Source organism: Salvelinus fontinalis, chromosome 2 (genome assembly GCF_029448725.1).
Source record: "Salvelinus fontinalis isolate EN_2023a chromosome 2, ASM2944872v1, whole genome shotgun sequence".
NCBI lineage: Eukaryota > Metazoa > Chordata > Actinopteri > Salmoniformes > Salmonidae > Salvelinus > Salvelinus fontinalis.
In genome coordinates, this window is record NC_074666.1 from 14453759 (window position 1) to 14721226 (window position 267468).

A 267468-nucleotide genomic window follows, 5' to 3' on the forward strand; every position below is an offset into this window, starting at 1 on the left:
GCTGTCTATCGTTGTCTCTGATTGAGAGCCAAACTTAGGTAGCCTGTTTTCCCACTTTTGGGTGTGGGTGGTTATTTTCTGGTTAGTGTTTGTTGCACCTGTCAGAACTGTTCGTTGGTCGTTTTGTTGTTTTTGTTCGTGTATTCATTCTTGATTAAAAGTATTATGGATATGTACCACGCTGCACTTTGGTCCTCCTCTCCTTCTCCCGACGATAATCGTTACAGAGGCAGGGCTTTCTCCTATAGATCTCCATTTTTGTGGTTTGGTCTGCCTACCCATGTGAGAGACGCAGACTCGCTCTCAACTTTTAAGTCTTTACTGAAGACTCATCTCTTCAGTGGGTCATATGATTGAGTGTAGTCTGGCCCAGGAGTGTGAAGGTGAACGGAAAGGCTCTGGAGCAAAAAAACGCCCTTGATGTCTCTGCCTGGCCGGTTCCCCTCTCTCCACTGGGATTCTCTGCCACTAACCCTATTACAGGGGCTGAGTCACTGGCTTACTGGTGCTCTTTCATGCCGTCCCTAGGAGGGGTGCGTCACTTGAGTGGGTTGAGTCACTGACGTGATCTTCCTGTCTGGGTTGGCGCCCCCCCTTGGTTTGTGCTGTGGTGGAGATCTTTGTGGGCTATACTCGGCCTTGTCTCAGGATGGTAAGTTGGTGGTTGAAGATATCCCTCTAGTGGTGTGGGGGCTGTGCTTTGGCAAAGTGGGTGGGGTTATATACTTCCTGTTTGGCTCTGTCCGGGGGTATCATCGGATGGGGCCACAGTGTATCCTGCCCGCTCCTGTCTCAGCCTCCAGTATTTATGCTGCAGTAGTTTATGTGTCGGGGGGCTAGGGTCAGTTTGTTATATCTGGAGTACTTCTCCTGCCTTATCCGGTGTCCTGTGTGAATTTAAGTATGCTCTCTCTAATTCTCTCTTTCTCTCTTTCTTTCTCTCTCTTGGAGGACCTGAGCCCTCGGACCAAACCTCAGGACTACCTGGCCTGATGACTCCTTGCTGTCCCCAGTCCACCTGGCCGTGCTGCTGCTCCAGTTTCAACTGTTCTGCCTGCGGCTATGGAACCCTGACCTGTTCACCGGACGTGCTACCTGTCCCAGACCTGCTGTTTTCAACTCTCTAAAGACCGCAGGAGCGGTAGAGATGCTCTTAATGATCGGCTATAAAAAGCCATCTGACATTTACTCCTGAGGTGCTGACTTGCTGCACCCTCGACAACTACTGTGATTATTATTATTTAACCATGCTGGTCATTTATGAACATTTGAACATCTTGGCCATGTTCTGTTATAATCTCCACCCGGCACAGCCAGAAGAGGACTGGCCACCCCTCCTAGCCTGGTTCTTCTCTAGGTTTCTTCCTAGGTTTTGGCCTTTCTAGGGAGTTTTTCCTAGCCACCGTGCTTCTACACCTGCATTGCTTGCTGTTTGGGGTTTTAGGCTGGGTTTCTGTACAGCACTTTGAGATATCAGCTGATGTAAGAAGGGCTATATAAATTGATTTGATTTGATTAATACCACACAATGCTATGCTAATACAACACAATCCTTAGCTAATAGAACACAATGCTATGCTAATACAACACAATCCTTAGCTAATAGAACACAATGCTATGCTAATACAACACAATCCTTAGCTAATAGAACACAATGCTATGCTAATACAACACAATCCTTAGCTAATAGAACACAATGCTATGCTAAAACAACACAATCCTTAGCTAATAGAACACAATGCTATGCTAAAACAACACAATCCTTAGCTAATAGAACACAATGCTATGCTAAAACAACACAATCCTTAGCTATTAGAACACAATGATATGCTAAAACAACACAATCCTTAGCTAATAGAACACAATGCTATGCTAAAACAACACAATCCTTAGCTAATAGAACACAATGCTATGCTAAAACAACACAATCCTTAGCTAATAGAACACAATGCTATGCTAAAACAACACAATGATTCACATGATTATGTTTCATGATGTTCATGAAAACATCTCATAATCTGTCATCTGGGCACTTGAAAAATACAATAGTGCTTTAACAACATCTGTTAAAAACTCATTCAGGATTACAAGGAATTTACCCACAATCCTCCATGAAATGCCTCCTGGGTATAGGGAGGAAGCATGATAGTCATACAGACAAACTAGTGTTTTCATGAGACGCTGTCACTACATTTTAGCCATCGACACACACACACACACACACACACACACACACACACACACACACACACACACACACACACACACACACACACACAGAGACACACACACAGACACACAGACACAACGTCAAGTAACCTGTAACCAGTCAGTAACCTTTTAGGACCTGTGTCAGTTGTAGTTTCAGTAGCAGTGGTAGATTCCCCTGACTGACCCCAAGGCTCCTGTCAGAACAGCCTCCAGATTCCCCTGACTGACCCCAAGGCTCCTGTCAGAACAGCCTCCAGATTCCCCTGACCCCGAGGCTCCTGTCAGAACAGCCTCCAGATTCCCCTGACCCCAAGGCTCCTGTCAGAACAGCCTCCAGATTCCCCTGACTGACCCCAAGGCTCCTGTCAGAACAGCCTCCAGATACATCATACCAACCATCATATCAACCATCATTCTAACCATCATATCAACCATCATTCTAACCATCATACCAACCATTATACCAAACATCATACCAACCATCATACCAACCATCATATCAACCATCATACCAACCATCATACCAACCATCATTCTAACCATCATACCAAACATCATACCAACGATCATACCAACCATCATACCAACCATCATACCAACCATCATTCTAACCATCATTCTAACCATCATACCAACCATCATACCAACGATCATACCAACGATCATACCAACCATCATACCAACCATCATACCAACCATCATTCTAACCATCATTCTAACCATCATTCCAACCATCATACCAACCATCATACCAACCATCATATCAACCATCATACCAACCATCATATCAGGTCTTACAGGTCCTACCCTCTCCCTCCTCTCCCCCTCCTACCCTCCCTCTGCCCCCCTCCTCTCCCCCTCCTCCTCTCTCCAGTTCAGTTAGAGGGTCTTATAGTCTATGTGCTAGAGATAATTCAACTTTAATGGCCAACAGTCACCGTTCCCTGGGGATTATAGGAATATTTCCACCAGGAAGCTATTTGTACGGAGGATGCTTTGTGTCAACAGTGGGTGTGTGTGTGTGTGTGTGTGTGTGTGTGTGTGTGTGTGTGTGTGTGTGTGTGTGTGTGTGTGTGTGTGTGTGTGTGTGTGTGTGTGTGTGTGTGTGTGTGTGTGTGTGTGTGTGTGTGTGTGTGTGTGTGTCTACACCCTATGCTGACTCCGCACAATCTCATCACAGCAGAATAGAAGCTATTTATCAAGCTAGAAGGCCGCCAGACGTATGAGGAATATTAGGCCGTTACAATACTATTCAGACACCAGGCCCCCAGACGTACAAATCCTCTACAATGTTAGTGTCCGTCATACGAACTCACAGAGGAACCGACAGGGGAACCGACAAGGGAACCGACAGGGGAACCGAGAGGGGAACAGACAGAGGAACCGACAGACTAACAAGAATATTCAGCTACAGCACATCTCAGAATAATCAATATCTTGGAATACATTGTAGTCGGCCGAGAGAGCTTTCCTTCATCATTTCTATATTGACATTCAAAACAATATCTACAAACCTTGTGTTGTAAAGAAAAGAGTCAACAATATAAAGACTAGCATTTGAACTGGGGAGGTATTTTGGGGGGTTTCCATGTATTACTTCATAGTTGTGATGTTTTCACTATTATTCTAGAATGTAGAAAATAGTTAAAAAAATTAAGAAAATGCATTGAATGAGTAGGTGCGTCCAAACTTTTAACTGGCACTGTATGTAAATAAGGTATTTCTGTTTTTGTTTTTTTAATAAATGTGTACAAATGTATAAAAATCTGTTTATGCTTTGTCATTACGGGGTATTGTGTAGATTGATGAGGCAAAAAAAATGATTGTATACATTTTAGAATGAGGCTGTAACGTAACAAAACGTGGAAAAAGTCAAAGGGTTTGAATACTTTCTGAAGGCACTGTGTCTTTCTATGAAGAAAGAAGGTGGGCGGTGTAGCCATAGAAACAGCAGTAGAATGTTAATGGAAAGCTTGGAGCCAATAGGGACCTTAGAAAACCATCACTATGAGGGCTGTGTGATGTCATCACCACTAGCCCAATCTGCTGATGCATCCTAAGGTGGAGCTCTGTCTGAAAGCTCTCTGACCACGGTGACTCTGTCTGAAAGCTCTCTGACCACGGTGACTCTGTCTGAAAGCTCTCTGACCATGGTGTCTCTGACCATGGTGTCTCTGTCTGAAAGCTCTCTGACCACGGTGTCTCTGTCTGAAAGCTCTCTGACCACGGTGTCTCTGTCTGAAAGCTCTCTGACCACGGTGTCTCTGACCATGGTGTCTCTGACCATGGTGTCTCTGTCTGAAAGCTCTCTGACCACGGTGTCTCTGTCTGAAAGCTCTCTGACCACGGTGTCTCTGACCATGGTGTCTCTGACCATGGAGTCTCTGTCTGAAAGCTCTCTGACCATGGTGTCTCTGACCATGGTGTCTCTGTCTGAAAGCTCTCTGACCATGCTGTCTCTGTCTGAAAGCTCTCTGACCATGCTGTCTCTGTCTGAAAGCTCTCTGACCATGCTGTCTCTGTCTGAAAGCTCTCTGACCACGGTGTCTCTGTCTGAAAGCTCTCTGACCATGGTGTCTCTGTCTGAAAGCTCCCTGACCACGGTGTCTCTGTCTGAAAGCTCCCTGACCATGGTGTCTCTGACCACGGTGTCTCTGTCTGAAAGCTCTCTGACCATGCTGTCTCTGTCTGAAAGCTCTCTGACCATGGTGTCTCTGTCTGAAAGCTCTCTGACCACGGTGTCTCTGTCTGAAAGCTCTCTGACCACGGTGTCTCTGTCTGAAAGCTCTCTGACCATGGAGTCTCTGTCTGAAAGCTCTCTGACCATGGAGTCTCTGTCTGAAAGCTCTCTGACCATGGTGTCTCTGTCTGAAAGCTCTCTGACCATGGTGTCTCTGTCTGAAAGCTCTCTGACCATGGTGTCTATGTCTGAAAGCTCTCTGACCATGGTGACTCTGACCATGGTGTCTCTGTCTGAAAGCTCTCTGACCACGGTGTCTCTGTCTGAAAGCTCTCTGACCATGCTACAGGACACAAGAGACAAGATACACAGATCTGAATGACAAGAGGACAACCATAGATAGTCTTAACCACACCGTAGTGCAGGGGTCGTGCTGATCTAGGATCAGTTTGCCTTTTAGATCAGAAGAAATACAATTACATTGACAAGGGGGGAGCTGATACTATATCTTTGAATACAAGACCAGGGCTCGTATTCACAAAGCATCTCAGAGGTACTGATTTAGGATCAGTTAGGATTCCTTTTAGAGCACAATGAATACAATTACATTGACAAGGGGGAGCTGATGCTAGATTACTATCCCAACTCTGAGACGCTCTTGGAATACAAGCCCAGGTCTCTCTCTCACAGCGAGAACATTGTCTCAGTGTACAGGGGAACATCTCCTGAATCTGATTATATAACAGAATGCATAATGATGTTGATTTCATGATACGTCTTTCTCTCTGTTATTTGCAGTCTGACTGGAGGCAGGACAACAACAGTATACCCTATATTCAACAGTATTTATTTAAAAGCCTGTATTATCGTAGCCTATGCCTGCTTCCCAAATGGTACCCTATATAGTGCACTACTTTTGACCAGAGCCCTATGACAACCTTTATTTTCTCTCAGGAGGATTTGTCTTTTTGTGGTGTTAATACTGTTGCCGTGGGACACAACTTGAAACACCAAATCCTGTTACTCTGTGAATGAACCAGATGAATTAGAATTTCCTGTTTACTATCCAAAGAAACAGAGTTACTAGAGCAGGATTGACATAAAAAAAAGGGGATGCCCGGTCTAGTAGTTCTATTTCCAACCGTTCTATTAGTTATATTTCTACGGTTACAGCATTCCTACAACTCACCCATTTCCCTTTTGTAAGTGTACACAATCGCTATGGGAAGGAGGCCATGGGAGTGAACGGGAGGTTACATCCAGGGGGGGGGGGTGGGGGGGGCTCTTGCCTGATTCCAGGGGAAAGACAGACGGACCAAGGCAGAATGACGTTGACAAAGTGTTGGAATGGAAATCTCCATTGATCTCCCTTTTTCCAAGGGTAGAGCACAGTCTTTTCATTCCTGAGCTGCTGACAGAGCTGCCGTGAGGTGAATGTTAATGATTTCCTGGTTCCTACTGAGCTTCAGAATGTATCAGACAGCTCATCATGACCAAACTGGTTCTTTCTAGACTAAGCACCCAATTTGGTATTCTGAAAAACTGCCAGGATTTCCACAAAGTGTCAATCACTGATACCGCCCAGTGAAATATTTTGTTTATTTGTATTTATGATGCTAAGACCACACAAGTCAATCAAACCAGTCAATATCTGCCAGTACATTATACAGAAACCAAATATGACGTTATGCAGTGGAATACTCTCTTTAACATTTCATTCATTTCACTATAAACAATCCATATCTGCACACTGTCATCATACTGAAACCCAATAATAATACATTCAACAGTTCATTTATTTTCCTTCAGAACAATATAACGAGTGTAAAAAGCAGTGTTCCAGTACTCACCAGACAATTCCCTGAGCTCCAGAACCGATGGGTTTTAGATTCTGGTAGCGTTTGAGAACTGTGAAGGTGGAATCTCCTACTTCCACGCTGTAGAACTGGTTGTCCACTTTGCTTTTAGACATGTTGTAGTGTTTGCCGATATATGACACATCCAATTGTTTACCAAAACCCTGCAGTAGACAGACAAAACAAAAAGGTCAGTGATGTCACTTTCACCTCTGGGACTGGCTCTAAAACACCAGTTGCATTGCTAAAGTTATTTTATTCATTTTATTCATTCAAAATACCATTTAGAACTAGTCCCATTAACAATGCATGTTGACTACAGTACAATATGCCTGCAACATTAAAGCATACATCACATATTCTGTGTCCGCTGTCATTGGCATGTCTAATTTCCAAACTTCATAATAAGATATTCTTATTCATTCCACTTCCTTCACTCTTGAGTTTTCTAAAACGACAGTTTACAGAAAACTATAGAAACAAAACATGCCTGTTCGGTATTCTGTGGACAAAGGGTTTGCATGAGAGTGGGGACGTATCGGCTATCCAGAACTAACAGGGAGACATAAACCGGGCAGGACAGGGATGCAACATGGTAGTGTCTCAAATTGCCACACAGGACACACACATTACTCCATGTACATGTCCAGCCCAGTCTAGTAACTGACTGTCCAAACATGCATACATAAGCCAAATATATTCCATGTTGAATAAGAGACTAGTATAGTACAGCACCACAGAGATATAGTGCATTCATTCTATGTCTATGCATATTATACATGCATCCCAAATAGCACCCTAATACCTATATAGTGCACTACTTTTGAACAGAGACCTATGGACAGAAGTAGAACACTATATAGGATATAGGCTGTCATTTGGATGCATTTTCTGAAGAGAATAAGACTATAGCAAGATGATCTGGAGTAAGTCCAGACCAGAGCCTGTTCCTCCTGGGGAGATCTGGAGTAAGTCCAGACCAGAGCATGTTCCTCCTGGAGAGATCTGCAGTCAGTCCAGACCAGAGCCTGTTCCTCCTGGGGAGATCTGGAGTAAGTCCAGACCAGAGCATGTTCCTCCTGGAGAGATCTGCAGTCAGTCCAGACCAGAGCCTGTTCCTGGAGAGGATGAAGAGCCCTGCTATCTGCAGTCAGTCCAGACCAGAACCTGTTCCTGGAGAGGTTGAAGAGCCCTGCTATCTGCAGTCAGTCCAGACCAGAACCTGTTCCTGGAGAGGTTGAAGAGCCCTGCTATCTGCAGTCAGTCCAGACCAGAACCTGTTCCTGGAGAGGTTGAAGAGCCCTGCTATCTGCAGTCAGTCCAGACCAGAACCTGTTCCTGGAGAGGATGAAGAGCCCTGCTATCTGCAGTCAGTCCAGACCAGAGCCTGTTCCTGGAGAGGTTGAAGAGCCCTGCTATCTACAGTCAGTCCAGACCAGAACCTGTTCCTGGAGAGGTTGAAGAGCCCTGCTATCTGCAGTCAGTCCAGACCAGAACCTGTTCCTGGAGAGGTTGAAGAGCCCTGCTATCTACAGTCAGTCCAGACCAGAACCTGTTCCTGGAGAGGTTGAAGAGCCCTGCTATCTACAGTCAGTCCAGACCAGAACCTGTTCCTGGAGAGATTGAAGAGCCCTGCTATCTGCAGTCAGTCCAGACCAGAACCTGTTCCTGGAGAGATTGAAGAGCCCTGCTATCTGCAGTCAGTCCAGACCAGAACCTGTTCCTGGAGAGGTTGAAGAGCCCTGCTATCTACAGTCAGTCCAGACCAGAACCTGTTCCCGGAGAGGTTGAAGAGCCCTGCTATCTATAGTCAGTCCAGACCAGAACCTGTTCCTGGAGAGATTGAAGAGCCCTGCTATCTGCAGGCAGTCCAGACCAGAGCCTGTTCCTGGAGAGGTTGAAGAGCCCTGCTATCTGCAGGCAGTCCAGACCAGAACCTGTTCCTGGAGAGGTTGAAGAGCCCTGCTATCTGCAGGCAGTCCAGACCAGAACCTGTTCCTGGAGAGATTGAAGAGCCCTGCTATCTGCAGGCAGTCCAGACCAGAGCCTGTTCCTGGAGAGGTTGAAGAGCCCTGCTATCTACAGTCAGTCCAGACCAGAACCTGTTCCTGGAGAGATTGAAGAGCCCTGCTATCTGCAGGCAGTCCAGACCAGAGCCTGTTCCTGGAGAGGTTGAAGAGCCCTGCTATCTGCAGGCAGTCCAGACCAGAGCCTGTTCCTGGAGAGGTTGAAGAGCCCTGCTCTAGACTGTCCAGTTCTATCAAGAGGTCTGTTTTTCAACAGCCGACTGACAATTAAATAGATCATAATTAACAAAGATCTCCAGTAATTGCAATTGTTTATTGAATTTAGTGGGGTGGTTCTAGACAGCTTTTATTAAAGACAGATAACAGCGCCTTCAGAAAGTATTCACGCCTCTTGACTTTTTCCACATTTTGTTGTGTTACAGCCTGAATTTAAAATGGTGATGGTGTGTCACTGGCCTACACACAATACCCCTTAAAGTCAAAGTGGAATTATGTTTTTAGAAATGTTTTGGAATTAATCAAATTAAAAGTGGAAATGTCTTGAGTCAATAAGTATTCAACCTTTTTGCTATGGCGATGCCTAAATAAGTTCCAGAGTAAAAATGTGCTTAACAAGTCACATCATAAGTTGCATGGACTCTCTCTGTGTGCAATAATAGTGTTTAACATGATCTTAATTGACTACCTCATCTCTATACCCAATACATACAAATTATCTGTAAGGTCCTTCAGTCGAGCAGTGAATTTCAAGCACAGAATCAACCACAAAGACCAGGGAGGTGTCCAATGCCTCGCAAAGAAGGACACCTATTGTTAGATGGGTACAAATAAACAAGCAGACATAAAATATCCCTTTGAGCATGGTGAAGTTATTAATTACACTTTGGATGGTGTATCAATACACCCCATCACTACAAATATACAGGTGTCCTTCCTAACTCAGTAGCCGGAGAGGAAGGAAACCATTCAAGGATTTCACCATAAGGCCAATTGTGTCTTTAAAACAGTTCCAGAGTTTAATGGCTGTGAAAGGAGAAAACTGAGGATGGATCAACAACATTTTAGTTCCTCCACAATACTAACCTAATTGACAGAGCGAAAAGAAGGAAGCCTGTACAGAATAAAAAATATTCCAAAATCTGCATCCTGTTTCTGCACAGGATGCACTAAAGTAAAACTGCAAAACATTTTGCAAAGCAATTCACATTTTGTCCTGAATACAAAGTGTTATTTTTGGGGCAAATACAACACATTTCTGAGTACCACTCCTCATATTTTCAAGCATACTGGTGGCTGCATCATGTTATGGGTATGCTTGCATTTGTTGTGGACTGGGGAGTTTTTCTAGATAAAAAATAAATGGAATGGAGCTAAGCACGGGCAATACCCTAGAGGAAAACATGGTCCAGTCTGCTTTCCACCAGACACTGGGAGATGAATTCACCTTTCAGCAGGACAATAACCTAAAACACAAGGCCAAATCTACACTGGAGTCGCTTACCAAGACGACATTGAATGTTCCTGAGTGGCGTAGTTACAGTTTCGACTTAAATCGTCTTGAAAATCTATGGCTAGACTTGAAAAATGATCAACAACCAACTTGACAGAGCTTGAATTTATTGTTTTAATAATTAGCAAATATTGTACAATCCAGGTGTGCAAAGCTCTAAGAGACTTACCCAGAAAGACTCACAGCTGTAATTGATGACAAAGGTGATTTTAACATGCACTGACGGAGGGGTGTGAACACTTATGTCAATGTGATATTTCTGTATTTCATTTTTAATACATTTGCAAACATTTCTAAAAACATGTTTTCACTTTGTCATTATGGGGTATTGTGTGTAGATGGGTGAGAAAACAAATACATTTAATGAATTTTGAATTCAGGCTGTAATGTAACATCATAGGTTAAGGGGAATGAATACTTTATGAAGGCTCTGTACATCCCAAAGATTTATCTTTCCATCTATTCTTCCATCCTTCCATCCATCCATCCTTCCTTCCATCCATCCATCCATCCTCCCATCCTCCCTCCCTTCCTTCCTTCCTTCCTTCCATCCATCCATCCTTCCTTCCTTCCATCCATCCATCCATCCATCTATCCATCCATCCATCCTTCCTTCCATCATCCATCCATCTTTCCTTCCTTCTATCCTTCCTTCCTTCCTTCAATCCATCCATCCATCCATCCGTCCATCCATCCATCCATCCTTCCTTCTATCCTTCCTTCCTTCCTTCCATCCATCCATCCATCCATCCATCCATCCATCCTTCCTTCCTTCCATCCATCCATCCATCCATCCATCCATCCATCCATCTATCCATCCATCCATTATTCCATCCATCCATCCATCCTTCCTTCCTTCCATCCATCCATCCATCCATCCTTCCTTCCTTCCATCCATCCATCCATCCATCCATCCATCCATCCTTCCATCATCCATCCATCTTTCCTTCCTTCCATCCATCCATCCATCCATCCATCCATCCATCCTTCCTTCCTTCCTTCCTTCCTTCCTTCCTTCCTTCCTTCCTTCCATCTTTTTATCCATCCACCCTTCATCCATCCATCCTTCCTTCCATCCTTCCTTCCATCCTGCCATCCAACTATCCATTCTTCCTTCCATCCTTCCATCCATCCTTCTTTCCTTCCAGCCATCTTTCCTTCCTTCCAGCCATCCTTCCTTCCTTCCTTCCTTCCTTCCATCCATCCATCCAGCCCTCCCTCCCTCCCTCCCTCCCTCCCTCCCTCCCTCCCTCCCTCCATCCATCATCCATCCATCATCCATCCATCCATCCATCCTTCCTTCCTTCCTTCCATCCATCTTTCCTTCCTTCCTTCCTTCCTTCCTTCCACCCTGCCATCCATCCTACCCTACAATAGACTGGAGCATCTTAGCTCTAATTATAGATGATCTAATTTATATTTCCATTTTCTTGATCAGGGAGTGATGCAGTAAACAATTAGGCCAAAAAAAACTAAAGAAGTGTGAAGTGTATTATGTTTACCAAAGGGTCAATATGATTAGTATTTCATACTGCTGGAAGCAATTTACGATATGAAGCCACAGGTTAGAATCACAAGTATACATAGTTAATCCGGTAATCCGTTTCAATCATGTGCATTTTTGTTTCTGTCGTTCATATTCAATAGCATCATTGAGGAAGCCTTGTCCCATTCTGTAAATGTTGTACCCAACTCAGGGTTGGGGTCATTTCCATTTAAATTCAGTCAATTTAAGAAGACATTTGGAATTGGAATGGCAGTTTACTTCCTGAATTGATTAAAATGAAATGGAATTGAGCCCAAGCCGTACAAGCTACAACACATAAAGTATAGGCCAGGGGCAGGCTACCAGAACGGTCTTCATCTTAGACACAGAACAGACAGAGCTAATGAAGAGGAAATGGAAGTGTATGAATACTGTACCTTATTTTACCTGTAAGGAACACACACCTGACAAAAGGCTATTTTCACATCCAGGACAGGTTCACTGCAGTAATAGAAGAAATCCCTCCTCATAAATACCTGCAAGACACAAACAGAGAGAGGCTAGAGATTAGAGGCTAGAGGCTAAAGGTTAGAGGCTAGAGGTTAGAGGCTAGAGATTAGAGCCTAGAGTTTAGAGTCTGGAGATTAGAGTTTAGAGGTTAGAGTCTAGAGTTTAGAGTCTAGAGATTAGAAGTTAGAGGTTAGAGGTTAGAGGCAAGAGGCTAGAGGTTAGAGTCTAGAGTCTAGAGTTTAGAGTCTAGAGATTAGAAGTTAGAGGTTAGAGGCTAGAGGTTAGAGGTTAGAGTCTAGAGATTAGAAGTTAGAGGCTAGAGGTTAGAGGTTAGAGGCTAGAGATTAGAGTCTAGAGATCAGAAATTAGAGTTTAGAGATTAGAAGCTAGAGATTAGACGTTAGAGGCTAGAGGTTAGAGGCTGAGGTTAGAGGTTAGAGGCTAGAGGTTAGAGTCTAGAGATCAGAAATGAGAGTTTAGAGTTTAGAGATTAGAAGCTAGAGATTAGAGACTAGAGATTGGAGGTTTATTTCTTTATTCACTACTGGGCAGGTTGTCTGAGAACACATTCTTACAGCAAGAACCTGGAACAGAGGTTGCAAGGGAGAGGAGGGCCTTTCTAGAGACTGAATATTTAGACAGCTGGTCACAGATCTGTTTTAGCTGTACAGCCATCTACTATAGATAGGTTAGAGGTTAGAGTTTAGAGGCTAGAGATCAGAGGTTTGAGATCAGAGGTCAGAGGTTAGAGATCAGAGAGTGGTTGCTACCTAAGGTTTCTATGGGAATGTGGTGGAGCTTGTCTGGGTCGTATTGTAGATACTGAGCCTTCCAAAAAGTAAAGACTACAGCTACACCCCAGATGACCTCAACAACTTATTGACTGACTGTTGACTATATTGACTGACTGACGTAGCTTACAGCTCAGTCCCTGAGGTTTGTGAACATTCATTGATTGATCACCACAATGAACCATTTAACAGACCACCAGACCCCCAAGAAAGCCAAGCAGCTCCAGACCTGTCCCTGTTCCCAACCCACTACTACACCACCTCCACCAACGGGCCATATAGCAATGAAAATAAAGTGCAGCAGTACTACACTCATAAACAGGCAGGTTCAATATTTCACACTGCGGTAAATAAATAACTTAAGATCTGAATGCATATGAGATGAGCTCCGGCTCAGATGACGAGTACTGAAACATATTGTAGGAACTCTTTTCAGAAATAAAGACAATGCACAGTATAAAAATATTCAGACAGAAAGACTTGGCCCCAGCAGTTCTAGGGTTCTCAGGGGTACATTTTCATGTCTGGCAGCAAGACAAAAATAAATAAATAAATGTCTGGATTACTCCTATACCTTGATCTAGCATAATGGATCATGACTACTGTACAGGAGACATGAGCAGTCAGAAAACGATCTGAGATGGACTGATTAAATACAGTTTGAGGGCCTGATGAAATACAGTTTGAGGGCCTGATGAAATACAGTTTGAGGGCCTGATGAAATACAGTTTGAGGGCCTGATGAAATACAGTTTGAAGGCCTGATGAAATACAGTTTGAAGGCCTGATGAAATACAGTTTGAGGGCCTGATGAAATACAGTTTGAGGGCCTGATGAAATATAGTTCGAGGGCCTGATGAAATACAGTTCGAGGGCTTGATGAAATACAGTTTGAAGGCCTGATGAAATACAGTTTGAAGGCCTGATGAAATACAGTTTGAGGGCCTGATGAAATATAGTTTGAGGGCCTGATGAAATACAGTTTGAAGGCCTGATGAAATACAGTTTGAGGGCCTGATGAAATATAGTTCGAGGGCCTGATGAAATACAGTTTGAAGGCCTGATGAAATACAGTTCGAGGGCCTGATGAAATACAGTTTGAAGGCCTGATGAAATACAGTTTGAGGGCCTGATGAAATACAGTTTGAAGGCCTGATGAAATACAGTTTGAGGGCCTGATGAAATACAGTTTGAAGGCCTGATGAAATACAGTTTGAGGGCCTGATGAAATACAGTTTGAGGGCCTGATGAAATACAGTTTGAAGGCCTGATGAAATACAGTTTGAAGGGTATAGTTTTTTGATCCACAGTCGAGGAGTGCAGTGGGATTCAAATGTATTTCATTTAATACAAAGGGTTCCTCTTCGGAAGAAAAAGCCTTCTAAGAATAGCTAGCTGGTGTAGTTCAGGAGTCAGACAATATGCTAATATGTTGATTACTTCCTGGTATATGCTGTAGGCGTATTTGTCTCCCCCACCTCACCCCCTGTGGGGAAACCAAGAACGAAGTCCCAAATGGCACCCTATTCAATACATACAGTAGTGCACTACTTTTGACCAGAGTCCTATGGGCCCTAGTCAAAAGTAGTACACCAGATAGGGAAAAGGGTACCATTTGGAACACAGTAAAGTGCTTTATATTTCAGACATTATGAAACATTCAGACAGAACCAACCAATTACCAAAATGGAAGATGCTCGAATATTACTTAGTGGCATTCTCAGTAGTGAGGGTTGTCATTCTCAGTAGTGAGGGTTGTCATTCTCAGTAGTGAGGGTTGTCATTCTCAGTAGTGAGGGTTGTCATTCTCAGTAGTGAGGGTTGTCATTCTCAGTAGTGAGGGTTGTCATTCTCAATAGTGAGGGTTGTCAATCTCAGTAGTGAGGGTTGTCATTCTCAGTAGTGAGGGTTGTCATTCTCAATAGTGAGGGTTGTCATTCTCAGGAGTGAGGGTTGTCATTCTCAGTAGTGAGGGTTGTCATTCTCAGTAGTGAGGGTTGTCATTCTCAGTAGTGAGGGTTGTCATTCTCAATAGTGAGGGTTGTCACTCTCAATAGTGAGGGTTGTCATTCTCAGTAGTCAGGGTTGTCATTCTCAATAGTGAGGCTTGTCATTCTCAGTAGTGAGGGTTGTCATTCTCAGTAGTGAGGGTTGTCATTCTCAATAGTGAGGGTTGTCATTCTCAATAGTGAGGGTTGTCATTCTCAGTAGTGAGGGTTGTCATTCTCAATAGTGAGGGTTGCCACTCTCAATAGTGAGGGTTGTCATTCTCAGTAGTGAGGGTTGTCATTCTCAATAGTGAGGGTTGTCATTCTCAGTAGTGAGGGTTGTCATTCTCAATAGTGAGGGTTGTCATTCTCAATAGTGAGGGTTGTCATTCTCAGTAGTGAGGGTTGTCATTCTCAATAGTGGGGGTTGTCATTCTCAGTAGTGAGGGTTGTCATTCTCAATAGTGAGGGTTGTCATTCTCAATAGTGAGGGTTGTCATTCTCAGTAGTGAGGTTTGTCATTCTCAATAGTGAGGGTTGTCATTCTCAATAGTGAGGGTTGTCATTCTCAGTAGTGAGGGTTGTCATTCTCATTAGTGAGGGTTGTCTTTCTCATTAGTGAGGGTTGTCATTCTCTGTAGTGAGGGTTGTCATTCTCAATAGTGAGGGTTGTCATTCTCAGTAGTGAGGGTTGTCATTCTCAATAGTGAGGGTTGTCATTCTCAGTAGTCCACAATTGGCTGCATAATCACATTACTTTGTCAGCAATAACTACTGCCATCAAATCCTATACAACCCAACTCCCCCTCTCTCTTCCCCTCCCACTATCACTCCCCCTCTCTCTTCCCCTTCCACCATCCCAACTCCCCCTCTCTCTTCCCCTCCCCCTATCACTCCCCCCTCTCTCTTCCCCTCCCCCTCTCTCTTCCCCTCCCCCTATCACTCCCCCCTCTCTCTTCCCCTCCCCCTATCCCAAATCCCCCCTCTCTCTTCCCCTCCCCCTATCACTCCCCCTCTCTCTTCCCCTCCCACTATCCCGACCTCCCCTCTCTCTTCCCTTTCTACTATCACTTTCTCCACCCTCTCACTCCCCCTCAACCGTCCTTCTCCCCTCCCAACTCCCCCTCTCTCTTCCCCTCCCTCTATCACTCCCCCCTCTCTCTTCCCCTCACACTATCACTCCCCCCTCTCTCTTCCCCTTCCACTATCCCAACTCCCCCTCTCTCTTCCCCTTCCACTATCACTTCCTCCACCCTCTCACTCCCCCTCTACCGTCCTTCTCCCCTCCCCACTCCCCCTCTCCCTGACAGCCTCATTGTCTCTGTCACTAGGATGTGTTTTGAAGGGCAGCCATCTCAGGAATCTGGAATGGAGCCTTGACATAGGCTGCGTCCTATATGAAACCCTATTCCCTTTAAAGTGCACTACTTTTGACCACTATATAGGGAACAGGATGCCATCTGAGATGCACGCATTGCCGTAGAGGGGGGAGTCGGAGGGGGAGGGGAAGAGAGAGGGGGGAGTCGGAGGGGGAGGGGAAGAGAGAGGGGGGTCGGAGGGGGAGGGGAAGAGAGAGGGGGGAGTCGGAGGGGGAGGGGAAGAGAGAGGGGGAGTCGGAGGGGGAGGGGAAGAGAGAGGGGGGAGTCGGAGGGGGAGGGGAAGAGAGAGGGGGAGTCGGAGGGGGAGGGGAAGAGAGAGGGGGGAGTCGGAGGGGGAGGGGAAGAGAGAGGGGGGGTCGGAGGGGGAGGGGAAGAGAGAGGGGGGAGTCGGAGGGGGAGGGGAAGAGAGAGGGGGGATTTGGGATAGTGGGAGGGGAAGAGAGAGGGGGGAGTGATAGGGGGAGGGGAAGAGAGAGGGGGGAGTTGGGACAGGGGGATGGGAAGAGAGAGGGGGAGTGATAGGGGGAGGGGAAGAGAGAGGGGGGAGTCGGGATAGTGGGAGGGGTTTAGAGAGGGGGGAGTGATAGGGGAGGGGAAGAGAGAGGGGGGAGTGATAGGGGGAGGGGAAGAGAGAGGGGGGAGTGATAGGGGGAGGGGAAGAGAGAGGGGGGAGTGATAGGGGGAGGGGAAGAGAGAGGGGGGAGTGATAGGGGGAGGGGAAGAGAGAGGGGGGAGTGATAGGGGGAGGGGAAGAGAGAGGTGGGAGTGATAGAGGGAGGGGAAGAGAGAGGGGGGAGTGATAGGGGGAGGGGAAGAGAGAGGGGGGAGTGATAGTGGGAGGGGAAGAGAGAGGGGGAAGTGATAGGGGGAGGGGAAGAGAGAGGGGGGAGTGATAGGGGGAGGGGAAGAGAGAGGGGGGATTTGGGATAGTGGGAGGGGAAGAGAGAGGGGGGAGTTATAGGGGGAGGGGAAGAGAGAGGGGGGATTTAGGATAGTGGGAGGGGAAGAGAGAGGGGGGAGTGATAGTGGGAGGGGAAGCGAGAGGGGGGAGTGGGAGGGATAGGAGAAGGGAGGTGAGGTAAGAATTAAGGGATGAGAAAGGGATGACTCTCCCATGACTCTGTCTCTCTTATACAGTGTGTCTGGGTCAGCTCCTGAACGCCAGGTTCTTTCAGCAGGTGTCACACCATGGAAATGGGAGGACATTTATGAATGAATAGATTACGCAAAGAGAGTCATTCTATGTCTATGAATCACAAGTAATGAGACAGTTTTCCTGGGCAAGTATTGTTCCATGAAGTGCATCACAACACAATACAACACAATACTATATAATACACTACAACACAATATAACACAACACAATATAACACACCACAGTATAATACAATACAACACAATATAATACACTACAACACATTACAACACAATATAATACATTACAACACAATATAATACAACACAGTATAATACAATACAACACAATATAATACACCAACACAATATAATACAATACAATATAATACACCAACACAATATAATACAATACAACACAATATAATACAATACAACACAATATAATACAATACAACACAACATAATACAATACAACACAACATAATACAATAGAATACAATACAATGCTCTGAATTCCTGTGCTTTGGACACTGGATATCTGTGTTCAGGTGTGAGGAGGAGGACTTTACTATTGTTGTTGTAGATGTGACACAGAGCACACAAGCCATTTCACAACGTGCAGTGGGTTATAAATTGTACATTGCCTGAATGAGAGGAATTAAAATGTCCAAACAGTGTATTTAACCTGGCATCCTATTATCACCGAACAATATTTGCTTTAATCTAGGTCAACATTGACATTGATACACCGCAGCGCAGGTAGATCTACAGATGCTAAATCACAGCCATCTGTAGACATAGGAAATTAAAACTCTGATGGCAATGACTGTCACAATGGTAGTCGCAATGACAGTCACAATGGCAGTCACAACGACAGTCGCAATGACAGTCACAATGGTAGTCGCAATGACTGTCACAATGACAGTCACAATGGTAGTCACAATGACAGTCACAATGGCAGTCACAATGACAATCGCAATGACAGTCACAATGGCAGTCACAATGGCAATCACAATGACAATCACAATGGTAGTCACAATGACGGTCACAACGACAGTCACAATGACAGTCACAATGGCAGTCACAATGACAATCACAAGTGTAGTCACAATGACAATCACAATGGCAGTCACAATGACAGTCACAATGACAATCACAATGACAGTCACAATGACAATCACAATGACAGTCACAATGACAGTCACTTACGATAGCTAGTGTTTTCCCCACTGGATTATTCGAGTTTTTCCAACTGTTACACACGTTTCCTGAAACTCATCTCATTAGTATATACTGAATATACTGTATTCTATACTATTCTACAGTATCTTAGTCTATGCCACTCGGACATTGCTGAACCAAATATTTATATATTCTTAATTCCATTGCTTTACTTAGATTTGTGTGTACTGTTGTGAATGAAATAGTTAGATATTACTTGTTAGATATTACAGTTGGAGCTAGAAACACAAGAATTTCGCTACTCCCGTAATAACATCTGCTAAACACGTGTGTGACCAATACAATTTGATTTGAAGGTATTCAAAACTCTAAACACAAAACAGTTAGCCAATTTCCCCAAACCCCAGACATCTTCCAAACCCCAGACATCCCCAAACCCCAGACATCCCAAACCCCAGACATCCCCAAACCCCAGACATCCCCAAACCCCAGACATCCCCAAACCCCAGACATCCCCAAACCCCAGACATCCCCAAACCCCAGACATCCCCAAACCCCAGACATCCCCAAACCCCAGACATCCCCAAACCCCAGACATCCCCAAACCCCAGACATCCCCAAACCCCAGACATCCCCAAACCCCAGACATCCCCAAACCCCAGACATCTTCCAAACCCCAGACATCCCCAAACCCCAGACATCCCCAAACCCCAAACCCCAGACATCCCCAAACCCCAGACATCTTCCAAACCCCAGACATCCCCAAACCCCAGACATCTTCCAAAATGAAACACAGCAGTCAAAATCATGTACTCCCTGCTCAAAATGAAACACACATGAGACACACGTCAAATGAATCTAACTTAGTGACAACCGAGAACACACTAATGTGACATATTCAAAACACTACTATCAGAACCTATTTCAATGTAAAGACTAAGATGTTGTTGTTATATGGTATATTGTTTGTGTACTCAAACAAGAAAGGAACATGAACACAAATGCAAAAAATGTTCGTTTTATATTTCAACATGTCTCAATACATGTCAAACAGCATACTGTAAGCACACACACAGTAAAAAACGCAAACATACAGTAAATACATTTTGCATATGCAAAGGAAGAAAAATAAGCGTATTTGTACTACATGTTACATCAATTGTACAGAATAGATAAAGAAACTGTCCAAATACAGTCAAGAAACAAATACTCCATTTGCGAAAAACAAAATCAGTCATATCTGTTGTTTTGTTCCGGCCACAGATTTGAATCAACATCACAGGCGATATTCTCCTTGACCAGACAGCAGGTGGAAATATCTTCTGGCATGACGCATTCACCGCTGACAGGACGGCAATGTCACGACAGCCTCCTCCATTGCCTGGGGAACGGCCATACGTTCATGGGGTTTGTGATCGTACAACCTTCCACTGCTATGCTGAAAAACAGCTCCTCGATGGGGGTGAGAAGTGAGGAAAATGGTGGGAGATAGAGGATTGTAAAGCTGGGATGGTCACGGGACCAGTTGCGGACCTGAACAGCTTCAATGGAAACACACGTTGTCCCAAATTAGAACATACATTTGCTGCTCGGTATCATCTGGTCCTCTCTGCTCTGACTGAAAAATATTGTCATGCAAGGTGTTGAGGAAATGAAGGAGATGGGCAGTGTTGTATGGTCCAAGGGTGGCATGGCGGCGGAGGACCCCATTGTGGCTCATAGCTGCACATATGGTGACATTTCCCCCGCGCTGGCCAGGTACCTCAATGATGGCACGTTGACCAATGATGTTCCTTCCTCTCCTCCTCCTCTTCGCTAAATTGAATCCAGCCTCATCTATGAATATGAGTTCCTGGGGTTTGGGACTTGCATCCAACTCCATGATTCTCTGGAATCTGACAGTAAATACTATATTTGCTGTATAGTAAAGTTCACTGGCAACACCAATGAGTCTCTAATGTTTCAAGAGTGTAATACTAGAACATTATTTACTTGCACATATTCGTACTGTTTATCCTTCACTCTTTGGGAATTTCCTTTCAAATGGGACTCTGTAGATGTGCTTCATCCTGAGATGGTGTTTCCTAAGGATGCGGGCTGTGGTTGATAAACTCACTATGATGTTGTGGATGATGGTAGGGTTTTCAATCATCTGTTGTTGGATTTCCCGCAGTCTTTTGGCATTATGTTCAACTACCGTTTGGACAATGGCAGCTTCCTGTTTGTCTGGTAAATAGACGTGTTCTACCACTACGTATGTGGTGGTTGTCTTTCAGTTCTATAAAACGAAATAGCATACAGTACAGTAAAGACTACACTAGTACAGTATACAAGATAAACATGTTACAAAGTAGTATAGCTCCCAATTTCATATATATATATACTCTCCTTGTTCTTGGTCTACCTCTACCTCTACCTCTACCTCCACCTCCACCTCCACCTCCTTCTCCACCTCCACCTCCACCTCCTTCTCCACCTCCACCTCTACCTCCACCTCTACCTCCACCTCTACCTCTACCTCTACCTCCACCTCTACCTTCACCTCCACCTCTACCTCCACCTCCACCTCTACCTCCACCTCCACCTCTACCTTCACCTCCACCTCTACCTTCACCTCCACCTCTACCTTCACCTCCACCTCTACCTCTACCTCTACCTCCACCTCTACCTCCACCTCTACCCCTCTCTACCAAGTTAGCTTCCACTCACCTGTTCACTCACCTGTGGCCTTTTTTATCCATATCAAAGGTCTGATTGAAAGTGAACATTATAATTACTGTTTGAAAATAGAAAGTGATCAATTGGTAATTGATCTTAGCTTGTTGAACAGTGGTGCTTTTCATTTGCACACAATACATTTTAGTTGGGAAGGTTGTGCCAAAGTTAGAGAATTGTGTGTTGTGTTTTGCCAAATGTTTATTATAGAATTACAATCTGAGTGTAAGGCAAGTCATGTGCCAGTAGTACTGCAGTTTTGGTGTATAGTTCTACTAAATGAGTTACAGGTTTGGGTCATTGTGCCTCATGGGCCAGTTTTAGTGTGTAAACAATTGAGGAAAAACATGTAACTGGAATAATTCAAACAGCACAAACAACTAACTCTGTCTGAATCATGTTCACACTAATGCTGTACAGGGTAGTCTAGGGAGACATTCACTGGTACCAGAATCATATAGACAGACACAAAACAAATACTGAGATTCAGAGAGACAGAGACAGAGGCAGCGAAAGAGAGAGAGAGAGAGAGAGAGACATAGAGAGAGAGAGAGCGACAGAGAGACAGAGACAGAAAGACAGAGACAGAGAGAGAGCGAGATGGGGGGGGGGGCTCTTATCACCCACAGTTCTGATAAAAGCTAAACCGATTGAGAATTTCTCATCGAGAGTCCCACCTTGCAAATGTGCTATTTCTCATCATTGACAGTTATTCAGACAGGATACTTGGACCTATCTACTGTAAATACCTTGAATAAAGGTAGCCTGAAGCAATGAAAAATATGTGTTCCTGTTACACTAACTACAGTGGCCATCGACATAGTGTACAGACTATGGCACTGTAAACAATACTTATCCATTTCTCAGATTTCATACAGGCCACTGGGCCTTCCTGGAAACGGTAGCTAGGCCACTGGGCCTTCCTGGAAACGGTAGCTAGGCCACTGGGCCTTCCTGGAAACAGTAGCTAGGCCACTGGGCCTTCCTGGAAACGGTAGCTAGGCCACTGGGCCTTCCTGGAAACAGTAGCTAGGCCACTGGGCCTTCCTGGAAACAGTAGCTAGGCCACTGGGCCTTCCTGGAAACAGTAGCTAGGCCACTGGGCCTTCCTGGAAACGGTAGCTAGGCCACTGGGCCTTCCTGGAAACGGTAGCTAGGCCACTGGGCCTTCCTGGAAACGGTAGCTAGGCCACTGGGCCTTCCTGGAAACGGTAGCTAGGCCACTGGGCCTTCCTGGAAACGGTAGCTAGGCCACTGGGTCTTCCTGGAAACGGTAGCTAGGCCACTGGGCCTTCCTGGAAACGGTAGCTAGGCCACTAGGCCTTCCTGGAAACGGTAGCTAGGCCACTGGGCCTTCCTGGAAACAGTAGCTAGGCCACTGGGCCTTCCTGGAAACAGTAGCTAGGCCACTGGGCCTTCCTGGAAACGGTAGCTAGGCCACTGGGCCTTCATGGAAACAGTAGCTAGGCCACTGGGCCTTCCTGGAAACGGTAGCTAGGCCACTGGGCCTTCCTGGAAACGGTAGCTAGGCCACTGGGCCTTCCTGGAAACAGTAGCTAGGCCACTGGGCCTTCCTGGAAACGGTAGCTAGGCCACTGGGCCTTCCTGGAAACGGTAGCTAAGCCACTGGGCCTTCCTGGAAACGGTAGCTAGGCCACTGGGTCTTCCTGGAAACGGTAGCTAGGCCACCGGGCCTTCCTGGAAACGTTAGCTAGGCCACTGGGCCTCCCTGGACACGGCTAGAGCACTCACTGAACTGGATAAAACTGTGGCATCATAGGTTATGACAAAGCATTGCTAAATGTATCTGCAGTCAGAGATACAAGGTATTGATAGCCAACATGATATGTGAAGTAGTGAATGTATGGTGTAAACAGAACACACACAAAGAGGTAGAATAGACACAAAAGCAGGAACTGTGGCTGCGGAGAAGACGAGCAAGGGAAGACTGAAGAGAAGGGTAGATGGAGGGGACAGATATCACTGAGTAAGATGGATGACAAGCTGTTCGCCTGCCGCCTCAGCAAAGATGATAACACACTCAGACCTGGGTTCAAATACTATTTGAAAACATTTCAGATACTGCACTTAATCTGGGCTTGATTAAGCTTGCCTGGCGCAATGGAACATATAGAATAGTCACAAACCCCGTCCATGTGGCACTCCAGGCAGACTTCAGTAAACACTAAAAACATTTGAAAGATTTTTAGATAGTATTTGAACCCAGGTCATAACACACCACAGTCTCGCTCCGAAGCAGAGACAGGATCCAGAATGAATGTTTCTGTAATAGTGGTGGGGCGTACAGAATCTTGAGCCTTGACTGTGGCTCAGTCCTATATTGACAGAGGTGTCGTCGATGCCCCTGGAGACAAATCGTCCTTAATAAAAGATGGACACCCTCCTCTTCTGGTTACTAGGTCTCTGTTAATAAAGGATGGACACCCTCCTCTTCTGGTTACTAGGTCTCTGTTAATAAAGGACGGACACCCTCCTCTTCTGGTTACTAGGTCTCTGTTAATAAAGGATGGACACCCTCCTCTTCTGGTTACTAGGTCTCTGTTAATAAAGGACGGACACCCTCCTCTTCTGGTTACTAGGTCTCTGTTAATAAAGGACGGACACCCTCCTCTTCTGGTTACTAGGTCTCTGTTAATAAAGGACGGACACCCTCCTCTTCTGGTTACTTGGTCTCTGTTAATAAAGGATGGACACCCTCCTCTTCTGGTTACTAGGTTTCTGTTAATGAAGGACGGACACCCTCCTCTTCTGGTTACTAGGCTTCTGTTAATAAAGGATGGACACCCTCCTCTTCTGGTTACTAGGCTTCTGTTAATAAAGGACGGACACCCTCCCCTTCTGGTTACTTGGTCTCTGTTAACAAAGGATGGACACCCTCCTCTTCTGGTTACTAGGCTTCTGTTAATAAAGGACGGACACCCTCCTCTTCTGGTTACTAGGCTTCTGTTAATAAAGGACGGACACCCTCCTCTTCTGTTTACTAGGCTTCTGTTAATAAAGGACAGACACCCTCCTCTTCTGGTTACTTGGTCTCTGTTAATAAAGGACGGACACCCTCCTCTTCTGGTTACTAGGCTTCCGTTAATAAAGGACGGACACCCTCTTCTTCTGGTTACTAGGTTTCTGTTAATGAAGGACGGACACCCTCCTCTTCTGGTTACTAGGCTTCTGTTAATAAAGGACGGACACCCTCCTCTTCTGGTTACTAGGTCTCTGTTAATATAGGACAGACACCCTCCTCTTCTGGTTACTAGGTTTCTGTTAATAAAGGACGGACACCCTCCTCTTCTGGTTACTAGGCTTCTGTTAATAAAGGACGGACACCCTCCTCTTCTGGTTACTAGGTCTCTGTTCATATATTCACATTAGACACTAGCATTCCACTTAATGTAAGGCCATATACTGGCTACGTTCCAATGTACATCACTAATAGTCTCTGCAGCAGGTCACATTATACTGACACTGACATAAAGCATCTGTGTGTATGTTACAAATGAATTGAGACATTGTCAGGTAGGGGTCAGTATTGGTTAGTATTCTGGCTAGAAATAAAGACAAAAAGAAAAGAGGACTAAAGAATCTGGAGGTCCACTAAACGGCCTAACACATTGGCAGAGCAACAGTGAGGTACTAACACATTGGCATAGCAACAGTGAGGTACTAACACATTGGCATAGCAACAGTGAGGTACTAACACATTGGCATAGCAACAGTGAGGTACTAACACATTGGCATAGCAACAGTGAGGTACTAACACATTGGCATAGCAACAGTGAGGTACTAACACATTGGCATAGCAACAGTGAGGTACTAACACATTGGCATAGCAACAGTGAGGTACTAACACATTGGCATAGCAACAGTGAGGTACTAACACATTGGCATAGCAACAGTGAGGTACTAACACATTGGCATAGCAACAGTGAGGTACTAACACATTGGCATAGCAACAATGAGGTACAGTAGCCTGAGATTACAACACCACTCTGTGAGAGTGGCAATGGTCCGATTACTTAGCAGCAATTTGCTATCACATTAGAGATAATGATTATAGTAGATAAAGACATTTAACTGATTTTCTCCAATCGGGGACCTTTTCTTGGAATAGTCGACTATAATAGGTGAGGCTGCGGCTCGGCAGTATTATATTAAGGGCATGACGAGATGAGGAATCCAAAGTCTTTATCGATGTTTAATGACGACAGAATAATATTACTTCAGTGTTATTTAAACATACTTTGATCATGACGATCCTGATATTACTCAGACGTAAGAGAAGGAAGCTCAAATATTATCTTGGGGATCTTGGGGATGGATGCTTTGATGTGAGGGAATAAACACTGCTAGAAATGTGAATGTGCTCTATCCATTCATCCATCCATCCATCCTTCCTTCCATCCATCCATCCATCCATCCATCCATCCATTCATCCTTCCTTCCTTCCTTCCTTCCTTCCTTCCTTCCTTCCATCCATCCATCCATCCTTCCATCCATCCATTCATCCATTCATCCCTCCCTCCCTCCCTCCCTCCATCCATTCATTCATTCATCCATCCATCCATTCATCCATCCATCCATTCATCCATCCATTCATTCATTCATTCCAGCATCAATATGATTTTTTATACGAAGAAGAGTTGCTTTAGCAAAAAATACCAACTTATACCAATCAGATTTCAATGAGTTATCTGGAGTTGGAGATAAAGATGTTCCCTGACTCCTCCATGAAAAATATCTAGAGGAGCTCTCCTATATCACCTAGCTAGAGGAGCTCTCCTATATCACCTAGCTAGAGGAGCTCTCCTATATCACCTAGCTAGAGGAGCTCTCCTATATCACCTAGCTAGAGGAGCTCTCCTATATCACCTAGCTAGAGGAGCTCTCCTATATCACCTAGCTAGAGGAGCTCTACTATATCACCTAGCTAGAGGAGCTCTCCTATATCACCTAGCTAGAGGAGCTCTCCTACATCACCTAGCTAGAGGAGCTCTCCTATATCACCTAGCTAGAGGAGCTCTCCTATATCACCTAGCTAGAGGAGCTCTCCTATATCACCTAGCTAGAGGAGCTCTCCTATATCACCTAGCTAGTGGAGCTCTCCTATATCAACCAAGCTAGAGGAGCTCTCCTATATCACCTAGCTAGAGGAGCTCTCCTATATCACCTAGCTACACCTGCATTCTAGCTGTTTGGGGTTTTAGGCTGGGTCTCTGTACAGCACTTCGAGATATTAGCTGATGTACGAAGGGCTATATAAAATAAACTTGATTGATTGATTGATTAGCTAGAGGAGCTCTCCTATATCACCTAGCTAGAGGAACTCTCCTATATCACCTAGCTAGAGGAACTCAAACAACTCTCATTTATCATCCAAAGCCTTCTGGACATGACGTTCCCCCTTCTCCTCCTCCTCCTCCAAAAAACATCTGAAAACATGGCATGAAATGAAGGAATGGTAATTTGAATAATAACTCTCTCTCTCTTGCGGAGGTGTCTGAGGTTTCCGTTTTTAATCAAAGACGACTTTCTACTTGTCATAATGAGTATTACACACCTCACCTCAGTGTGTGATGAAGATGTGATCAGGAGAGTACTAGCCGAAGACGGGGGATAGAGGGGGTCGTCACACATGTAACACTTTTAATTTAGTACTCAAAATGTTCATAATGGCTGTCCTCACAACTGTGCATATTTTTTACTATGATAGAGATACAATGGAGGAAAACCATTCACCTTCCACCATACAGGACAAATGTGACTGTAAACGACTGGGGAATACCACCACCATCCATGAAAGAGAGAGAGAGATTAGAGTGAGATTAGAGAGACAGAGATTAGAGAGATTACAGAGAGAGAAAGAGATAAAGAGAGACAGAGAAAAGAGAGAGAGATTAGAGAGACAGAGATTAGAGAGAGCGATAAAGAGACAGAGATTAGAGAGAGAAAGAGATTATAGAGAGATTACAGAGAGAGAGAGATAAAGAGAGACAGAGATTAGAGAGAGAAAGAGATTATAGAGAGAGATTACAGAGAGAGAGAGATAAAGAGACAGAGATTAGAGAGAGATTAGAGAGACAGAAATTAGAGAGAGCGATAAAGAGAGACAGAGATTAGATAAAGAGATTATAGAGATTACAGAGAGAAAAAGAGATAAAGAGAGACAGAGATTAGAGAGCGAGATTAGAGAGACAGAGATTAGAGCGAGAGAGAGATAGAGATAAAAATAGAGAGATTAGAGAGAGACAGAGATTAGAGAGACAGAGATTAGAGAGAGAGAGAGAGAGAGATAAAGAGAGAGGGGTAATTGTGTCAATTTTGTACCAGTCAAAAGTTTGGACACATCTCTCATTCAAGGGTTTTTCTTTATTTTTACTGTTTTTTACATTGAAGAATAATAGTGAAGACATCAAAACTATGAAATAACACATATGGAATCATGCAGTAACCAAAAAAGTGTTAAACAAATCAAAATATATTTTATTTTTTTAAAGTAACCACGCTTTGCCTTGATGACAGCTTTGCACACTCTTGGCATTCTCTCAACCAGCTTCACCTGGAATGCTTTTGCAACCGTCTTGAAGGAGTTCCCACATATCCTAAGCACTTATTGGCTGCTTTTCTTTCACTCTGTGGCCCAATTCATCTCAAACCATCTCAATTGGGTTGAGGTCGGGGATTGTGGAGGCCAGGTCATCTGATGCAGCACTCCATCACTCTCCTTTTTGGTCAAATAGCTCTCATTGTCCTGTTGAAAAACAAATGATAATCCCACTAAGCGCAAACCAGATGGGATGGCGTATCGCTGCAGAATGCTGTGGTAGCCATGCTGGTTAAGTGTGCCTTGAATTCTAAATAAATCACTGACAAATCACAGAAAACCAGCAAAACACCATCACACCTCCTCCTCCATGCTTCACGGTGGGAACCACACATGTGGAGATCATCCGTTCACCTACTCTCCGTTTCACAAGGACAGAACCAAACATTTCAAATTTGGACTTATCAGACCAAAGGACAGATTTCCACCGGTCTAATTGCTCATTTTTCTTGGCAAGTCTCTTCTTATTGTTGGTGTTCTTTAGTAGTGGTTTCTTTGCAGCAATCCAACCATGAAGGCCTGATTCACGCAGTCTCCTCTGAACAGTTGATGTTGAGATGTGTCTGTTACTTGAACTTTGTGCTGCAATTTCTGAGTCTGGTAACTCTAATGAACTTATCTTCTGCAGCAGAGGTAACTCTGGGTCTTCCTTTCCTGTGGCGGTCCTCATGAGAGCCAGTTTCATCTTAGCACTTGATGGGTTTTGCGACTGCACTTGAAGAAACTTTCAAAGTTCTTGAAGCTGGTTGAGAGAATGCCAAGAGAATGAAAAGCTGTCATCAAGGCAAAGGGATGCCACTTTGAAGAATCTCAAATATAAAATACATTTTGATGTTTTACACTTTTTTGGTTACTACATGAATCTATATCTGTCATTTCATAGCTTTGATATCTTCACTATTATTCTACAATGTAGAAATTAGTATAAAAAAAAAAAGAGAAACCCTTGAATGAGTAGGTGTGTCTAAACTTTTGACTGGTACTGTACATTTAATCAAAGTTGCCTCTTTCATTTCATAATACATGTTTCCCCCCCCCCCCCCCCCCCCCCCCCCACCCACCTCGTTCTTGCAAAGCAAAGCATTGTGGTCCGTGTGTCAGGCCGCTGGGAGTAGGGAGCCATCAGGCCCAATGACAGCGCTCCGATTGGTCCCCTCTAAGGGATCAGTCATGATTTCTAGCCCTGACAGCTACTGACAGCTGCTATATTAATACACTTAATACACTGCAATGCACTGCAGACCGTACACACACACACACACACACACACACACACACACACACACACACACACACACACACACACACACACACACACACACACACACACACACACACACACACACACACACACACACACACACAAACTAGCTAAGACTCTCCCCAGGTCTGTATATATTCTATAGTAGTTATTGCATTTACACATACAGTAGCCTAGTGTTTCATCCATTCCCCTCAGCATAAAGCTCTCAGTCATGCCAAGTAGCTGTCCAGTGCTGATCTTAACACTCTCGTCTGGTAGGCCAGGGGCAGGCAGGGGCTCTGTCTGGTCAATGGGTAGGGCTGCAGTGTGGGGCTGCAGTGCTCACTCACAGTGCACCAGGTCTGAGACAAAGGGCTCAGACCACCTCGTGACACTGTGACCCTGTATGACAGCATGTCCACAGATGCTTTATCCCCCCCCCCCATGACCCATGACCCTAACTCAAATAAAACCCATATGACCAGCTGCTGCTAGTTGTGGCACTGTAGCTTGTGTTAAGCAGAGGGGAGAGTCTGTAGCCTGTGTTACGCAGAGGAGGAGAGCCTGTAGCCTGTCTTAAGCAGAGTGGAGCCTGTAGCCTGTGTTAAGCAGAGTGGAGAGCCTGTAGCCTGTGTTAAGCAGAGTGGAGAGCCTGTAGCCTGTGTTAAGCAGAGTGGAGAGCCTGTAGCCTGTGTTAAGCATAGGAGGAGAGCCTATAGCCTGTGTTAAGCAGAGTGGAGAGCCTGTAGCCTGTGTTAAGCAGGGTGGAGCCTGTAACCTGTGTTAAGCAGAGGAGGAGAGCCTGTAGCCTGTGTTAAGCAGAGGGGAGAGCCTGTAGCCTGTGTTAAGCAGAGTGGAGCCTGTAGCCTGTGTTAAGCAGAGAGGAGAGCCTGTAACCTGTGTTAAGAAGAGTGGAGCTTGTAGCCTGTGTTAAGCAGAGGAGGAGAGCATGTAGCCTGTGTTAAGCAGAGGGGAGAGCCTGTAGCCTGTGTTAAGAAGAGTGGAGCCTGTAGCCTGTGTTAAGCAGAGGAGGAGAGCATGTAGCCTGTGTTAAGCAGAGGGGAGAGCCTGTAGCCTGTGTTAAGCAGAGGGGCAGAGCCTGTAGCCTGTGTTAAGCAGAGGAGGAGAGCCTGTAGCCTGTGTTAAGCAGAGGGGCAGAGCCTGTAGCCTGTGTTAAGCAGAGGAGAGCCTGTAGCCTGTGTTAAGCAGAGAGGAGAGCCTGTAGCCTGTGTTAAGCAGAGGGGCAGAGCCTGTAGCCTGTGTTAAGCAGAGGAGAGCCTGTAGCCTGTGTTAAGCAGAGAGGAGAGCCTGTAGCCTGTGTTAAGCAGAGGGGCAGAGGCCTGTAGCCTGTGTTAAGCAGAGGAGAGCCTGTAGCCTGTGTTAAGCAGAGGGGCAGAGGCCTGTAGCCTGTGTTAAGCAGAGGAGAGCCTGTAGCCTGTGTTAAGCAGAGGGGCAGAGGCCTGTAGCCTGTGTTAAGCAGAGGGGCAGAGGCCTGTAGCCTGTGTTAAGCAGAGGGGCAGAGGCCTGTAGCCTGTGTTAAGCAGTGGGACAGAGCGGACCCTAATCTTCCTGGCTCTCAACACACATTAACTTCAAGTAAAGCTAAACTAAGCAGACTTTCATCTCTTGACCTAATACTAAAGAGTTAATTTGTAAAAACACATTTAGGCTAACTGCTGTTACCATTCATGTTACCTTACCATTCAAATACATTACCATTCAATTCACATTACCATTCAATTCACATTACCATTCAATTTACATCACAATTTTAATTTACATTACCATTCAATTTCTCTCTTCTCCTCTCCTCCTCTCTTCCTTCTCCTCTCCTGTCCTCTCTTCTCCTATCCTCCTCTCTTCCTTCTCCTCTCTTCTCCTCTCCTCCTCTCTTCCTCCTCCTCTCCTGTCCTCCTCCTCATCTCCTCCTCTCTTCTCCTCTCCTCCTCTCTTCCTTCTCCTCTCCTGTCCTCTCTTCTCCTCTCTTCTCCTCTCCTCTCTTCTCCTCTCCTCCTCTCTTCCTCCTCCTCTCCTGTCCTCCTCCTCATCTCCTCCTCTCCTCTACTTTTGATCAGGGCCTAAGGGCTGAATAGGGAACAGGGGGCAGTTTGGGATGCGGACAAACCCAAATGCTCATTACACTGCTTTAGAAACCCACTCGGCTTGTTTGTCCGCTTCACAATCACCTGACAGAGGTAGAATACATTCAGGAGATTGTGCTAGTAGCATACTTTCTCAGCACCGGGTGGTCAGACTTTAAAACGCCCATTCATCGTCCTGCTACCCACTGCCAACTCACCTTGTGTTTAATCAAGAGTTTCACCAATGCTTCTTCACATGAAGAAGAAGATGTTACTCTGAAACTAGCTGAACGGTAAGTTTAATGAAGAGGGAGATGCAGTTTAGGGTTGGAAGAGAGAGAAAGTACAAAAGGATACTCCATTACGAAGCAACACCACCTAAATCATGCTCATGTGAAGAGGTTCCCACTGCCCAGGCTGTTTCTAATGATGTAACTCAGAGAGCCTTATAAAACTCTGTGAAGTTTGGCAGACTTTACGTACCCTTAATACACATTCATTTTTTACAAATTTAATTTGACATGAATAATACAAAAAAACAGTTAGTTACTAATGGAAAATTACTGGAAAATGTGCAATGAGATGTGCAAATTTATCCGTATTGCCAGTGTAACAGTATAGCTTTTGTCCCTCTCCTCGCCCCTACCTGGGCTCGAATCAGGGACCCTCTGCACACATCAACAACTGCCTCCCACGAAGCATCGTTACCCATCGCTCCACAAAAGCCGCGGCCCTTGCAGAGCAAGGGGAACTACTACTTCAAGGTCTCAGAGCGAGTGACGTTACCGATTGAAACATTATTAGCGCGCACCACCGCTAACTAGCTAGCCATTTCACATCGGTTACATCTGCTACATAAGATATATCTAAAAGTGACTATTCTGCACAGTTTTTGTATAATATAACCTATTCTATACACATAATATTTTAAATATAGAACCTAGCCATATCCAAAATGATACTACACTTGAAGGATGAGGGGAAACCCCATATAACATGATCAAAAACAACGGACAGAAGACACAATCTCTCTAGAGTAGTTATTTATCATCCACATCTCTCTAGAATAGTTATTTATCATCCACATCTATCTAGAGTAGATATTTATCATCCACATCTCTCTAGAATAGTTATTTATCATCCACATCTCTCTAGAATAGTTATTTATCATCCACATCTCTCTAGAATAGTTATTTATCATCCACATCTCTCTAGAATAGTTATTTATCATCAACATCTCTCTAGAATAGTTATTTATCATCCACATCTCTCTAGAATAGTTATTTATCATCATCATCTCTCTAGAATAGTTATTTATCATCCACATCTCTCTAGAGTAGTTATTTATCATCCACATCTCTCTAGAATAGTTATTTATAATCAACATCTCTCTAGAATTGAGTGGAAGACGGCCTTTTGTACCACGTCTGGGCACTATGAGTACCTCGTCATGCCGTACGGGTTGATGAATGCTCCATCAGTCTTTCAATCCTTCGTAGACGAGATTTTCAGGGACCTGCACGGGCAGGTTGTAGTGGTGTATATAGATGACATTCTGATATACTCCGCTACACGTGCCGAGCATGTGTCCCTGGTGCGCAGGGTGCTTGGTCAACTGTTGGAGCATGACCTGTACGTCAAGGCTGAGAAATGTCTGTTCTTCCAGCAGTCCGTCTGTCCGCGTCAGGGGTGGAGATGGAGAAGGACCGCATTTCAGTTGTGCGTAATTGGCCGACTCCAACCACGGTAAAGGAGGTGCAGCGGTTCTTAGGGTTTGCCAACTACTACTGGAGGTTTATCCGGGGCTTTGGTCAGGTGGCAGCTCTCATTACCTCACTGCTGAAGGGGGGACCGGTGCGACTGCAGTGGTCGGCTGGGGCGGACAGGGCTTTTGGTCACCTGAAGGGTCTGTTTACCTCGGCTCCCGTGCTGGTTCATCCTGATCCCTCTTTGGCATTTATAGTAGAGGTGGACGCGTCCGAGGCTGGGATAGGAGCTGTGCTGTCTCAGTGCTCGGGTACGCCACCAAAGAAACTATGATGTGGGTGATCGGGAGCTGTTGGCTGTTGTCAAGGCTCTGAAGGCGTGGAGACATTGGCTTGAGGGGGCTAAACACCCTTTCCTCATTTGGACAGACCACCGCAATCTGGAGTACATCTGGGTGGCGAGGAGACTGATCCCTCGTCAGGCAAGGTGGGCCATGTTTTTCACCCATTTTGTTTTCACCCTTTCCTACAGACCAGGTTCCCAGAACGCTAAGGCAGACGCACTGTCCCGGATGTATGACACAGAGGAGCGGTCCACGGATCCCACTCCCATACTTCCGGCTTCTTGCCTGGTGGCACCGGTAGTATGGGAGGTGGACGCGGACATCGAGCGGGCGTTACGTACAGAGCCCACTCCCAACCAGTGTCCAATTGGGCGTCTGTATGTTCCGTCTGATGTCCGCGATCATTTGATCTGTTGGGCTCACACACCCTCCTCTGGTCATCCCGGCATCGGTCGGACAGTGCGCTGTCTTAGTGGGAAGTACTGGTGGCCCACTTTAGCTAAGGACGTGAGGGTTTATGTTTCCTCCTGCTCGGTGTGCGCCCAGTGCAAGGCACCTAGACACCTGCCCAGAGGGAAATTACAACCCCTACACGTTCCACAGTGGCCGTTGTCACACCTATCGGTGGATTTCGTGACGGATCTTCCTCCGTCACAGGGAAACACCACGATCCTGGTCGTTGTGGATCGGTTTTCTAAGTCCTGCCGTCTCCTCCCTTTGTCCGGTCTCCCTACGGCTCTACAGACTGCGGAGGCTCTGTTCACCCATGTATTCCGGCACTACGGGGTGCCTGAGGATATAGTTTCTGATCGGGGTCCCCAGTTCACGTCTAGGGTCTGGAGGGCGTTTATGGAACGCCTGGGGCTCTCAGTCAGTCTCACCTCAGGTTTTCACCCCGAGAGTAATGGGCAGGTGGAGAGAGTTAACCAGGATGTGGGTAGGTTTCTGCAGTCCTATTGCCAGGACCGGCCAGGGGAGTGGGCGGCTTTCATCCCCTGGGCAGAGATGACCCAAAACTCCCTCCCTCCTCCACTAACCTATCTCCTTTTCAATGTGTACTAGGTTATCAGCCGGTCCTGGCACCGTGGCATCAGAGCCAGATTGAAGCACCTACCGTGGATGAATGGTTTTGGCGCTCAGAAGAAACATGGGACGCAGCAACGGTCCATCAGGCGGCAGAAGGCGAGCGTCGACCGCCACCGCAGTGAGGCCCCGGTGCATCGGGTCTGGCTATCGACCCGAAACCTAACCGCGGTTTGTGGGGCCATTTAAAGTCCTGAGGAGACTGAACGAGGTTTGTTATAGGTTACAGCTTCCTCCTGATTACCGTATTAACCCCTCATTCCATGTGTCTCTCCTCAGGCCGGTGGTGGCTGGTCCGCTCCAGCAGTCTGAGGTGCATTTGTTTTGTCTTGATTGTACACACCTGGTTCCCATTACGTTTGAATTATTTCCCTATTCAACCCTCTGGAGCCATCATGGTTTTGTGCGTGTTTATTGTTGTCAGTTGTCTCGTTTATGTGATTCTGGATTTTCGTTCTCCTTGTTGGAAGATTATTTTGAGTAAAGTTACTATTATTACTCATCTCTGTGTCCTGCGCCTGACTCCGCCTTACCCACATCACCTAGACTCTGACAAGAATAGTTATTTACCATCATCTATCTAGAATAGTTATTTATCATCAACATCTCTCTAGAATTGTTATTTACCATCAACATCTCTCTAGAATAGTTATTTATCATCAACATCTCTCTAGAATAGTTATTTATCATCAACATCTCTCTAGAATAATCTCTAAAATAGTTATTTATCATCCACGTCTCTCTAAAATAGTTATTTATCATCAACATCTCTCTAGAATTGTCACGTTCCTGACCTGTTTTCCTTTGTTTTGTATTCATTTTAGTTGGTCAGGGCGTGAGTTGGGTGGGTTTGTCTATGTTTGTATTTCTATGTGGGGTTTTGTGTTCGGCCTGGTATGATTCTCAATTAGAGACAGGTGTGTATTGTTTGTCTCTAATTGAGAGTCATACAAAGGCAGCCAGGGTTTCACTGGTGTTTTGTGGGTGTTTGTTCCTGTGTCCTTACAGGACAGTTGAAGGTTAGTCACGTTTGTTGTTTTGTAGTTTGTAGTGTCTTGTTTGCTGTTTTTCATTAAAAGATGGCTTATTTCCCTCAATCCGCATCTTGGTCCTATCCATGCTCCTCCTCGTCTAAGGGGGAGAACAACAATGACTGCCTTTACAGAAACACCCACCACAACAGGACCAAGCGGATTGAGGAGAGAGAACAAGAACTAAAGCAATGGAGAGAAGAGGAATGGAGTTGGGAGCAAATTTTCAATGGAGAAGGACCCTGGGCTAAGGTGGGAGAGAATCGCCGCTCTCGGGAGGAGAAGAAGGCAGCCACAGCCCAGGAGCGCAGGTATGAGGGTACGCGGCTAGCACGGAAGCCCGAGAGGCTCACCCAAAAATTTCTTGGGGGGGGGGCTAAAGGGGAGTGTGGCGAAGCCGGGTTGGATACCTGAGCCAACTCCCCGGGCTTGCCGTGGAGTAAGAGGGCGTCGTACTGGTCAGACACCGTGTTATGCGGTAAAGCGCACGGTGTCCCCAGTACGCGTGCTTAGCCCAGTGCGGGCTATTCCACCTTGCCGCACTGGGAGGGCTAGGTTGGGCATCGAGCCGAGTGCCATGAAGCCGGCCCAACGTATCTGGTCTCCAGTACGTCTCCTCGGGCCGGTGTACATGGCACCAGCCTTACAGGTGGTGTCCCCGGTTCGCCTGCATAGCCCAGTGCGGGCTATTCCACCTCGCCGCACTGGCAGGGCTACGGGGTCCATTCAACCTGGTAAGGTTGGGGAGGCTCGGTGCTCAAGAGCACGTGTCCTCCTTCACGGTCCGGTATATCCGGCGCCACCTTCCCACCCCAGCTCAGTACCACCAGTGCCTACACCACGCACCAGGCTTCCAGTGCATCTCCAGAGCCCTGTTCCTCTTCCACGTACTCTCCCTATGGTGCGTGTCTCCAGCCCGGTGCCTCCAGTTCCGGCACCACGCACCAAGCCTCCTGTGCGTCTCCAGAGCCCTGGACGCACTGTTCCTTCTCCCCGCACTCGCCCTGAGGTGCGTGCCCTCAGCCCGGTACCTCTAGTTCCGGTACCACGCACCAGGCCTAGAGTGCGCCACGAGAGTCCAGTGTGCCCTGTTCCTGTTCCCCGCACTCGCCCTGAGGTGCGTGCCCTCAGCCCGGTACCTCCAGTTCCGGTACCACGCACCAGGCCTATAGTGCGTCTCAGCCGGCCAGAGTCTGCCGTCTGCCCAGCGGTGCCTGAACGGCCCGTCTGCCCAGCGCCGTCTGAGCCATCTGTCTGCCCAGCGCCGTCTGAGCCATCTGTCTGCCCAGCGCCGTCTGAGCCATCTGTCTGCCCAGCGCCGTCTGAGCCATCTGTCTGCCCAGCGCCGTCTGAGCCATCTGTCTGCCCAGCGCCGTCTGAGCCATCTGTCTGCCCAGCGCCGTCTGAGCCATCTGTCTGCCCAGCGCCGTCTGAGCCATCTGTCTGCCCAGCGCCGTCTGAGCCATCTGTCTGCCCAGCGCCATCTGAGTCAGCCGTCTGCCACGAGCCATTAGAGCCGTCCGTCAGTCAGGAGCCGCTAGAGCCGTCCGCCAGTCAGGAGCTGCCAGAGACGCCCGCCAGTCAGGAGCTGCCAGAGACGCCCGCCAGTCAGGAGCTGCCAGAGACGCCCGCCAGTCAGGAGCTGCCAGAGACGCCCGCCAGTCAGGAGCTGCCAGAGACGCCCGCCAGTCAGGAGCTGCCCGCCAGTCAGGAGCTGCCCTACAGTCCGGAGCTGCCCTACAGTCCGGAGCTGCCCTACAGTCCGGTGCTGCCCCTTCATTTAGGTGGGGTTAGTGGGAGGGTGGTCATTGGGAGGGGGATAAAGAAGCGGGGATTGATTATGGTGGGGTGGGGACCTCGTCCACCGCCAGAGCCGCCACCGTGGACAGACGCCCACCCAGACCCTCCCCTAGACTTTGTGCTGGTGCGCCCGGAGTTCGCACCTTAAGGGGGGGGTTCTGTCACGTTCCTGACCTGTTTTGTATTCATTTTAGTTGGTCAGGGCGTGAGTTGGGTGGGTTTGTCTATGTTTGTATTTCTATGTGGGGTTTTGTGTTCGGCCTGGTATGATTCTCAATTAGAGACAGGTGTGTATTGTTTGTCTCTAATTGAGAGTCATACAAAGGCAGCCAGGGTTTCACTGGTGTTTTGTGGGTGTTTGTTCCTGTGTCCTTACAGGACAGTTGAAGGTTAGTCACGTTTGTTGTTTTGTAGTTTGTAGTGTCTTGTTTGCTGTTTTTCATTAAAAGATGGCTTATTTCCCTCAATCCGCATCTTGGTCCTATCCATGCTCCTCCTCGTCTAAGGGGGAGAACAACAATGACTGCCTTTACAAGAATAGTTATTTATCATCAACATCTCTCTAGAATAATCTCTAAAATAGTTATTTATCATCCACGTCTCTCTAAAATAGTTATTTATCATCAACATCTCTCTAGAATAGTTATTTACCATCAACATCTCTCTAGAATAGTCTCTAAAATAGTTATTTATCATCCACGTCTTTCTAAAATATTGCATGGACGCTGGCCAGCCAAACACTGAGCAAAGCATGTAAAAGTAGCAGACAATGTTATGAGAGAAAAAACATAATTTACTTAAGGAGGCTGATAAAACCAAAGAAGCCATCAGAGTATCTAAAAGCTACAGGTAACTGCCAAAATAAAGGAAACACCAACATTAAGTGTCTTAATAAGGCGTTGGGTCACCAGGAGCCAGAACAGCTTCAATACACCTCGGCATAGATTCTACAAGTGTCCTGGAACTCTATTGGAGGGATGTGACACCATTCTTCCACGAGAAACTCCATAATTCAGTGTTTTGTTGATGGTGGTGGAAAACACCGATCTCAGGCGCGGCTCCAGAATCTCTCATAAGTGTTACATTGGGTTGAAACCTGGTGACTGAGACACACACACACACACACACACACACACACACACACACACTTTAAACCCCCCATGTTCCTTTTAGACCTGTCACGCCCTGGCCTTAGTATTCTTTGTTTTCTTTATTATTTTAGTTAGGTCAGGGTGTGACATGGGGAATGTTTGTGTTTTGTTGGTTTTGGGTGTTTTTTATGGTAAAGGGGTTGTTGTGTAGTATATGGGTTTGTGTGGAGTTCAGGTGTCTAGCGTTGTCTATGTATGTTTAGTTGTCTAGGAGAGTCTATGGTTACCTGAATGAGTTCCCAATTAGAGACAGCTGATTTTGGTTGTCTCTGATTGGGAGCCTTATTTAGGGTAGCCATAGGCTCTCATTGGTTGTGGGTAATTGTCTATGTAAGAACGTTAGTAGCCTGTATGTTTGTGCACAACGTTTGTAGCTTCACGGTCGTTTTGTTGTTTTGTTAAAGTGTTTTTGTGTCGTGTTCATCTTCGTGTTGTATAATAAAAGAAGATGGCTTATTTTCCAAAAGCTGCATTTTGGTCCGTTAATCCGCCACACGATCGTGACAAGACCACTCTATCAAAGTCACTAAAATCTATTTTTTGAGCCATGGTTGGCAAAATAATGGGCATCGGCATTTTTATAAGTAACCCTAAGCATGATGGAATGTTAATTGCTTCATTAACTCAGGAACCACACCTGTGTGGAAGCTTTGTTCTTTCTCAGTTACCTGCACATATAATACCCTTAATTTCCACCAGTTTTATTCTATGATTAAAAAGCCTCCTCTTAATCTAATGTGATCATATTGCTCCTCTGTAATGCATTGAACAAACACCATTACATTACACAACAACATCCCAATCCTCCAATCTAACAAACACAAGTACATTACACAACCTCCCAATCCTCCAGTCTAACAAACACCATTACATTACACAACGTCCCAATCCTCCAATCTAACAAACACCATTACATTACACAACGTCCCAATCCTCCAATCTAACAAACACCATTACATTACACAACGTCCCAATCCTCCAATCTAACAAACACAATTACATTACACAACGTCCCAATCCTCCAATCTAACAAACACCATTACATTACACAACGTCCCAATCCTCCAATCTAACAAACACCATTACATTACACAACAACCTCCCAATCCTCCAATCTAACAAACACCATTACATTACACAACAACCTCCCAATCCTCCAGTCTAACAAACCCCATTACATTACACAACGTCCCAATCCTCCAATCTAACAAACACCATTACATTACACAACGTCCCAATCCCCCCAACCGAACAGCAGTGGATGGGGGTTCAAGGTGACCATTTGGTTCACACACACACACACACACACACACACACACACACACACACACACACACACACACACATTATGTAATCTTTAATTCTCTCATCAGATCACGCAGCCCTTAGAATACTATGAAGCTAAACTGTTACAAATTCTAGGTTGATCTATTCTACACAGAGAGACCGCACAAATGAGATGAGTAGAAACCCTTAAACCCTGAGGACCTGGTGACCTGAAATACCTTTACAAACCTTTACCCTGAGGACCTGGTGACCTAAAATACCTTTACAAACCTTTACCCTGAGGACCTGGTGATCTGAAATACCTTTACAAACCTTTACCCTGAGGACCTGAAATACCTTTACAAACCTTTACCCTGAGGACCTGGTGACCTAAAATACCTTTACAAACCTTTACCCTGAGAACCTGGTGACCTGAAATACCTTTACAAACCTTTACCCTGAGAACCTGGTGACCTGAAATACCTTTACAAACCTTTACCCTGAGGACCTGGTAACCTAAAATACCTTTACAAACCTTTACCCTGAGAACCTGGTGACCTGAAATACCTTTACAAACCTTTACCCTGAGGACCTGGTAACCTGGTGACCTGAAATACCTTTACAAACCTTTACCCTGAGGATACGAGTCGATTTCCTAGTGACACACACACACAGACGTACGCATAAATGCAGGCCTGCACTCTCTCTCTCTCTCACACACACACACACACACACACACACACACACACACACACACACACACACACACACACACACACAAGTTATAGAGGACTAAGAGGTAAGAGTGTTGTGGCTCAGGAGGTTGACATTCAGAGCAGGTCCTGGTAGAGGAAGTAAAGACCGGGACCAGGTGGGGAGCGACTTGGAACGCGGACGCTTTGTTACACAACCCCTCTGGACACAACTCACAGTGGCTTAAGTTGTGCTCTTTCATTGACCTGAATCAACTCGAGATATTTCTCTGTCCATTCTCACAGTGGCTGGGCACTGGGCAAAACAGCTATGACTGTAGGGCTTCTTTATAAGGCCTGAATTAACTCAAGATATTTCTCTGTCCATCCCATCTTATCCTTGCCATGAAATCCAACCGTCAAAGGAGGATAGGAGTGTGAGTGATAAGACTTACAGAAGCAGTGACCGTAGCACATCCCAGATACGTGAGAAGACATATGAGCTAAATGACTGCGGTGTTGCCCGTGAGCAACAATCAGGGTTCCCAGTCATAAAGAGAACAGTGAATTCATAATCATGCCTCCACAGGCTCTGACTCAATGCCTGACCTCAAATGGCACCCTATTCCCTACATAGTGCACTACTTTCAACCAGGGCCCGATCAAAAGTAGTGCACTATAAAGTGAATAGGGTACCAATTGGTACTCAAGCAATGTGTCTCTTAACAGATCCTCCTTCGACCGGTCGAAATGTCTACATCAACTGCCTCTATGAGTGACTAATATGCTTCATATTTGATCTTGGGAGTCACGCTCGCACACACCCCCGCAGCTCGCCTATGGCCACAAAGGGATTTTATAATGAGCACCTTTGCCGAAAATAAGTAGAAACCAACGTTTCCTACCCAAGGCTCCTATGAAGGATATCCTACGCCGAAACCTAAGCCTGTTGGTATGTCCTGAAAATACCTTCTCAGATCCGATGAGATCGGATGAGATCAGATCCGATGAGATCAGATCAGATGAGATACTGAGTGTTCCATTTTCTTTCTTGTTCTTTTCCTGGACATCCCATTAAAGTGTCCTGTCCTGGACATCCCATTAAAGTGTCCTGTGCTGGACATCCCGAAACCTGATCTGACCAGCTCTGCTTAGATTCTTCCTCTTGGTCTCCCTGTTCTAATTGAGCAGAAAGCGGGTGCAGTAGGCTACTTCTGAATGTGAATGTGTTGCTGTTGTTGTTGTTGATTATGATTTACTAACTTCTCTTTTATATTGTATAATGTAATTCAGGTATTAGTCGCTGTTGATACTATTGTAGTGTAATTCAGGTCTTAGACGATGTTGATATTATTGTAGTGTAATTAGGCTCTTAGACACTGTTGATACTATTGTAGTGTAATTCAGCTCTTAGTCGCTGTTGATACTATTGTAGTGTAATATAAAATCTATTGCCCTAATGTACCGGTCTGTTTCCCCACAAATGACAACCTGGTACACAACAATCAAAACAATCAGCATGAGCTGTAACATAACATGTTGTTCCCCTCCTCTCACAGATTCTCCTGATATTCTCCTGATATTCTCCTGATATTCTCCTGTTATTCTCCTGATATTCTCCTGTTATTCTCCTGTTATTCTCCTGTTATTCTCCTGATATTCTCCTGTTATTCTCCTGTTATTCTCCTGTTATTCTCCTGTTATTCTCCTGTTATTCTCCTGATATTCTCCTGATATTCTCCTGTTATTCTCCTGTTATTCTCCTGTTATTCTCCTGATATTCTCCTGTTATTTTTCTGATATTCTCCTGTTATTCTCCTATTATTCTCCTGATATTCTCCTGATATTCTCCTGTTATTCTCCTGATATTCTCCTGATATTCTCCTGTTATTCTCCTGATATTCTCCTGTTATTCTCCTGATATTCTCCTGATATTCTCCTGATATTCTCCTGATATTCTCCTGATATTCTCCTGATATTCTCCTGTTATTCTCCTGATATTCTCCTGATATTCTCCTGATATTCTCCTGTTATTCTCCTGTTATTCTCCTGATATTCTCCTGTTATTCTCCTGATATTCTCCTGTTATTCTCCTGATATTCTCCTGTTATTTTTCTGATATTCTCCTGTTATTCTCCTGATATTCTCCTGTTATTTTTCTGATATTCTCCTGTTATTCTCCTGTTATTCTCCTGATATTCTCCTGTTATTCTCATGTTATTCTCCTGATATTCTCCTGTTATTCTCCTGTTATTCTCATGTTATTCTCCTGATATTCTCCTGTTATTCTCCTGTTATTCTCCTACTTCTCACAGGAGACAGCCTTTAAGGCAGCTTACACACATCACATGAATATGTCAGTGATTTTCTCCCTCCATCCTTGCTCCCTCGCTCTCTTCCTTTCTGTCTCTTTCGCTCTCTCTCCATCTACAATACTGCAGCAGAGAGCCTTTGATTCCTCATTTCCACCCTCCCTCATCCCTCTTTCCTCTCCTCCCTCTGAGTCCTCACTCCTTTCCTCTCCTCCCTCCTTCCCCACCCCTCCCTCTGTGTTCCATTGCGACAGCTTCATTCAGCAGCTCCTCCTGCTGCATTCACCCATCCCTCTATCCCTCCATCCCTCCATCCCTCCTACTCTCCATCCCTGTGTAACGCAGCCTCCTCTCCCTCCATCTGGACTCTGGGGAGGTTTGCAGGCCCGGCCAGAAAAACACATTGCCTGTGAGCATAGTGTACGTTATGGGAAAGAAGGGCTCTCATTCCCTCCATGTTTCAGAAAGGGGAGCCGCATAAGAGACTTCATTCCCCACTAAACAAAGAGAAAAAGGTACACAACCGTCACCTTGCCACAATATGTACAGTTGAAGTCAGAAATGTACATACATTTAGGTTGGAGTTATTAAAACTCATTTTTCAACCACTCCACAAATTTCTTGTTAACAAACTACAGTTTTGGCAAGTCGGTTAGGACATCTACTTTGTGCATGACACAATACATTTTTCCAACAATTGTTTACAGACAGATTATTTAACCTATAATTCAATGTATCACAATTCAGGTGGGTCTGAAGTTTACATACACTAAGTTGACTGTGCCTTTAAACAGCTTGGAAAATTCCAGAAAATGTCATGGCTTTAGAAGCTTCTGATAGGCTAATTGACATAATTTGAGTCAATTGGAGGTGTACCTGACGATGTATTTTAAGACCTACCTTCAAACTCAGTGCCTCTTTGCTTGAAATCATGGGAAAATCAAAAGAAATCAGCCAAGACCTCAGAAAAGAAATTGTAGAACTCCACAAGTCTGGTTCATCCTTGGGAGCAATTTCCAAACGCCTGAAGGTACCACATTCATCTGTACAAACAATAGTACGCAAGTATAAACACCATGGGACCACACAGCCCTCACACCGCTCAGGAAGGAGACGCATTCTGTCTCCTAGAGATTAACGTACTTTGGTGCGAAAAGTGCAAATCAACAACAGCAAAGGACCTTGTGAAGATGCTGGAGGAAACAGGTACAAAAGTATATATATCCACAGTAAAACAAATCCTATATCGAAATAACCTGAAAGGCGGCTCAACAAGAAAGAAGCCACTGCTCCAAAACCGCCATAAAAAAGCCAGACTACGGTTTGCAACTGCACATGGGGACAAAGATCGTACTTTTTGGAGAAATGTCATCTGGTCTGATGAAACAAAAATAGAATTGTTTGGCCATAATCACCATCGTTATGTTAAGAGGAAAAAGGGGGAGACTTGCAAGCCGAAGAACACCATCCCAACCGTGAAGCATGGGGGTGGCAGCATCATGGTGTGGGGGTGCTTTGCTGCAGGAGGGACTGGTGCACTTCACAAAATAGATGGCATCATGAGGGAGGACAAGTATGTGGATATATTGAAGCAACATCTCAAGACACCAGTCAGGAAGTTAAAGCTTGGTCGCAAATGGGTCTTCCAAATGAACAATGACCCCAAGAATACTTCCAAAGATGTGTCAAAATGGCTTAAGGACAACAAAGTCAAGGTATTGTAGTGGCCATCACAAAGCCCTGACCTCAATCCTATAGAACATTTTTGGGCAGAACTGAAAAAGCGTGTGCAAGCAAGGAGGCCTACAAACCTGACTCAGGTACACCAGCTCTGTCAGGAGGAATGGGCCAAAATTCACCCAACTTATTGTGGGAAGCTTGTGGAAGGCTTTCCGAAACGTTTGACCCAAGTTAAACAATTTAAAGGCAATGCTACCAAATACTAAATGAGTATATGTACATTTCTGACCCACTGGGAATGTGATGAAATAAATAAAGGCTGAAATAAATCATTCTCTCTACTATTATTCTGACATTTCACATTCTTAAAATGAAGTTGTTATCCTAACTGACCTAAGACAGGGAATTCTTAATAGGATTAAATGTCAGGAATTGTGAAAAACTGAGTTAAATGTATTTGGCTAAGGTGTATGTAAACTTCTGACTACAACTGTACCTGCTTTTATTAATTCCAAAAATGTGTCTGTGTGGCAAAGCTTTACTAAAATGAATGCCAACAAGGCCGAACGCAAAACAAACCTGCACAAAATCCTGTCTAAGGAAGCCACAAACAAAGAGTTAAAAATATCTGCAGCACCTGTTTGAGGCGCTCGCCACAATCCAGGCCACCTCCGTGAAGGCCGATAGATCCTTCTCAGTCTGTGGCCAATGTATGACGAAGATCAGAAACCGCCTGGGTCTGGGAAGCATTGACGCACTGTGCTTTTTGAGATCCCACTTCAAGTTAAACAGGTCAACCTACCAGGTCTATGCAAATTATTTAGTTTGTTTATTTGCTACAGGATATGCAGGTTGTTTTACGTAGCCTATAGCCTAAGTTTGTGTTTAACATGTTATTCTGGGCCTCCCGAGTGGCACAGCGGTCTAAGGCACTGCATCGCAGTGCTTGAGAGGTCACTTCAGACCTGGGTTCAATCCCAGGCTGTGTCAAAACTGTCCGTGGTCGGGATAGTCCCATAGGATGGCGCACAATTGGCCCAGCGTCGGCCGGGTTAGGGGAGGGTTTGGCCGAGGGGGCTTTACTTGGCTCATCGCGCTATGGCGGGCCGGACACCTTGTTACAACCTGCAGGCTGAGCTCTAGTGACCCCTTGTGGCGGGCCGGGCGCCTGCAGGCTGACTTCGGTCGTCAGTTGAACGGTGTTTCCTCCGACACATTGGTGCAGCTGGTTTCCGGGTTAAGCAGGCGGGTGTTAAGGAGCGCGATCGTGAGGGGATATAGAAAGCAGCTGTTGCTTCCGAAAGGTATCTCTACCTGAAAATACATCATCTAAGTGACTGATAGTTGGTATGCCTTATTTACTTTGAAGAACTACTAAAATAGTGATTTTGTCAGACAGCAGCTCTATAGAGGTGAGATGATGACTTGGAATGAAATAATAAAGTCATTAAATAAAACACATGTAATATACACAACAACTGAAATATTGTATTAAAGTAAAGTATATAAATGATGGTTAATAAGTGCTGAGCAGTAATGGTCAGTCACTACCATCATGGGTCTTGTATCAACTGTTTTATTCTGTGTTGTTACAGCATTCAACCCCATAATGCATAGTGCATTTAATGTTTTAAAAAGAATTGAAACCGAAAAAAAGAAGAAAAAAAAAGTGATTATTTTGTAATAATCTAAACCGAAACTGAACCGGACGCAAAACGTACTAATCGCTCAGCACTATTAGCTGGTATTATAATATTTTAAAAACCACTTCTGGTTTGAATGGGAATACCAGGAAGCCTGGTCATTTCTTGCAATTTTCTTGGGAAGGAAAATTGGTGCAGTCTCAAGGATAATATGAAACCCTAATTCAAACACAGGAAACAGTCAGTTGAGATCTATTATATTACTGCTACTGTTCTGAACTCTACTGTACATTTCAGCTGTCCCTGCTCGCCAAATATCCTCCATTGTTTGAAAAAAAAGCACGACACAATTCAAAGGCCTTGAAGAGGTAAACATTGCAAAAACACAAGCTTGAATAACTGTTATTTTATTCAGACACACGCACTTCACTCTCTCTCTGTCTTCCAGCTCTCTCTCCTGTTCTCTCCCTCCCTTCCCTCACTCTCTCTACCGCCGTCTCTCTCTCTCTCTGTCTTCCAGCTCTCTCTCCCGTTCTCTCCCTCCCTTCCCTCACTCTCTCTACCGCCGTCTCTCTCTCTCTCTCTCTCTCCCGTTCTCTCCCTCCCTTCCCTCACTCTCTCTACCGCCGTCTCTCTCTCTCGCCCCTCTCTTTCTCCCAACCTCTCTTTCTCTTCCCTCCTTTAGCACGTTCTTAATCAGCCTGAAACATAATCAAGCTGGACGCCGAGGCCTAACTGTGGATGTTGAGCCCTTCACCGAACAAGCAGATCCCTCCCTACACAGTTCTGTACACAGTCTGTGATCAAAAAGCCTTAGCAATAACAATATCTATTCACTGCTGATTATTCTGTTCTTATGTGCAACTTGCTATAATGTCATTATATTATGCGTGTGGTGGTGCACATTAAGATCAGGTCTTTGTAGCTTTCAGACTGGATTAATGCTGTCTGCTAAATCCTTTGATGGTCCCTGCCTTGCTGTTTGACCCTTAGATTAGTTTTGCTGTTTGACCCATGGTTTCGTTTTTCTGTTTGACCCCTGAAGTAGTTTGCTCCCATTACAGATACTACTGTATGATGCTGCGTATCATGGGAGTGACTGGGCAGAGACTACTTCTGCATCCCAAATGGCATTCTATTCCCTACATAGTGCACTATAGGCCCTTGTCAAAAGTAGTGCACTATATAGGAAATATGGCGTAATTTGGCACGCAGACTACTACCGTATGGCTGACTGGCTTAGCCTTAGTCAGCTGGGAGGGAGGGTGCATAGAGACAACTGAAAAACCCCATGCAGTATTTCCATCAAATTCATTTATGTAACCGACTAACTGTAGCTGTCTACTGGCCAGGGCGTACTGCTAGGGTTGTCGACATACCGTGGCTATCCTTAGTGTATTGTGGCGAGGACATGGTAATGCACAAGTTGTCGCTGAACTCCATTGCTATGCAATTACAGAGCTATTACCAAATGATTATGTAACAGCAATGTTGTTTCTGTAATTACAATGTTATTACCAAGGTTTATGAGTTGAACTCAAACTTTAGTGGTGATAACGCAGCCGGCAGAAGAGACAAATTAGATCTCATAGACTCCCGAGTGGCGCAGTGGTCTAAGGCACTGCATCTCAGTGCAAGAGGCGTCACTGCAGTCCCTGGTTCGACTCCAGGCTGCATCACATCCGGCTGTGATTGGGAGTCCCATAGGGCGGCGCACAATTGGCCCAGCATTGTCTGGGTTTGGCCAAGGTAGGCCGCCATTGTAAAGAAAGATTTGTTCTTAACTGACTTGCCTAGTTAAATAAAGGTTACTTTTTTTATTAAATAGCCACATTAACACAGATGAAAGTAGTGTGCTAGCCAGGGCACAAATACTTTACCTCACCCACATCAGGATCCAGTGGTATGACATTACCCACATCAGCAGCCAATGGTGTGACATTACCAACATCAGGATAAAGTGGTATGCAAGCTGTAGTATTCAGGCCAGATCCAGGGAGCTAGCTGCAGTATTCAGACCAGATCCAGGGAGCTAGCTGCAGTATTCAGACCAGATCCAGGGAGCTAGCTGCAGTATTCAGACCAGATCCAGGGAGCTAGCTGTAGTATTCAGACCAGATCCAGGGAGCTAGCTGCAGTATTCAGACCAGATCCAGGGAGCTAGCTGTAGTATTCAGACCAGATCCAGAGAGCTAGCTGCAGTATTCAGACCAGATCCAGGGAGCTAGCTGCAGTATTCAGACCAGATCCAGGGAGCTAGCTGTAGTATTCAGACCAGATCCAGGGAGCTAGCTGCAGTATTCAGACCAGATCCAGGGAGCTAGCTGCAGTATTCAGACCAGATCCAGGGAGCTAGCTGTAGTATTCAGACCAGATCCAGGGAGCTAGCTGCAGTATTCAGACCAGATCCAGGGAGCTAGCTGCAGTATTCAGACCAGATCCAGGGAGCTAGCTGCAGTATTCAGACCAGATCCAGGGAGCTAGCTGCAGTATTCAGACCAGATCCAGGGAGCTAGCTGTAGTATTCAGACCAGATCCAGGGAGCTAGCTGTAGTATACAGACCAGATCCAGGGAGCTAGCTGCAGTATTCATACCAGATCCAGAGAGCTAGCTGCAGTATTCAGACCAGATCCAGAGAGCTAGCTGCAGTATTCAGACCAGATCCAGGGAGCTAGCTGCAGTATTCAGACCAGATCCAGGGAGCTAGCTGCAGTATTCAGACCAGATCCAGGGAGCTAGCTGCAGTATTCAGACCAGATCCAGGGAGCTAGCTGTAGTATTCAGACCAGATCCAGGGAGCTAGCTGTAGTATACAGACCAGATCCAGGGAGCTAGCTGCAGTATTCAGACCAGATCCAGGGAGCTAGCTGTAGTATTCAGACCAGATCCAGGGAGCTAGCTGCAGTATACAGACCAGATCCAGGGAGCTAGCTGCAGTATTCAGACCAGATCCAGAGAGCTAGCTGTAGTATTCAGACCAGATCCAGGGAGCTAGCTGTAGTATTCAGACCAGATCCAGAGAGCTAGCTGCAGTATACAGACCAGATCCAGGGAGCTAGCTGCAGTATTCAGACCAGATCCAGGGAGCTAGCTGTAGTATTCAGACCAGATCCAGGGAGCTAGCTGTAGTATTCAGACCAGATCCAGAGAGCTAGCTGTAGTATTCAGACCAGATCCAGGGAGCTAGCTGCAGTATTCAGACCAGATCCAGGGAGCTAGCTGCAGTATTCAGACCAGATCCAGGGAGCTAGCTGCAGGGCTGGGATGGAAGGTATGGCATCCTGTCTAACAACAGCTTGTGATGTTAACTAGCAGGGTGTCAACCTAACCTATTTCATAAAGAAAACACATCACTGAAAAGTCCCTCTCCAGTATAGTGTTGAGAGCTAAGATGGCATCCTGTCTAGTAACAACAGCTTGGATGTTACCTAGCAGGGTGTCAACCTGGCCTATTTCATAATGAAAAAATGTCACAAACTGTGAAATCCCTCTCCAGTTCAGCCTTGTTTACTTGATGCTGGTACATTTGACTAGCTGAATTGTCGCAGCAAATAATTTTTTTTTCATTAATCCCTGTAACCTTGATATACACTACCTTCTTCTATGATGTGACATGATATTCAAGTATTGATGATCAATGCAAAGACATGTCTAATCAGAATCGATTCAGACATAACGTTTAGCAGGAAACCTCTCTCTCTCTCTCTGTTGGAATGGGACCATCGTTGGCTGAAGAGTTTGCCCTCCATCTCTAATTCCTCAGTGAGGTGACAGTGAATAGTATTATCTCTGATGATGCGATCTAACTCACTGGAACTCAGTGGAGGATGCCAGCCTGCCAGGCCAGCCATACTTGGTTTAGACATTGGGCTTCCTGCCTCAGGCTTCACTACGATGCCAGCCTGCCAGGCCAACCATACATAGTTTAGGCATTGGGCTTCCTGCCTGAAGGCTTCACTATGCCACTACTCCCAAGATGCTCATTACCAGGGATATCATGATGTACCTAGTCGCCATAATGAAGGACAAATGGCATCATCCATCATATGGCGGGGCAGAGACAGACAGACAGACAGACAGACAGACAGACAGACAGACAGACAGAGACAGGCAGGCAGAGAGAGACAGGCAGAGAGACAGTGACAGACAGACAGACAGACAGACAGACAGCGAGAGAGAGAGACAGAGAGAGACAGAAACACAAACAGAGAGACAGACAGATAGACAGACAGAGAGAGAGAGAGGGAGAGACAGACAGAGAGACAGACAGACAGGCACCTACAAACTGTAGGACAGGAATAATGAATAATAGATGATTAGGTGAATGGCGATGCTTTGATAAATGTGTATATCATTCAGATATGTAACACTGGTGGGAGAGCTATCGATTATTTGGTTCTGGTTCTCACTTTTATTCCTGATATTTTATGATCTCCTTCAAGTTTCATATTCTTCGGGCTGCTGTCTGTACTGGTAATCCTGAGGCTTGCTTTACATCTCAGCCTCCTCTTATATTTCCAGAACATGACTGAAGGATGCGGTCCAGACATTGCTCCCAGTACAGGAAGCTATGATATTCCCCAAACTAGATTATATTCGCCTTGAAGTCATTGTTTCAATCCCATGTCTTTTCTGATTATGTTTCCAAATGACTTATCAAAGGAATATTTGCAGTTTGTACGAGCCATCTCTCAGGCCTCTTGAGGTGTCAAATTTACAAAAACAACACATTGTTTAAATACATTTTTTTTTTTAAAAGGTGTTCTCATTTTTGTCACTGAGTGAGCATATTGCACCATTCCATTAGTGACCTACTACAGTTGTCCTGTATCAATAATGTATTGTATTCAATGTTTTTGCTGCATTAGGATGACTACAGCTCTTCCCCCAAATAGAGGCATTTTTTGTTTTTCCACAGTCTCCAATCTTTCTATAGGCTTATCATATACAGTAAGGCACTGCCTCGACAAATCTCATCATCACTGTGCAATAGTATGTCAGGTGGTCCATTCATTCATGATCTTTCTAGATGAATCAATTTACTCTTCAATACAAATGAGTAAATGTGCACTTTATAATTGAGATGGTTTGATGCAAAGGCATTCTATAGGAGATGGGAGTCCATTGTCCACACATAGGCTGTTGTACAAGGTGCAAATGACATCAGAGAACGGGTTTGAATACATGGCCATGTATAAAGCACTGGGTGAATGGTCTACCGTTCAAGTTGATAACATCTAATTCAACTTCATTGTAGGTCTTGATCAGATCTAAAGAAGCAATGTCAATAAGTAGAATTATTTGCAGCTAGTGTTCCTCTGTCGTGTACATGCATAACAGTTGGATATGACGCATTCTATCTGTGTACTGTAATGAATTGCCACATTACTAGGACAGGTGAAGTGACTTCAATCAGGCACGGTGTATTATCCAACAAGGTTGTCAAAATAATATTGAATATGATCAAACCACGTAGAAAATACAGCTGAAATAGCCTTATAAACTCTAAATAATAGACTACCATTCATTCCTGTATGGCCATATTCATTGATGTTGCAACATTGTTGCCATTATATCATCAACTGCTGATACATAAAGAAACCACATCAAGCATATATTCACTAGCGGAAAAACAACATTTTGTCCTGCATCAAAACGATATCCTATCAAATCAACGCATTTTTAACACTTCCATCACACTACTACCCACCGATGTATAACAGGACAACAGAGTCAAATCAAAAAAGTTTGTTATTGTCGCTGTCGCGTTCCAAAGCGGAAAGCATTGGTTAACCTTCGTAGCAGATCAATATTCACCACCCCACCCTTCAGCCGTTCCCGCTGCATTAATATCACTTCCACCGCATCGCTCCCATACCACACCGCGCACACCTACCATTCCGTGCCAGCTGACGACGATCCTAGTCCGGTGACAGTTCTGTTCAAAACATTCCGACGGGAGACATTTAACGACTTTTACACGCACAGAATAATGAACGTGAAGATGGAGATAACTAGAAAGAAAGAAAAACCCAGCGATGGATGAAGAATACCCTAGAAATCGAGATTGCAATGCTGAATCACTCCCCGTTCACCGTATTGCAACCATTGTGTTGTAAGATGCTGGCTGTACAACCATTGTGGACCTACCAGAGAAGAGGAGGGAGAAGAAAAAAAACAAGGGGTTTAGGGAAATAAGTTGCTATGGCAACTGAAAGGAGCAAATGTGACGTCAATGCCCGGAGCACATAGGAGGGCCTGGATGGGAGGGGTGGGTATGGAGGAGAGAAGGCTCGAGCTACCCTCTCTCTCTCTCTCTCTTCCTTTCTCTCTGATCCTGCACCTTCCTCCCTCTGAGCATGGCCATATCAGTAGGCCTCACTCATCAGCCCACACACACACAGCTTTCCTTTTTTGATTCTATAAACATTTAAGAATGCTAGCATAGTGTAGGCGACAGATATTTCATGTAAAAACACCCCACAGCTCAAATTCAGTGACTGTGCCTGTGCAAAGCTACAGATTTATTTTTTATTTTTTAACGCAAACTGAACCGTTTTATAGTATTTTTGTATATATTTTTTTACCTTTATTTAACTAGGCAAGTCAGTTAAGAACAAATTCTTATTTACAATGACTGCCTAAAAAAAGGCAAAAGGCCTCCTGCGGGGACCGGGGCTGGGATAAAAAATTATAATAATAATATATAAATATAGGACAAAACACATCACGACATGAGAGACAACACTACATAAAGAGAGACCTAAGACAACAACATTGCCCTGGCAGCAACACATGACAACACAACATGGTAGCAACACAACGTGTTAGCAGCACAAAACATTGTACAAACATTATTGGGCACAGACAACAGCACACAGGGCAAGAAGGTAGAGACAACAATACATCACGCAAAGCAGCCACAACTGTCAGTAAGAGTGTCCATGATTAAGTTTATGAATGAAGAGATTGAGATAAAACTGTCCAGTTTGAGTGTTTGTTGCAGCTTGTTCCAGTCGCTAGCTGCAGCGAACTGAAAAGAGGAGCCACCCAGGTGCTTTGGGGACCTTTAACAGGATGTGACTTGCAGAACGGGTGTTGTATGTGGAGGATGAGGGCTGCAGTAGATATCTCAGATAAGGGGGAGTGAGTCCTAAGAGGGTTTTATAAAGAAGCATCAACCAGTGGGTCTTGCGACGGGTATACAGAGATGACCAGAGGAGTTTAGAGAGGAGTATAGAGTGCAGTGATGTGTCCTATAAGGAGCATTGGTGGCAAATCTGATGGCCGAATCGTAAAGAACATCTAGCCGCTCGAGAGCACCCTTACCTGTCGAACTATAAATGATGTCTCCGCAATCTAGCATAGGTAGGATGGTCATCTGAATCAGGGTTAGCTTGACAGCTGTGGTGAAAGAGGAGCGATTACAATAGAGGAAACCAAGTCTAGATTTAACTTTAGCCTGCAGCTTTGATATGTGCTAAGAGAAGGACAGTGTACCATCTAGCCATACTCCCAAATACTTGTATGAGGTGACTACCTCAAGCTCTAAACCCTCAGAGGTAGTAATCACACCTGTGGGGAGAGGGGCATTCTTCTTACCAAACCACAACCTTTGTTTTGGAGGTGTTCAGAACAAGGTTAAGGGTAGAGAAAGCTTGTTGGACACTAAGAAAGCTTTGTTTAAAGCATTTAACACAAAATCTGGGGAGGGGCCAGCTGAGTATAAGACTGTAGCATCTGCATATAAATGGATGAGAGAGCTTCCTACTGCCTGAGCTATGTTGTTGATGTAAATTGAGAAGAGCGTGGGGCCTAGGATTGACCTTTGGGGTACTCCCTTGGTGACAGGCAGTGGCTGAGACAGCAGATTTTCTGATTTTATACACTGCACTCTTTGAGAGAGGTAGTTAGCAAACGAGGCCAAAGACCCCTCAGAGACATCAATACTCCTTAGCTGGCCCACAAGAATGGAATGGTCTACTGTGCCAAAAGCTTTGGCCAAGTCAATAAAAATAGCAGCACAACATTGCTTAGAATCAAGGCAATGGTGACATCATTGAGGACCTATAACGACTTGGGGCTAGCCATTATAAGTTCAGAGTCACTCGCCCAAACAGTGTGTGTGTGCTGGAGGCGAGCGAGAACTCAGGAGAGAGGGGGGAGTGTGGTGGGGGTACCTGTACCAGACGGGGAGACAGGCCAGGAATCCAACAATGTCGACCGCCATATCTTAGAAATGTTCTTTAAATCTGTCCTGCAGAGCGTGCTGTCCATTGGTCTGATATGCTCGTCCATATATTTATACAGTTGAAGTCGGAAGGTTACATACACTTAGGTTGGAGTCATTAAAATTTGTTTTTCAACCACTCCACAAAATTCTTATTAACAAACTATAGTTTTGGCAAGTCGGTTAGGACATTACTTTGTGCATGACACAAGTAATTTTTCCAACAATTGTTTACAGACAGATTATTTCACTTATAATTCACTGTATCACAATTCCAGTGGGTCAGAAGTTTACATACACTAAATTGACTGTGCCTTTAAACAGCTTGGAATATTCCAGAAAATGATGTCATGGCTTTAGAAGCTTCTGATAAGCTAATTGACATCATTTGAGTCAATTGGAGGTGTACCTGTGGATCAGGTACACCTCCATCAGCCAATCAGCCAAGACTTCAGAAAAAGAATCGTAGACCTCCACAAGTCTGGTTCATCTTTGGGAGCAATTTCCAAACGCCTGAAGGTACCACGTTCATCTGTACAAACAATAGTACGCAAGTATAAACACCATGGGACCACGCAGCCCTCACACCGCTCAGGAAGGAGATGTGTTCTGTCTCCTAGAGATGAACGTACTTTGGTGCGAAAAGTGCAAATCAATCCCAGAACAACAGCAAAGGACCTTGTGAAGATGCTGGAAGAAACGGGTACAAAAGTATCTATATCCACAGTAAAACGAGTCCTATATCGACATAACCTGAAAGTCGGCTCAGCAAGGATGAAGCCACTGCTCCAAAACCGCCATAAAAAAGCCAGACTACGGTTTGCAACTGCACATGGGGACAAAGATCGTACTTTTTGGAGAAATGTCCTCTGGTCTGATGTCCAATGACCCCAAGCATACATCCAAAGTTGTGGCAAAATGGCTTAAGGACAACAAAGTCAAGGTATTGGAGTGGCCATCACAAAGCCCTGACCTCAATCCTGTAGAAAATTTGTGGGCAGTATTGAAAAAGCGTGTGCGAGCAAGGAGGCCTACAAACCTGACTCAGTTACACCAGCTCTGTCAGGAGGAATGGGCCAAAATTCACCCAAAGTATTGTGGGATGCTTGTGGAAGGCCACCCGAAACGTTTGACCCAAGTTTAAATTGTTTAAGGCAATGCTACCAAATGCTAATTCAGTGTATGTGATGAAAGAAATAAAAGTAATCAGCCCGGTGCCACCTGTACCAGTCCCACGCATCAGGCCTCCAGTGGGCCTCCACAGTCCAGTACGTCCTGTGCCTACTCCTCGCGCTCGTGCTGAGGTGCGTGTCACCAGCCCGGTACCACCAGTGCAGGCCCCACGCACCAAGCTTCCGGCGACAGTTCCCAGTCCAGAGCTTCCGGCAACAGTTCCCAGTCCAGAGCTTCCGGCGACAGTTCCCAGTCCAGAGCTTCCGGCAACAGTTCCCAGTCCAGAGCTTCCGGCGACAGTTCCCAGTCCAGAGCTTCCGGCGACGGTCCACAGTCCGGAACCTCCAACGACGGTCCACGGTCCGGAACCTCCTGAGAACCTCCTGGTACTGTCACGCCCTGACCATAGAGAGCTGTTTATTCTCTATGTGTAACGGTAGTCCTCCTCCTCTTCAACCGAAAAGGAGGAGTAGTGATGGAACCAAGGCGCAGCGGGTTGTGAACACATAATTTATTTAAAGACAAGACGAAAAAAACACGAACTTCACTATAACTAACAAAACAACAAACGGAGTAGACAGACCTGGACGAGGAACTTACATTAAACACGAAGAACGCACGAACAGGGAAAATAGACTACACAAAATGACGATGTACAAAAACAAACCGAACAGTCCCGTATGGTGCAACAAACACTGACACAGGAGACAACCACCCACAACGAACACTGTGAAACAACCTACCTAAATATGACTCTCAATTAGAGGAACGCCAAACACCTGCCTCTAATTAAGAGCCATACCAGGCAACCCTTAAACCAACATAGAAACAGAAAACATAGAATGCCCACCCAAACTCACGTCCTGACCAACTAACACATACAACAAACTAACAGAAATAGGTCAGGAACGTGACACTATGTTGGTTGGGTCGGGGTGTGATTTAGGGCGGGTTATCTAGGGGAATTGTATATTTATGTTGGCCTGATATGGTTCCCAATCAGAGGCAGCTATTTATCGTATTTAGGTAGCCATTTCCCCATTGTATTTGTGGGATCTTGACTACCGGTATGTTTGTGTGTAGTTGCTTTCTGCACTGCATGTAGCGTCACGTTTCGTTTATTCGCTTTATTGTTTTTGTGCTTTAAGTTTCTCTTCTAAATAAAAGGATGGAAACATACCACGCTGCATCTTGGTGCACTCATTTCAACGACCGTGACAGTTTTAGGTATTTGTTGTGAAATTGTTAGATTTTACTTGTTAGATATTGCTGCATTGTTGGAACTAGAACCACTGGCATTTTGCTACACCCGCAATAACATCTGCAAAACACATGTATGTGACAAATCAAATTTGATTTGATTGGACTTGATATGCGTGTTTGCAAACATACGAGTGCAAGACCAAGTCAAGCTTCAGCGCGTGATTAAGACGGCGGGAAGGATAATTGGTATAGATCAAGAATCAGCCTCCAACCTGTAAACTCATCCTCCTAAAACTCGAAAGCATTTTACAAGACAGTACTCATCCCCTTCACTCAAAACTCATCCTTCTAAAACATGACAGCATTTAACATGACCATACTCACCCCCTTCACTCAAACTTCAGCAGCAGCCGAACAAGGGGGAAAGAGACTTCTTCAAAATAAAATTAAAACAGATAGTTGTGGGGACTCTTTTATTCCAACAACCATTGGGCTGTTTAATAGATATAGTCTGTTGGTCCCTCCCGTACACAGCACATTGCACTTTCACTTTAAATGTGTAGCTATGGCACTTTCAATTCATTATATTGTGTAGTTTCTGTGTTTTCATGTTTTATGTACCGTATTTTTAATAAGCACATGATAATAAGCACATGATAATAAAGTAGATCTGAATCTGAAATACATTTAAAAATAAGAAATAAATAATGTCGTTAACACAAAGGACATGACCAAATTTTTAGGAAGGCAGAGCTAACCTGAGAAGTCTTTCACACACACACACCCACACACACAAATACATTCATGCTACACACACACACACATCACAATTGCTGCTATCAGACTCTTATTTACTATTCCTAATACTTCACAATTTAAGCCACATACACCTACAGTGACGTTCTTCACATTCACGCAAACTCACGTACACACACACACACTCATGCACCCATACTCACACACACACACACACACACACACACACACACACACACACACACACACACACTCACTCATTACCATGCACGCAACACACACAATGATGCCATTCTTGATGGATTGATTATAATGATTATTTTTACAATTAGTATTGATCCTGCTATCAGACACTTTTACCCCTGTTTACATGTACATTGCTTACTCAAATCACTCTCATAGGGCAGCGCACACTTGGCCCAGCATCGTCCGGGTTTGGCCGGGGTAGGCCGTCATTGTAAAATAAAAATTTGTTCTTGACTGACTTGCCTAGTTAAATAAAGGTTAAATAAAATAAAAAAAATATCAGACCTGTATATTAAACCTGTATATTTAAGCAATAAGGCACGAGGAGGTGTGGCATATGGCCAATATACCACGGCTAAGGGCTGTTCTTTTTATGCACGAGGCAACGCGGAGTGCCTGGACACAGCCCTTAGCTGTGGTATATTGGCCATATACCACAAACCCCAGAGGTTCCTTATTGCTATTATAAACTGGTTACCAACATAATTAAAGCAGTAAAAATAAATGTTTTGTCATACCCGTGGTATACGTTCTGATATACCATGGCTGTCAGCCAATCAGCATTCAGCACATGAACCACCCAGTTTCTACCCTTTTTTCAGACCTGTATATCAGACCTGTATATCAGACCTGTATATTAGACCTGTATATCAGACTATGCTCATGTTTTTTTAATGCATTTCACGTTTTTTCTCTTATCTATATTCATACCTTTATTGTTGGGAAAGAGGTGGCAAGTTAAGCATTTCACTGTATTGTTTTACACCTGCTGTATCCTGTGCATGTGACAATAAACCTTGAAATAACAAATAAACAAACACACACAGTTACAAAGACCTGTGTGTTAAAATGAGTTTGTATCTGTACAATTGACACATTCCTGAAAGATATCCCTCCCCAATGCATGAAGGAAGTTGGCCTCATTGAGCAGAATATGCACTAAAAGTCTGTTATCACATCCTGCTTGCAATGATTTAAAAAAACCACTAGATGGCAAATAATGAGCTTGAAACGGCCAGCCCAGTGCAAACTGAGGAAGTGCTTGATGCTGAATTACTTCCTGACTGACTGACTGACTGGATGGCATCAGATTTCCAAACAAAAGAGTTGCTGTGGCAGTGCTCTCATAGCTGCTATTTTTCAACTGCCAATGTTAAAAATGTTTTTTGTTGTTGTTGTTGATATGTGATTGACATATAGGGCATATACAATACAATATTGTTTATGCTTCTGATAATATTTTGAAAGTATACATTTAAGTTCGTAAAAGTTTTGTGATACACATCTGTGAATCCCAGATGACCAATTATCCAGGCTGTATCGAACCCGGCCGTGATTGGGGAGTCCCATAGGGCGGCGCACAATTGGCCCAGCGTCATCCGGGTTTGACCGGTGTAGCCCGTCATTGTAATTAAGAATGTGTTCTTAATTGACTTGCCCAGTTAAGTAAAGGTTAAATAACTAAAAATATATAAATAAATACCAACTGACTGTACCAAGATATATATTCTCTCCTCCCACTCCTACTCCTGTATTTGCTATCATGCATGTCATTAGGGGGGTTTAATGAGTTTGGTCTATAGGCACTGCTGGCAAATGCTTTCCGTTCGGTCCACAGGTTCTAACAACGTATGGTTTAAAATAGCCTAGCCTGCTTCCATCCCTTGTGGGTAGGATGTTCTCTCATTAAAATACAAAACATGAATCATCATCTATATTGTGGTCAATAGTTACAAATAGTTTACAGTGCAGATAAAGAAAAAGTTTAAAGGAGAAGTGGATTATGTTTGGTTACAGCATAATACAGAACAGTACAGTATTTAATCACTTAGACTATTTGCTGTGCTCTGATTTAAATCTTGTGGGAATTTTTTTTCCTGAAACAAACATTTTGTGGTCTGCTTGGAAATAGCTTACTTTCTGCTGCTCTGGATAATGTTTCTGAAAGAGAAATGTAGAGGCTTAAGAAAAACAACAGAACCAGAGTTGAGCCTATTTCTTCCCTTCATACCCCGCCATTTGTGGTGTGAAACCTCATTCTTCTCTTGTTAGTCATTGAAAGTGGTGAAATGACGTGCTACTTTCCTCACGAGTAACTATGGCCGAAATAGACCCCCCCCCCCCCCCAAAAAAACACTCGTATTGTGTCAATAGGACTACAACGATTGATAGTTGTTTGTTAAAAAGTGAGAAAACGAGTGAGAGAAAGTGTATGAGAGTGAGCGTGAGAGACAGAGAACAAGAGAGAAAGAAAGAAGTTAGAACGTCGTGCGTTTGTGTGGAGGAGGGGGGAGCTTGGAGAGATACTGTAAGTATACCATAGCCCATTCCTAGCAGCCTCTGTGGTAGGCTAACTGAGGAATATCCACGCTAGACATTGGAGTGGAGAGAGAGAGTTTGAATGCACGATTACTTTACGTTTGTTATTTAGTTGTTTATATTTGTTGACCTGCCAAAATGCTTTAGATTCAAGGGCCCAGCTATTGTTAATTACTCAGACCATAGAATAGAATACATAGGCCTGCTCCATTGTCGATTTTTGTACAAATATACTGTATACCACTGTTCAATAATACCCACCATGAATGGCTACCCTCTATCCCTAGAAAACCACATATGGAAAACCTTGGACAGATTTTATAACTTGACCAAAAGAGTACTGGTACACCTATATCAACATTAGTAGCCTTAGCCTACTGTACAGTATTTTCCTCCCTGTTGAGGGTAACTATAGAGACGTCTCAGATGCTGATATGACGAAGACGGTCCCCGTGCAAAGAGCCAATGAACAGTGTGAATATGGCGTCTGGTTACTCCCAGTCCGCCACAACTAGATGGGCGAAGGGAGGGGACTGGAGAAGGAAAACGGTCATAAGCAGTAATGGTTACAGGGCTTCGCCGAACAAACTGGGGATTGACAGACAAACCCACCACGACTGTTTAAAAGTAGATTTTTTTTTTTCAACGCAGCGTTTTGTTGCTTTTAACGGATATATATATATTTTTTGATCGAATACGTTCTCGTGAGGACATCAACCTGTTGCATCCTTTCCGACAGTCTCGCGGCAGCAGTCAACTTTAAGATGTTCTATTGTGGATGCGATGACGTTCCGTTTCGTCTGTTGTTTGCGCTTCTGTAGGATAGTCGGACTGCGAACATTTTTCCTTCAAGCTCTTTAGTGTCATAGGTTGCTCGGTAAGTTGACTAATTCTATCTTATTTTTCCAAAGGTTGGGCTTTCTTTCTAAAGTTTGTTTAGCATAAAAGTTTATGGACGTGCAAAGCGGCTAGCACTACTCAGCCAATCACTCGCTCTTCACAACCGAAACGGTGCTAGTGTTCTAGTTTTGTTATCATGGGGTTAAAGCCAACCTTTTTTTCCAGGCAGGAATGTGCGGAAACACCCCTTTAAAAAAAATATATATATAATAATTAGTCGGTTTTACTTTTCATTACTTGTCTTTAATGGTTACATAGTTGCTGCGTTTTAGTGGAAACTTGACCTATGTGGTTTGAACGTGGCATGGAATGTGTGTTGCAACAATGTTCTAAAGGAAGGTATCGCTCGAGGAAAAATGCTGTAGCACGAGATGCCACAGGATGGAACAGCGCTCTGAAGTAGCCAGAGGAATCAACTGCAACATCGCTCTGTGTACATTTGTTACGATGTTTCAACGTGCATCTAAAAGGTCTAATGTATAATATTAATCATCATTCCAAATAAAAGGCGCACACGGTTGCATTAGAAGCCAGGGTTGAAATCCACCAAGGGTCATTTTGGCGGTTCTGTCAGATTGTAGGTTACATATAGGCCTGTATCCTCTAAAACCTGTGGAATCCTCATGGGGGGCTACAGCTAGATAATCTAACGCGTGTTCAATTAGATTAATGGATCATGACTCAATATAGAATTTCAGCTGTTCCTTGAATCTCACTTAACTTTCAGATTTTAAATGGAGAATCATCCACCTATCTAGTCTTGGTTCCTAGGTTGACAACATTGCATAAAGCCTAATGCAGATCTCCCCTCCCCCCATCCATAACTATAAGATGTTTGGAAAGTCAACACTCAGGTTTTTTTGGGGGGTTGGCCATGCAGCAACTAATGAGCAAAGTCCCAATTTTAACAAGGAAAAGTTTGATTAGGAAGGTGTTACTTTACCGTCTCCTTTATCACTGATAGGCTAAAAGGCCGTTTTTATGTTTGAGTTCTAATACTATGGGGAAAACCAACATGCTTCATTAGTTGTATGTACATGGTCCACATTGTGTGTATTTATCATCTAACTGAATGTTTACTTTCAGGCTCCTTTCTTGACAATGCAACAACAATAAGAAATAGGAAAACATAAGAATAGGAACATTGAGTCTTGGGTAAGGTCGCAACATTCCAGAAACTTTCTGGGAACTTTACCCAGATTTTTCAGAAGTTCTGGTTGAAGTCAGGGATGTCAGAAATCCCAGAATCAGGAGTGAAGGGGGGGGGGGGGGGGGGGGGGTTTAGTAAAAACCATGAGCTGCATGTCACTGTCTCCATGGTAATGCTGTGATGAGCAGGAATGGGCGGATGAGGTGAAGACCAATAGAGTGCCGCGGGGGAGGGGTAGAGAGGGGGAGAGAGATGACTGAAGGGCTTAGTAATGATGGACCTCCTTTATGTCTAGCTGCCTGTCATCAAAACATCAACAGGACAGGATGTTTCCCCCACATTTAAAGGAGAATGAGTGACAGAGTGAAAGCTGTTGCTCTTTCACCTGACCGGGAAAGCTGTTGCTCTTTCACCTGACCAGGAAAGCTGTTGCTCTTTCACCTGACCGGGAAAGCTGTTGCTCTTTCACCTGACCGGGAAAGCTGTTGCTCTTTCACCTGACCGGGAAAGCTGTTGCTCTTTCACCTGACCGGGAAAGCTGTTGCTCTTTCACCTGACCAGGAAAGCTGTTGCTCTTTCACCTGACCAGGAAAGCTGTTGCTCTTTCACCTGACCGGGAAAGCTGTTGCTCTTTCACCTGACCGGGAAAGCTGTTGCTCTTTCACCTGACCGGGAAAGCTGTTGCTCTTTCACCTGACCAGGAAAGCTGTTGCTCTTTCACCTGACCAGGAAAGCTGTTGCTCTTTCACCTGACCAGGAAAGCTGTTGCTCTTTCACCTGACCGGGAAAGCTGTTGCTCTTTCACCTGACCAGGAAAGCTGTTGCTCTTTCACCTGACCGGGAAAGCTGTTGCTCTTTCACCTGACCGGGAAAGCCGTTGCTCTTTCACCTGACCGGGAAAGCTGTTGCTCTTTCACCTGACCGGGAAAGCTGTTGCTCTTTCACCTGACCGGGAAAGCCGTTGCTCTTTCACCTGACCGGGAAAGCTGTTGCTCTTTCACCTGACCGGGAAAGCTGTTGCTCTTTCACCTGACCAGGAAAGCTGTTGCTCTTTCACCTGACCGGGAAAGCCGTTGCTCTTTCACCTGACCGGGAAAGCCGTTGAATGTTGACATATGTTTGACATTTGTGTCTTAAATCATAACTGAGATAATGAATTGAAGTTGGAACATTTGTGACATTTTGCCCTTACCATGTCTCCTTTTTAAGACGCCATAATGTTTCATCTGTAGGTGCTACAAAGCAAAAACAAAAATAAATACAAATTCATACTTATTCAAATATCCATATATCGTTCAAAAATAATATTGTGATGTGCAACTGTCGAAAAATATATATTTTTTTCCTTCTCCCACCTATCACTATTACAGTTGCTTTCCCCCCCTTCTGATCCAAATGGTTTTACCGGTTCCAACACAACCTCAGCTCTAAAGTCTGGAGAAAATGAACCAGCAGCTCGTTTTCAGATCTCTGAATTATTATGCCGTTGGAAACTAAAGCCTGCATGTGTAACATTCTCAGCTTTTCTTTTGATTGCTTCAAAAGTTGTCAATTATTACTTGTGAGTTTGAGGGATTTCTGTGAAGTTCGGAAAGGAAGGTGTGTGTGTGTGTTATGTGTGTGTGTGTGTTATGTGTGTGTGTGTGTTATGTGTGTGTGTGTGTTTGCTGTCTCCTTTAAAAAAAAAAAATTCTTTAGTAGGCCTAAAAGGCAGAGAAAAATGGCAGTAAAATCTGAGGCAATTTATGTTATCTGACTGATTCAGTCTTATTCACCCACTTGAAAATGTAATTTTACAGAGTGGGTTGTTTTTCATGGTGAGTAACTGCGCCAGTCAGACCGGCGAGAGGAAAAACACTACAGCACCACATAATAGGGCTACGTCCCACATGCCGCCCTATTCCTTATGTAGTTCACTACTTTTGACCAGGGTCCATAGCGCTCTTCTCAAAAATAGTGCACTAGTCACTCTACCTACATGTACATCTTACCTTGACTAACCTGTGTTCCCCGCACATTGACTCTGTACCTGTACCCCCTGTATATAAAGCCTCATCACTGTTGCTCTTTCATTATTAGTTCTTTTTCTATTGTCTTTTATTTTTTCAGTTTATTTTAGTAAATACTTTAACACTTCTTAAAACTGCATTGTTGGTTAAGAGCTTGTAAGTAAGAATTTCACTGTAAGGTTTACACCTGTTGTATTTGGCGAATGTGACAAATACAATTTGATATAGGGAATAGTGTGCCATTTGGGACAACCTAAGACTAGGAACCCTTAAGTTAATGTCCTTCTTGTGACTGTTACCCTGTATACCATAGTAGTCTTAGTTAATGTCCTTCTTGTGACTGTTACCCTGTATACCATAGTAGTCTTAGTTAATGTCCTTCTTGTGACTGTTACCCTGTATACCATAGTAGTCTTAGTTAATGTCCTTCTTGTGACTGTTACCCTGTATACCATAGTAGTCTTAGTTAATATCCTTCTTGTGACACTAACCATGTTTCCATCCACAGTTTTTATGCGAGTAAAGTCATAACATGTTAACAATATATCATGACAGCTGTGATGGAAACGTACTATTTTATAAATGCCGTGACGTACGCTAAGGCATTTTTGGCAGAGTAGATGGATGCAGTTCAATGCTTGATTAATATAATTTACCAATACATTTTCTTGGTAGTCAAAAAAATATTGCTATCATTGTTTGCTGCCTCCACCCATTCGGGATGCACTGTTTTATGGGCGACTAAGGCTGGAAATGTCAATATAATCAGACTAGCAAGGGCAATGATCACAAGTCAGTCATAAGGTGGCAAATAAAATATAATAATAATAAAATAGCGTCTACCTGTCAAACCCAAAGCCTGTGGGCCGACTAGGACAACCAAGCGAGTCAACAGTTGAGCCATCTACTTTATGAAATTAAATTGACCAATGCCAGCACATCAGGCTTTAACTTGAATTGCTCTGAAATGCGTTTGTCCCGTTTACAACGCACCGTGGAGGGAACGTGTAGTTCTACAGACACACTTCAGTCATAGCCAAGCTACTCAAATGTTGCAGTCTGGCTTTGGGTTTTTAAAGCTTCACAATGAATAACCAAAAAAACAAAACCTGCAACAAAACACCATGCAGAGGACAAGCATGTAGACCTGTTACAGAGGACAAGCATGTAGACCTGTTACAGAGGACAAGCATGTAGACCTGTTACAGAGGACAAGCATGTAGACCTGTTACAGAGGACAAGCATGTAGACCTGTTACAGAGGACAAGCATGTAGACCTGTTACAGAGGACAAGCATGTAGACCTGTTACAGAGGACAAGCATGTAGACCTGTTACAGAGGACAAGCATGTAGACCTGTTACAGAGGACAAGCATGTAGACCTGTTACAGAGGACAAGCATGTAGACCTGTTACAGAGGACAAGCATGTAGACCTGTTACAGAGGACAAGCATGTAGACCTGTTACAGAGGACAAGCATGTAGACCTGTTACAGAGGACAAGCATGTAGACCTGTTACAGAGGACAAGCATGTAGACCTGTTACAGAGGACAAGCATGTAGACCTGTTACAGAGGACAAGCATGTAGACCTGTTACAGAGGACAAGCATGTAGACCTGTTACAGAGGACAAGCATGTAGACCTGTTACAGAGGACAAGCATGTAGACCTGTTACAGAGGACAAGCATGTAGACCTGTTACAGAGGACAAGCATGTAGACCTGTTACAGAGGACAAGCATGTAGGCCTGTTACGGCAGTAGAGCATGTAGGCCTGTTACGGCAGTAGAGCATGTAGGCCTGTTACGGCAGTAGAGCATGTAGGCCTGTTACGGCAGTAGAGCATGTAGGCCTGTTACGGCAGTAGAGCATGTAGGCCTGTTACGGCAGTAGAGCATGTAGGCCTGTTACGGCAGTAGAGCATGTAGGCCTGTAGAGCAGTAGCCTAGGCTGGCTACCTAACAGGACATTTTGAGTGCGCCATACAGCAATGCTGCATTCAACTGCACTGGTGATCCATGCTGTGCAAAAACACGAAAAACATGTTTGAAGTTTAAATGTTACAACAACTTATAGCTGCTTTTGTTGTTTTGAAGTTATTAAATACTTTTTGATTAGTCGCAGCATATTATGTACATCTGCAAGCATAGCAGCACAAGGCTGTATAAATATTATTTTTTGTTTTTTAATTTTAAAATGCTTTATACAGCATCCTGTGGACATTTATAAAGGGACATGTTTTTTTTCTTCTAATAAAACAATGGCCAGTTTGGGTCGCAGTTGCTCGTGTAAAATACAAAATACATTGTTGTTTTCACTGATTTATTCCCCTTATTGTTTTTCACTGCCTACAACTAGAGATGCAGGGGTCAATTGCTTAGCTAGCTATTCTGAACATGAATGACTGTTATCCACATTCATGGATAACATGAATGACTGTTATCCATAGCATATCTGTTGTCAGTCAAATGTATTTGTCAGGCAGGCAAGTTCCCTGTCAGTTGTCAAAACGTGGGTTGGGAAAACGTGCATTGGCAGGCAAACTGCAGAAGGATGAGCAAGGCTACTGTTCCCCATCGTTTATCAGTGCAGTTGACGGCCAACTAGCTGAAGAAAGTTTGATGGCATTTATCTAGTGTTACCTCTAGATTTTAGCGCGTCTCACTCTGGCTAGCATTAGTTGTTGATCTTGTTGATGTGCATAGGCTCTCGCCATCAGTTGCCTATCTTTTCATGGTGTTTTATCACTAGGACTGTAAAGTTCCCAAATGTGAGGCACTCCTGTGGTATTTGCAGAAATCCATTCAGGTGTGGCTTTTGGCAAGGGAATGATGGCAGGCCCGTGCGGCAAATGATATAGGCCTAATGCAGCTCTGATTGGCTATATATAGGCCACCGGTCTGTGTAGGCTCCAGTCCTGGACAAGACAGATGTTTTTATTAGGTTTTATGTACTGCAGTGTCTTAATTGTACAAACGCACAGCCGTTTTCCCACTCTATATTGCTACAGAATTTTCACAAATTCCTTAGTATACAGTACCAGTCCAAGGTTTGGACACACCTACTCACCACGCCCTAATTTTCATCTGCAACAGTTTGGTGGAAACCACACCACACCACTGGTAACACCACTGGTGGGAAAAGGTGCATTTTTGGGGGGTGAATTTTAGAATATACAACCTAGCTTGTGACCATGTATAGCACCTTCTTGTGACTGTGACATAGTAGTCTTAGTTTGTTCCTCTCTAAATGTAGTGTGGGAAATAACTTGGAATAGAACAAACCACAACCCTCTTTTGGAAAGAGAAAATGACACTCACACCCTCTTTCTCTCCTTTCTCTCTCTTCTTCTTCTCGTTCTAGTGCTCTATCTCACTCTTCTTCTCTTCTCGTTCTTGTGCTCTATCTCACTCTTCTTCTCTTCTCGTTCTTGTGCTCTTTCTCACTCTTCTTCTCTTCTCGTTCTTGTGCTCTTTCTCACTCTTCTTCTCTTCTCGTTCTTGTGCTCTTTCTCACTCTTCTTCTCTTCTCGTTCTTGTGCTCTTTCTCACTCTTCTTCTCTTCTCGTTCTTGTGCTCTTTCTCACTCTTCTTCTCTTCTCGTTCTTGTGCTCTTTCTCACTCTCACACACTTTCTTTTTCTCTCTCGCCCGCCAGCTCTCTCTCTCTCTCTCTCTCTCTCTCTCTCTCTCTCTCTCTTTCTCTTTCTCTTTCTCTTTCTCTTTCTCTTTCTCTTTCTCTTTCTCTTTCTCTTTCTCTTTCTCTTTCTCTTCTCTTCCTCTCTTTCTCTTTCTCTCTCTCTTCTCTCTCTTTCTCTCTCTTTCTCTCTCCTTTTCTCTCTCTCTCTCTTTCTCTCTCTTTCTCTCTCTTTCTCTCTCTTTCTCTCTCTCTCTCTTTCTCTCTCTTTCTCTCTCTTTCTCTCTCTTTCTCTCTCTTTCTCTCTCTTTCTCTCTCTTTCTCTCTCTTTCTCTCTCTTTCTCTCTCTTTCTCTCTCTCTTTCTCTCTCTCTCTCTCTCTCTCTCTCTCTTTCTCTCTCTTTCTCTCTCTTTCTCTCTCTTTCTCTCTCTTTCTCTCTCTTTCTCTCTCTTTCTCTCTCTTTCTCTCTCTTTCTCTCTCTCTCTCTCTGAGAATAGGGCCTGCCCTCCATAGCAGCCTCTGTCAGGATAAAAACATTCCTCTGTTAGGTCTCTGTTGAAATAACAAGAACGCTGAACAATTGGGCCAAGGTCTTCTCCACGCTACTCACTCTCACCCATTCTGTAAATTTTAATGAGTATCGCTATGGGTTGTAAACCACTTTCCCTTTAGTCCTGGATCCATCCCATTGACCAAAGTATTTTAACTTGCATTCTTGCATAAATATGTATTACTATCCCTACATTCCTATTCATCAACTCTACCGTACTGATCCACTTACCATCCATTAGAATAATTGTGTAGCAACATTTGGCTGATTTGTAGATTGTGATGCTGATTCTTATCTATTTTTTTCTGCGTTTTGACCAGCGTGGATTGTGTTAGATAAGCTTCAGGATTTAGCAGAGGTTTCTGCAAAACCGATCCATCCCTGCGTGTAATATTCATGACAGAATCTATGTTTCAGTGTTTTATTTTGGTGGTGGTGAGCATCAACTGGTTTCTTCCTGTGGCCATTCATCTATACACATATATAGGGGAAACAATACAACCCATAAGTGATGTAGCCCTGTTACATCAGCATTACAGCAACAGGCAGTAAACCCCACATACGGTCTGACTCCACATTTCAATTGAAATGTGGCGCACATCTATTTAGGTACTCATGGTTTTTGCTTAGTTAAATGTAATCCCTTTAAAACCCGACGTTTTCGATAGTTCACTTGCATCACGTCGCAATCGGATTCAGAGGATTTAAACATACTTTATCGTCCCAGCCTAGCAGCTGGGGTTTATCACACTGAATGCGTACCAAATGGAACCCTATTCCCTATATAGTGCACTACTTTTGACCAGGGCCCTATGGAAACCCTATTCCCTATATAGTGCACTACTTTTGACCAGAGCCCTATGGAACCCTATTCCCTATATAGTGCACTACTTTTGACCAGAGCCCTATGGAACCCTATTCCCTATATATAGTGCACTACTTTTGGCCAGGGCCCATATGGCACTATGGGGATAGGGTGCCATTGGGGACAGTGACAAAAGGTGAAAGAAGGCATCAAACAACTCTTTCTTTATGAGTGTGACTTACATTGAGCTGGATGTATCATTTGTAGAAAGTGACTTTTTGGACCTGAATGCCAAAACATTCAAGAGGTCAAGGTGCTGAACGTTGAGCCCCTGCCACCACACCGTGAGACATAGAAACATCAATCACTGGAAAAGATAAACGGGTGAGATTGCTAACATTTTTTAAAAGCTTACACACAAGGTTGTCAAACTATTAATTCTTAAGTTTTAAAATACAAATGTTGACATTTTTTCACAACAAAATTAATCCTACCAATTTTAGTCTATTAAAATCCTCACCAAATACATGTTTATTATGTTGTAGTCTAAACCCTACTTTACATCGGAGGTGTTTGTTGTGCCCACCATTGGTTGAGTCATAACATTCTTTTGAATACAGGATGGGTGATATGTTTTGGCTGATAAATGTACATTTTAACTTTTCAAATGGCACCATAAAGATGGTTGGAGGTCCACACATCAGAGAATATCTTGAATGGGAGAATACCTATCTGTAGTAAATTATACTGTCATTCCTCCATAGAAAACCTATTTAAATATAGATAATGGAATGGACGTGGCCATTTTTAAATTGCCATTCGACAGTCTTATAGAAAGCTCAATTCCGGAATTGCGTTTAACAAACCATAACTCTATGCACAAGGACTACTTTTAACAATGTACGCTGGACATTTTACAATAACATTTACTGGAAGAACAGTGCATATGCAAAGTTTGGTAACAAGAATTTCGGTAAAACCTCCCTCCGTTTATATCCACGTTTTCCAAAAACTCTTAATCTGCTCCGGCTATGACGTGACACAAATCTATTTTGGTTATTGAACTACAGTAGGTGAAGTGGATTTGCACCTGGTAACCACCTTTCTGTAATGGAATTTTATCATGGGTCCCTGATGCATAAGAAATGAATAATTATGGAAATGAATATCGTTTTCTTCATGGTGATGTATCCTAAATAGGTACACAAAAGGAATACATATGAAATATCCTCCTTTTGCTTATTTGGGTGTTATTTTACACACTATTATATGCTGCTATTTTAATGAGGTCTGCCCTCAAAATAATACCAAATCTGGTTGTTCTGGACCGGATCAAGTTTGAACCAATCAAAGATGTTTGTACAGTACAATACAGTATATTATAGTGTACTCAACTGTAGAGTTCTCTACTGTGTAATGAACTCTACTGTAAGATATACTTTATCATCCATTTACATAAAACCATTTTTTTTGTGGCGTCAGCATACAAATACACAACACTTACATGCAGTACTGAAAACTTGAAAGTCACAGATTTACATGTTCACATACTGTATTCAAAGCCTGCAGCCTACCGTCCCACTGGTTCAGCAGCTCGATGGCTGATGGAACAACTTACCCTGTTCCTATTCTTAACATTGGGCAACATTTTGTGTGGGGTCCTATATGATGCGCTTCGCCTTGTCCGTTGCCCGTTAATCATAGACACTAAACCCCCCCCCCCACACACACACACACTGCAAACTCAGCACAAAATGTTCTCCATTTTGGGAATAGATTTGTTTTCAGCACTTTTTTATTTCCATGACTGATCAAAACTAGTTTTCTCATGTCTCATGTCTCTATCCCTCTGCAGCAGACATATGGTGAGCAATGTTTGGAACATCGAAACGCACTAAAATCACATTATCAAATCACAATGTTCCAAATGCACAAAGCTTATTTCTCTCAAATTGTGTGCACATACACTATATATACAAAAGAATATAGACGCCCCTTCAAATTAGTGGATTTGGCAATTTCAGCCACATTGCTGACGGGTGTATAAAATCGAGCTCATTGCAATGCAATTTCCATCGACAAACATGGGCAGTAGATTGGCCTTACGGAAGACCTCAGTGTGACTTTCAACGTGGCACCACCGTCATAGGATGCCGCTTTCATCAAGAAGTGAGTTCGTCAAATTTCTGCCATGCTAGAGCTGCCGCGGTCAACTAAGTGCTCTTTATTGTGAAATGGAAACGTCTAGGAGCAACAACGGCTCAGTCGGGAAGTGGTAGGCCACACAAGGTCTTTAGAACGGGACCATCGAGTGCATTGAAGTCGTCTGTCCTCATTTGCAACACTCACCAAGTTCCAAACGTCAGCACAAGATCTGTTAGTCGGGAGCTTCATGAAATGGGTTTCCATGGCTGAGCAGCCGCACACAAGCCTAAGATCACCGTGCGCAATGTCAAGCGTCGGCTGGAGCGGTGTAAATCTCGCCGCCGTTGGAATCTGTAGTGATGAATCACGCTTCACCGTCTCGCAGACAAATCTGGGTTTGGTGGATGCCAATAGAACACTACCTGCCCGACTGCATAGTGCCAACTAAAGTCTGGTGGAGGAGGAATACTGGGGCTGTTTTTCATGGTTCAGGCGCTAGGCCCCTTAGTTCTAGTGAAGGGAAATCTTAATGCTACAGCATACGATTCTATTCTAGACAATTCTGTGCTTCCAACTTTGTGGCAAGATTTTAGAGGAAGGCATTTACCGTTTCTGCGTGAGAATGTCCCTGCGCACAAATCGAGGTCTATACAGAAATGGTTTGTCAAGATCGGTGTGGATGAACTTGACTGGCCTGCACCGAGCCCTGACCTCAACCTGACCCATTGAACACCTTTGGGATGAATTGGAACGCCAACTGTGAGCTAATGCTCTTGTAGAGTGGAAAGCTGTTATAGCAGCGATGGGGGACCAACTCCATATTAATGCCCATGATTTTGGAATGAGATGTTCGACGAGCAGGTGTCCATATACTTTTGGTCATATATTCGTTTACATGCCTGTTAGTGAGCATTTCTGCTTTACCAATATAATCCATCCACCTGACAGGTGTGGTATATCAATAAGCTATTTAAACAGCATGATTATTACACAGGCGAACCTTGTGCTTGGGACAACTGTACATTTTCAAGTGGCCTTTTTTGTCACAACACAATGCCACATATGTCTCAAGTTGAGGGAGCCTGCAATTGGCATGCTAACAACAAAACAATGTCCTTCAATCTAGACAATACCCCATAATGACAAAGCAATAACAGGTTTTTAGATTTTCTAATTTATTAAAAATAAAATTGCATTCACAGTTGAAGTCGGAAGTTTACATACACCTTAGCTAAATACATTTAAACTCAGTTTATCACAATTCCTGACATTTAATTCCCTGTCTTAGGTCAGTTAGGATCACCACTTTTATTTTAAGAATGTGAAATGTCAGAATAATAGAGATTTATTTAATTTCTTTCATCACTTTCCAGTGAGTCAGAAGTTGACATGCACTCAGTTAGTATTTGGTAGCATTGCATTTAAATGGTTTAACTTGGGTCAAACGTTTTGGGTAGCCTTCCACAAGCTTCCCATAATAAGTTGGGTGAATTTTGTCCCATTCCTCCTGACAGAGCTGGTGTAACGGAGTCAGGTTTGTTGGCCTCCTTGCTCGCACATGCTTTTTCAGTTCTGCCCACAAATTTTCTATCGGATTGAGGTCAGGGCTTTGTGATGGCCACTCCAATACCTTGACTTTGTTGTCCTTAAGCCATTTTGCCACAATGTTGGAAGTATGCTTGGGGTCATTGTCCATTTGGAAGACCCATTTGCAACCAAGTTTTAACTTCCTAACTGTCTTGAGATGTTGCTTCAATATATCCACATAATTTTCCTGCCTCATGATACCATCTATTTTGTGAAGTGCACCAGTCCCTCCTGCAGCAAAGCACCCCCACAACATGATGCTGCCACACCTGTGCATCACGGTTTTGATGGTGTTCTTCGGCTTGCAAGCATTCCCCTCTTTTCATCCAAACATAACGATGGTCATTATGGCCAAACAGTTCTATTTTTGTTTCATCAGACCAGAGGACATTTCTCCAAAAAGTACGATCTTTTTCACCATGTGCAGTTGCGAACCACAGTCTGGGTTTTTTATGGCGGTTTTGGAGCAGTGGCTTCTTTCAGGTTATGTCGATTATAGGACTCATTTTACTGTGGATATAGATACTTTTGTACCTGTTTCCTCCAGCATCTTCACAAGGTCCTTTGCTGTTCTGGGATTGATTTGCACTTTTCGCACAAAAGTGCGTTCATCTCTAGGAGACAGAACGTGTCTCCTTCCTGAGCGGTATGATGGCTGTGTGGTCCCATGGTGTTTATACTTGCGTACTATTGTTTGTACAGATGAACGTGGTACCTTCAGGGGTTTGGAATTTGCTCCCAAAGATGAACCAGACTTGTGGAGGTTTCTTTTGATTTTTCAGAGGCACTGAGTTTGAAGGTAGGCCTTGAAATACATCCCCAGGTACACCTCCAATTGACTCAAATTATGTCAATTAGCCTATCAGAAGTTTGGCACACCTGTATTTTGGGGGGGGTTCTCCCATTTCTCTCTGCAGATCCCCTCAAGCGCTGTCAGGTTGGGTGGGGAGGGTTGCTGATCAGCTATATTCAGGTCTCTCTAGAGATGTTAAATTCTGGGCTTTGGCTGGGCCACTCGAGGACATTCAGAGACTTGTCCCGACGCCACACCTGCGTTGTCTTAGCTGTGTGCTTAGGGTCGTTGTCCTGTTGGAAGATGAACCTTCACCCCAGTCTGAGGTCCTCAGCGCTCTGGATCAGGTTTTCATCAAGGATCTCTGTACTTTTCTCTTCATCTTTGCCTCGATCTTGACTAGTCTCCCAGTCCCTGCCGCTGGAAAAACATCCCCACAGCATGATGCTGCCACCACCATAGGGATGGTGCCAGGTTTCCTCCAGACTTGACGCTTGGCACATCATAGAGTCCATGCCCCGATGATATGAGGCTGATTGAATGTAGACATTGTCTGGACTTGTTCTCAGGTCTTGCCTCATTTGACTGTATGAAATGAATTCAAATAGGTTTTTCCCAAGCAGAGCTTTGTTAAGACACGTCTCTAGTGGAACACATATTAGTTCTGCAGTTAACCTGTTGTAAATGAGGCATGTCTATGATAGTCCTAATTGACACCCTATTTAGTTCATTACTTATGAGCAATTCCATAGTAAGTTCAACCTGCGCATGGAAAAACAAAATCCATGAATTCCTTATGAAACTGCTTAAAAGATTTACCTTGAATGTGTGTATTTTGAAGTAAAGACTACATTTGGCCTTTTAAAAAGGCTCTATTTTCAGTCAACCAGAATTCCTAGCTTTTGACAATGGGCTCTTATAACTTGTTTTGTTACTCCCATCTGTCCCCCTGTGTTTCTGACCAAGTCGGAAGGTTAATGAAACTATAAAGAAATGATTTTCCATTCAGTGCTATTATAGAATGAACACTGATTTGGACAGGCAGTCACATCCGTAACGGATGAGGAGAGGTTGTTATTGTCGACTCATTTCGAGTATGACTGAATACAAACTTTCTGTGCAAAGTTGACTTTCGTCAAGAGCTTAGGTGTGTGTGATTGGTTTCCTTTTGTCTCTTTGTCAGTACTCGTTCTAAGCGTACCGGATGTAACCATCACAGACAAGCTAGCGGGCAATCTTTATCTGTGTGTGATCTATCTATACTCCCGTCCTCATATGAACTGTAATCATGTGTTGTTCTGCTAACTGGAGCATTGCATGTGATCACATGGCATAATAAAGGTCTGATATGTATTTCTTTTTATCCAGAAACCTTCACTGGTCATACTGAGTTTAACTTCCTGAGTAACTACGTGTACCCCCCAGTGACAATATTGGTCTGTGTATGAATGCTTGTTAACTGCAACTGGCAAGCCTTAGGTGATTTTACAATCTGACAACAAATGTATACTAAAATGCAAAACCTGTGCCACTGGTAGGTTATAATTTAATGTTTTTTTTGACCATTTCACATGACGAAAATTAAGTTTAACCCTTCATAGGAAAGACATCAACATAATGATATATGTCAATATATAGCAGGGATGAGTTAAGAATGAGTCCATCTAGCTCAAATAAACAAGGGAATGAAATGAGTATCAGTCCCTGAGTCTAGGGTTAGAGGTATACACTTAGTCTATAAAACATTAGGCTCTTTCCATGACAGACTGACCAAGTGAATCCAGGTTAAAGCTATGATCCCTTATTGATGTCACTTGTTTAAATCCACTTCAAATCAGTGTAGATGAAGGGGAGGAGACACGTTAAAGAAGGACATGCCTGGAGGACATGGACTGTGTATTCTGTGGTATACTCAGTGTATATACACAGGTAGTTTGTGCGACTGGTGACTGACTCTGATGAGATGCAGTTCTTCAGGAGAAACGACCACACAGGATTTGTGTACATCTCGCCAGCCAATGCCGACCAGGCCCGGGTGGCTGCAGGTCCAGTTGTTCAGTCTCTGTCCTTTTTGTGGACAACAGAGAGACGAGGTACCATTTTCAAATATTCTTAATAAAACATCTGTCATTAATACTATAGAATGACATTTCTAAATCGTTGTAAATTTGCTTTCTGTCTTTTGGGACCCTGTCACATCCATAACGCAGAATATCTCGTCCATAACGTTTTATCTCTAGTGTTTTTATGAAAGTGCAGATAATTATATAATTGTTGAGATATGCAGCACTCTAATTCCTAATGAATTTCAAGGAAAGAATTGTAAATGCATTTTCTAGCACAGTTGGTGTATTTATTGTGGGTTAAGGAAGGACCCAGGCGTGCACTAGCCTAAGCAATAACTATTCAATATACTGGTCATTTCTTTAATGTATGTATGTATGTATGTATACATACACACGTGTGTGTGTGTGTGTGTGTGTGTGTGTGAATGACAAATGTTATATTTTCATAATTATTGCTATGTACATTTTCTGCAGCATTATGACAACTCAGCGACACAATGGTAGGGATTAACTGAGCTGTTCTTGGGTCATTGTCTCAACGCAGCCTTGAAATGCGTGGACAGAGTCCTGGAGCCAAGGTGATTTGGATGGACTCCTGTAGAACATCTTCTGTTTCCAAAAGGCATCAAACTAATCTATGAAAGTGATTCCACCAGTGCTACAGTGTTGTGTGTTTGTGTGTCCAGATGTTTATTGCCAGTAGCCTGCTGAATCTTTCACGTCCACGGCCCAACGATGGTACCTGAGATAATTGGCCACTTTTTAAAAATTCTTTCATTTCTAGAATCAGTTCTTTTTAAAATACATTTTCAGGAGTTCTGAGCTAGCCCTCCTGATGTCGTTTGACCCCACATTGTTTATTTACATTTATTTTATTTCACCTTTATTTGACCAGGTAGGCCAGTTGAGAACAAGTTCTCATTTACAACTGCGACCTGGCCAAGATAAAGCAAAGCAGTGCGACCAAAAACAACAGTTACACATGGGATAAACAAAACTACAGTCAATAGCAATAGAAAAATCTGTATACAGTTTGTGCAAATGAAATAAGTAGGTAAGGCAATAAATAGGCCAATAGTGGCGAAGTAATTACAATTTAGCAATTTACACTGGAGTGATTATGTGCAGATGAGGAAGTGCAAGTAGAAATACTGATGTGCTAAACAGCAGAAAAACAAATATGGGGATGAGGTAGGTAGTTGGTTGGATGGGCTATTTACAGATGGGCTCCTCTGACAGCTGACACTTAAAGTACATTTTATTTTATTTATTTATTTTTTTGCAATTCATTCAAGTCATTGGCAGCAGAGAACTGTAAGGAAAGGCGGCCAAAGGAGGTGTTGTCTTTGGCGATGACCAGGGAAATATACCTGCTGGAGCTCGTGCTACGGGTGGGTGTTGCTATGGTGACCAGTGAGCTGAGATAAGGCGGACCCTTACCCAGCAAAGACCCATAGACGACCTGGAGCCAGTGGGTTTGGCAACGAATATGTAGCGAAGACCAGCCAACGAGAGCATACAAGTTGCAGTGCTGGGTAGTATATGGGGCTTTGGTGACAAAATGGATGGCACTGTGATAGACTGCATCCAATTTGCTGAGTAGAGTATTGGAGGCTATTTTGTAATGACAGTTTTACTAGGGTATGTTTGGCAGCATGAGTGAAGGAGGATTTGTTGCGAAAAAGGAAGCTGATTCTAGATTTAACTTTGGATTGGAGATGCTTAATGTGAGTCTGGAAGGAGAGTTTAGTCTAGCCAGACACCTAGGTATTTATAGAAAGATGCCCAGGGTCCCTGCTCATCTGCGTGAACGTGCCTTAGGCATGTTGCAAGCAGGCATGAGGACTGCAGATCTGGCCAGGGCAATAAATTGCAATGCCCGTACTGTGAGACGCCTAAGACAGCGCTACAGGGAGACAGGACAGACAGCTGATCGTCCTCGCAGTGGCAGACAACGTGTAACACCTGCACAGGATCAGTACATCTGAACATCACACCTGCGGGACAGGTACAGGCTGGCAACTGCTCGAGTTATTCCAGGAACGCACAATCCCTCCATCGGTGCTCAGACTGTCCGCAATAGGCTGAGAGAAGCTGGACTGAGGGCTTGTAGGCCTGTTGTAAGGCAGTTCCTCACCAGACATCACCGGCAACAATGTCGCCTATGGGCACAAACTGGCAAACCTGGTGCAGTCCATGAGGAGATGCACTGCAGTACTTAATGCGGCTGGCGGTCACACCAGATACTCAATCAAATTTATTTAAAAAGCCCTTCTTACATCAGCTGATGTCACACAGTGCTGTACAGAAACTCAGCCTAAAACCCCAAACAGGTGTAGAAGCACTGACTGTTACTTTTGATATTGACCCCCCACCCCCACCCCTACCCCCTTTGTTCAGGGACACAATATTCAATTTGTTAGTCACATGTCTGTGGAACTTGTTCAGTTTATGTCTCAGTTGTTGAATCTTATGTTCATACAAATATTTACACATGTTAAATTTCCTGAAATTAAAGTTGACAGAGGACGTTTATTTTTTCTGAGTTTTTACATGTAAACAGGAATAATAGTGACTAGTAGCAGGATAAATAACAACTAATGTAATGACACTCAATAATCAATGGACAGCAGGGTAATGCGGTTATTTAATCAATAATCATTTTAGCAGCAGCGTAGGTTGTCTTGAGTGTGCACATGTGGATGGGCACAGTCAGTGTGGATAGTCTGTAGTAGAGCATTAGTTGTTTGCCATTTAACAGTCTAGAAGTTGTGTGAGTCTGTTGGTCTGAGCCTTGATGCACCGGTACCGCCTGCCGGACTGTAGCATGGAGAACAGTCTATGTTTCGGGTGGTTGGAGTCTTTGGTAAATTTTTAGGTGTTTCTCGTATATAATAGTGTCCTGTGTTCTTGGAGGGAGTTGTTATTCCTCACACTTCCTGGCTTTTATAAGTACGTCAGCGGGCCGGTGCGTCGCGTCAGCGGGCCGGTGCGTCGCGTCAGCGGGCCGGTGCGTCGCGTCAGCGGGCCGGTGCGTCGCGTCAGCGGGCCGGTGCGTCGCGTCAGCGGGCCGGTGCGTCGCGTCAGCTGGAGGAGAGCACGATATGATGGGAGACCTAGCCCGTATTACAGTGCTGGTCTTGGGAGTAGTGACATTGCATTCTCTCCTCTCCTTTATCGGTTTTAAATCTTATGTGGAAGAATGAATCACATAACATAAGATCTGTTTACAGGAGATCCCCACTCCCTGGAATGAACCCCCCCCCCCCCCCCCCCCCCCCCTAATTACAACAAACCACTAAGCTAAAGTATGTTTTAAATGTATTAGTTATTTCTGTCCCTCAGTGATGATGCAAGTCCATTATTTTATTTTTTAAATTGGTTTTGTAATATAAAGCAATATACTGTAAGCCACTGTCCCCACTTGGCACGTTTTAATAATGTGTGTGTGTGTGTGTATGTTTTCTCCTCTCAGGGACGATGCATGTCTCTCTGGCTGAAGCTCTGGAGGTACGAGGAGGTCCCCTTCAGGAGGAGGAGGTCTGGGCTGTCCTCAGTCAGAGTGCCGAGAGCCTCCAGGAGCTATTCAGAAGAGGTACGTTGATATAGCACCCGGCACAGCCAGAAGAGGACTGGCCACCCCTCATACTCTAGTTCCTCTCTAGGTTTCTTCCTAGGTTTTGGCCTTTCTAGGGAGTTTTTCCTAGCCACCGACCTTCTACATCTGCATTGCTTGCTGTTTTGAGGTTTTAGGCTGGGTTTCTGTACAGCCCTTTGAGATATCGGCTGAAGTAAGAAGTGCTTTATAAATATGATTGATTACAGTAATCACAAGATTCATCAAAGTTTCAGTACCCCCTGAGACGAGACTGTTGAGCATAAAGAGAGTCTGCCATTATTCAGTGGAGCGACTGCAGCCACGACATATCGCTAGGTAACCAGAGTTCACTGTGTATATACCTTAGGGAGTGAGACTGCTGAGAGCTCGTTGTCCAGACACACTCTACTTCTTCCAGCGCACGCACTCCAGAGAGATTCAGAGGTGTGTGTGTTCGTTGCGTCATCCAGTTCCCCCGGTTTGTCTGGTCTGATCGGATGAGCTGAAGTCTTTTATCTTTCTGTCATTCGCTGTTCTTTCTTTTCTTTCTCTCCATTCTCGGCATTAACCATCCTTGTTATGTTAACTGTTGTGTATCGGCCTCCATTTTGTTTTCCTCACCCCAAACACAAAGCCCACAAAATACCCCTCTTGTATTCTTTCGCTTCTCTTTCTATCTCTCTCTCTAATTTTCATCTCATTTACACATTTCCCAGAAAGTCTATGGTCCTGTTGAGACAGTGACCCAGGATGGTGGTTTATTTAAATGACTCATGATTCTTCTCTGCTATGTCTCCATGGCTGTGGTAACTATATTTTTTTATATGCAGTGCATTCCGAAAGTATTAAGACCTTGACTTTTTCTATATTTCGTTACGTTACAGCCTTATTCAAAAATTTATTAAATTGTTGTTTTTCCTCATCAATCTCCACACTTAACCCATAATGACAAAGCAAAAACAGATTTTTGCAAATGTATAAAAAAATGTCAAACTGAAATATCAATGAAATGTATTTATAAAGCCGTTTTTACATCGGCCGATGTCACAAAGTGCTACACAGAAACCCAGCCTAAAACCCCAAACAGGAAGCAATGCAGATGTAGAGGAAGGAAAAGGCTAGGAGGCTAGGAAAAACTCCCTAGAAAGGCAAGAACCTAGGAAGAAACCTAGAGGAACCAGGCTATGAGGGGTGGCCAGTCCTCTTCTGGCTGTGCCGGGTGGAGATTATAACAGAACATGGCCAAGATGTTCAATGTTCATAGATGACCAGCAGGGTCAGATGATGATGATGATGATAATCTCAGTGGTTGTAGAGGGTGCAACAGGTCAGGACCTCAGGAGTAAATGTCAAAACAGTTGAAACTGGAGCAGCAGCATGACCAGGTGGACTTGATATAACATTTGCATGAGTATTCAGACCCTTTACTCAGTACTTTGTTGAAGCACCTTTGGCAGCAATTTACAGCCTAGAGTCTTCTTGGGTATGACGCTACCAGCTTGGCACACCTGTATTTGGGGAGTTTCTCCCATTTCTCCTCTGCAGATCCTCTCAAGCTCTGTCCAGGTTTGGATGGGGAGCGTTGCTGCACAGCTATTTTCAGGTCTCTCCAGAGATGTTAGATTGGGTTCAAGTCCGGGCTTTGCATGGGCCATTCAAGGACATTCAGAGACTTGTCCCGAAGGCAGTCCTGCATTGTCTTGGCTGTGTGCTTAGGGTTGTTGTCCCTTTGGAAGGTGAATCTTCGCCCCGGTCTGAGGTCCTGAGCACTTTGGAGCAGGTTTTCATCAAGGATCTCTCTGTACTTTGCTCTGTTCATCTTTGCCTCGATCCTGACTAATCTCCCAGTCCCTGCCGCTGAAAAACATCCCCACAGCATGATGCTGCCACCACCATGCTTCACCATAGGGATGGTGCCAGATTTCTTCCAGACGTGACGCTTGGCATTCAGGCCAAAGAGTACAATCTTGGTTTCGTCAAACCAGGCAATCTTGTTTCTCATGGTCTGGGAGTCCTTTAAGTGCCTTTTAACAAACTCCAAGTGGGCTGTTGTGCCTTTTTTCTGAGGAGCAGCTACCGTCTGGCCACTTTACCATAAAGGTCTAATTGGTGGAGTGCTGCAGAGATTGTTGTCCTTCTGGAAGGTTCTCCCATCTCCATAGAGAAACTCTGGAGCTCTGTCAGTGACCATCGGGTTCTTGGTCACCTCCCTGACCCAAGGCCCTTCTCCCCCGATTACTCAAGTTGGCTGGGCGGCCAGTTCCAGGAGGATTCATGGTGGTTCCAAACTTCCATTTCAGAATGATGGAGGCCACTGTGTTCTTAGGAATCTTCTATGCTGCAGAAATGTTTTTGTTCCCTTCCCCAGATCTGTGCCTCGACACAATCTTGTCTCAGGGCTCTACGTACAATTCCTTTGACCTCATAGCTTGGTTTTTGCTCTGACATGCACTGTCAACTGTGTGACCTTATATAGACAGGTGTGTGCCTTTCCAAATCATGTCCAATCAGTTGAATTTAACACAGGTGGACTCCAATGACGTTGTAGAAACATGTCAAGGATGATGAATGGAAACAGGAAGCACCTGAGCTCAATTTCGAGTCTCATAGCAACGAGTCTGAATACTTATGTAAATAAGGTGTTTCTGTTATGTATTTTTAATACATTTGAAAAAAATTATAAACATGTTTTCGCTTTGTCATTATGGGGTATTGTGTGTAGATTGAGGGTAAAAAATAAAATTAAAATGCATTTTAGAAAAAGGCTGCAACGTAACAAAATGGGGGGGGGGGGGGTCCAGGGGTCTGAATACTATCATTTATCCGGACTGTTAAAGTAGGGGGATGATCTGATTTCAAGAATGTTAGAAATTTCTTTGCCGCAAAGCGCAGACGGATCAATATATTGATTTCATGGATCTAGTTCACTAGTCCCAAACAGAAACAAGCTAGGCGTGAGGGATATAAATCTGTTAACTTTCTGAAATTGTGTCGATTTACGGATTCCCAAAACATTGAATTAAGATTCCATGTCCACAAACGTGATTAATAAGTACCCTTTTTGCCTCTTACAGCGCCAACAAAGGAAAGACATTTGGGCATTCATTCTCGCTGTCTACAGCGTTGCATCATGCTTTGATTCCACCCCTCTGTTCCTGTGTTACTTTGACCTTTCTTCTACCATGTCTCTACCGTCTCCTACTGTCTCTCTACTGTCTCCACACCCGTATGTGGAGTTTCCTACTGTCTCCACTCCCGTCTCTCTGCCGTCTCCTACTGTCTCTCCACTCCCGCCTCTCTGCCGTCTCCTACTGTCTCTACTCCCGTCTCTCTGCTGTCTCCTACTGTCTCTCCACTCCCGTCTCTCTGCCGTCTCCTACTGTCTCTACTCCCGTCTCTCTGCCGTCTCCTACTGTCTCTCGTCTCTCTCCTCTGCCGTCTCCTCTTCCTTCAGCTTTTCCTGGTTGTCCCCCAGTCTCTCCCCTCTACCATCTGTCCTCTCCTCTATCGTCTCCTACCTCAACTTTATTCAGTTTTTCCTGGTTGTCCCTCAGTCTCTGAATATCTGTTGCATTTGTTTTTTGAAAATGTACCTCATTTGATAAATAACTAAGCTAAAATACAACAGCGTGGTTGAGAGCCAGCTTAGTGCAGAACTGACGAGTATCAGTAACTGGCTCAGACAACAAGCTGTCTCTTTATTTGGGGAAAACGGACTCCACTTTATTTGGCTTTAAGATTAGGCTAGGTAGATCATCAGGTGTTCGTCACGGTTGGTGACACAGCGGTTACAGCCAAGAACTGTGTTAGATAGTTAGGCTGTGAACAAGACCGGTTCCCGACAGGGGAGTAATTGCCAAGGTCAACCAGAAAGTGAAGTTTCTAGTCAGAAAAGGCCACATTTCTAGAGAAAAAGGGACCTTGTAAACACTTGCAGCAGTGTTCGTGCAGCCTCAGTTTGACTGCGTACAATATGTGGTACAGAAGCTCTCATTTGTTCATTTAAGAACAAGCTACAGGCAGCTCAGACTATAATGTCAAGGGTCATTTTGAATCTTCTCCCTCGGGCTCTTGTTGGCCCTTCTCAGCTCACTACGGTGGCTATCAGTTGATGAAAGAGTCATTCATCTGACGCTTGAATTAGAACATGAAATCGTGCACGGTTCAGTCCCCCAGTATCTGAAGAGCTGCCTTACTACTGTTAGGGACTGTCATTACTACGCCACGAGAGGCAGTGCTACAGATTTTGTGCCATGTCGATTCAAGAACGGTACGGGCCAGAACACGTTTTTATATATGGCAGTGGTAGAGTGGGAAAAAAACTCCATTGCTGAGAAACCGTTTCTGCCAGTCTTTTGGTTCAAACAATCCTGCAAGGCTTGGTTATTGTTGAGATGGCATCCTAGCCAAGTGTAAAGCCACTCTGCGCTAGTGTGTGTGTGTGTGTGTGTGTGTGTGTGTGTGTGTGTATGTATGTATACACGTGTATGTGTATATGTATGTGTGTATACAGACAGTTGAAGTCGGAAGTTTACATACACATTAGCCAAATACATTTAAAAAATTCACTGTCTTAGGTCAGTTAGGATCACCATTTTATTTTAAGAATGTGAAATGTCAGAATAATAGTAGAATTATTTATTTCAGCTTTTATTTATTTCATCACATTCCCAGTGGGTCAGAAGTTTACATACATTCAATTAGTATTTGGTAGCATTGTCTTTAAATAGTTTAACTTGGGTCAAACAATTCGGGTAGCCTTCGACAAGCGTCCCACAATAAGTTGGGTGAATTTTGGCCCACTCCTCCTGACAGAGCTGGTGTAACTGAGTCAGGTTTGTAGGCCTCCTTGCTCGCACACGCTTTTTCAATTCTGCCCACACATGCTCTATGGGATCGAGGTCAGGGCTTTGTGATGGCCACCCCAATACCTTGACTTTGTTGTCCTTAAGCCATTTTGCCACTACTTTGGAAGTATGCTTTGGGTCATTGTTCATTTGGAAGACCCATTTGTGACCAAGCTTTAACTTCATGACTGATGTTGCTTCAATATATCCACATAATTTTCCTCCCTCATGATGCCATCTATTTTGAAGTGCACCAGTCCCTCCTGCAGCAAAGCACCCCCACAACATGATTCTGCCACCCCCATGCTTCACGGTTGGGATGGTGTTCTTCAGCTTGCAAGCTTCCCCCTTTTCCTCCAAACATGATGATGGTCATTATGGCCAAACAGTTCTATTTTTGTCTCATCAGACCAGAGGACATTTCTCCAAAAAGTACGATCTTTGTCCCCATGTGCAGTTTCAAACCGTAGTCTGGCTTTTTTATGGCGGTTTTGGAGCAGTGGCTTCTTCCTTGCTGAGACGACTTTCAGGTTATGTCGATATAGGACTCGTTTTACTGTGGATATAGATACTTATGTATATGTTTCCTCCAGCATCTTCACAAGGTCCTTGCTGTTCTGGGATTGATTTACACTTTTCACACAAGTATTTTCATCTCTAGGAGACAGAATGCGTCTCCTTCCTGAGCGGTATGACAGCTGCATGGTCCCATGGTGTTCATACTTGCGTATTATTGTTTGTACAGATGAACGTGGTACCTTCAGGCATTTGGAAATTGCTCGCAAGGATGAACCAGACTTGTGGAGGTCTACAATTATTTTCTGAGTTCTTGGCTGATTTCTTTTGATTTTCCCATAATGTCAAGCATAGAGGCACTGAGTTTGAAGGTAGGCCTTGAAATACATCCCCAGGTACACCTCCAATGACTCAAATTATGTCAATTAGCCTAATCAGAAGATTCTTAAGTCATGACATAATTTTCTGGAATATTCCAAGCTGTTTAAAGGCACAGTCAACTTAGTGTATGTAAACTTCTGACCAACTGGAATTGTGATACAGTGAAATAATCTGTCTATAAACAAATTTTGGAAAAATGTACTTGTCATGCACAAAGTAGATGTCCTAACCAGACTTTCCAAAACTATAGTTTGTTAACAAGAAATATTTGTGGAGTGGTTGAATTTTTTTTTTAATGACCAACCTAAGTGTATGTAAACCTCTGACTTCATCTGTATGTATATGTGTAAAATATAATTTTTTTTTGTTGTAAATATGTGGACGTTGTATATGATTGCGTGCATGTCAGAGTGCCCATGTCACTTATGTTTCTGCCACTAACCTAGCAAAAGAGGACAACAATGGAAACAAGTCTCTGACTTTGTGTAATTGTATTACATGTGTTAGTTGCCTGGCCTTTTATGTATTTTAAAATGGCTAATCAAATGCTGGACAAATGACATGTTGTGATGCAGTATGTAGCTACCTAAATATTTTGTGAATATTCCTTAAACCGATTCGGTAGGCTCACGAGTCAAAGGACGTAACCACCTACTCTCGTAAAACTTGTTTTATTTTATTATTTTTCGTTTTATTATATTTGAGCCAATAAGCCTACTGTTTGGTGTGAGATTAATCATAGCAGATGTCAAACAGAATATGTCATAGTTCTAATGCCCGGTCAAAATATAAACACACACTTTCTTCCAAACCACAGTGATCCTGCCTCTAGCTAGTTACCTCACTTAATGTGGAAATATTTGTCTTTGGCATTCTAAGCTCTGGATGCATCTCAATTGGCTCCCTATATAGTGCACTGAGCACTATTGGCCCTGGTCAAAATGAGTACACTATATAGGGTGGGATTTGAGACTCAGTCTAAGTCTGTTAGCGCTTCCATATGATGGTTTGGCATTCCTAACAATGGAACTGCTCTTGAGCATTTCAGCCTTTAAAATATATACTTAAAAAAATTTTTTTTTTAATGAACTTCTGTGATTTGAGGCTCTCGATCCATTTTTGATTTATGAACATATTTAAAAGTGAATCCAATATGACTTTACTTACTGCACTTCATATTAGCTGTTAAGGGAGAAAAGTTGCCTCAACCATGTTTTCTTTACTTCATTCTAGGTGGTTCTTTGCCTTCTCATCCTCCGTTAGTCCTTCAATGAAAACAATGTAGCCTATATTTTGTAGTGCGATTGTTCAAGGAAATGTGTGGCAGATTGACTTATAGAAATATGATTCATATATTTATTTATTAATTGATTAATTTCTCATCTCCAGCAAATGGCCTACTGAGCTTTGAGATGTTCCACAATGCAAGCTGCTGCTCCTCAGCCTGCAGAACCCCAGTGTTCAACAGATAAGGATAGGGGGGGGGGGGGGTTGTGGTGCTGGCCAACAGACTTTAGTACAAAGGATGCTTTATTTTTCACTGCCTGTGGTCTGTATTGACAACATGGAGGTTCAAAGGGCTCTGCTGCCGTGGGTCGCTCTCTCGCGGCCGTGGGTCGCTCTCTCGGGGCCGTGGGTCGCTCTCTCGGGGCCGTGGGCCGCTCTCTCGGGGCCGTGGGCCGCTCTCTCGGGGCCGTGGGCCGGTCTCTCGGGGCCGTGGGCCGGTCTCTCGGGGCCGTGGGCCGGTCTCTCGGGGCCGTGGGCCGCTCTCTCGGGGCCGTGGGCCGCTCTCTCGGGGCCGTGGGCCGCTCTCTCGGGGCCGTGGGTCGCTCTCTCGGGGCCGTGGGCCGATCTGTCTTGTATGCCTGCCAGCCATTTTGACCACATACTGGTCATCTATGCAAAGGCCCTTGATGTCATCATGAGACCGGTCACTGTAGAGAGACAGAGATGGGAGACTCTGTGTAGATTGTCTGTGTCACTAGGGTCAGAGGACAATACCCAGCTTCTGTCATATGATCCTTGAAGTAGGGTTGTACAATTTCGGTAACTTTTCCAAACTAATAAGGTTTTCAGAGAAATCCCAGTTGGAGGATTCTGTTCCTGATTCCAGGAATCCTCCTTCAGGATTTTGCTAACCTACTTCTGAGTGAGACAGTCTCCTGGCTCCTGCCCAGTGTGGTTGTGTAATTGGCCTGTATCTTCAGGGTGGTGGGGTGATAGTCTGGCATGCGACTTCAGAATGCTACTGTCCTTGGTTAATGAATGTGAAATGTAGCCTTGGTCTAGGGCCCTCATGCATACAGTGGCATGAAGAAGTATTTCCCTTATTTTCTCTACTTTTTGCATATTTTAGTCACTGAATGTTATCAGATTTTCAACCAAAACCTATTTTTAAAGGGAACCTGAGTGAACAAATGAGTCCAACATATGCACACTCCCCCCACACACACATTTATTTAGTAAACCGTTATACAACACCCTATGCCCCTGTGTGAAAAAGGAATTTGACCCCTTACACTCAATAACTGGTTATGCCACCTTTTGCTGCAATGACTGCAACCAAACACTTCCTGTAGTTGTTGATCTGTATCTCGCATATAAGGATGGGCATTTGACCTTATTTGACTGTTCCAAGTAGTCACATGATTTTTTTTCCCCCCCTGGTACTAAAATAAAAAAAATAAGCTATTTTTAGAACAAAGGCCGTACTGGGAAAGAATTTGCACATTTATCTATAGACTAACAGTGGTGTGTGTGTAGAACATTTAATTCAAAAATCATGGGCTTTGACATGGTGTTGGTTCCCCCTTTGCTGCAATAACAGCCTCCACTCTTCTGGGAAGGCTTTCTGCTAGATGTTGGAACATTGCTGCAGGGACATTCAGCCACGAGCATTACGAGATACAACCTCTCTTATCATCACTCAGTGCCTGGGCTTATCTCCGCTGTACTCGCACCCCACCATAACCCTGTCTGCACATTATGCCCTGATTCTATTCTATCACGCCCAGAAATCTGCTTCTTTTATTCTTTGTCCCCAACGCTCTAGGCGACCAGTTTTGATAGCCTTTAGCCGTACCCTCATCCTACTCCTCCTTTGTTCCTCGGGTGATGTGGAGATAAACCCAGGGCCTGCGTGTCCCCAGGCACTCTCATTTGTTGACTTCTGTGATCGAAAAAACCTTGGTTTCATGCACGTCAACATCAGATGCCTCCGCAAAGCAGTTTTACTCACTGCTTTAGCACACTCCGCTAACCCTGATGTCCTTGCCGTGTCTGAATCCTGGCTTAGGAAGGCCACCAAAAATTCGGAGAATTCCATACCCAGCTACAACATTCTCCGTCAAGATAGAACTGCCAAAGGGGGAGTAGTTGCAATCTACTGCAGAGAGAGTCTGCAAAGTTCTGTCATACTTTCCAGGTCTATACCCAAATAGTTTGAACTTCTAATTTTAAAAATGAATCTCTCCAGAAATAAGTCTCTCACTGTTGCCGCCTGCTATCGACCCCCCCCCCCTACGCTCCCAGCTGTGCGCTGGACACCATTTGTGAATTGAACGCACCCCATCTAGCTTCAGAGTTCGTTCTGTTAGGTGACCTAAACTGGGATATGCTTAACACCCCGGCAGTCCTACAATCTAAGCTAGATGCCCTCAATCTCACACAAATCCTCAAGGAACCCACCAGGTACAACCGTAAATCCGTAAACATGGGCATCCTCATAGACATTATCCTGACCAACTTGCCCTCCAAATACACCTCTGCTGTTTTCCATCAGGATCTCAGCGATCACTGCCTCATTGCCTGTATCCGCTATGGGTCCACAGTCAAACAACTACCCCTCATCACTGTCAAACGCTCCCTAAAACACTTCTGCGAGCAGGCCTTTCTAATCGACCTGGCCCGGGTATCCTGGAAGGATATCGACCTCATCCCGTCAGTCGAGGATGCCTGGTCATTCTTTAAAAGTAATTTCCTCACCATCTTAGATAAGCATGCCCCGTTCAAAAAATGCAGATCTAAGAACAGATATAGCCCTTGGTTCACTCCAGACCTGACTGCCCTTGACTAGCACAAAAACATCCTGTGGCGGACTGCAATAGCATCGAATAGTCCCCACGATATGCAACTGTTCAGGGAAGTCAGAAACCAATACACGCAGTCAGTCAGGAAAGCAAAGGCCAGCTTTTTCAAGCAGAAACTCGCATCCTGTAGCTCTAACTCCAAAAAGTTTTGGGACACTGTAAAGTCCATGGAGAACAAGAGCACCTCCTCCCAGCTACCCACTGCACTGAGGCTAGGTAACACGGTCACCACTGATAAATCCATGATAATCGAAAATTTCAATAAGCATTTCTCAACGGCTGGCCATGCCTTCCTCCTGGCTACTCCAACCCCGGCCAAAAGCTCTGCTTCTCCTTCACCCAAATCCAGACAGCAGATGTTCTGAAAGAGCTGCAAAACATGGACCCGTACAAATCAGCTGGGCTAGACAATCTGGACCCTCTCTTTCTAAAACTATCCGGCGCCATTGTTGCAACCCCTATTACCAGCCTGTTCAACCTCTCTTTCGTATCGTCCGAGATCCCTAAAGATTGGAAAGCTGCCGTGGTCATCCCCCTCTTCAAAGGGGGTGACACCCTAGACCCAAACTGTTACAGACAAATATCCATCCTGCTCTGCCTATCTAAAATCTTCGAAAGTCAAGTTAATAAACAGATCACTGACCATTTCGAATCCCACCGTACCTTCTCCGCTGTGCAATCCGGCTTCCGAGCCGGTCACGGGTGCACCTCAGCCACGCTCAAGGTACTAAACGATATCATAACCGCCATCGATAAGACTACTGTGCAGCCGTCTTCATCGACCTGGCCAAGGCTTTCGACTCTGTCAATCACCGTATTCTTATCGGCAGACTCAATAGCCTTGGTTTTTCTAATGACTGCCTCGCCTGGTTCACCAACTACTTTGCAGACAGAGTTCAGTGTGTCAAATCGGAAGGGCATGTTGACCGGACCTCTGGCAGTCTCTATGGGGGTACCACACGGTTCAATTCTCGGGCCGACTCTTTTCTCTGTATATTTTAATGATGTCGCTCTTGCTGCGGGCGATTCCCTGATCCACCTCTACGCAGACAACACCATTCTGTATACTTCTGGCCCTTCCTTGGACACTGTGCTAACTAACCTCCAAACGAGCGTCAATGCCATACAACACTCCTTCCGTGGCATCCAACTGCTCTTAAACGCTAGTAAAACCAAATGCATGCTTTTCAACCGATCCCTGCCCGCACCCGCCCGACTAGCATCACTACTCTGGACGGTTCTGACTTAGAATATGTGGACAACTACAAATACCTAGGTGTCTGGTTAGACTGTAAACTCTCCTTCCAGACTTATATTAAGCATCTCCTATCCAAAATCAAATCGAGAATCGGCTTTCTATTTCGCAACAAAGCCTCCTTCACTCACGCCGCCAAACATACCCTCGTAAAACTGACTATCCTACCGATCCTCGACTTCGGCGATGTCATCTACAAAATAGCTTCCAACACTCTACTCAGCAAACTGGATGCAGTCTATCACAGTGCCATCCGTTTTGTCACGATAGCCCCATATACTACCCACCACTGCGACCTGTATGCTCTAGTCGGCTGGCTCTCGCTACATATTCGTCGCCAGACCCACTGGCTCCAGGTCATCTATAAGTCTATGCTTGGTAAAGCTCCGCCTTATCTCAGTTCACTGGTCACGATAACAACACCCACCCGTAGCACACGTTCCAGCAGGTATATCTCACTGATCATCCCCAAAGCCAACACCTAATTTGGCCGCCTTTCCTTCCAGTTCTCTGCCGCCAGTGACTGGAACGAATTGCAAAAATCGCTGAAGTTGGAGACTTATTTCCCTCACCAACTTTAAACGTCAGCTATCTGAGCAACTAACCGATCGCTGCAGCTGTACATAGTCCATCTGTAAATAGTCCATCTGTAAATAGCCCACCCAATCTACCTACCTCATCCCCATATTGTTTTTATTCACTTTTCTGCTCTTTTGCACACCAGTATCTCTACTTGCACATCATCATCTGCTCATTGATCACTCGTGTTAATCTGCTAAATTGTAATTATTCGCTCCTATGGCCTATTTATTGCCTTCCTCCTCATGCCTTTTGCACACACTGTATATAGACTTTCTTTTTTCTACTGTGTCATTGATTTATTTATTGTGTCATTGACTTGTTTATTGTGAGTTTGGCTTGTTTATTGTTTATTCCATGTGTAACTCTGTTGTCTGTCACACTGCTTTGTTTTATCTTGGCCAGGTTGCAGTTGTAAATGAGAACTTGTTCTCAACTAGCCTACCTGGTTAAATAAAGGTGAAATAAAAATAAATTAATTTGTGAGGTCAGACCTGATGTTGAGGTCAGAGCTCTGTGCAGGCTAGTCAAGTTCTTCCACACGGATCTTGACAAACCATTTCTGTATGGACCTTGTTTTACGGGTGTGGCTGAAATAGCCTGTTCCACTAATTTGAAGGAGTGTCCACATACGTGTGTGTGTGTGTGTGTGTGTGTGTGTGTGAGACGTTTGGACACACCTACTCATTCAAGGTGTTTTTTTCTTTTTCTTTACTACTTTCTACATTGCAGAATAATAGTGAAAACATCAAAACTGTGAAATGACACATGGAATCATGTAGTAACCAAAAAAAGTCACAGCAAACGTAAATAGTTTTTTACAGTATTTGAATAGAAATGTGATTTCTTGTTGAAGATGGAGTTTTGACATCAGTTTGAGTGGTGGACACCTCATACCTATCTCTACTCTGGATATATTTTGGCCTACTCGTCCATGCAGAACTGCTTTAACTCAGTGACATTTATGGATTTTCCAGCATTAACTGCTTGTTTCAGGTCCTGCCACATCTCAATCGGGTTTAGGTCTAGACTTTGACTAGGCCATTACATAACATTTTTAAAATGTTGCTTTTCAGATGTAGACTTGCTTGTGTCTTTTTGGATCATTGTCTTGTTGCATGACCCAGCTGGGCTTTAGCTCACAGACGGATGGCCTGACATTCTCCTTGTAGAATTCTCCAGAGCAGAATTCATGGTTCATTTATGGTTCCTTCAATGATGGCATGTCGTCCAGGCCTCGAGGCAGCAAAGCATCCCCACACCATGATACGAACACCACCATGCTTGACCGTTCAATAGGAGGTTCTTACTGTGGAATGCAGTGTTTGGTTTTTGCCAGACATAACAGGACCCATGTCGTCCAAATGGTGACCTCATGTGCATGGTTATGGAATGCTGAGTGAAGGATTTGCAATGAGAACCATATGTAATTGAAGTAACTACAATGGTCCGGAACGTTCCCCTACCACCAAAACAAACAACCATCCGTATTGAGATTGCATGCTCTACTGTGTCCTTGGTCAGTTGATGGGAATGCTATGGAATGTTTATTAGCTAAGCGGAATCCTGTGCATGTCAACCATGTCCAAAAAGCCTTCATTTTATACGTGTAACCATACATGACTATACCAAACATTAGCAAACACCTTCCTAATATTGAGTAGCACCTCCCCCCTTTTGCCCTCAGATTCTGGCCTATGTCGACTAATGCTTCCCACAGTTGTGCCAAGTTGGCTGGATGCCCTTTGGGTGGTGGACCATTCTTGATACACACAACTGTTGCGTGTGAAAAACCCAGCAGCGTTGCAGTTCTTGACACACCGTTGCGCCTGGCACCTACTCCATACTCCATTCAAAGGCACAAATCTTTTGTCTTGCCCATTCACCCTCTTTAAAATCCTTCTTTAACCTGTCTCCTCCCATTCATCTACATTTTGAAGTGGATTTAACAAGGGACCTCATTAAGGGTTCATCGCTTTCACCTGGATTCACCTGGTCAGTCTGTCATGGAAGGAGTATCCTTTAATGGTTTGTACATGCATGTATTGTGCCTTCAGAAACTATTCATACCCCTTGACTTACTCCACATTTTGTTACAGCCTGAATTAAAAATGGATTAAATAAAACATTAACCATCTACACAATACATCATGACAAAGTGAAAACATGTTTTTAGACAAATGTATTAAATGAAATACAGAAATGTAATTTACATAAGTATTCACACCCGAGTCAGCTGTAACACGGAACCCAAACCGGCTAAGCGTGTGCGCCATCGTGCATACATGTATTTTGTCCCCCCTACACCAAACGCGATCACGACACGCAGGTTAAAATATCAAAACAAACCAATTATATTAATTTGGGGACAGGTCGAAAAGCATTAAACATTTATGGCTAGTTAGCTTGCTGTTGCTATCTAATTTGTCCTGGGATATAAACATTGCGTTGTTGTTACCTGAAATGCACAAGGTCCTCTACTCTGCCAGTTAATCCACACATAAAACGATCAACCGACTCGTTTCTAGTCATCTCTCCTCCTTCCAGGCTTTTTCTTCTCTTGACTTTATATTACGATTGGCAACTTTCATAAATTAGGTGCATTACCGCTACTGTTCTCATTCGTCTTTCAGTCACCCACGTGGGTATAACCAATGAGGAGATGGCACGTGGTTACCTGCTTCTATAAACCAATGAGATGGGAGAGGCAGGACTTTCAGCGCGATCTGCGTCAAATGGTACTGATTTCGATTTTAGCCCTTGGCAACGCAGACGCTTGCAAGCGGTGTGGGTGGAATAATTGAATAACATAGATTTCCACATTTATTTTGCAACGCGAGCGGTATGGTCAGCCTGTAAGTCTCTAAGAGCTCTGTACACCTGGATTGTACAACATTTGCCCATTTTTTTATTTATTTTTTTATTTAAAAAATTCTTCAACCTCTGTCAAGTTGTTTGTTTATCATTGCTAGACAGCCATTTTCAAGTCTTGCCATCGATTTTCAAGATGATTATTAAGTCAACTGTAATTAAGCCACTAAGGAACATTCAATGTAGTCTTGGTAAGCAACTCCAGTGTAGATTTGGCCATGTGTTTTAGGTTATTTTTCTGCTGAAAGGTGAATTCATCTCCCAGTGCTTGTTGGAAAGCAGACAACCAGGTTATCCTCTAGGATTTTGGGCATATTCCAGCTCTTTTAACCCTTTAAACCTCTAGTCCTTGCCGTTGACGATCATACCCATAACATGATGCAGCCACCACCATGCTTGAAAATATGAAGTGGTACTCATTGATGTATTGGATTGGCCCCAAACATAACACTTTATCAGGACAAGAAGTTCATTTCCTTGCCACATTCTTTGCAGTATTATTTAAGTGCCTTGTTGCAAACATGATGCATGTTTTGGAATATATTTTTATTCTGTACAGACTTCCTTTTTTCCCCCCTCTGTTATTTATGTTAGTTATTGTGGCGTAACTACAATGTTGTTGATTCATCCTCAGTTTTCTATCACAGCTATTAAACTCTAACTGTTTTAATCTCACCTCTTTGTCAAATCCCTGAGCAGTTTCCTTCCTCACCGGCAAATGAGTTAGGAAGGACACCTGTATCTTTGTAGTGACTGGGTGTATTGATACACCATCCAAAGCCTAATTAATAATTTCATGCTCAAAGGGATATTCAGCATCTGCTTTTATTAGTTTTTTTGTTATTTTTACACATCTACCAATTGGTGACCTTTGTAAGGCATTGAAAAACCTCCCTGGTCTTTGCGTATAAATGTTGGCTTGAAATTCACTGCTCTCCTGAGGGACTTTATCTGTATGTGTGAGGTACAGAGACTGGGTAGTTATTAAACAAATCATGTTATTATTGAACATGGAATGAGTTAAGCAAAATGTCACTTTGACATTATTGGGTATTGTGTGTGTCGATCTGTGACAATCTTAATTTCAATACATTTTACATTCAGGCTGTGTAACAACAAAATGTGGAAAAGTGAAGGGGTGTGAATACTTTTTGAAGGCTGTGTGTGACTGCGATTTTTATTTGCTTGTAGTCCTCTATATTCTTGTATACCAGTGCCCTGCTTTTACAAACAGATTCATAAAGTTTTGTTTTTGTGGAAATAAACCAAGTGATTGCAGGTGTTACTACCACTAAACTAGAGGGTGCAAGTAGAGACCTTAGTTCAACCCAGCCCCCGTATTATTCCTAGTCAGGAATGTGTCCTGCTCCGAGATGAACTAAAGAAATGATACCCTCTGTCTATATCCAAAATGGCTCCCTATGACATGCTCTACTTTTGACAAGTCACAATTACCTTTTTTCCCAAAGGAAGTGCACTACGTAGGGAACACAGTACTATTCTGTTTACAACGTTATGACTGTGACAGAACAACACTGTCTGTCCAAACACTAAACCTTCACCACCAGTGATGTCATATATAGCCTACTTTGTGTAAAATAGTAGTTTGTTTGTTAGTCCGGTTTATTAGTTATCTACAGATTTTGTTAGCTACCATGTTCGTGGGAATGGAGTTGTTTAACTAGGTTAAGTAATGTGTTGGGTTTTCGTGATTTTAAGTGGCTTTTCTGCTTCCTGCTTATCACTTCAATTCTAGACAGTATGATCTAAAAAATAATTTAAAAAAAAGGTCTTGTGGTGATACCTAGTGCCCTCAAAGCTTGTTTAGTTTGTGCGATAAAAAAACTTTTAAAAAACTGATAGCTGGTTAGCATGATACTGTACAGTTTCCTGCCTTCCTGCTGCTATTTTTAGAGCCCTAGCTACTCCCTGGCCTGGCTCTCTGCCTCATCATTGATCTGAGTCCCAAACCCTGATAACAAAGCTTATCTGATGGTGCTGCCTGACTGGAGTAGTTTAAGGCTGCTTTTAACCAAGGGCCCATGTGGCTCAGTTGGCTTGCAACATCAAGGTTGTGGGTTCGATTCCCATGGGGGACCAGTATGAAAATGTATGCACTCACTACCGTAATTTGCTTTGGAGAAGAACGTCTGCTAAATGACTAAAATGTTAATGTCAAGTATATAGGGAATAGGGTGCAGTCTTACTGTGGGATCTCCTTCAAGTGCGTTAAGTGTTTGGGTTGTCAGACTGCCTTGTCTCTCTGTTGAATTTGATCAAGTATGGGTGTTGCCTTGAGACTCAAGTGTTTATGATGGTAAGGATAGGAATTGGAGTTGTCCATAGATTTTCTTGAGTAAAATTACTTACAATGACATCCAGCTTTTCCAGTGAGGTCTTTGCAAGACGGTCAAAAATAATTCAACAGGAAACATCCTATTTACTTTGTGAATTCCAGTCTTTGAAAAAATGTTGTACTTAAACCTTTTTTCCCCCGTCTTTTTTCTTTCTTCTCTTCCTCTCGGAGGAGCAAATATCAGTCCGTCAAAGAAATGAATTTTGCAGTGCAGCTCTAACATTCCTTTGTATATTTTTAAGACGTTAGTTCAGTGTAACTCAACCTTCTGAGTGTTGCTTTGTAGGAAAGGAGAATTACTCCATTTCTGAGGGCCCATTTCTCTCTGTCACACCTTTCAAACCAAGAGTTATTTTATTTTTTCGAACTTGAGCATCCCGACAACATTTCTTTATATCTGAAAGGTATTGGCGGCGAACCAAGCCTACTTTTTATTTCCGCCTAACCGACCTAGTCATGATTGCGGTAAAGTTCTGCCTATGGCTTAATATGTAATGCTGATGCTCTTAAGTTCTTGATGGTTACTAGGTGGCAGCAGTTAACCATCATCCTGGCATTTTCTGAACTTTGGCTAGCTAAGCTCCTGCGCAGAAACACGTCATCGGGTGTAACGGTCATCTCATGCCAAACTGCGTATGTGCAAACTAAAGACACGCCTTTTCATTTTCGTCAATAAAAATGTACTTTCACAAAGTTGGAGTAATAACGGGACTTAATGATAATGTATTTCCCCAACCATTATTTCCTACTGACCCCCATTGTAAAACAGGCGACTTCATTGTTGATCATTTTTGCTGTGTTTCCTCTGAAAAAAAGTTGTTCATTTTGGAGTAGAATGTACTTTTAAAAAGTCCCTAGAACTGAGCTGCTCAGTCCTTCAATATAAAAAATGATCCGGGGGAAGACACCGGACCCCCAAAACAAGGAAGGGCAGGACTTCTCCTTAAACACCCCAACCCCCCCTCCCGGGTCCTCCCCCAGATAATTTTTATGTAGAAGAACTTTCTTCTCCAAAATGAATTAAAATAAAATGTCTATAATTTCCACCTCCCAGAAATCTGCCGAATAATATATTGGTAAAATTGTTTTAAAAATATATACACTTCAACATATTGGCTATAAATAAATAGGCTGAGGCATGGGGTTGCCTATCTGCATTTACCCTACTGGGCTAATTATTAGCTAGATCCCAAATGTGATCATTTTAACTACTTTGCATCCTATTGATGAATTTTATGCCCTAAAAACATGCATAAACCGTGAGAATAATGTGGGCCTACCTGTTAGGGTAACTTGGGGTAACATGCCACCTGCCTGTACTTCTCACTTCATGTCACTATTTTTCCTCCCAACACTTTCCCTGGTTGCCACTACTCTAAAAATGTAATTGGTCTCATCGCAATTTAAGTCAGTCCCTCAAAAATAATTGTGTTTTGGTGGTGTGTTACCCTACAATTGACTCGTGTTACATTTAGCCCCTCTCTCCCCTATGCACTCATGGTGAATTGCTGAGTGGTAATGTGCTTTAACGATGACGCTACTAAAAACTCTGAAATGGTGCAGTTGGTGCATATTTAGGAATTGACAAATAAATTAAGTAGGAATGGAATGCTGGGAACATATCTTTAACAAAGGGAATTTTAAAACGGCTGTTTTCCTGTGGTTGCAAGAATTGCTGTGCATTGACTGCTTGTCAGAATGCAGGTTTTCCGCCCTATGGCACTCGTTACTTGAATGCTCCTCGAGAGTAATGTTTCTCTCTGAGGACACAACGAGCAGACTAGGTAAATAGGTTCAACTATTGTACCATGAGGTTATCTGACTTTTCTCTATACATTTACTCATTTTGTTGTCAGAGGAAAAGGAAATGTGGACTGTTCTAGCATCTTCAAACTGCGCCTTGACAAATGTTTCAAAATAATTGGCATGGTGGCAATGATTTTGCCTTGGCTCAGTGCCACAGTTGAATGAGTGCAGTGGAAACACTGACTGTGTTTTTAAATATATTTATTGACGGTTATTTTATTTTCATGACTGTCTTCATCCATAACCGTACTAAATCATCATACCTGCAGGCTTTGATTAAAGTCTCTCGGCTAAAGCAACTGAAGTCCTAACAATTGAGATTCATGATGATGTGCTGTGTGACTGTTGTATTGAATCAAGACGCTCTGGTTCCCTCTAATCCCATGCTGTCTCCCTCCAGACCCCTCTGCCCTGGGCTTCATCATCTCTCCCTGGTCCCTGTTGTTGATGCCCTCAGGCAGCATCTCCTTCACAGACGAGAACGTGACGCAGCAGGACCTGAGGGCCTTCACTGCTCCAGAGGTCCTGGAGGGAGTCACTCTCTCATCTCTGTCAGATATAGAGAAGGTATTTATCATACTGTATATTATTATGTTAGAAGGTGCAGTGGTCAAACAGGGAAATGGTTCCAATTGTTTTCCACCATTTTTTGATTTTTCCCATGATTTTTAGAAACATTTAAAATAAGAACTGTTTTGTGTAGGCTTATCCTTTTGATAACCGTGTAAATCTCTCTGACAAAGGTGACTTTTTTTTTTTTTAATAGATTTTTATATTTGACTCTCGGATTTGTAAATGCTAATGAGCATCAAAGTAGACGTCATGTAAAACTTTCCTGTCTCTCTGCCTCTGTCGTTTCTCTTCGCTCTCTCTCGTCTCATAGAGAAGATACTGTATTGTTTCAGTAGCAACACATCTGTTTGTGGGGTTGTTGCTTTGTGTACATAAAAAAAAACTGTCAATCAAAAGCATAACAGAGTGTGCTAGGGTTGGGGTCAATTCCATTTCAGTTTACTTCCTGAATTGACCCCAACATACCTCCTATCTCTGGCCAAGAATCACATACCTCAACACACAGCGCTGTACACAGTCAATAGTGACTATCCACTGTAACTGTATAGGTTAGGCTACAATAAGGTTTCGATTCTCATTTATAATAGAAATACATATGAATGATATTACAACATCCTATGCTTTTCTCATTTTTTATTTTAAATAAATTTCACCCCCTTTTCTCCCTAATTTTTGTGGTATCCAATCGCTAGTAATTACTATCTTGTCTCATCGCTACAATTCCCGTACGGGCTCGGGAGAGACGAAGGTCGAAAGTCATGCGTCCTCCGAGGCACAACCCAACCAAGCCGCACTGCTTCTTTAACACAGCGCGCCTCCAACCCGGAAGCTAGCCGCACCAATGTGTCGGAGGAAACACCGTGCACCTGGCTCCCTTGGTTGGCGCGCCCGGCCCGCCACAGGAGTCGCTGGAGTGCGATGAGACAAGGATATCCCTACCGGCCAAACCCTCCCTAACCCGGACGACGCTAGCCCAATTGTGCGTCGCCCCACGGACCTCCCGGTTATGCTTTTCTCTTTTATTTGCACTATAAATGCCATGCTCTGTATAATTACAGAGAGGACATGGCGATTATGAGGGGTTTGTGAATCACATTCATAACTCAAAGTGTAGTTTTACTCTTTTAAGCTTGTGGTGAACTCTGACTGTGTTCCTAAGACATTCAAGGCTATGATGTTGCATTCTTTGGCAATCCTCTAGTTATTCTTTCCTTCACCAAGCCCAACTCTGAGGGGAAGCTATTCCTCTGCTCTTAAGGAGCTTTCCTGCAGAATTCTATGGAATGGAACAGGCTTGGATCTAGTCGCTTAGTTCCAGAACAGAACAAAGGGTCAGGATATTGTTGTACTAGTCAGACCAGAGCTCGTCCTCCCTTGTCCCCCCCCCCCCCAACTACAGCTGCTACTTTTTATGTGTGTGTGTCTAAATGATTGGAACCACTTATCCTGTTTGTTTTTATTTATTATTTTTTCACAGATGCACATGTATTCCCTTGGAATGACCTTGTTTTGGGGAGCTGACTATGAGGTTCCACAGAGTCAGGTACAGCTACAACATTCATAATCCATAGATGATATATTCACAAGTTGGAAACGGATCAGCAATCATGTTTTTTCTAATTTGCAGAAATTATGTTTTTATGTCTACTTCTCGTCCCCGTGTAAGTGTTCATTAACCCCTCCTGTGATGTCTGTCTCAGCCGATGAAGCTGGGTGAGCACCTGAACAGTATTCTCCTCAACATGTGTGACGACACCACCCTGAGCCGTATGTCTGTTCTCACCGTAATGGACGCCTGCAGCACACACATCAGAAATTCTAGCTGCGAACCCTCCTTCACACACATCAGAAAGCTGGTCCGGCTGGTGCTGGGCAGCCTCTCCCAGGTAAACAACTACAACACATCACTGTTGGCTAGTGTTGTAACATTTATAATGGACCTGTGGGCTTAATACCCCTTACTCTTAACAAAATACAGTATGCTTGGGCGGTATACAGCGTTTCATACCATTCTTACGGTATTACCTGGATAGCACTCAAGGGGTGCGTAAAAAAATACAAAAATAATTCCTTCCTGTTGGCAATCTTACCAGAATGCTAACAAAATTAGCAAAAGTAATAGCTAAATCAGATGGACGTTGTTAGCGAAATGCTCACGAACATAAACTAATTGCAAGGACAGGCAAATTCGGCTCAAAGTTATAGAAGCATAGCTAGTAGCTACCGAGTGTCAGTTTTGGTGAGTGTGGACATTTACAGGCGAAAGTGAACGAGAGAAATTGTCCAAATTAAGAAAGTTGTGATGCATGTGTTAGCAGGTGATGTTGTTGTTTAAATAACACAGACCCCAAAGCAAATCAGGGGGAGAAATAGTTTTATTCGAAGAAGACAAATCATACGGGGAGGTAGATGGTCATTCTCCCCTGTCCTCAGTGATGCTCTCCTGTGATTCTCTCCACAGAACAGAGGGACAGGATATAGTTTTATAACCCAGCCCTAGCCTGTGGTTGACCAATTAGAAGTCCTTGCAGTACAACTGGGCCAATGGCCAAATAATAAGTATCCTGTTTCAGGCTCAATGTATAGACACATTCCTCCCATGTCTCTGACCCATTGATCAATAATTCCCTATTACAGGAAAAAACACTATTTCCATTCATCGTTAATTCGATTTTACTTCTCCTCCTCTTGACCTCTCGTACTCGGTCTCTGCGTTGTGTATTTATCTTCAAAAAATTCTTAGAAAGGCTTTTCTGAAGGAAGAGCAGCATGTGTACGCGGAGGGCAGAAGTACGGAGGAACAAGATAGCAAACATTTAGTAGTGAATTGCATATGTGTAACTTCCTCACCTCGTGTGCTGCACCACAGAGACTCTCCAATAGATATAGAACTCTATGGACTCACCAGCTCCCTCTTTCTACCGTTGTGCTATTTACTAACACGTGACTGGCTCAACTTTTCTGGGGGAACTATGGTAAGCTTCATAATGTGACCGGTGAAATGAGGAACACAATCTGCTTTTTCTCCTAAGGTATTACACAAGTTGACTGCAGGTATTTAACTTAAAGTAGCTACAAATATTTAAATTCATTGGGAAAAACTTCAAATAAATCATTTTGATGGTATTTTTCCAAAAATACCCAGGTATTTGGTTTATTGCCCAAGCCTAAAACACATTAATGCTCTATAGTCATATTTTGATCTATAATAGAGAACTCTTAACTGTTTAGTGAAGCTCATTGCCAAATGGCAAAGCTTGAAACATAACAGTTTGAAGGGACTCTAGCCTGGTCAAAGCTCTTCTCTGTTCTGGCTTCCCAATGACAGAACAAGCTTCCCCATAACGTCAGTACAGCGGAGTCCGAGCCAGTCTTCCCAAAATGTCAGAAACCCCACCTCAGAGTATCTTAATTAAATACCACTGCGCTTGTCTTTTACTACTACCACTGACTTTGCTGAAAGCTACTTTGAGGGGAAAATGCTACGATTGTGATATGTTGTCTCCCTAGCTCCAGTATCTTCAGATGAATGCACTAACGTAAGTTGCTCTGGAGAAGGAGTGTCTGCTAAATGACTAAAATGTATGACTGAATCCAATACAGTCTTTAACCCTGCGTCACACTCCCTAGCTTCTCATCGAAGTGCAAGCAGAGGATGGACAACAGGCTTAAAGGCCGTTATCTGATTGGTTACAGCACAACGTAACCAATACACCGTGTTTCTGTTGTGAGGAATGTGGTCCACGTCAACCCCAAGGGATTTTATGACACCTCAGACAGACTAATGTCCCCTTCAGCTCCTTGTGATAACCTCAACCATTGTCTTTTTTTTGTTTCTTGCTTTCCTTTATTCTCACTCTCTCCTTCCTGCTCACTCTCTCATTTTGCTCGCTCTTTCTCCTTTTCTTGCGTGCTCTTGCCCATTTGTTCTCTCTCTCTCTCTCTCGCTCCCACTTTTTCTGTCTTTCTCCATCAGTTGGATGGCCTGCTGTCCCAGAGTGATAGGGAGTCTATTCCAGAGAGGAGCAAGGAGATTCGGGAGAGGCTTCGGGGCAAAGGCCTTCCCTCAGGTAACATGATCTTCACAATCTCAACTTCCCAACCTCCTGCATAGAGGCTTGTAGTGACAATAGAGAACCTTACCCTCTACCTCTGTGTACACACACACACACACACACACACACACACACTGTGGGATCCAAAATGATTGACACCCTTGATAAATATGAGCAATAATGACGAAAATAAAGAATTAAAATACTGAGCGACATTGTATGCCACATTTTTTTGTTGCATTTTATACTAATACAATTGCTCAGATTTTGTTTAATACTTTTTCTCAACAAGGTAGGGGTTCAAATTGACACCCCTAAAGATTTTTATAAATGAAGTAGTCCAAGTGTAGTATTTTGTCCATATATTTCCAGCACACAATGCCTAAATCAAGCTTCGGACTCTACAAACTTGTGGGAATCGTTTACCGTTGTGCCCAGTAGGCATTAAATATTGTATTGTCATTTTGGAGTCACTTTTATTTTAAATAAGAATAGAATGTTTGTAAACCCTTTTCTACATTTAATGTGGATGCTACCATTATTACGGATAATCCAGACTGAATCGTGAATAATGATGAGTGAGAAAGCTACAGATGGTCAAAGATCATACCCCCAAAAACATGCTAACCTCTCCTGTTATTGGTAATGGTGAGAGTTTAGCATGTCTTTGGCCCTCTAACTTTCACTCATCATTATTCACGGTTCTTTCAGGATTATCCGTAATCATGGTAGCATCCACATTAATGTAGAAGTGTTTAGAACCATATTTTATTATTTACAATAACAGTGAATCCAAAATGATACAATGTGTTTTACCATTCATTTCTTTTGGGCAAAACATTTGAGACAACCAAAACAAACTGCAAATACATCCAATAAGTTTGAGTCACAAGCTTGATGTAATCATTGTGTGCTAGGAATATGGGACCAAATACTAAACTTTTGGCTAATAATTTCCCTCGTTTAAAAAAAAATATCTACATATATTTTGAATTTTATGCAGCTATTATTTCTCATCTTCATCAAGGGTGTCAGTCATTTAGGATGCCACTACAGGAAGGTGGGCACCGTGCATTTAGAAAGTACTCACCTTGACGTTCTCCACTTTCCATTTTGTTGTAACATCCTGAATTTAAAATGGATTAAATTGAGATTGTGTCACTGGCCTACACACAATACCCCATAATGTCAAAGTGTAATTATGTTTTTAGAAATGTTTACAAATTTAATTAAAAATTAAAAGCTGAAATGTTTTGAGTTTAATTTATTCAACCCCTTTGTTTTTTGGTAAGCCTAGATAAGTTCAGGCGTAAATGTGCTTAAAAAGGCACATTGATTAGACTCACTCTGTGTGCAATAATAGTGTTTAACCTTTATTTTTGAATGACTACCTCATCTCTGTACCTCACACATATGATTATCTGTAATGTCCATCTGTCGAGCAGTGAATTTCAAACACAGATTCAACCACAAACACCAGGGAGGTTTTCTAATGCTTCACAAAGAAGGGCACCTATTGGTAGATGGGTAAAAAAAAAAAAACATTGAATATGCCTTTGAGAATTATGAAGTTATTGATTAGGCTTTGGATGGTGTATCAATACACCCAGTCACTACAAAGATACAGGTGTCCTTTCTAACTCAGTTGTCAGAGAGGAAGGAAACCGCTCAGGGATTTTCACCATGAGGCCAATGGTGACTTTAAAACAGTTCCAGAGTTTAATGGTGGTGATAAATCTGGGGATGGGTCAACATTGTAGTTCCTCCACAATACTAACCTAAATGACAGAGTGAAAAGAAGGAAGCCTGTACAGAATAAAAATATTGCAAAACATGCATCCTGTTGGTAATAACGCAGTAAAGTAAAATGGCAAAAAATGTGGCAAAGAAATTAAATTTGTCCTAATTCAAATCAAATGTATTTATAAAGCCCTTCTTACATCAGCTGATGTCTCAAAGTGCTGTACAGAAACCCAGCCTAAAACCCCAAACAGCAAGCAATGCAGATGTAGAAGCACGGTGGCTAGGAAAAACTCTAGAAAGGCCAGAACCTAGGAAAAAACCTAGAGAGGAACCAGGCTATGAGCGGTGGCCAGTCCTCTTCTGGCTGTGCCGGGTGGAGATTATAACAGAACAAGGACAAGATGTTCAAATGTTCATAGATGACCAGCATGGTCAAATAATAGTAATCACAGTGAACAAGTCAGGGTTCCATAGCCGCAGGCAGAACAGTTGAAACTGGAGCAGCAGCACGGCCAGGTGGACTGGGGACAACAAGGAGTCATCATGCCAGGTAGTCCTGAGGCATGGTCCTAGGGCTCAGGTCCTCCGAGAGAGAGAGAGAAAGAAAGAGAGAATTGGAGAGAGCATACTTAAATTCACACAGAACACCGGATAAGACAGGAGAAATACTCCAGATATAAGACTGACCCTAGCCCCCCCGACACATAAACTACTGCAGCATAAATACTGGAGGCTAAGACAGGAGGGGTCAGGAGACACTGTGGCCCCATCCGAAGGTACCCCCAGACAGGGCCAAACACTCAGGATATAACCCCACCCACTTTGCCAAAGCACAGCCCCCACACCACTAGAGGGATATCTTCAACCACCAACTTACCATATTGAAACAAGGCTGAGTATAGCCCACAAAGATCTCCGCCACGGCACAACCCAATCCAGACCACGTCAGAAGACCACGTCAGTGACTCAACCCATTCAAGTGACGCACCCCTCATAGGGACGGCATGGAAGAGCACCAGTAAGCCAAAGCATTATGTTTGGGGCAAATCCAACACATCACTGAGTTGCACTCTCCAGATTTTCAAGCATGGTGGTGGCTGCATCATGTTATGGGTATGCTTGTCATTGGCAAGGACAAGGAAGTTTTTTTTGGGGGGGGGGGGTGGAGCTAAGCACAGGCAAAATCAGAGGTTAAACCTGGTTCAGTCTGCTTTTCAACAGACACTGGGAGACAAATTCACCTTTCAGCAGGACCATAATCTAAAATTAATGGTCAAAATTACACTGGAGTTGCTTACCAAGACGACTTTGAATGTTCCTGAGTGGCATAGTTAGTTTTGACTTAATTCGTTTTGAAAATCGATGGCATGACTTAAATGGCTGTCTAGCAATGATCAACAACCAACTTGACAGAGGTTGAATTAATATTGTACAATCCAAAGCTCTTAAACTTAAACAGAAAGCATTGACACAGGTGTGAATTCTTACGTAAATTCGATTTATGTAGTTCATTTTCAAATACATTTGCCAAAATTACTAAGAGCATGTTTTCACTTTGTCATTATTGTCTTGTGTGCAGTAGAAGGGTGAGAAAATAGATTTAATGTTGAATTCAGGGTGTACCAACAGTGTGGAAAACGTCAAGGGGTGTGAATGCTTTCTGAATGCACTGTACATACGTACATACTTACGGTTGGCCTACAGTCAATTCACCTGACTGAGTATACACCTGATTTGATGAATTTCTGATCTAATTACTTTCTGAGTCATGTCAGTGCTGCTGCTGTTACTGGGAGGAAGTGATTCACAATTTCAACAGAGAGACGGGCCTTGGTCTGGTTCTAACAGGCTTGGTCTCCTCTAGCTGATGGAAGAAAATAAATCCCTGGGGGTGTTACAGTAGGCGGGCTGAACATAACACTGACTATAGAGACCCTGGTAGGCTGGTATAGACAAGTTTGGACAGTGAACTGAACACTAGGTTTAGTTCATAGATCCTTCTTTTTAATGGGAGGCGGTGCATTACCACTGTCCTAATGTTGACTGACTCCCACACTTCCTGAACCATGGCCAAGAGGGAGGTGCTCAGAAGACAAGTCAGTGGTGAGAGAAAAATGAACGGCCTTGAAATGTGCTAGAAGTTAGCTAATAGAATTGGTGTGGATACAATAGAAAGTAGCAAGTGTACATGTGTGGATTGTAAGTATAATCCAAGTGTTTCTGAAGGTATGAAGATCCAGGGGCTTTCTGTGTTACCCTTGTAGATTAAACTCCGTCACTCCTCAGTGCATCAGACTTTTTATTAATACTTTAAAGATGCCTACTTCTTTCGATGAAAAAAAATGGGAGGGGAGAGGTGGGTTATGTAACCATTGCATGGTATTGATTATAGTTCCTAAGCTGATCTGGGTTCAATACTAATTTAAATACTTTAGCTGGACTTGATTGAGCATGCCTGGCACAATGGAACCAATATAAAAGTCTCAAAAGACCAACCTCCTCCCACCTGGCACTCCAGGCAGGCTAAAGCAAAACCTAGAAGTATTTGAGTGGCATAGACTAAGATACAGTAGGATAGAATACAGTGTATACATATGAGATGAGTAATGCAAAATATGTAAACATTATTAAAGTGACTAGTGATTTCACGGCCTATGTACATTCCACCAGCCTCTGTGCTAGTGATGGCTATTTAAAAGTCTGATGGCCTTGAGCTGTTTTTCAGTCTCTCGGTCCCAGCTTTGATGCAACTGTACTGACCTCGCCTTCTGGATGATAGCGGGGTGAACAGGCAGTGGCTCGGGTGGTTGTTGTCCTTGATGATCTTTTTGGCCTTCCTGTGACATTGGGTGCTGTAGGTGTCCCCTAGGTAGTTTACCCCCGGTGATGCATTTGGCAGACCGCAACAACCTCTTGAGAGCCCTGCGGGCGGGCGGTGCAGTTGCCGTACCAGGCAGAGATACAGCCCGACAGGTTGCTCTCAATTGTGCATGTGTAAAAGTTTGAGGCTTTTAGGTGCCAAGCCAAATTTCATTCACCACACTGTGTGGGTGTACCATTTTCAGTTTCATTGATGTTTACGCCAAGGAACTTGAAACTTTCCACCTTCTCCACTGCGGTCCCGTTGATGGCGGGGGTTAATCTCGCTGCTGTTTCCTGAAGTCCACGATCAGTTTTGTTAACGTTAAGTGTGCGGTTATTTTCCTGGCACCACACTCCCAGGGCCCTCAACACCTCCCTGTAGGCTGTCTCGTCATTGTTGGTAATCAGGCCTACTACTGTAGTGTCGTCTGCGAACGTGATTGAGTTGGAGGCATGTGCGGTCACGCAGTCATGGGTGAACATCATTTGTGTCTTTCTTTCTGCAGATCAGACATGTCAGTGGTTAGAGTTGAAGTGACTGTGGAGAAAATGCTGTCATTGCTTTGTTTTTCATGCTGGGCGACGTGATTGTTCTCCTTCTGCTTTGGTACCACAGCGCTGACTGTGCTGTGGCAGCTTACCCATGCCAACCACCACTAATAGTTCTAGATAAACCTCCTGGAAACAATTCTCTGAATGTTGCAACTAAGAATGAAAGGCCAATGGAGCCTCCAAACAAAGTTTTATATTTCGTTATTTTTTTTAATCAATCTTGTCCTGGTCTGTCTGCCTCCATAGCAACAGTGTTCCTGGAAAAGTTTCTGTCTGCCCCATAGCGAGTGTTCCTGGAAAAAATTCATTCTGTCTTTGATGTTCTGTTTTACTGTAGAGATGGAGCCATATGCTTTGTAGATTAAAGCAAGGCACTACATGTTTTATAGGCCCGAGTCCCCTCCCCCTCTCGCCAACATTAGCTACTCCGTCTCTCTCGTTCTTCAGTCGGAAGAGGTCCCAGATCTATTTGTGTAGTTTTCTCAACTCCTTATGGTTGTGACAGCATTGGCAAGACAACACAGATCGGACACCAAGCTAGTTATACAGTGCCTTCGGAAAGTATTCAGACCCATTGACTTTTTCCACATTTTATGTTGCAGCCTTATTCTAAAATGGATTAAATAACCCATAATGACAAAGCAAAAACATGTTTTTAGAAGTTTTTGCTAATGTATTACAAATTAAAAAAACTAATTTTATATATGTATTCAGACCCTTTACTCAGTACTTTGTTGAAGGACCTTTGGCAGCAATTAGTCTTCTTGGGTATGACCCTACATGCTTGGCACACCTGTATTTGGGGAGTTTCTCACATTCTCTGCATATCCTCTCAAGCTCTGTCAGGTTGGATGAGGAGCGTTGCTGCACAGCTATTTTCAGGTCTCTCCAGAGATGTTCGATCGGTTTTAAGTCCGGGCCCTGGCGGGGCCACTCAAGGACATTCAGAGACTTGTCCCGAAGGCACTCCTGTGTTGTCTTGGCTGTGTGCTTAGGGTTATTGTCCTGTTGGAAGGTGAACCTTAACCCCCATCTGAGGTCCTGAGCGCTTTGGAGCAGGTTTTCTTCAAGGATCTCTCTGTACTTTGCTCTGTTCATCTTTGCCTCGATCCTGACTAGTCACCCAGTCCCTGCCGCTGAATAACATCCCCACAGCATGATGCTGCCACCACCATGCTTCACTGTAGGGATGGTGCCTGATTTCCTCCGTACGTGATGCTTGGCATTCAGGCCAAAGAGTTCAATTTTGGTTTTATCAGACCTGAGAATCTTGTTTCTCATAGTCTGAGAGTCCTTTAGGTGCCTTTTGGCAAACTCCAAGCGGGTTGTCGTGCCTTTTTCTGAGGAGTGGCTTCCGTCTGGCCACTTTACCATAAAGGCCAGATTGGTGGAGTGCTGCAGAGATAGTTGTCCTTCTGGAAGGTTCTCCCATCTCCACAGAGGAACTCTGAAGCTCTGTCAGATTGACCATTGGGTTCTTGGTCACCTCCTTTACCAAGGCTCTTCTCCCCCGATTGCTCAGTTCGGCCGGGCGGTCAGCTCTATGAGTCTTCGTTGTTCCAAACTTCTTCCATTTAAGAATGATGGAGGCCGCTGTGTTCTTGGGGACCTTCTATGCTGCAGACATTTTTTGTGCTCTTTCCCAGATCTGTGCCTATACAACGATCCTGTCTGAGCTCTAAGAACAATTCTTTCGACCTCATGGCTCGGGTTTTTGCACAGACATGCACTGTCAACTGCGGGACCTTATAGACAGGTGTGTCTTTCCAAATCATGTCCAATCAATTGAATTTACCACAGGTGGACTCCAATGAAGTAGAAACATCTCAAGGATGATCAATGGAAGCAGGATGCATCCATTTGCAGACATTTATAAAAAAAACATTTTTCGCTTTGTTATTATGGGGTATTGTGTGTAGATTGCTGATGGAAAATATTTATTAAGTCTATTGTAGAATAAGTCTGTAATGTAACAAAATGCATACAATTGAGCACACAGCCATGCAGTCTCCATAGACAAACATTGGCAGTAGAATGGCCATACTGAAGAGCTCAGTGACTTTCAACGTGGCACCGTCATAGGATGCCACCTTTCTAACAAGTCAGTTCGTCAAATTTCTGTCTTGCTAGAGCTGCCCCGATCAACTAACTGTAAGTGCTGTTATTGTGAAGTGAAACGTCTAGGAGCGTCAACAGCTCAGCCTTGAAGTGGTAGGCCACACAAGCGCTACGCTGAAGCACGTAGCGCGCAAAAATCGCCTCTCCTCGGTTGCACTCACTACCGAATTCCAAACTGCCTCTGGAAGCAACGTCAGCACAGTAACTGTTAGTCGGGAGCTTCATGAAATGGGTTTCCATGGCCGAGAAGCCGCACACGAGCCTAAGATCACCATGTGCAATGCTAAGCGTCATCTGGAGTGGTGTAAAATCTGGAGCAGTGGAAACGTGTTCTCTGGAGTGATGAATCCTGCTTCACCATCTGGCAGTCCAATGGACGAATCAGACTTTGATGGATTCCATCAGAACGCTACCTGCCCCAATGCATAGTGCCAAATGTAAAGATTGGTGGAGGAATAATGGTCTAGGTCTGTTTTTTCATGGTTCAAGCTAGGCCCCTTAGTTTTAGTGAAGGGTAATCTTAACGCTACAGCGTACAATGACTTTATAGAATTCTGTGCTCCCAAATGTGTGGCAACAGTTTGGGTAACACCCTTTCCTGTTTCAGTATGACAATGCCCACGTGCACAAAGCGAGGTCCATACAGATTTTTTTTTTTCAAGATCGTTGTGAAAAACTTGACTGGCATGCACAGAGCCCTGACCTCAACCCCATCAAACACCTTTGGGATGAATTGTAACGCCGACTGCGAGCCAGGCCTAATCACCCAACATTAAGCTTTTATCTCAAGGCCATCAGACTGCTAAACAGCCATCACTAACATTGAGTGGCTGCTGCCAACATACTGACTCAATCTCTAGCCACTTTAATAATAAAAAATTGGATGTAACAAATGTATCACTAGTCACTTTAAACTCTACCACTTGATATAATGTTTACATACACTACTCATCTCAAATGTATATACTGTACTCTATACCATCTACTGCATCTTGCCTATGCCGTTCGGCCATCGCTCATCCATATATTTTAATGTACATATTCTTATTAATTCCTTTACACTTGTGTGTATAAGCTAGTTGTTGTGAAATTGTTAGATTACTTGTTAGATATTACTGCACGGTCGGAACTAGAAGCACAAGTATTTCGCTACACTCGCATTAACATCTGCTAACCATGTGTATGTGACAAATTGTCATTTTTTTATTTCACCTTTATTTAACCAGGTAGGCTAGTTGAGAACAAGTTCTCATTTACAACTGTGACCTGGCCAAGATAAAGCAAAGCAGTTCGACACATACAACAGAGTTACGCATGGAATAAACAAACACAATCAATAATACAGTAGGAAAATCTATATACAGCATGTGCAAATGAGGTAGGATAAGAGAGGTAAGGCAATAAATAGGCCATGGTGGCAAAGTAATTACAATATAGCAATTAAACACTGGAATGGTAAGATGTGCAGAGGATGAATGTGCAAGTTGAGATACTGGGGTGCAAAGGAGCAAGATAAATAAATAAATACAGTATGGGGATGAGGTAGATTGGATGGGCTATTTACAGATGAGCTATGTACAGGTGCAGTGATCTGTGAGCTGCTCTGACAGCTGGTGCTTAAAGCTAGTGAGGGAGATATGAGTCTCCCGCTTCAGAGATTTTTGCAGTTCGTTCCAGTCATTGGCAGCAGAGAACTGGAAGGAGAGGTGGCCAAAGGAAGAATTGGCTTTGGGGGTGACCAGTGAGATATACCTGCTGGAGTGAGTGCTACGGGTGGGTGCTGCTATGGTGACCAGTGAGCTGAGATAAGGCGGGGCTTTACCTAGCAGAGACTTGTAGATGACCTTGAGCCAGTGGGTTTGGCGACGAGTATGAAGCTAGGGCCAGCCAACGAGAGCATACAGGTCGCAGTGGTGAGTAGTATATGGGGCTTTGGTGACAAAACGGATGGCACTGTGATAGACTACATCCAATTTGAGTAGAGTGTTGGAGGCTATTTTGTAAATGACATCGTCGAGGATCGGTAGGATGGTCAGTTTTACGAGGGTATGTTTGGCAGCATGAGTGAAGTATGCTTTGTTGCGAAATAGGAAGACGATTCTAGATTTAATTTTGGATTGGAGATGTTTGATGTGAGACTGGAAGGAGAGTTTACAGTCTAACCAGACACCTAGGTATTTGTAGTTGTCCACATATTCTAAGTCAGAATCGTCCAGAGTAGTGATGCTGGTGGGCAGGTGCGGGCAGCGATCAGTTGAAGAGCATGCATTTATTTTTACTTGCAGTTGGAAGCCACGGAAGGAGAGTTGTATGGCATTGACGCTCATCTGGAGGTTAGTTAACAGTGTCCAACGAAGGGCCAGAGGTATACAGAATGTTGTCGTCTGCATAGAGGTGGATCAAAGAATCACCAGCAGCGAGAGCGACATCATTGATGTATACAGAGAAGAGAAACGGCCCGAGGATTGAACCCTGTGGCACCCCCATAGAGACTGCCAGAGGTCCGGACAACAGGTCCTACGATTTGACATACTGAACTCTATCAGAGAAGTAGTTGGTGAACCAAGCAAGGCAATCATTTGAGAAACCAAGGCTGTTGAGTCTGCCAATAAGAATGTTGTGATTGACAAAGTCGAAAGCCTTAGCCAGGTCGATGAATACGGCTGCACAGTAATGTCTCTTATCGATGGCTGTTATGATATCATTTAGGACCTTGAGCGTGGCTGATGTGCACCCATGACCAGCTCGGAAACCAGATTGCATAGCAGAGAAGGTACGGTGGGATTCTAAATGGTCGGTAATCTGTTTGATAACTTGGCTTTCAAAGGCAGGATAGGATAGATATAGGTCTGTAGCAGTTTGGGTCTAGAGTGTCTTACCCTTTGAAGATGGGGATGACCGGGGCAGCTTTCCAATCTATGGGAATCTCAGACGACACAAAAGAGGTTGAAACAGGCTACTAATAGGGGTTGCAACAATTTCGGCAGATACTTTGAGAAAGAGGGTGTCCAGATTGTCTAGCCCAGCTGATTTGTAGGGGTCCAGATTTTGCAGCCCGTTCAGAACATCAGCTATCTGGATTTGGGTGAAGGAGAAGTGGGGGAGGTTTGGGCGAGTTGCTGTGGGGAGCGCAGGGCTATTGACCGGGGTAGCCAGGTGGAAAGCATGGCCAGCCGTAGAAAAATGCTTATTGAAAATCCCAATTATTGTGGATTTATCGGTGGTGACAGTGTTTCCTAGCCTCAGTGCAGTGGGCAGCTGGGAGGAGGTGCTCTTATTCTCCATGGACTTTAGTGTCCCAGAACTTTTGAGTTTGTACTACAGGATGCAAATTTTTGTTTGAAAAAGCTAGCCTTAGCTTTCCTAACTGCCTGTGTATTGGTTCCTAACTTCCCTGAAAAGTTGCATATCACAGGGGCTATCACGACGCTAATGCAGAACGCCACAGGATGTTTTTGTGCTGGTCAAGGGCAGACGGGTCTGAAGTGAACCAAAGGCTACAGTGGGCTCCAAAATTACTGGCACCCCTGACTGGCAATGTACAAACAATACTTAGACAAATATAAACAAAATAATTATAGAGACAAACTCAAAATACCAACATGTGAAAAATACTGTACTTTATTAATGTTTCAATGGAACACTACAAAATAATTAAATTAAATATTAATGTCTTACAAATCAAGGTTTCACAATTAATGTATAAAAATGAGGTAACACATGCAATATCCCACTGTCATCCAACACCATGAAGAAAACAAAAGAACTGGCAGTTCAGAAGAGACAGATGGTCGTAGACCTTCATAAATCTGGTAATGGCTACAAGAAGATTCCAAAATGATTGAATATAACACTGAGCACTGTCAGGGCAATTATTAAAAAATTCTAAAGATATGGAACAGTTAAACCTCACGGGTAGAGGACGCAAATGCATTTTGCCCCCCTGGATAGGGAGAAGGATTGGGAGAGAATCAACAAAATCCCCAAGAATCACTTTGAAAGAATTGCAGGCCTTGGTTGCGTCTTGGGGTCACCAGGTTTATAAAAGCACTATCAGACGCCATCTCCACAACCACAGTCTCTTTGGAAGGGTTGCCAGAAGAAAGCCCTTTCTGACCACAAGACACAGACGCGAGCGCTTGGAGTTTGCCAAACGTCATTTAAATTATGATTGGAAGAAGGTGCTCTGGTCAGATGAGACCAAAATTGAAAGTTTTGGTCAGATACAGCATCGGCATGTTTGGCGTCGAAACAGAGATGCATGCAAGGAGAGGCACCTCATACCCACGGTGAAATGTGGTGGGGGTCAGTGATGTTTTGGGGCTGTTTTAATTCCAGAGGAGAGGCACCTCATACCCACGGTGAAATGTGGTGGTGGGTCAGTGATGTTTTGGGGCTGTTTTAATTCCAGAGGAGAGGCACCTCATACCCACGGTAAAATATGGAGGGGGTCAGTGATGTTTTGGGGCTGTTTTAATTCCAGAGGAGAGGCACCTCATACCCACGGTGAAATGTGGTGGTGGGTCAGTGATGTTTTGGGGCTGTTTTAATTCCAGAGGAGAGGCACCTCATACCCACGGTAAAATATGGAGGTGGTAAGTGATGTTTTGGGGCTGTTTTATTTCCAGAGGTCCAGGGGCACTGGTTAAGATTGATGGCAGAATGAATTCCACCAAGTACCAGGCAATTTTGGCTGACAATCTGGTTGACTCTGCCAGAAGGCTGGGACTTGGCCGTAGGTGGACTTTCCAACAAGACAATGACCTGAAGCATACCTTAAGATCCACACAGAAATGGTTCTGTGACAAAATCAATGTTCTGCCATGGCCATCTCAGTCGCCGGACCTCCACCCAATCGAAAACCCGTGGGCTGAGTGGAAGAGGGCAGTTGATAAGCGCAAACCCAAGAATGTGAAGGATCTTGAAAGGATCTGCATAGAGGAATGGTCCAAAATCCCTCCAAATGTGTTCCTTAACCTTGTCAAACATTACAGGAAAAGACTCCATGCTGTTATCCTTGCCAGAGGTGGTTATACTAAGTACTAAATGAGGAGTGCCAATAATTATGAAACCTTGATTTTGGTTAAATTTATTTTGTATTAAATAATTGTATGATTTTGGTGGGTTCCATTGGAACATTAATAAAGTATAGCATTTCTCACATGTTGGTATTTTGAGTTTATCTCCATAATTATATTGTTTATATTTTTTTAAGTATTGTTTGTGCATTGCCAGTCAGGGGTGCCAGTAATTCTGGAGCCCACTGTATATTCCTGGTTCTACATTTTTTTGAATGGAGCTTGCTTATTTAAGATGAGGAAGGCACTTTTTAAAGAATAACCAGGCATCCTCTACTGACTGGATGAGGTCAATGTCATTCCAGGATACCCCGGCCAGGTCGATTTTAGGGAGCGTTTGACAGTGATGAGGGGTGGTCGTTTGACCGCAGACCCATTACGGATGCAGGCAATGAGGCAATGATCGCTGAGATCTTGGTTGAAAACAGCAGAGGTGTATTTGGAGGGCGAGTTAGTTAGGATGATATCTATGAGGGTGCCCGTGTTCATGGATTTGGGGTTGTAGCTGTTAGTTCATAGATAATTTGTGTGAGATTGAGGGCATCAAGCTTAGATTGTAGGATGGCCGGAGTGTTAAGCATGTCCTGGTTTAGGTCACCTAGCAGCACGAGCTCAGAAGATAGATGGGGGGGGGGGGGGCAATCAATTCACATATGGTGTCCAGGGCATAGCCGGGGGCAGAGGGTGGTCTATAGCAAGCGGCAACGGTGAGAGACTTGTTTCTGGAAAGGTGAATTTTTAAAAGTAGAAGCTCAAATTGTTTGGGTACAGACCTGGATAGTAAGATAGAACTCTGCAGGCTATCTCTGCAGTAGATTGAAACACCGCCACCTTTGGCAGTTCTATCTTGGCGGAAAATGTTATAATTAGGGATGGAAATTTCAGGGTTTTTGGTGGTTTTTCTAAGCCAGGATTCAGACATGGCTAAGACATCCGGGTTGGCAGAATGTGCTAAAGCAGTGAATAAAGCAAACTTAGGGAGTAGGCTTCTAATGTTAACATGCATGAAACCAAGGCTTTTACAGTTGCAGAAGTTAACAACTGAGAGCACCTGGGGAGTAGGAGTGGAGCTTGGCACTGCAGGTCCTGGATTAACCTCTACATCACCAGAGGAGAAGTAGGATAAGGGTACGGCTAAAGGCTATAAGAACTGGCCGTCTAGCACGTTTGGAACAGAGAGTAAAGGGAGCAGGTTTCTGGGCACGATAGCATAGATTCAAGGCATAATGTACAGACATAGGTAAACCTAGGCATTGAGTAATGATGGGAGAGATATAGTCTCTAGAGACGTTTAAACCAGGTGATGTCATCGCATATGTGGGAGGTGGAACAACATGGTTGGTTAAGGCATATTGAGCAGTGCTAGAGGCTCAACAGTGAAATAAGACAGTAATCACTAGACAGTAATGGACAAGGCATATTGATATTAGGGAGAGGCATGCGTAGCCAAGTGATCGTATGGGTCCAGTAGGTGGTTGGGCTGGCTGGGGACACGGCGATTCATACAGTTAGCAGGCCGGGGCTAGCATAAGGGCCTTAGAGGGACGTCGCGATGGGGGAAAGTTTGTTTTTGCCTCCTCGTGCAGTGACGTCGATAGACCAGTCGTGGAATGAATAGGGATCCAAGTAGCAGAGGGGTCCAAGTCCAATTGGCAAAATGGGTATAGTGGTCCAAGAAACTGGCCGGTGGATCAGCTAACAGTCAAATATGCTATAGATAGCTAGCAGGCCGCGGTTAGCAGAATGGGCCTTCAGGGGACGTCGCGCCTGAGGGGCCTGTCGGTATTCCAGTCATGAAGGATCGGCCGGGTTCCGTGCCCCGTACCGACAGTAGAAGGGGTCCGGAAAATGTAGCCGAGGAGTCGGCTTCAGGAGTAGCCCAGGAGCCCTAGCCGGGAGATGGGTCTAGCATGGGCTAGCTCCAGGTTAGTTGGCGCTAGCTCCGGGACGGAAACGTTAGCAAGGAGTTGTCAACCCGGGTTGCGGTTAGCTAGCTGCCATGATCCAGATGAAAAGGTTCAGAGTTTGTGGTAGGAATCCGGGGATATGGAGAGAGAAATAGGTCCGGTATGTTCTGGTTTGAAACGCGTTGTACGAACTGGCGAGAGCTTTCCGAGCTAAAGGTTAACTGATGACCGCTAGCAGTGGTTAGCTGACTGATAGCTGGTAGCTAGTTAGCTAACTAGCTTCAGTTGAGGTATTCCAGTTCGAAGGTAAATGTAAATACTTTAGAAAAAAAACAGATCCACACCACATTGGGTGAGGTGGGTTGCAGGAGAGTATTTTGAAGTTGAGGTTTAGGAAAAATATTGAAAAGAATGCCAAGAAAAATATATAAAAAGATATACATGGGACAAGACAAAGATGTCTGACTGCTACGCCATCTTGGATATCCGAAGAATCTGATTTGATTTGCATGTTCTGTCCTTGAGCTGTTCTTGTCTATTGACGTTCTGTATTGTCATATTTTGTGTGGACCCCAGGAAGAGTAGTTGCCGCTTTTGCAACAGCTAATGGGGATCCTAATACCCCCCCCCCCCCGACCTCACTAATGCTTGTGGCTGAATGTCCCCGTAGCAATGCTCCAACATCTAGTGGAAAGCCTTCCCAGAAGAGTTGAGGCGGTTATAGCAGCAAAGGGGGACCAACTCCATATTAATGCCAATGATTTGGAATGAGATTTTCGACAAAGAGGTGTCCACATATTTTTGGTCATGTAGTGTAACACAATCACCTGTGGTACACTTTCTCATTAGTCCCTATACGGTATTTTATTTCCCTGTTGTCTGATCTACCTTCTGTCTTTCCCCTCAGGGAGGAGTGCAGCCCCGAGGGTACTGGAGCGTTACAAGGCTCGTAGTCAGGAGCAGGCATCTCTGAACCGTGGCCTGAGTCGCTCCATGGGTTCCCTCCCCATCCAGGACCTCCTGAGAGGTGAGGGGGCCCTGCCTGGTCCCTACCCGCCATCGGACTACCATCCTGGGTCAGAGTCCTCCGCAGACCTCGAGCCCCAGCAGAGAGGCAGGCCGGTAGAGCTGGACAGGAGGTCCCTGCCCTATAGAGGAGACTCAACAGCCCAACACAAGAAGAACTGGGCGTCTTCTGTAGACCTGGCCCACATAGACCCGGATATGCTCCGCTTTGGAGCCCTAGAGGATGCCAGGCGGGGTAGCAGTGCCCTCAGTACCCGCTCAGGGGGAAGGCATAAGTCAGCCTCCCGGGTGTACCGGGATCGAGACAGGGAGAACCGCTACTCAGACTTTGGGGGATTGGAGTCACCCAGGACGAAGGCCCACCACCACTCACCCCTGTCGGTCAGCTCAGCTGTGACCTCAGCCTATGACCGCATCAAGGAGAAGCAGAGGAAGCTGCAGGTGCTCCGCCAGGCCATGGATGGTGAGACTTTTTTTTCTGGTTTTGATGGTAGGATAAGGAAGTAGATGAAGAGATTCAAATGTCAGGAGCACAGACAGGATAGTGACTGAGACAGTGCTTGGACCACGATCTCGAGGTATGTGTGGTCTGGAGTCCGCAGCACTACCATGTAGACCAGACTCCTCCGTGGACCTGCTGCTATGAAATTGATAACTAGTAGTCTATCAGCTGTTGAGACGTTTAGAAAGGTGAAAAATGTGTGAGAGATGACATTACCAGAGCAGAGAGGCTGACTGGTTAGTGAGATGTTCTAGATGGCCGGGATGTGGGAAGCTGTGTTGGTCCAGGTGCATCCAAAATGGCATCCGATTCGCTGTAGTGAACTCATTTTTACCCCAGCTCTATGGACCCTGGTCAAAGTAGTACACTATAAAGTGAATAGGGTACCGTTTGGGATTAACACCCAGAGTGCATGAGACAGAGTGGCTGTGGTTTCCAAATGCCTGCTTTTTAATAAGAGACAGGATAATTCTAGCCCTTTAACCCTCTCTCACTTATAGCCAAGTCTGCCTCTCTCTCCTGCTCTACTCTGTCTGTCTGACTCTGACTCTGACTCACTCACTGGTGCATGTTTGACACTGCTTGCGTGCTGCAACCAGCCATGACAGCCGTAAGCTACTTGCCATGGCTCTTATTTAATTTCTGAGAAGTGTCACTGATATGAAGTCACATGGGACGTTAATGTTTATGTCCTTCTCTAATGCAGCGGTGTCTGGTGGCCATATGGAGGCTTTAGGGCTGGATGGATGGAGGGAGGGAGGGACGGATGAACGAGCTCCTATAATAAACCTCAGGCCTTCCTATCCGGCCTGCCTGCCCCTCGGTTGCATCCCAATTGGCATCATATTCCCTTTTAAGTGCAGTACTTTTGACCAGGGCCCATACTACTCTGGTCAAAAGTAGTGCATGTTGTATGGAATAGGGTCCCAATTTGGATGGCAGCTTGCTCTGTTTCTTTTCTCCTTCCTCTGTGGTTGTTTTTAAATGATGGCACAGCAGCGGTTAATGCTCTTTGGTTACCTCCATGTATATGGAGCTTTAATCTGTGACTTGCTCCTCGGGCTGCAGTGTACCAGCCTCCTCCTCTTTCCATCCTCTCCTCTTTAACCTTTCTCACCCCTTACCAACATATGGAGCCTTAAACTGTGGCTTGTTCCTCCGGCTGCAGTTCAACACCACCCTTCTCTCTTCCTCCACCACCGTTCTCTTTCCTCCTCCCCCTCCACCACCCTCTCCCCTCCACCACCCATCTCTTTCCTCTACCCCCCCCCTCTCCACTTCAGGGCCAAGGTGCTTCAATCAGGACTATAGTTTCCTAGCTTCCCTGAGGTCAGTAATTGGAGTCATGTGTAGCGGATGAGGGGAAATCCAAATGTTATTGGACTTTCCGGTGCTTGGCAGCGGGTCATGTGGCGCTCGAATAGGCTGGGCTGGGTTCTGTAATGGGCTGAGCTGTGATTGGCTGGACCGGGCTCCGGAATGGGCTGGGATAGGATTGGCTGGGCTTGAGATATGATAGGATGGGCTTGGCTCCGGGATGGGATTGGCTAGACTGGGCTAGGATAGGATGGGCTGAGCTCCCGAATGGGTTGGAGAACGAGGGGAAGGGGCCTAACTAAACTAATTACCACAGTATTTCTAAATCGGGTTTTTCTGCTTGTTAACTTCAAAAGTTGTCGGCTGTCGCAAGGCTTCGTTAAGTCGGAAGGGAGGGAGGGCTTTTAACAAGAGGTTGACGGATGCTTGGCAATACTTTGGCTCAGAATAATTGTTGGGAATGCAGAAGCAGTAGCTGTTGAATCTAGTAGCTCTTGTATGTACAAGTCCATCAAATATTTTTCCTCTGGGTATAGCTATCCACCTTAATACAGTAAATGTGAGATAATATGAAACGTTGGTCAATCCATATATTGAAGAACATGTTGTGTCTCAACCTATGGTGGGTACAACACAACTTCAGATGGCGTAAAATAGGGTCTGCTACAATATACGCGAACGTGAAAAAAAATCTAGTTTTTAGAATTTACATTTAAGGTAACAAATATACATAAACAATGGAAACGACTTTGAGCACTTCTACAATGGGCAAATATGAAAGGTTTCATTCAAATCAAAAGGGGTGCTGTCCAAGTGATTGAATTCAAATGGTTTACCCAAAGTCCTCTTGTTTTGTCACATACTCACCTTGCAGTGTGACTGAGCATGTGTTTGATTCACAGAACCTAGATGATATGGTCCTCTAACGTAATCAGATCCATAGGCTCAAATCTGTGTCAGAGATACCTGGTGTCAGGAGCAGAAACTGAGGCAAACGGTAGCTGCTGAGGATTGCATTGCTTTGCAGGGCAGAGAATATTTATCTAATTTTGGTAAGGCGTAAAACCCCCTGAAAAAACACAATTCTGGAAAATGAACGCTTCTATCACACCAAAAACGTTTATTTCTTTGTATCATGTTTTGCACTGTAAAACAAACTTCAGTTACCGGAAATGCTGAGTTCTAGTAAGCTATCATTATCCAGTTAGCATATGTTCTATTGGGAGACAGGCTCTTCTGCTAGTAAGCTATCATTATCCAGTTAGCATATGTTCTAGTGGGAGGGAGGCTCTTCTGCTAGTAAGCTATCATTATCCAGTTAGCATATGTTCTAGTGGGAGGGAGGCTCTTCTGCTAGTAAGCTATCATTATCCAGTTAGCATATGTTCTAGTGGGAGGGAGGCTCTTCTGCTAGTAAGCTATCATTATCCAGTTAGCATATGTTCTAGTGGGAGGGAGGCTCTTCTGCTAGTAAGCTATCATTATCCAGTTAGCATATGTTCTAGTGGGAGGGAGGCTCTTCTAGTAAGCTATCATTATCCAGTTAGCATATGTTCTAGTGGGAGGGAGGCTCTTCTCCTAGTAAGCTATCATTATCCAGTTAGCATATGTTCTAGTGGGAGGGAGGCTCTTCTGCTAGTAAGCTATCATTATCCAGTTAGCATATGTTCTAGTGGGAGGGAGGCTCTTCTGCTAGTAAGCTATCATTATCCAGTTAGCATATGTTCTAGTGGGAGGGAGGCTCTTCTCCTAGTAAGCTATCATTATCCAGTTAGCATATGTTCTAGTGGGAGGGAGGCTCTTCTCCGAGTAAGCTATCATTATCCAGTTAGCATATGGTCTAGTGGGCGGGAGGCTCTTCTGCTTCCTCCTTGGAGCCACCAGACTGTAAATAATCTGAGTTGTCCCCTCTTTCTCTCTGTTTGAACATCGCTGAAGGCAATAGCTTCTATGCTGTCACACATTCAACAGCAAGGACTTTCTTCAGAGCTTGTTTGCCAACTCACCTAAGGCCCTATTCCCACTAGGAGATATGCAAGAGAGTCTGAGGAGCGGGGTGGTGAAAGAGAATTCGACTTTGGAAGTCACAACAAAAAGGCAAGGATGTCATGTGAAATTCTTTTGTCTGCAGCTCAAATTGACCATAAATATCCCACTAGCCAGTAAGCACAAACTGTTCAAAAATGACAAACAACTCACATGGTTCTGGTTCCGGTGGCATGCGTTGAAACGTGTGGCCTTATCGTGGTTTTCTTTTGCTGAATGACGACGAATAAACAGACTTGTTTTCTAAATTTGTCAATTGTAAACACCATATTAAGGTGTGGCACATTCATTGTGTAACAAGTATCCGAGAGATTGTTTGTGAGGAGATTACCTCTGCCCTTGCAATTAAAACTGGTAAATGAATCACTCGCATTGCTCCCTTTTGAAAGTGTATGCCTATTCAACTAAAGTGGACAGTCAGTTGAAGGCAGCCAATGAGACAGAGGTACAACTCCATGACCTGGATACAACTTGCGCCAAGTTAGAAGGGAAATCAATCTCTTAATAGAGAAAATAGAATCACCTTAAGTTATTCACTTAAATTCAATTTGCGGATAATAGGATTTGAAACTGTCGTGGAAACGGGCAACACGACTTCTTTTATGAGCAGTCTTTTCTATGAACTGGTCAGGCAGGAGAAGCTGTGTCCCATGATGCTAATTAACACTGCACTGGTCCCCCCCGGAATGGATCTTGCTGTATGATTGTACGAATCCACAGAAGTCAAAGAACAAATTGTTCGCCTTGCAGCGGAATCGGGGAGGGCTCTGACCTAATGTGGATAAGAGGATCAGCATCTACCCAGACCTGAATGCTGACTGCTAAAACAGAGGGAAACGTTCAATGAAGTGAGATCCAAGCTATGTAGGCTAAATCTGAGATATGGCTTCATCCACCTGGCAAAACTCTTCTTCACCTTCCAGAATACAACACATTCTCTTCTGCCAAAGCAGCTCAAGACTTTTTTGAGAATATTATTAATAACATATATTTTTTAACAATGGTAACGCTAGCTATTCTCTCGTGGAATTTTAAAGGCCTTAATAGTCCTATTAAACCTTCCAATTGTCTTGATATTCTAGCAAGAAACAATGTTTATATAGCCATGCTCCAAGAACCACACCTGTTTCAAAAGGACACACATTGAATAGAGAACCATTTGTACAAACTGGTTGCTTTTTCATCATTCCCAAACAAAACGAAGTGTACTCATAATGATACATAAGAAACTCAACCACCATCTTGGGTAAAGGCGAAGACCAAGAAGGGAGAAACACTTCCCTTAATGTATTCAAAATGGAAAGAAAATGAACTTTTATTCATGCGTGTGTGCATCAAATTCATATTATCCTATTTGTTTTTCTCTCTATCATTAGCATTAACTTAATTCCATTTGGTTATTGTGACCGACATGAATGTCATTTTGGACATGCGAGACTACAATCCACACACAACCAAGGCTCTCCAGCGTATACTTTCTGATTTACAACCTCATTGATGCCCGTTGAGCACATAATCCTAAAGCAGAAGTGTACACTGTCTACTCAAATAGGCATAACTCTTTCTCACAAATTGAATTCAAACTATCTACACAATCTATTGTCTTTTCATTAATATAAATAGTGCCTTCTGAAAGTATTCAGAACCCTTGACTTTTTCCATATTTTGTTAGGTTTCAGCCTTATTCTAAAATAGTTTTTTTTTTTATGTCCCTCAGCAATCTACACAAAATATCCCCCAAAATGTTGCTAATTTTATAAAAATAGCACTGAAATACATTTATATAATTATTCAGACCCTTTACTCAGTACTTTGTTGAAGCACTTTTGGCAGCAATTACAGCCTCGAGTCTTCTTGGGTGACGCTACAAGCGTGGCACACCTGTATTTGGGGAGTTTCTCACATTCTTCTCTGCAGATCCTCTCAAGCTCTGTCAGGTTGGATGGGGGGCGTTGCTACACAGCTATTTTCAGGTCTCTCCAGAGATGTTTGATCGGTTCAAGTCCGGGCTCTGGCTGGGCATCTCAAGGACATTGAGACTTATCCCGAAAACACTGTTAGACTGGGGCAAAGGTTCACCTTCCAAGGTCCTGAGTTCTCTGGAGTAGGTTTTCATCAAAGATCTCCCTGTACTTTACTCCGTTCATTTTTGCCTCAATGGTTATCCCATCTCCACAGAGGAACTCTAGACCATTGTCAGAGTGACCGTCGGGTTCTTGGTCCCCTCCCTGACCAAGGCCCTTCTCCCCCGATTGCTCTGTTTGGCCGGGTGGCCAGTTTTACGAAGATTCTTGCAGGTTCCAAACATCTTCCATATAAGAATGATGGAGGCCACTGTGTTCTTGGACTTTCAATGCTGCAGTAAGAACTCCATCTCTACTTATGGAATCACAATCGTTTCCCATTTGAAATGCTTGTAGATATATTTCCTTCCTTTAGATAAAACCATTGCCAGAATCTTTAACAGAACACTCAAATAAATTAAATCCGACCTCTTTTAGATGGAATAATATCCCAGTTGCTTTAACCGGCAGATACCTATTGTCAAAATGTATACATTGCCACGGCAGAATTTCTGTAGTTCAGTGCTTCCCATGGTTCCCCCTTTTGGCTATTGGGATACAATTCCTAGTGTGGATTCAACATGTATATGGCAAGGTTAACGATCCCGAATAAAACATTTAAAAAGTACTATCACGTACCAAACTTTAAATTGTATTTCCAGGCACTAGCATTTCACCCCATCCTAAATTGGTTTAGACATGATTCTTCAGCCCCCTGGCTGAGTAAAGAGAAATATGGTATCTCCTATTGCCCTGGAAGAGGTGGTATTCACGGATACTGTATATTCCTTAGACAATGTAAACTACGCTTTGGTCCTATTAATGCTCACAATTTCTATTTGCCGCCAAGTTGCAAAACAATATAACTGGGAATCAAAATCTCATGCCCGTACTCCAATATTTCACAATAATGCCTTGCGATCTGGAGTGTGGCCTTTATCATCTACCCCCAATGGTCCAAATAAGGAATCCATACGCTTGCCGATTTTATGATGGACAGTAATGAAAACATTCCAAGATTTTAAAGATACATGCACATTACCAGGCAACTCCCCGTCTCTATATTTACAACTTGCTGACCTATGAGTCCCTTGGCTAACCCAATTACCGAACCCCATCCAATGATGCCATTTATAAATAAATTATCTGGGCTTCCACAAGGTCTGATGTCTCTAATATACAGTGCCTTGAGAAAGTACTCAGACCCCTTGACTTTTTCCACATTTTGTTACATTACAGCCTTATTCTAAAATTGATTTAAGTAAAAATACAAAATCCTCAGCAATCTGAGGAGTATTCAGACCCTTTGCTATGAGACTCAAAATTGAGCTCAGGTGCATCCTGTTCCCATTGACCATCCTAGAGATGTTTCTACAACTTGATTGGAGTCCACCTGTGGTAAATTCAATTGATTGGATATGATTTGGAAAGGCACACACCTGTCTATTTAAGGTCCCACAGTTGACAGTGCATGTCAGAGCAAAAACTGAGCCATGGGGTTGAAGGAATTGTCCGTAGAGCTTCGAGACAGGATTTTGTCGAGGCACAGTTCTGGGGAATGGCACCAAAAAATTACTGCACCATTGAAGGTCCCCAAGAACACAGTGGCCTCCATTTAAGAATGGATGAAGTTTGGAACTACCAAGACTCTTCCTAGAGCTGACCGCCCGGCTAAACTGAGCAATTGGAAGAGAAGGTTGATCAGGGAGGTGACAAAGAACCCAAAGGTCACTCTGACAGAGCCTTCCAGAAGGACATCCATCTCTGCAGCACTGCACCAATCAGGCCTTTATGGTAGTGGCCAGACAGAAGCTGCTGCTCCTCAGTAAAAGTCACATGACAGCCCGCTTGAAGTTTGCCAAAAGGCACCTAAAGACTCTGACCATGAGAAACAAGATTCTCTGGTCTGATGAAACCAAGATTGAACTCTTTGGCCTGAATACCAAGCATCACGTCTGAAGGAAACCTGGCACCATCCCTACAGTGAAGAATGGTTGTGGCAGCATCATGCTGTGGGAAGGTTTTTCTGCAGCAGGGACTGGGAGACTAGTCAGGATCAAGGAAAAGATTGAATGGAGAAAGGTACAGAGATCCTTGACGAAAACCTGCTCTAGAGCAATCGGGACCACAGACTGGGGTGAAGGTTCACCTTCTGTCAGAAAGACCCTAGGCACACAGCCAAGACAATGCAGGAGTGGCTTCGGGACTAGTCTCTGAATATCCTTTAGTGGCCCAGCCAGAGCCCGGACTTGAACCCGTTCGAACGTCTCTGAAGAGACCAGCAGGGTCAGCGGGACAGCAAGAGGTCATCGGGGGGGGGGGGGGGGGGGGGGGGTTAGAACTTTGCTTCTAAACCGTAGTACATTACTGAATGACGCAATGATTCACAAGAATGCATGTGCAGACAATTAAAGGGTTAATTTTCTCATCTGTAGGATACTCATTACGTTTTGGCTTCAAGACAAAAGTGCAGAGTTGGTAATAGCATGTCTTCAATTGTGGCAAAAGCAAGTTGCGACTGAATGTGGGTAAAAGTGAATTCACTGTGATTAGCTATTTTCTATGGAAGCCCATACCACCACCATTTAAAAAAAAGTATTTTAATGAAATGCCTCATGATTTTCCACAGCTGCAGGTAGCCTACTGATGACAACCACAGCTGCAGGTAGCCTAGAGCAGCCTACTGATGACAACCACAGCTGCAGGTAGCCTAGAGCAGCCTATTGATGACAACCACAGCTGCAGGTAGCCTAGAGCAGCCTACTGATGACAACCAGAGCTGCAGGTAGCCTAGAGCAGCCTACTGATGACAACCACAGCTGCAGGTAGCCTAGAGCAGCCTACTGATGACAACCAGAGCTGCAGGTAGCCTAGAGCAGCCTACTGATGACAACCACAGCTGCAGGTAGCCTAGAGCAGCCTACTGATGACAACCAGAGCTGCAGGTAGCCTAGAGCAGCCTACTGATGACAACCACAGCTGCAGGTAGCCTAGAGCAGCCTATTGATGACAACCAGAGCTGCAGGTAGCCTAAAGCAGCCTACTAATGACAACCACAGCTGCAGGTAGCCTAGAGCAGCCTATTGATGACAACCAGAGCTGCAGGTAGCCTAGAGCAGCCTATTGATGACAACCAGAGCTGCAGGTAGCCTAGAGCAGCCTACTGATGACAACCACAGCTGCAGGTAGCCTAGAGCAGCCTATTGATGACAACCACAGCTGCAGGTAGCCTAGAGCAGCCTATTGATGACAACCAGAGCTGCAGGTAGCCTAGAGCAGCCTACTGATGACAACCACAGCTGCAGGTAGCCTAGAGCAGCCTATTGATGACAACCAGAGCTGCAGGTAGCCTAGAGCAGCCTACTGATGACAACCACAGCTGCAGGTAGCCTAGAGCAGCCTATTGATGACAACCAGAGCTGCAGGTAGCCTAGAGCAGCCTACTGATGACAACCAGAGCTGCAGGTAGCCTAGAGCAGCCTACTGATGACAACCACAGCTGCAGGTAGCCTAGAGCAGCCTACTGATGACAACCACAGCTGCAGGTAGCCTAGAGCAGCCTCTGATCCCATCTGGTCCAGGGGAAAGCTATGTATTTATAACCTAAATTAGACACATTTTATTTGTGTTCTGAGAAAATGTGAATGTCATCAAATTTGGTTTATATTCAAACTTCAGGTGGTTAGGCTACCTACGCCTTTTTAATCCAAGATGATTGACTGGCATGAATCAATCAACACAATGGTGATGAAATACTGTGAGTATTCTTTTAAATTACAGATGCAAAGGCCTTCACGATGCAACCCTGCATACAGCCAGTCCAGCCCTGTTTTAGTTTTTGTCCAATCGCAGTTGTTGTCTCTTTGTCTGTGTAAAGGGTTTGTTTTCATCGTTCCTAGGGCCAGGAGTTTTTTATTTAATAACCGTATGATCAGATTTAGAAAAGTAATCTGGTTCCATCATTGCCCATATAAAACCTTAAATATATATATATATATATATCTTTTTTTTAACATTTACAGCAGATGTATTACTACATTATACGCTACAACCGCAGTTGGTTAGGGCGGCCTACAACCTCAACTCTCCCCAGGAAAACAACCCCCCCCCGACCACCACTTTTGCTTCCATAGTTTTACGTGGCTCAGTGCAACCAGATGCTACTGCGACAATTTCAGAATGTAACAGGCTGTTACTGCAATTTCAGGTAAAAACACAATAAAACAAGTCTATACATTCAGCTGTTTCAAAAACATGGCTCTACTATTACCATTTAGTCTGTAGCAATGTTGGCTTAATGAGACAATTCTGTTTAGACTGCCGCGCTTCGGGGGTGGGGTGGGGGGGCAACTATCAGCGTGGGTATCGAGCGCTACCTCTGGAGGTACTGGTTGAGACGTAGCAAGTCCGCTAGTTTACATTTGAGTAATATGTTTAGCAGACGGTATTTTTAGGAAAGGTTCGTGTGAAGAGGCTCTAAGAGTGTTCAGAATGTTGATTGACAGGCTGAGAGGAAAAACAACCAGTTATAATGAATAAAGTCATACCGTATATTTAAATCACTACTACTCTGATGGAAACACTGTGGAATCTTTTTGTGGCTATAAAATTTATGCCACAAATTGGAGTGGAATTTCCCTAGTGTCTCTTCCCTAGTGTGTGACTCAGATAAACATAGTGGTGCCTTTCCTTCTCTCTCCCCTAGTGTGTGACTTAGATAAACATAGTGGGGCCTTTCCTTCTCTCTCCCCTAGTGTGTGACTCAGATAAACATAGTGGGGCCTTTCCTTCTCTCTCCCCTAGTGTGTGACTCAGATAAACATAGTGGGGCCTTTCCTTCTCTCTCTGCTAGTGTGTGTGTTGGTGATTATTGCCTTGGAAGCAGAAAATCCAAACAGTTATAAAATAGAAAGACAAAAAATTAATGAATTAATTATCAAATGATTCACTGGGAGGATTAGATCTTCAAAGTAAACTATTAATCTTCACACACACACACACACACACACACACACACACACACACACACACACACACACACACAGTCTCTCTCTTTCCCACTCTGCCCTGTTCTCCTTCCTCCCTTCCCTCTGCGGAGTGTGTTGGCGTGGGGAATGTGCTGAGATGTTCATTCCAGATTAGCTGGGGGTGTGTGTGTGTTTGAGCCTGGCCCTCCTCGGCTCTTTATCCTCTGTGTCTTGGCCTTGACTGCCACCCTCCCACAGCCTGTGTGACGATGCCTAAGGCAGTACAGGGCTGGATGGCCTTACCACGTTACCGTTTCTCTCCCAGAGAGGAGTCGGTGGCTCTTTTTTGATTTGTTGACAGCAGACTGTGTGAGTGGAGGCAGCAGGAAGCACCTGTGTAGAATACAGATGTGTGTCTTGTCCTTTGGGAGTCTTTCTGGCTACTCTGACTGCATGAAGAATCATGTCACCTTTACTGCTGGTCTGCTCCTCTTGCTCTCTCTCAGCAGAGCTGTTAGTCTAATGGTGAAAACAGATTGATTTAATGACTCTTTTTTTTGTTGTTGTCTGAATTAAATTAAAGGTTAATGGTTGGTTAAAAGTAATAGAGCTCCCATTCGAAATTCATTATCAGGAGGCCATCCCTTTAAACCACTGTCCACACCCTCTCTTCTTTATAGTTAGATACCGCTGGGCTGTATTACCCCGGCTGGCCTGTATTACCCATGGCTGGGCTGTATTACCCATGGCTGGGCTGTATTACCCATGGCTGGGCTGTATTACCCATGGCTGGGCTGTATTACCCATGGCTGGGCTGTATTACCCATGGCTGGGCTGTATTACCCATGGCTGGGCTGTATTACCCCGGCTGGGCTGTATTACCCATGGCTGGGCTGTATTACCCCGGCTGGGCTGTATTACCCATGGCTGGGCTGTATTACCACACAGACGTATCAAGACAGATAGCTGAGATCAGACAAGTAAATGCACGTTTTGACTAGGAAAGTCAGCTGAATGGGAGGTAAACCGGGTGAGCAGTGAATAGAGTTTGAACTGAACGTGCATGTCGGACGGCAAAGGTCATAGTGAATGATTTTAAAATAACAAGAACATATATACACCGGTGTATTTAGACGGACGGCACCTTCACAACCTGCGTTAGACTGAGTCTGTATGATACAACAACTTATCTCTTCATCAACGTGACGGACACTACTAATGATCCCCTTCCCTCTTCAGTACCACAACCGTTCAGAGAGTGGTCACGCCACTGAACCTTATCAGGGTTGGTGGAACAACGGGGCCGGAAGGAGGACCGGAAATAAAGAGAAGTCATGTTAAACAGGATGGGATCAGACATGTTGGTACTGTTGTAGACGTGTGTTAACAGGATCAGACATGTTGGTACTGTTGTAGACGTGTGTTAACAGGATCAGACATGTTGGTACTGTTATAGACGTGTGTTAACAGGATCAGACGTGTTGGTACTGTTGTAGACGTGTGTTAACAGGATCAGACGTGTTGGTACTGTTGTAGACGTGTGTTAACAGGATCAGACGTGTTGGTACTGTTGTAGACGTGTGTTAACAGGATCAGACGTGTTGGTACTGTTGTAGACGTGTGTTAACAGGATCAGACATGTTGGTACTGTTGTAGACGTGTGTTAACAGGATCAGACGTGTTGGTACTGTTGTAGACGTGTGTTAACAGGATGGGATCAGACATGTTGGTACTGTTGTAGACGTGTGTTAACAGGATCAGACGTGTTGGTACTGTTGTAGACATGTGTTAACAGGATGGGATCAGACATGTTGGTACTGTTGTAGACGTGTGTTAACAGGATCAGACGTGTTGGTACTGTTGTAGACGTGTGTTAACAGGATGGGATCAGACATGTTGGTACTGTTGTAGACGTGTTAACAGGATCAGACGTGTTGGTACTGTTGTAGACGTGTGTTAACAGGATCAGACATGTTGGTACTGTTGTAGACGTGTGTTAACAGGATGGGGGCAGACATGTTGGTACTATTGTAGACTAAACCAGCCTCTCTCTCTCCCTCTCTCTCTCACACACACATCTTTTGATTGTACGTTTCCACTGTCTCATGAGTCATTTGGCTTAGTCAGTGCGTCACTCACGAGGCTTTTGCCTCAGAGCTGCTGCTTGTGGGCAGAATGACAGAATCTCCATTTGACATACCTTTGCTGTCGGAAATGTATGTACGCACACACATGATGCAAATATATTTAGCTTACAATTATCCATGAATGATGTCCCTTGAATCATTTGATTGGCTGTAGGCCTACAAAAAACCATAACCACTTGACCCCGCCCTGTAGCATTTAGTAAGGTCTTCAAAGCCAATGTCAGATTTATTTACTACTTTTACTTACTTACTTTATCATCTTTATTCCCAATGGGACAGACGTAAGTCAGGGTCAGTGTGAATCCGCTTTATTCTCTGAGATCTGGAGTCGCATTGGAAGGATCTCAGGAACAATTTTTTTGTCAATAGGTGAACCGGTCGATCGTGGTCTACTCGCTCAGCATCGATATCCCTGTTGCTTTAAGTGTCTTACCATTCTGCTCTGATCAGCTCATTGTTTACATAAGACACCAAATAGGCCAGAAACCTACTGTACTGAGGAGTGTTTTTTAACCCCAAGCCCACATGAGAAATCTCTGAAGAATGTTGTTTTTAAATATGTGCAGAAGCATGGAGTGAGCAGGACTTTCTGGTTTTGTAAACACTTGAAGGTATGTTGGACTGACGTCATGGGTTTTACCACAGAGAGGTATACTACAAAGCAGGTTCAATGAGTTAGCTAGCTAACTTACCTAAATATTCAAGTGTATCCTTTTTTTAAAGGATACGCTTGAGTTGTGCGTGGTCTAATTGACTCAACCAAAAACACATCTAAGTTTGTTTTTCTGATTGATTTAAGAAAGCTAATGGTGATTTCTGGTTCTTTATTCAAAGTTAGATGGCTAACTCATTGAACCTGCTTTTGTAGTGTACCACTCGGAGGTTACATATTTTATTAATCAAATGTTTATTTGTGTTTTTGGTATTTAACGTTCAAATATATCTCAGTCCGCATTTTGGAATGACAGAATGCATTTTAAACGTGTGGTTGTGCGTTGATAAGCGCAGCGACGACGACATTAACGTTCAGTAATAAAGACACCACAGAAACCCTCTTACACCCGTAGCCTGATGAATTTGCCAGATCACTACTTTCATTTTGATTTTGGCACAAATAGAAAATATGGCACTGACTCACCAATGGATTGATCTTTTAGCATTGTCTTATTGAAGAGTTCGGACTCACCCATGGAGTCAAGTCAGATCTCCTCTCACACAGCCAGCCAACCCTGCCTCTAATCCATCTAGTCAGCTATCCTGTCACACAGCCAGCCAACCCTGCCTCTAATCCATCTAGTCAGATCTCTCACACAACCAGCCAACCCTGCCTCTAATCCATCTAGTCAGCTATCCTGTCACACAGCCAGCCAACCCTGCCTCTAATCCATCTAGTCAGATCTCTCACACAACCAGCCAACCCTGCCTCTAATCCATCTAGTCAGCTATCCTGTCACACAGGCCTGCCTGTCTTTAATCCATTTTGTCAGCTCGCCTGTCACAAAGCCAGCCCTGCTGCTATTCCATCTAGTCAGCGCTCCTCACACAGCCCTGCCTCTTTCCCTGCCCGAGGCTGTTAAGACTAGAGGAATGTTCACAACGCTTTGCAGCGTCAAGCTAGCTGGCTTCACCTATTAATTATGATATTTTCTATCTGATTTATAGGGACTTTTCATGACATCTTTCCATGTTTGTTTACTTTCCTGGTATGAGTTATTTGTTTTCTTACTGTTGTCTCCAACAGGTTTAATGTGTTTGTTCACAAACTATTTTGGAGAATCAAATTCCCCCAGCAGTTGGAAAGGAACCGCTGCTCTGAGTTCTCAGGCTGTGTCCCGGATGGAACCCTAGTCCCTATATAGTGCACTGCTTTAGACCAGAGCCCTATGGTTCCCTATTTAGTGCAGAGCCCTATGGAACCCTAGTCCCTATATAGTGTACTACTTTTAACCAGAGCCCATATAGGGAATAGGGTGGCATTTGTGACACTGCCTCAGTCTCACCACCACGTGTAGACTCCATTTCCCCTGAGTTAGAACGTCTTCACTGCTAATCAGTCAAATCCTCTTAAAACAAATTTATTTAAATGTATTTGGTCGGGACATGAAATATGGCATTTTGGCTCACTAGTTTTTCTGTGTCAAAATGAAAAACCTACTTTGCATGATTGTATAGCCATAACTCAGAGTGATGCTGTGTCTACGGATGTGTTGGAGCTGTGAAAGCAAAACGTGACTATGATGCAGTGGCTGTTCTGTCATGAAAATTCACTGAGTGTACAAAACATTAGGAACACCTCACTAATATTGAGTTGCACCATATTTTTGCTTTCAAAACAGCCTTAATTCGTCAGGGCATGGACTCTACAAGTTCTCGAAAGCGTTCTATCGGGAAGCAAATTGACTCCAGTGCTTCCCACAGTTGTGTCAAATTGTCTGGATGTCCTTTGGGTGGTGGACCATTCTTGATACACTGAAAACTGTTGAGCATGAAAAACCCAGGAGCTTTGCAGTTCTTGACACACTCAAACTGGTGCGCCTGGCACCTACTACCATACCCCGTTCAAAGGCACTTTTGGCTTCCCCATTAAATCTTTTGTCTTGCCTATTCACCCTCTGAATGGCACACACACAATCCATGTCTCAATTGTCTCAAGGTTTAAAAATCCTTCTTTAACCTGTCTCTTCATCTACACTGATTTTGAAGTGGATTTAACAGGTGCCATCAATAAGGGATCATAGCTTTCACCTGGTCAGTCTGTCATGGAAAGAGCAGGTGTTCTTCATGTCTTATACACTCTGTCTATTTGACACACTGCAGCTTCTCTACTGTCTGAGTAAATGTCTGTCTTTCAGAGCATAGAGATCCAATATAATAACTCTGATTTTAATATGTCTATCTTTCAGATCCTCTCCACTCCCATCGGAGGTACCACAGTGACTACAGCTCGTCCAGCGAGAGCCCCTCTGTAGCATCCTCCGACACCGACTACAGACAAGGTAGCATATCATTCAAGCCAGTCCTTTTTTAAACTTTAAAATACAAAAACTGCATGTTCGTTACACACGAGGTGTTTCAAATTCCACAGCGAAAGAGGAAAATGTGTCACTGAATGTAGATTCGTTATGAGTCATGTATCTTAAAGCCAGAGCTGACTATCCACCAGTGGTGGAAAAAGTACCCAATTGTCATACTTGAGTGAAAGTAAAGATACCTTTTTTAATAGGAAATTACTCAAGTGAAAGTATTTGGTTTTAAATAGACTTAAGTATCAAAATGAAATGTTATTGCAAAAATGTTCAATTTAAAGTAAATTATTTCAAATTCCTTATATTAAGGAAACCAGATAGTACAATTGTTTGTTTTTAAATTTACAGATAGCTACGGGCACACTCCAACATAATTTACAAACAAAGCATTTGTGTTTAGAGAGGTGCCAGATCAGAGGTAGTAGGGATGACCAGGAATGTTCTCTTGATAAGTGTGTGAATTGGACCATTTTCTGTCCTGCTAAGCATTTAAAATGTAAGAAGTACTTTTGGATGTCAGAGAAAATGTATGGTAAGAAAAAGTACATCATTTTCTTTAGGAATGTAGTGAAGTAAATGTTGTCAAATATAAATTCAAATCCCGATACCCCCAAAAAATGACATAAGTAGTACTTTCAAGTATTTTTTACTTCTGTATTTTACACCACTGCTATCCACTTCACGTCCTCCTCATCTTGGAAAGGAAATTAGATACAGCTTAACTGCACTCCCAGCAACCTCACTGACACACAAAGCTGCTGTTAACCGTTGCCTAGTTCTATGAATGTGTGATATTTCTGATTCGTCTGTTCCACTTTCACCGTCCCTACTCGACCAACGCCCCTCGGAGCCTGCTGCCCGTTGGCGCGTGCTGCCCGTTGGCGCGTGCTGCCCGTTGGCGCCTGCTGCCCGTTGGCGCGTGCTGTTGATCATGTGATGTAACTTGATATATTTGATTTCTTCTGTTTCAGTTAAGAAACCAGAGGAAGTGAGACGTTACAGCTCCCAGTTGGCTCTCTCAGACCATCACGGCATGTCTCACACCAGACACAGGTACGTCCCTGTTAAGAATTATACCTGAGATGCAGGTATGTCTGTTCCCAGAAGAAGATTCACCTGGGCTTTGTTCATTAGGATACGCAATGGGAGAAAACAGTCAGAAACAGAGAGGTACCATCTGAACTTGTCCAATAGCAAAGGCTCCTTTTTTGTTTTTTTTCTTTACACAATGTTTAAAAAAAAAAAAAGCTGTGCTCTAATGAAAACAACCCTTCACCTGAGTGTGCTCTCTCCCGTCTCGCATTCCTAGTGTCCAGTCAAATGTCTGAGTCCTGCTATAGAAATGTGTGTTTGTGTGTCTGCACATCCTGCTCTCTAGCATTTAGATTATATATCCAGCAGTATGTGGACACCCCTTCAAATGAGTGGATATGTCTATTTCAGCCACACCTGTTGCTGACAGGCGTATAAAATCGAGCACACAGCCATGCAACCTTCAAAGACAAAACATTGGCAGTAGAATGGGCCTTACTGAAGAGCTCAGTGACTTTCAACGTGGCACCGTCATAGGATGCCACCTTTCCAACAAGTCAGTTTATCAAATTTCTGGGCAACTGTAAGTGCTGTTATTGTGAAGTAGAAACATCTAGGAGCAACAACGGCTCAGCCGTGAAGTGGTAGGCCACACAAGCTCACAGAAAGTAACCGCCGAGTGCTGAAGCGCGTAGCGCATTAAAATCGTCTGTCCTCGGTTCCAACACTCACTACTGTGTTCCAAACGGCCTCTGGAAGCAACGGCAGCACAACAACTGTTTGTCGGGAGCTTCATGAAATGGGTTTCCATGGCCGAGCAGCTGCACACAAGCCTAAGATCACCATTTGCAATTTCAAGCGTTGGCTGGAGTGATGAATCACGCTTCACCATCTGGCAGTCTGATGGAGGAATCAGGGTTCGGTTGATGCCAGGAGAACGCTACCTGCCCCAATGCATAGTGCCAACTGTAAAGTCTGGTGGAGGAGGAATAATGGTGTGGGGCTGTTTTTCGTGATTCGGGCCCCTTAGTTCCAGTGAAGGAAAATCTTAATGCTACAGCATACAATTACATTGTAGACAATTTTGTGCTTCCAACTTTGTGGCAACTGTTTTGGGTAAGGCCCTTTCCTGTTTTCAGTATGACAATGCCCTGTGCACAAAGCTAGGTCCATACAGAAATGGTTTGTCGATCGGTGTGGAAGAACTTGACTGGCCTGCACAGAGCCCTGACCTCAACCCCATCGAACACCTTTTGGGATGAATTGGAACGCCGACTGCGTGCCAGGCCTAATCACCCAACATCAGTGCCTGATCTCACTAATGCTCTTGTGGCTGACAGGAAGCAAGTCCCCGCAGCAATGTTCAAACATCTTGTGGGAAGCCTTCCCAGAAGACTGGAGGCTGTTACAGCTGCAAAGGGGGACCAACTCCATATTAATGCCCATGATTTTGGAATGAGATGTTTGACGAGCAGGTGTCCGCATACTCCTGGTCATGTAGTGTATATTCCGTGGCCCAGGATAGACACCTGTTAATGTTCAACTAAATGTATGTATCTCTGAGTGAAGCTATTCTCGCACCGCTCACTTTGCACAAGCCGGGGAAAACGGAGGTGTGTCGTAGTTAAGGTATGGAAACACGTCAGTCCGAGTGGAGTTATTTATCAGGGTAAAGGTTAAATAAAAATCTGGAAACGTATATCATAGAAGGTAAATCATCCCGTTTTCAATTATTCACACCTGTTCCAGTGTAAGGTGTGCTTCCTAAAGAGTAACGTTTTAACTTCCTGAAGCAGCCTTACCCATTAGCTGTATGATGTTTTATCTATGGCCCTCCTGCACCCCCTGCTGGTTATGTTAATGTATAACCTGGCTCTATGGTCTAGTCTTTTATTTTTTACCTTTATTTAAACTAGGCGAGTCAGTTAAGAACAAACTCTTACTTACAATGACGGCCTACGGTGACGGCCTTGTTCAGGGGCAGAACGGCCGATTTTTGGTCTAAAGTAGTGCACTATATAGGGAATAGGGTTCCATAGGGCTCTGGTCAAAAGTAGTGCACTATATAGGGAATAGGGTTCCATAGGGCTCTGGTTAAAAGTAGTGCACTATATAGAGCTCTGGTCTAAAGTAGTGCACTATAAGGGAATGTGGTGCCAGTGGGGACTCGTAGTGGGTTAATGGGTCTGTCGTGGTAACAGCAGTCTGCTACTGGCTGTGTGTGTGATATCAGTGTGACATACACAGTCGGCGGCAGGCAGGCTGTCGTGTGGTAGGTTAATCAGTGCCAGTATGATTTCATAATTGATCCTGTGTGTAGGCAGAGAGTTTGGGCACAGGGCCACAGAGTGGAACGACACACACTCACCGAACAGCTCGGGCGGCCAGCTCTAGGATGAGTCTTGGTGGTTCCAAACTTCTTCCATTTAAGAATGATGAAGGCCACTGTTTTCTTAGGGAGCTTCAATGCTGCAGACATTTTTTGGTAGCCTTCCCCAGATCTGTGCCTCGACACGATTCTGTCGATTCACGATTCGACCTCATTGCTTGGTTTTTGCTCTGACATGCACTGTCAACAGTGGGACCTTATATAGACAGGTGTGTGCCTTTTCCAAATCATGTCCATTCAATTGAATTTACCCAAGGTCGACTCCAACCAAGTTGTAGAAACATCTCAAGGATGATCAATGGAAATAGGATCCACCTGAGCTCAATGTCGAGTCTCAATACAATGGGTCTGAATACTTACGTAAATACGATGTTTTGTTTTTTTATTTTTAATACATTTGCAAAAAATTAAGAAACCGGTTTTCGCTTTGTCATTATGGAGTATTGTGTAGATTGCTGAGGATTATTTTTTTTTTTTATCCATTTCAGAATAAGGCTGTAATGTAACAATGTGGAATAAGTCAAGGGGTTGGAATACTTTCCTGCGCGTGTGTGTGTGTGTGTGTGTTCATATGTTTATCTCGATCTATCATCTCTAGAACCAGTAACCTAATGTCCATAAAGTTAATGGAGTATGTTCAACTATCCAGTTTTATGTATGTGATGCAGGCAGATTTGCTATGGAACCAAGATGTCTTTTCTCCATGTTTTAGTTGCTTGGGGGATTTTAGGACGACTTAACAAAACCTTTTGTGGTGGAAGAATGAAAGAAGGTGATACTCGTGACTAGTGACTGGCTAGCGTGAGAGCACAGCGTGATGATAAGAGAAGGTGATACTCGTGACTAGTGACTGGCTAGCGTGAGAGCACAGCATGATGATAAAAGAAGGTGATACTCGTGACTAGTGACTGGCTAGCGTGAGAGCACAGCGTGATGATAAGAGAAGGTGATACTCGTGACTAGTGACTGGCTAGCGTGAGAGCACAGCATGATGATAAAAGGTGATACTCGTGACTAGTGACTGGCTAGCGTGAGAGCACAGCGTGATGATAAAAGAAGGTGATACTCGTGACTAGTGACTGGCTAGCGTGAGAGCACAGCGTGATGATAAGAGAAGGTGATACTCGTGACTAGTGACTGGCTAGCGTGAGAGCACAGCATGATGATAAGAGAAGGTGATACTCGTGACTAGTGACTGGCTAGCGATGGGCTAGCGTGAGAGCACAGCATGATGATAAGAGAAGGTGATACTCGTGACTAGTGACTGGCTAGCGATGGGCTAGCGTGAGAGCACAGCATGATGATAAGAGAAGGTGATACTCGTGACTAGTGACTGGCTAGCGATGGGCTAGCGTGAGAGCACAGCGTGATGATGAGAGAAGGTGATACTCGTGACTAGTGACTGGCTAGCGATGGGCTAGCGTGGGAGCACCTTGTGATGATGAGAGAAGGTGATACTCGTCCCTAGTGACTGGCTAGCGTGAGAGCACAGCGTGATGATAAGAGAAGGTGATACTCGTGACTAGCGACTGGCTAGCGTGAGAGCACAGCGTGATGATAAGAGAAGGTGATACTCGTGACTAGCGACTGGCTAGCGTGGGAGCACCTTGTGATGACTCAATCACCATTCATGGCACTGTTTGAATGACTGACCATCTGTGGGCTAACACAGTGGTCAAACACACCTGATCTGTAGCAATCTCTTTGAAGAGACATTCCAACAGAAGTCCTAGGCTCACTGAAGCCAGGAGAGTTGAAGACTGATTAAACTTGAATCGACAAAATGGATGTAACTGTGTGAATTAAATTGTCATGTTTGGATTGTTTCAAGCGTTCATAAAGAGCCTTGCATTTTGATATGTTTCATTGTACTGTAAGTTGTATGGAATTACTGTTACAGAGACACTGTGTTATTCTGTTCATCGGAAGGCTGATAGTTCAAAGAGGACCGGCACGGGTGCACCCTGTATAATTTAGATATGAGTTGTGATGATTCGTTTTTTTTCATGCCTTTTTGTTTTAATGTTTTGGGCCATGCAAAGTTATGTTAATTAGACGATAGGAGATACTGGGCCATGCGAAGTTATGTTAATTAGACGATAGGAGATACTGGGCCATGCGAAGTGATGTTAATTAGACGATAGGAGATACTGGGCCGTGCAAAGTGATGTTAATTAGACGATAGGAGATACTGGGCCGTGCAAAGTGATGTTAATTAGACGATAGGAGATACTGGGCCCTGCGAAGTGATGTTAATTAGACGATAGGAGATACTGGGCCCTGCGAAGTGATGTTAATTAGACGATCGGAGATACTGGGCCGTGCAAAGTGATGTTAATTAGACAATAGGAGATACTGGGCCATGCAAAGTGATGTTAATTAGACGATCGGAGATACTGGGAGTTAGAGCTCAATTCCGAGTCTCATTGCAAAGATTCTGAATACTTATGTAAATAAGGTATTTCTGTATATTTTTTAATATTTTTTTTTTGCAAACATTTCTAAAACCTCTTCGCTTTGTCATTATGGGGTATTGTGTGTCGATTGATGCGGAAAACATTTTAATCAATTTTAGATTTAAGTCTTATGTCACAAGATGTGGAATAGTGGAAGGGGTCTGAACTTTCCAAATGCACTGTTATGTTCTTGTGCTTTAGATTTACGTCGAAGCTTCAGTTTGACATTAAGCAGACCGGGCCGTGTCACATCCATGAAAGACTTGAATTTCGGGTTTTTCCACATCTAAAATAAATCTCCTTGACATAGCTTGTCAAAAATCCAATGAATGCATAATTAGGACAATACACAACCTTTCTCAGGCATTTCACTTTGTCACCATGTTGCTGACTGACAGTGTCTGGATAGAAATGTCTAATGTAGAACATACACTGAGTTTTAAAAAACATTAAGAACACCTACTCTTTCCATGATCGACTGACCAGGTGAAAGGGTAGGGGGATACCTAGTCAGTTGTTCAACTGAATATATTCAAATGTGTCTTCCGCGTTTAACCCAACCTCTCTGCATCAGAGGGTTGCGGAGGGGTGCCTTAATCGACATTGACGGCGCCCAAGGAACACCGGGTGAGAGCTCTGGTCCCTTATTGATGTCACTTGTTAAATCCACTTTAATCAGTGTAGATGAAGGGGAGGAGACAGGTTAAAGAAGGAGTTTTAAGCCATGAGACAATTGAGACATGGCTTGTGTATGTGTGCCATTCAGAGGGGGAATGGGCAAGACAAAAAATGTAGGTGCCTTTTGAACAGGGTATGGTAGTAGGTGCCAGGCGCACCGGTTTGTGTCAAGAACTGCAACGCTGCTGGGTTTTTCACGCTCAACAGTTTCCCGTGTGTATCAAGAATGGTCCACCCCCCAGCATCCCTGTAGAGTCCAAGCCCTGACGAAACATGGATATTCAGAAGAGCAACTCAATATTAGGAAGAAGGTGTTCTTAATGTTTTGTACACTCAGTGTATATGCTTGTCTAGGTCATGTAGAGTAAGTAATCATGGCAGTTCTATGCATCTTTTTTTCTATGTCCTCCCCATGCAGGCTGTATGAAGGGGCTGCACACACATGAATGTCTGCAATGTATAGTATGGAATCCATTGTGTCCGTTCTGTTGTACATTTCAATCTGTTTTTCCCCAGGCGATATGAGGGTGCAGCCGACGAGGGTCTGATGCTCCAGAGACGTGAGGAAGAGGTTCAGAGGCTCCAGGCTCACCTGGCTAAAAGGCTGTCCAGGGCCTCCCTATACCCAGGGGACGACCACCGAGTCAGCCTCTACACCGGGGATGAGCCCTTGGCACGCACCTCCATGCTGGACCTCCGGGACCCTCTCAATGCAACGCTACCACACCACCGCAAACCTAAGGTAGCCTACCGCATAGCAGGCCTAAGGTAGCCTACCGCATAGCAGGCCTAAGGTAGCCTACCTGCATCGCAGGCCTAAGGTAGCCTACCTGCATCGCAGGCCTAGGGTAGCCTACCTGCATCGCAGGCCTAGGGTAGCCTACCTGCATCGCAGGCCTAGGGTAGCCTACCTGCATCGCAGGCCTAGGGTAGCCTACCTGCATCTCAGGCCTAGGGTAGCGTACCTGCATCTCAGGCCTAGGGTAGCGTACCTGCATCTCAGGCCTAGGGTAGCCTACCTGCATCTCAGGCCTACACTAGATCTAAACCAAAGCTGTCTCTTTGTGAAATGGCTGCTGGTGTGATTTTTAGATAGTGAGAACAAGTAGGCCTAACATTTTTACAGCACGACATGGTGCAGTCTGTGTGTGTAACCTCTTCTTACTCTGTCTCTCATTCCTATTGCAGAATTTCTTTGGTCCTGAATTTGTGAAGATGACCAGCGAGCCATGTGTTGCCTTGACGGTTCCCTCGTCAATAATGGTGAGACTCCTCAAGGTGTTTCAGATGGGGTACTAGTGGAGCAGACTGATTTCTAGCCCGGTCGTTGTGGGAGTGAGGGTTATGTCAGTGTAGTGGAATATATCCTAACCTCTCCTACAGCTCTGGGTTCAAACAGAAAGCTTTCATTTTGAATCATTTATCTCTGCTTGATTGAGCTGGCCTGGCTATAATGGAACCAATGAAACCCTGCCTACCTAGAACCTCCAGACATGCTCAATCAAACTCTCTCAAACTATAAAAATACAAATAAATAACCCGCTCTGGAGAGGAGAGATCCCAGGTCTGGTGGTCAGTGTAATGTACTGGCCCCCTCCTGGTACAGGGCAATGTACTGGCCCCCTCCTGGTATAGGGCAATGTACTGGCCCCCTCCTGGTACAGGGCAATGTACTGGCCCCCTCCTGGTATAGGGCAATGTACTGGCCCCCTTCTGGTATAGGGCAATGTACTGGCCCCCTCCTGGTATAGGGCAATGTACTGGCCCCCTCCTGGTACAGGGCAATGTACTGGCCCCCTCCTGGTATAGGGCAATGTACTGGCCCCCTCCTATACCATGTCTCACCCTAAATTACCCCTTTCTATCTCTCTTCTGTCCCGTGTCATCTCTCTCCCCCAGAACAAGCGTGGGAAGCTGGATGAGGTCCAGAGGAAGGTGGGGGTGGTTCTGCTGACCGGCCAGAAGCTGGAGCTGAGCTGTGACATCAAGGCTGTGTGTAAGGATGTGTTGGACATGGTAGTGGCTCACATTGGACTGGTGGAGCACCACCTCTTCGGCCTGGCCTGCCTCACAGGTATGGTATGGGTGGAGGGTTCATCCTATGTGTGTGTGTGTGTGTGTGTGTGTGTGTGTGTGTGTGTGTGTGTGTGTGTGTGTGTGTGTGTGTGTCAGGGGCCGACTGGGACAACAATTCGGCAATGACATTTTAACCACACCAGCCCACATCCCTGCATGCGGCGGCAACTTTTCCCGCAGTTGCATTTTGAAATGTTATATGATCAGAACACGTTTTTCTCTGGAACGCATGCGGGGAGAGTAGAGAGGCTTGCTCATGTGGTCCCGTGTGGCTCAGTTGGTAGAGCATTGCGCTTGCAACGCCAGGGTTGTGGGTTCAATTCCCACGGGGGGACCAGGGTTCAATTCCCATGGGGGGACCAGGATGAATATGTATGAACTTTCCAATTTGTAAGTCGCTCTGGATAAGTGCGTCTGCTAAATGACTTAAATGTAAATGTAAATGTCATTACAGCAGCAGGCGAAGGGCTGGGAAGACACTTTCATTACAGAAATCATGGAGGATAATGCACTTTACTGTTTGAACAAATCATGCTTTTAAGCCCCCCCCCCCCCCCCCCCCCCCCCCAATAAACGATGTTTTGAGTGAGGTGACAACGTAGAATGTGCTCTTTCTACATTTATAGGCAACCTTACCGTTTTTCATGATCTTGGCTGTCTAACTGATGAGTCGGAGCAGCTCTCTTTGCTGATTCTGTGTTTGACTTTGAATGTGAGTTTACGTGACCTTAGGCTGTGCTATCAGAAAACCGGTCCTGCCCATCTTGGTAGAGGGGTCAGCCAAAGTATCATTATAGATTAGTAGAACCTTTAGAAATTGTTATTTTGTGCATATCAATTTCGACCAGCCCACTCAACAAAATAATGGGCCAACCCATCATATGACCAATCTGCTCCTGCTGGGTTTGCGCTCTTCTGTCCTCCTGCTGTCTGTTATAAACCAGAATCCAGACACTTGTTGATTTTCCTGCCTATTTTCTGACTGCAAGTTTCTTAGTTATTTTCAGTGTGTCTGCAAGTGTCCAGCTCATTCTGACTTATTCCTATGTTATCCCTCTCGCTCGCTCTCCCTACTCCTCCTTGCCCTCCTCCTCTCTCCTCCTTCCCTGCTGCATCTCTCCCTCACCTCCTCTCCCTGCGCCCTCCCGCATCCTACTCTCTCCCCTCACCCTCCTCTCCCTCCCTCTGTGACTCTTTTATCTAGACAATGAGTTCTTCTTCATTGATCCCGATGCAAAGCTGTCCAAAGTTGCTCCTGAGGGGTGGAAGGAAGAACCCAAGAAGAAGAAACCAGACATCCAGTTTAACCTATTCCTACGCATCAAGTTCTTTGTGGATGATGTCAACCTCATACAGTAAGACCATGGCGCTATTCATCTTCTCAGAGTATGAGTGATGATCGAGGAGCAGTTTGGCATTTTAGATAAATAATGATTACGAAGACATGGAGAGAAGGGGACCTGATTCCCCATTCTTACTCCGGGACAGGCCCTGTCCTCCATAAAGTAAGACAATGGAAACATGTTCTGCCCACTTCCTGTCAGTGGAGCTCGGGCCCTTATTCATGAAGCATCTCAGAATAGAAATGGTAAATCTAGGATCGCTTTTGCCTTTATTGGTAGAGTTGGTAGAGCATGACTCTTGCAACGTCAGGACAGTGGGTTCGATTCCCGTGAACAACCATATGTCAAATGTATGCACACGTGACTGTATTTCGCTTTGGATAAAAGAGCCTGCTAAATGGCACATATATACAGTACCAGTCAAAGGTTTGGACACATCTACTCAATTGTTTTCCTTCATTTTTATTATTTTCTACATTGTGGAATAATAGTGAAGACATCAAAACTATGAAATAAGACACATGGGATCATGTAGTAATCAAGTGTTCAACAAATCAAAATATATTTGAGATTCTTCAAAGTAGCCACCCTTTGCCTTGATGAGAGCTTTGCACACTCTTGGCATTCTCTCAACCAGCTTCATGAGGTAGTCTCCTGGAATGCATTTCAATTAACAGGTGTGCCTTGTTAAAAGTGAATTTGTTGAATGTCTTTCCTTCGTGCGTTTGAGCCGATCAGTTGTGATGAGGTAGGGGTGGTATACGGAAGATAGCCCAAGTCCATATTATGGCAAGAACAGCTCAAATAAGTAATGGACTGTCATTTCTCTTTGCTTTAAGACATAAAGGTCAGTCAATCAGTAAAATTTCAATAACTTTGAAAGTTTCTTCAAGTGCAGTCGGAAAAACAAATCAAGTGCTGTGATGAAACTAGCTCTCATGAGGACCACCCCAGGAAAGGAAGACCCAGAGTTACCTCTGCTGCAGAGGATAAGTTAATTAGAGATACCAGCCTCAGAAATTACAGCCCAAATTGCTGGTTGAATTGCTGCAAAGAAACCACTACTGAAGGACACCAATAAGAAGAAGAGACTTGCTTGGGCCAAGAAACACAAGCAATGGACATTAGACCAGTAGAAATATTTCCTTTGGTCTGATGAGTCCAAATGTGAGATTGTTGGTTCCAACCGCCGTGTCTTTGTGAGATGAATAGTAGGTGAACGGATGATGTCTGCATATGTGGTTCCCACCGTGAAGCATGGAGGAGGAAGTGTGGGGGTGCTTGCATTCTGCAGCAACATGCCATCCCATCTGGTTTGCGCTTTGTGGGACTATCATTTGTTTTTCAACAGGACATTGACCCAACACACCTCCAGGCTGTGTAAGGGATATTTGACCAAGAAGGAGAGTGATGGAGTTCTGCATCAGATGACCTGGCCTCCACAATCACCCAACCTCAACTCAATTGAGATGGTTTGGGATGAGTTAGACCGCAGAGTGAAGGAAAAGCAGCCAACAAGTGCTCAGCATATGTGGGAACTCCTTCAAGACTGTTGTAAAAGCATTCCAGGAGAACCTGGTTAAGAGAATGCCAAGAGTGTGCAAAGCTGTCATCAAGGCAAAGGGTCACTACTTTGAAGAATCTCAAATATAAATATATTTTGATTTGTTGAACTTTTTTTGGTTACTACATGATGCAATATATGTAGAAAAACCTTTGAGTAGGTGTGTCCAAACTTTTGACTGGCACTGTATGTCCAAACTTTTGACTTACTGTATATACACTGCTCAAAAAAATAAAGGGAACACTTAAACAACACAATGTAACTCCAAGTCAATCACACTTCTGTGAAATCAAACTGTCCACTTAGGAAGCAACACTGATTGACAATAAATTTCACATGCTGTTGTGCAAATGGAATAGACAAAAGGTGGAAATTATAGGCAATTAGCAAGACACCCCCAATAAAGGAGTGGTTCTGCAGAGCATGGAGGCGCTACCAGGAGACAGGCCAGTACATCAGGAGACGTGGAGGAGGACGTAGGAGGGCAACAACCCAGCAGCAGGACCGCTACCTCCGCCTTTGTGCAAGGAGGAGCAGGAGGAACACTGCCAGAGCCCTGCAAAATGACCTCCAGCAGGCCACAAATGTGCATGTGTCTGCTCAAACGGTCAGAAACAGACTCCATGAGGGTGTTTTGAGGGCCCGACGTCCACAGGTGGGGGTTGTGCTTACAGCCCAACACCGTGCAGGACGTTTGGCATTTGCCAGAGAACACCAAGATTGGCAAATTCGCCACTGGCGCCCTGTGCTCTTCACAGATGAAAGCAGGTTCACACTGAGCACATGTGACAGACGTGACAGAGTCTGGAGACGCCGTGGAGAACGTTCTGCTGCCGGCAACATCCTCCAGCATGACCGGTTTGGCGATGGGTCAGTCATGGTGTGGGGTGGAATTTCTTTGGGGGGGCCGCACAGCCCTCCATGTGCTCGCCAGAGGTAGCCTGACTGCCATTAGGTACCGAGATGAGATCCTCAGAGCCCTTGTGAGACCATATGCTGACACATGCACATTTGTGGCCTGCTGGAGGTCATTTTGCAGGGCTCTGGCAGTGCTCCTCCTTGCACAAAGGCAGAGGTAGCGGTCCTGCTGCTGGGTTGTTGCCCTCCTACGGCCTCCTCCACGTCTCCTGATGTACTGGCCTGTCTCCTGGTAGCGCCTCCATGCTCTGGACACTACGCTGATAGACATAGCAAACCTTCTTGCCACAGCTCGCATTGATGTGCCATCCTGGATGAGCTGCACTACCTGAGCCACTTGTATGGGTTGTAGACTCCGTCTCATGCTACCACTAGAGTGAGAGCACCGCCAGCATTCAAAAGTGACCAAAACATCAGCCAGGAAGCATAGGAACAGAGAAGTGGTCTGTGGTCACCACCTGCAGAACCACTCCTTTATTGGGGGTGTCTTGCTAATTGCCTATAATTTCCACCTTTTGTCTATTCCATTTGCACAACAGCATGTGAAATTTATTGGCAATCAGTGTTGCTTCCTAAGTGGACAGTTTGATTTCACAGACGTGTGATTGACTTGGAGTTACATTGTGTTGTTTAAGTGTTCCCTTTATTTTTTTGAGCAGTGTATATAGTACCAGTCAAAAGTTTGGACACACTTAACTCATTCAAGGGTTTTTATTGTTACTATAATAAAGAATGCTGTGGTAGACATGCTGGTTAAGTGTGCCTTGAATTCTAAATAAATCATCATAATATGGACCCTGGTCTCAGATCTGTGCCAAGCTTGGAAACAACCAATAGAACTATACAGCACAAACAGATCTGGGACCAGGTTAGTCAGAGCCTTTAGCTGAAGTGAAACAAGCCCCTTGGTTAAACAACAATAGCCTGCTTCAGAATAAAGTATCAATACTGTGCTCCACTCCAGACACACCATGACAAAACACCAGTACTACTTGCAGCTGAGGAAGGATATCTTGGAGGAGAGGGTGTGCTGTGACATGGAGAATGCCATGCTCCTGGCGTCCCTGGCTCTTCAGGCAGAGTTTGGTGACTACCAGGCAGAGGTAGTAATCCCTCCTCTACAGTAGTAGTATAGTTATTATACAGTGTTTACCACATTGACATAATGGGGTGGTTTCCTAGACCAGATTAATCCAATCCTGGACTAAAAAGCTATTTCAGTTGAGGCTCTCCATTGAACATGCCTTTTTAGTCCAGGAGTCGGCTTAATCTGGAACCAGGAAGCCGACCAAAGCCTATATGTGAGGGCTACAATTATACCATCTGTTTCTTCTAGCTCCATGGAAAGACGTACTTCAGAATGGAACATTACATGTCTGCCTCTGTGCTGGATAATATTGACCAGAGCTCCATCAAGGAAGAACTGCTTAAACTACACAGCACATACTATGGAGCCACAGAGGCAGAGACAGAGTTTGAGTTTCTCAAGGTAAGTGCCCAGATGGCTAGCCTAGCCTGGTCCCAGATGGCTAGCCTAGCCTGGTCCCAGATGGCTAGCCTAGCCTGGTCCCAGATGGCTAGCCTAGCCTGGTCCCAGATGGCTAGCCTAGCCTGGTCCCAGATGGCTAGCCTAGCCTGGTCCCAGATGGCTAGCCTAGCCTGGTCCCAGATGGCTAGCCTAGCCTGGTCCCAGATGGCTAGCCTAGCCTGGTCCCAGATGGCTAGCCTAGCCTGGTCCCAGATCTGTTTATTCTGTCTTTCCAACTTGATAACAGATCTGGGACCAGGCTTCAAGAACTACTATGTCAAATGACGTAAAGATGCTGAAACGTTATGGTGATCGTAATTATGATCGTAATCCCTGTTTTTGAGTTTTAAAGACTCCTTTCATCCTGTTTTCTTTCCTGAAGGCTAGCCAGAGGCTGACAGAGTACGGGGTTCACTTCCACCGTGTCCTCCCTGAGAAGCGGTCCCAGACAGGTATCATGCTAGGGGTCTTCTCCAAGGGTGTCCTCATCTTTGAGGTCCTGAATGGAAACAGAACCCCAGTACTAAGGTTCCCCTGGAGAGAAACCAAGAAGATTTCTTTCACAGTAAGTGTATTGCACTCTGAACTCCAAGCAGAGTTCAATTCCATCATTAAATCGTTTTATTTTAATTTTATTTAACCAGGCAAGTCAGTTAAGGACAAATTCTTATTTACAATGACAGCCTATGAACAATGGGTTAACTGCTTTGTTCAGGGGCAGAATTACAGTTTTTTTTACCTTGTCAGCTCGAGGATTCGATCCAGAAACCTTTCGGTTACTGCTCCGACGCTCTAACCACTAGGCTTTCTGCCACCCCTTTTAATAGACATGTCGTGTGGGGGACGATGAGGTACTTATGTTAAAGGCTTTCGACTAGGTGCTCTATAAATCCAATATGTTAATTAATCTCAACATTTCAAAAGACTTAGTCTATAAATGATAAAAGTGAAGCCTCTAGTCTGGTGTAATGTTTCTCTCACTCACTGGAAATGTACCCTGTTTCTTCTGCATTGCTTTGTAAAATTTCTCCAACACTCATGGAATGCAATTTTTTTCCTGTTGTATTTCTCTCACTCACTTTTCTTATCCTTCCGTTTCTCTGCAGAAGAAGAAGATCTGTCTTCAGAACACGTCAGACGGGATTAAACACCTGTTCCAGACAGACAGCAACAAGACCTGTCAGTACCTGCTGTGCCTTTGCTCTGCTCAGCACAAGTTCCACCTCCAGACGAAGGCCCGACAGAACAACCAGGAGCTGCAGGACTTAGGTAAGACGTCAGACAACATGGTGGTGGGTTAGTGTTCCAGTCAGACAACATGGTGGTGGGTTAGTGTTCCAGTCAGACAACATGGTGGTGGGTTAGTGTTCCAGTCAGACAACATGGTGGTGGGTTAGTGTTCCAGTCAGACAACATGGTGGTGGGTTAGTGTTCCAGTCAGACAACATGGTGGTGGGTTAGTGTTCCAGTCAGACAACATGGTGGTGGGTTAGTGTTCCAGTCAGACAACATGGTGGTGGATTAGTGTTCCAGTCAGACAACATGGTGGTGGGTTAGTGTTCCAGTCAGACAACATGGTGGTGGGTTAGTGTTCCAGTCAGACAACATGGTGGTGGGTTAGTGTTCCAGTCAGACAACATGATGGTGGGTTAGTGTTCCAGTCAGACAACATGGTGGTGGGTTAGTGTTCCAGTCAGACAACATGGTGGTGGGTTAGTGTTCCAGTCAGACATGGTGGTGGGTTAGTGTTCCAGTCAGACAACATAGTGGTGGGTTAGTGTTCCAGTCAGACAACATGGTGGTGGGTTAGTGTTCCAGTCAGACAACATGGTGGTGGGTTAGTGTTCCACTGACTCCTCCTCCTTCCATCCTGGGTAGAGTAGAGAGACACTGACTCCTCCTCCTTCCATCCTGGGTAGAGTAGAGAGACACTGACTCCTCCTCCTTCCATCCTGGGTAGAGTAGAGAGACACTGACTCCTCCTCCTTCCATCCTGGGTAGAGTAGAGAGACACTGACTCCTCCTCCTTCCATCCTGGGTAGAGTAGAGAGACACTGACTCCTCCTCCTTCCATCCTGGGTAGAGTAGAGAGACACTGACTCCTCCTCCTTCCATCCTGGGTAGAGTAGAGAGACACTGACTCCTCCTCCTTCCATCCTGGGTAGAGTAGAGAGACACTGACTCCTCCTCCTTCCATCCTGGGTAGAGTAGAGAGACACTGACTCCTCCCCCTTCCATCCTGGGTAGAGTAGAGAGACACTGACTCCTCCCCCTTCCATCCTGGGTAGAGTAGAGAGACACTGACTCCTCCCCCTTCCATCCTGGGTAGAGTAGAGAGACACTGACTCCTCCCCCTTCCATCCTGGGTAGAGTAGAGAGACACTGACTCCTCCTCCTTCCATCCTGGGTAGAGTAGAGACACTGACTCCTCCCCCTTCCATCCTGGGTAGAGTAGAGAGACACTGACTCCTCCCCCTTCCATCCTGGGTAGAGTAGAGAGACACTGACTCCTCCCCCTTCCATCCTGGGTAGAGTAGAGACACTGACTCCTCCCCCTTCCATCCTGGGTAGAGTAGAGAGACACTGACTCCTCCCCCTTCCATCCTGGGTAGAGTAGAGAGACACTGACTCCTCCCCCTTCCATCCTGGGTAGAGTAGAGAGACACTGACTCCTCCTCCTTCCATCCTGGGTAGAGTAGAGACACTGACTCCTCCCCCTTCCATCCTGGGTAGAGTAGAGAGACACTGACTCCTCCCCCTTCCATCCTGGGTAGAGTAGAGACACTGACTCCTCCCCCTTCCATCCTGGGTAGAGTAGAGACACTGACTCCTCCCCCTTCCATCCTGGGTAGAGTAGAGAGACACTGACTCCTCCCCCTTCCATCCTGGGTAGAGTAGAGAGACACTGACTCCTCCCCCTTCCATCCTGGGTAGAGTAGAGACACTGACTCCTCCCCCTTCCATCCTGGGTAGAGTAGAGAGACACTGACTCCTCCTCCTTCCATCCTGGGTAGAGTAGAGAGACACTGACTCCTCCCCCTTCCATCCTGGGTAGAGTAGAGACACTGACTCCTCCCCCTTCCATCCTGGGTAGAGTAGAGACACTGACTCCTCCCCCTTCCATCCTGGGTAGAGTAGAGACACTGACTCCTCCCCCTTCCATCCTGGGTAGAGTAGAGAGACACTGACTCCTCCCCCTTCCATCCTGGGTAGAGTAGAGAGACACTGACTCCTCCCCCTTCCATCCTGGGTAGAGTAGAGAGACACTGACTCCTCCCCCTTCCATCCTGGGTAGAGTAGAGAGACACTGACTCCTCCTCCTTCCATCCTGGGTAGAGTAGAGACACTGACTCCTCCCCCTTCCATCCTGGGTAGAGTAGAGACACTGACTCCTCCCCCTTCCATCCTGGGTAGAGTAGAGACACTGACTCCTCCTCCTTCCATCCTGGGTAGAGTAGAGACACTGACTCCTCCCCCTTCCATCCTGGGTAGAGTAGAGACACTGACTCCTCCCCCTTCCATCCTGGGTAGAGTAGAGACACTGACTCCTCCCCCTTCCATCCTGGGTAGAGTAGAGAGACACTGACTCCTCCCCCTTCCATCCTGGGTAGAGTAGAGACACTGACTCCTCCCCCTTCCATCCTGGGTAGAGTAGAGACACTGACTCCTCCCCCTTCCATCCTGGGTAGAGTAGAGAGACACTGACTCCTCCCCCTTCCATCCTGGGTAGAGTAGAGAGACACTGACTCCTCCCCCTTCCATCCTGGGTAGAGTAGAGAGACACTGACTCCTCCTCCTTCCATCCTGGGTAGAGTAGAGAGACACTGACTCCTCCCCCTTCCATCCTGGGTAGAGTAGAGAGACACTGACTCCTCCCCCTTCCATCCTGGGTAGAGTAGAGACACTGACTCCTCCCCCTTCCATCCTGGGTAGAGTAGAGACACTGACTCCTCCCCCTTCCATCCTGGGTAGAGAGACACTGACTCCTCCTCCTTCCATCCTGGGTAGAGAGACACTGACTCCTCCTCCTTCCATCCTGGGTAGAGTAGAGACACTGACTCCTCCCCCTTCCATCCTGGGTAGAGTAGAGAGACACTGACTCCTCCCCCTTCCATCCTGGGTAGAGTAGAGAGACACTGACTCCTCCCCCTTCCATCCTGGGTAGAGTAGAGAGACACTGACTCCTCCCCCTTCCATCCTGGGTAGAGTAGAGAGACACTGACTCCTCCCCCTTCCATCCTGGGTAGAGTAGAGACACTGACTCCTCCCCCTTCCATCCTGGGTAGAGTAGAGAGACACTGACTCCTCCCCCTTCCATCCTGGGTAGAGTAGAGACACTGACTCCTCCCCCTTCCATCCTGGGTAGAGTAGAGAGACACTGACTCCTCCCCCTTCCATCCTGGGTAGAGTAGAGAGACACTGACTCCTCCTCCTTCCATCCTGGGTAGAGTAGAGAGACACTGACTCCTCCCCCTTCCATCCTGGGTAGAGTAGAGAGACACTGACTCCTCCCCCTTCCATCCTGGGTAGAGTAGAGACACTGACTCCTCCCCCTTCCATCCTGGGTAGAGTAGAGAGACACTGACTCCTCCTCCTTCCATCCTGGGTAGAGTAGAGAGACACTGACTCCTCCCCCTTCCATCCTGGGTAGAGTAGAGAGACACTGACTCCTCCCCCTTCCATCCTGGGTAGAGTAGAGAGACACTGACTCCTCCTCCTTCCATCCTGGGTAGAGTAGAGAGACACTGACTCCTCCTCCTTCCATCCTGGGTAGAGTAGAGACACTGACTCCTCCCCCTTCCATCCTGGGTAGAGTAGAGACACTGACTCCTCCCCCTTCCATCCTGGGTAGAGTAGAGAGACACTGACTCCTCCCCCTTCCATCCTGGGTAGAGTAGAGACACTGACTCCTCCCCCTTCCATCCTGGGTAGAGTAGAGACACTGACTCCTCCCCCTTCCATCCTGGGTAGAGTAGAGAGACACTGACTCCTCCCCCTTCCATCCTGGGTAGAGTAGAGACACTGACTCCTCCCCCTTCCATCCTGGGTAGAGTAGAGAGACACTGACTCCTCCCCCTTCCATCCTGGGTAGAGTAGAGAGACACTGACTCCTCCTCCTTCCATCCTGGGTAGAGTAGAGAGACACTGACTCCTCCCCCTTCCATCCTGGGTAGAGTAGAGAGACACTGACTCCTCCCCCTTCCATCCTGGGTAGAGTAGAGACACTGACTCCTCCCCCTTCCATCCTGGGTAGAGTAGAGACACTGACTCCTCCCCCTTCCATCCTGGGTAGAGTAGAGAGACACTGACTCCTCCTCCTTCCATCCTGGGTAGAGAGACACTGACTCCTCCTCCTTCCATCCTGGGTAGAGTAGAGACACTGACTCCTCCCCCTTCCATCCTGGGTAGAGTAGAGAGACACTGACTCCTCCCCCTTCCATCCTGGGTAGAGTAGAGAGACACTGACTCCTCCCCCTTCCATCCTGGGTAGAGTAGAGAGACACTGACTCCTCCCCCTTCCATCCTGGGTAGAGTAGAGAGACACTGACTCCTCCCCCTTCCATCCTGGGTAGAGTAGAGACACTGACTCCTCCCCCTTCCATCCTGGGTAGAGTAGAGAGACACTGACTCCTCCCCCTTCCATCCTGGGTAGAGTAGAGAGACACTGACTCCTCCCCCTTCCATCCTGGGTAGAGTAGAGACACTGACTCCTCCCCCTTCCATCCTGGGTAGAGTAGAGAGACACTGACTCCTCCCCCTTCCATCCTGGGTAGAGTAGAGAGACACTGACTCCTCCTCCTTCCATCCTGGGTAGAGTAGAGAGACACTGACTCCTCCCCCTTCCATCCTGGGTAGAGTAGAGAGACACTGACTCCTCCCCCTTCCATCCTGGGTAGAGTAGAGACACTGACTCCTCCCCCTTCCATCCTGGGTAGAGTAGAGAGACACTGACTCCTCCTCCTTCCATCCTGGGTAGAGTAGAGAGACACTGACTCCTCCCCCTTCCATCCTGGGTAGAGTAGAGAGACACTGACTCCTCCCCCTTCCATCCTGGGTAGAGTAGAGAGACACTGACTCCTCCCCCTTCCATCCTGGGTAGAGTAGAGAGACACTGACTCCTCCCCCTTCCATCCTGGGTAGAGTAGAGAGACACTGACTCCTCCCCCTTCCATCCTGGGTAGAGTAGAGAGACACTGACTCCTCCTCCTTCCATCCTGGGTAGAGTAGAGAGACACTGACTCCTCCTCCTTCCATCCTGGGTAGAGTAGAGAGACACTGACTCCTCCTCCTTCCATCCTGGGTAGAGTAGAGAGACACTGACTCCTCCTCCTTCCATCCTGGGTAGAGTAGAGAGACACTGACTCCTCCCCCTTCCATCCTGGGTAGAGTAGAGAGACACTGACTCCTCCCCCTTCCATCCTGGGTAGAGTAGAGAGACACTGACTCCTCCTCCTTCCATCCTGGGTAGAGTAGAGAGACACTGACTCCTCCTCCTTCCATCCTGGGTAGAGTAGAGAGACACTGACTCCTCCTCCTTCCATCCTGGGTAGAGTAGAGAGACACTGACTCCTCCTCCTTCCATCCTGGGTAGAGTAGAGAGACACTGACTCCTCCTCCTTCCATCCTGGGTAGAGTAGAGAGACACTGACTCCTCCTCCTTCCATCCTGGGTAGAGTAGAGAGACACTGACTCCTCCTCCTTCCATCCTGGGTAGAGTAGAGAGACACTGACTCCTCCTCCTTCCATCCTGGGTAGAGTAGAGAGACACTGACTCCTCCTCCTTCCATCCTGGGTAGAGTAGAGAGACACTGACTCCTCCTCCTTCCATCCTGGGTAGAGTAGAGAGACACTGACTCCTCCTCCTTCCATCCTGGGTAGAGTAGAGAGACACTGACTCCTCCTCCTTCCATCCTGGGTAGAGTAGAGAGACACTGACTCCTCCTCCTTCCATCCTGGGTAGAGTAGAGAGACACTGACTCCTCCTCCTTCCATCCTGGGTAGAGTAGAGAGACACTGACTCCTCCTCCTTCCATCCTGGGTAGAGTAGAGAGACACTGACTCCTCCTCCTTCCATCCTGGGTAGAGTAGAGAGACACTGACTCCTCCTCCTTCCATCCTGGGTAGAGTAGAGAGACACTGACTCCTCCTCCTTCCATCCTGGGTAGAGTAGAGAGACACTGACTCCTCCTCCTTCCATCCTGGGTAGAGTAGAGAGACACTGACTCCTCCTCCTTCCATCCTGGGTAGAGTAGAGAGACACTGACTCCTCCTCCTTCCATCCTGGGTAGAGTAGAGAGACACTGACTCCTCCTCCTTCCATCCTGGGTAGAGTAGAGAGACACTGACTCCTCCTCCTTCCATCCTGGGTAGAGTAGAGAGACACTGACTCCTCATCCTTCCATCCTGGGTAGAGTAGAGAGACACTGACTCCTCATCCTTCCATCCTGGGTAGAGTAGAGAGACACTGACTCCTCCTCCTTCCATCCTGGGTAGAGTAGAGAGACACTGACTCCTCCTCCTTCCATCCTGGGTAGAGTAGAGAGACACTGACTCCTCCTCCTTCCATCCTGGGTAGAGTAGAGAGACACTGACTCCTCCTCCTTCCATCCTGGGTAGAGTAGAGAGACACTGACTCCTCCTCCTTCCATCCTGGGTAGAGTAGAGAGACACTGACTCCTCCTCCTTCCATCCTGGGTAGAGTAGAGAGACACTGACTCCTCCTCCTTCCATCCTGGGTAGAGTAGAGAGACACTGACTCCTCCTCCTTCCATCCTGGGTAGAGTAGAGAGACACTGACTCCTCCTCCTTCCATCCTGGGTAGAGTAGAGAGACACTGACTCCTCCTCCTTCCATCCTGGGTAGAGTAGAGAGACACTGACTCCTCCTCCTTCCATCCTGGGTAGAGTAGAGAGACACTGACTCCTCCTCCTTCCATCCTGGGTAGAGTAGAGAGACACTGACTCCTCCTCCTTCCATCCTGGGTAGAGTAGAGAGACACTGACTCCTCCTCCTTCCATCCTGGGTAGAGTAGAGAGACACTGACTCCTCCTCCTTCCATCCTGGGTAGAGTAGAGAGACACTGACTCCTCCTCCTTCCATCCTGGGTAGAGTAGAGAGACACTGACTCCTCCCCCTTCCATCCTGGGTAGAGTAGAGAGACACTGACTCCTCCCCCTTCCATCCTGGGTAGAGTAGAGAGACACTGACTCCTCCCCCTTCCATCCTGGGTAGAGTAGAGAGACACTGACTCCTCCTCCTTCCATCCTGGGTAGAGTAGAGAGACACTGACTCCTCCCCCTTCCATCCTGGGTAGAGTAGAGAGACACTGACTCCTCCCCCTTCCATCCTGGGTAGAGTAGAGAGACACTGACTCCTCCCCCTTCCATCCTGGGTAGAGTAGAGAGACACTGACTCCTCCTCCTTCCATCCTGGGTAGAGTAGAGAGACACTGACTCCTCCCCCTTCCATCCTGGGTAGAGTAGAGAGACACTGACTCCTCCTCCTTCCATCCTGGGTAGAGTAGAGAGACACTGACTCCTCCCCCTTCCATCCTGGGTAGAGTAGAGAGACACTGACTCCTCCTCCTTCCATCCTGGGTAGAGTAGAGAGACACTGACTCCTCCTCCTTCCATCCTGGGTAGAGTAGAGAGACACTGACTCCTCCCCCTTCCATCCTGGGTAGAGTAGAGAGACACTGACTCCTCCCCCTTCCATCCTGGGTAGAGTAGAGAGACACTGACTCCTCCTCCTTCCATCCTGGGTAGAGTAGAGAGACACTGACTCCTCCTCCTTCCATCCTGGGTAGAGTAGAGAGACACTGACTCCTCCCCCTTCCATCCTGGGTAGAGTAGAGAGACACTGACTCCTCCCCCTTCCATCCTGGGTAGAGTAGAGAGACACTGACTCCTCCCCCTTCCATCCTGGGTAGAGTAGAGAGACACTGACTCCTCCTCCTTCCATCCTGGGTAGAGTAGAGAGACACTGACTCCTCCCCCTTCCATCCTGGGTAGAGTAGAGAGACACTGACTCCTCCTCCTTCCATCCTGGGTAGAGTAGAGAGACACTGACTCCTCCCCCTTCCATCCTGGGTAGAGTAGAGAGACACTGACTCCTCCTCCTTCCATCCTGGGTAGAGTAGAGAGACACTGACTCCTCCCCCTTCCATCCTGGGTAGAGTAGAGAGACACTGACTCCTCCTCCTTCCATCCTGGGTAGAGTAGAGAGACACTGACTCCTCCCCCTTCCATCCTGGGTAGAGTAGAGAGACACTGACTCCTCCTCCTTCCATCCTGGGTAGAGTAGAGAGACACTGACTCCTCCCCCTTCCATCCTGGGTAGAGTAGAGAGACACTGACTCCTCCTCCTTCCATCCTGGGTAGAGTAGAGAGACACTGACTCCTCCTCCTTCCATCCTGGGTAGAGTAGAGAGACACTGACTCCTCCCCCTTCCATCCTGGGTAGAGTAGAGAGACACTGACTCCTCCTCCTTCCATCCTGGGTAGAGTAGAGAGACACTGACTCCTCCCCCTTCCATCCTGGGTAGAGTAGAGGGAGGTGGTGAACTTAACTACAGCATGTCTACATGAGCTTTGTCACATGTCCTCATCCTAAACAATAGAACAATTTAACTGATTCTGTTAGACCTACTTATGGGGTGGAGACATACATTTTAGTTAACCTTTACTTTACACTTCAGTTATATGAATTATTGTATAAGATTTAGCATTTAAGACCCTCTGATAATGTCTTGTCATAATATCCTACCTGGTACTTCTCCCTGTTCCACAGAGAACTCTCCACTGAACCTCCTGCAGTATTCTCTGGGCCAGGGGGGGGTGGAGGGGATGGGGAGGGCCGTGAGCTCTGCCAGCCTGACCCCTAGCTCCTCAGCCCGCTCCGCGCACTCAGACTCAGACCTGAAGAGGATTTCCTACTCAGAGGTAATTGATGTTTTACATCTTTATAAATCCCCGGTCCAATCCCCAGTTCCTCTATGTTCTTTGTGGTGTGTAGTTTTAATTACATCCATTTTTTGTGAAAAACTTTTTATCTCAGGTGGCCCTGAACAAGGCTCCTGGCGGCCGGCTCCATGCCCAGGAAGAGGTGCTCTTCCCTGGGTTCAACTCCGGCCTCGGCCCCCACCACCACCACCCTTCCAATGCCCGGCTAATGATGAGCAGATCACACCACAACCTGGGCCAGGTATGATGCCATTTAATCATGCTGTCTTATGGATGTCTATGGCACTTCTTATGGCTCCTGACTATGTATTTTATTATTTTTGTTGTGTGTGTTTTTATCTACTGTTGTATGACATTTTCCCATCTGAGATGATAAATAAAGTTCCATCTAAGTAGCTATTAAAATATTTATCTATCCATGTATGGCTCTATCCAGGTGCCTGAATCTCCAGAGCACCGTGCAGTCTCCTTCAACAGCCAGTCTCAGTCTGCTGTGAACCATGCCCAGCTCCTGGACTGCCACCACCGAGCCAGCTCAGACACAGACTCCATCTCTGTAGCTTACCAGCAGGATAGGTGAGTCACCTATACCTTAAGTGCTCACCTAAGCCTCTTTAGTTAAAGGGAGAGACCATCCGATGATCCAAAACACTTCCCTGATATTGATTTAGAAGATGGATTACGGTATATGTTACCATAACGATAAAACATTTTGGAAAATGGCATGTTGTAATGCAAAGTCAGGCGCAGGAGAATGAACTTGGTAAAAAACGGAGCTGTTTAATAAACATTCAAAAATCCTCCGAAAACCAAAGTATACAAAAATATCATAATAGGGTGCAAAACCCGTCGCACACCAGAACAAAATAACACACCAAGAACAAAATAACACACCAGAACAAAATAACACACCAAGAACAAAATAACACACCAAGAACAAAATAACACACCAAGAACAAAATAACACACCTACTTACAACAAACAATATCTGACAAGGACATGAGGGGAAACAGAGGGTTAAATACACAACAGGATAATGACTGGGATTGGAACCAGGTGTGTAGGAAGACAAGACAAAACCAATGGAAAATGAAAAATGGATCAATGATGGCTAGAAGGTCGGCGACGTCGACCGCCTAGCACCGCCCGAACAAGGAGAGGGACCGGCTTTGGAAGTCGTGACACATGTTTGGGTCTAATCAAATCATCACATTTTATTAGTCACATGCTTTGTAAACAACAGGTGTAGACTAACAGTGAAATGCTTAATCAATAACAAAACTTTTATTGTATTTAACTTATATTTAACTAGGCATGTCAGTTAAGAACACATTTTTATTTACAATGACAGCCTACCGGGGAACAGTGGATTAACTGCCTTGTTCAGGGGCAGAACGACAGATGTTTATCTTGTCAGCTCAGGGGATTCGATCAGCAACATTTCGGTTACTGGCCCAACGCCCTAACCGCTAGACTACCTGCCAGGCCAATCCCAGCTCTTTTCATGTGTTCTGCTTCCTTCTCCAGCCTACTCTTCATTGAAAGCAGAATCTGACTTTGTCAGGCAATGTTTTGGTGCTCCATAGAAACAGCCCGAGCTTTTGAATAAAGAAGGTTCTTATTGCAGCAGACAACACTGTGTCGTCCTGACTGAGCCGGTGGCCATTTCTAACATTCATCTTGGTGGGGCAAACAAACAAATGGGGGGGATGAGTGCCAGCAAAGTCACAACACTAAACAATACATTAAGTGCACTATAACGGTGACAAACGTTGCCCACAAACTGTTAGGGCCTACATATAAAGCTGTCCCAACTGCAGACTCCCAACACATGACCACTGCTACAGTGGAGTGGAGCCTTGTCTGGCAGTGAAGCAGTTCATTCAGCCTCTTTTACTGCTTTAAAAAAAAAACATGGCTGACTTAAACAAATGTGGTTTCTACTGACAATTGAGATGGACAAACTATGGCATAAGAGGACGACAAGCGGGTAAGAGGCCATCCGTAATTTCGATTAAGGCACTAATACGCGAGCTAGCAGGGACGTAGTCGATATAACGATTTGTTCAGCACTTTTGAAATGTACAGCGCCAGAATTCAGAACATGGGCAATAGTGTTCTCCCTGTACACCAAGTCAGAAGCATAGGATAAATAAAGGGGGCGTATAAGCAGACATTGAAAGCTCTTACAATATTCAATGATGAAATTTCTCTAAAACAGGCTTTAGGCTACATGTGCACCACCAAGTCAGAACAGTAGGTGAAATTAAGAGGGGAAAATAGACCAAATTATTAGGGTGAGGCTACTAACAACTTACTACACAACATACACTTAGTATTACTTTCTTAGCTACAGTATACATATCTCCCTGGTATATTACGTCATTTATGCAGCAGCAATAAATACATTTTTGGACACACCTTGTTGTGGTCACTTGAACAGGAAGGTGGCGCGGCGGTCCTTCGTGGGCAAATTTTGTAATCAAAGTCTGGTATTCTTTGAATTTATGGTGCTTTCAAGACAACTGGGAACTCTTAGGGGGGGGGGGAGAACAAGGTCCAATCATGATAATGTCAGTGAGCTTCAGGTACTAGCTCTAGAAAGACGCCCGAGTTCCCGACTTACAATTTCGAGTTGGATGACCGTTCAAAACGTATTTTCCCAGTCGGAGTTTGTTTTTTCCCCTGAGTTCCCAGTTGTCTTGAACTCACTGAAATCAGATTTCCCAGTTCTGAGTTAAGTTGTTTTGAGCACGGCAGAAATCATGATGGATTGACAGCATGGCCAATGTTGAATGTTTATCATGTTAAGTTTGGAAAAGAGACACTTAAACTTCTTAACGATCAAATCCCGTTAACGGGATAGATTTGACAACATCCGGTGAAATTGCAGAGCACAATTCAAATTACAGAAATATAAATATTTAACTTTCATGAAAATACAAGTGTCATACATCAAAATAAAGCTAAACTTCTTGTTAATCCAGCCGCTGTGTCAGATTTCAAAATGCTTTACGGCGAAAGCACATCATGCGATTATCTGAGGACAGCGCCCCGCATACGAAAGCATAACCCATTTTACAACCAAACGAATGCATAATGAAAGTCAGAAATAGCAATAAAGTAAATCGCTTACCTTTGAAGATCTTCATCTTTTTGCAATCCCAAATGTTTCAGTTACACAATGAATGGTCGTTTTGTTCGATAAATTCCTTCTTTATATCCCCAAAATGTCCATTTATTTGGCGCGTTTGATTCAGAAATGCACCGGTTCCAACTCGCCCAACATGATTTAAAAAGTATCTAATAAGTTATCTGTAAACTTGGTCCAAACATTTTAAACAACATTTCTAATCCAACTTCAGGTACCCTAAAATGTAAATAATCGATAAAATTTAAGATGGAATAAACTGTTTCCAATACTGGAGAAAAACAACACGGAGCGCACAGTCGTTCACGCGCACCAAAAGACTAGAGTCCACCTGAGTGACACTTACAAAGAATACGATCACTTTTTAATTTCCCCCCACAAAAAACATCGAACAATTTCTAACGACTGTTGACATCTAGTAGAAGCCATAGGAACTGCAATCTGGGTCCTAATAAATCAGGTTTCCCATAGAAAAGCATTGGAAAATCCAATGACCTCAATTTTTTTCCACCCCTGGATGGATTGTGCCCGGGGTTTTGCCTGACAAATCAGGTCTGTTATACTCACAGATGTTATTTTACCGGTTTTAGAAACTTTAGAGTGTTTTCTATCGAATACTGCCATGCATATCCTAGCTTCTGGGCCTGAGTAACAGGCAGTTTACTTTGGGCACCTCAGTCATCCAAACAATTCTAGAGAGAATTGGGACCACACCCACTCCTCTGAGTAGCAGGCTAGTGATTGCTTTGCAGTGCTTGCAGATAGCCACTGATTCCTTCCAAACCACTCATTGTTGAATTTATGATTTCCAACTTATTGAGTAATGTTTATGTTCAATGGCCGATGTGCAATTCTAATGTAACTCTATGGCAGCACCCAAAGGACTTGAATTTCTAGCTCTACCCTTAGATTTGGCAGTGACTTAGTGTCCCCATGAGTGACAGAACACTGAGCCAATCACAGCGCAACTAGAGAACATTACCAACCCCTACGCTCCGCATTTTCCGCTGGCTGCCCCACCACCACAGAAAGCACTGAGCTAGGCTGAAACACCTGCATTTTGGAGCTGCCTTACTCAAGAAAATGAAAAAGAGACCATGTTTGTATGCAGGGCTTTATTAATTATTCTTTTTTACGTTGTTTGAAAACTGATATGTGACACGTATTAATGCCACAATAACTTTGCAAAATAGGCAAAAAATGTGGGACTCAAAACAGGTGGGCCTCTGTCCTGAATGACGGGTCGCCACTGGACTGAGTTGACCTTAGAGCAGGGCAGGGGTTGCCTACCTTCAGCATCACAGCAGACTCTTTACTATGTAATGTCTCTTCATTCCTTTGTCTGTGGATCAGTGGGTGTTCTCGTCATGTGTTTAATTAGCCCTCTAGGGGAGGAGAGGCGAGGGAGGGCCTTTCTGGTTCAGTGCTGAGTTGACAGTACTTTCTGTCTTCCCTCGTATCTTCCTCCCACCGGATTTTGTTTTTTAGGCTTTTGGAATGGAAAGACGTTCTGCTCTGTTCTTAAAAATGTGTTTGGTTCTGACCCATAGACTAGAACAGGGCTTCATATTAACACCATGTTAATTAGTGAAGGGGTTTGTTGTATTCAGCCACAGTCTCTCTGTTGTTTTTGCTTCGACAGATTAACTACCATCTGAATATGGATTTAGTTCTATCCTAAGACCTTCTCTTTTAATACAGCAGTATAGTTTGGGCTGTCCCAGATCAGTTTGCCCCCCCCCCCCCTACCCCCTGGATTGAATAGTAACAGAAAGATCATGCTCTGTAGAGGCCCTGTAGAAGGGTGTTAATGCTCTTTCTCCTTCCTTCCTCTCTCTTCTCTCTCTCTCTCTCTCTCCTCAACAGAAGGTTTGGCTCCTCAGCATCGCACGGCAGCACCGCCTGGAGTCTTAAGAGCTTCCAGAAAGAGTCTGACTCCTCCTCCGTGGAAGAGACGGGACATGCTGATGTCGTAGGTCAGGGTCTTTTTCTGGTTGCTATGAGACACGCTGTGCTTGTCGTTCTGTTTTTGGTTGTTTGCTTTGACAGTGGCCTTGGCAGTGCCAACACTGTCTGTCCGTGAACATTGTCCAACGCCATGTGTTATGTCTAGTAACCATGTGAGGATGTTTCCTGTATTCAGGTAGGCATACCATACTTGTTTGTTCCCTTTCCAGGTGTGAGCTCTGACTAGCGTCGGCGCCCGTCTCTCTGACTGGCGTCGGCGCCCGTCTCTCTGACTGGCGTCGGCGCCCGTCTCCCTGACTGGCGCCGGCAGGAGGTTCTCCTTGGGCTCTGTCTCATTCTCAACAAGCTATTGTTTTCATCCTAAATGGCATCCTATTCCCTTTTATAGTGCACTGCTTTATAGTGCACTACTACCCTATTCCCGTTAGTCCACTATTTTATAGTGCACTAATACCCTATTCCCGTTAGTCCACTATTTTATAGTCCACTACTACCCTATTCCCTATAGTCCACTACTACCCTATTCCCGTTAGTCCACTATTTTATAGTCCACTACTACCCTATTCCCTATAGTCCACTACTACCCTATTCCCGTTAGTCCACTATTTTATAGTGCACTACTACCCTATTCCCGTTAGTCCACTATTTTATAGTCCACTACTACCCTATTCCCGTTATAGTCCACTACTACCCTATTCCCGTTAGTCCACTATTTTATAGTCCACTACTACCCTATTCCCTTTATAGTCCTATAAAGGGAATAGGGTGCCATTTGGGACACTTGTCGGTCTAGTGAGTGTGGGTTTTTAGCTGCATTTATGCTTAGTTATATAGGGGTAAGTAACTGCAACAACACTAAGTCTCATTGGTAGAGTTCCAGAACTCTGGCTTCTGTTCCCCATGTGTGGCCAAAATGGCACCCTATTCCCTAATAGTGCACTAAATTGGACCATAGCATCATGCTTGGCACCAGAATGTATCGTGATCTTTTACCCTAGCTTAGCCTGTGTTAACTCCCATTAGCCACTGGCCAACACACACACACACACACACACACACACACACACTGCTTCTGTTGCGCTGGATGACAGTGATATATAGATGTGCTAAAGCTATTAGCCTGTTTAAACCTCTTCACTACGTCATACATACAGGCTGCTCCCAGTTAGAGAGCAGGGCAATGTGTTACATCAGTCTGTGTGACTAGACCGGAGAGAATGCGTACAGACACACACCCACAACAGATAATGCTGTGCATTCACACTTAGTTAATGTATTTAATCATGTAGGTCATTTATCTTGCGGAGTGATGTGCTCACCGTAGCGTGTTATTAGGTTACCCAGGTTCCTGTAACACGCTTCTTATTATTTAACGTGTTATGGTCAGTGGGACAGGAAATCCTCTGTCAACTTAATACAACCTTGATGTTTTGATTCATAGTGGTACTGTTTAAATGTACATCACGCTCTAGCGACTCCTTGTGGCGTGTCGGGCGCCTGCAGGTTGACTTCGGTCATCAGTTGAACGGTGTTTCCTCAGACACATTGGTGCGGCTGGCTTCCGGGTTAAGCGAGCGGGTGTTAAGAAGCTTGGTGGGTCATGTTTCAGCTGACACATGACTTGACCTTCGCCTCTCCCGAGCCCGTTGGGGAGTTGCAGCGATGAGACAAGATCGTTATCATGAAAATTGGGGAGAAAAAGGATGGTATTATTATAATAATAAATAAAACATCAGATTTGTGATGATGACATGCAAGAGATCTGTCATTCATTCATTGCTATGATCATTGAGCTTCTGAAGAAGGTATCCCTCTTCCTTACTTTCTGTGCCCCCTGAATGTACTGGTAAAGTTACCAGCTAGTTAGTTAGCTAGCTAGCAATGAAGTAACATGACTGAACAAATGGTTAACCGTGTCAACGCGAGAGCAGTTTTAGAACATGCGGTCCAGGCGATCTGCTACAGGAAGCAGAAGATGTTGATGTTGTACCCATAATATGGGTCAGATCTTTTGACCTGATTATTATCTGGGATTTTTATTTTCGTAGTCACACACTGCTCTCAAAATAAAACTCCTGGTCACACAGCAAAATATTTAGTCTCATATGTGACCAAATTGGTTGCACTTTAGAGCCCCGAGAGCCATTTTAGTCATTTAGCAGACATACTTATCCAGAGCGACTTACAGTAGAGAGTGCATTCATTTTCGTACCACATACATGATCTTGTTTTCGGTAGCTTTATATACACACTTCTGTAAAGCTAACTAAATACTTCTCCTTGGATGGCGTTTTACCAAGATTCCCTGAAGACGAAGCTGAATGCCTTGTCTTCCCCAGAGAGAGAGATTACCACGGTCAATCTGAAGAAAGATGTGAAGTCTGGGCTGGGTGAGTTCCCTTCTTACTCTGTGGTGTAGCTTGGATTGTCGGGACGGGGTTTGACAGATTGGGAAGCAACAGATCCATGGAAACCTGGAATAGAACCGGCTGAGTTGATACAGAGACACTGATAAATGGCTGAGGTTAGTCCCACGGCTTTCAGAAGGGTTTTCAGGCCTAGAGCAGGTACACTGCATAGACGTGCACTAAGACTCTCAGACAAAAACAGCCTCATTTAGTGCTGCCAACTACCACGTCACAACATTTAGCTGTGATGGATGGACCTCCAACATAGGGGAAACACTATTGGGCTACAGTGCCTTCGGAAAGTATTCAGACCCCTTTTTCACATTTTATGTTACAGGGGCAGAACTCTGCTCTGTTCATACTAACCTGCTGTCTCTCTGTCTACTACAGGGTTTCAGATAGTAGGGGGGCAGAACTCTGGTCTGTTCATACTAACCTGCTGTCTCTCTGTCTACTACAGGGTTTCAGATAGTAGGGGGGCAGAACTCTGCTCTGTTCATACTAACCTGCTGTCTCTCTGTCTACTACAGGGTTTCAGATAGTAGGGGGCCAGAACTCTGGTCTGTTCATACTAACCTGCTGTCTCTCTGTCTACTACAGGGTTTCAGATAGTAGGGGGGCAGAACTCTGCTCTGTTCATACTAACCTGCTGTCTCTCTGTCTACTACAGGGTTTCAGATAGTAGGGGGGCAGAACTCTGCTCTGTTCATACTAACCTGCTGTCTCTCTGTCTACTACAGGGTTTCAGATAGTAGGGGGGCAGAACTCTGGTCTGTTCATACTAACCTGCTGTCTCTCTGTCTACTACAGGGTTTCAGATAGTAGGGGGGCAGAACTCTGGTCGTTTCATACTAACCTGCTGTCTCTCTGTCTACTACAGGGTTTCAGATAGTAGGGGGCCAGAACTCTGCTCTGTTCATACTAACCTGCTGTATCTCTGTCTACTACAGGGTTTCAGATAGTAGGGGGGCAGAACTCTGCTCTGTTCATACTAACCTGCTGTCTCTCTGTCTACTACAGGGTTTCAGATAGTAGGGGGGCAGAACTCTGCTCTGTTCATACTAACCTGCTGTCTCTCTGTCTACTACAGGGTTTCAGATAGTAGGGGGGCAGAACTCTGCTCTGTTCATACTAACCTGCTGTCTCTCTGTCTACTACAGGGTTTCAGATAGTAGGGGGGCAGAACTCTGCTCTGTTCATACTAACCTGCTGTCTCTCTGTCTACTACAGGGTTTCAGATAGTAGGGGGGCAGAACTCTGGTCATGTTGATCTTGGCACCTTCATCAGCTCCATAACTCCTGGGGGTCCTGCTGATGTCAACGGCTGCCTCAAGCCAGGTCAGTGAGAAAACTATGTATTATAATAATAATCATGTAGTGTGTGATAATCATGTAGTGTGTAATAATGATAATGATAATCATGTAGTGTGTGATAATGATAATAATAATCATGTAGTATGTGATAATGATAATAATAATCATGTAGTGTGTATTATACTACTACTAATAATGTAATGTGTATTATAGCATCCTTTACAAAATGCACTTGATGTCTAAAATGTATTGCACCATGTCTTTGAAACCAAGCCAAAGGGTCTCCTCGTACTTGTGTAATATACACTACATGACCAAAAGTATGTGGACACCTGCTCCTACTTGTGTAATATACACTACATGACCAAAAGTATGTAGACACCTGCTCCTACTTGTGTAATATACACTACATGACCAAAAGTATGTAGACACCTGCTCCTACTTGTGTAATATACACTACATGACCAAAAGTATGTGGACACCTGCTCCAACTTGTGTAATATACACTACATGACCAAAAGTATGTGGACACCTGCTCCTACTTGTGTAATATACACTACATGACCAAAAGTATGTAGACACCTGCTCCTACTTGTGTAATATACACTACATGACCAAAAGTATGTGGACACCTGCTCCTACTTGTGTAATATACACTACATGACCAAAAGTATGTGGACACCTGCTCCTACTTGTGTAATATACACTACATGACCAAAAGTATGTGGACACCTGCTCCTACTTGTGTAATATACACTACATGACCAAAAGTATGTGGACACCTGCTCCTACTTGTGTAATATACACTACATGACCAAAAGTATGTGGACACCTGCTCCTACTTGTGTAATATACACTACATGACCAAAAGTATGTGGACACCTGCTCCTACTTGTGTAATATACACTACATGACCAAAAGTATGTGGACACCTGCTCCTACTTGTGTAATATACACTACATGACCAAAAGTATGTGGACACCTGCTCCTACTTGTGTAATATACACTACATGACCAAAAGTATGTGGACACCTGCTCTTACTTGTGTAATATACACTACATGACCAAAAGTATGTGGACACCTGCTCCTACTTGTGTAATATACACTACATGACCAAAAGTATGTAGACACCTGCTCCTACTTGTGTAATATACACTACATGACCAAAAGTATGTAGACACCTGCTCGTCCAACATCTCATTCCAAAATCATGGGCATTAATATGGAGTCGGTCCATATTAAATTTGACGAACTGACTGTTATTATTCTACATTGTAGAATAATAGTGAAGACATCAAAACTATGAAATAACACATGGAATCATTTAGTAACAACAACAACAAAAAATTGTTAAACAAATCTAAATATATTTAATATTTGAGATTCAGACTTATTGGCTCAAACGCATTAAGGAAAGAAATTCCACAAATTAACTTTGCAGAAGGCACACCTGTTAATTGAAAAGCATTCCAGGTGACTACCTCATGAAGCTGGTTGAGAGAGCACCAAGAGTGTGCAAAGCTGTCATCAAGGCAAAGGGTGGCTATTTGAAGAATCTCAAATGTAAAATATATTTTGATTTGTTTCACACTTCTTTCTTTTTTTATTACTACATGATTCCATATGTGTTATTTCATAGATTTGATGTCTTCACTATTATTATACAATGTAGAAAATAGTAAAATTAAGAAAAACCCTTGAATGAGTAGGTGTTCTAAAACTTTTCACTGATACTGTATAGTGTAAATGGTTCAGAAAAGTGTCTTTTGCATCCATCAGGAAGCCTTACTTTGTAACGTTCAGAGAGCCATATCTGAATTGTGTGGAATAGATGACTCCAGATTGCTCCAGTATGTGCAGTGTGAGTGACAGTACTAGTGTGTGTTGTGTTCTGCAGGGGACCGTCTAATCTCTGTGAATGAGGTGAACCTAGAGGGCCTTCTCCACACTGCTGCCACCGAGGTCCTGCAGAGCGCCCCCGATGATGTCACGCTGGTGGTGTCTCAACCCAGAGAGAGGCTTTATGAAGGTAGTTATAAAAGTTTATGGGCAGTTATTAGCAGCTATGTCGTGCATTATAATGCATTATGTATCGCTCACAGCCCAGAGAAATGCTCTTTATATGTAGTTATTATAGATGTTTGAGTAAGCACCTCTTGTTGTGCATTATATTCCATTATTAGTGCTGAGAGATTAGTGCTTTAAGGCGATTTCGGTTCAAACAGTTTTAGATTTATTTATTTTTAACATTTAAATGCATAATGAAATAATGACTCTTCCCCTCTGATCCGTCTCTGTCTGAGCCGACAAAAACAGGCGCAATGGATTATGGTCATTATAGTTAATTACCACGTTTCTGCGTCTGAACTAGGTTGAATATTTGCTTAATGAATTCTCTGGTGAATGATTTGAAATTCTCTCACAAAAAGAAACATTCAACGTAACTAAATGGAGGTCATGGAATGGAACCGACGTCAGGTCAACTAGTTGTTTAATAACCGAGGTTAATCATTCCGCACGATTCATTATGTAAGACTCGCAGCCCAGAGAGAGACTCTATGAAGGTAGCCGTGTACTTATTATAGATGTTTACGAGCAGTTAAAAGAGCCTTTGTCCTGAATTATTTTTACATTATGTAAAGCTCATAAGCTGTTATAAATGCACTTATAATGCATTACAAAGAGGATATTCATAGGAAGTGAGGTAGGTCTGACTGGCTGGGGTTAGCGCTAGGTCTGACTGGCTGGGGTTAGCGCTAGGTCTGACTGGCTGGGGTTAGCGTTAGGTCTGATTGGCTGGGGTTAGCGCTAGGTCTGACTGGCTGGGGTTAGCGCTAGGTCTGCCTGGCTGGGGTTAGGCTAGAGTAATCTTATAACTAGTATCCTTTATGAATGTAGTTATAGATGTTTGAGGCGCTTATAGTGCCTCAAACATCTATATGTCACGCTTTATAATCAGTAGCAGTGCAATCATAACCAGTATTCCTGTCTGTCTCCTCTAGAGCCTCCGTCAGGGTTTGTTTATAAACCACAGGCTCCTCTGGCGGTCTCCGGACAGCGACAACAGGACCTGGACTTTGAGTCTTCAATTGAGGAACAGGACGCAGGAACAGGCTCCCCCAGCCCTCCTCTCCCCACCACCACCACCCTCCCGTCTGTCTCCACTGTCCCACACCAGAGCAGCCTCCGCTCACAGGACTCCAGGACCGAGAGCACCAATGCACCCCTCCAGACCCCCGTCAACGGCACCCACCCCCATCGCACCCTGCCCACTGAAGCTGCCTCAGTACCCGTATCCATACTCCATCACCAGGATCGAAGCAACAACATCGCCTTGACCTTCGACCCACTCAAAGCGTCTCCACCGGCGTTGCCACCCAAAACCAGGAAAGCTAAGATCCCTGAGGTCCCTAAAGACCCAGACTATTCAGATAGAGGGGACTCTGAAATGGATGAGGAGACGTACTCTAGTAGTCAAGAGAAACCTAAGTTTAAAAAGGTAGGTAGCGGCCGGTGTTTTTTCTGACACAACTTTAACAAGAGTTCAACAGGTGCCAGCTCTGTTTCAGTTACCTGTAATGGAGAGAGTTTTTCTCTGGTGGTGCTTTTGACATGTCTGGAAGTCAGTAGGCTACAAGATCAAATTCAAGAGCAACATGTACAGCGAATAGTGTTGAACATCTTGTGTATCACCTGAAAACTACCTGAGAAACAGTCCCTAGTATTTAGTCATATGTTTGTAGGTATCCTCAAGGTAGACTATACAATGCCACTACAAAGATGCATGACGTTAACAAACAGCCTCTCAAATGCTCGACGTTTTTTACAAACTAATTGCATGTTTTGTTTAATCATGTCTGGCTACATGTCATTGCATTTAGAATTTTAACAAATGCAATACAGCGTATTTATAGTATGGCTGCATCTTGATCCTTTCATATGTTATACTTCCTATACCAATTCCTCCCCCTCCTCTAAAACTACTTCCTGTTATTCTCTCTGCATGTCTGTTGCCTGGCAACAACCCCCAACGTTCCATTTACTGCCATGTTCTCTGTTTGCAGGAGTTAACTCCTCCTCTCCCCAACGGCAGCATGGGAGGGTTAAGTGGCAATGTCCCAGGGGTCAGTAGTCTCTCTCCTGGAGATCTGTTTGACGTTGAGCTATCTAAAAAGGACAGCAGCTTGGGCATAAGTGTCACGGTACTGTTACTGATGGGTCACGCTTCTGTTACTGATTCGTCACGGTTCTGTTACGGAGTGTACTGTTTCTGGTACTGTTCTGAAAGGTTCTCTTTGTTTTTGGTCTTGTTTTCTTTCCTCGTGACTGGTGTATGTGTTTTCCTGTAGCTCTGCTGCCTAGCGTCGCTCTGCTGCTTGATTTTCAGTGTGGGATTTTGTAGATTGCTTTGCGTCTCTGCATGCACATTTTCTCAAACAGACATGTTGAATGGATGAGGATTCACACATGGTGACACAGCCGCTGTAGGTACAGATTACAGAAGGATCATTTGACCCTGTGATGACCCACCAGTTTAATTGTGGTTTTACTCATATCTGCTTAGATGTTGTGCCACTGCCTGTTTGACCACTTTGATTTGCTGAAGTGACCAGCAGTGTAATTTTCCCTGTGAAGGAGTGGTATTATTATTGTTAAAGGGTCTTTCAACTTGAGTCATGTGGTCTATCGTGGTGATATTGTCAGGTTAACAACACGACTTGGATAAATCTGATCTGTATAATACAACCCCACTAATAACACCATAGACCGGTAGTCTGTGGAAGACATGAATACGGCATTATATATTCCAACTCTGTCTGGTTGACTGTAGTGAATACAGCATTATATACTCCAACTCTGTCTGGTTGACTGTAGTGAATACAGCATTATATACTCCAACTCTGTCTGGTTGACTGTAGTGAATACAGCATTATATACTCCAACTCTGTCTGGTTGACTGTAGTGAATACAGCATTATATATTCCAACTCTGTCTGGTTGACTGTAGTGAATACAGCATTATACTCCAACTCTGTCTGGTTGACTGTAGTGAATACAGCATTATATACTCCAACTCTGTCTGGTTGACTGTAGTGAATACAGCATTATACTCCAACTCTGTCTGGTTGACTGTAGTGAATACAGCATTATATATTCCAACTCTGTCTGGTTGACTGTAGTGAATACAGCATTATACTCCAACTCTGTCTGGTTGACTGTAGTGAATACAGCATTATATATTCCAACTCTGTCTGGTTGACTGTAGTGAATACAGCATTATACTCCAACTCTGTCTGGTTGACTGTAGTGAATACAGCATTATATATTCCAACTCTGTCTGGTTGACTGTAGTGAATACAGCATTATACTCCAACTCTGTCTGGTTGACTGTAGTGAATACAGCATTATATATTCCAACTCTGTCTGGTTGACTGTAGTGAATACAGCATTATATATTCCAACTCTGTCTGGTTGACTGTAGTGAATACAGCATTATATATTCCAACTCTGTCTGGTTGACTGTAGTGACACGACCTGTTCTCCTCAGGGTGGAGTGAATACCAGTGTGAAGCATGGAGGGGTTTATGTGAAGGCCATCATCCCTAAAGGAGCTGCAGAACTGGACGGAAGGATCCAGAAGGGTAAGCTATAGCACCTAGGTCCTGTTCAGTAAGGCACACCGTAGCAAAAAGTTTTAAAACAAAGGGTTTCTTATTGGACATGTCCAGGTAGTCCCTCCGTGTTTCAGTCTGTGTTCCATTTGGTGCCTGATCAACACATCAGTAGGGAGAAAACATTTAGAAAGGAGGAAGTACTACCTGAACTTGTCCAATAAGAAAACAGATTGAAGTTTTCTGTAGCGAAACCTTGTGCCATGGTGTACCCTACTGAACATTACCCTGATGGACTGCAGCCAGCATGGAGGATTCCCACCAAACCTGCCGTGGTATCATGTTGTCAGCACATTAATGCTTGACTGGTGTTTGCTGAGTCAGACTGTTTATATACACTGAGTCTACAAAACATGAACAACTCTTTACATGACAGACTGACCAGGTGAATCCAGGTGAGAGCTCTGATCTCTTATTGATGTCACTTGTTAAATGCACTTCAATCAGTGTAGATGAAGGGGAGGAGACGGGTTAAAAAAAGTATTTTTTAGCCTTGAGACACAGATTGTGTATGTGTGCCATTCAGAGGGTGAGTGGGCAAGAAAAAAATATTTAAGTGCCTTTGAACGGGGTATGGTAGTAGGTACCAGGCGCACCGGTTTGTGTCAAGAACTGCAGCGTTGCTGGGCTTTTCCACAATCAAGTTTCCCGTGTGTATCAAGAATGCTCCACCACCCAAAGGACATGCAGCGTTGGAGTCAACATGGGCCACCATCCCTGCGCATACTTCCAACACCTTGTGGAGTCCGTACCCCGACGAATTGAGGCTGTTATGAGGACAAAAGTGGATGCAGCTCAATATTAGGAAGGTGTTCCTAATGTTTTGTACATTCAGTGTAAAACCCGTCGCTATTGTTACTAGGTGACAGGGTGGTGGCTGTCAATGGGAAGAGTCTGGAAGGAGCCACTCACAAGCAGGCTGTGGAGACCCTAAGAGATACTGGGAAGGTCAGTACAGTCACTGTTAAAGCGATAGTTCACTTTCATCAAGTTTTACCTTATTTCCACTTACCTATGGTGGGGATTGATTGCCTACTACGGTATGATTCAACCAGACTGATTTTAAAGTCCATTAGCTTGTTTAGCAAGTTCTAGCATCTACAGTGGAAGTCTGAAGTTTACATACACTTAGGTTGGAGTCATTAAAACTCGTTTTTCAACCACTCCACAAATTTCTTGTTAACAAACTATAGTTTTGGCAATCGGTTAGGACATCTACTTTGTGCATGACAGAAGTCATTTTTACAACAATTGTTTATAGACCGATATATTTCACTTATAATTCACTGTATCACAATTCCAGTGGGTCAGAAGTTTACATACACTAAGTTGACTGTGCCTTTAAACGGCTTGGAAAATTCCAGAAAATGGTGTCATGGCTTTAGAAGCTTCTGATAGGCTAATTGACATAATTTAAGTCAATTGGAGGTGTACCTGTGGATGTATTTCAAGGCCTACCTTCAAACTCAGTGCCTCTATGCTTGACATCATGGGAAAATCTAAGGAAATCAGCCAAGACCTCAGAAAAAAAATTGTAGACTGTCACAAGTCTGGTTCATCTTTGGGAGCAATTTCCAAATACCTGAAGGTACCACGTTCATCTGTACAAACAATAGCACGCAAGTATAAACACCATGGGACCACGCAGCCGTCATACCGCTCAGGAAGGAGATGCGTTCTGTCTCCTAGAGATGAACGTACTTTGGTGTGAAAAGTGCAAATCAATCCCAGAACAACAGCAAAGGACCTTGTGAAGATGCTGGAGGAAACAGGTACAAAGTATCTATATCCACAGGAAAAACGAGTCCTATAATCGACATAACCTGAAAGGTCGCTCAGCAAGCGAGAGCCACTGCTCCAAAACCGCCATAAAAAAGCCAGACTACGGTTTGCAAATGCACATCGGGACAAAGATCATACTTTTTGGAGAAATGTTCTCTGGTCTGATGAAACAAAAATATAACTGTTTGGCCATAATGACCATCGTTATGTTTGGAGGAAAAAGGGGGAGGCTTGCAAGCCAAAGAACACCATCCCAACCGTGAAGCATGGGGGTGGCAGCATCATGTTGTGTGGGTGCTTTGCTGCAGGAGGGACTGGTGCACTTCACAAAATAGATGGCATCATGAGGGAGGAGAATTATGTGGATATATTGAAGCAACATCTCAAGACATCAGTCAGGAAGATAAAGCTTGGTCGCAAATGGGTCTTCCAAATGAACAATGACCCCAAGCATACTTCCAAAGTTGTGGCAAAATGGCTTAAGGACAACAAAGTCAAGGTATTGGAGTGGCCATCACAAAGCCCTGACCTCAATCCTATAGAAAATTTGTGGGGAGAACTGAAAAAGCGTGTGCGATCAAGGGGGCCTACAAACCTGACTGAGTTACACCAGCTTTGTCAGGAGGAATGGGCCAAAATTCACCCAACTTATTATGGGAAGCTTGTGGAAGGCTCCCCAAAACGTTTGCCCCAAGTTAAACAATTTAAAGGCAATGCTACCAAATACTAATTGAGTGTATGTAAACTTCTGACCCACTGGGAATGTGATGAAATAAATAAAAGCTGAAATAGTAGAGAATGATTTATTATTCTGACATTTCACATTCTTTAAATAAAGTGGTGATCCTATAACAGGGAATTTTTAGATTTGGCTGAGGTGAATAGAATAGATTGCATAGATTTGGCTGAGGTGTATGTAAACTTCCGACTTCAACTGTATCTACTATATAGGCTTATGGGGTCTTCTCTCCTACTTGAGACTCTGTGCTTTCTGACTAGTGGTGTTACTCTCCACTTCTCCGCTTCTCCCCTTCTCCTCCCCTCCTCCCCTTCTCCTCCCCTCCTCCCCTTCTCCTCCGCTCCCCCCCTTCTCCTCCGCTCCTCCCCTTCTCCTCCGATCCCCCCCTTCTCCTCCGCTCCTCCCCTTCTCCCTTTCTCCTCCCCTTCTCCTCCGCTCCTCCCTTCTCCTCCCCTCTTCAGATGGTCCACTTGTTGTTAGAGAAGGGTCAGCTCCCTGCGAACCGTATCCACGCCCCTCTGACGCCTCAGTGCACCCCTCCCAGCGACCAACAACAACCGGCGCCAGAGGCTGCTCCGCCTAAAGCCCAGCCAGAGTACAGCTTCATCACTGATAGTGAGTGTACAGTACACACTCATTACTTTCTTAAACGTCACCAGCAGTTGCTAATCTTTGATGTGTAATGTTTGATTATAACATTGTGCCCTTGAGCAAGGCACTTAAACCATAATTTGCTCCAGGGGTGTTACTCTGCAGTTTACCCTGTGCTCCTACCAGTATCTCAGGTGTGTGTGTGTGGTGTCTGAGAGAGTTAGCAGTCAAATACACATTTACGTTTTGTTGGACAATAAAGTTTTCTTGTCTTCCTGCCCCCAAGACAATGTATTTGAGGTGCCCTTGCTGAAGAATTCGTCAGGCCTAGGGTTCAGCTTCAGTAGAGAGGAGACCCTCCCTGACCAGAGCACTGGTAACGGCCCTGGTAACAGCTCCAGCATGGTCCGGGTCAAGAAGCTTTTCCCTGGGCAACCTGCCGCTGAGAGTGGACGAATCAACGTGGGTGACGTCATCCTCCGTGTCAACCAGACGCCCCTCAAAGGACTCTCACAGCACGTATGTCACCCTTTCAATATTGATCAAACAATAGGTTACATTAGGGGATGGGGTTTCAAATGGCTTTTTCAGTTGAAGAACTGACTCCCTTGTATGCCAATACTACATGACTTTTAACCATTTTCATATCAAATATTCTGTTGTGTTTCTCTGCCCTGCCACTAGGAGGTGATCTCAGCGCTGCGAGGGACCGGTCAGGAGGTCACTCTGCTGCTCTGTAGACCTGACCAGGGTGTCTTACCTGAGATGGACGCCTCTGCTCTGGTGAGGAACTCTACCAGCCAGCAGCACCTCTCATGTGGTCCACAAACTGGGCAAAATGTCTGCGCTGCTTTTCTCTTATAGTGATCGCATAGGACCATTTATCACTATAACTGCATTCACTATAAGTGGAGTGTATTTTTGATATTTAGTGAGCTATACACTAATATACTTAGTGTATCTCATTCTCCCTCCCCAGACTCCCATGGCGTCTCCTCGTAAGGAACCAGTAGTCCAGACCCAGCAGCCTGAATCCAGCCTGGCCAGGCCCAGAACAGCTTCTCCTGTGGGGTCTGAGGGGAAGAGGAGCCTGGGTCTGGGGCCTGGGCAAATGGAGGAAGCTCTGGACAGGCTGCTCATGAAGTCCCCCAGCCGTCGGGACAGCTACAGCGACACCACGGATGATGAGGAGGTAACGATTTCATTGATAATTAGTAACAATTGATAACAAGAACCACAATAGGAATGGGTCTGTAAACTATTGAGTTTTTAATCGTCAAATGATTTTTAATGTGTGTATTGTTTCACTTGGCTGAGGCAACTGGACATTTTGTCAAATTCATGAATGACTAAACAATGGATTTATTTATCCATTCATTCATTACTTAATTCATTCAGGTGGAGGAGGCCTTCAGCCCATCTCAGGAGCAGGGCCGACAAGCCTGGGATCGTAGTATCTACCAGAACCCCAGCAGTAACCTCACTCTGGGGAGACTCCACCAGTATGAGACCCCCTGTGAGCTGGATGACACCATCCGTTCTGCCTACTACTCTTCCAACCTGTCACTGCCCAACCTCAGCAGAGGGTAAAGATTATATCCTACTGCTGATATTACTCATGTTAGCCTGATCCTTGAGAGGGGGGGTGGGGCCTGATCCTTGAGGGGGGGGTGGGGCCTGATCCGAGAGGGGGGGGTGTGGCCTGATCCTTGAAGAGGGGGGGGGGGGGCTGTGGCCTGATCCTTGAGAGGGGGGGGGGCTGATCCCAGAGGGAGGGGGGGGGGCCTGATCCCGGAGAGAGGGGGGGGGGGGGGGCCTGATCCCGGAGAGAGGGGGGGGGGGGCTTGATCCCGGAGAGAGGGGGGGGCCTGATCCCGGAGAGAGGGGCGCTGGCCTGATCATGGAGAGAGGTGGGGGGGGGGGGGCTGGCCTGATCCCGGAGAGAGGGGGGGCGGGCTGGCCTGATCCCGGATCTAACAAAGAAGGATTCATGAGTTAGCCAGCTAACCTGCCTAAATATTCTGAAAAATACTTGATACTTTTTAGAAAGATGAGCTTGAAATGGGGATAATAATAATAAATAATCATTATTTCCTACCAGGGCAGCAGCTGCTCTTCCTGGGGTCCAGCAAAATTAAGGCAGTTTATACAATTTTAAAACATTACAATCCATTCACAGATTTCACAACAAATTGTGTGCCCCCCTACTCCACCACTACCACATATCTACAGTGCTAAATCCATGTGTGTGTGTATAGTGAGTATTTTATCGTGTGTGCATTCAACATGTCAATACATCTCATAAATAGTAGTGATGTAGTGATGAAGTCAATCTCTCCTCCTTTGAGCTTGGAGACATTGACATGCATATTATTAATATTAGCTCTCTGTGTACATCCAAGGGCCGTGCTGCCCTGTTCTGAGCCAAATGCAATTTTCTTAAGTCCCTTTGTGGCACCTGACTGAACAGTAGTCCAGGTGAGAAAAAACACCTGAAAGCACCTTGTCTCCCGAGTGGCACAGCGTGTCTAAACGCACTGCATCTCAGTGCAAGAGGTCGTCACTACAGTCCTTGGTTCGAATCCAGGCTGTATCACATCCGGCTGTGATTGGGAGTCCCATAGGGCGGCGCACAATTGGCCCAGTGTCGGCCGGGGTAGGTCGTCATTTGTAAATAAGAATTTGTTCTTAACTGACTTGCCTCGTTACATTTTTTAAAAACTAGGGTCTGTAGGACCTGCCTTGTTGTTAGTGCGGTTAAGAAGGTAGAGCAGCACTTTATTATGGACCGACTAGAGTAACTAATGAGAGGTGATATAGTTTCCAGGTCATTATTACCGTAACTAATGAGAGGTGGTATAGTTTCCAGGTCAATAGTACCGTAACCAATGAGAGGTGGTATAGTTTCCAGGTCATTAGTACCGTAACCAATGAGAGGTGACTCATTGCAGTTAGGTGAAATGTAATAATATTGTATGATCTGTTCTACACGAGATATTTCTATGTTAACGTTATAGACTAAGAATGTCACCTCAGTTTAACACTGTGCTTCAGCTTCTGCTTGCTCTGTGGGGTCTAAACCAGGTTACAGTAAAGAACCTTGCGACAACTGTTGGTTTAAATATCACTTATTCGATTGATTCCTTCTGTTCTATTTCCGCAGGTGTCACTCCTCTTCCCCTCGGGTCCCTGACCTGATCACCACCCCTCAACCTATGGTATTATCTCCAGAAGCCCCCAGTCCCGACCCCCTGCCTCTCCCTCGACCACCACACTTCAACCACACCCTGACGGACAACAGACAAGACATGGACGAGTTTGTGCCGGTAAGAGCAGGGGAACACTAGGACCTGTCTGAAAGCATAAGTACTTTGACCGTCCTGGTTTCCTTCATTCCTTTCTCTTACAGCACATCGGAGGTGTAGAAGGTCCAAGGGAACCTCTCATGGGCAGAGGAAGCAAGGATGTAATGTGTATTATCCATGTAATTATGGAACTAACCTCTGCAACAAAAAAGAAACGTCCCTTTTTCAGGACCCTGTCTTTCAAAGATTATTCGTAAAAATCCAAATAACTTCACAGATCTTCATTGTAAAGGGTTTTAACAATGTTCCCAATGCTTGTTCAATGAACCCATAAACAATTAATGAACATGCACCTGTGGGACTGTCGATAAGACACTAACAGCTTACAGACGGTAAGCAATTAAGGTCACAGTTATGAAAACTTAGGACACTGAAGAGGCCTTTCTATTGACTTTGAAAAACACCAAAAGAAAGATGCCCAGGGTCCCTGCTCATCTGCGTGAACGTGCCTTAGGCATGCTGCAAGGAGGCAGTGTTCTGCCATGGCCAGCGAAGAACCCTGATCTCAATCCCATTGAGCACGTCTGGGACCTGTTGGATCGGAGGGTGAGGGCTAGGGCCATTCCCCCCAGAAATGTCTGGGAACTTGCAGGTGCCTTGGTGGAAGAGTGGGGTAACATCTCACAGCAAGAACTGGCAAATCTGGTGCAGTCCATGAGGAGATGCACTGCAGTACTTAATGCAGCTGGTGGCCACACCAGTTACTGGTGATTTTGACCCCCCCCCCCCCCCCTTTGTTTAGGGACACATTATTCAAATGTCTGTGGAACTTGATCAGTTTATGTTTCAGTTGTTGAATCTTGTTATGTTCATACAAATATTTACACATGTTAAGTTTGCTGAAAATAAACGCAGTTGACAGTGAGAGGACGTTTCTTTTTTTGCTGAGTTTATGTAGTATTCAGTCTTGTTCATTTTTTAGCACAGTTTGATTCCAACAGTGTTTGTTTACCACTGTCTGTTCGTCAGGACGTGGAGCTGAAAGTGTCCCTTGTGAAGTCTGAGAAAGGAAGCCTGGGGTTTACTCTGACCAAAGGGAACGACCTGGGCTGTTACATCCATGACATCATCCAGGACCCTGCCAAGGGAGACGGCAGGCTGCGGCCCGGGGATCGCATGATCATGGTACACATCTGCTGAATGGAGCTACTGAACACTCTCAATCTGGTTTTCCTTGATTCCTCACCTCCTCCTCCAATGTGTTTTAAGGAGGTGAGGAGAGAGACTTTGGGTCTCCTCCTCCAATGTGTTTTAAGGAGGTGAGGAGAGAGACTTTGTCTCCTCCTCCAATACGTTTTAAGGAGGTGAGGAGAGAGACTTTGTCTCCTCCTCCAATACGTTTTAAGGAGGTGAGGAGAGAGACTTTGTCTCCTCCTCCAATACGTTTTAAGGAGGTGAGGAGAGAGACTTTGGGTTTCCTTCTCCAATGCAGTTTGAGAACAGACGGAGAGAGGATACGAGGAATTGAAGACAGACAAATTGATAGTCATGTTTGAACACTCACTCTGTCATGCTGTATCACAAGCATTTCACCTGTAGCTCTTTACTAACGATCCCCCCATCCCCTTCAGGTGAACAACAAAGATGTGTCCAACATGGGTCACACTGAGGTGGTGAACCTGGTGAGAGCGGCCCCCAGGGTGGTCGATCTAGTGGTAGGAAGGGTTATAGAGGCTCCTAAACCCCCTATAGAGGCACACCTACTGCCGGACATCTCCTTCCAGTGCCCTGACCAAACATTAGGTAAGAGGAGATATAGAGATCTATTTAGACTGCCTAAAAGGATCTATTTAACTAATGTGTATCATCTCAACTGTTGAACTGTTAAAATATCTGTGTTGGTTTGGGGTTATCAACTTCAATGATGATGATGATGATTGTGAAGGAAACATGTGACATGGACATGGTTTAAAAAAGCACAATATGTAAGGGTGTTAGATTGCAGTTTGAAAGGAATGTGTGGTTGGTCTTTTTTGGACTATAAATAAGCTTCCACTGCCTTGCTGTGGTGTTTTAGGTGACAGCTTTTGGTTCAGAAGGTCACAGTTGTGTTTATTAGGCACCAAACAGAATAAAATGGACTGAAACAGGTAGGACCTAGCTGGACTTCAGTTTTCCGTAGCAAAACATTTTAAAACATATTATTTTCCCTGCAGGGATGGTGTTGGACGGGGGAAGTGGCTGTGTGTATGGGGTGTTGTTCATAAAGATTAACGTTGTTGTATCGCTCCCTACAGGTTTAGTATTAGACAGGGGAAGTGACTGTGTGTTAGTGGGGTAGAGGTCTTTCTGTGTCCGAAAACTTTGATCCGAAGATAATCACACCGAACAGACCTGCGATTTAAAGGGGGACCTGGACCCGAGAACAATCAGGCCCGACGACAACCAGACCTAGCTTGACCTAACGGGTCCTGGTCTAGACGAGACCTAATTGGACCCGAGCGACAAATTTATTTATCAGCCAAGTTGATGTTAGATCTTCATATGTTGGCTAGGCCTTCTATAAGTCAATAAATTGTCCTTATTAGCGTAGAATAAATATGCTATAGACAAGACCCAACGACAATCAAACAGGACCCGACCCGAGGGGAAATGTTAGAATTTTGGACCAGGACCCTCTCGGCTATTCAGGTTCAGGGGGATCCATGAAGATCACCTAGTATTGGGCAGTGACAATGTGTATGGGGTGTTGTTCATAAAGCTTAACGTTGCATCTCGCCCTGCAGGTCTAGTATTGGACGGGGGCAGTGACAGTGTGTACGGGGTGTTGTTCATAAAGGAGGTACTGCCTGGCTCGGCGGCGCTGCTGGACGGGAGTCTGAGGCCCTTGGACCTGGTCCACTATATTAACGGAGCTCCAACTCTGGACCTGACCCTCAATGAGAGCTGCAGGTTGCTGGAGATCTCCCTCAGGGAGCTCACTATCAAAGCTACAAGGTAAACTTAACCCTCACCCTGAATTCCAAATAGACCCCTAGCCCCTACACACTAGGCACTTTGGGTTAGGCGTTGACCTGCGAGTGTCCCTCAGGGACCTCACCAGTTAAACACTAGCCTTATGTACCATAAACACATTTTGCAGTGCTTGCCAGCTAGTGCCAAAGAGGTTTGGAACTGAGAGACTCAACAAATGATTACTTCCTGTAACTCCCTCTTCAGATCCCCGTCCAAGAGGTACATGTGTTCATTATCCTTGACCTAATTGATATCTCTCCTCCCTCCAGGGATGGGAAACCAGTGTCTCCAGGACAGAAGAGTATTTCATTTCTCAACAACAACATCAGCCCTGAAGTCTCCACCAGCCTCAACGGTAAGTACTTGTACAAGCCTATCCATACAAATCGTAGATTGTTATCCCTTTGAAAGATTTGCTGAATGTGTATAGCATTATGGTACATATACAGTAAGTACATCAGTCAAGTTCTCTCTTACCTTCTTCACAGTCAGGAAGTATACACACCCCTATACTTTTTCCACATTTTGTTGTTACAGCCTGAATTTTAAATTTGAGATTTTGTGTCACTGATATACACACAATACCCCGCATCATTTTTTATGACTAGCCAATCTCTGTAGCCCAGACATACAATTATCTGTAAGGTCCCTCAACTGTGTAGTGAATTTCAAGCAAAGACTAAAAATATTCCAAAACATGTGTCCTGTTTGCAATTAGGCACTAAAGTAATACTGCAAAAAATATGGCAAAGCATTTCACTTTTTGTCCTGAATACAAAGTGTTATGTTTGGGGCAAATCCAATAGAACACATCAATGAGTACCTCTCTCCATATTGTCAAGCATAGTGGTGGCTGCATCATGTTATGGGTATGCTTGTAATCATTAAGGACTTTTCAGGATAAAGAAACATAATGGAGCTGAGCACAGGCAAAACCTGTTTCAGTGTGCTTTCCACCAGACACTAGGAGATGAATTCACCTTTCAGCAGGATAATAACCTAAAACACAAGGCCAAATGTATGCTGGAGTTGCTTACCAATAAGACATTTAATGTTCCTGAGTGGCCTAGTTACAGTTTTGACATAAACCAGCTTGAAAATGTATGGCAAAACATGAAAATGGCTGTCTAGCAATGATCAACAACCAACTTGACAGAGCTTGAAGATTTTTTTAAATAATGTGCAAATATTGTGCAATCCAGGTGTGCAAAGCTCTTAGATTTAGTCACACCGCTGAAATTGCTGCCAAAGGTGATTCCAACATGTATTGACTCATGTGAATACCTATGTAAATTAGATTTCTGTATTTCATGTTCAATAAGTTTGCAAACACTTCTAAAAACATGTTTTCACTTTGTTATTATGCGGTATTGTGTGTAGATGGGTGACAAAAAAATATATTTAATACATTTTCTGAATTCAGGCTGTAACACAACAAAATGTGGAACAAGTCAAGGGGTATGAATACTTTCTGAAGGCACTGTATGTTATGAACAACACATGCTGTCTTTAACATAACGCTTAGTTGTTGTGGAGTATGATGTGACCGTTCCTTCCCCCCGTTACAGATTATGTCTATGGGGCTGATCACAGAGAAACAGAGGCCTTCTCTGCACTATGTCCTCCAGAGGTAATTACACCTGCTTCCATCAGTCTACCACTTTTATATTATTGGATAGATTGAGAACACGTTGCTTTACATGTGACTATAGCAACTCAACTTCAATCACTTACACACATTTAAATTGCATTAACTCGGCTATAAGGATATGTAATTGGGTTAACTCGGCTATAAGGTTAACTCTGCTATAAGGTTATGTAATTGGGTTAACTCTGCTATAAGGTTAACTCTGCTATAAGGTTATGTAATTGGGTTAACTCTGCTATAAGGTTAACTCAGCTATAAGGTTATGTAATTGGGTTAACTCTGCTATAAGGATATGTAATTGGGTTAACTCTGCTATAAGGTTATGTAATTGGGTTAACTCTGCTATAAGGTTATGTAATTGGGTTAACTCTGCTATAAGGTTATGTAATTGGGTTAACTCTGCTATAAGGATATGTAATTGGGTTGACTCTGCTATAAGGTTATGTAATTGGGTTAACTCTGCTATAAGGTTATGTAATTGGGTTGACTCTGCTATAAGGTTATGTAATTGGGTTAACTGCTATAAGGTTAACTCTGCTATAAGGTTATGTATTTGGGTTAACTCTGCTATAAGGATATGTAATTGGGTTAACTCTGCTATAAGGTTATGTAATTGGGTTAACTCTGCTATAAGGTTAACTCTGCTATAAGGATATGTAATTGGGTTAACTCTGCTATAAGGTTATGTAATTGGGTTAACTCTGCTATAAGGTTATGTAATTGGGTTAACTCTGCTATAAGGTTGACTCTGCTATAAGGATATGTAATTGGGTTAACTCTGCTATAAGGATATGTAATTGGGTTAACTCTGCTATAAGGATATGTAATTGGGTTAACTCTGCTATAAGGATATGTAATTGGGTTAACTCGGCTATAAGGATATGTAATTGGGTTAACTCTGCTATAAGGATATGTAATTGGGTTAACTCGGCTATAAGGATATGTAATTGGGTTAACTCTGCTATAAGGTTATGTAATTGGGTTAACTCTGCTATAAGGATATGTAATTGGGTTGACTCGGCTATAAGGATATGTAATTGGGTTAACTCGGCTATAAGGATATGTAATTGGGTTAACTCGGCTATAAGGATATGTAATTGGGTTAACTCGGCTATAAGGTTATGTAATTGGGTTAACTCTGCTATAAGGATATGTAATTGGGTTAACTCGGCTATAAGGATATGTAATTGGGTTAACTCGGCTATAAGGATATGTAATTGGGTTAACTCGGCTATAAGGATATGTAATTGGGTTAACTCGGCTATAAGGTTATGTAATTGGGTTAACTCTGCTATAAGGATATGTAATTGGGTTAACTCTGCTATAAGGTTAACTCAGCTATAAGGTTATGTAATTGGGTTAACTCTGCTATAAGGTTAACTCTGCTATAAGGATATGTAATTGGGTTAACTCGGCTATAAGGATATGTAATTGGGTTAACTCTGCTATAAGGTTATGTAATTGGGTTAACTCTGCTATACGGTTAACTCTGCTATAAGGTTATGTAATTGGGTTAACTCTGCTATAAGGTTGACTCTGCTATAAGGTTATGTAATTGGGTTGACTCTGCTATAAGGTTATGTAATTGGGTTAACTCTGCTATAAGGATATGTAATTGGGTTAACTCTGCTATAAGGTTATGTAATTGGGTTAACTCTGCTATAAGGTTATGTAATTGGGTTAACTCTGCTATAAGGTTAACTCTGCTATAAGGATATGTAATTGGGTTAACTCTGCTATAAGGTTATGTAATTGGGTTAACTCTGCTATAAGGTTGACTCTGCTATAAGGATATGTAATTGGGTTAACTCTGCTATAAGGATATGTAATTGGGTTAACTCTGCTATAAGGATATGTAATTGGGTTAACTCTGCTATAAGGATATGTAATTGGGTTAACTCTGCTATAAGGTTATGTAATTGGGTTAACTCTGCTATAAGGTTATGTAATTGGGTTAACTCTGCTATAAGGTTAACTCTGCTATAAGGATATGTAATTGGGTTAACTCTGCTATAAGGTTATGTAATTGGGTTAACTCTGCTATAAGGTTGACTCTGCTATAAGGATATGTAATTGGGTTAACTCTGCTATAAGGATATGTAATTGGGTTAACTCTGCTATAAGGTTATGTAATTGGGTTAACTCTGCTATAAGGATATGTAATTGGGTTAACTCTGCTATAAGGATATGTAATTGGGTTAACTCTGCTATAAGGTTATGTAATTGGGTTAACTCTGCTATAAGGTTGACTCTGCTATAAGGATATGTAATTGGGTTAACTCTGCTATAAGGTTATGTAATTGGGTTAACTCTGCTATAAGGTTATGTAATTGGGTTAACTCTGCTATAAGGTTAACTCTGCTATAAGGTTATGTAATTGGGTTAACTCTGCTATAAGGTTATGTAATTGGGTTAACTCTGCTATAAGGTTATGTAATTGGGTTAAGTCTGCTATAAGGTTATGTAATTGGGTTAACTCTGCTATAAGGTTATGTAATTGGGTTAACTCTGCTATAAGGTTATGTAATTGGGTTAAGTCTGCTATAAGGTTATGTAATTGGGTTAACTGCTATAAGGTTAACTCTGCTATAAGGATATGTAATTGGGTTAACTCTGCTATAAGGTTATGTAATTGGGTTAACTCTGCTATAAGGTTATGTAATTGGGTTAACTCTGCTATAAGGTTATGTAATTGGGTTAACTGCTATAAGGTTAACTCTGCTATAAGGATATGTAATTGGGTTAACTCTGCTATAAGGTTATGTAATTGGGTTAACTCTGCTATAAGGATATGTAATTGGGTTAACTCTGCTATAAGGTTAACTCTGCTATAAGGATATGTAATTGGGTTAACTCTGCTATAAGGATATGTAATTGGGTTAACTCTGCTATAAGGTTAACTCTGCTATAAGGATATGTAATTGGGTTAACTCGGCTATAAGGTTATGTAATTGGGTTAACTCTGCTATAAGGATATGTAATTGGGTTAACTCTGCTATAAGGATATGTAATTGGGTTGACTCTGCTATAAGGATATGTAATTGGGTTAACTCGGCTATAAGGTTGACTCTGCTATAAGGATATGTAATTGGGTTAACTCGGCTATAAGGTTAACTCGGCTATAAGGATATGTAATTGGGTTGACTCTGCTATAAGGATATGTAATTGGGTTAACTCGGCTATAAGGTTGACTCTGCTATAAGGTTATGTAATTGGGTTAACTCTGCTATAAGGATATGTAATTGGGTTAACTCTGCTATAAGGTTATGTAATTGGGTTAACTCTGCTATACGGTTAACTCTGCTATAAGGTTATGTAATTGGGTTAACTCTGCTATACGGTTAACTCTGCTATAAGGTTATGAAATTGGGTTAACTCTGCTATACGGTTAACTCTGCTATAAGGATATGTAATTGGTTAAACTCTGCTATAAGGATATGTAATTGGGTTAACTCTGCTATAAGGTTAACTCTGCTATAAGGATATGTAATTGGGTTAACTCGGCTATAAGGATATGTAATTGGGTTAACTCTGCTATAAGGATATGTAATTGGGTTAACTCTGCTATAAGGTTAACTCTGCTATAAGGATATGTAATTGGTTAAACTTGGCTATAAGGTTATGTAATTGGGTTAACTCTGCTATAAGGTTATGTAATTGGGTTAACTCTGCTATAAGGTTAACTCAGCTATAAGGTTATGTAATTGGGTTGACTCTGCTATAAGGTTATGTAATTGGGTTGACTCTGCTATAAGGTTATGTAATTGGGTTGACTCTGCTATAAGGTTATGTAATTGGGTTAACTCTGCTATAAGGTTAACTCAGCTATAAGGTTATGTAATTGGGTTGACTCTGCTATAAGGTTATGTAATTGGGTTGACTCTGCTATAAGGTTATGTAATTGGGTTGACTCTGCTATAAGGTTATGTAATTGGGTTAACTCTGCTATAAGGTTGACTCGGCTATAAGGTTATGTAATTGGGTTAACTCTGCTATAAGGATATGTAATTGGGTTAACTCTGCTATAAGGTTAACTCTGCTATAAGGATATGTAATTGGGTTAACTCTGCTATAAGGTTAACTCAGCTATAAGGTTATGTAATTGGGTTAACTCTGCTATAAGGTTATGTAATTGGGTTAACTCTGCTATAAGGTTAACTCAGCTATAAGGATATGTAATTGGGTTAACTCAGCTATAAGGATATGTAATTGGGTTAACTCTGCTATAAGGTTGACTCGGCTATAAGGTTATGTAATTGGGTTGACTCTGCTATAAGGTTATGTAATTGGGTTGACTCTGCTATAAGGTTATGTAATTGGGTTGACTCTGCTATAAGGTTATGTAATTGGGTTAACTCTGCTATAAGGTTAACTCTGCTATAAGGTTATGTAATTGGGTTGACTCTGCTATAAGGTTATGTAATTGGGTTGACTCTGCTATAAGGTTATGTAATTGGGTTAACTCAGCTATAAGGTTATGTAATTGGGTTAACTCTGCTATAAGGTTGACTCGGCTATAAGGTTATGTAATTGGGTTAACTCTGCTATAAGGATATGTAATTGGGTTAACTCTGCTATAAGGTTAACTCTGCTATAAGGATATGTAATTGGGTTAACTCTGCTATAAGGTTAACTCAGCTATAAGGTTATGTAATTGGGTTAACTCTGCTATAAGGTTATGTAATTGGGTTAACTCTGCTATAAGGTTAACTCAGCTATAAGGATATGTAATTGGGTTAACTCAGCTATAAGGATATGTAATTGGGTTAACTCTGCTATAAGGTTGACTCGGCTATAAGGTTATGTAATTGGGTTAACTCTGCTATAAGGATATGTAATTGGGTTAACTCTGCTATAAGGTTATGTAATTGGGTTAACTCTGCTATAAGGTTAACTCAGCTATAAGGTTATGTAATTGGGTTAACTCTGCTATAAGGTTAACTCAGCTATAAGGTTATGTAATTGGGTTAACTCTGCTATAAGGATATGTAATTGGGTTAACTCTGCTATAAGGTTATGTAATTGGGTTAACTCTGCTATAAGGTTAACTCAGCTATAAGGTTAACTCTGCTATAAGGATATGTAATTGGGTTAACTCTGCTATAAGGTTATGTAATTGGGTTAACTCTGCTATACGGTTAACTCTGCTATAAGGATATGTAATTGGGTTAACTCTGCTATAAGGTTATGTAATTGGGTTAACTCTGCTATACGGTTAACTCTGCTATAAGGATATGTAATTGGGTTAACTCTGCTATAAGGTTGACTCGGCTATAAGGATATGTAATTGGTTAAACTTGGCTATAAGGTTATGTAATTGGGTTAACTCTGCTATAAGGATATGTCATTGGGTTGACTCTGCTATAAGGATATGTCATTGGGTTAACTCTGCTATAAGGTTAACTCTGCTATAAGGTTATGTAATTGGGTTAACTCTGCTATACGGTTGACTCTGCTATAAGGATATGTCATTGGGTTAACTCTGCTATAAGGTTAACTCTGCTATAAGGTTATGTAATTGGGTTAACTCTGCTATAAGGTTAACTCAATCAATCAATCAATCAATTTTATTTTATATAGCCCTTCGTACATCAGATAATATCTCGAAGTGCTGTACAGAAACCCAGCCTAAAACCCCAAACAGCAAGCAATGCAGGTGTAGAAGCACGGTGGCTAGGAAAAACTCCCTAGAAAGGCCAAAACCTAGAAAGAAACCTAGAGAGGAACCAGGCTATGAGGGGTGGCCAGTCCTCTTCTGGCTGTGCCGGGTGGAGATTATAACAGAACTATGCCAAGATGTTCAAAAATGTTCATAAGTGACAAGCATGGTCAAATAATAATCATGAATAATTTTCAGTTGGCTTTTCATAGCTGATCATTAAGAGTTGAAAAACAACAGGTCTGGGACAGGTGGCGGTTCCATAACCGCAGGCAGAACAGCTGAAACTGGAATAGCAGCAAGGCCAGGCGGACTGGGGACAGCAAGGAGTCACCACGGGCGGCAGTCCCGACGCATGGTCCTAGGGCCCAGGTCCTCCGAGAGAAAGAAAGAGAGAAGGAGAAAAATAGAGAGAGCCAAGATTTTCAAAATGTTCATAAATGACAAGCATGGTCAAATAATAATCAGGAATAAATCTGTTGGCTTTTCATAGCCGATCATTAAGAGTTGAAAACAGCAGGTCTGGGACAGGTAGGGGTTTCGTAACCGCAGGCAGAAACAGTTGAAACTGGAATAGCAGCAAGGCCGGGCGGACTGGGGACAGCAAGGTGTCAGCATGCCCGGTAGTCCTGACGTATGGTCCTAGGGCTCAGGTTCTCAGAGAGAAAGAGAGAACGAGAGAATTAGAGAGAGCTTAAATTCACACAGGACACTGGATAAGACAGGAGAAGTACTCCAGGTATAACCAACTGACCCTAGCCCCCTGACACATAAACTACTGCAGCATAAATACTGGAGGCTGAGACAGGAGCGGTCAGGAGACACTGTGGCCCCATCCGAAGAAACCCCCGGACAGGGCCAAACAGGAAGGATATAACCCCACCCACTCTGCCAAAGCACAGCCCCCACACCACTAGAGGGAAATCCTCAACCACCAACTTACAATCCTGAGACAAGGCCGAGTATAGCCCACAAAGGTCTCCACCACAGCACAACCAAGGGGGAGCGCCAACCCAGACAGGAAGTTCACGTCAGTAACTCAACCCACTCAAGTGACGCACCCCTCCTAGGGACGGCATGAAAGAGCACCAGCAAGCCAGTGACTCAGCCCCAGTAACAGGGTTAGAGGCAGGGAATCCCAGTGGAGAGAGGGGAACCGGCCCTGGAGAGACCGCAAGGGCGGTTCGTTGCTCCAGAGCCTTTCCGTTCACCTTCACACTCCTGGGCCAGACTACACTCAATCATATGACCTACTGAAGAGATAAGTCTTCAGTAAAGACTTAAAGGTTGAGACCGAGTCTGCGTCTCTCACATGGGTAGGCAGACTGTTCCATAAAAATGGAGATCTATAGGAGAAAGCCCTGCCTCCAGCTGTTTGCTTAGAAATTTTAGGGACAATTAGGAGGCCTGCGTCTTGTGACCGTAGCGTACGTGTAGGTATGTACGGCAGGACCAACTCGGAAAGATAGGTAGGAGCAAGCCCATGTAACGCTTTATAGGTTAACAGTAAAACCTTGATATCAGCCCTTGCCTTAACGGGAAGCCAGTGTAGGGAAGCTAGCACTGGAGTAATATGATCAAATTTCTTGGTTCTAGTCAGGATTCTAGCAGCCGTATTTAGCACTAACTGAAGTTTATTTAGTGCTTTATCCGGGTAGCCGGAAAGTAGAGCATTGCAGTAGTCTAACCTAGAAGTAACAAATGCATGGATGAATTTTTCTGCATCATTTTTGGACAGAAAATTTCTGATTTTTGCAATGTTACGTAGATGGAAAAAAGCTGTCCTTGAAACAGTCTTGATATGTTCGTCAAAAGAGAGATCAGGGTCAAGAGTAACGCCGAGGTCCTTCACAGTTTTATTTGAGACGACTTTACAACCATCAAGATGAATTGTCAGATTTAACAGAAGATCTCTTTGTTTCTTGGGACCTAGAACAAGCATCTCTGTTTTGTCCGAGTTTAAAAGTAGAAAGTTTTCAGCCATCCACTTCCTTATGTCTGAAACACAGGCTTCTAGCGAGGGCAATTTTGGGGCTTCACCATGTTTCATTGAAATGTACAGCTGTGTGTCATCCGCATAGCAGTGAAAGTTAACATTATGTTTTCGAATAACATCCCCAAGAGGTAAAATATATAGTGAAAACAATAGTGGTCCTAAAACGGAACCTTGAGGAACACCGAAATGTACAGTTGATTTGTCAGAGGACAGACCATTCACAGAGACAAACTGATATCTTTCCGACAGGTAAGATCTAAACCAGGCCAGAACTTGTCCGTGTAGACCAATTTGGGTTTCCAGTCTCTCCAAAAGAATGTGGTGATCGATGGTGTCAAAGGCAGCACTAAGATCTAGTAGCACGAGGACAGATGCAGAGCCTCGGTCTGACGCCATTAAAAGGTCATTTACCACCTTCACAAGTGCAGTCTCAGTGCTATGATGGGGTCTAAAACCAGACTGAAGCATTTCGTATACATTGTTTGTCTTCAGAAAGGCAGTGAGTTGCTGCGCAACAGCTTTTTCTAAAAATTTTGAGAGGAATGGAAGATTCGATATAGGCCGATAGTTTTTTATATTTTCCGGGTCAAGGTTTGGCTTTTTCAAGAGAGGCTTTATCACTGCCACTTTTAGTGAGTTTGGTACACATCCGGTGGATAGAGAGCTGTTTATTATGTTCAACATAGGAGGGCCAAGCACAGGAAGCAGCTCCTTCAGCAGTTTAGTAGGAATAGGATCCAGTATGCAGCTTGAAGGTTTAGAGGCCATGATTATTTTCATCATTGTGTCAAGAGATATAGTACTAAAACACTTAAGTGTCTCTCCCGATCCCAGGCCCTCGCAGAGCTGTGCAGATCCAGGACAGCTAAGCCCTGGAGGAATACGCAGATTCAAAGAGGAGTCTGTAATTTGCTTTCTAATGGTCATGATCTTTTCCTCAAAGAAGTTCATGAATTTATTATTGCTGAAGTGAAAGCCATCCTCTCTTGGGGAATGCTGCTTTTTAGTTAGCTTTGCAACAGTATCAAAAATAAATTTTGGATTGTTCTTATTTTCCTCGATTAAGTTGGAAAAGTAGGATGATCGAGCAGCAGTGAGGGCTCTTCGGTACTGCACGGTACTGTCTTTCCAAGCTAGTCGGAAGACTTCCAGTTTTGTGTGGCGCCATTTCCGTTCCAATTTCCTGGAAGCTTGCTTCAAAGCTCGGGTATTTTCTGTATACCAGGGAGCTAGTTTCTTATGACAAATGTTTTTCGTTTTTAGGGGTGCAACTGCATCTAGGGTATTGCGCAAGGTTAAATTGAGTTCCTCAGTTAAGTGGTTAACTGATTTTTGTCCTCTGACGTCCTTGGGTAGGCAGAAGGAGTCTGGAAGGGCATCAAGGAATTTTTGTGTTGTCTGAGAATTTATAGCACGACTTTTGATGCTCCTTGGTTGGGGTCTGAGCAGATTATTTGTTGCGATTGCAAACGTAATAAAATGGTGGTCCGATAGTCCAGGATTATGTGGAAAAACATTTAGATCTACAACATTTATTCCATGGGACAAAACTAGGTCCAGAGTATGACTGTGGCAGTGAGTAGGTCCAGAGACATGTTGGACAAAACCCACTGAGTCGATGATGGCTCCGAAAGACTTTTGGAGTGGGTCTGTGGACTTCTCCATGTGAATATTAAAATCACCAAAAATTAGAATATGATCTGCTATGACTACAAGGTCTGATAGGAATTCAGGAAACTCAGAGAGGAACGCTGTATATGGCCCAGGAGGCCTGTAAACAGTAGCTATAAAAAGTGATTGAGTAGGCTGCATAGATTTCATGACTAGAAGCTCAAAAGATGAAAACGCCATATTTTTTTTTGTAAATTGAAATTTGCTATCGTAGATGTTAGCAACACCTCCGCCTTTGCGGGATGCACGGGGGATATGGTCACTAGTGTAACCAGGAGGTGAGGCCTCATTTAACACAGTAAATTCATCAGGCTTAAGCCATGTTTCAGTCAGGCCAATCACATCAAGATTATGATCAGTGATTAGTTCATTGACTATGACTGCCTTTGAAGTGAGGGATCTAACATTAAGTAACCCTATTTTGAGATGTGAGGTATCACGATCTCTTTCAATAATGGCAGGAATGGAGGAGGTCTTTATCCTAATAAGATTGCTAAGGCGAACATCGCCATGTTTAGTTTTGCCCAACCTAGGTCGAGGCACAGACACAGTCTCAATGGGTATGGCTGAGCTGACTACACTGACTGTGCTATTGGCAGACTCCACTAAGCTGGCAGGTTGGTGCTATAAGGTGCTATATAACTCTGCTATAAGGTTATGTAATTGGGTTAACTCTGCTATAAGGTTATGTAATTGGGTTAACTCAGCTATAAGGTTATGTAATTGGGTTAACTCTGCTATAAGGTTATGTAATTGGGTTAACTCTGCTATAAGGTTATGTAATTGGGTTGACTCTGCTATAAGGTTAACTCTGCTATAAGGATATGTAATTGGGTTAACTCTGCTATAAGGTTATGTAATTGGGTTAACTCTGCTATAAGGTTATGTAATTGGGTTAAGTCTGCTATAAGGTTAACTCAGCTATAAGGTTATGTAATTGGGTTAACTCTGCTATAAGGTTATGTAATTGGGTTGACTCAGCTATAAGGTTATGTAATTGGGTTAACTCAGCTATAAGGTTATGTAATTGGGTTAACTCGGCTATAAGGATATGTAATTGGGTTAACTCAGCTATAAGGTTATGTAATTGGGTTGACTCTGCTATAAGGTTATGTAATTGGGTTAACTCGGCTAGAGAGAGTTCATTAGCCACACGGTCCCGTGTGGCTCAGTTGGTAGAGCATGGCGCTTGCAACGCCAGGGTTGTGGGTTCAATTCCCACGGGGGGTCCAGGATGAATATGTATGAACTTTCCAATTTGTAAGTCCCTCTGGATAAGAGCATCTGCTAAATGACTTAAATGTAAATGTAAAATTAGTCACATGCACAGAGTTGTAAATGTAGTGAACAATCTTGAGCTGCAACAGTACCAATTGGTGGGGCGGTTAGCGGTCTAGTGGTGACTATTCAGCATGATAAATGTCCATTCGTTGGGGGGGCAGTGTAAATGTCCTAATGGTCTGGGGTTAGAAGCTATTGGCCAGCTTAAGTTTTTGCCATGATGCTCCTCTACTGCCCGCATCTGAATCAAATTAAATGTTATTTGTCACATGTGCCGAATACAACAGGTGTAGACCTTACTGAGAAATGCTTACTTACAAGCCCTTAACCAACAATGCAGAGTAAAGTTTAAAAAAAATGTAACACAATAAAATAATGATACAGGGGGTACTGGTACCAAGTCAGTGTGCGGGGCTACGGGTTAGTCGAGGTAATATGTACATGTAGGTAGAGTTAAAGTGACTATGCATAGATAAACAGCGAGTAGCAGCAGTGTAAAAAAGAGGGTCAATGCAAATAGTCCGGGTAGCCATTTGATTAACTGTCCAGCAGTCTTATGGTATAAAAGTCCTGGATGGCAGGAAGCTTGGTCCCAGTGATGTACTGGGCCGTATGCACTACCCTCTGTAGCGCCTTGCGGTCGGATGCCGAACAGTTGCCATACCAGGCGGTGATGCAACGGGTCAGGATGCTCTTGATGGTGCAGCTGTAGAACTTTTTGAGGATCTGAGGACCCATGCCAAATCTTTTCAGTCTCCTGAGAGGGAATAGATGGTGTTGTGCCCTCTACACAACTGTATTGGTGTATTTGGACCATAATAGTTTGTTGTTGATGTGGACACCAAGGAACTTGACGCTCTCGACCCGCTCCACTACAGCCCTGTCGATGTGAATGGGGGCGTATCAGTGAAGTCACTTGCCAGTTGGTCAGTGCATGCTCGGATTACACGTCCTGGTAATCAGTCTGGCCCTGCAGCCTTGTGAATGTTGACCTGTTTAAAGGTCTTACTGACCGGCTACGGAGAGCGTGATCTCAGTCGTCCAGAACAACTGATGCTCTCGTGCATGCTTCAGTGTTGCTTGCCTCGAAGCGCACATAGAAGTAATTCAGCTACCGTCACTGGGTAGCTCGTGGCTTGGCTTCCTTTTGTATTTCGTAATAGTTTGCAAGCCCTGCCACATCCGACGAGCCAGTGTAGTAGGATTCAATCTTTGTCCTGTATTGAAGCTTTGCCTGTTTGATGGTTCGTCTGAGGGCATAGCGGGATTTCTTATAAGTGCCCGGATTAGTGTCCCGCTCCTTGAAAGCGGCAGCTCTAGCCTTTCGCTCTGTGCGGAGTGATGGAAGCGGGGACAGCAGTCCGTGGCTGAGGTCCTTAATGATCTCCTTGGCCTTCCTGAGCCACCTGGTGTTGTAAATGTCCTGGAGTGCAGGCAGTGATGCGTTTGGCTGAGCGTACCACCCTCTGAAGAGCCTTGCGGTCCGTGGTGGTGGAGTTGCCATACCAGGCTGTGATGCAGCCCGACAGTATGCTCGCGATGGTGCTCCTGTAGAACACTGAGGGCCCTAGGGGACAGGCCAAATTTCTTCAGCCTCCAGAGTTTGAAGAGTCGCTGTCATGCCATCACCAGGGTGTCTGTGGTTTGACCATTTCAGCTCCTTGTAGATGTTTATGGCGAGGAACTTGATGTTTTTGACCGTTTCCCTATTGATGGCTATAAGGATATGTCCTTTAGTAGTCAATAAAAGGTGTAGACTAAAGTGTTCTGATCTGTTGACTCCAAGCTGTGTGTGTCTGAGATTTTCTATTGCCCCTGGACATTGGACAGTGAAAGTAATATTCTAATTCTGTTTTGTTGTGCTTCCAGGAGGAGATCATTCAGTTGGACCTGGACAAGCCTGCAGCAGGAGGCCTAGGCTTCTCTGTTATCGGAGGAGAGAGGGGCATCTTTGTCAAGTCCATCACCCCTGGTGGCATAGCAGATCGTACAGGACGGCTGCAAGTGGGGGATAGACTGCTCAAAGTAAGTCTGATCTACTCTTGAGGTGTTTTCAATGTAATAACAGCTCTTGTCCACTAGGTGGTGGTCTTTGACCATAACTCATCTGAATGCAGGGTTGTGCACTAGAGCACGTGGTAATAAACGTTTTACAACAGCAAAACAAAAAGATTTGTTCTCATTGGACAAATTCAGGCATTACCTCCCTGTTTCACTCCATTTCAAAATGTTTCACCCTACCGTACATGATGCAGTTTTGAGGTTTCCAGCTGACAGTGTATCTATCCATCAGGTGAACGAGGAGCTGATGACTAGTGTGTCTCACACTAAAGCTGTCACCACTATCCGAAAGGTCAAAGGACTGGTCCACCTCATAGTGTCCAGACCGCCTGACCAAAACCCCAACACCTACCTGGCCTACCTCCCCATCAACTCTGACAAGTGCAACGGCAACAGTCACGACATTGGGGTGAAGACTAAACCGTCTAGTCCACCTGGTGAGAACAGTAGCCCTCCTGACATACCGCCAATAGGTAAGTTACTACTCTTTATCCCTACAGATGTGTGTGTTGAAGGGTATGTTGATCCCTGCTCCACACTGTTGTCAACACCATGTGCCAGTTTGACAATCTTCTTCTCTCCTGTGTCCGTCACCCAGACTATGATGCAGGTTCAATGGAACGGAGGACGAGAGAGGGTGAGGTGGAGAACACTGAGCTGTCTGAAGACACAGACCGTGACGGTTCCTCTCTACCAGAGGACTCTCCTGAGGTGGGTACATACCGTGATGGTTCCTCTCTACCAGAGGACTCTCCTGAGGTGGGTACATACCGTGATGGTTCCTCTCTACCAGAGGACTCTCCTGAGGTGGGTACATACCGGGATGGTTCCTCTCTACCAGAGGACTCTCCTGAGGTGGGTACATACCGTGATGGTTCCTCTCTACCAGAGGACTCTCCTGAGGTGGGTACATACCGTGATGGTTCATCTCTACCAGGGGACTCTCCTGAGGTGGGTACATACCGTGATGGTTCCTCTCTACCAGAGGACTCTCCTGAGGTGGGTACATACCGTGATGGTTCCTCTCTACCAGAGGACTCTCCTGAGGTGGGTACATACTGTGATGGTTCCTCTCTACCAGAGGACTCTCCTGAGGTGGGTACATACCGTGATGGTTCCTCTCTACCAGAGGACTCTCCTGAGGTGGGTACATACCGTGATGGTTCCTCTCTACCAGGGGACTCTCCTGAGGTGGGTACATACTGTGATGGTTCCTCTCTACCAGAGGACTCTCCTGAGGTGGGTACATACCGTGATGGTTCATCTCTACCAGGGGACTCTCCTGAGGTGGGTACATACCGTGATGGTTCCTCTCTACCAGAGGACTCTCCTGAGGTGGGTACATACCGTGATGGTTCATCTCTACCAGGGGACTCTCCTGAGGTGGGTACATACCGTGATGGTTCCTCTCTACCAGAGGACTCTCCTGAGGTGGGTACATACCGTGATGGTTCCTCTCTACCAGAGGACTCTCCTGAGGTGGGTACATACCGTGATGGTTCCTCTCTACCAGAGGACTCTCCTGAGGTGGGTACATACCGTGATGGTTCCTCTCTACCAGAGGACTCTCCTGAGGTGGGTACATACCGTGATGGTTCCTCTCTACCAGAGGACTCTCCTGAGGTGGGTACATACCGTGATGGTTCATCTCTACCAGGGGACTCTCCTGAGGTGGGTACATACCGTGATGGTTCCTCTCTACCAGGGGACTCTCCTGAGGTGGGTACATACCGTGATGGTTCCTCTCTACCAGAGGACTCTCCTGAGGTGGGTACATACCGTGATGGTTCCTCTCTACCAGAGGACTCTCCTGAGGTGGGTACATACCGTGATGGTTCCTCTCTACCAGGGGACTCTCCTGAGGTGGGTACATACCGTGATGGTTCCTCTCTACCAGGGGACTCGCCTGAGGTGGGTACATACTCTGGGGAGGACCTGCCTCTAAGGCGGGGCTATTCAACTACAGTCATGGAGGATCAAAACACAACTTTTTTTCTACCTTCTAGTTAATTCCATTCTCATCTGTTTCTGTGTTGTGTGTGGAATTCCAGACCTCCCGGAAAGCCGACTGGAAAGAGGAAAGTGTAGATGACCCACTGAATGAAAGGTAAGGTGGGGCTCCAGCATAGTGTGACTGAATGTCACCAGAGGACATTTTTGTATTATTTTTTTTTTGTATATATTTTTAAAAAATCTCATATGGTATGTTCCTTCCCAGCTACCTGCAGATGACATCAGAGCTTCCAGAAGAGGATGAGATTACCTGGGGGAGTGACGAGCTGCCTATAGAGAACATCAACTCCAAATTCACTGACGGTATGCCCATCTATAGAGAACATCAACTCCAAATTCACTGACGGTATGCCCATCTATAGAGAACATCAACTCCAAATTCACTGACGGTATGCCCATCTATAGAGAACATCAACTCCAAATTCACTGACGGTATGCCCATCTATAGAGAACATCAACTCCAAATTCACTGACGGTATGCCCATCTATAGAGAATATTAACTGGAAATTGACTTTGAGCGTGAACACCCGCACCCAACGACTCAACCTCACCAATTTCATTGCCTGACCTCGATTGACCTTTTGGATGCGCCGATTTGAATATCCTCTTCTAAAACATACGATTGAATGGATTTTCTCGAGTGAGTGGTTAGCTGCGTCTCTGGTTAGCTGCGTCTCTGGTTAGCTGCGTCTCTGGTTAGCCGCGTCTCTGGTTAGCCGCGTCTCTGGTTAGCCGCGTCTCTGGTTAGCCGCGTCTCTGGTTAGCCGCGTCTCTGGTTAGCCGCGTCTCAACATTCTCCTCCCCTCTTCCCCAGATAAGCCCATCATTACAGAGGATGAGCTGACCTCTCTGCCCCTGGTGAAGGTGGTCCCTGATGGACAATACACTGGGTCCAAACTCAACACTGTGGTGCGTATGCTGAGGGGTCTGCTCGAACAGAAGATCCCTTTGCAGGAGTTTGAGGTACGAGCTGTCTGTCTGATCTAGTATAGAAACCTCACAGTTGGTGTCAAACTCATTCCACGGAGGGCTGAGTGTCTGTGGGTTTTCACTCCTCCCTTGTACTTGATGAATTAAGGTCACTAATTAGTAAGGAAATCACTTCACCTGGTTGTCTGGGGCTTAATTGAAAGGGGGGGGGGGGCTGCAGACACTAGGCCCTCCATGGAATGAATTTCACCCCTGCTCTACATTAAACAGCCTCAACTATATCCCCTCTTGGTTTTCTTCCATAGTATGTAGCTCTGAAGGGAACCAGCTTTTTGTCTAGCGTTGATCTGTGTTTTTATTACATTAAAAAATACATTAAAATTACATTACATGACATCAATATAATATAGGACATTTTATTTTCTTGAAAATCTATAAAGTTACTTATTTGTGTCCATGGGACTGAGATTAAGGCCAATTTCTACTTCTCTCTCCAAAAGAATCTGCAGAATCTACAGCCGCTGGACGACTGTCTAATTGGTCAGACGAAGGAAAACAAGAAGAAGAATCGTTATAAGAACATTGTCCCTTGTAAGTGTAGATAGAATGTCGCAACGAGAACACCACATTATCGCTGTAGATAGAATGGCGCAACGAAAACACCACATTATCGCTGTAGATAGAATGGCGCAACGAAAACACCACATTATCGCTGTAAAAAGAATGGCGCAACGAAAACACCACATTATCGCTGTAGATAGAATGGCGCAACGAAAACACCACATTATCGCTGTAGATAGAATGGCGCAACGAAAACACCACATTATCGCTGTAGATAGAATGGCGCAACGAAAACACCACATTATCGCTGTAAAAAGAATGGCGCAACGAAAACACCACATTATCGCTGTAGATAGAATGGCGCAACGAAAACACCACATTATCGCTGTAGATAGAATGGCGCAACGAAAACACCACATTATCGCTGTAGATAGAATGGCGCAACGAAAACACCACATTATCGCTGTAGATAGAATGGCGCAACGAAAACACCACATTATCGCTGTAGATAGAATGGCGCAACGAAAACACCACATTATCGCTGTAGATAGAATGGCGCAACGAAAACACCACATTATCGCTGTAAAAAGAATGGCGCAACGAAAACACCACATTATCGCTGTAGATAGAATGGCGCAACGAAAACACCACATTATCGCTGTAGATAGAATGGCGCAACGAAAACACCACATTATCGCTGTAGATAGAATGGCGCAACGAAAACACCACATTATCGCTGTAGATAGAATGGCGCAACGAAAACACCACATTATCGCTGTAAAAAGAATGGCGCAACGAAAACACCACATTATCGCTGTAGATAGAATGGCGCAACGAAAACACCACATTATCGCTGTAGATAGAATGGCGCAACGAAAACACCACATTATCGCTGTAAAAAGAATGGCGCAACGAAAACACCACATTATCGCTGTAGATAGAATGGCGCAACGAAAACACCACATTATCGCTGTAGATAGAATGGCGCAACGAAAACACCACATTATCGCTGTAAAAAGAATGGCGCAACGAAAACACCACATTATCGCTGTAGATAGAATGGCGCAACGAAAACACCACATTATCGCTGTAGATAGAATGGCGCAACGAAAACACCACATTATCGCTGTAGATAGAATGGCGCAACGAAAACACCACATTATCGCTGTAGATAGAATGGCGCAACGAAAACACCACATTATCGCTGTAGATAGAATGGCGCAACGAAAACACCACATTATCGCTGTAGATAGAATGGCGCAACGAAAACACCACATTATCGCTGTAGATAGAATGGCGCAACGAAAACACCACATTATCGCTGTAGATATAATGGCGCAACGAAAACACCACATTATCGCTGTAGATAGAATGGCGCAACGAAAACACCACATTATCTCTGTAGATAGAATGGCGCAACGAAAACACCACATTATCGCTGTAGATAGAATGGCGCAACGAAAACACCACATTATCGCTGTAGTTAGAATGGCGCAACGAAAACACCACATTATCTCTGTAGATAGAATGGCGCAACGAAAACACCACATTATCGCTGTAGTTAGAATGGCGCAACGAAAACACCACATTATCGCTGTAGATAGAATGGCGCAACGAAAACACCACATTATCGCTGTAGATAGAATGGCGCAACGAAAACACCACATTATCGCTGTAGATAGAATGGCGCAACGAAAACACCACATTATCGCTGTAGATAGAATGGCGCAACGAAAACACCACATTATCGCTGTAGATAGAATGGCGCAACGAAAACACCACATTATCGCTGTAGATAGAATGGCGCAACGAAAACACCACATTATCGCTGTAGATAGAATGGCGCAACGAAAACACCACATTATCGCTGAAGTGTTTTACCTGGGAATGGTGCAAATTATACGTGTCAATATTCCTCTACTTCAATAATACCCCAGCACAGGAGGTTGGTGGCACCTTAATTGGGAAGGATGGGCTCGTGGTAATGGATTGAGTAGAATAGGATCAAATATATCATTTGATACCATTCCTTTCCAGCCATTTATGAGCCGTTCTCCCCTCAACAGCCTCCACCGAAGCCCAGTTCAGTATAGAACAAGCCCAATCAAAGCTTCTCCTGTGTTCTCTTGTTTCTCCAGTCGATACCACCAGAGTGATCCTGGGTAAAAATGGTGGCTACATTAATGCCAACTTTATCAACATGCCAGTGAAAGATGAGAACTTCATGTTCATTGCTTGTCAAGGACCCCTACCCACCACTCTGGGTGACTTCTGGCAGATGATCTGGGAGCAGAAATCCAATGTCATTGCTATGATGACCCAGGAAGTGGAAGGGGGAAAGGTCAAATGTCAACGGTACTGGCCTGACACCCCGCGAACGGCTGAGATGGTGGATGAGAGGCTGCAGATCACCCTGGTCAAAGATCAGCACCTTGACAACTTTGTTATCCGTCTCATTGAGGTCAAAGATATCCAGGTGAGATTAAAAGTACAGTAGGTTATAAGGACAGGAGTAATAGCCCCAGAACAGAGCCTTGCAGGACTCCATACTTAACCGTGAAGGGATTTATTTTTCTAGAATTTTGCTTTATTACCAAGTAAATGTAATAATAAGGTTAAACAAATAGAAACAAAAGCCAGTGCATAATCATTTGGGTACTCTGTATTTAGAGCATCAGAGTGACGATAACGGCCTATCCCTCCTGTTCTAGACTGAAGAAATTCAACGCGTCACCCACCTGAACTACACCGGTTGGCCAGACCACGGTACACCCTCGCAGCCTGAGCAGCTGTTGATGTTCATATCCTACATGAGGCACATCCACCAATCAGGACCCATCATCACGCACTGCAGTGCAGGGATTGGCCGATCCGGAACCCTCATCTGCGTTGATGTGGTTCTAGGCCTCATCAGTAAAGATGCTGATGTAAATATGGTGACAAGACTATAGCTTTTATTATGCTACAAAAAAGGTCCAATCACATGTTTTCCTGTTTCTGAGAGATTCTATTTTAAAACACACTGTTTTTAGTTTGATATTTCAGATGTGGTACGTAACATGAGGCTGCAGAGACAAGGAATGGTACAAACGGAGGTCAGTTATACATTTTTATACAATATGTTGATCCCTTTAAAGAGTCTGTAATGTACATACTATTTCTGCATTAATAATTATATACATACTCATTGTTTATTCCACACAGGAACAATACATCTTCTGCTATCAAGTCATCTTATATGTGCTCCGATGTCTTCAAGCTGAGGAGAAAATCTCAGGATAGCAACCTTATTAAATTCCCAATGCTGCACACAACAATGACGGAGACTACACACAGCACAGAACCAAGCAGTGGATTTACAAACCACTGCTCAATAAACGCCTTAAAACAGTCTGGGATTGTGTCCCGAACACAGATCAAGCCTAGTCTTGGATTTACTGGTACTTTCAATAGAGAATCTCCATTTAACATGGTTTTTAGTCCATGACTAGGTTTGATCTGTGTCTGGGGAAAGTACATTCTTGTTTGCTTGACCTCTACCTCTGTAGCTGCTACCCCTTCTCTTAATGTATACACAACAATACAGTTGATGTTTCTGTCTTACCTACATGAAAGCAATGCTTTTTTTTTTTAATAGACTGGCTTATGAAATATCTGGAAGTTAATAAATTCATATTTTAAAGATTTTGATGCTGGAAGTTGCCTTGACAGAATACGAGAGTATTTGCATTGTAAATCGTATTATAGTAGTTGCTGCCAGTGTTAAAGGAAATTAGTGTACATATTCATCTTTTGAAAAATTGCAATTTGTAAATAAAAGTGAAAAAAACATTTTGGTACTTTATTTAAATACAGATTTTGCCAGTGTCGTGGAAAATCATCTCAGAAATATAACGCTTTATCAGAACTTGTGAAATCAAAACATGCTTTTATTTACAATAGTATAACCATCTCGAATGTCCCACCGAACACTCCCACTCCCAGAGCACTAGTTCGCTCTTTATATTTATACCCATATAATATTATGCCCATCCCCTATGAAGTCATTCACCACCATCTGCTTTCAATCAGTTTATCATGGTGGCCAGACCCTCTATCCCAGTGTCTCAACTTTCTTCATGTGCCTGTGTGTCTGACATGTATGTACATAATGGACTGGTCAGACTATATGTCTAGTGGGTCTAAGTGCCCTAAACACATATTTCTCTGACATGTGTATCTCTTTAAAGAATCAGCAGACTGTGTCTAGTGTCCAATTTCTTTAAGCGCCTATCTGTCTGACATGTATGTTTTGTTTAGTGTAATGGGTAGACTATAAATCTAGTGTGCCCAGGTGCTGACATGTCTAGTCAGTCTGTCAGCACAATGGAGAAAATACAAGAGCCAGAACGTCCCTTAGGAGATTTCCACCATACTACAGTCTCATAATCAATGTAAACATGTAGTCCATTACTTTAATGTTCACTACACTACTACAATCCTCGGTTTCCTGTATTTACCAGAATGGCAAATGCACTCACATCTGCCTTCTTATACTATTTTCTAGTATACTCCTATCTATTGTTTAATTGGTGTGATATCTACCTACATATGTCACTTACTCCTACACCAGTAAGAATGCAATTAGCCTTTCCTTTTCAGTAGTTGGGCTACTGCTCATGCTGAAATGTTATTCACCTGGAGTTAATGGTTGGGACTGACACACTTAAATATTTCTAATCTCATGACTGGGTAGGGGGCACAGTGGCCTTCTGTCCCCAGCTTAAGGTGGTGAATGGCCAGAAGTGCAAGCCATTTGCTCCAGTCAGAATCTGGGCCTTTGATATACTGTAACCTTCCCCCTTGGTAGGGATGTATGAATTTTGCAAGGCAAAAGTTCTGAAATGTGGAAACCTGATACTCCGAGCATCAAATGTTTAGGAACCAATGTGATAAGTTAGTGATCTGAAGTCAACCAAATACAGATTACACCGAAGAGCATGTTTAGACACAATTCTCTTGAATGACTAATGCACATCAAGTTTGTGGACGACACTACAGTGGTAGGCTTGATTGACAAGGTGAGGACCCTCAGTGTGGTGTCAGGCAAATAACCTCACTCAACAAAACAAAGGAGATTGTGGATAGGGGGGGGTGCTCCCTGAAGTCCACATCGACAGGACAGTAGTGGAGAGTTCCTCGGTGTCCACCCACTCAGGAGGCTGAAGAAATTCAGCTTGTTACCAAAAGCACTCAAACTTCTGATGCACAATCGAGAGCATCCTGTATCACCACCTGGTACGGCAACTGCGCCGCCCACAACCGTGAGGTCTGTACAAAGCATCACCGGGGGCAAACTACCTGCCCTCCAGGACACCTACACCACAAAGAACCACCCGAGCCACTGCCTTATCCAGAAGGCAAGATCAGTACAGGAAAGCAGCTATCTCAAGGCCATCACTAACATTTAGTGGCCGCTGCAACAATACTGACAACTCCAGCCACTTAATGTTTACATACATGTATAATGTATCACTACCCACTTCATTTACTCATGTATATACTGTACTCTATACCATCTACTGCATCTTGCCGTTCTGTACCATCACTCATATCCTTGTGTGTATAAGGTAGTAGTTGGGGAATTGCTAGGTTAGATTACTTGTTGGTTATTACTGCATCGTCGGAACTAGAAGCATTTCGCTACACTCGCATTAACATCTGCTAACCATGTGTATGTTAAAAATAAAATTTGATTTGACATCTACCAAAAGTCAGTGGCTTTCATGTTATTCACAATTAATAACTAAATTGTTCTAGAAAACATCCTCCCCAGAGCTAGAGTCTGATACTTTAAACTGAATACAAATGAAACACAAGAATTCAAATGCATTTGGTTTTAATTGAAAGTTGCTTTGTACAAGTTATTTAAGAGAACAGGATTAACAGATTTAGTATTCATCTTCCTCGTCCTCACAGGCATCCCCAGAGTCTGCCCCCACCTCCTCATAGTCCTTCTCCAGAGCAGCCATATCCTCTCTGGCCTCAGAGAACTCCCCCTCCTCCATGCCCTCACCTACATACCAGTGCACGAAGGCTCTCTTGGCATACATCAGGTCAAACTTGTGGTCCAGACGACTCCAAGCCTCAGCGATGGCTGTGGTGTTACTAAGCATACACACAGCCCTCTGGACCTTGGCCTGGTCTCCTCCAGGAACCACCGTAGGGGGCTGGTAGTTGATCCCCACCTTGAACCCAGTGGGACACCAATCCACAAACTGGATGCTGCGCCGGGTCTTGATGCTGGCGATGGCGGCGTTGACGTCTTTGGGAACCACGTCGCCACGGTACAGCAAGCAGCAGGCCATGTACTTGCCGCGTCTGGGATCACACTTCACCATCTGGTTAGCCGGCTCAAAGCAGGCGTTGGTGATCTCAGGGACAGAGAGCTGCTCGTGGTAGGCCTTTTCTGCTGAGATGATGGGAGCGTAGGTGACCAGGGGAAAGTGGATACGGGGGTAAGGCACAAGGTTGGTCTGGAACTCTGTCAGGTCTACGTTGAGAGCTCCATCGAAGCGCAGGGAGGCTGTGATGGAGGAGACAATCTGGGCGATGAGGCGGTTCAGGTTGGTGTAAGATGGCCGCTCCACTCCCAGGTTACGCTTGCAGATGTCAAAGATGGCCTCGTTGTCCACCATGAAAGAGCAGTCAGAGTGCTCCAGGGTGGTGTGGGTGGTCAGGATGGAGTTGTAGGGCTCCACCACTGCTGTGGACACCTGGGGAGCAGGGTAGACTGAGAACTCTAGTTTAGACTTCTTGCCGTAATCCACAGACAGGCGTTCCATCAACAAGGAAGTAAAGCCAGAGCCGGTCCCGCCTCCAAAACTATGGAAGATAAGGAACCCTTGTAGTCCAGTGCATTGGTCAGCCTGAAGACAGAAGACATGGGATCATTAGTGATTTTAAACTAAACATTCAGCAGTAAAACAATCTTGTTTTTTGGGGTTATGATAAAGTTGAGCCAAGCTAACCAGTCAATGGGTATATCAATATAAATGATCTAAAATGGATGGTAAACAGCAGTGGCCTTTTAAACGTTCAGCAGCAGCTCACCATTTTGCGCATCCTGTCCATGACAGAGTCCACAATCTCCTTGCCGATGGTGTAATGGCCCCGAGCGTAGTTATTGGCAGCGTCTTCCTTGCCACTGATGAGTTGTTCAGGGTGATACAGCTGACGGTAGTGGCCGTTCCTAATCTCATCTACAACAAAATCAATTTGTCACATGAACCAAATACAACTGGTTTTAAACTACTGTGAAATGCTTGCTTATCATTTTGAAAACAAAGTTATTGACAAAGTAACTTTACATTTTCAGTACTATACAAGCGCCACATACTAGGCTCATTGCAGAATGAATTGTTTTCCACGTCAGGCAGCCGTAGCCTGGTCTCAGATGGGTTTGTGTGGTCTTCCCAACTCCTATGGTCATTCATTGACAACATAGGAGGAATTGGCATGTTCAACTCAAATTGGTAGCAGCAAAATATCTTTAAATTCAAAAGGGAAAAACCGACACTAACATTTAAGTTAGTGTATTTTTAGAGCAAACAGTTGTGTTTTGGCAACAGCTGTCAGCATTTTGATAGGAATCGCTATAAACAGATCTGGGACCAGGTTAGGGAAAACAATTACTATACAAGAAGCTTAAGCTTCCTCACCCACAACAGTAGGCTCCAGATCTAAGAAGATGGCCCTGGGAACATATTTCCCAGCCCCAGTCTCACTGAAGAAGGTGCCAAACGATGAGTCAGTCAATTGAGGAGCAGTGTTCTCGTGAATGGTTCCATCTGGCTGGAAACCATGCTCCAGACAATACAACTCCCAGCATGCATTGCCCATCTGGACTCCTGCTTGGCCGATGTGGACGGAAATGCACTCCCTCTGTCGAGAAACACTCCTTAGTCCAACAATAAATTTATAAAAGGGGGGGGGGGGGGGGGGGGGTGGACTGAGCCCTGCAATCATAAATCCTGACAGTACACAAAGCTGGGAGAAGAGACTTTGACCTCCAACAAATCTCCTTATCAGTTCTCATTTAGCCAAATGTACATTCTATATTAACAAAACACAGGGAAGCACAACTCCAGAGAAAAAAATAACTGGTGTAAATACTTATGATGCATTAAAAATAACTCACCATTTTTCCCGCAGTTATGTGGAATAGATGGCCTTTTTGAGGAATGAATGAACCCTGAAACAGTTTCACCACAAACGTTTACATATCAAATTGATGTAACTAAAGTATCACAGGCTAGGCTACATGTTGAAATCCAAACACACTCACTTACCTTTGAACACAATGGCAGTCTGCTTCATGGGCCCAGTTTATATGGTATCAGGTGAGCTGTAGTAGGTGTGGCTTTTCAAATGACCTTTGACCGTTGACCAAGGGGTAGTGTATATTTTATGATGATTATTCTGAGGTAAATGTTCAATTTCAAAGTTTATTTTAATTTTTTAAAGACAATAAAAATCTAACTACATGTTTCTGAATCTGCACGTCTAACAGTGGTTCAAATATTAGTATAAACTGGATGGTTTGAGGCCTGAGTGCTGATTGACTGTAAGCCGTGGAATGTCAGACCAACATAATATTTATTTGTACTGCTCTAATTACGTCGGTAACCAGTTTATAATAGCAATAAGGCACCTCGGGGGGTTGTAATATATGGCCGATATACCACAGGCTGTGTCCTAGCACTCCGCGTTGCGTCGAGATTAAGAACAACCCTTAGCCGTTGTATATTGGCCATATACCACACCCCCTCGGGCCTTATTGCTTAAATATAGCGTTTTGGTTTATTATCATGCATTTCTGCATCCAGGAGCGCCTACTTACGGTTTTCCTGCATGCTCGTGCTCAAATCATTGTGATGCACTAGGAGAGGTAGGAACGCTTTTTCTGTCGTCTTCAGAAAAGTTACATTCCTTTAAGCACAAAGTCATACACAGTGTTTTGTTCATGAATAATGTTGTATATTTAGAGTTTACTCATAAGTGGATGGTATTGTCAATGTGCTATTGGAATTGTACTTTTTAGGATGATATTAACGTTCTAAATTCAACATGTGGCTACTAGCTAGCTAAAGTATTGTATGTGTGAACGATGGCTAGATCCTCCACTGATTCCAGTCTTTTGTATTGTGCGTATGTTGTAGAAAGAGTCGAAGATTGGCAGAACATGCTTTGTATTTTCTTTGGGATTCAGGAGAGAGAACTCTCATACATTAAAACAACCTGATCTCTTAAATCCACGTTTTTAATCTCAATCACACACATCGCAGAACTACAGCGGTGCAGTACAGCACCGGTTACATTGGTGCCTTCTAGACCCGGTCAGCTCGATCACCGTGGAGCTGCTGCTCTAGAGACTGTTTACATCATGAGGCACTCCTGTCGCCATGTGTCAAAAAGCAGAACTGCAGTCTATTTTCATTCCTGTAAAAAAAAATCTGACAACTATGTATTTTGAGTGCTGTTTATGGTTAACTAACATAGAAGTGTGTTCACAAACAGACATTTGAACATAGCATTAGTGGTTTAGTGAACAAATTCTTATTTTACAATGACGGCCTAACCCGGCCAAACCCTCCCCTAATCCGGATGACGCTGGGCCAATTGTGTGCCGTCCTATGGGACTTCCGATCACTGCCGGTTGTGATACAGCCTGGGATCGAACCAGAGTCTGTAGTGACGCCTCTAGCACTGAGATGCAGTGCCTAAGACCGCTGCTCCACTCGGGAGCCCTAGATAATTAGTGTTAGTGGGTTGTGGTGGGGAAGTGTTTCTATGACTTGGAGATGTAAATCTATGGGATTGATGTTGAAGTGCCCACCCTAGTTGTTCCTGGACAGCAGGATGATCTCATCCTGGGATCGAATGTCATTAAGCATCTGTTGCATGAGATCAGTACACTCATAACAACTTAAGCATTACATAAACCTCACATAGCAAATAAGCCGTTTATTTGTTGTTGTTAACCAAATCCGACACTCATTGACCTCTATACAAAACTCCTAATTTGGTGGGTGGAAAATTGCAAAAATGCCACCTGCTGGAGGGAGAGAATTTTCTCAGAGTTGGGTCTCTCTCCTTCTTCCTCTCTGGTAGCTATAGCTCTTTGTGAACAGGAATAATCATGGTTGTCACTAGTTAAGTCACAAAGGGTTTGTTTATAAATTCACTCTGGCTATCTACTCCTATTTCAGAGCACTCTCGTCTGAGTGTGCCAGAGCGCAGAATAACTGATGAATTTACAAATCCGCAACACTTGTTGAATATGACCGGTGTCAGGTAACGTCAGCAAAAAAAACTACATTAAATTGTTGCTAGCAGCACAGTCACCAATGCTCTAGACAACCTGAAAACAGCCTAACCAGCTCTGCTAGGGAGAATAACTTGGAACTCTTTAGACACCTTGTAGAGTCCATGCCCTGACGAATTGATGCAGTTCTGAGAGCAAAAGGGGATGCAGCTCAATATTAGGAAGGTGTTCCTAAAGTTTTGTACATTCAATGTATATTTGGCCTTGTGTTTTAGGTAATTATCCTCCTGAAAAGTGAGTTTGTCTCCCATTATCTGTTGGAAAGCAGACTGAACCAGATTTTCCCCTATAATTATACCTGGACTTGGCTCTTTTCTGTTTCTTTAAATCCTTAAATAACTCCCATACCCAAAACATGATGCAGCCACCACCATGCTTGAAAATATGAAGAGATATACTCAGTGATGTGTTGGATTTGCCCCAAACATAACACTTTGTATTCAGGACAAAAGGTACATTTCTTTGCCACCTTTTTTGCAGTATTACTTTAGTGCCTTACTGCAAACAGGATGTGTGTTTTGGAATATTTAAATTCTGTACAGGCTTCCTTTTCACTCTGTCAATGATGTTATTATTCCCCTCTTTGCATTGGAAAATCTCCCTGGTCTTTGTGGTTGGATCTGTGTTTAAAATTCACTGAGGGACCTTACGGATCATTTTATGGGGTACAGAGTTGGGATAGTCATCAACAATAATTGCACACAGAGTGAACCCATGCAATTTATTATGTTTCTTGTTAAGCTAATTCTTAATTCTGAATTTATTTATGCTGAACTTATTTATGCTTGCAATAACAACAATGTTAAATATTTGTTGACTCAAGACATTTCAGCTTTTCATTTATTAATTTATAAACATTTCTAAAAACATAATTCCACTTTGCCATGATTGTAACAGCGTTCTTCCTGGGATGAAGGAGAGGACCAAAATGCAGCGCGGCTAGTGTTCAACATGATTTAATAAAGAAGAGACAATAACGTGAACAAAATAACAAATGTGAAAACCGAGACAGTCCTATCTGGTGCAGAACACAAAGACAGAAGACAACCACCCACAATCCCCAACACAAAACAAGCCACCTATATATGATTCTCAATCAGGGACAACGATTGACAGCTGCCTCTGATTGAGAACCATATTAGGCTGAACACAGAAACAGACAAACTAGACACACAACATAGAATGTCCACCCAGCTCACGTCCTGACCAACACTAAACAAGCAAAACACACAAGAACTATGGTCAGGACGTGACAATAATTGGGGTATTGTGTGGAGATCAGTGACATAATTTCAATTTAATCTATTTTAAATGCAGGCTGTAACAACAAAATGTGGAAAAGGGACTCCTTCCCTTTTTCCACATTTTGTTACGTTACAGCCTTATTCCAAAACGGATTAAATTAATAAGTATTCAGAACCTTTGCTATGAGACTCGAAATTGAGTTCAGGTCCATCCTGTTTCCATTGATCATCCTTGAGATGTTTCTACAATTTGATTGGAATCCACCTGTGGTAAATTCAATTGATTGGACATGATTTGGAAAGGCACACACCTGTCTATATCAGGTCCCACAGTTGACAGTGCATGTCAGAGCAAAAACCAAGCCATGAGGTCGATGCAATTGTTCATAGAGCTCTGAGACAGGATTGTGTTGAGGCACAGATCTGGGGAAGGGTACCAAAAAATGTCTGCAGCATTGAAGGTCCCCAAGAACACAGTGGCTTCCATCATTCTTAAATGGAAAAAGTTTGGAAACACCAACACTCTTCCTAAACTAAGCAATCGGGGGAGAAGGACCTTGGTCATGGAGGTGACCAAGAACCCAGTGGTCAATCTGACAGAGCTTCAGAGTTCCTCTGTGGAGATGGGAGAACCTTCCAGAAGGACAACCATCTCTGCAGCACTCCACCAATCAGGCCTTTGTGATAGAGTGGCCAGATGAAAGCCACTCAGTAAAAGGCACAAGACAGCCGACCTGGAGTTTGCCAAAAAGCAGCTAACTGACTTTCATTCTCTGGTCTGATGAAACCAAGATTGAACTCTTTGGCACCTGGCACCATCCCTACGGTGAAGCATCAAATCAAATTGTATTGGTCACATACACATGGTTAGCAGATGTTATTGCGAAATGCTTGTGCTTCCAGTTCCAACAAGTAATCTAACAATTCCACAACAACTACCTAATACACACAAAGTTAAGTAAATGGATGGAATTAAGAATATACAGTTGAGTCGGAAGTTTACATACACCTTAGCCAAATATATTTAAACTCAGTTTTTCACAATTCCTGACTTTTAATCCTAGTAAAGATTCCCTGTCTTAGGTCAGTTAGGATCACCACTTTATTTTAAGAATGTGAAATGTCAGAATAATAGTCGAGAGAATGATTTATTTCAGCTTTTATTTCTTTCATCACATTCCCAGTGGGTCAGAAGTTTACATACACTCGATTAGTATTTGGTAGCATTGCCTTTAAATTGTTTAACTTGGGTCAAAACGTCTTGGGTAGCCTTCCACAAGATTCCCACAATAAGTTGGGTGAATTTTGGCCAATTCCTCCTGGGTTTGTAGGCCTCCTTGCTCGCACACGCTTTTTCAGTTCTGCCCACAAATTTTGGGATTGCATCAGGGCTTTGTGATGGCCACTCCAATACCTTAACTTTGTTGTCCTGAAGCCATTTTGCCACAACTTTGGAAGTATGCTTGGGGTCATTGTCCATTTGGAAGACCCATTTGCGACCAAGCTTAACTTTCTGACTGATGTCTTGAGATGTTGCTTCAATATATCCACATAATTTTACTTCCTCATGAAGCCATCTATTTTGTGAAGTGCACCAGTCCCTCCTGCAGCAAAGCACCCCCACAACATGATGCTGCCACCCCCATGCTTCACGGTTGGGATGGTGTTCTTCAGCTTGCAAGCCTCCCCCTTTTTCCTCCAAACATAACGATGGTCATTATGGCCAAACAGTTCTATTTTTGTTGCATCAGACCAGAGGACATTTCTCCAAAAACTACGATCTTTGTCCCCATGTGCAGTTGCAAACCGTAGTCTGGCTTTTTTTATGGTGGTTTTGGAGCAGTGGTTTCTTCTTCCTGAGCGGGCCTTTCAGGTTATGTCAATATCGGACTCGTTTTACTGTGGATATAGATACTTTTGTACCTGTTTCCTCCAGCATCTTCACAAGGTCCTTTGCCGTTTTTCTGGGATTGATTTGCACTTTTCGCACCAAAGTACGTTCATCTCTAGGAGACAGAACGCGTCTCCTTCCTGAGCGGTATGGCGGCTGCGTGATCCCATGGTGTTTATACTTGCGTACTATTGTTTGTACAGATGAACGTGGTACCTTCAGGCGTTTGGAAATTGTCCCCAAGGATGAGCCAGACTTGTGGATGTCTACAATTTTTTTTCTGAGGTCTTGGCTTATTTCTTTAGATTTTCCCATGGTAGCCCTGTTAGGCTGGTACTGGATGAAGTGAGGCACCCTGGTAGTCCTGTTGGCCCGGTACTGAATGAAGTGAGGCACCAGGCCCCCTGGTAGTCCTGTGTGCCTGGTACTGAATGAAGAGAGGCACCAGGCGCCCTGGTAGTCCTGTTGGCCCGGTACTGAATGAAGAGAGGCACCAGGCGCCCTGGTAGTCCTGCTGGCCTGTTACTGGATGAAGTGAGGCACCAGGCACCCTGGTAGTCCTGCTGGCCTGTTACTGGATGAAGTGAGGCACCAGGCACCCTGGTAGTCCTGTGTGCCTGGTACTGGATGAAGTGAGGCACCAGGCACCCTGGTAGTCCTGTTGGCCCGGTACTGAATGAAGAGAGGCACCAGGCGCCCTAGTAGTCCTGCTGGCCTGTTACTGGATGAAGTGAGGCACCAGGCACCCTGGTAGTCCTGTTGGCCCGGTACTGAATGAAGAGAGGCACCAGGCGCCCTGGTAGTCCTGCTGGCCTGTTACTGGATGAAGTGAGGCACCAGGCACCCTGGTAGTCCTGCTGGCCTGTTACTGGATGAAGTGAGGCACCAGGCACCCTGGTAGTCCTGTTGGCCCGGTACTGAATGAAGAGAGGCACCAGGCGCCCTGGTAGTCCTGCTGGCCTGTTACTGGATGAAGTGAGGCACCAGGCACCCTGGTAGTCCTGTTGGCCTGTTACTGGATGAAGTGAGGCACCAGGCGCCCTGGTAGTCCTGTTGGCCCGGTACTGGATGAAGTGAGGCACCCTGGTAGTGCTGTTGGGCTGGTACTGGATGAAGTGAGGCACCCTGGTAGCCCTGTTGGGCTGGTACTGGATGAAGTGAGGCACCCTTGTAGTCCTGTTGGGCTGGTACTGGATGAAGTGAGGCACCCTGGTAGCCCTGTTGGGCTGGTACTGGATGAAGTGAGGCACCCTTGTAGTCCTGTTGGCCCGGTACTGGATGAAGTGAGGCACCCTGGTAGTGCTGTTGGGCTGGTACTGGATGAAGTGAGGCACCCTGGTAGTGCTGTTGGGCTGGTACTGGATGAAGTGAGGCACCCTTGTAGTCCTGTTGGGCTGGTACTGGATGAAGTGAGGCACCCTTGTAGTCCTGTTGGCCTGGTACTGGATGAGGTGAGGCACCCTTGTAGTGCTGTTGGCCTGGTACTGGATGAAGTGAGGCACCCTTGTAGTCCTGTTGGCCTGGTACTGGATGAAGTGAGGCACCCTTGTAGTCCTGTTGGCCTGGCCTTTTTTATGTCTCTATTTTGGTTTGGTCAGGGCGTGAGTTGGGGTGGGCATTCTATGTTTTCATTCTATGTTTTGTTCTGTGTGTTGTATTTCTATGTGTTTGGCCTGGTATGGTTCCCAATCAGAGACAGCTGTCAATCGTTGTCTCTGATTGAGAACCATACTTAGGTAGCCTGTTCCCACCTGTGTTTGTGGGTAGTTGTGTCCTGTTTTGTGTTGTGTCACCTTGCAGGACTGTTTCGATTTTCGTTGTTTCACTTTTGTTATTTTTTATTCTGTGTTCAGTTATAATAAATTTAACATGGACACGTACCACGCTGAATTTTGGTCCGATCCTTCCTATTCCTCGTCCGAAGAAGACGACGATCGTTACAAGGGACTGAAAGCCCTGTACTCCCCAAGCACCTGAAAATAACATGTTATAAAAGTGCATGGGTTGAATAATGCTTCCGAAGAAGATATTATACTGTACAGTACAGTATGTCTGACAGTACCTGAGGTTAAGATGTGGTCCTCGTTAGATTAGACCAGGAGGAAGGATCATTAGGATAGACCAGGAGGAAGGATCATTAGGATAGACCAGGAGGAAGGATCATTAGGATAGACCAGGAGGAAGGATCATTAGATTAGACCAGGAGGAAGGATCATTAGATTAGACCAGGAGGAAGGATCATTAGATTAGACCAGGAGGAAGGATCATTAGATTAGACCAGGAGGAAGGGTCATTAGATTAGACCAGGAGGAAGGATCATTAGGATAGACCAGGAGGAAGGATCATTAGATTAGACCAGGAGGAAGGATCATTAGATTAGACCAGGAGGAAGGATCATTAGATTAGACCAGGAGGAAGGATCATTAGATTAGACCAGGAGGAAGGATCATTAGATTAGACCAGGAGGAAGGATCATTAGATTAGACCAGGAGGAAGGATCATTAGATTAGACCAGGAGGAAGGATCATTAGATTAGACCAGGAGGAAGGATCATTAGATTAGACCAGGAGGAAGGATCATTAGATTAGACCAGGAGGAAGGATTATTAGATTAGACCAGGAGGAAGGATCATTAGGATAGACCAGGAGGAAGGATCATTAGATTAGACCAGGAGGAAGGATCATTAGGATAGACCAGGAGGAAGGATCATTAGATTAGACCAGGAGGAAGGATCATTAGATTAGACCAGGAGGAAGGATCATTAGATTAGACCAGGAGGAAGGATCATTAGACCAGGAGGAAGGATCATTAGATTAGACCAGGAGGAAGGATCATTAGATTAGACCAGGAGGAAGGATCATTAGATTAGACCAGGAGGAAGGATCATTAGATTAGACCAGGAGGAAGGATCATTAGATTAGACCAGGAGGAAGGATCATTAGGATAGACCAGGAGGAAGGATCATTAGATTAGACCAGGAGGAAGGATCATTAGATTAGACCAGGAGGAAGGATCATTAGATTAGACCAGGAGGAAGGATCATTAGATTAGACCAGGAGGAAGGATCATTAGGATAGACCAGGAGGAAGGATCATTAGATTAGATAGGAGGAAGGATCATTGGGATAGACCAGGAGGAAGGATCATTAGATTAGACCAGGAGGAAGGATCATTAGATTAGACCAGGAGGAAGGATCATTAGATTAGACCAGGAGGAAGGATCATTAGATTAGACCAGGAGGAAGGATCATTAGATTAGACCAGGAGGAAGGATCATTAGATTAGACCAGGAGGAAGGATCATTAGGATAGACCAGGAGGAAGGATCATTAGATTAGACCAGGAGGAAGGATCATTAGATTAGACTAGGAGGAAGGATCATTAGATTAGACCAGGAGGAAGGATCATTAGATTAGACCAGGAGGAAGGATCATTAGATTAGACCAGGAGGAAGGATCATTAGATTAGACCAGGAGGAAGGATCATTAGATTAGACCAGGAGGAAGGATCATTAGATTAGACCAGGAGGAAGGATCATTAGATTAGACCAGGAGGAAGGAAAACAGGATGGGGATGTGTATGCATGGAATATCTTCCTCTATCCACAATGTCTCTGTTGAAGACATATGGCTTCTCAGATGATGGCAGGCCATTCTGATCAGGATAGGATGAGACATGTGTAAGGGGGGTGTTGATAAAAAAGTAGAGAGAATGTTGAAGGGCATGCACATGTCAAATACTTAGAGAAAGCTGAAATTGTTTTGCATCTATTATGAAGAATAACCATGCATTCTTCATATAAAAAATGCACCATTTTACCCAGCTTGTAGAACACCAACAAAAGATCCTCAAGATGCCCATGGAAACTCCTGTTGAGAGGGAGGGCTTTACCAGTGAGTGACAGGCTGGTAAAACATGGCAACAACATAGTGACAGACTGGTAAAACGACATAGTGACAGGCTGGTAAAACGACATAGTGACAGGCTGGTAAAACGACATAGTGACAGGCTGGTAAAACGACATAGTGACAGGCTGGTAAAACGACATAGTGACAGGCTGGTAAAACGACATTGTGACAGACTGGTAAAACGACATAGTGACAGACTGGTAAAACGACATAGTGACAGGCTGGTAAAACGACATAGTGACAGGCTGGTAAAACGACATAGTGACAGACTGGTAAAATGACATAGTGACAGGCTGGTAAAACGACATAGTGACAGGCTGGTAAAACGACATAGTGACAGGCTGGTAAAACGACATAGTGACAGACTGGTAAAACGACATAGTGACAGGCTGGTAAAACGACATAGTGACAGGCTGGTAAAACGACATAGTGACAGGCTGGTAAAACGACATAGTGACAGGCTGGTAAAACGACATAGTGACACAGCTATAAAACCAGGGTATTCTTTGAGGACTGCCATGTTGTTGCCATGTTGTTTTACCAGCCTGTCACTATGTTGTTGCCATGTTGTTTTACCAGCCTGTCACTATGTTGTTGCCATGTTGTTTTACCAGCCTGTCACTATGTTGTTGCCATGTTGTTTTACCAGCCTGTCACTATGTTGTTGCCATGTTGTTTTACCAGCCTGTCACTATGTTGTTGCCATGTTGTTTTACCAGCCTGTCACTATGTTGTTGCCATGGTGTTTTACCAGCCTGTCACTATGTTGTTGCCATGTTGTTTTACCAGCCTGTCACTATGTTGTTGCCATGGTGTTTTACCAGCCTGTCACTATGTTGTTGCCATGGTGTTTTACCAGCCTGTCACTATGTTGTTGCCATGGTGTTTTACCAGCCTGTCACTATGTTGTTGCCATGGTGTTTTACCAGCCTGTCACTATGTTGTTGCCATGTTGTTTTACCAGCCTGTCACTATGTTGTTGCCATGGTGTTTTACCAGCCTGTCACTATGTTGTTGCCATGGGGTTTTACCAGCCTGTCACTATGTTGTTGCCATGTTGTTTTACCAGCCTGTCACTATGTTGTTGCCATGTTGTTTTACCAGCCTGTCACTATGTTGTTGCCATGGTGTTTTACCAGCCTGTCACTATGTTGTTGCCATGGTGTTTTACCACCCTGTCACTATGTTGTTCCCGTGTTGTTCCTACCACCGAGGGTGATCTCTTTGCTGTGGCAGGTGGAGATCTGCCTGAGGTTGGGCAGGATCCTCAGCAGCCGCCAGGTCTCCCCAAGGAGTTGCAGCCAGGACATAGAGAGAATGAATGGATCTACTCCTGGAGGAAACAGACAGGGAAAACGAGAGGGGGAGTGTTTGGTCTCCTGGGGCCTGTTGCACAAAACTAGGATAAGGGATTAAGCCAGGATATCTTGGTGATCCTGGCTCAATTGATCCGTAATCCGGTTGCACTAAAGATGGATAGGGGGCAGGAGGATATGTTATGGTATAAATTACCATGGAGATTTATTCTGTGGAGCTAGCCTGCTCCAGACCAGGCTAAATTCCAGGATCTATTTAATCTCATCCCTAATGTCAGTCAGCAGTCACCACAAATGGAAACCAATAGTTATTTCACTGCTCACTATACATTGTTATCACATTTAACTAGACCCACTGTCATTATTTAAACGTTTGTGATCATTAATTTCAATGATTTTGGATAAAAAATAATTTTTAGATGATGTTGCTATCATTAGATAATTTACAGTTTCCCATAGACTATAAGGCTATATATAAAATGATAGAATATTAGGGCCACAGAGGGGAAAAAAACACAAGTAATAATATTGTAACCAGTTGTTTTAAAGGAGGACAGTTGTTAAAATGACAGATGTGGGGCATTTCGTGAAATTGTACTTCAGTATGGTTTCATAAACAAAGACATGCTGATGTGCCAGAATATTAAGTATCACATTGTCATAAGTATCAAAACTGTAAAAACAATATGTAGCTTTTCTGCAGAAAGAACCAGCCTCATAAATTTATGACTTTATCCTTTTTCTTCAGTGTGGCCCTAGTACTCTGTCATATAAACAAATACACATTCCATATGAATATAAAAACACAATGTGTAACATTATGTTCCTTTATTGAATAAGGACAAAACAAAGCAGGTAAACCATCAGCTCCTTTCGAAACTGAAGTCACAGTGACTCTACAAGATGGAAAGCACAGAATCCAAGCATATTATACAAAATGATACATACACATTCAAAGGTCTGTATATAACACACCCTGCATGTCTGCACACTAAAATAAATGCAGGACAAATCCATACACATCAACTGAACAGACAAATGAATGGATGCAGTAGCCTCCCTGCAGCCTTGCATTACACACAGTATACCGCACAAACATCATAAGAGGCCAAATTCGTAAAAAAACGAACCCAAAAAAAAACAAATTCCTCTGCCACCGCAGGACATATTTAACCAAAATTGAAAGCACACATACTAACTAAAATAATTCAACACATATTGGTCCCTCAGCAGCCGACCACTGTCGTCATCAGGGAAGATTGCCGGATTGTCCCAGTCCATGGCTGGTGGCACTCTGGGGGCCCTCTCCTTCCTCAGGCAGGCCACATTGTGGAGGACAGCACAAGCCACAGTAATATCACATGCCCTAACAGGGCTGACCCTTAATTTGTGAAGGCAGTGAAAGCGTGCCTTCAGGAGACCAAAGGTCATTTCAACTCTGGCCCTGGTCCTGGCATGGGCATGGTTGTAGGCCTGCTGTGCTTCCTGGGGGTCTGTGAAAGGTGTCAGGAGAAAAGGCTGGCAGCCATACCCCCTGTCTCCCAGCAACACACCAGAGAATTCACCTGTCAACACAAAATCTCATCATTACTACCTCATAAACACAGTGATATTCTTGACACAGCCATGATGGTTATAAATAGGGGTTGTGTGGCTTACCTTGTGATAGGCACTGATAGATTTCAGAGGCCCGAAAGATTCTGGAGTCATGGACTGAGCCAGGCCATTTTGCCACAACATTGCTGATCACACAGTCAGCATTGCAGACCATCTGAAATCATAAGATGAGGAATATTACACCAATCAATGCACATCACTGGCAATGCAGAGTGTTCGTCAATGGACAATATCAAAAAGTTATGTTCACCTGAACATTAATGCTGTGAAAGGATTTCCTATTCACAAAATCGGCCTCATGGGCACCTGAGGGGGCTTTTATCCTTATGTGTGTGCAGTCCACTGCACCAATGACATTGGGGAAACCTGTCACACAAAGTAATGAGTATCCTACTATGTGTTAACAGTTGTCCTGTAATTTGTAGATCCTCTTACCTGCAATCCTATAGAACTCCTCTTTGATGTCACAGAGTCTTCTGTGGCCAGGGAAGGAGATGAAGACATCTGCTAATGCTTTGATAGCCAGACACACACTCCTTATTGTGCGGCAAATTGTGGCCTTGTTCAGCTGTTCTGCATCCCCCACTGAGTACAGGAAGGCTCCACTAGCAAAAAAGCGCAAGGCCACACAAACCATTTGCTCCACACTCAGTGCATGGCTCCGTGCAGTGCGGTGCTTAATCCTGGGACCCAGTAGTCTGCATAGATACCTGATGCCATCTGCAGAAAACCTGTATCTTTCATATAGATGGTCATCAGGGAAGGCCAGTGGGTCCAACCAGTCCCTGAAGACCCTTTCTCGCCTGAAGGCTCTCCTCAGCACAAGTGCTTCTTCATCCACCACATCTCGCACGAATGGGCATGCCATTGTCAGAGCAGAAAGGAACACACAATTTTGGGCCTTCATATAGGCTAGTGGCCACACCTGGTGCTGGGGGGGTGGGCAAAAGAGGGCGATGCCTTATAACGATGACTTGGTTGTACTGATTGCTGGGGAAAAAAAAAAAACTTAGAAAGATGCCACCGTCCTGTGTGCTCACAATAAGAGCTCATATGTCATGGCTCACTTGACTTTACGAGAATATACCTAATTTTTATTTTGAGCTGTGTCATCTTCTTGGAGCTGGGGGAGGAAAGAAAAATAATGATTAATACATTTGTGTTACAGTTAGCACACAGTGTACATTGAAGGCATATCTCACCTCCCTCTCAAGTTTTTTTATTTCAAGGTCCAGTTTCCTAATTGTCCTCTTTTTTATTTCGGACTCCAGTGCAAGATTTTCCATCTTTTTCTTCTTGTACTGAATGTCTATGTCTGCCAGTTCTATTTGGCGCCAGAGGTGGTTGCCATACAACTTTCTGATAGCTTGTGAGCTCTGTGAACACAATACAATTAGCGCAGCTGGAATTTGGCAGGATGTGGTGTCCTTTTATTAATACGCACTATGTTGCCAGGCTGGTTTTCCCACTGTATAGCATCTGGGTCCTGTAAAAGAAATTCGATTTTTTGATTTTGATGAGGACTCCTCACCATTGTAGAGTAAATAGTACTTTCACAGTCTTAACATGATACCTCATGCCTTCTGGAATCCAGAGAGATGGTCTCCTCCTCATCATCGTCTCCATCATGTGCTGTTGCTGCTGCACTGGGGCCTTCACCCTATCACATTTAATCGGATTCACATTGAAGCTAGTAGACAAGACATGCCAGGCCTACAGTATGCCTTTGATGGAGTACTCACTGGATCAGCATCGTCTGGTGCTTGTGCTGGTGGCTCTAACAGGAACACAGTGCTGCCAGACACTGCAAGGCAATAGGTAAACCAAAGTCAGACAGTCCAAATTGATTCAATATGAATGTGGTTGTATCCCATGTAGAGATGGAAGGACATACCTTGAATGAAGCGGGTGGCATCTTGGGAGGAACCTATGCTCGTCTCTTTCCCCCCAGGGATCCCCTCTAAGACGGGCCTGCCTTTATTTAGCTCCAAGGCCATGTCCTCTGCTGGGGTAAGGTCAGCCTTTGGTGACCCACCACCCGTGCCTTGTCTGTGGGTATTCTTTTTCACTGCTAAAACAGTACAGACAATGTGTGAGCAGGCACCTTCTGGGTACAATATATGCTTGTGCTTTGTTAAATATTAGTCAGGGACCATACCATTCTGCAGAATGTTCTTGTATTTGATTTTGACCTGCTGCCATGTCCGTTTTGGCCCGTTCATGTTTAATCTACACACACACACACACACACATTTAATGGAGTCACACTGCAAAAAATTACTTGGTATTTTTGTCTTGTTTTCAGTAAAAATATCAAAATTTATCATAGCTTTATACAGTGTGATGGAGTTACTTTACACAATTTCACTCATATCTGCAGTGCATTTCAATTAAAAATTTAACCGTTTCATAATTACAGTACAACTGCATTTTTGGAGATGTGAATTAAATATTTGAATTGTAATTGTGATGTTTCAGCGGAGCGGTGACTGTGTAATTGTGCACTACTTACGCATTCAGGCGGTCTGCAATACTTTGCCACGCTTTTTCTCTTTGCTTTATCACTGTGGCGGTGTTGCCTTTCTTCTTAATTATATATTTTACCTCCTCGTATGCCTCCATGAGGATTTGTGCTTCCGACGGGGAAAAGTACGCGGCTCTAGTTGCCATGGTAAATCAGTTAATCTGTGATCTGTGGCGGGGTCTATTTGAGTGAGCCGTGAGCGCGCACCTATCCAGGATTGGTTTCACCTGGCTTAATGAATCCGTGTCTGCTCATCCTGGCTTGGTCTTTGTGCAACCAATTAAGCCTGGACGCACATGTTTTGGCTTCATTGAGCTCAGCTGAGTCATTTATCCCGGATGTCTTAATTCTACTTTTGTGCAACAGGCCCCTGGAGGTGTATTAAAATAATGACATTGATTGATGGATGTTGTAGCTAGGCAACAACACTACTGTAGGCATTGTGCTACATTTCTCCAATGCCTGTGGCGTAGTCGGCATGATGGCGTGAAATGGAGCTGCCAATTCCCGCATGTCATATTTGATGTATTTACTTAACATAAAAATTCACAACTCGTATGTTGTGACCAGAAATAGGGAAACCGACTTGTTTGTTCTTGAAGGCCTCCACCAGCTCAGCTGCGTTAGAGAAGGTCATAGGGAAGGTGAGGACCAGAGTATAGCTCTGGTACCTCCATGCTCTTGTAGCAGAAGTACCTCTCCCACCCTATGTCACGACAGATGTGGTTCTCACGGAAGAGGTATGACACCAGGCTCCCTAAGAGGAAGATACAACACAGGCGCTTTGTTCCAATGTCCATAGCATCGTACTGCTTAGCATGTAAGCCAAATATATTGCTTCATTCTAATGAAATCAAAATCAAATCAAGTGGTATGTTAGTGTGGATTTATACATGTTTTCCACAGGGGGTAGATTGGATGGATTGGCTGATAGCAAAGTGAGCTAACGGAACTAGGAAAGCTAGTCTCCTGCGCCAGACTTTCTCCCCAGTAGCCAGGGCTGGGACAACATCAGAGGAATGCCCCTACTCCCAGATGCCCTTTTCATTTTCCCAGACTTTCTCAGAAAGCTATAAATGTCTTGTAAACAGTTTCACAAAAGGCCAAACCCAGTCCAAGGTTACAAGAGGCAGGCTAGATGCACTATAATCCAAAAAAAATACAAACTATGTTTGTTAACAATACAAATGTGGTTCAACGAACCGCTGCCAATCCATTACACATCATATTTCTTTCACAAACTGAAGGACTTTGTCTGTTGAATCTTTACTCATCACTATGTTTTCAAACACTCCAGGAACGTCATCTATTTAGTTTGCTTTTAGACAACCTGCGACACACCCCCTCAACACAACCTGTGGAAATAAGTACTTTGTGAGGCATTGATTTCCTCTCCACCAGGGCCTGTACTCCACCTCTCCCCCAGGGCCTGTACTCCACCTCTCCCCCAGGGCCTGTGCTCCACCTCTCCCCCAGGGTCTGTGCTCCACCTCTCCACCAGGGCCTGTACTCCACCTCTCCACCAGGGCCTGTGCTCCATCTCTTCACCAGGGCCTGTACTCCACCTCTCCACCAGGGCCTGTGCTCCATCTCTCCACCAGGGCCTGTGCTCCATCTCTCCACCAGGGCCTGTGCTCCATCTCTCCACCAGGGCCTGTGCTCCATCTCTCCATGACCCTCAGTGAGGAGACTGTGGGAAATAGGCCACAGTCAAGGTCTTTATTCATCTTCGTGTTCTAACCATAAACAATGCCTTGCTGTGCCCCTGCATTGTAACCGCTGCCTACTCTGGACCACATATCCCCTCTGACAGGGCTTTAATCTGTCGGATCAGCCACTTTCCTGCCATGCCTCTCTAACTTACGACTGTCATGTCCAGAAATGTATAAAAATACGAAAGGAGGTCAAAATTCCAAACTATACTGAACAAAAATATTTAATGAGTTACAGTTTATATAAGAAAACCAGTCAATTGAAATAAATTAATTAGGCCCTAATCTACGTATTTCACATGACTGGGAATACAGATATGCATCTGTTGGTCACAGATACAGTACCTTAATAAAAAAGTAGGGGTGTGGATCAGAAAACCAGTCAGTATCTGGTGTGACCACCATTTGCTTCTTGCAGCGCCACACATCTCCTTCACATAGAGTTGAACAGGCTGTTGATTGTGGAATGTTGTCCCACTCCTCTTCAATGTCTGTGTGAAATTGCTGGATATTGGTGGGACCTGGAACACGCTGTCGTACACATCAATCCAGAGCACCCCAAACATGATCAATGGGTGACATATCTGGGGAGTATGCAGACCATGGAAGAACTGGGACATTTTCAGCTTCCAGGAATTGTGTACAGATCCTTGCGACATGGGGCCTTGCATTATCATGCTGAAACATGAGGTGATGGCGGTGGATGAATGGCACGACAATGGGCCTCAAGATCTCGTCACGGTATCTTTGTGCATTCAAATCGCAATCAATAAAATGCAATTGTGTACGTTGTCCGTAGCCACTCTGTTCACAATGTTGACATCAGCAAACCGCTCATCCACACGACGCAATACACATGGTCTGCGGTTGTGAGGCCGGTTGGACTTACTCCCAAGTTCTCTAAAACGACTTTTGGTAGACAAATTCAATTCTCTGGCAACAGCTCTCGTGGACATTCCTGCAGTCAGCATGCCAATTGCATGCTCCCTCAAAACTTGAGACCATCTGTGGCATTGTGTTGTGTGACAAAACTGCACATTTTAGAATGGCCTTTTTATTGGCCCCATCACAAGGTGGACCTGTGTAATTATCATGCTAGTTTAATCAGATTCTTGATATGCCACACCTGTCAGGTGGATGGATTATCTTGGAAAAGGAGAAATTCTCACTAACAGGGATGTAAACAAATTTGTGCACAAAATCTGAGAGAAATAAGCTTTTTGTGCACATGAAAAGTGTTCTGCAATCTTTTATTTCAGCTCATGAAACACGGGACCAACACTTTTACACGGGACCAACACTTTTACACGGGACCAACACTTTAAAATGGACCAACACTTTTACACGGGACCAACACTTTTACACGGGACCAACACTTTTACACGGGACCAACACTTTTACACGGGACCAACACTTTTACACGGGACCAACACTTTTACACGGGACCAACACTTTACACGGGACCAACACTTTTACACAGGACCAACACTTTTACACGGGACCAACACTTTTACACGGGACCAACACTTTTACACGGGACCAACACTTTACACGGGACCAACACTTTACACGGGACCAACACTTTACACGGGACCAACACTTTTACACGGGACCAACACTTTTACACGGGACCAACACTTTTACACGGGACCAACACTTTTACACGGGACCAACACTTTTACACGGGACCAACACTTTTACACGGGACCAACACTTTTACACAGGACCAACACTTTTACACGGGACCAACACTTTTACACGGGACCAACACTTTTACACGGGACCAACACTTTTACATGGGACCAACACTTAGACGGGACCAACACTTAGACGGGACCAACACTTTAACACGGGACCAACACTTTAACACGGGACCAACACTTTACTTGGGACCAACACTTTTACACGGGACCAACACTTTTACACGGGACCAACACTTTTACACGGGACCAACACTTTTACACGGGACCAACACTTTTACACGGGACCAACACTTTTACACGGGACCAACACTTTATATTTTTGTTCAGTATACAAAATAACAACACCTTCTTAGCCCACAGTTAGATCACAGGAAAGTCTTGAGTCTTTTTAATATCATAGCTGTTGTACCTGGATATTCTCTATGGGTCGTCTTATTGGAAAATGTATGATAAGAGTCGGAAAAGGATATTACTTGTTGAATTCTCACTCTTCACTGATAGTACGGTCACAAGAGACTACAGTGATAGTGATGTCAGATGAATCTCTACCCCTTTGAGTTGAACCTCTAACTGACATTCATATCGGTTCATGTCAAGCTTGCTAAAGACCCCATTTTGTAGGCCAGGGTCTTCGTGTGATGTCTATCAGATACAGCTTAGGCTGATCTGGATGAAGAAACCCCTGCATGTTCTGTTTCAGCTTGTCTTAAAAAAATGTCTCTGTTGATGTTATTGGTTCATGGGTTCTGTGCTGTATTTTACTCTGCACGTTTGGCCTATTCGAAGTGTCAGAGAGAAAGATCTCAAGTCATGCGAGTGAGTGTTTACTTGGGACTGACCCAGTTTGAGTCTCTGTAACGAGATCTGGGCTGATCGTGAGATATCCGCAGTAACAGACGCTACAGTAGCTGTAATCGTAACTTCTATTTAACTCTCAGACAGTTTGGCTGCTTTCTGGAATCCATGTCCTTGAATGGCAGGTGCAAAGCAAAAATAACATTTTCTTGGTTATCAGAGGAAGATTGCCACCTTTTCATGTTGGGCGAGCACTATAGGGAGGTGATTGTTGCAGTCCCCTTTAACAAGGAGTACTGTCTGGTTATCAACCCAACTCCCAGTTTTCACGGCAAGTTACTATTATCAACAGGCTGACTCACAAATGGCACCCTATTCCCTACATAGTGCACTACTTTTTTTACCAGAGCCCTATGGGCCCTTTATAAGCAATAGGGTGCCATTTGAGACGGAGCCTTCATAAAGAGCGGTCTTATGATTCTCCGCTTCCCTCGATGATGGGCTGAAAAAAAATCAAAAGCTCAATCAATGGTATCTTTGTGGGGGTTTTTTCATGTGAAGCTTGTTTGCTGGTGTCCCAGCTTGCTGGATGTTTCATGTGAAGCTTGTTTGCTGGTGTCCCAGCTTGCTGGATGTTTCATGTGAAGCTTGTTTGCTGGTGTCCCAGCTTGCTGGATGTTTGATGTGAGGCTTGTTTACTGGTGTCCCAGCTTGCTGGAAGTTTCATGTGAGGCTTGTTTACTGCTATCCCAGCCCTTCTGGATATTTTATGGAACTGATTTGATTTGTATGTCATGCCATGCCAGATGATTCAGGTAAAGTAATATCAAATATAACGCTTTAAATACAAAGCATATAACAGCAGCTGTACTCTCAGGTCTTGTACTAGATATCGTAGACATGGTTGCTCTTCTCCAAGAAAGAAGCATCTCCCCCTCCTTCAACATATTACATTACATCATTTTGTTTCATTCATGAGAAGTAGGCTATTTCATTTATTTTATCTTAAGAAACGCCTGCAAATTAATGTCCTATTATCTATTCTTCCAGGCTGAATCACAACCGGCCGTGACTGGGAGTCCCATAGGGCGGCGCACAATTGGTCCAGCGTTGGCCGGGGTAGGCCGTCATTTGTTAATAAGAATTTATTCTTAACTAACGTGCCTCGTTAAATAACGGTTACACACACACATCTCTTCTGAGGTAACAGCCAGCCACACATTATGTATTGCCCACTTGACAAGACCGTTATGTCTTGCTGGTTTCATAACCACGTCTTTATAACGATGAGACAGGAATCAGTTCAACCATTTAATGTGCTCAGTCTCAACGCACATTACCCATGATGCTTTTTGTCTATACAACTACGGTAAGTAGTCTCTCTCAATCTGTCTCTCTCAGCTCTCTCTGTCTTTCTGTCTCTCCTAATCTCTCTCTCTCAGCTCTCTCTGTCTTTCTGTCCCTCCTAATCTTTCTCTCTCAGCTCTCTCTTTCTCTCTGGTCCTTCTCTATCACCCCAACACTGTTTCATACTTGCAGGACATAAAAAATATTCCAAGGACAACCTGGTGTACGAGGAGATAAAGCTGAGGTTTCCAGGCCAATACAAACAATAGCTATTCTCTTCCTGCCCCGTTGTGAGCTTCCATTGGATACCCAGACCTCTACGAGAGCGTCACTATCAGTTGTACCAGTACAGCCGCCTCCTCTGCCAACTGAAGAACAACTAGTTCTTCCTCCATTACTGAACAGAGTCAAATTCATTAATTGCCACAAAACCACAAGTTGGTGGTATTTGCTCTGATAGTTGCATAGAGGCCAGACTGACCACCATCTTTCCAAAATGTATTTTGCGCACTTTGTGATGATGCTGGTGCTCTTTGGTTGTTCTCTGGGAAAGTCGTTTGTCCTCCAGCCCTTGGAGAAGGAACCTGCTGCTGCTAATGGCTCTGCCGTCCTCCACCCTGACAGGTTAGTAGTATCACCCCTCGCTGGAGCGACACATCACTGGATAGTCAGAAGGTCATAGAGGACACATCAATTCTGAAAATAATTCAAAAAAATTGAATTTTTTGAATTTCATTCAAAATGGCGTGATGGCGGTAATCTGTCCTTCTAACCAACACAGAAACTTAGTATGTTCTCATTGTGCCAATCCCTGACATAAACTATTTTCTAAATTCCATGCTCAGTTCTACAGGTCATCAAGACTTGAAATAGCCAACCATATATCCAGTGTTAGGCTATTTTAAATCTTGATGACCCATACAGCTGCACCAGGTTATATCATGACTAGCAAAGTCACCTTTGATGGATGCTTGCCGAGGCCTCGTGAAATGAGGCGGGGGTTGTTTGAGAGGTTTACTTGGCTGCATCTAGATTTGAGAGAGCTGACCTTACAGTTCTAAGTGTAACATTGTGTTCTCCCCAGGCATGAACAACACTATCAATCTTTCTTACATGACAACATTCAGGGCACAGAGACAGAGCAACGCTGTCTGCAACTCTCCAGAGACAGCAGCACTGTCAGCAACACTATTTTTAGACATAGAGCCGATCCACCTCAAATAGATATTGTGAGAACAAACTCCCTGAAAAAGTATGGTCTCCGGTTATAGATTTAACGATGCATGCTTTGGTAACAAAGCCAACTTTAGTCTGAGTGAACAAGCTGTTTTAATACTTTAGAATTTAAAGGTTGAACCGGTTGGATTTGTAAAAATCATCTTCAGATTAAATCTATTCCATTAAATTACCAACATTACCCCCAATTTAACAGCATGCCATTAATACATTGATTGAAGTCCATTAAATATTTCATGTACAAAATGGTGCTGTTGATTCTTTTAGAGATTGCCAGATCTCACAAAATGGATGCAAGAGATTCAAAAGAACAGGATATCCATGGTTACGCAATCTGAAGTGTAGGCAGCCAGGACTGAATGCCTGAGAGAGAAGGCTACGCTCCATTGCTAACATTAAAATCTCCTTCTCTCTGTTGCAGTCAAAGGCAATAGGAGGCCCATGGGGCCAAATTCGGCCCTTTTGCAACTTTATTTTTCTTACCAAAGATATCTTAGTAAAAATTACAAATAAAACTTTTTTTTAAGTCACAAGGAATTGTGTAAAATAAAAAATGTCACCAGGAATTGTTTTCTAAAGTATTTCCATGACCATAAACTTAATTTGTTTATTTTCTAACAATAAAATATTTGTAGCATTCCAGTTGTCTTTTTCTTTTAGTATTTATTTTCAGTATAATTGACTGATTTACAAATAAACTAATTTGATTTGCAATAAACTAATTTGTCTGTTTCTGTTCTGTGTGCAGGTGCCGTGGAGAGTTGTTGAATGACATCAGAAAGACCCTTGTTAGAGCCCTGAACCTGCAGCAGGAGCCCCAGGTGGCGGCAGACAGACTGACTGCCATCAGAGAGCAATGGAAGACAGCATTCTCTGCCATCTCTCACAAGACCCAGGACAAAGCAGGTAGCCACATTTTTGGTAGCAATAGAATTTCAGGATCCCACTTAATTTAGATAGTATGACCCTCTGGTCTACTGTATAGGACTAACACACGGTACACACATGTACATAATAATATTGTTGTACAGTGGTATCATACATTTTGTATTGTGGATATGTGTTGGTATGACAGTGTTATATGATGTACTGTTTAATTTTTAATTTTATGTGATATAAGTGTCTTAATGTCTCTGGACCCGAGGAAGAATAGCTGCTACCTTGGCAGGAACTACTGGGGATCCCTAATAAACCCCAGGAAGAGTAGCTGCTGCCTTGGCAGGAACTAATGGGGATCCATAATAAACACAAATATACAATACAAATACTTTCAGATAGTTTGTTGATAATTTGACCATCTTTTGATAAGCAACTGCTTGCTAAGGTTACGGTTAGGGATGGGCTAGGTTTAGAATTGGGGTAAGGGTTAGGATATGGGTTAAGTTTAGAATTAGGCTAAGAGTTAGGGTATGGGTTAAGTTTAGAATTAGGCTAAGAGTTAGGGTATGGGTTAAGTTTAGAATTAGGGTAAGGGTATGGGTTAAGTTTAGGGTTAGTGGATGTTTAGTTGAAATGTTGTTGACAGTTATTGAACATCTACTGACTATCTACAAACCATCTACTAAGGACTATCCAAATAAAGTGTTGCCAACTTCAGTACCATCCAAATTGTAGATAACAGCAGAGGTGAGTAGCTTCCAATGCGGAGAATAAAACCCGGTTCGCCTGACCAAACGTGCTAGCCAGTTCGTAATGGGCTTAAGAGGGCCATATGATCATTACAGTATTCTGCTTCTAGTATTCTGATGCAGAGCATCATCATGATGTTTCTTATTGATTCATATATGTTCTTTCCCTTTCTCCATAGTGGCTGTACCCCAGGCTGAGGGTCCTGCAGCAGACAACCGTAGTGGTCTGAAATGCTGTCCGCTGACCTCACAGATCTTCCTGAAAGGTTCACACCAAAAAATGATAAAACACTGTTAATCTATGAAACATCAATAGAGTGTGTGTGTGTGCGTGTGTGCATGTGTGCGTGCACATATCTGTGGCCATCACCATAGCATTTAAGCCTTCTGTGCTGTCTGTCTTCATTTCTCAATTTAGATCTTGGCTGGGAGAACTGGGTTATCTACCCTGAGAGTTTCACCTATGTCCAGTGCTCACCCTGCAACTCCCAACTGGACCTGAGCCCCTCGCGCTGCCCATCACACACTCCTCCCGCAAAGGACGCCCCCTCACAGGTAAAACAACCCTTCATGTTTCTTAAAAAAGAAAGGTACTTTACTGGTGTGTAGTTGGACATTGTGTGGATTATGATCATAATCAATGTATTAGCATTATGTGAATAAGCTTACTATAATAGTTTTTTTGGCTTGTCCTATTGGATAATTGGATTCTGAGTTGGTCCGCTGCTCCAGGATCCACACCTGGTTTCCATTTTAGTCAGTCCGTAAGTCAAGCTCGATGTTTAGTTTAGTTCCTAGGAAAACAGCAGAACAAATGCATAAATCAAAAACATTCAAATACTTGAAGTTGTCAGCTTGCCTGGTACAGTAAGAAAGTGCAAAGTCTTCCCACCCTGCATACCAGTAAAGCTAAAACAATCAGGCGCACATTAAGATGAAGAGAATTTGTCTCAAGTCTGGGAAAACAGCAGGGAAACAGAGTGTCATGGAGAGACCCCAGGCTGTGCTGGCAGAGATATCAATGTTGTGTCTCGGTATCTGTGGAAATAAGCAGCTCTGTGAGTGAGAAGCACAGCCAGGTGCAAGGTCGATCATGAGGAACATCTAGCAGCCACCTGTGCTTTAGACTTATCACATTTCTCTAAGTGTTTCAACTTACTGTTAACATCTTTTTTATATATATACTTTTTATGGAAATGTATTTGGCTAAAACTTCCCATTCTAAATCCACGAATATGTCAGACTTTATGACTTTAAATAATGTTTCCATCAGGATAACATTAGGACTGGGACCACCAATGAGACACCAATTTTAGGTTATTGAGGATTTTCTTCAAAGGAGGTCCCAGATGCTCAAATCTAAGGTCTTTAACCCTTTAAAAAAAACGTTTACTAAAGGCACATGATTCATAATTTTGCTCATAATGTTATTTCCCTTCATTTAAATTGACTACCAAGTGACACTGGATTTAGACACCAAATTATGAGTGGGATTCTCAAATTTGTAACATACTAAAAGGGTGTGATTGCTAAAAAAAAAAGATTTATTATAAATTTGGTGGTTCAAGGCCTGAATGCTGATTGGCTGTGGTATATCAGAACGTATACCACGGGTATGACAAAACATATATTTTTACTACTCTAATTACGTTGGTAACCAGTTTATAATAGCAATAAGGTACCTCAGGGGGTTGTGGTATATGACCAATATACCACGGCTAATGGCTGTATTCAAGCACTCCCTGTTGCGTCGTGCTTAACAGCCCTTAGCCGTGGTATATTGGCCATATACCACAACCCTTCTGCTCTTATGGATTAAATATAGACTCCTCCCCAGATAAATATATTAAATATGCTAGTGGTTGTCTAGGTAAAAAGAAGGCTACTAGAAGTCTTCCAAAAATAGTGAAGACAGCACTTCAACACCTAAGGTTGTGTTCAGGTTACTATATGATACTCTGTTGTTGACTCCTCCCCCTCTCTCTTGAACTCTAACCCCAGATGTTGACTCCTCCCTCCCCCTCTGTTTTAACCCTAACCCCAGATGTTGACTCCTCCCCCCCTCTCTTTAACCCAAACCCCAGATGTTAACTCCTCCCTCCCCCTCTCTTTAACCCAAACCCCAGATGCCGTGCTGCCAGACCACTTCTACAGAGCATGTGCCCTTCCTCTACATGGATGAGTTCAGCACCCTCACCATCTCCTCTGTGCAGCTCACCCGTGCCTGCGGCCCAGGCAACCCCCAGCCGCCGGCTGAGGATTGATCATTGACCCCCCCTACCCCATCCCAGGGAGTCCCCCTACCCCATCCCAGGGAGTCCCCCTACCCCATCCCAGGGAGTCCCCCTACCCCATCCCCATATCTCTTCTGCTCATGAAATACCTATAGAGTGGACATGGTTGCAACATTCCAGTAATTATCCCAAAATTCCCAGGTTTTCCAGAATTCCCATTTGGAAGATTCTCAGAATCAAGAAGGAATATGCAGGAAATTCAAAATCCTCCAATCAGGAGTTTTGGAAAATCTGTGAATCTTGGGGAAATTACAGGAACAGGTTTTGGCACATAGCCTACATTCCTAAATAGATTATGGCTATTTCCTAGTTATTTCCTAGCTAATTTTCAGAAGCATTTGAATATTGAAATATGTTAATCTTGAGGAGCATAAAGAAAATTGATCATTGTGGCTTTCATAGAATCTCTGGACTAGCTCCCATATGAAACCCTGCTCTCCTCTCTTTTCCCAGAAGGGGGCTTATTGTAAGCAGTGGCTACACAAATATACAGAGAGAATCCTGCACATGCGCAGAAGCTTCGGGACATTTAGGCGGTCTCAAAATAAGAAAAGGTCTGAGTAAAAACCAGATCCGCAGCCACTACGTTCTGAAAAACAGAAAACTGACAGCTATTAGTTCTGGTTGAATAAACGTTGGCAGTCTTGCTTTAATGACATTTCATATGTGCTTTGATGTTATTTTTGACGACGATATTTCACAATCCTGAAGCGCTAGACTGGCAATGGATCAAAGTAATGCTATTCCATGTTCCCCACAAAAATGTGAACACAGGCTTCCCATGCCAAAAAAAATAATCTCTCAGGGTGGGAAAGTCGACCCAGCACTAGGCAATAACTGCAGAGCTCTCATCTAAACGAGCTTTTCCCTGGGACTGTAACAGGCATGGAACCAGTTTTCTACAAAAGTATAACATTTCCAAAAAAATACATTCTGGGTTATGTAAAATAAAGATTCTGATCTCCCCCCCCCAAACAAAAATATTGTTCTTATATGTGCTGTGATTTTCCACTCCATTGAAAAACTCCATGTTTGGACACGTAGAAACTTTGGGCATAGAGATAAATTATAGTGCTACAGGTTTCACCAAACAAAGCCTCTCATTTTCAGTTAAGACATTTGTTCGGTTGCACATATGCAGTCCAAAAAGTATTTCAGTCTGCTACATTTGAGACTTTAATTGTTATCCCTCAACGCTTCCCATGTGCTCCTTTCGACAATATTGTTGTCTATCAGTCCTTAACTTGGTCCACGGCGTTTTCTGGTTTTGGCAGTTGGATAAATATATACTCTTTTTATATTTTCTTTGAGATACACTGAATAAATGTATTCCTTTTACATTTACCTCACATTGCCACCTTTTCACAATGTATTTTCATCATAATATTTATCACCACGATATGGAATGTACCTGAGGTTGTCACAGCTTCACTAAAATGTTTTGCTTTTTAAAAAATGTGGTAAAATGTGTTATTGCCATTGATCACACAGTTTGAGAATTTGTATCAATTAAATGTCTATTATCTGATTAAATTCTTTAATAAATGCTACTACAAGAATTCTGGATTCTAATTTCATTATTTCCAAGATTAAACAGTCAAATATCAGTATTTTTTTTTTTATGCATTGGAGAACTCATACTATTTATAAATGCTGTCAAAAATGTATCTTTATTCACCCGAATTTTAAAACTGCATTTGAAGTGTAACCTAAAAGTGAATAACTATTTATACAGTGACCTCTTAATAGAGGTAGTGATTCATAGCCCCCGGCTGTGGGATCAGTCTGACAGGAAACCTAAATGTACAGGGGGGATGCCAAGAGGGAAACAAGGTTTCTGGGTCACTGCTCCAGCAACGCAGCACCATCTGTAAAACAGCATCGTCATCCTGTTGCGCACTTCTTATTCTGGGTCGTTCCATGAAAATACTGCCTTTTGCATCCCTTTTGATATTTTAAGTAGAAATGCTTGTGCACCCATATTGAATTTTAAATGCCCTTTATATTAAATAAAGTCCCATTTTAATATGGATCACATGAACAGATCAATAAATCAGATTTATAATGTAAATAAAGACTTGCTAAAATGCCAAGATTAAGCATTTGGACATTTTCCTTCATGCATCATCTGTGACTTCTAGGAAGATTTTAACCCACTTAACCCCAACATTTCTCCCAAGTTATCACCGTCATTGTAAAGCCCTAGTTGGCCTCCCGAGTGGCGCAATGGTCTAAGGCACTGCAGTGCTTGAGGCGTCACTACAGATCCGGGTTCAATCCCGGGCTGTGTTGCAGCCAGCCGTGACCGGGAGACCCATGAGGCGTCGCCCAATTGGCCCGGCGTCGTCTAGGTTAGGGGAGGGTTTGGCCAGCCGGGATGTCCTTGTCCCATCGCGCTCTAGCGACTCCTGTGGCGGGCCGGGCGCATGCATGCTTACACGATTGCCAGTTGGACAATGTTTCCTCCGACACATTGTTGCGGCTGGCTTCTGGGTTAAGGCAGCAGTGCGTCAAGAAGCAGTGCGGCTTGGCGGGGTCGTGTTTCGGAGGACGCATTGGCTCTCGACCTTCGCCTCTCCCGAATTTGTATGGGAACATCTAATAGTCCATCAGTGTAAAAGTAGATGAGCTGGTTCTACACTTTTTGGTCATTTTCTGGTGTTTGTGGTGGAAAACTGAGCAGGTCAAGCATAACACGTCAACCGTGTTACCTATAGATAGACAGGCTAGAATAACACGTCAACCCTGTTACCTATAGATAGACAGGCTAGAATAACACGTCAACCCTGTTACCTATAGATAGACGGGCTAGAATAACACGTCAACCCTGTTACCTATAGATAGACAGGCTAGAATAACACGTCAACCCTGTTAACCATAGATAGACAGGCTAGAATAACACGTCAACCCTGTTACCTATAGATAGACAGGCTAGAATAACACGTCAACCCTGTTACCTATAGATAGACAGGCTAGAATAACACGTCAACCCTGTTAACCATAGATAGACAGGCTAGAATAACACGTCAACCCTGTTAGCTATAGATAGACAGGCTAGAATAACACGTCAACCCTGTTAGCTATAGATAGACAGGCTAGAATAACACGTCAACCCTGTTAGCTATAGATAGACAGGCTAGAATAACACGTCAACCCTGTTACCTATAGATAGACAGGCTAGAATAACACGTCAACCCTGTTACATATAGATAGACAGGCTAGAATAACATGTCAACCCTGTTACATATAGATAGACAGGCCAGATTCTTTAGAATTCTTTTATTCTTTATTCTTTCTTTATTCCACTAGATTTTTTTTAAACATTTGTTTATGTTTTTGTGAAGCTTGCCTTCAACTGCCACTCCCTGTTGCACACAAGCTTCCATTCTCCCTGTCACAACGGGATTTATGGCTGATTTAAGATGACATTGAAACCCATTACAAAAAGTTTAACTAAACTAAAACTATTATATTTGACTCCAAAACGAACTAAAATTAAATATAAACCATTATGAATTATGTTATTTTTTTTCTAACTGTTGGATAGGCAGGTAAATGCTGCCAGGAGAAGGCAATGTTTCAAATAGGCCAAGCATCACTATTACTAGCTATTAGTAGCTAACATGGGGAAAATTGTCTAGGTAGCTAACTTGATCTCCACGCTGATCCTCAACATTGGGGCCCCTCAGTGGTGTGTACTTAGTCCCGTGTGGGACTAAGTACACGCGTGGTCAAGCACAACTCCAACACCATCAATAAGTTTGCTGACGACACAACAGTGGTAGGCCTGATCACCGACAACGATGAGACATCCTATAGTGAGAAGGTCAGAGACCTGGCAACGATGAGACAGCCTATAGTGAGGAGGTCAGAGACCCGGTAGTGTGGTGCCAGGACAACAACCTCTCCCTCAATGTGAGCAAGACAAAGGACTTGATCGTGGACTACAGGAAAAGGCGGGCCGAACAGGACCCCATTAACATCAACGGGGCTGTGGTGGAGCGGGTTGAGAGTTTCTTTGGTGTCCACATCACTAACAAACTATCATGGTACAAACACACCAAGACAGTCGTGAAAAGGGCATGACAACACCTTTTCCCCCTCAGGAGACTGAAAAGATTTGTCATGAGTCCCCAGATCCTCAAAAAGTTCTACAGCTGCACCATCGAGAGCATCCTGACCTGTTGCATCACCGCCTGGTATGGCAATTGGCTCGGCATCTAACAGTAAGGCGCTATGTGTAACAGTATAACTTTAAACCGTCCCCTCGCCCCGACACGGGCGCGAACCAGGGACCCTCTGCACACATCAACAACGGTCGCCCACGAAGCACAGTCGTTACCCATCGCTCCACAAAAGCCGCGGCCCTTGCAAAGCAAGGGGCAACACTACTCAAGCCTCAGAGCAAGTGACGTAACTGATTGAAATGCTACTAGCGCGCACCCGCTAACTAGCTAGCCATTTCACATCCGTTACACTCACTCCCCTTTCAACCTCCTCCTTTTCCGCAGCAACCAGTGATCCGGGTCAACAGCATCAATGTAACAGTATAACTTTAAACCGTCCCCTCGCCCCGACACGGGCACAACCAGGGACCCTCTGCACACATCATCAACGGTTGCCCACGAAGCACGGTCGTTACCCATCGCTCCACAAAGGCCGAGGCCCTTGCAAAGCAAGGGGCAACACTACTCAAGTCTCAGAGCAAGTGACGTAACTGATTGAAATGCTACTAGCGCGCACCCGCTAACTAGCTAGCCATTTCACATCCGTTACATATGGAGGGTAGTGCGTATGGCCCAGTACATCACTTGGGCCAAGCTTCCTGCCATCCAGGACCTATATGCTAGGCAGGCACAAACAATTGTCAAAGACTCCAGTCACCAAAGTCATAGAATGCTCTCTCTGCTATCTTACGGCAAGCGGTACCGGACTGCCAAGTCTAGGACCAAAAGGCAACGTAATAGGTTCTACCCCACAAGCCATAAGACTGCTGAAAAATTCATCAAATGGCCACCTGGACTATTTACATTGACCCCTCCCCCATTGTTTTTACACTGCTGATACTTGCTGTTTATTATCTATGCATAGTCACTTTACCCCTAACTACATGTACAAATTACCTCGACTAACCTGTACCCCCTTCACATTGACTAGGTACCAGTACCCCCTCTATATAACAATTGTTATTTTCTTGTGTTACTTTATTTATATATCTTTTTTGTTTGTTTATTTGTACATTTTTTCTCTATTTCTTGAACTGCATTGTTGGTTAAGGGCTTGTAACTAAGCCTTTCATGGTAAGGAACTGTCATTGGTCTATTATAATCAGATCACGTTGTGACGTCATGACTTGGGCCAAAAGTTCCATCCCACCTGAACAGGCTGAAATTCCAGGATGTCTTTTTCAAACAGCTTTTACACAAAATGGGCATTATTCTAATTTTCACAATTTTCGAGTGTTATTTTGACCTTCTAGTGTAGAAATATTATTTTTTTAAATGAAGGAAAAACACATTTTTAACTGCACTGACCCCTTTTTTAATTTTTGTAATTTTATTTTTTACCAAGTTACACTTCTCAAAATCCACCGAATTGGTGGAATGACCCAACTGCTATTTCAGCAGCAGTACCAACATTTGCTTTCTAAACAAGTATTTTTTTGGGGGGGAGTGATGAGCAATGAAAATGCTTATTGGAGCTACTACGACACAGGACAGCACATCACAGCACAGCAGCCGCAAGAGGCAGCAGCGCAACTTTTTTCCCTGACTTGACATTTGGCTGGTTTGGGTCAGAATGGCTAACTACTGGTCTGTTCAGGTTTTCTGTGGGGTTTTGTCCACCATGTTCTTGGCCATGGGGGCACTGGATGGTGGGATGGAATGTACAGACAAGGACAGATTACTGACAGAGATATCCAAAGATCTGGACCCACCGTCGGAGTGTGTGCTAGGCTGCACTGTACTGACTTACAGAGCTATGCTGGAGACCCAAAATATACCTACTGTACGCTTCAAAGACTCTACAGCAGGTGAGAACATGATAGATATATTCTGTGATGGGCAATGATATGGAAAATCTATATCGATATCAGTTGTATTTTTCAATTCAACATCGATATCAAATCGGTTTGTAGAAAATACATTGCAACTGTGTGACTGTTCACTTTTCTGTGAAGTCCAGACAACTCCTTGCGGATTTTCCATTTGAGAATTTTCTGGTAACATGAACTTACCTAACCAGTTTGAATACAATGGGAAGCCCATCCACTGTTGATGGACCATCAGCAGGCAGTTCAGTATGATAAGTCAAGAGTCTGTGAGAGGGTTTTGTTCATGCAGGAACAGTCATGTCTGCGTTTCTTACAGAACAGTGTAGGTTAAAAGGAAGAATAAACCGATTTCACAATATGTCTTGCTCATTTTGATATCAAACAATATCAAATGGATATCAATATCATATTGAATTTTCAATATTGGTGCCCACCACTAAAAATATTATATTAAGCACTATATAGCATGATATATCACAGTCTAAGGGAATTGCTGATTGCTGAGGGGAAAAAAAGCATTCCTTTATAGAAAAACTTATTTTTTTCACTGATAAAAAGAATATGCAGAATAGACTATCTGTGGTGCTGTGTGTGTCTCAGTTGGTAGGAGTGTGGGGCTGTCAAATGCTAAGTGGCATATATCATATACCATGTACCACACTAAGACAATCCCCTTTCTCTACAGGTGCGCATGGAGAATACTGCTGGTCCAGGAGAACGAAGTGTAGCCCCGGAGAGAGCCTGCTTCATGCCTACATCGTGTTACCTGTGGATGTGTCACTGGTTAACCAGGAAACCATTGGATTGAAAGCTACTCTCCCCCACCTTAACAACATACTAACTCCTCACAACGGTCCCATGCCCCTCTCCAAACGCTGTGGTCTTCGCTTTGACGTCACAGACCAGTTCACCGTGACAAAGAGATTGCCAACGTTCTGTGTGCAGGTTGTCCCACAGCAGAGCATCTTGGAACACAGGATTCCTATTAGATGCCCACCGTTCCTGGTGACGATGTGGCAGAGGCTGAATAAGTAACCTACAAAGCCAAGGAGGGGGATGAAATGGACTTGTTAAACCGACGACTATCCAAAATGTTTAATGGCATCAAGGTTAGTTTGTCAGAATTGTTAGGTAACCCTTCTCCTATTGTAAATGCATCTGGATCTGATAGTCTTGTTTATTTCACAGCTATCTATCTCGTCAGCAACATATTGTATATAACGGTGTTTCTTCATATATTGATTTAGCAGTGGCGCCCCGCCACTCCCCCCCCCCCAAAAAAATATAGAGTGACAAGTTACAACGTATATTTTGTCTTTAGATTCTCGCTACAATTGTCACTGCTGCTGAATGAAATCCTTAGGGAGGAGGACGACGACACTGTAACACTCACAGTAGGTTATATCATGTTTATGGAAACTAAAAAGGATGTCCGATTCAAATGGAAAGTCAGTCAAAACAACGGATTGTCCGATGAAATACCCAGAACTCTTTGACACAAGACTGTTGACTAAATGGAGTACTATTATTAACGATGACTTGAAACGGACTCAGTTTTGGCAGCATATCTTTAACTCTGAGATGTTAAGGGTGACGTTGAGAAGGACTGAGAAGAACCTGAGGTAAATGTATGGAAGGTGAAAATGAACCGTTGTATTTCATTGATTGATTGATAGATTGATAACAATATCATTGTTAATATGCCGTATGGATGTATGCTTTTGGGTCAGAATAGTTGATTCTAGATTGAGATTATATTTCAACTAATATGGATTTGAGGCCTTTTGTGTTCATTTGAGCTCTATTGTGTGGAGCAAACATTTGATGACACATATGTATATAGAATGTATAAGCTTCTTATATGAAATAGACGTAGCTGCTAATTTAAGTGTGTGAACACCAGAAACTGTCCTAAAGCACATTTATTTTATTGAACTTTTATTATATTTACTTTAACTTCTATTTTAGTTACTTTAATTTGCTATAACACCACACTAATTGGTTTGATGTAACTGCTGTAAGCTGTGAGCTTTACTATAATGTTTTTCCAACCATGTCAAGTACCCACAATATTAAAACAACTTCACATGATTATGTATGTCTGTGAGCTTGCACAAAAAGAAGGCCATAGTTTGATCTTACCATAACAAATCATTAAAAGTTGAGAGAATAGGAACTGTTTCAGACCTGGAATTTTATAAAACTTTATATAGAAGCAAGAAACAGGAAAATGGTGGACAGTTTGCAACAACAGTGGGCGTTACCTTACCACAGCGAGCTGTAGAGCGCATTATATTGACTATAGCTCCCTCTGCTGGCAGAAACACAGTATCATGCACATGCCTACATTGCCCTATTTAACTCAGGGTCGAACACTGAAATTACGCTGAAATTAACGCTGAACGCTGAAATTAAAATTCAAACTTGAAAAAAGTATATGTTCAATGACTTCTCAATAGTAGAAGAAGCTATTTATTTGAAATGTTTTTTATTTTTTTAATGTTAAATAAAATCCCATCCTGAATTGACTGCTTTCAATTCCAATAGACCCCAGCCCTGGTCCCCACTCCCTGGTATGGGAAACCCTGTAGCCACCCACGTATTCCCTGTTATCACATAATTCTACACATTTCTAATTCTCTACACTGCTGAATAGGGAGATTACAATTTGATGTCAAGTATAAGAAAGACTACTGTTTGAGTGTGCAAAACACATAGGAAGATCTAGCATCCACCAATCTGGCCTCTTTTGATTGTGGTGCCAGGAAGAATCTTCAGAGAGACTCGTATCTGGTATGTTTCCCCAAGCTGGCCTCTTTTGATTGTGGTGCCAGGAAGAATCTTCAGAGAGACTCGTGCCTGGTATGTTTCCCCAAGCTGGCCTCTTTTGATTGTGGTGCCAGGAAGAATCTTCAGAGAGACTCGACTGTACACCGAACTGGAACAGTATGTCCCCTGAAGAGTTTTCACCAGAGAGGGACATGCAGTGAACTGATGAGGGACATGCAGTGAACCAGAGAGGGACATGCAGTGAACTGATGAGGGACATGCAGTGAACTGATGAGGGACATGCAGTGAACTGATGATGAGGGACATGCAGTGAACTGATAATGAGGGACATGCAGTGAACTGATAATGAGGGACATGCAGTGAACTGATGATGAGGGACATGCAGTGAACTGATGAGGGACATGCAGTGAGCTGATGAGGGACATGCAGTGAACTGATGATGAGGGACATGCAGTGAACTGATAATGAGGGACATGCAGTGAACCAGAGAGGGACATGCAGTGAACTGATGAGGGACATGCAGTGAACTGATGAGGGAAATGCAGTGAGCTGATGAGGGACATGCAGTGAGCTGATGAGGGACATGCAGTGAACTGATGAGTGACATGCAGTGAACTGATGATGAGGGACATGCAGTGAACTGATGATGAGGGACATGCAGTGAACTGATGAGGGACATGCAGTGAGCTGATGAGGGACATGCAGTGAACCAGAGAGGGACATGCAGTGAACCAGAGAGGGACATGCAGTGAACTGATAAGGGACATGCAGTGAACTGATGAGGAACATGCAGTGAACCAGTGAGGGACATGCAGTGAACCAGAGAGGGACATGCAGTGAACCAGAGAGGGACATGCAGTGAACTGATGAGGGACATGCAGTGAACCAGAGAGGGACATGCAGTGAACTGATGAGGGACATGCAGTGAACTGATGAGGGACATGCAGTGAGCTGATGAGGGACATGCAGTGAGCTGATGAGGGACATGCAGTGAACTGATGAGGGACATGCAGTGAACTGATGAGGGACATGCAGTGAACTGATGAGGGACATGCAGTGAACTGATGAGGGACATGCAGTGAACTGATGAGGGACAATGCAGTGAACTGATGAGGGACATGCAGTGAGCTGATGAGGGACATGCAGTGAACTGATGAGGGACATGCAGTGAACTGATGAGGGACATGCAGTGAACTGATGAGGGACATGCAGTGAGCTGATGAGGGACATGCAGTGAACCAGAGAGGGACATGCATTGAACTGATGAGGGACATGCAGTGAGCTGATGAGGGACATGCAGTGAGCTGATGAGGGACATGCAGTGAGCTGATGAGGGACATGCAGTGAACTGATGAGGGACATGCAGTGAGCTGATGAGGGACATGCAGTGAACCAGAGAGGGACATGCATGGAACTGATGAGGGACATGCAGTGAGCTGATGAGGGACATGCAGTGAGCTGATGAGGGACATGCAGTGAGCTGATGAGGGACATGCAGTGAGCTGATGAGGGACATGCAGTGAGCTGATGAGGGACATGCAGTGAACCAGAGAGGGACATGCAGTGAGCTGATGAGGGACATGCAGTGAACCAGAGAGGGACATGCAGTGAGCTGATGAGGGACATGCAGTGAGCTGATGAGGGACATGCAGTGAGCTGATGAGGGACATGCAGTGAGCTGATGAGGGACATGCAGTGAGCTGATGAGGGACATGCAGTGAACTGATGAGGGACATGCAGTGAGCTGATGAGGGACATGCAGTGAACCAGAGAGGGACATGCAGTGAGCTGATGAGGGACATGCAGTGAACCAGAGAGGGACATGCAGTGCAAGTGCAGTAGAGTCAAATAAAATAAAATTGTATTCGTCACATGCTTTGTAAACAACAGGTAGAGACTAACAGTGAAATACTTACTTATGGGCCCTTCCCAACACTGTAGAGAGAAAGAAAATAGATAAATAATAGAAAAGTTAAATAAGTAATAATACAAGTAATAATAGATACACAATGAGTAATGAATGATAACTAGGTTATATACAAGGGGTACCAGTACTAATGATAACTAGGTTATATACAAGGGGTACCAGTACTGGGTAATGAATGATAACTAGGTTATATACAAGGGGTACCAGTACTGAGTAATGAATGATAACTAGGTTATATACAAGGGGTACCAGTACTGGGTAATGAATGATAACTAGGTTATATACAAGGGGTACCAGTACTGAGTAATGAATGATAACTAGGTTATATACAAGGGGTACCAGTACTGAGTAATGAATGATAACTAGGTTATATACAAGGAGTACCAGTACTGGGTAATGAATGATAACTAGGTTATATACAAGGGGTACCAGTACTGAGTAATGAATGATAACTAGGTTATATACAAGGGGTACCAGTACTGGGTAATGAATGATAACTAGGTTATATACAAGGGGTACCAGTACTGAGTAATGAATGATAACTAGGTTATATACAAGGAGTACCAGTACTGGGTAATGAATGATAACTAGGTTATATACAAGGGGTACCAGTACTGAGTAATGAATGATAACTAGGTTATATACAAGGGGTACCAGTACTGAGTAATGAATGATAACTAGGTTATATACAAGGAGTACCAGTACTGGGTAATGAATGATAACTAGGTTATATACAAGGGGTACCAGTACTGAGTAATGAATGATAACTAGGTTATATACAAGGGGTACCAGTACTGGGTAATGAATGATAACTAGGTTATATACAAGGGGTACCAGTACTGGGTAATGAATGATAACTAGGTTATATACAAGGGGTACCAGTACTGAGTAATGAATGATAACTAGGTTATATACAAGGGGTACCAGTACTGGGTAATGATAACTAGGTTATATACAAGGAGTACCAGTACTGAGTAATGAATGATAACTAGGTTATATACAAGGGGTACCAGTACTGAGTAATGAATGATAACTAGGTTATATACAAGGAGTACCAGTACTGAGTAATGAATGATAACTAGGTTATATACAAGGGGTACCAATACTGAGTAATGAATGATAACTAGGTTATATACAAGGAGTACCAGTACTGAGTAATGAATGATAACTAGGTTATATACAAGGGGTACCAGTACTGGGTAATGATAACTAGGTTATATACAAGGGGTACCAGTACTGGGTAATGATAACTAGGCTATATACATTGGGTACCAGTACTGAGTAATGATAACTAGGCTATATACAAGGGGTACCAGTACTGGGTAATGATAACTAGGCTATATACATTGGGTACCAGTACTGAGTAATGATAACTAGGCTATATACAAGGGGTACCAGTACTGGGTAATGATAACTAGGCTATATACATTGGGTACCAGTACTGAGTAATGATAACTAGGCTATATACAAGGGGTACCAGTACTAATGATAACTAGGCTATATACAAGGAGTACCAGTACAAATGATAACTAGGTTATATACAAGGGGTACCAGTACTGAGTAATGATAACTAGGCTATATACAAGGGGTACCAGTACAAATGATAACTAGGCTATATACAAGGGGTACCAGTACTGAGTAATGATAACTAACACTAACACAACACTGTAGAGAGAAAGAAAATAGAGAAATAATAGAAAAGTAAAACACCTAATAATAAAAGTAACAATAAATTCACAATGAGTAATGATATGTACACGAGGTACCAGTACAGAGTCGAAGTGCTAGGGTACGAGGTAATTGAGGTAGATAAACTACTTGACCAAAAGTGTGTGGACATCTGCTCGTCGAATATCTCATTCTAAAATCATGGGCATTAATATGGAGTTGGTCCCCCCATTGCTGCTATAACATCCTCCACTCTTCAGATGTTGGAACATTGCCTGCAGGGACCTTGCTTCCATTCACAAGAGCATAAGTGAGGTCGGCCACTGATGTCGGTTGATTAGACCTGGCTCACAGTCGGCGTTTTCAATTCATCAAAAAAGTTGTTCGATGTGGTTGAGGTCAGGGCTCTGTTCAGACCAGTCAAGTTCTTCCACACCGACCTCGCTTTGTGCACGAGGGCAATGTCATGCTGAAACAGGAAAGAGAATTCCCCAAACTGTTGCCACAAAGTTGGAAGCACAAAATCGTATAGAATATCACTGGAACTAAGGGTTCTAGCCCGAAACATGAAAAACAGCCCCAGACCATTTTCCCCCCTCCACCAAACTTTACAGTTGGCACTATGCATTGGGGCAGGTAGTGTTCTCCTGGCATCCAACAAACCCAGATTAGTACGTCGGACTGCCAGATGGTGAAGTGTGATTCATCACTCCAGAAAACGTGTTTCCACTGCTCCATTGTCCAATGGTGGCGAGCTTTACACCACTCCAGCCGACGCTTGGCATTGCGCATGGTGATCTTAGGCTCGTGTGCGGCTGTCCAGGGTGTCTGGGATGGTGGTGTCGATGTGAGTCATGACCAACCAGCCTTTCAAAGCATTTCATGGCTACAGATGTGAGTGATACGGGGCGATAATCATTTAGACAGGTTACCTTGGCGTTCTTGGGCACAGGGACTATGGTGGTCTGCTTGGAACATGTAGGTATTACAGACTGGGTCGGGAGAGGTTGAAAATGTCAGTGAAGACACTTGCCAGCTGGTCAGCGCATATTCTGAGTATGCGTCCTGGTACTCCAAATGGCCCTGCGGCCTTGTGACTGTTAACCTGTTTGAAGGTCTTACTCACATCGGCTACGGAGAGATTGATTACACAGTTGCTTGCCTCGAAGCGAGCATAGAAAACCTCTAGCTCATCTGCTACGCTTACGTCTCTGGGCAGCTCGCGGCTGGGATTCCCTTTGTAATCCGTGACAGTTTGCAAGCCCTGCCACATTTGACGAGCTTCAGAGTAGTAGGATTCAATTTTACTCCTGTATTGATGCTTTGCCTGTTTGATGGTTTTGTCGGAGGGCGTAGCAGGATTTCTTACAAGCGTCCAAATGAGTCTTCTGCTCCTTGAATGTGGCAGTGTGAAAGATGTTAAGAGATGACAAGCTTCTAAGCATTTGGAAAAACATCACACCCCCAGTAAACAGAAAGAGATATTGTATAAACACACTGCAGTGTACATGACCTTTGACCCACAGGACCTAATGTAAACAACTGTGTCGTTCCAACAAGTCGGATGCTTTTTGAGAAGTGTAACTTGGGAGATTTTTTGTTGTTGATTTCACCTCATTTTTAACAGTGTAACTTGGGAAGACGTGTTTTTTGTGAACTTGTGCTATTTATGACAGAATGTTAAAATTAGGTGAAATCTATTTCATCTTTTTACCAGGGTTGACCGTAACAGGGTTGAGGATTTCATCTTAAATCAGCCATAAATCCCGTTGTGACAGGGGGAATGGAAGCTTGTTGTGTGAGACAGGGAGTGGCAGTTGAAGGCAAGCTTCACAAAAAAAGTAATTGCTAAAACATTGCTAAAATATTTCTAGCCAATCGGGGACAGGGTTGACGTGTTTTGCTCGACCCGCTCAGTTTTCCAACACAAAACACCAGATAATGGCCAAACAGAGTAGAACCAGCTCACCTGACTTTACACCGTGATTTTACTATTAAAATCGTTTTTTTTTAAAGTAAGTTTCAAGTTTTAATATCACACGCACAAGTACAGGGAAATGCCTTTCTTGCAAACTCAAGTTTCACCATATTAAAATGAGAGTTCCATTAACAGGGTTAATCAATCAAATCAAATGTTGTTGGTTGCATACACATGGTTAGCAGATGTTATTGGTCACATACACATGGTTAGCAGATGTTATTGGTCACATACACATGGTTAGCAGATGTTATTGGTCACATACACATGGTTAGCAGATGTTATTGGTCACATACACATGGTTAGCAGATGTTATTGGTCACATACACATGGTTAGCAGATGTCATTTGTCACATACACATGGTTAGCAGATGTTATTGGTCACATACATATGGTTAGCAGATGTTAATGAGAGTGTAGCGAAATGCTTGTGCTTCCAGTTCTGACAGTGCAGTAATATCTCACAAGTAATCTAAGAAATTCACAACGACTACCTTATATACACACAATGTAAGGGGCTGGAATATTTACATATAAATATATGGATGCGCGATGGCCGTGCGGCATAGGCAAGATGTAATAGATGGTATATAATACAGTATATATATATGAGATGAGTAATGTAGGATATGCAAACATTAAAGTGGCATTATTTAAAGTGACTAGTGATACCTTTGTTAAATCCATTTATTAAAGTGGCCAGTGATTTGAGTCTGTATGTTGGCAGCAGCCTGTCTGATGGCCTTGAAATAGAAGCTGTTTTTCAGTCTCTCGGTCCCAGCTTTGATGCACCAGTACTGACCTCGCTTTCTGGATGACAGTGTGGCGAACAGGCAGTGGCTCTGGTGGTTGTTGTCCTTGATGATCTTTTTGGCCTTCCTGTGACCTCGTGTGCTGTAGGTGTCCTGGAGGGCAGGTAGTTTGCCCCCGGTGATGCGTTGTGCAGACCTCACCACCCTCTGGAGAGCCTTGCGGTTGAGGGCGGTGCAGTTGCCGTACCAGGCGGTGATACAGCCCGATAGGATGCTCTTAATTATGCATCTGTAAAAGTTTGTGAGGGGTTTTAGGTGACAAGCCAAATTTCTTCAGCCTCCTGAGGTTGAAGAGGCGCTGTCGCGCCTTCTTCACCACGCTGTCTGTGTGGGTGGACCATTTCAGTTTGTCCGTGATGTGTACGCAACTTAAAACTTTCCACCTTCTCAATTACTGTCTTGTTAATATGGATAGGGGGGTGCTCCCTCTGCTGGTTCCTGAAGTCCACGATCATCTTCTTTGTTTTGTTGTTGATGTTGATGTTGAATGAGACGTTATTTTCCTGACACCACACTCCGAGGTCCCTCACCTCCTCCCTGTAGGCTGTCTCGTCGTTGTTGGTAATCAAGACTACCACTGTAGTGTCGTCTGCAAACTTGATAATTGAGTTGGAGGCATGCATGGCCACGCAGATGTTGTTTCCTACGCTCTCCACCTGGGGGCAGCCCGTCAGAAAGTCCAGGGCCCAGTTGCACAGCACAGGGTCGAGACCCAGGGTCTCAAGCTTAATGATGAGTTTGGAGGGTACTATGGTGTTGAATGCTGAGCTGTAGTCGATGAACAGCATTCTTACGTAGGTATTCCTCTTGTCCAGATAGGATACGGCAGTGTGCAGTGTGATGGCGATTGCATCGTCTGTGGACCTATTGGGGCGGTAAGCAAATCGGAGTGGGTCTAGGGTGTCAGGTAGGGTGGAGGTGATATGATCCCTGACTAGTCTCTCAAAGCACTTCATGATGGCAGAAGTGAGTGCTATGGGGCGATAGTAATTTAGTTCAGTTACCTTTCTTGGGAACAGGAACAATGGTGGCCATCTTGAAGCATGTGGGGACAGCAGACTGGGATAAGGATTGATTGAATATGTTCGTAAACACACCAGCCAGCTGGTCTGCGCATGCTCTGAGGACGCGGCTAGGGTAGCGGGCCATGTCGGTGGCACTCTATTGTCCTCAAAGCATGCAAAGAAGTTGTTTAATTTATCTGGGAGCAAGACGACGATGTCCGTGATGGGGCTGGTTTTCTTTTTGTAATCCGTGATTGTCTGTAGACCCTGCCACATACATTTTAGCCAAATACATTTAAACTCAGTTTTTCACAATTCCTGACATGTAATCCTCATAAAAATTTGTGTCAAACGTTTTGGGTAGCCTTCCACAAGCTTCCCACAATAAGTTGGGTGAATTTTGTCCCATTCCTCCTGACATAGCTGGTGTAACTGAGTCAGGTTTGTAGGCCTCCTTGCTCGCACACGCTTTTTCAGTTCTGCCCACACATTTTCTATAGGATTGAGGTCAGGGCTTTGTGATGGCCACTCCAATACCTTTACTTTGTTGTCCTTAAGCCATTTTGCCACAACTTTGGAAGTATGCTTGGGGTCATTGTCCATTTGGAAGACCCATTTGTGACCAAGCTTTAACTTCCTGATTGATGTCTTTAGATGTTGCTTCAATTTATCCACATAATTTTCCTGCCTCATGAGGCCATCTATTTTGTGAAGTGCACCAGTCCCTCCTGCAGCAAAGCAACCCCACAACATGATGCTGCCACCCCTGTGCTTCACGGTTGGGATGGTGTTCTTCAGCTTGCAAGCCTCCCCCTTTTTCCTCCAAACATAATGATGGTCATTATGGCCAAACAGTTCTATTTTTATTGCATCAGACCAGAGGACATTTCTCCAAAAACTACGATCTTTGTCCCCATGTGCAGTTGCAAACTGTAGTCTGGCTTTTTTATGGCAGTTTGGAGCAGTGGCTTCTTCCTTGCTGAACGGCCTTTCAGGTTATGTCGATATAGGACTTGTTTTCCTGTGGATGTAGATACATTTGTACCTGTTTCCTCCAGCATCTTCACAAGGTCCTTTGCTGTTTTTCTGGGATGGATTTGCACTTTTCGCACCAAAGTACGTTCATCTCTAAGAGACAGAATGCGTCTCCCTCCTGAGCATTATGACGGCTGCGTGGTCCCATGCTGTTTATACTTGCGAACTATTGTTTGTACAGATGAGCGTGGAACCTTCAGGCATTTGGAAATTGCTCCCAAGTATGAACCAGACTTGTTGAGGTCCACAATTTTTTTTCTGAGGTCTTGGCTGATTTATTTAGATTTCCCCATGATGTCAAGCAAAGAGGCACTGATTTTGAAAGTAGGCCTAGAAATACATCCACAGGTACACCTCCAATTGACTCAAATTATATCAATTAGCCTATCAGAAGCTTCTAAAGCCAAGACATATGTTTCTGGAATTTTCCAAGCTGTTTAAAGGCACAGTCAACTTAGTGTATGTAAACTTCTGACTCACTGGAATTGTGATACAGTGAATTATAAGTGAAATCATCTGTCTGTAAACAATTGTTGGAAAAATGACTTGTGTCATGCACAATGTAGATGTCCTATCCGACTTGCCAAAACTATAGTTTGTTAACCATAAATTTGTGGAGTGGTTGAAAAAACGAGTTTTAATGACTCCAACCTAAATGTATGTAACCTTCCGACTTCAACTGTACGTCTCGTTTCAACAGTTGAATTGCGACTCTACTTTGTCTCTATACTGACGCTTTGCTTGTTAGATTGCCTTGTGGAGGGAATAACTACACTGTTTATATTCGATCATGTTCCCAGTTGCCTTGCCATGATTAAATTAATCACTGATCACATTAAATAAATGTGAATCTTCAGAAATGACTTTGTCAAAAGAGGGCTTTACATTGATGTTTAAACTTTGTGGGATTAATATTTTACTGCAGTGGGCTAAATGAGGGCCACACAGAGTGTTTCTTGGTAGTCTTAAACAAATCTACTTTGAAACAAATGTATTCACCTCAAACACATAATTATGGGCTTTAAAAAAAATGATATACCTGTACCATGTCAGATATAGAGTTGAAATGTATTCAATTTTGAGTTATACAGTACCAGTGAAAAGTTTGGACATACCTACTCATTCAAGGGTTTTTCTTTATTTTACTATTTTGTACATTGCAGAATAATAGTGAAGACGTCAGAACTATGAAATAACACATATGGAATCATGTAGTAACCAAAACGTAAAATATATTTTGTACTTGAGATTCTTCAAAGTAGCCACCCTTTAGCCTTGACGACAGCTTTGAACATTCTTGTTGGTGAGTTGGTGTGGAGTTGGTGTGGAGTCCTGCAGCCGATGAGTCCTACGCTATCCTTGGTGGTGGGCGGTGGATGCCTCAGTCCATCGGAACCTGGAGTACATGCGGACAGCGAGGCGGCTGAACCCACCCCAAGCAAGGTGGGCCCTTTTCTTCACGAGATTTTCTTCACCCTGTCATATTGCCCAGGCTCAAAGAACATCAATGCCACGATTCGGGAGAGGTTCCAGTTCTGAGTGCGCCCTTCATTCCGCTCTCCCGAATCATTGTCCCCGTGCTGGAGAGGGAGGAACCCGCGCCTGCTACCTGCCCTCGGGAGCACACCTACATCCCCACGTAGGTAAGGGATTGGCTGTTGACCTGGGCGCACACATCCCTTGCAGCTGGAGACCCAGGTATCACCTGCACCATTCAATACATCTCTGCAAAGTACTGGGGGCCCATCTTGGCGCAAGATGTCGCCCGCTACGTCAACTGCTCCAAATGTGCCCAAACCAAATCTCCCTGGCATGCTCCAGCAGGGAAACTCCTTCCCCTTCCCGTGCCTCAGCGGCATTGGTCCCATCTGCCATAGATTATGTTACTGATCTTCCCCCGTCGGATGGTTTCACCACTGTTATGGTTGTTGTGGACAGATTCTCCAAATCCTGTCGTTGTATCCCTCTCTTTGGTCTCCCTAACGCCCTATCGTCTCCAACCGTTGTCCCCAATTCACGTTGCGGGTATGGAGAGCCTTCATGGAGAAGCTCGGGGAAATGGCCAGCCTCACATCTGGGTACAGGACTCAGTCCAACAGGCAGGTGGAGAGGACCAACAAGGAGCTGGGGAGGTGACTTAGGAGTCAGTGCCAGGACCGGCAGGAGGAGTGGGCCCGGTTCCTTCTCTGGGCAGAGTATGCCCAGTACTCACTTTGTCACTCCTCCCAGTACATCCTGGGATATCAGCTGGCCCTGGCCCCATGGACTCCGAGCCAGACAGAAACCCCTCCGGTGGACGAGTGGTTCTGGCGCGCAGTGGAGGTTTGGATCACTACTCATGTGAGGCGCCAACGCATTGTCCCCACCAGAAGGAGCAGGTGGACCGCCACCGCAGTGAAGCTTTTGTTTTTCATCCTGGTGATCGAGTCTGGCTCTCAACCATGAACCTCCCAATCCGCCTTCCCTGCCGGAAGCTGAGACCCCAGTTTGTAGGACCCTTTAAGGTCCCCCAGAGGGTCAATGAGGTAACATTTCAATTACAACTCCCCATCAACTACCGGATCTTGTCATGTTGCCATCCTCAGGCCATTGGTTCCTGATCCCCTGGCTGGTGCCGTTCCCTGTTTCACCCTTCCGCCTCCCCTGGACATTGATTGAACCCCCACCTATACCACCAACGTTGTGGGGGTCGGCTCCAGTACCTGGTGGACTGGGAGGGGTACGGCCCAGAGGAGAGCTGTTGGGTCCCGGCGGCCGGCATCCTGGACCCCATCTCCGCTGTCCGGACCGGCCCTCTCCTCACTCTCTGGGCCGCCCCCCTGGCCGGCGTCGTCCTGCGGCTGGAGCCACGCTCAACGTCGCAGGTCTACTAACCACCGGTCCTGGCAATCATCATTATGCACACCTGCTCCCCATTGTTGTTACGCACATCTGAACCTCATCATCACCAACTCTCCCTTTATTTAGCCCTCAGTAGCGTCCGTGTTCAGGCAGTGTTGTTTTTTGTCACATTCAATACGCTTCTCCTGTTTTGTTATCTACCCTTCTTATCATTAAACATACCTTCTGCACCTGCTTCCTGACACCAAGCGTATAAGCTCCAATCTTTTTCAAAATGCTAGTGGACGATAAATAAATCTGTCTCATTAATCTATACGGTCTAAATAATGATCCACACGTCTTCTAAAATATTTATTATTTATTTATTTAATATTTAATATTTATTATTATACAAATTACAAAATTATAATATCTATCAGAATCAACAAACAAGCCTATTATTATTTTTGGAAAATTATAACACGGTTTTGAGTACTTCAATGGACCATAAAGGAAATCACACCATAAACTATCACCCTCATGCACTTAACGAGATCACAACTATCATGGACACATTAGAACCTGTGGATATATGGAGGCTTAAATACCGATCCCCTTGTTGTATGGGATACTTTCAAATGCACCTTTAGAAGCCATTCAATTCAATACTCATCTTTAAAACAAATTCAGTTTCTGTCAAAAGAGATTAGACTAAGGAAATAGAGGAACTAATAGCACAGGTAGCAATAATAACTGTACTATAGAGGCACAGAATAAGTTAGAGGAAAAACAAAAAGAACTGGAGGAACCTATTCAAGAACAATCAAGTGCAATTTACTACAAAAATAAAGCGAACTTGGATGAAAAATGTCAACATCGAAATGATTCCAAAAATGATTTACAGAAACTCGTTACAAATGACGAAGTCATAGACGATTCAGCAAATTATATTTTGAAAGAGGCCTTAGTCTCATAGCCTGGTTCCTCTCTAGGTTTCTTCCTAGGTTTTGGTCTTTCTAGGGAGTTTTTCCTAGCCACCGTGCTTCTACACCTGCATTGCTTGCTGTTTTGGGTTTTAGGCTGTGTTTCTGTACAGCACTTTGAGAAATCAGCTAATGTAAGAAGGGTTAAATAAATACATTTGATTTGATTTGATTTAAACATATGTTTTCTTTTCAGTCTCCTCCATCTCCACTGAATGATGTTAACTGTAAGGATTTATTTCCTAAAAATAATAATGTAAAATTAACACCTTAATCAAGACTTGTGTGAAGGCCAATTTACAGAGGAGGAACTTCTTGAGGCAATTAAATCCTTTCAGTCTGGAAAAACCCCAGGGCTTGATGTCCTAAAAAATGTGTATGTCCTCAAAGATCCATTATTAGCATGTTTTAAACTACTCCTATAAATAATTTTTACTATCTGGTGCTCAGCAAGGTCTGATTGCACTATTACTGAAACTGGAGCCAGGGGGGTAAGCATAATGATCCAGTCCATAAAAAAATACTTCAATGTTGCTAAAATCCTGGAAAAACGCATAGCACATAGAATTAAAAATGTGTGGCGGAAGGTAGCCTAGTGGTTAGAGCGTTGGGCAAGTAACTGAAAGGTTGCTGGATCGAATCCCCGAGCTGACAAGGTAAAAAAAAGAAATCTGTCATTCTACCCCTGAACGGAGCAGTTAACCCACTGTTCCCCGGTAGGCTGTCATTGTAAATAAGAATTTGTTCTTAACTGACTTGCCTAGTTAAATAAAGTTTAAGAATAAATAAAATAAAAAGTTTTGCCAGATATTGTTAATTCTGATCAGACAGGTTTTTTACATGGATGATACATTGGAAATAATATACCTCAATTACTTGAAACAATATGAAACAAAAGAATCCAGGTCTTCATAGCAGATTTTGAAAAGGCTTTTGATAAAGTACAACTAAAATGTATATATAAATGCCTGGACTATTTTAATTTCAGTGAATCTCTTGTGGTTCAAGTTATGTATAGCAACCCCAGGTGTATTAAACTGTCACGAGGAGTAAAACAAGGTTGTCCATTATCGGAATTTCTTTACTGTGGCCATAGAAATGTTAACTATTAAAATCAGATCCAACCGTAATATCATGGGGCTAAAAACATCGGTGTCATTGTATGCTGATGACTCATGTTTTCTTTTAAATCCGCAATATGGATCCATACACAGCCTCATAGTATAAGAGTACAAGGCGAGACCCAGATGCAGACATGGGAGGCAGATGGGTCACGTCTCTGATATTTATTATAATCCAAGGGAATGGTCGTGGACAGGCAAAAGTTCAGAACAAGGCCAGAGTCCATTAGGTACTGAGTGGCAGGCAGGCTTGAGGTCAGAGCAGGCAGTATGGTCAGGCAGGCGGGTTCAGAGTAAAGGCAGGCAAGGGTCAAAACCGGGAGGACTAGTAAAAACAGAGAAAAGGAAAAAGCAGGAGCACGGAAAACCATAGTGGATGACTTGACAAACAAGATGAACTGGCACAGAGAGACAGGAAACACAGGGATAAATACACCGGGGGAAATAAGCGACACCTGGAGGGGGTGGAGACAATCACAGGGACAGGTGAAACAGATCAGGGAGTGACACTTAGAGGATCTAGATCATTTATTTAACCTCTGTATTACAACTAAACTATGACAACTGTATATATTACGTATTGCATCGCAAAAAAATACAAGTTTTACATTACCGTGTAGTTGACCAATTAAATGGTCCGATGGTGAAGTGGACATACTCTGAATTCCTAACCCAAAATAAATAAATGACAATAAAATACAATTCATTTTAATAGAAAGTTAGCAAAAATAGATTAAATCTTGCTACCATGGAAAGATAAAACCTTTCGATTGGTGGGAAATTCATCCTGATTAACTCTTTAGTCACATCCCAGATTACTTATGTATCTGACTACTCCAGACAATACACTTTTTAAATCATATGAGCAAAAAATATTTCACTTTATTTGGAACTCTAAACCAGACAAAATTAAACATGCCTACTTATATCATGAATACAAATTCTGAGGGCTGAAATTATTGAAGTATATTAAATATTAAAGCATTAAACCTCTCACTAAAAGCTTCACTCATACAGAAGCATACTTAAACCCGAACTGGTTCTCCAGTAGATTACTAAGAATGATCATCACACCCCCAAGACATGCTAACCTCTCACCATTACAATAACAGGGGAGATTAGCATTTTATATCATACCCCCAAGACATGCTAACCTCTCACCATTACAATAACAGGGGAGGTTAGCATTTTATATCATACCCAGAAGACATGCTAACCTCTCACCAATACAATAACAGGGGAGGTGATAATTTTATATCATACCCCCAAGACATGCTAACCTCTCACCAATACAATAACAGGGGAGGTGATAATTTTATATCATACCCCCAAGACATGCTAACCTCTCACCATTACAATAACAGGGGAGGTTAGCATTTTATATCATACCCCCAAGACATGCTAACCTCTCACCATTACAATACCAGGGGAGGTTAGCATTTTATATCATACCCCCAAGACATGCTAACCTCTCACCAATACAATAACAGGGGAGGTTAGCATTTTATATCATACCCAGAAGACATGCTAACCTTTCACCATTACAATAACAGGGGAGATTAACGTTTTATATCATACCCACAAGTCATGCTAACCTCTCACCAATACAATAACAGGGGAGGTTAGCATTTTATATCATACCCACAAGACATGCTAACCTCTCAATAATAAATCAAATCAAATTTTATTTGTCACATACACATGGTTAGCAGATGCTAATGCGAGTGTAGCGAAATGCTTGTGCTTCTAGTTCCGACAATGCAGTAATAACCAACAAGTAATCTAACCTAACAATTCCACAACTACTACCTTACACACACAAGTGTAAAGGGATAAAGAATATGTACATAAAGATATATGAATGAGTGATGGTACAGAACGGCATAGGCAAGATGCAGTAGATGGTATAGAGTACAGTATATACATATGAGATGAGTAATGTAGGGTATGTAAACATAAAGTGGCATAGTTTAAAGTGGCCAGTGATACATGTATTACATAAAGATGGCAAGATGCAGTAGATGATATAGAGTACAGTATATACATATACATATGAGATGAGTAATGTAGGGTATGTAAACATTATATTAAGTGGTATTGTTTAAAGTGGCTAGTGGTACATTTTTACATAATTTCCATCAATTCCCATTATTAAAGTGGCTGGAGTTGAGTCAGTATGTTGGCAGCGGCCACTAAATGTTAGTGGTGGCTGTTTAACAGTCTGATGGCCTTGAGATAGAAGCTGTTTTTCAGTCTCTCGGTCCCTGCTTTGATGCACCTGTACTGACCTCGCCTTCTGGATGATAGTGGGGTGAACAGGCAGTGGCTTGGGTGGTTGTTGTCCTTGATGATCTTTATGGCCTTCCTGTGACATCGGGTGGTGTAGGTGTCCTGGAGGGCAGGTAGTTTGCCCCCGGTGATGCGTTGTGCAGACCTCACTACCCTCTGGAGAGCCTTACGGTTGTGGGCGGAGCAGTTGCCGTACCAGGCGGTGATACAGCCCGACAGGATGCTCTCGATTGTGCATCTGTAGAAGTTTGTGAGTGCTTTTGGTGACAAGCCGAATTTCTTCAGCCTCCTGAGGTTGAAGAGGCGCTGCTGCGCCTTCTTCACAAAGCTGTCTGTGTGGGTGGACCAATTCAGTTTGTCCGTGATGTGTACACCGAGGAACTTAAAACTTTCCACCTTCTCCACTACTGACCCGTCGATGTGGATAGGGGGGTGCTCCCTTTGCTGTTTTCTGAAGTCCACAATCATCTCCTTTGTTTTGTTGACGTTGAGTGTGAGGTTATTTTCCTGACACCACACTCCCGAGGGCCCTCACCTTCTCCTTTAAAATAAACAACGACCATATGAGGTTAACTTGCAGATTGTCAGCTTTAATTTGAAGGTATTTTCATCCATATCGGGGGAAGCATTAAGAAATTAGAGCACTTCTTGGACATAGTCATGAATTGTGAAATGATGATGAGTGAGAAAGTTACAGACACACAAATATCAATGCTAAAAAATGCTAACCTCCCCTGTTATTGATACAATACAATAACAGGGGAGGTTGGCATTTTATGTCATACCCACAAGACATGCTAACCTCTCACCAATACAATAACAGGGGAGGTTAGCATTTTTTAGCATTGATATTTGTGCGTCTGTAACTTTCTCACTCATCATCATTTCACAATTCATGACTATGTACAAGAAGTGCTCTAATTTCTTAACGCTTCACCCGATATGGATGACCTTTAAATTAAAGTTGACAATCTGCACGTTAACCTCATATGGTCGATGTTTATTTTAAAATCCAAACTTATGAAGTATAGAGCCAGAGACAAAAACATTCTTCACTGTCCCAATAATTATGGAGGGCAATGTATATGGGAATGTTTGCTCAATCCAAAATTACAATCAACTGATTGCAGCATTCCTGGAAAAATGAAGGAGACAAGTGAAAGGGGTAGAAGGTAGGGAGCTTGGTTTGTCTGTCATATATTAAAGACCAACATTGGCTGAACAAGATTGTCATAAAATAGACAAATATACCAGTTTCATTTGAGGACAAAAATGTTCACAGCAGGGGCCTCCCGAGTGGGGCAGCTCTCTAAGGCATTGCAGTGTTAGCTGTGTTACTGTAGATCCTGGTTCGATTCCAGGCTGTATCACAGCCGGCCGCAACCGGGAATCCCATGAGGCGGCGGACAATTCGTCCAATTGGTTCGGGTTAGGGGAGGGGTTTGGCCGGCTGGGATGTCCTTGTCCCATTGCTCTCTAGTGACTCCTGTGGCGGGCTGGGTGCAGTGCATGCTGACACGGTCGCCAGGTGTATGGTGTTTCCTCCGACACATTGGTGAGGCTGGCTTCTGGGTTAAGCAGTTATTGTGTCAAGAAGCAGTGCGGCTTGGCGGGGGTCATGTTTCGGAGGACGCACGGCTCTCGACCTTCGCCTCTCCCGAGTCCGTACGGAAGTTGCAGCGATGGGACAAGACTGTAAACTACCAATTGGGGAGGGGAAAAAAATACAATAATTGAAAAAATATTTATTAAAAAAATTAAGAATAATAAATTCAGAGTTTGCAAAATAACTGGGAAGAGATTTATGTTGTTATGATTCCATGGCACATGGTATATGAACTGATAAACAAAACCACGCTTCATTCAACACTTTAAGTTGTTCAATTCAAATGATTATGAACATTTCATGCCAGCAACAGCATGTTATATATATACATATGGGGCACACAACAATCTCAGCTCTGTAGATTTTGTGTGAAGAAACAGAATCCTAAGATTATTTATTCTGGTATTGTCCCCCATGTAGATTGGTTCTGGTCGCAGGTTCAGGAATAGCTGAAAAATCACAACATTCATTTAAAATGAAATCTACAAATAGCAGTGTTGGGCAATTTGGAAAGCCATAGTCAATCAATCAACAATACAATAGGAAAACTATTACTCTTTAATTTACAATCTGTGGATACTAAACAATTAGAAAAATTCAAGATTATGTAAAATGTCACAGCACAGTTGAAAAAGATATGGCACATGGAAATCAAAAAAGGATGGTCAATAGAGCTAGGTGGGATGGACTGAGAGTAGCAGAGGGGTGGGATTAAAGAGCTCATGATAGGTGGGATGGACAGAGTAGCAGTGGTGGAATTAAAGAGCTCATTATAGGTGGGATGGACTGAGAGTAGCAGAGGGGTGGGATTAAAGAGCTCATGATAGGTGGGATGGACAGAGAGTAGCTGTCACGTTCCTGACCTGTTTTCTGTTAGTTTTTGTATGTGTTAGTTGGTCAGGACGTGAGTTTGGGTGGGCAGTCTATGTTTTCTGTTTCTATGTTGGTTTTGGGTGACCTGTTATGGCTCTCAATTAGAAGCAGGTGTTTTTCATTTCCTCTGATTGAGAGTCATATTAAGGTAGGTGTGCTCACACTGTTTGTTTGTGGGTGATTGTCTTCCGTGTCTGTGTCTGCGCACCACACAGGACTGTTTTCGGTTTGTTTTGTACATCGTTCTTTTGTGTAGTCTATTTTTCCCTGTTCGTGTGTTCTTCGTGTTATTTGTAAGTTCGTATCGTTCAGGTCTGTCTACACATTTGTTTTGTTATTTTGTTAGTTAATTCAAGTATAGTTCGTTTTCTGTCTTCGTTGTTTTGTCTGTCTTAAATAAATCATGTCATCATACCTCGCTGCATATTGGTCTTCCGATCCCTCTCTCCTCTCCTCGTCCGAGGAGGAGGAGGAATACGACAACCGTTACAGTAGCAGTGGTGGAATTAAAGAGCTCATTATAGGTGGAAAGGACAGAGAGTAGCAGAGGGGTGGAATTAAAGAGCTCATGATAGGTGGGATGGACAGAGAGTAGCAGAGGGGTGGAATTAAAGAGCTCATGATAGGTGGGATGGACAGATAGTAGTAGAGGGGCGGAATTAAAGAGCTCATGATAGGTGGGATGGACAGAGAGTAGCAGAGGGGTGGGATTAAAGAGCTCATGATAGGTGGGATGGACAGAGAGTAGCAGAGGGGTGTGATTAAAGAGCTCATGATAGGTGGGATGGACAGAGAGTAGCAGAGGGGTGGGATTAAAGAGCTCAGGATATAGAACACTAGATACAGCACCTTGTGCCACAGTATTCGTACCACTTGATTTATTTCACATTTTGTTGTGTTACAGCTTGAATTCAAATAGATTACATTAAAAAAAAAATCTCACCTATCTACACACAATACCCCATAATGACATCACAATACCCCATAATGACATCACAATACCCCATAATGACAAAGTGAAAACATGTTCTTAGAAATGTCAGAAATGTATAAAAAATGTAATACAGAAATATCTAATTTACTTCAGTATTCACAACCCTGAGTCAATACTTTGTAGAAGCACCTTTGGCAGCGATTACAGCTGTGAGTTTTTCTAGGTCTCAAAGAGCTTTCCACACATGGATTGTGCAACATTTGCCAATTATTCTTTAAACAAGTATTGGTTGTTGATCATTGCTAGACAAACATTTTCATAGGTCTTTCCATAGATTTTATAGTAGATTTAAGTCAAAACTGTAACTCAGCCACTCGGGAACATTCGTTGTCTTCTTGGTAAGCAACTCCAATGTAGATTTGGCCTTGTGTTTATGTTATTGTCCTGCTGAAAGGTGAATTCATCTCCCAGTGTCTGGTGGAAAGCAGACTGAACCAGGTTTTTCTCTAGGATTTTTCCTGTGCTTGGCTCCATTCCGTTTCTTTTTATCCTGAAAAACTCCCCAGTACTTAACGATTACAAGCATACCCATAACATGATGCAACCACCACTATGCTTGAAAATATGTACACCATCAAGAGCGACATCTTGATGACTGATACACAGGAATGTTCTTGCAACCTTCCCATGGAAAGTTCTAGAACATTAATATTTTATATTCTGAGAACATGGCAACAGTGTTCTGTGTATGTTTGGTGGGACGTTGATGGAATATTCTCCTTACCCTTAAAAAACTGTACACAGAATGTTCTTGCAACGTTCCCATGAAACTTAATATTGAATATTGAATATTCTAGAACATGGTAACCACATTCTGGCTAAGTTCTGTTAAGCATTAAAGGAACGGTCTCTTGGAAACAGTTCTTGCACGTCGCTGGAACATTCATATGAAAACATTAGGTAATGACCTAACGAGACTCTTCAGAGAACATTCTCTAAAGTGAAAAACGTTTGATGTCAGCTGGGAAGGCAATAATAATGTTAGCGAGAGGATGAGAGAGAGCCTTCAAGGCCTGACTCTAAATGTCAGGATTGACGGAGCTCCACTGCCCCACAGCCAATAAGTTACAGCCTATTTGTGACACACTTCGAGCGAGGCACCCTCCCACCCCTGAGCGACCTGCGTATTCCAACACTTCTCCGGATAAATAGTTCCTGGCAGCAGTACTGTATGTAATCCCTCAGCCAGAGCAGAGCAGCAGAACAGCAGAGCGGGAGGTAAGGCCCTAACACAGCCCAGCCTGCGAGGTGAGGGGAAGTTCCGTCCAAAATGGCACCCTATTTTCTATCTACTGCACTACTTTTGACCAGGGTCCATATAGCAAACTGGAAAAAAGTAGTGAACTAGGGAATAGGGTGCCATTTAGGACGCACACAGATTTCTATCTGCTCTGGCTCTTGGCAGCCTGCCAGACAGCCCTACGGAGAGAAAGAGAGAGAGAAAGAGAGCGAGAGAGAGAGAGAGAGGGAGAGAGAAAGAGAGCGCGAGAGAGAGAGAGAGAGAGAGAGAGAGAGAGAGAGGGAGAGAGAGAGAGAGCGCGAGAGAGAGAGAGAGAGAGAGAGAGAGAGAGAGAGAGAGAGAGAGAGAGAGAGAGAGAGAGAGAGAGAGAGAGAGAGAGAGAGCGTGTCCAGTGACTGACCTTTCTTAGGCAGGCAGACTTCGTTCTGGGCGTATTAAGGGCTGGCTGCACAGCTCACAGACATTATGTGCTTGCCTGACGAGCTTTGGCCCAATGCCATCCAGTAGCCATGCACAGAGGGAGAGGCACACATTTGATTGGTTTTAATCCAGCCCAGTGTTTTTGTTCTGATGTCTAAACACACTCAGGATCATATTTCTACCCCGGCATCTTTACATCCAACCATATGATCCCCATGTGACATATAGCCACATGTATAGCACACAATAAGCATCAGATCTCATTTACAGGCTGAATGAGATATACATCTAAATCTAGGGCTCATCCCCAAAACTGAACATTCCACATTTTAAGACTTCAAAAAACTTATGGGAATCAGTTGCATTTAGCTACCATTTAACATCATCTCCCTGTGAAACAAAAAAAGCTTTGCATTCCATTCCAGGGTTGTCATGCTGATTAGTGTTAAAGCTCCTCCATGAGACACTGAAGCAATGCTTCCGGCTGTGGCACAGGGCCAGCTTCCTTTGGAAAACAAAGTGCTTTATTGGCATGGGAAACATATGTTTACATTGCCAAATCAAGTGAAATAGCTCTCTTTTTCTCTCTCTGGCCACCTAACTGTGAAGTGGGGTCTCTCTCTCTCTCTCTCTCTCTCTCTCTCTTTCAATTCAATTCAATTAAAATGGCTTTATTGGCATGGTAAACATGTTTACATTGCCAAAGCAAGTGAAATAGCTCTCTTTCTCTCTCTCTCTCTCTTACAATTCAATTCAATTCAATTAATATGGGCTTTATTGGCATGGTAACATGTTTACATTGCCAAAGCAAGTGAAATAGCTCTCTCTCTCTCTCTCTCTGGCCCCCTAACTGTGAAGTGGGGTCTCTCTCTCTCTCTCTCTCTCTCTCTCTCTCTCGCTCTTTCAATTCAATTAAATTAAATTAAAATGGCTTTATTGGCATGGTAAACATGTTTACATTGCCAAAGCAAGTGAAATAGCTCTCTCTCTCTCTCACTTGCTTTGGCAATGTAAACACGTTCCCCATGCCAATAAAGCCCCCTGACTGTGCAGTGGGGTCTCTCTCTCTCCCTCTTTCAATTCAATTCAATTTCAACGGGCTTTATTGGCATGGGAAACGTGTTTACATTGCCAAAGCAAGTGAAATAAACAATGAACACAAGTGAGAAGAAACAAAGACAACTTCAACAACAAACTGTTAGAGATGAACAGTAAACAGGTTTGAAAATGATAAAGACATATCAAGTGTTATAATAGCAGCTATCTACAGTGTTTTAGCAATATCCTAATAGTTGTAGTACGAATAGTGGGGGAAGATAAATAAGCAGATACATTTTGGTGGTATTTACGATATTGTGTGTACTCCACTGGTTGCCCTTTCCTCATGGCAACAGGCCACACATCTTGCTGATGTGATTGCACATTGGGGTATTTCACCTAACAGATATGGGAGTTTATCAATGTTTGATTTTTTTTTCAAAAACGTTTTATGGGTCTGTGTGATCTGTGGGAATTATGTGTATCTTATATAGTTGTACATTTGGCAGGAGGTTAGGGAGTGCAGCTCAGTTTCCACCTCATTTTGTGGGCAGTGTGCACATAGCCTGTCTTCCCTTGAGAGCCAAGTCTGCCTATGGCAACCTCTCTCAATAGCAATGCTCACTGAGTCTGTATATAGTCAAGAATGTTCTTAATTTTGTCTCAGTCACAGTGGTCAGGTGTCCCTCTCTCTCTCTCTCTCTCTCTCTCAGCTGTGTGGGATAAACAATAAGACTGGAGTCACAGTTAAACAGGGGGAGTTCACATCACACATGAAGTTTACAGATGTGCAGCAGGACACATGACTAGCTACTCATGACTAGCTACCCCACAACACAGGCTCAAATTCGGTGGAGGCTGGTGGGAGGAGCAATAGGAGGACGGGCTCATTGTAATGGCTGGAATGGAATTAATGGAACGGAGTCAAAAAATTTGGTTTTCATTTATTCCATTCCAATCAGCATGTCCTCCTATAATTCCTCCCACCAGCCTCCACTGCTCAAATTACACTGTGTGGGGTTAGAAAATGGTTTCAGGGATTTCAAGTGTTGTAAAAGTGTTTTTCTTCTTTATCCTAAACCTAAAGGATTATAGCTTTTGAGTCATATTGAAACTACACATTTGCCTAATACCTTCTGGTGAATTAAAGGGACATACGAAATCATTAAACTATACTGAGCAAAAATACGAACAGAATGTGACAATTTCAAAGGTTTTACTGAGTTACAGTTCATACAAGGAAATCCGTTAATGTAAATAAATTCATTAGGCCCTAATCTATGGATTTCATATGACTGAAAATACAAATATGCATCTGTTGGTCACAGATACAGTACCTTAATAAAAAGTAGGGGTGTGGATCAGAAAACCAGTCAGTATCTGGTGTGACCACCATTTTCCTCGTGCAGCGCGACACATCTCCTTCACATAGAGTTGATCAGGTTGTTGATTGTGGCCTGTGGAATGTTGTCCCACTCCTCTTCAATGACTGGTGCCAGAGGAGATGGCTGCCGGTTTACCGTCTCCTAACCAATTGTGCTATTGTGTGTTTTTTCATGTTATTTGTAACCTATTTTGTACATAATGTTTCTGCCACCATCTATGTTTATTATCTATGCATAGTTACTTTAACTCTACTGTTTCTTTGTTTTTTTGAACCTTTATTTAACTAACATATTATTATTTACTATGATGGCCTACCAAAAGGCAAAACGCCTCCTGCGTGGACAGAGGCTGAGATTAAAAACATTTTTTAAATGAAAATATAGAACAAAACAGAGATCACGACAAGAGAGACAACACAACACTACATAAAGAGAGCTAAGACAACGACACAGCAAGACAGCAACACATGACAACACAGCACTACATAAAGAGAGAGCTAAGACAACGACATAGCAAGACAGCAACACATGACAACACAGCATGGTAGCAACACAACATGACAACAAATCAAATCAAATGTATTTATATAGCCCTTCTTACATCAGCTGATATCTCAAAGTGCTGTACAGAAACCCAGCCTAAAACCCCAAACAGCAAGCAATGCAGGTGTAGAAGCACGGTGGCTAGGAAAAACTCCCTAGAAAGGCCAAAACCTAGAAAGAAACCTAGAGAGGAACCAGGCTATTAGGGGTGGCCAGTCCTCTTCTGGCTGTGCTGGGTGGAGATTATAACAACATGGCAGCAGCACAACATGGCAGCAGCACAACATGGCAGCAGCACAACATGGTAGCAGCACAAAACATAGGACAAACATTATTGGGCGCAGACAACAGCACAAATGGCAAGAAGATAGAGACAACAATAAATCACGCAAGGCAGCCACAAACTACATACCTACATACCTACATGTACATATTACCTCAATTACCTCGACTAACCTGTTCTCCCACACATTGACTCTGTACCGGTACCCCCTGTATATAGCCTCCACGTTGACTCTGTACCAGTACCCCCTGTATATAGCCTCCACATTGACTCTGTACCAGTACCCCCTGTATATAGCCTCCACATTGACTCTGTACCAGTACCCCCTGTATATAGCCTCCACATTGACTCTGTACCGGTACCCCCTGTATATAGCCTCCACATTGACTCTGTACCAGTACCCCCTGTATATAGCCTCCCACACATTGACTCTGTACCGGTACCCCCTGTATATAGCCTCCACATTGACTCTGTACCGGTACCCCCTGTATATAGCCTCCACATTGACTCTTGCGACATGGGGCTGTGCATTATCATGCTGAAACATGAGGTGATGGCGGTGGATGAATGGCACGACAATGGGCCTCAGGATCTTGTCACAGGATATCTGTGGACTCAAATTACCATTGATAGAATGCAATTGTGTTCATTATCAATAGCTTATGCCTGACCATACCATAACCCCACCGCCACCATGGGGCACTCTGTTCACAACGTTGACATCAGCAAACTGCTCGCCCAAATGATGCCTTAAATGTGGTCTGTTGAGCCGGTTGGACGTACTGCCAAATTCTCTAAAATGACGTTGTAGGCGGCTTATGGCAGAGAAATTAACATTCAATGCCCTGGTGGACATTCTGCAGTCAGCATGTCAATTACACGCTCCCTCAAAACTGGAGACATCTGTGGCATTGTCTTGTGTGACAAAACTTCACATTTTAGTGGCCTTTTATTGCCCCCAGCACAAGGTGCACCTGTGTAATGATCATGCTTTTTAATCAGCTTCTTGATATGCCACACCTGTCATGTGGATGGATTATCTTGGCAAAGGATAAACGCTCAATACCAGGGATGTAAATATGTTTTTTGTGCATATGGAACATTTCTGGGATTTTTTATTTCAGCTCATGAAACATAGCACCAGCACTTTACATGTTGCGTTGATAATTTTGTTCAGTGTAGTTTAACCAAAATAACTGCTATAAAACAATCTTACACAACATTCTGTTGCATCTAACAATTCAAAAACAAAAAGAGCAGCTGGCTAGCTAATGACTCAGTGATTATTTTAATGGCTGCTGGTCCGCTCAGTGATACAGTAGTGGCACAGCTTCTCTCAACGGACA

General features: G+C 44.1%; 5 protein-coding genes across 17 annotated transcripts in view; 2 read left to right on the forward strand and 3 right to left on the reverse strand.

Moving 5' to 3' along the window:
- mapk10 (mitogen-activated protein kinase 10) overlaps window positions 1-52311 on the reverse strand; it is a 138997-nt gene extending 86686 nt beyond the window's left edge. For 4 of the 9 annotated variants that reach the window (XM_055864464.1, XM_055864519.1, XM_055864527.1 and 1 more), the window contains exons 1-3: window positions 52020-52309; window positions 12235-12306; window positions 6742-6911 (exon numbers count right to left, since the gene is read on the reverse strand). In XM_055864464.1, the coding sequence (XP_055720439.1) occupies window positions 6742-6911; window positions 12235-12306; window positions 52020-52022 (245 nt within the window). In that variant the 5' untranslated portion in view covers window positions 52023-52309. Of the gene's footprint in view, window positions 1-6741; window positions 6912-12207; window positions 12307-52019 lie in introns of all 9 variants that reach the window. The other 5 variants (XM_055864474.1, XM_055864484.1, XM_055864494.1 and 2 more) reach the window with 4 other exon arrangements.
- Window positions 52312-60584: 8273 nt separating this feature from the next.
- Window positions 60585-203510, forward strand: ptpn13 (protein tyrosine phosphatase non-receptor type 13). Of its 5 annotated transcripts, none has more exons than XM_055864549.1 (50): window positions 60586-60927; window positions 79163-79282; window positions 98385-98551; window positions 100035-100100; window positions 100258-100443; window positions 102534-102627; window positions 117780-118361; window positions 133844-133936; window positions 134938-135019; window positions 141038-141263; window positions 141710-141784; window positions 142421-142595; window positions 143802-143952; window positions 147387-147525; window positions 147759-147911; window positions 148333-148515; window positions 149057-149219; window positions 157740-157891; window positions 158007-158153; window positions 158349-158488; window positions 162931-163040; window positions 165333-165422; window positions 166671-166778; window positions 168653-168784; window positions 169758-170254; window positions 170820-170957; window positions 172303-172396; window positions 173289-173374; window positions 175409-175562; window positions 175825-176057; window positions 176223-176321; window positions 176518-176730; window positions 176937-177124; window positions 178702-178864; window positions 179873-180028; window positions 180475-180646; window positions 181630-181840; window positions 182128-182213; window positions 183427-183488; window positions 195983-196138; window positions 196407-196647; window positions 196773-196885; window positions 198226-198281; window positions 198393-198490; window positions 199003-199151; window positions 199619-199709; window positions 201818-202155; window positions 202391-202606; window positions 202712-202774; window positions 202884-203510. In XM_055864549.1, the coding sequence occupies exons 2-50, from the start codon at window positions 79168-79170 to the stop codon at window positions 202959-202961; spliced, it is 7680 nt and encodes a 2559-aa protein (XP_055720524.1). In that variant the 5' UTR covers window positions 60586-60927; window positions 79163-79167; the 3' UTR covers window positions 202962-203510. The 5 variants fall into 5 exon arrangements, with proteins under 5 accessions (XP_055720551.1, XP_055720524.1, XP_055720534.1 ...); XM_055864559.1 differs by having other exon boundaries at window positions 170820-170879; XM_055864553.1 differs by having other exon boundaries at window positions 165372-165422.
- A 2030-nt stretch (window positions 203511-205540) lies between these two features.
- LOC129812748 (tubulin alpha-8 chain-like) lies at window positions 205541-208028 on the reverse strand. The gene is made up of 5 exons (XM_055864587.1): window positions 208010-208028; window positions 207859-207912; window positions 207380-207602; window positions 206772-206920; window positions 205541-206587 (listed from the first exon to the last, which is right to left on the reverse strand). The coding sequence occupies exons 2-5, from the start codon at window positions 207859-207861 to the stop codon at window positions 205610-205612; spliced, it is 1353 nt and encodes a 450-aa protein (XP_055720562.1). The 5' UTR covers window positions 207862-207912; window positions 208010-208028; the 3' UTR covers window positions 205541-205609.
- A 13199-nt stretch (window positions 208029-221227) lies between these two features.
- LOC129868616 (uncharacterized) lies at window positions 221228-222913 on the reverse strand. The gene is made up of 6 exons (XM_055942746.1): window positions 222532-222913; window positions 222178-222248; window positions 221914-222090; window positions 221762-221823; window positions 221593-221679; window positions 221228-221505 (listed from the first exon to the last, which is right to left on the reverse strand). The coding sequence occupies exons 1-6, from the start codon at window positions 222687-222689 to the stop codon at window positions 221413-221415; spliced, it is 648 nt and encodes a 215-aa protein (XP_055798721.1). The 5' UTR covers window positions 222690-222913; the 3' UTR covers window positions 221228-221412.
- A 5440-nt stretch (window positions 222914-228353) lies between these two features.
- Window positions 228354-234817, forward strand: LOC129812757 (bone morphogenetic protein 7-like). Its single transcript, XM_055864597.1, has 5 exons — window positions 228354-228724; window positions 230085-230242; window positions 231144-231230; window positions 231383-231519; window positions 233091-234817. The coding sequence occupies exons 1-5, from the start codon at window positions 228597-228599 to the stop codon at window positions 233226-233228; spliced, it is 648 nt and encodes a 215-aa protein (XP_055720572.1). The 5' UTR covers window positions 228354-228596; the 3' UTR covers window positions 233229-234817.
- Window positions 234818-267468: the final 32651 nt, after the last annotated feature.

Excerpts from the sequence above, each read along its gene's own strand:
- ptpn13 (XM_055864549.1), top strand. The coding sequence starts at position 79,168 with ATGCATGTCTCTCTGGCTGAAGCTCTGGAGGTACGAGGAGGTCCCCTT. Across the intron at positions 176,058-176,222 it reads TCAAAGGACTCTCACAGCAC|GAGGTGATCTCAGCGCTGCG; the intron begins GTATGTCACCCT and ends CCCTGCCACTAG. Across the intron at positions 182,214-183,426 it reads AGTCTCCACCAGCCTCAACG|ATTATGTCTATGGGGCTGAT; the intron begins GTAAGTACTTGT and ends CCCCCGTTACAG.
- LOC129812748 (XM_055864587.1), bottom strand. Across the intron at positions 206,921-207,379 it reads TCTGGAGCCTACTGTTGTGG|ATGAGATTAGGAACGGCCAC; the intron begins GTGAGGAAGCTT and ends ATTTTGTTGTAG. Across the intron at positions 206,588-206,771 it reads TGGACAGGATGCGCAAAATG|GCTGACCAATGCACTGGACT; the intron begins GTGAGCTGCTGC and ends TTCTGTCTTCAG.
- LOC129868616 (XM_055942746.1), bottom strand. The coding sequence starts at position 222,689 with ATGGCAACTAGAGCCGCGTACTTTTCCCCGTCGGAAGCACAAATCCTC. Across the intron at positions 222,249-222,531 it reads ATTGCAGACCGCCTGAATGC|ATTAAACATGAACGGGCCAA; the intron begins GTAAGTAGTGCA and ends GTGTGTGTGTAG. Across the intron at positions 221,824-221,913 it reads TGCCACCCGCTTCATTCAAG|TGTCTGGCAGCACTGTGTTC; the intron begins GTATGTCCTTCC and ends ATTGCCTTGCAG.
- LOC129812757 (XM_055864597.1), top strand. The coding sequence starts at position 228,597 with ATGTATTTTGCGCACTTTGTGATGATGCTGGTGCTCTTTGGTTGTTCT. Across the intron at positions 230,243-231,143 it reads CAAGACCCAGGACAAAGCAG|TGGCTGTACCCCAGGCTGAG; the intron begins GTAGCCACATTT and ends CTTTCTCCATAG. Across the intron at positions 231,520-233,090 it reads CAAAGGACGCCCCCTCACAG|ATGCCGTGCTGCCAGACCAC; the intron begins GTAAAACAACCC and ends CCCAAACCCCAG.